The sequence below is a fragment of the Coloeus monedula genome (assembly GCF_965178545.1).
Source record: "Coloeus monedula genome assembly, chromosome: 1".
Lineage (NCBI taxonomy): Eukaryota > Metazoa > Chordata > Aves > Passeriformes > Corvidae > Coloeus > Coloeus monedula.
Genome location: NC_138781.1, coordinates 21,157,489 through 21,396,278, shown reverse-complemented (window position 1 = coordinate 21,396,278; position 238,790 = coordinate 21,157,489). Strand labels below are relative to the sequence as shown.

General features: G+C 38.5%; 2 protein-coding genes across 3 annotated transcripts; both read right to left on the bottom strand.

The window, feature by feature from the left end:
• Positions 1–61,282: 61,282 nt before the first annotated feature.
• ITGA8 (integrin subunit alpha 8) lies at positions 61,283–171,492 on the bottom strand (the record flags this gene model as incomplete). Its single annotated transcript, XM_082278149.1, has 30 exons — positions 61,283–61,369; positions 62,622–62,744; positions 72,021–72,122; positions 84,916–85,029; positions 87,833–87,958; positions 93,946–94,104; positions 95,909–96,014; positions 102,273–102,353; positions 105,337–105,416; positions 111,017–111,109; positions 117,527–117,674; positions 118,626–118,693; positions 119,156–119,293; positions 120,469–120,623; positions 121,141–121,196; positions 127,887–127,994; positions 129,896–129,941; positions 141,766–141,957; positions 144,168–144,373; positions 149,835–149,887; positions 150,074–150,130; positions 151,098–151,141; positions 152,567–152,611; positions 153,778–153,903; positions 154,864–154,909; positions 155,850–155,911; positions 157,353–157,476; positions 160,020–160,120; positions 171,018–171,142; positions 171,308–171,492. The coding sequence occupies 30 exons, from the start codon at positions 171,490–171,492 to the stop codon at positions 61,283–61,285; spliced, it is 3,156 nt and encodes a 1,051-aa protein (XP_082134275.1).
• A 5,841-nt stretch (positions 171,493–177,333) lies between these two features.
• MINDY3 (MINDY lysine 48 deubiquitinase 3) lies at positions 177,334–225,853 on the bottom strand. Of its 2 annotated transcripts, XM_082285490.1 has the most exons (16): positions 225,693–225,820; positions 220,613–220,734; positions 218,900–218,979; positions 216,743–216,800; positions 216,135–216,308; positions 212,512–212,563; positions 210,515–210,629; positions 210,008–210,081; positions 209,460–209,539; positions 204,682–204,752; positions 204,362–204,442; positions 188,931–189,003; positions 188,049–188,121; positions 183,022–183,109; positions 179,257–179,328; positions 177,334–178,403 (listed from the first exon to the last, which is right to left on the bottom strand). In XM_082285490.1, exons 5-16 carry the CDS (start codon positions 216,256–216,258, stop codon positions 178,254–178,256), a joined length of 1,053 nt encoding a protein of 350 aa, XP_082141616.1. In that variant the 5' UTR covers positions 216,259–216,308; positions 216,743–216,800; positions 218,900–218,979; positions 220,613–220,734; positions 225,693–225,820; the 3' UTR covers positions 177,334–178,253. The 2 variants fall into 2 exon arrangements, with proteins under 2 accessions (XP_082141616.1, XP_082141615.1); XM_082285489.1 differs by lacking the exon at positions 220,613–220,734 and having other exon boundaries at positions 225,693–225,853.
• Between the last annotated feature and the right edge of the window lie 12,937 nt (positions 225,854–238,790).

The following is a 238,790-nucleotide window of genomic DNA, read 5'->3' as shown; positions in this document are numbered from 1 at the left end:
GGCTTGCTTTCCTTCAGGCCAGCGGAGGCAGAACACAAGGGCACAGACGTCACTCCTCCCTTCCCGGTCTCTGCTGAGCATTACGCGTCCTGAGGGAGGGAGAACAGGCGCTCCTCATGTTTCCTCCAGCACGGAGATTGCTGCTCCAGACAGCTATTATGGCAAGTCTTTACACAGCTGTGCAAAGCAAAGCCTCTGCCCCACTGCCTCGCGGATTTCCCACGATCTGCTCCCAAACGCTGCCAGTGTGCCAGTTGGCCTGTAAGACTGAAGTTTGTATACCTACAAATTTAATCTCTCACTGAGGTGTCTTAAAGCTTCAGGATTAATTAGTAATATCTATTTTTAAGTAAAATCTTCCAATAATAATGCGATGTGTTATAGATTGATTTTTAGAAAGCAGTACAGTTGTTTATTTTGTCATTTCAGTATTTGACCAGAGTAGCTACATCACAAGCTACAGGTTGTTTCTTTTATAAATTCTATGAAATTCTGGTACCCCAGAAGTGTTAAAACTGATTTTACAGATCATTTTTAGAGACATTCCAATTGATTACAATGTATTTCACTTTGACAGGTACAACCACGCTTGCAACATCAGTGGATAACAACTAAGGCTGGAAAGAAATGAGATATTGCACAGAGAAATCACAGAATCATTAAATGGTTTGAGCTGGAAGGGACCTTAAAGATCATCTAGTTTCAATTCCTCTGCATAAGCAGACACTTTCCACTAGACCAGGTTGCTTAAAGTCCCATCCAATCTGGCCTTGAACACTTCCAGGGATGGAGCATCTACAACTTCCCTGGGCCACCAGTTCCAGTGTGTCCCACCATGCTCACAGTAAAGAATATCCTCCTGCTATCTCATCTAAACTGGCCCTCTTTCAGTTTAAAGCCATTCTCCCTTCTCTTATCACTACATGCCCTTGTAAAAACTCTTTCTCCGTCTCTCTCTTGCAGCTCCCTTTAGGTGCTATAAGGCTTCCCCAGAGCCTTCTCTTCTCCAGCTGAACAACCACAACTCTCTCAGCCTGTCTTTATAGGAGAGGTGTTCCAGCCTGTGATCATCTTCATACCCCTCTTCTGGACTCCTTATTTTGGGGCCCCAGGCTGTTCACAGTACTCCAGGCAGGGCCTCATGAGAGCAGAGAGTAGAATCACCTTCCTCCCTCAACCTGCTGGTCACTTCTTGTGATGCAGCCCAAGGTACAACTGGACCTCTGAGCTGCAGGTTTTGAAAATATAGTGTGTATAGTACCACATGCTCCCTGCATTCTTCTTTATTTCAACACAGATATCCTTACAGACTATGCTGGGCACACAGGGCTTGTCTCTTACCTGAATAAGCTAAATTTGGCTATATAATTACATGGTAGCACTCTCATTAATGCTGCTATTCATGTAATGAAACTGAGCTATTCCTCCAAATAGCTTCTCTTGAAATGATCTTTTCTCTGTTGCTTCAGTGAGCACTGAAATATGCAACACTGACATACTGGTAATGCCATTGATTCCTGGATGAAAACTCCCTGTGACACAAGGGATAGTTGACATATTATAGCTCAGTTCAAATCCTCTTCAAATTTAAGCAAATATCAGTTATATCCCAGTCACATTTCCATGCCTTGTTTGCTGACTCCCATTGGCTAGACACCCTTAAGGAAAAAAAAGCAGACAATTTACTGCAGCGTGAGTAAACACCACAGGAGCAGTGTCAATAAATAACATAAAAAAAAAAAATCGAAGTCAGGCTGTAGTGAGAGCTCAGTTGCAATTTAGGACATACATGAGCCAGCAGAATGCTCTTGGAGCAAAGAAGGTGAATGGTACCTCAGGCTTCATTATTCAAAGCATTGCTAGCAGATCAAGAGAGGTGATCCCTCTCCTCTACTCAGCACTGGTGAGGCCACACCTGGATTGCTGTGTCCAGTTCTGCGCTGCTTGGTACAGGAGAGACACAAATACACTGGGGACCGTCCACCAAAGGGTAATGAAGATGATAAAGGGACTGGAGCATCTCCCCTTTGAGGAAAGGCTGAGAGAGCTGTAACTGGCCAGCCTGGAGAAGAAAAGGCTCAGAGGGAATCTGATCAATGTATATAAATACCTAAAGGGAGGGTGCAAAGAGGACAGAGCCAGGCTTTTGTCAGTTGTGCCTAGTGACAGGACCAGAGGGAATGGGCACAAACAGAAATAGAGGAGGTTCTCTCTGACCATCAGGAAACATTTTTATTTTGAGAGTGACTGAGCACTGACCCAGGCTGCCCAGAGAGGTTGTGGAGTCTCCATCCATGGATATATTCAAAAGCCTTCTGGACACAATCCTGGGCAACTGGCTCTATGAGGCCCTGCCTAAGCAGGCAGGTTGGACCAGAAGACTTCCAGAAGCTCCTTCCAACCTCACCATTCTGTGATTTTTATTCAGAAAGAATCCTTGAGCCCTAGCACTGCAGGTGCAGTGGGAACTAGATGGCTGGGCCTATTCCTAACCCAAGGTGGGAAATTTTTCCTTTCAGCATTTCCTATTTGTCCAGTCCATGCTGATGCTATGCACAGTATATTTTTACATTGTACGAACAATGTAAATTATATTTTAAATTGTACAAACACATTTTCAAATAGCTGACTATTCAAATAATGAATACTAATATACTTACAACATGAGTACCTATTAATGAGGCTCTCTGTACCAGTCATTAGTAGACAGACACATTCAATGAGTGCCTTGAAGACTACATGGACTAGTTTGCAGATAGGCTTATAGTGAAAATTTCCAACTTTTACTTCTACAATATTCAGACACCCTTGAAAGTTATGCTGAATATGCTTAAGCAAAAAGTTGGGCTAATTAGTTCTTTTCTATTCTTTCTCACAATGTCTACTACCATATTTCTTGTGGTATTATTTCCACATAGACAAATACAAGTTATGAAAGCAGTGCTCAGATAGCCAATGACAACTCTATAATGGAGGATTAACAGTTAAATATTTCATATATAGCAAGTGAATTCAGTGAACCAGAAGGTGCAAATATTTATAATAAAGATGTAGCTCTAGCAGGCTGTTGTCTAGCCCTTCTGGTTGGCAGTAGCAGTGTGTGCATTTGCTTTGAAGTACTTTTATAATTTCTGGAAGAATATTTGTTTACCAGTGCACAAGTTACTTTACACATGGAAGATCACACAAACCTAAACCTAGAAAAAAAAAAAAAAAAATAGAGTGAACGTCACATATAAAGCCCTGAAGATTATTTTGCAGTGCTCCTGGTAAGCTGAGCCAGCTACAGATTATATGGTATTAAACATTTTACATGAAAATTATAGAAGCTATTTAGTCCTGGATCTTTCAAAGAGAAAAGCAAAGTTTTATGACCAGGACAACAACTATTGCATATCCTTACGAGAAATCTAGCAGTCATTGAGTACTACTGTTGTTGTAGTTGTAGCCATGCTGAGTGTGGATACCAAAACATAATGCTGTCTTTGGCATGAATATGTTTCACCCTGAAGATCTCAGATCATTTCAATATTGTCATACACATGCTGTGCTATTAATATGAAAGTCAACTAGTGCCTATATGTGCTTGTAAGGTAAAGAAATGTTTGGCTCAGCAAGACCTAAATACTTGTTTACATAGGGAAGTCAGTGTGAAACAGTAATGTGTGAAATACATCCCCATACCTGACTTCACACTAAATCCCTTAGTAGACAACTGCATGTGGACCAGCTTGAGACTTCAATAAGTATTAGAGCCAAAAGTAGCTTTTATCGCCCTATTTCTATATTAAATAAAATTTTATTTATCTTATTGGAGCTTCCAGAATAGGACTAGGCTGAGATTAAAAAAAAAATATCTGTAAGCATTGCATAAAGGTTGCAGAGGAAAAGCTGGTAGGGAGTCTTGAAGTCAAAATGAAGGTTTTAGGAGGCCAGGCTCAGCAGCAGAGAAGGGGCTGGGACATCTGAAGCAGGAATGAAAGGATGACCAAGGAGTCAGTGGGTTTGGGGACAGGGGAAGGAAGGATGAAGGAGGGGTTGTGTGGGGTCTCTGGGGCTTTTGGGAGCTATGGGAGGTATCAGAACATTTTGTGACTGGCAAGGGGGTTTTTTTAACCTCTAAGGTAGTTCTGTTTTCCAGATTTTCCTGCATTTCTGAAAGGTGAATTTAAAAGAAACAAAAATATCTGAGAGTCCCATATGAGTCCCAGACTCATGAGAGTTAAGGATTTAGTAAGAACACCAACATAACAATATTCTGAATAAAATAAAAAAACATTAATACTAAGGATTATTGTAAGGATAACACAGACTATAATTAAGAGGAAGTTGTTATTCAGCATTAAAAGTCCTTGTTTCCCCTTTTCTGTTATTTATGGCTCCATTCAGCTGAAGGGATGACTGTCATTTGAATATCAGCTAGGTGAACTTAAAACTTTTTATGAACAAGGTTTGATTTAAACTCTGCTGGATATTACTTACACGATTGTCTCAGCTGCCACAAAGCTCTTATGATACAACAAAAAATATGTCAAATTAAAACAAACCAAACTTTATGCTACAGCAAATGATGACAAAAGTATAGCAGTAAAATAGAAGCTTTCTAAAGTATATTTCGGTGTAATGCCTTACTAAAACCACTGTCTTCCTAAAGCTCTTGATAACTAAATCTAAGAGCCTTCCCTCTCTGTTTAATCTCTTCAATGAAATACACTCAAAGCAGTTTAGATCTGAGTTCCTCACCACCACACCAGTTCTCTCCCGGAGGCCACTGCAGCAGTACAGCTCTTGTGGACGCAAACACCCATCCAGGCACAGCTCTGTTCATGGAGTTTGTGAGTGTTTGTGATTCCTTGTGCCTCCTGATGACAGTTCATTTGTGTCAGCAAAAGTAAAATGCAAGAGAGTCTTTCTTAATGGCCTTGAGCTGTCATTACAAGTCCTGTACAGATTTTAGTCTTTGGGGGAAGAAAAACAAAAAAAAGAAACCACTTTATAAATCAATACAAAACTGGCAAACATTGTTCTCAGAAGCCATAATCTTACTAAGATTTTTAAAACAGATTTTCTCTGAAGTTCCAAAGTCCATTATGTCTTTCTGTGGCTCCCCTTCCTCTCCTCTGCCTTTCGCCTCTGCTCTCACATCTCCTGACATCCAGGACACTTCATTTATTCTCAAGGTTTTGTCTACTGCCTATATTTACCAAAATCTAATTTATCTTTCTGCTCCAAATTTTATTTACTTCAAACTTTAGTTTCAAGGGTAACAGTTTTACAATTGGAAATTATAACATTCTACTCAAAAACCTTGTCATTTTCTTTACCATTTAAAACCTGATTACTGTTCCTTCTCACCCAAACTTCTAAACGGCACTTGCTTTTTTTTTCCTTGTCTTTTTTTCCATTTGTTTTATCTCATGCATTTATACCAGTTTATCGTTCTAAACTTTGCCATACCTACTGCCATAGTCTTGTTCAAGCAGTTTTACCTAATCTCTATTACTACAGGTACTCCCACCTTCCTACTTCAACCTCTTTCCTTCTTTAATCTAAATTGAGGAATGGGGATTTTTTTACTGATCAGAACCCATCCCTTATCTTTGGTTGGCATCAATACACCTGCTGAGTCAAACAGACAATGCTGCATCAGTATGAATCATTGTTTCTTCTTAAGAGGTGGAGACTTGCCATTTCTAAAGCTCAGGGATTTTTTTTGCAAATGCCATTATGCAGCAGCTTTAAAATAGCTCACAGTTATTGGTAATTTGCAAAGATAGAGAATTGTATTGTAATCCTGGAAGCTCTGTGAAGTGTAATTTTCCAGGCTCTAAGCTTGACTTTTAAAATATTTCAGGTATTCATTCCACCATATTATGTCACAAGTTCTTACTGGAAATAATTTTGGGAATATTTTAACTGCCTAGTTAAAAACCCCAAAACATTGTGGCACTTATTGATATAATTTTTCTCAGATGACTGTTCTGCTGCATCTGCCTGCCACACACATCCCATCACGCCTTAGTAATCCCTTCGACAGCTACAGCTGTGCCAGCAAATACAAGTAGTTTCTTAGCCCCCAAGGGCCCAGCTTTGAATTAGTGAGTGCTAAACACTGTCCCTCCCACAACAATTTACGTGATGCATTTTGTGATGGTTTTTGTTTTCCTTCTGTCGCTAAACTCAAACTCAGAGTTTCCTACCAAGCTGTTTCAAGTGACACATAAATATTAAATTCTACAATATTAGTATGTGGAAACTGTTTGGTTTTTCACATGTTTGTGCTTATAAATGGTTCTGATGGTTTACTTGCTATTATTCTGAGTCTTACGGGTCCCAGAGTTCAGTGTCTCAGGAGGCATCTTGGTGTACTCGTGCTTTTTTCCTTATCCTGCCATCTCCCATTATTTTTGGAAATAACCAAAAGCCAAACCCAATATCCTTAAGATTTTTATCATTCCCTGAAATCTTTATGCCTGAAAGTAAAGATAATCACAGTCCTGCTGTTTTCAGGTTGCCCCTGAAGACCTGGAATGCACTTGTTCTCTGTGCATAGCACAGAGGGGGGAAGCAACAGAAATGAGTTTCTACATGAAGCAAAGTGGCAAAGGAGCATCTGGCAGGGAAGGAAGGCAATGTCAGAAACCTGTTGGAGGAAGGTGACCAAAGGACTGATACACAGTACAAATGTTTTTGTCAGCTGGGGGAAGAAGAGAGGACTGTGTTCTCTATGCCAGAGTTCAGGAGAAAAATAACTTAGTCCCTGCTTTAGTGAAAAGGAGGTAGCAGAGCTTTCACTATGCATTTAAAATACAACTGATTCAATTAAAAATAAAGGAGGTTCATCTGCAGTCTGAAAGACAATTTAAATGCTCTTCTTTTTTTTTTCTTTTTTTTTTTTTTTTTTTTTTTTTTGTGACCCGTGCTTTTTCTTTTCTGAGTGCACTGAGACAGGACATTTTATGTAATCTAGATTCAGTCAAAAAGTTATTTACCATACTGGAAAATATTTATACACTTGTACCAGAACTTCTCCAGGTCAGGGTTTGCATATCTTCCCTTGTATTTCCCTGTATACCTATTAGAAATGCACAGAACTCTGTCTGCCCTGTTCTCTCCTTTTCATTTTCCCCCCATGTTTGTCCAAAGCATGGTGTAGGCACATGGTGTGATTCTTGCTCCTGTGCAGCAACAGGAGTTGGATTTGATGATCCTTGTGGGTCCCTTCCAACTTAGGATATTCTATTCTATTCTATTCTATTCTATTCTATTCTATTCTATTCTATTCTATTCCATTCCATGGCTGAATAGTCTGTTCATTTTAACTGTGATACTTTTCACAGTAAGTTTGTATTTTTCTTGATATACAGTAGGTCATACTGACTGAAGACATACTGAGAGAACCCATCCCTGACTGCTAATGAAACCTGACATCTGTGCTGTTGATTACAAATGTATTAGAATTGAACATTTGTTGAAATTTTTATTAAATGGCATAAAAAAAATAGGAGAGTGGTTATTGTCTCAATTGCTATCTGAGAATCAGCTCTTCCCAACTTTTTGGAGGGCTGTATATCTGAAATAGATACAGATTTTCAAGGCAGGGGAGCAGGAATGAGAGAAGGAACATCTGTAGATGGTTTTGCCTGAATTAATCATCATCTGGAAAAGACAGAGCTTAAGTAGTGTGCAAGGTAAACACAGTGAAATGTGAAATACTGAAATGATGGGCAGGACTGTATTTTTATCTCATGAGTGAATAAGACCAGGCATTGTAATTCTTCAGAAATGGAACTGGCTGTGAGGGACTCGTCTCATGACTACTTAGGGAAAAATTGAGCCTTCCTCAAGAGGCACAAGCCTCAGGAGATATGGGCTGAAGTGTTGTGAAATGCTTTTGTCTCTGGCATTCTGAACCCTTTGAACACTCATGTGAGCAAGCCTGGCTCTAGGAAAAGCAAAGAGGGTAGTTGTCTATTGGAGCAAATTCCTGCGGGCAACAAGCTTCTGCTGTTCACTGAAGCAGGGATCAGCTGCTTCTAGGTAAGGCAGCAAACTTGTGGCTTTCCCAGGCCCTTCCACTTAGCTTGGCTCACAGGCTTGGCCTGATCTGTTGGTGTTTCCCACCATGCTGACATACCGTATGCCTGCTCTGATTACAGATTACCCAGTTTAATCTTACACCAAACCATGTGCTGCTTCCTGAGGAATATTCACAGCCCCTCTCTGAGCACTCCTACACCTCAAGATGCCCAGGAACAGCACTCCAGCTGAAAGTATGCCTTCTATAAATTAAAAAACCAAAAACCAAAAACCAAAACCAAAAACCAAAACAAAGAACAAACAAACAAAAAACCAAAAAACCCCAAACAAAACCAAACAAAAAAAGAAGCTGTTATTATCAGCTTCTGCATCCAACATAGAGAAAGCTAAGGCAAGAGAGTTTGTGGCCATATGTTGGGTAGACAGGGTAGAGACTAATAGGAAATCTGAAAATATGGTGGGGTTTTTTTCCCCAGGATGGAAGAAACTTATGGGTCTGCTGAGTGTGGAATTGTGGAATAATGTCCATATGTAAAAGCTAGGCTATCCCTGTAATGTAAGGCTCAAGGACACAAAGACTACTCTGTTTCTCTTACAACTCTTGTACACTGCAAAATAATATGGGAGACAGGAACTGGAAAAATATATTGAGATCACTTATTGAGAAAGGTGGTATGGCCATCAAATAGAGTACAGAAGTACTGTGACACAAAAACTGAGATGCTTGCAGTTTCTGCTTTCAACTGAAAACATTATGCAAATAAAGACATTTATTGCAATGTGTTCTCCAGAGCACAATGAACATAGCTTTTCTGGGGAAACCCAGAAAAGGAGACGTGAGCTCATTACATGTATCTTATGGTGCTGTGATTTTATGTAGCTTGAAAAAATGAAGACACAAAGGAGTGGGTTTGACCTGAGAAAAATAGTCAGGCCTCTAAATGGATCACATACTTGCAGAGAGAGGTGCTCAGTAAGCCCTGCATTTGGCCTGGTTTTAGGGACATTATTTCAACATGAGAGTGACTCAGACTAGTCCCAGAAGTCAATCTGTCCAAATGTGCACTGAATTTGTCTGCCTCTGCTTCAGACTGGCCTAGTGCATGCCAGCCTGCTTTTGAGATGTGCTGGCTTTGCATTGAAGGACTTCAGTACCTCTATCAGGCACAGTGTTCATGGGAATGCTTAGACACATAATTCCTATTAAAATGAAGGACTCAAGCTGGTAATAGCCTACGTAAACACTAATGAAATGTTCACTGTAGGAAACTGAAACTCTTCAAATATTAGGCTTAACCATGTATGCATTCATATGCATGTGGATACACATAAACTGTTGAAAATGGAAATCCACTAGGACCAACATGGAAGTTGTAAAATTTAAGCATGCTTTTCTTGGATTTCTTTTCCATGAAAAGCATTTATTTATGCATTTGCAATGCCACCATGAAAAATTGTCCTTTTTCAATCTTTCTGTACATATTGTAAAATTGTATGTAGATAAATATCAAGACACATAAATACATATATGCAGGCATAAAACTGTATCTGTGCATGGTAGGCAAATGTATATATATAAACATACAAGGAAAGTATTAACTGAGTAAAAGACTTTTATTCTTTGTTTAGTTTAAAATCTCTGGAGTTAGTATAATTCTTTTAAAATTACTATACTGTATAAAGACACACAAATATTACATATTCAGCAAAAACATCTTGATAAAACAAAAGCACATTGGTACAATCTTACAGCTCATGCTCTTACTTTCCAGTCACTAAGGTGTGCTTCAGACTAATGACATTAGAGGCTAAGCATGGCAGTGACTGGAGTCCAGGCTAGTAAGCCCTGCTGGGATAATTAGCATGACCTCCCTGCTATTGCCATTAAGAGACATTAAATGAGGGAATGCCCAAGGAGGAAAACAGAAGTGGAAAGGACCAGACAAAGATGAAGTCTAGGGACTGGGAAAGTGGACAAGGTAGTTGCAGAGAGTTCCAAGCATGAAAATGTTGGGAACAATGGTTTCATATTCTGTAATATGATGTAATGGTCCCAGCTGGTCTTAACCTTGGTGGAAAGGCTCTGTTTAAGAACTATAAAAAACTTTTTTTTCATAAACTCTGAGGATAATCTGGGAAGAGAGAGAATTTGTCTTATCTGAATTATGTGGTCTTTGTTCACACTGTATTCCTTACTGAATCTAGGGAACAATATGAGAGCCCTCCTGTGGCCAGCTGAACACCTGTAAATTCCCTTGATTGCAGTCAAAGACGAGACAGCCCACTAGATCATTACCTTGTGTCTGATTTCTTGGTTGTTTTTATCCCACTATTTATTGTGCAGAGGTGTGCATGACATTCTCAACAATATATCAAAGGTGACTGTCCTCAAACACTGATCATCTAAGTTAGAGCATAGACAGAGTGAAGTGAAACACATAGGTAACACTAGCACAGAACATAATGACTTATTATCTATTGCTGTAAGTCAGCACAACTCCACCAACACAGACAAAAGATGATAAGTGGATTGAAGAGGTAGCCATATGGAACACTTTAACAAAAGGCAGTGGAAAGGATGGCTCCAAGCACAGTCTGTGTCTTCATACACAATGCACTGACATTTACACCAAGACGGAATAGATGTGAAAATCTGGGCTCTGACTGGGTATTTTTGATATATCCCTTTGCAGAATGTAGATACTGTACAAGCTACCCCACAGGATTGTTGTTAATAGTCTCCTATTTCTAGACAACTTGAACTCTACCAGGCTAATCCTCATTCACATCAGCTTGGTTTACAGAAGTATCAGAACGAAAGGATTCAATAGCATAAGAAAGGCTGAGAGATCACGCTTTCAATATCTGTAAGTTTTCCAGTAAAAAACAATTCTTTTGCTGAAGGGGCAGAAAAAGATTCTATGCAGCCTCTTAAAAAAAGTGAGTAGCTGGTCTAAGTACATTGAGACCTTGAAAGGTTAGGAAAAGAACAACTTATATTATAAAGGCTATGAACCAAAAGAATCCCTTTAAAGCTAAGAAATTTTAATTCAATTTCTTACTTTCATAAATACAAAAATGCAATTATTTTTATTTTATATAGTTAAATTCAAGAGGACATACTGAGAAGCAACAGCTTAGCTCCTCTGAACAAATGTGCTCTAAGTTTAGCCTGAAGAACCGAGTGTGTGTCCTATGCAATGCAATGCATCACATTACTGAGCTCTTTAAATGGGCATAGGCAGCTGAATTGACAATTGGGAGAATTGTCAAAGGTAATTTACACAATATTGCTGATGATTTTCATTTACATGAGTAAAAGTGCAGGCAGGAAAAGCAGTATTTCATCCTTCCAGTGCAACATTAATCAGTGTTGCCTACCATACAGTCACCAGTTTTTTCACATTTTCTAAGTCAGAGCAAAATGCTGTTAAAATAATTTTTATCTGCAGTTTTTCCAGCAGCAGATCAGCATTACCCCAAACTCCTAAATAGTTGCTCCCTGCAATTTTTGAGTTTCATGATCTTTCTAGACTTCTAAATTTAGCTGTCTTTTCTCTTCTTGTCAGGCATGTACAACATGTGACAAACTCTGGTTCAGTAAAAGAATTTTAACTTGTGAATTAAAATCTGCAAATCCAAATCGGTCCAAGTGGGGGCCTTTCTCTCTTGGTAATACAGCCAATTGATCAGTAGATGGTGGTGGTGCACTGTCACCTGATGCAGTTGGCCGAGGACAGCACCCAGCTGTTAAAACATTTTTATTATAGAGCAGAGTAACAGTCTTGGACATGACCGAGTTTTTAATATATCAGACCATTAGAACATTAAGAAATGAGAAATACTAAATATACGTGTCTTATAAACTAGGAGAAGTTGTATTTTCTTTTTTTTCTTCTTCTTTTTTTTCACCTAGAGTTTCAGCAAACTTCTAATCTTCCTTTTCCTCATCCTGTATTTTAATTCAGTGGGAAGAGAGTCCTTTACCTTTTGCTGTTTTCATATATTAATTCAAATGATAGAAGGAAGGAGAAATAAGAGTGTGAAGATGCCTAATGAAATTGTCAAACTCCAGAAATTCTTTCAACATGGTTATTTGCCACTTTCCCTCCCACATTGACTTTGTCACAGCAGCAACTCTGGAGGTGAAGAGGGAGAGAAGGAGCTGGTTTCAGTCTCCTTTTCCCAGGCAGATAGGATGGAGAGGACGAGCACTGGGGACATCCTTCACCTGTTCATGGACAGGATTCTGGCACACCTCTGTCTCTGAGTCTTGATCTGTTTGCACTGCTGTGGGTATTTTAGAGCTTCTTTCTAGGGATATATACAGTATTACGCACCTGGAGCCAGTGTGCTTGTCATGGGGAAGGACTGTATTGGTCTTGGGGTCTCTAGTGAGAGAGAAGTAGTAAAGTCTTGGAGCAGGACCACAAATGAGTGAATTAGAGCTGCCTTTCTGAGCAGTACAAGTGCTGAAGCTTTATAGCAGGACCTCTGATGGGAGTGACATGCTGAAAGCAGTCATGAAATATTGTAGGCTAGGGACCCCATAGCAGGGGCAGATCAGATTTCCAGTTAAACACGTTCGCCACCCACTGGCCAGGCTGCAGATTTGCCTGTTGCTGCGATGGGAATTAACAGCTTGTAGTTGTAAGTATTAACGTATGATGGATGATTAGGATGTAGAAAGCATAGTTTAACAGTAGAGTATATTTGAATATTTATAGGCTTTTGTTTACCATGTTAAATGTAATGACTCCAGAACTGGGCAGTGACAGGGCCACACTAACACCTTTAATTTACAGCTCGCTTCTGCCATCAAAAACAATACTTTCTCAGTTCCTAGGTCATACTTCCTAAGCTGACTGACAGATTATGTTCATGAACAATCAGAGCTAAAGGAGCCATTTCATTTGGGCTGTGCATAGAACCTGTTATGAAGGTAAAACCAGACATTAATTCAAAGTTGAACTGGTACTTGAGAAGAGGGTGAGAAAGCTGATCCAAACGGTTCCTTCTCCTCAACCATCTGGTGCCAGAAGAATCTGGTGTCAGAAGAGAGAACTGAGGGAGAAGTCCAGACAACTTGGCTGAAAGCATCTTCCAACAGTATTGGTTCCTATTCAGTTTTGGTTTTGGTCCTATCTTCACCCAAAACCAGAACTGCATTGTGAAGGTGGATGAGTCTACCTCATATCAAAAGCAGTAGTACAAGTTGGGCAGAGAAACAAAGAAAAATGTGCCTCAAGGCTAGCAGGCCAGAAACAAGAAATTACCTTTTCAGATTTACGCAGCATGAGTCAGATTATTTTTCTGCTTTCCTCCCTCCCTACTTCACTGTAATTTTTCTATCACCTAGAAAGAAAAGCATGTTTAAAGATGTAATATGAAGAGTAATTCCCATGCTGCCCATTTTGGATTTGAAAGCTGGTAAGAATTTATTGCTCAGTAAGTTATACCTGATACTGTGACATTTCTAAGGGCAATGGTTATGTAAATACATCCGTATATTGTCTCTGGGGTGCCACTGCAAACAAAAAACACAGTCCCCGCAAGGTAATGATATCACCTTTACATGACTGAATACAGAAAATGGAAGACCATAAAAAGAATGTTTTATGAACATTTTCTCTTTTATTAGGTCTTGGAAACATATGAATTGTTTCGAAGGAAAAAGAAGTAGTGAAGGAGTGAGAAATTTAAATAATTTTCATGGTACTTCAAATATTTAAAAGGGAATACAATAAAATACAAAGAAATTCATAAACTCTGATTTCCCAGTTATAATTAATTTTGCACTCTGAAGGTGTCAGTGCAGAAACATTATCCATGTCAGAACAAACATCAAGTCTTAGAATGAAATTAATATCTTAAAGAAAAATCATAACACAGCTTGTACTGTAAGGCTTAGTCATTAGGGAAGTTATTTTGTATAGCTGTTTCTTACCCTATAATTAAAATGATAAGTTAACCATAGTCATGACAGTTCTTCCTTGATTAGTGTATATTATTCTTATATCAATCTTAGAGTCATGAACTTCTGGTAAATTGGGTCTAGAACCTCCATATGGAGTCATGAGGTTTTGCATGCGAATGGAATTTCTCACCCCATAAACACTCAAGAAAATTTAAGTATCTTCAGTAACCAGATGGAGCAAATAGTCCTTTAAGGCATATGAAAGTCATGAATATTGCAGGAGAATATATATATATATATATATATATATATACGTATTTGATGTAGAGTTAATGTTAGTTATCACACATTTAATGTGAAATCTCTTTTTTTCTTGATAAATGCATGGAAAAAGATTCAGGGACAAGGTACTACCTAAAGATAAATATCATTGCCACACTGCAATAAAAAATACCAAGGTCCCTCTGTTCCTTGCCATGTTATAGGGCACAGTACTGCACTCTCTGATTCTGTAGATGATGCCTAAATGCAAAGAAAGGCAGACAATAAAAGTCAAAATTGGGTCTTTGACTTAAATGCAGTAATTTATTTTGTGATGATTATTACCTCACTGAGAATGTTTCCAAGAAAGCAACATTTAGTATTAAAGGTGAATTTCATGCTTTCCAAGGCATGCTGTGGGAACTTTCCTGTTGCCTGAAGAGCAAATGAATTTTTCAAGATGTTACTTTAAAAAATTGGCACTCGGCTGATTACCTCTTTCTACTGCTGTTGATAGACTTACAAGCAGTACTGGGAAGACTTCCAGTACTGGGAAGAACACTGCAAGGTTGCTCTTGCCATTCTTCTGCCTTAGGCTACACTCAGTCTCTGCAGTTCAGCCCAGTGATCCAGACATTATGTCCCAAGTCACTCCCCAGAGAATATGATTCGTATGTTTCACTGCTCTGCCTGTTCAGAAACACTTTCTAACATCTAACCTAAACCTCCCTCAGTGGCATATAAAGCTTTTAGGTTTTTATCCTATCCAACATGAACATGGCAAACAGATTACTTCCTTCCTCTTGCAGCAGCAACTTTTTACATGTCAGAAGCTTATGTCTGTCTCCTCCTCATTCTTCCCTTCTTTTGGCTGTCAATCTTTGCAGACAGCTAATCATTCTTACCGCCCTCCTTTGGACCCCTTCCAGATGATTCACATCTTTTTAAAAATAACTTGAGTGGCCAAACATCCCTTATAATGCGGGATTTCCCATGTTTAAGCCTCAAATCTCACATGCCATGTTAAAAACATGTGAAATATTGCCTGCTTGAATATTTCCTCTTTATTAAAATAGGTGACGTGGGTTTTGAGGTTGAAACATAAAAACTTGCAGCTGCTTTCCTGCCCATTCTTCAGAGCAGCCTTTGGCAGCAAAGAGCCATGACTTGGATGTAGCTGAGACAGAAGTAAAAGCCAAAGCATCCCTAAAAGAGCTGGGGAAGTCTGAAGAACAGTGCACACCCTGAAGCACCAGGAAGGCGTATCAGTGTTTTAAAATTCAGAACCCACCAATTCTGAGATGCTGCCCTGCATCAGGTGTAATCCTTCTCCCAAGGACTCACCAACATAATAAGAAAATAAATACTCCTGTGTTTTGTAGACAATGCTTTTGTTTATACAGCTCAGGAGATGACATTTTAGGTCCCTGACTACTGTTTGGCTTGGGATTCTCCATGCTCTCTTCTCTGCAAAATGCTATCCAGCAAGTCATGCTCCATCCTGCATTTGCTCAGTTGCTTATACCTGATTACCTAAGGACCTTGTCTTCACTGTGCTTCCTCTTTTTCTTGTCAGAAGACTTTTTTAATTTGGCAAGATCATTCTGAGTTTTGGTCCTTTCTCCATTACTTTTGCTGTTTCTCCCAGCCTGGTGTCATCTGTGAATTTATTGCCTCCTCACCTTTCAAGTATACAAATTATTTTAAAAAGAACCCAAACCAAAACTATAACCAGACCTTGAACAGACCTTTGAACTTTATCTTTTTCTGATGTATCTAATGTATCTTTAGTTTCAACAGAGAATCATCTACTATGTTATTTGGAGCAGGTCAGCAGCAGAATGGACTCTACTCCTCAGACACCATTTCCATGGATACAATGAAACAAGGTATGAGTTTGCTTCTTCCACTTCTAGTTGTATGGAATTACTGTGTTGCTTGTAGAAGCCCGATTAAACTCTTCTCTCTGGAAGCAAAAACTGGAGAGTCATTCTGAGTGTCCTCAGCCCTGTCCACTGTGGGAGAAGCACTGTTTCAGAGACATGAGTGCACATCTAGCTGGGGTAGAATATGAGATCAACCCAAAGGAATAAACATCTTCTTTCAGAGCTAAGAATACTCCAACACTAAGAATATCCTCTGCAAAATACCTACTACAACAAATAGGAATACTTTTTCTTGGAGTCCCTAGGTAACTGATAATATAAGAGAGGAACTACAGCCTTTTTCAGCCTCTAAGACCTGTGACATTCAAATACAGCAGTGTCCATCACCTCTAAAAATATAAGCTGTAGCAGATCCCAATTGCATGAGAAGAATTTCCTTCAATATCATCAAAAGGTCTGGGATCTCCCACTTTGTGAAGACTTTTAGAGGAAACTTTTAATAATTTTCTATGAATATGTATGACTCTTTCCAGTCTGGGGCCTATCAGAGGAGTGAAGTTTGGCATTTAGGAAATACTTGAACCTAACTCACTTCCTTTTTTTCCCCCAGCATTCTGACTGATGACATTTCAGAGTAAAAGAAGGCTTTGCAGCTGACCTTTCTATTCCTGCCAGAGAGACCTTACGGGCAGTGGCAAATCCTGTCATTACACAAGGTGAAAAAGATACTATTCATCCTTATCCAGTCTGGACATCTTGGCAGGATCAGAAATATATTTCTAGTTAATTCAGTCCCAATGCAAAGCTTTCAGTGACCAAAGTGGGTGAAAGGGAGTGAAGAAAAGAAACTTAAACAATGTTTTAAAGTTAATTTCACTCACTTATGCTATTTTCAACTGAATTTCTAACTTTTAAACCAATAGCTATTATTATCCAGACCATTAAAAAATAAATTCCTGTTGAAAATGGAGATGGTGGTTTATACCATCCACTTGCCAACAGTGAGAATAGAGGTGGCTGGAAAGATGTGAAATGTATAGCCTGTGCTGATAGAACATGGGCTCACAGGATTTATATGCATTCAGGGACCACTTACAGGACTGTTTTGCACCTGTGTGGCCAGAGGTGTGAATGCCATGGGCTAGTTTTTCTTTGCAGCGATGCAAGGAGGTAATAATTCCCACATTTTTCTCTCAGTGACAAGGGGAACGTAGCTTTAAGCGCAGGAAGGCTGAGGATTGGGACCTCTAGTTTCTCTAAGGCGTTTTTAAAAGATTCTTTAACTCCAGACACTTTGTATTACTAAGCTCCTTAAAAAATGATGATGTTTATGACAATCATTTTTCCCTGTGAAATTTCCTTTCTGCTCAAGTATTTACAGGAAGGAAAAGTTTTCCTTTTTCCTCTGTCAAATCAGCAAAGCTTATCCTGTGAGGATTTCTGAATGAAAGGGGGAGATTAGTGTTTCAGGAACATACCTTAACTCACTTTAGAAACATTTACTGGACTTCCTGCTATGCCTCCTGTCCAACTGGCTGTGCAGCCACTGCCCTGCCTCCCTCTGTGCTTCAGCTTTATTTTATTGGAAGGAATTGGGGAAAAAAAATCTACAAACAAGCTCTGAGATGCTTTATATCACAAAATCCCACTTGGGATGTGATTGTTTTTGACTAAAGCAGGGAGCTTCACTAAGTGGGATTAAGGAAATTTCCAGCTGCTTAGAGATCTTCCTTTTCTCTGCCTCTCACTGACAGGGGAAAAAAGTTCAATTGTAATTGCATTGCAGGATAATACATCCAGTGGCTTTTGACTCAGCACCCACAGCTATCACTGCCTCAGATGTACAAAAGGGAGCCAACTGCCCTCAGGGGTTTTACCAAGACCTATTTCTCACCAACATAGAGAATATTTATTTTGGTCCTTAGATGCACCTTGACATTTACAGAACCATAGAATCATAGAATATACTGAGTTGGAAGGGACCCATCAGGATCATCAAATCCAACTCGTGGCCCTGCATGGGATCCCCCAAGAATCCCACAATCTGCCTGAAATTAACAGCTCCAATTTTTATGTTCTGCTCAAGAAGTTTGGGAAAAAATGCAAAATATCTTTTTTTTTTTGAACATTAGGTTTTCACAGAAAATCACTTCAAACTAATTTTCTTTCCTATGTATTTTAGTTTTGGAGTATGTTTCACTGTGATAGTGATGGATCTGCATAGTAGGATCACACAACAATTTTGTTAGGACAAAATAAGATGTAGAAAACCAGCAAAATACAGCAATCCATCTTAAAAATAATAACCCCCACACCACTGCACAGATTACTTCCATTATGTTTTTGAGATTAGTACAGTATGTTTCAGAAAGTCAGTTACCCTTTTACCCTACTCTATGAGTTTATCTACTTTCATTGGGCTTGGTTTCCCCAAAATATTTAGAGGGGATATTAAAAAGGGGCTTTTTTGAGATTGAGAATTATCTGATCAATATGCTGCTATTGGGCTTTTTTTTAACAGCATAAGTAATCTCTAACTGTACTTTTGATATATATGTTTTGTTAGTATAATTGTATCTGGCAGTAAATTCATAGTTAGAAAAATAGCCCAATCTATCAGGGTTTTTAAAATCAAACCGGTCATAGAGGAATTGTATAATTTAAAAAAGCAGATCAGTACTTAATTATCTGCCCAAACATGTGTCGTTATTTAAGGTTGCTTGCTATTTAATACTATCAGTGATTTTTTATGAGGGGAAATTAAAATTCTGTGCCCTAAGGAGCTTGTGAAAGGTTTCATCAAAAGAAAAAGGTGCAAGTGTTCATTAATATGCCGTGTTCCAGTTTGAGGCAGGGAAAATATGTGTGACACTCAATGTACTTAGAACTTTTCTACCTTATATTCTACTGTCCAAAATCTGTTTTACCTTTTCATTTCTCTATCAAAGTCTGTTATGCCAGCCTATGTCAACGGCAATCTCTCCTCTTGATGGAGTAGAACCAACAATGCTGCTCATCCGCCAGGATGCCAAACGCACCTGGTGCAGGGCGTGTGGGCACTGGGGTCCTCATGGAGCAGCCCACTCTGCATCTGAACCATCCCCACCATGGAGCGCTCTGTGCCCTCTCCCCTCTCCTTCATCTATGGGCCTCTATACAAATATACATGATTTCTGTATGTGTGTTTAATCTTTGATGTTTAATTCAATATATGAAAGTACTAAACAAGTACAGTTGTTTTAATGAGTACACCAGAATTTTTTCCTAGATGGATTTGAAGAGAAATTTTGCTTTTACTTTAAACATTTCCAATATAAATGTCTACTTTCAAAGGAAATATAAAGCTTGCAGAAACTCTTCAACAAGGTGAGGCATTATCTTCTAAATAGGTTTTCATTTTTTCCTAAGGAATCCAAAATACTTGGAATCCAAAAGATCAAGAAAGTTGTAATTAATATTCTTTGATTTTGCAGAAAGACTTGCAGGAAGCCTCAGGTATTTTTATTAGGAGGTTATTACCTTAACTTTATAATTTTTTAATGTAAATGAAGCTGTTGTTAAATGCTAAGTAAGGTTAAATCATGCTCTGCAGAGATTGCTAAACAGTTTGACTTGAATTTGTGCTCTCCTCTTGACTACCTGGTTTTCTTAGGAATTCATCATTTCACTACTTCTCCAATTGCCATAGAACCTAAACAACTTATTGAAATGAGCCAGAATTCCCAAATAAAACAAAAACTGCAGAAAAAATAGAACAGTAGCAGGAAGAGAAAAAGTTCTGACTGGTAGGTAGGAACAAAAATTTCATAATGTATTCTTCAGAGTGTGTCCCACTTGCACATCATTCTTCCAATTAATCAGATATTTAATCAGCCATAAGAATATCAATAAAAAATAGCCAACCCCCATATTTCTTAAAAAAGAAATATATAATATTACATTGCTTTTCATTAATATGTTACTTTTCAGTGCTGTCTCTTCACTTTTTTTTTTCACCATGTTCCCCAGCTTTCACCCACAAGCCTGCTAGAGGGGCCTCAGGGCTCCAAAGTGCAGCACTACTGGAAACTTAGAGACTTTATGCTCACCTGGTTCCTTGGTGCCTTCATCACTTAAGCACATTTTTAATCCAAGCATTTCCCAAATGAAGCCCTCCACAGATGACACCCTTCCCAAAGGAGGAGTTTTGTTATTCAGTTAGTTAACATAGCTATTTAGTTAACTTAGTCTTGCTAAGGACTGTTGGCCAACAGGAAAATGTGTGTCTGAAAAATTTAGGTTATGTCCATATGGACAGGTTGAAAATTTGATTAAATGTTTGACAATAACATATCCAAAGTGTTCAGTTTCCATAATGCAGCAGGCTCATGCTCAGTGTCTCCAAAACATCAGGAGAGAAAAGACGCAACAGTAGAGTCTTTTATGTAGAAAATACTTGGCAAATATACAGGCCTGATGAAACATCCTTTGAGAGGCTAAACAAATTTCTACTTGTAATTCTTTTACATCTCCTTTAAGATGGTATTTTCTCCCCTAAATATGATGTTGAAATTCTACTTTTAGCAAGTTTAAAAAATAAAAGTTACATTTTCAAAACTGAAAAAGAAGTCTCTGTGAATAACTAAATCTCAAGAACTATAGCTACAGGGCTACAGACACAGGCATTCCACCACTCAAAGATTTCAAAAAATGCAGTGTTTGAGCTTAATAAACCCAGCATCACCTGCAAGCCAGATTAGTAAAAGAGTATGGTCTCCTGCCAAACTTCAGGGAAAGTTCATATTTTCAAGAGTTCATAACTCAGTTGTAAAATGTTAACAACTGTTTTCCAGAGTTCTTTTTGGTATACAAGTTTCAGTCGAGAAATCCTTCCATTTAATCAAATATAGTTCACGTTAAGGGACAAAGAAACAAACTTTGAATCTATTTGCAGTGTTTTGTTTATAACACTGAAGTTTTACCATTGGGAACCATTGTAAAGACATAGAATACAAATAGTTATTTGTACAAATTGAAGAAGCAATGTTAATTATATAAGCACCTAGTTTCGCATACTACTTTTCACCAGTAGATTTCATGATGTCAGATGTCATACTCCATGTTAATTAGATGAGCACCTAGTTCTGTGCAGTACTTTTTACCAACAGTTGCCAAGAAGTCAGGTTTGAGGTCTCTGATCTACAATCAAAGAAACAAGTTGAGTGACATATAAGCTGATCTACCAGATTGGGAACCAAGGTAGGAAAACCATCTGGGGATCTTTACTCCTAACTGGGCCTGCTCACCACAAAGCAAGTTACACGTGTAGTAAAACGTACAATGCACCATCTTCACACACAAATGTGTATTACAAATTCAGGTCTGTAACAGCCTGTTCACCTACACAGCTCCAGCCATGGGCATAGCCATGGCTCGCTCTGGCAGAGAGAGACCAATAGCCCTATGTGGCCCCAGGGAGGGTTTCATTTGCCTCTCAGGGGCACCAGGAGTCTGTCATCCATGAGCTTTGGAGCATGCCATACTGGTATTTTTCTTTAACGGTAACAGGAGATAATTATTATAGTGTTATGGTATCCTAAGAAACAGGTTTTAGATAGAGATTCTGCAGCAGTCCTAAACACCTAGATATCTAGATATTAAACCTACGGTTTTTAGTGGTACGTAAATTCAGTTCCCTCTCATCCCTCTGCAAAACAAAGCAGGGAACAAAGTCACCCAGTATTATCCTTCACCTGAACACCTCTAATGTCAATAGTTTTGTAAAACTTTCTTTTACAGTATCTATTGAGTATGAGCATTCTCCACTTCATACGGCAATATCTCATGTGTGAAATTGTCTTCTGTTGCAATTTGTGTTTCTTAGCCTATGAAAACCTTACAAAAATAATAAAGGTCCTAAAAGAATATATAAAAAGTACTGGTCTGATTTCTTGCTGCAATATAAAGCTTAATCTTCAGTCACCTCTGTGAGCTTACTCATATCCCAGCCCAGGCACTCTTATGACAGTGCAGAAGGAACATCTGTCTATGCAGAGCAAACAATTATTACCCATTATGAGGACAGCACTGGAACAGAGATATAATTAATTACAGTAAATTTAGCACCGTGAATTGAAGGACTCAACTCCCATTAGCAAACAGGGGAGGGAAGCTCAGTAGGCAGATAACATCTTTTATAGGCAGGGATCATATAAATGCTCATTTCACACTTATTTAATCTTGCAAAAACACTGTTAGGAGGAAAAAAAATTGTTCCTGGAAAGCAAATGAGCTATTCAAAGGCATTCAGACATCCCCATACAGAGTTTGTGTTCAAGAGAGCCCTGAGCAGTCAGGACAGCCCATGATCCAAGCTGGCAGGCCTGGGACACGATGGAGCCCTGAGCACCCCCATGGACAGATGCAGAGCAGTGCTGCCAAGGTGCCTGCCTCACCCCTTTGGATGTGTGCCAAGGTAAGGATGAACCAGCATCCATGCTCTGCACCACAACCCACATGTGGTGCACACAAGAGGCTGCCTGGGGTGAAGGATGCCAGGCGGGGTAAGGAAAAGGGTGCAGCGCCGCGCAGGCACCCTGCCCAGGGTTTAAAACCTTCAATAAGGTTCTGCAGTGAAAAACAGTGCGTGATTACTGGCATACTGCCATTCTATGGAGGTAAGAGGAGCCTCCAGAGTGGGTATGTTCTTGTGAAGATTCCTGAAAATGAGACCACTGTATTTGGGACCAAAGTGTTATAGCACCTTTCTCTTTATTTCCCACGTATGCAGCAAGACAAAGCAGAAAACAAGTTATTAGGAAAACAGCAATGGCTTTGAGATGGGAATGTAATAAAAAAATCAGAAAAAAACAGCTCACTCTACCATATCTAAAAACCCAACCAGCCAAAATTTCAACTAAGATCTAAGAATTAATATATGGACTGACCATGAACTGCTCCAGATATGTTGGAGGCTAGATGGTGAAGTTTCTACAGCACTCTCTCTGAACCACAGGCTGTATCAGAAAAAGTAGAGCAGGAAATACTTTCAGAGATGGAAAGGTCTGTTACATTCCTTAAAATATTGGCATCTAGTGCTGGAATCTTTTTCCTCTAATAAGGTACAGGTGATGAGAACAACACAACAATGAGGAAGGTCCCTTGCACTCTCTCTGTAACACTTTTGTCAGGGAAGAACTAAGAAATGTGTAACTGCTTTGGTAATTTTGTAGCCTTTGGTTCACAACTGAGTAATTGGTGCTGAGGATTCTGGTAATATCTGGAGTAGACACCAGTACCCTGTTTTTGTGTAGTCACATTTTTCATAGCCTGTAGGTAGGAAACTTTAATTTAAATCTTACTAATAACATAAAATAAAAATAGCTATTGATTTTACTGACATTTTAGCATGCAAGGTATTTTTAGAAATTATTTGGAACCTCTATCTTCACAGATAGCTATATTTCTATTTTACTTGTGAAAGAATATAATTTAGGTGCAAAATGTTTCAGTTAATTCCTCTCTGATACTACAAACCTTTTCTTACTTAAATCTGTAAATTGATGATAAACACCATCAGCTGCAGAATTCTGTAATGTCATTTTTAGTTACTCAAAACACACCATGTCTCCAAATTATTGCAAGTCATGTAAGTGTCCAAGTTAGCTGCTAGCCCTGTGTGAAACTGAAACTTGGGCACCAGGGATTTTGTCACAGGGTCTGAGTGTTCATTAAAAATGACAGAAGTAAACAAGACATGGAAAAAAAAGGTGTAAATTCAGAAAACTAAAATCTAAATCCAACACTTGGTATCAGTCCCTTGAGACTTGAAAACCACAGTTTTATTTGCAGTTCTCTCAGGATATCAGTTAAAAGTCAACATGAGTGTGCACAAGCAATGCACAGATCTGGAAATACCGCTGTGCCAGAGTCTTGGCTTTTACCCCAGACAGTGCCAGGGTGTGTATATTAAATTGTTGTGGCTTTAGAGATGACACTGTCTTCCTTCATCCATGACCCCCTTGCACAACTAGAAGGACCACCAGCAATACCAGTTCCTGGCCTGGCAAGTGCATTGTCCAGACCAAAACACCGAAAAAAGTAATGTTAGTGATTAGAGAGAAACAACTTTCCCATGGCAGCACCCACAGAACTGTCTTTCATGTTTTTCTATCATCAAAGGGCTAAACAGTGATCAGTGTATGACTCTACAACTGTTATCATGGATATTTTATAATTCAGACATCATGTCCCCCAAAACTTGTCATATGTAAATGAAATTTAAAAGCCTGTTTCTTTATGAAGCACTTAAAATCATGTCCTATGCCCTACAGCTGTGTTCAAATACTTCCAGGTCAAGTAAAATGTATAGCAAAATCAAATTGGGTATACACAATCACCTGCAGTTTCTTTAAGCAAGGCCACCTCAGAGAAGCAAGAATAATAGTCCAGAAAATGTTGAAGAGATTTTTTTCCAGCCAATATACACAAATCTACAGTTACTTTGCTACCAGTGGCCAATTTTCCTTCACCACACCATGAAAATTGTTGCTTAATCTGGCCTGAATTTTTGTATATGTTTAACAGTGCTTCCCTGCCACTGTTCATCTGTTATAATAAAACAATACTTCTCGCTTGTTTACACTTCTAGCTGATTACATTCACATATTCTTCACAGCACAGTTTTTTACAACAATTCAGGAGCCTCCACCCCAATAAACCGGAATGATAATCCCGAACAATCCTTCCCATCCTAACAGTCGGAATTTATTTCTATGCAATTTCTCCATCAGCTACAGCCTTTGCAAATCTTATCTAACACTGTCTCATCTAGGGAATGTTCTAAAATCAGATTCATGCACATATAATTGAACTTTTTGCTTGGCTTTTCTGCAATTTCTATTCTGTAGCAAAGATAGAATTTTTAGTTCTGACAACTCTCAGAGATTATTTGAAAGTGATGTATTTGCAGATGGATTAAAAGTATCTCTGTATTTTAGTTATGGTATTTGCAATACTTGTCCCTTGTTGTGATGGCAACAGTCAATTTCATCTAATGATACTTTCTATAAGGACATTATCTTTTTATATTTGTAGACCAACCTCTACTTATTTGAGTTAATTTCTGATAGCACCTCTGGCATACATCCTCTAAATGTCCAGTTTTCACCTTACTGCTCCAGGAGATTTGTATTAACGCAATTTGTTGAAGTCTAATTCAGACAATCTGGGTTTGCCCTTACCACTGCTGGTGAATCCCAACAATTTTGTCAAGCACCAGTCCCAGATTTTCCAGTTACAGTCACCTTGCCACTTCATATCGTTCTGTTTGTTTTAAGGGACCCACCTTGAGCTTAAATCTCTAATTCATTGCAAAAGCTCTTCCTGCCCTCAGGAGCTCTGTATTAGGACCTAAATGGTTCAACTAATCAGGCAGCTAACACCAAGCAAGTCTCAAGTTAAGGATGTATAGATGGGAACCCAAGGGGACAGGAAAGACTACAGCAGAGGCCACAATGGGCTGGAGAAAGAGCTTCTGGTTGTAGGCAGTCTGCAGCTTTTTGTGCATGTGAAGAACTGCAGCTGCTGATATTGTCAATATGCCAGAAAAAGGAGCAGCTGCAAGAGAGGGAGGAAGGGAGGACTGTATAGGACCTCCTGACTTGACCCCACACTTCTGCAGTATAAATTTTTCCTCCCTCTCCCCTTCCGTACTCCACCCATAAAAATTTGATTACTATGATTTCATGCAGGTGAAGTGAATTTCACTTTTAAGGCTTGAAAGTTGTTTCATTTTCAAACCCTAAGAGTTTACAGTAAGAGAGTGGGAAATGAGCTCTGAGAGATCATGGGTGTGATTTTACGTGTAGGGTTTGTGGGCACTCAGTTTCAGGAGCTGGTTTTTTAATACTGCTGAAGGAACTCCGAACTGAGGCTTGCAAGCTATCAGGTGAATGCCATAAAATGAAATACAGTCTCTGCAGGATGTGGTTTGTCTGTGTTAAATTTCACATCTGCCAGTCATAATAGCATCCTTGTAAACCTAAAAGAGTCAATGTTAATGTTATTCTGTATTTAAATGAAAACATTAATTAAAAACCTATTTTAAAGCTTGTCATTTATTGATTCATGTCTTACAGAATAAGCTATGACTTTTCAGCATATAGAATGACTATAAAAGAGAAACTGTAATTTCCTATGTAGTTAAATTTTTTCCTGAGCCCTTATTGCTTATCTAATATAGTTTGGTCATATAATCATTACATGTCCAAGGGAATGTGTTGTTTCCATACCTGAGCTCTTTATTAGATACTTCTCTTGCAAAACAATTCAGAACTTTCCATTCTAACTTTTTCCCTAAAAAGCACAACTGCAGAGATTGCACACTTAGTTGGACATATTCATGTAGCAGATTTCAGTATTTTCTTCAAAAATCAGTGATTCTTTTTACTATTTAAAATATGTTAATATTTTATAGACAACTTTACAGCTGATTCAGACATGTCTTTAAAAAGAACCATAGCCCTTTGTGGCAGCATTATGGCCTGTGGGAAGCTGGGGAAGAAGACCATGGGCTACTGGGACTACAAGGCTGCTCAGACAGACATTGCTCCTACCTGGGCCAAAGCAGTGCCAAGTTTGTGAAAGGTTCTTTGACATAAGAAGCCTATGGACTGTATGAGAAGAGCTTGGGTTTGGTAGCTAGAGTAGGATCCAAAGACAGACCAAGAGAGATGGATGTGTGCAGGATATTGATCCTGACTGTGGAATTGGCTGGGTGCTCCAACAGAGACTTCAGTTTTCCTCCCTGTAAAAAACATGGGGTGTGGTAGGAAGAACAGGGCTGGTAGGACATCCACAGCTCACACTGGTAAAAGACTTATCAGTCTGGGTGCAGGAACTTTTTCAAATCTGACTGTTCATATGTTACCTATGGACTATAGAACCCTGCTCTTTCTTCCAAATTCCTCATTTTCCCTAGCATCAAGAAATTTTAGTCCTTGAAAATATATGGTGGAGTCTTTCACCCCAAGCATTCTTTCCTGCAGCTCTCAAAGGATGGCCACTGCTCTCTAGCTTACTGATTCCTTATCTAGAGGGAAGCTGTCCTGCAAGCACTGCTTAATAAAAACATGCCATCTATCACACGTGATAAAGATGAAACACAGGGAAGTCAGACAGAAAATATAAACACTCCCACAGACCTCCTGCCACCGTAAAATAATTCATGGGGTTGGAGCTGGAGTGGCATTCTGCCCCTGATAACATTCCCAGCTGGCTTACCAGCACCTATAGTTTCCCTGGCTGTTTGCAGAACACTCTCAGCTCTAGTTTCAGTTCAATAACTTACTTTATTTGTGACCTGCTGCTAAGGAAATCTCAGATGTGGTCTCACTCACTGAGCAGAAAATTGTGTCAGGTGTATCAGAACAGCCGTCATTAAGCTCACTTTAAGCATTTTGGCTTTTTATAGAATAGTCTCAAAAGTCTGTCACCAACTCATTTTTTCCTTCCTGAAATGTCTCTCACAAATCACTACAAAAGGTCTAGGCAACAAAAATCTTTCTTAGATAAATAAGCCCAAACAGAGCAAATAAAAACAGTCTATGCACAACATTTAATATAAAATCCAACACTCTTCCACCTTCAAACCTGTAATTTTGTGAGATCATGTGGGAAACTACCAAAATTTCCACCTTTTTTTCCTACAGGTGCTATGTAATAGCACAGTTTTCAGTGGGGGGCACAGTTTTCAGTGGGGGCCACAGTTTTCTCACCCTATGAAATTTTAATAACATTCTTATGGCTCTCCCATTCACAAGAATCTTTTTAAAAGAATGCTAGTAATTGCTCCCTTGGAAAGTGAAGTCTATAGGAGAAAACCTGAATGGAAAGTGCAAAAAGAAGGTTTTGATTACTGTAAAAGCCTTTTCTGAGAAACAGCTCTGAGTTCAAATGAGAAAGACTCAAGCAATAAGTAGAGAGTTTGCATGTACTAAGTCCTTTAAAAGATACAGCTAGATGTGGTGCCAAAGAAATGTCTATTATTTTCTACTAGGCATGGGAAAATTGATGACAAAGAATGAAAAAAAGAATGATACAGAAAGAAGGTGCCAGTGGCAACTTGGGGCCCCAGTAGAACACTACTATTGCAGTCAGGGATTCAGAGGCACACAGCAGCAAAACAACATTCACTGAGACGTTTTTGTCAAATTTCTTCTCTTCTGTTTTTTGACACCATCGTTGCAATAGCCTTTTTATTCCCATATGGACAAAAAAATCCATCAAAAATGTGAGAGCAACAGGTCAACTGAAAACATTTCTACACTTGAGTGATAAGTGGCTTACGCTAAGACACAGCCGAAGGTTGATCTCATATAGAACATAACACTGGGCTCTTATGAACATAAATCTATGGATATGCAATGCAAAATTCATTGCAAAATCTATGTAACATGAACGAGCTGCTTTTGGTTGAATGCTCCTTCCTTTTCCCTGTTATTTCTCTACTAAAACAAAGCATGTGGCTGTTCTGAGAATGTGTATTGCTGAAATGAGTTGGTGTGCATGACACTCACTGCTGTATCACTGTATATTTTTCCAGCACTAACAAGAGAACTAGAATAAGAATCTGAAAAGAATTTTGTTCCATTATAAACTCAGAAACATAGAAGCTTGATTAATTCTTCACTCATTGAACTCCATTGCAAAAAGAGGGGTGGACCCAGTGTACTTTGGATAGAGGGGAAATGCATTGGCAACACATCATTGTAGAGAGTGTTTGCTGCACAAGAACAGCCTGAGCTGAGAGGTGGAAGCTACATTAGGTAAAGGATTTAGGGGAAGGGAAGTATTTTATAGAAGTCATGGAAGTTACGATCAGCAATCTGGATCCAAATCATAAAGGAGCTATCTTCTCTGTAAAATCTCCTGTAATTAAAATCACCTAAGTTCGAAAGGAAAAAAGAATGTCTTACTACATTCTTAGTGAAAGCCAGGATATTGGAGTGTCATTACCTGAAAAAAAGGAGGCTGAAATTTTTAGAGCCTCTGGTGACAAATATGAAAGTCAGCTTGCAGTAAGCCAAGACCAGATTTTCTTGCTGATAATACAGTTAAACAAAGTAATACTTATTTGATTAAGTATGGCCTGGAATTTTTTCTGTTTTAATCTCTTGAGTCACATAAAAATACACTATGAGTTAAAAATCAGTATAATTAAAGTAATGGCTATATTTATAAACACTGCTACTTCTTGTGCCAGGTCATTTGGAGTGTTCTGCAGCAAAATAAACAGATGTTGGAGATATAAACACACTAATACGAAAACAGCCTCTGAACATTTAAACAAGGATCATTTGAGAAAAACACAAAAAGTAAAATAAACAACCAGGAGGAGGGAAAAGAGTGGATAGAGGCAAAAAATATAAATCATAGATGAAATGTGGCATAACTGAACCCCCTCTGGTGCGGAATGCAAGGACAGCCAGAAACGCCACCTAAGATGCTGTCTTATGATAATGTGTAGGAGAGAGATAAAGCCTTGGCACCAAAACAGAAACCTTCTAGTGCCAAAACTTGTAAGAAAGAAATACCACAGACATGTCCCAGGGGTGTTCCACCTCTGTCACTGCAAAAAGAAGGAAAGGAGAAAAGATGAATGTTTTCTCCCTTGCAAAGTAAGCATTGGAACACTGCTCTCCAGGAATTTGTTGCTGCCAAAGCTCATGGGGAAGCAAACTTCACAGGACAAACCAGTCCCATCCACGCCCTATCTCCAAAGGGAAGAGACACCTCAAGAAAGGTGTCACTGCCTGGAGGGGACTGTCTGTGCCTTTGACCTCTCTGTTCCTTTCCCTGCCTTAACCAGTAAGTTGCAAAGCTGGAAGAGGGATAGTTGGATCCAGAATGTCCTTTAAGGATTCAGGACTACAAAGGATTTGGAGCAGGGGGCAACAAATCACAGTACCCTTGGCACACAGGTAATCTCCACAACTCCTAAGTCTGCTGAGGCCCCTAAGACCAAATGAGCTACCGACATGTTTAGCATTGTAAACAGCAAGCAGAAAACCTCCTCTGATGGAGACAGCTCCCAGCATTGTGGGTCTGTCACCAGCCACGACAGTGCACAGGAGTGACCTCTGAACCACTCCACAAACTGCTTGACATTTCCAGCTTTAGATGTTGGACTTAAGAACAGAAAAAAAAAACCCTCAAATCCAAACCAAACATGTACTTTCTTCACTTAAAAAAGTCTTTGCTTTTTCCTCCATAACTTTTAGGCTTCAAAATTAACCACAGAAATTTCCTGTCTAAGAATAAATAAGCCCTAAGTGATTTCAAGACACTAAACACCCTCAGTACCACTCATTCACCTTTCTTTAAAAGAGAAACAACCCTTATATGTCTCTTCAGTAGTTCTGTGAGGCCTGAGACTCCCACCTCACAAAATATTTAAGCAATTGCCTAACTTTAGGCACTTAAACTCATGCAGGGCCCAGAGCAGTAACACAAAAACGAGAGTGCAGAGTGAAATGTAACACTCTGTGCAACAGATAAAAACAATGTATTGTTTTGGTACAAACCCTGGCAAATAATACATTTTTTAAAGAAAAGACCAATATTTTGAAATTAAACCCTAATCTGAGCTTGGTTCTGTGTTCTAATAAACACATAAAACTCTTATGAAGTGAATAAATGTCATTAATGTGAGTGTAATACTGAAATTAAAAGACTGTGTGGAGATATTTAACTGCCTCAGAAGGGAAATTGAGGAAATGCTTTCTGGTTTTGCTGCTCAATGTGAGCACTGGCTAAACTATAAAGTTATTCTCATCACTGGTAACACCTAAGCACAATAGAGTGTCGAAAGGCATGTCTGAGTTATGGACAGAAAATCTTGATCAGTGGTATTTTTATAGAAGCCATTCAAACTTTAATTAGGAGGAATGCTGGGTACTGAGTGTGCTGAGGCCTGTATGGAGTGCAGAGTTTCTGGCTTCAGAAATGTAACTCTTCATAAAAACTTAGTAACACTTTTCATCGGTAAGTACCGGAACAAAACCTTGGGTAGCCTGAGGATACTCAGACTAGCATGCAGTGTCAGAGACATCAATGTACTTGTAAGAAGTCTTCCTAGTCTGGGCACACAAATCCTTCCATTTATACAATGCCTGAAATATACACTCTTTAACACAGTAAATTATCAGTAAGGAGAGTTCTGGGAACATTTGGTGCTCCATATTCTTAACTGCCTTCATGACAGTTCTGCTTTCTATGTCTTAATCCACCTTCCTGTCTTAGATCTGTTTGATTTCCCTACTCTTAGAACAATTATGGTAACCACATCTGAAGTGGTTAAAGTGAATTGTCGCACAATCTGCCTGGGCTTTAGCCATGCTTGAGTCCTGGGGGAATACAGTATGGGGCTGTACATCCTCCTCTCAGCTACATGCCTCCTTCCTCTGGCCCTGGCTCATGCAGTACTAGAAAAACCATTCTCAGCTGTAGAGCTCCTGATCCAGAGAGGTACCTGACCCTGAGTTGTTTAATTTTAAATAGTCTTTGCTGAAGAACAGTTAGGGAACAACTGTTAGGTGACTCTGAGAGATTGGCTTTTCAATGGTTTGGCATAGGGACGTGGACTGGAGTCCCTGCACACAGAGATCCTAAAATCATGGGGCCAAATTTATTCTCAGTGTGGCTGTATTGGCACTAATGAAGTTACATCTGGGATGAGTTTGGCCCTTAGCTTGAGAAAATGGAAACCATATGAAAATCTATTGCTGAGTTAATGACAATGCTGAGCAGTAAGCAATTTTCCAGCAGGTTCCAATACACATGATAATAAATTGTTTTCCTTCTTTATTGGCAGCCAGCCCTGTTTAATCAGGCTGCTAGAAGGTGGTAAGTGTCCAGAAATCCTATTTGCTCTTTGCTCCTAGAACACAGTATCTTTCAGGGCTAGAAAATGACTATATTGTGCACCTGTGATACACCGGCAGAGAAGCTTCTCCTGACAGGTCTGCTTTGCCCAGCAGCATCCAGACACAACCTCCACTGTTTCCAAAGGGCTGGGGTTGGTGGAGAAAGCAAAACTGATGTCCCTTCAGAGTGGTGGAACGGGACAGCTCCCTAATGCAGTAAGTATTAACTTGAATGAGATACGGCTGGTGATCAACTCTCAGGAGAGAAGGGGAAAAATCTGTAAGGATAGAGTCCCACTGAGACATGGCCTCTGGCTGAGATGGTAAAGCCTGGAAGAAAACCTCACCTTAGCAAGCAGGATAGGTGAAGAAATGCCTGTTCCCAGTGCAGCTGTTTTACCCTGCACTCTTGAGAGCAACAGCATATGTACAAGCAGTTTTGAAGGCCTGTATGGGGCACAAGAGTGTTCACCGTGAATTCATGTCCCTGCCCCAATTTCTCAGTTCTGGTTGGAAGGGGATGTGTTTCCATCTCACCAGACTTTGCCACTGAAATCAGTTTTGCTCTGCAAGATACTAGGATTTGTTGTGTTGCTGTAAAAAATACCAGGAAGAATAAAATACTTTCTTCTAAACCAGTTTAATATAATGTTCCCAAATGTTCACAAAAAAGTAATTTTAAAAAGAGAATTTAAAAAAAATCCATAGAAAAAAGGTTTTCTAATAGCCTTTGGTTTTTAACCTCTTTCCTACCACTGAAAACAGTGGCCTCTGTCTAGCATTTAACTTTTCTTGCAGCTTCACAGAAACTTCAGCTGGAACATCAAAACCTCATAGTACGTGCTGTTGCTTCACACTAACCATGCTCTCATTATTATGACACAAATGAATGCATCTTTCACAGCAGTCATAATACCTACAAAGAACTCAATTGCAGTAGTATCTCTAAAGACCTCAAACAACTTAATGAATTATAAACCATTCTAGTTTTCCTTAATTGGAGTGAACCTTTCCAGGTGTTCTTTAGCCAAATCACTTAAGCAGTGTCCAGGTTAATATACAAACAATGTTCCATTTGCTAGTTTATAGTTTCCTGTCCTTTGCCCTCTTTAAAATGTGAGATTCAAATCTGCTACTTAATCTCCAGGAATCTCTTCTTGACTCTTGTGATCTTCTAGAAAATGTCGGTGAAAGGATTGCAAATGTGCCTTTCCTAAAACCTTACATTATCTGGACTTCAGGCTCTGTTTGCTTTTAGTGCACCTAGAGTTTTTATAGCTGATACTGCTGTTATCTCTAACACATGGGAGACTCTCACCCTCCTTTTCCTTTCTGCAGACAACTACAAATGAGCTGCTCAACAATTGTTCTGTTTGCTATCATCTAATATCTATTCCTCACTATCATTTTTCATTGACCCTATGATTATCCTTTGTCTGGTGTGTATATATATATATATAAGATCATATAACATTTATCACACTAACCACATATAAATTCCAGAACTGGACAGTTGTAAGACATTATTTTATGTGGAACCAAAGTCACTTATCTGAATGATTTGCAGATGTGATCTCAGAGCTGCCTCCAAGTGCAGAGGGAGGAATGGTTACTGTGACCAAGAGCTTCCCACTCATACTGGAACGGGACCATTTGCAGTGTCCGAATCAGCCTCAGCCTCAGCTCCTAAGCAGTTAGATAATCAAGTTATGCAAAGTGGGCAAAAAACACGTTTAATGACATAAACATGAACACATATTTTCAATTCCTTCAGGAAAAACAAATCCATTAATGCTTGTGCTTGGGGAAGTATGTGGTGGATTTGAGGTGGTCCCACTGATGAGGACTCTGTCACTTTACGTTGGGGTTCTCTGCATGTTTTCTGGAGCACATTGGAAGAGCTGACAGTGCCCTAATTGCTCAATAGAGGAGTCCAATGATGTCAGTGGCAATGTGGTTATTCTTGATTTGCTTTTGAAATGGTCTGATATATTTTACTTTCCTCAGCAGTCTCCTAGAATTCTACAGCCTGTGTTTCTACACAAAATGTAGTGTGTATTTTGTATTTACTAGCACCTTTTCTTGTTTATTTTCAACCTTTTGCCTGTTCCATAACTGTAACAACCTGTGCTGTACAATGAGGATTGAGAATCCAAAAAGTTACTAGTAAGCCTACTGCCACTTAAGGTATTGTTTATGTTGCTTAACAATTCACTCCCTAAAATTGTATCTATTTTTTAAAGCTATCTTGAGGTACAGTAGATATATTTAGTATGCATTATTGAAACTAATTTAAAAACCATGACCAACAAGTAAAGAAAAATTCTACTCATTGTGACATCCTTCTTTGTAGTAGCTGGCCCCAAAACACCCCCGTAGTAGAAATAAAATTAATTTTATTTTCCAGGTGGGAATAAGCACCAAAAGCCAACTTCATTTATTCAAATAAATGCAATGAACGTATTTGTTACTATATCTTCAGCTATGGATGTTTATTTGTGCAGTAATAAAGTAGTGATTGGCAGTAAGAAATGAACCACTTGATGTAGCTCACGTGCATCACCCAGCAGACACTAAGTAAATCACAAGGGCAATGTGATTCTCTTGAAAAGACTGACATTTACAAGGAGAATTTAGCCTTTAAATGTTCAGTAGGTGTATGGTGGGATGTCATCACATCTTTTCATTTTCCCCATTTTGTTCTGCAAGGTTCCCTTTGAGCTCCCCTATCCTGGGGTTTGGATAATAGAGGTATCATCTGATAAGCGATGTGGTTTACAGATTAAGGGGAAGTTTATTTTATAGAGATTAAAACATAGTAAAGTCAACAGATTTTAAAAAGAAGTTATCCTGCAGTTTCATTATTTGATTTTCTGCAGTATATCAAATTTTATAGTCACATAGTAAACCGTGGCTTTTCCATAGAAAAAGAGAGATTAAACTGGTCATATCCTATCAGATAAATGTATTTTCCACCAGAAACACACACCAGTGACTTTGCTTAAAGGTGTCTGTTTCTCCCTGACAAGAGTCACGTTAAGCTTTCCACCTCTCAGTAACCCTCAGTTTATCTTCAAAGACAAACGGTGCTTTACAGCTAGTATTTAAGTACGAATATTCGACGTGGACTCCCTAGTCCGCGCTAGTTGCAGTGCAGGGTCCGCACCCTGTTATTTTCATTATTTAAAGCTCCCTGAGGCCCTTACGGCCTCCGGAGAGAGCCGGGCAGTCACACCGGCCCCGGCCGCGGCCCCGCTCCCCTCACGCGCGGGGCTGGGGCACGCGGGGCGCGGCGGCCGCCGGGGGGCGCTGCGCCACAGGCCACGGACCGGCCCCGAGCGCTGAGGGCGGGCAGCGGCCGCGGGCCCGGGCTGGGGCCGGGCTGGGGCCAGGCTGGGGCAGGTGCCCGAGGGCAGCGCAGTGCCCTCCTGTCCCCTTCCACTCGGCGGATACAGCCGTGTGTCCGCGGAGCTCCCCCGGTACAGTGCAGGCTCCCGCCTCCCCCAGAGCCGACCTCAGCCCAGCCACCCACCCCTGGAGCGGGCACAGCCCGAGCCCGGGGACAAAATTCTGCAGGCAGAACCCTGCGGAGAACCAAGGACAGCTCTTGGCCTCAGGGCAAGCACCCGTTTTGTTAGTTCTGATTTAAAGTTAAAAGCAACTTGTTTTGTGTCATTGAGTCCATTTAAAACTTACTTTTTGACTTACCGTAGAGTCTTCACAGAATTGTAAAATCGTCAAGGTTGGGAGAGAAGTTTAAGATCATCAAGTCCAGGTGTCAACCTGGCATTACCACTGGAACCCCTAAACAACTAAACCACAGTACTCAGCGCCAGATCCAGACACCTCCTAAACACTTCCAAGCATGGTGACTCCACTCCCTCCCTAAAAGGGGGCTCGACTGTTAAGGGGTTGAAATGGCCCTAAAAGATGCTCTAGTCCCAATCTCCCTGCTATGGGCAGGGACACCTCTCACCAGACCAGGTTGCTCAAGGCCTTATCCAACCTGGTTTTGAACACTGCGAGGGATGGGACACTCACAACCTCCCTGGGAAATGTGTTCCAGTATCTCACCACCCTCACAGTAAAGAATATTTAAAAGAACATCCTAACGTCTAACCTAAATTTTCCCTCTTTCTGTTTTCTACCCATTACTCCTTGTCTTACCACTACAGTTCCTAATGAGGAGTCCCTCTCCAGCTTCCCTGTAGGGCCCCTTCAGACATTGGAAGGCTGCTATGAGGTCTCCACTCAATCTTCTCTTCTCCAGACTGAACAGCTCCAACTTTCTCAGCCTGTCTTCTTATCAACTTCGTGGTCCTCATCTGGACTTGTTCCAACTTGTTCCATGTCCTTCTGACGTTGGGGACACACTTCTCTGGCTTTTTTCCCCTCTTCATTTTTATATCTCGCTCCAAACTTTTTGCATTTTTTATTTGTATTTTCAAAACAAACAGAAAAAGTGCTTTCTTCTGGTTTGTGTGCAGCCTTAAGGTATTGTTCCAAATATTTTCATTTACTTTTTAAAAAAATCCATATATTTATCTGTGTCTTATTCAGAGTGGAAACAAATACTTGAATATTATGTCAGTTCCTCTCAATTCTGCTGCTTGACTGTGATTACACAGCACTATCCGAAATACCCTTGAGACAGTGAAGTGGCTCAGAAGTGCTGTTTACAGCCTCTGACAGAGGCCCTGTTCCTCTTCCAGTTCTGTCTCCAGAGCTGATTAAAGCAACCACGGTATAAAATGGAGGTTGGGGTCATTTATGTTGCCATCCTGGTCAAACTGGTTTTGGTCCAGAATTAGAGAATTCTGACTTCCTGGACATTATATTCACCTTTGAGAGTCATTTGAGAGACCCAGCAGTCCTGGGAAGCTGGCTACAGCTGTCAGCCTGATTTGTGGCCAAAGATGATGTATTGTATTTTAAACATAATATTTAAATTAAAGAATTAATGAATTTTTTTTCCCTGAGAATTCATAAAATATCATAAACAGGCAGAAATTAGACCACATATTCCTTGATATTTCTAATCTTTAGACAGTTCTGCAGAGTCTTTACTTTCAGCTGTGCCAAGAAAGCCCTGACTGGCACATTCTGCCTAAGTGGCAGACAGTAGTGGAAGACAGTGTCATCTGAAAGGGAGAACTGCAGACTTTCTGTAACTGAGATTAATTTTGTGGGGGGGAAAAGAAATCATACCATCTACCTGCCATGAAATATACTGTCAAGTGATGACATACTAAATCAGAGAAAACATTTAGAAATATCAAGATCTGGTGGTTCAATTCTGTCTTTTTTCTCTCTTTCCTAACAGTCATAGTATCAAATAGGGAATCTTAAGAGCCCTCCCTTGAAAGAAATATGAATTTCTTACAGTCACAGAAAGTTTTCTTTCCTGCTTACATTTTACATTGCCACACTAAGTTATATTTGCTTTTGTGGGAAGACTGTACAGGTGGCTGGAGAGCAAGTAGGACTAAACCTTGGGAGGCATGTTGAGAGGAGATGAGTCAAAAGAATTGCCTAGAAGAGACAAATTTTTTATTTAAAAATATTATGTCCTTTTTTTTTCTTTTTCTAACTTAATATTGGGCATATGATTAACCCAGCAATGTGTGATGCTCATTTATTTGATGACCTTGCAATGAAGTTGTATCCATTTCCCATGTTTGGCTGGAATCATGGAACCTTACAGCGAACTGTAAGGGACTGTGACACAGACCAGGTGCTGAGAGGCAGTGTACATTGGGTTTGTCACAGTGCCACACCACTGTGATGGCACAGCTTCCACACAGGAGCTGGCTCCTCTCATGCCAGCTCAGAGCTCAGGCAGAATGAACACGTGTCTGCCCAAAGTGTCTCAGGTTTCCCTGAAGGTAAGAAAATGCATTATCTTGCAGAATATACAGATTGCTCTATGAGTCCTGGCTCACATTTGTGCAAATGGTACTGATTTCCGTATATTCCTGATTCATGTTTAAAACAACAAATCTTCAGAGTTTACTAGCTGAAGCTCTGCTCCTAAAATAGACTGTCCTGCTGATTTTCTAGAGTTCATGTGCAGTTTCCTTCTCCTGTAGAGTCTGGGGAACTGATACTTCACTTGATGTAAAGAGGCTGTTTAGGAACTGAGCAACAGTTCTACGATGATATGAAGCCATTTATGTCTTTCCTGCTGGGTGCTTGGGCAGTGAGCATATGGGTTATGCCATATTGTACAATGCACAGCCACATATTAATATACACAGAAACAATCCAAACTGGAATTCCAGTTCTCCACATTCCCATCTGAGAAACATAAAGGAATCCCAACAGAACAGGATTTTGCCCTCCTGACTATACCAATAACCATCCCACATCCTCCAGAATGTTCTTTCATAGTATGTTTATGGGATACATTTTCCCACTAAAAATCACCACAGGAACATTCTCTGTTCATCAAAACATGAAATCAAGTGGTTCCTGCTTCTTGAAAAGCATGAAGGCGTTGTTGTGAACATTGTTCTAGTATTTACAGGGGAAAGGAAAAAATAGCAGTCTTTTAGAGAGGTTTAACTCAAATCCCTGTGTGCAGCAGTGTTGCCTCCAGCCTAAAGCCAGTGGAATTTTTGATGCTAAGCCTTGCAATCTGAAGTTATCCTGTGGTTCTGCAGTTGTGTTTATTTTGGAAGATACACAACAAATAACAAGAGGAAGGATACATGAGATAACACAGAGAGCTATAGGGTAAGGGGTTGCAGCTCCAAGGACAGGGGGAACTGTTTGCATGTGGCCTCTGAAAAACAAAAAAAAGTCTGTAGATAATATTTGCTTTTTCTACGCTCCCTTGGGCAAACAAAAATAAAGGGCAGAGGGAAATTATGTTTTTTCTAAATTATAGCCCTGGGTTACTAAGGATCAGATAATGTTTTAATCAGTTGATCTACTGAGGAGGGGAGCAGAAAGTTTTAGCCTCAAACTCCTGGAGAAGGTTGTAGAGCAGACAGGAAGTCCACGCACTGTAAATAGGAATCTGCTGTGAGCTGGTTGAAATGCTGAAGTACTGTTCTGGGGGAAAAAAATACCTACCATCTGAATTTGTTTCCATCTCAGTTGGAATGAAAAGTTAGAATTCATACTCTCCCATATACTAAGCAATCCCCAAAGCTGAGTTTTGGGAATACAAAAGTGGCCTTATCAGAACATTTCATTGAAGTGAAGTCATTGCATTTTGTCTTGATAAAGTCAACAGACTTTGTTTCAGCTTTTGATCTAGAGGCTCTTTGACAGAAAAAGATGGAAGCCTGTTCTCTGAAGGATGTCTTGCTCCCTGGAAATTCTCATGGATTGTTTTTTCAAGCAAGCTGGGGCAGAAGTAGTTAATTGGAATATAACTCTGCAGTGATGGCCAGCTTCATAGTAAACCAAAAACCACTAAAGCATTCTAGTAAAGGGCAGTATTAAGAGTGGCAGCAGCTTGAAAATCCTTAGTGCCGGCAAGGATACTACATTTTATAGATACATACATATATATATTTGTGCTGCAGTGTAATGAAATCTATTAAAAAACTGCCATGTTTTTCAGTAACATTTTAAAGGAGCATAATTAAAAAGATAAGGGCAAGGAAAAGAGTTGTTAGTACCTGAGCAGTTACTTGTGACTGGTCATGTGTTTTTAGTGGTAACTAGCACTTGTTACCCTGAGGTCAACGCCTCTAGAAAATGCCGATAGCCTTGCCAAGCAGCCAAAAACCAGGAGAGAAAAAAAAAAAAGGATGGAAGTGTTACGAGTAGATTAAGTGTTCATCAGTGGGAACAAGGAAAGAAAGACCAAATTCAAGGGAATTATAAACGCAGCAAGCTAAGGAACCTTGCAAGCAAGAAAGAGAAGTATTCTGACTAAGAACAAGTGAAAACACATTATCTTGGCCCAAAAAGTCCATCATTGCTAATTTTCTTGAAAATTAAATCAGATGCAGATCCAAATATTCACTAATAATTAAAGAGGTTATTTTAAAAAGTGTAACTAAATGTAAGAAAAATTTCACAGGTGAGCAGGTAAGGGAGAGGGGGACTATTGACCACAGCTGATAGAAGCAAAGTGCACAGAAAAAGCAAAAAAGAAGAGTGATGAAAACTGATTTTTCAGCTGCACTTGAGCTCTTAATGGAAACAGACTAATTTCAGGTTCTATAGGAGAAAGACATGAAATATGTACTCTATTATCTGGTCTGATACTGAGGAGGAAAGCAGTTATTTTAAAAGAGATTCATATGGCTGATAGGGAGGAAGGAAATAAGGACAAGTTTAGATTAAGACATGGGAAACCAGGGAAGAACAAAACAACAAATAGTGTCAAGGAGATGGACTAGGTGACCTTGCAGGTCTTCTCTATCTCATGTTTTCTTGACTCTTTATGAAGAGAGCAGGACCTTAGTAGCAGATATTTAGGATATCATGTTAATAGCCAACTTCAGCAGACTTGTCTCACTAGAAAGAGTCTGTTTCTTTGCAATCTCTTTAGAATAATGAAATTACTAAAATGCAGCTCTGAGTTTCATCATATCACCTCTTTAAAATACTGTCAATGAGCAGAGGTGTAGTTTTTCTCCTCTTACTGTCTAAGTGTAGTGGCATCTGAGTTGAGAATTATTTTGGTGTTTTTCCAGCTGCTTTGTACTCTGCTGAGAATAACCAGGATAACTGTCTGGGCTGATCTGCAGCCACTTCACACAAAAGCCACCCTGCCCACGTAGGGGCTTGCATCCAGTTTGTATTTGTGGGTCACACTCCAGTAGTTCGCTATAGCCTTACACTGGGAGATATCACAACCCACCATTTTATGGAATCCTAGAAGTGTTTGGTTGGAAGGAACCTTAAAGATCATCTAGTTCTACCTGCCCTGCCATGGACAGGGACACCCTTTGCTAGACCAGGTTGCTTAAAACCCCATCCAACCTGGCCTTGAACACCTCCAGGGATGGGGCAGCCACAACTTCTCTGGCCAGCTGGTTCCAGTGTCCCGCCACCCTCACAGTAAAGAATTTCTTCCTAGCATATAAACAAAATCTATCCTCTTTCAGTTTAAAACCATTACCACCTTCAACCTATCACTGCACTCCTTGATCCAGAGTCAGTCCCCATCTTTCCTCAGGGCCCCCTTTAAGTACTGGAAGGCCACTATAAGGTCTCCCTGGAGCTTGGCTAAACAACCACAGCTCTCTCAGTCTGTCTTCATAACAGAGATGCTCCAGCACCCTGATCATCTTTGTGGCCCTCCTCTGGACCTGTTCCAGAAAATCCATGTCTTTCCTGTGCTGGGGGACCCAGAGCAGAGCAGAGGGGAAGAATCATCTCTCTCAGCCTGCTAGGCGTGCTTCTATTGATGCAGCTCAGGGCGTGATTGGTCTGCCTGAGTAAATTGCCAGCTCATATTCAGTTTTTCATCCACAGACATCCCTAAGATCTCCTATGCAGGGCTGCTATCAATTCAGTCATTGCCCAGCCTGTGTCCGTATTTGGGATTGCCCCGACCTGACCTTGTTGATCTTCATGAGGCTCAACTTTAAAGCCTGTCCTGGTCCGCCTGGATGTCATTTGTTCCATTCAGATTATCAACTGCAACACCAGTCAGCTTGGTGTCATCCACAAATTCGCTGTGGGTGCACTCAATATCACTGTTCATGTCCCCAATGAAGATGTTAAATAATGTTGATTCCAAATGGCCCCCGAGGGACACCACTCATCACTGGTCTCCATCTGGACATTACAACTGTTTGAGTGCAACACTCGGACTGTGAGCATCCAGCCAATTCCTTATCCACTGAGTGGTCCACCCATCAATTCCACGTCTCTCCATTTTAAAGACAAGGATGTTGTATGGGACAGTATCATATGCTTTGCAGTAGTCCATGGGCTGTTCTGGATGCCTCAGCACTGTGGGACTAGAAAATTCTAGTCTTTGCACCCAAACCCGTGGAAGTGTTGAAGAGAATTGTTAAGGGAATAGCCAGACAGTCCCAGGAAAACCATGCACTGTTGAATTAAGTTGAAGGGTACTAAGATGATAAACCAGGGGGGCCCCCCTATTGTCTGCATTTAGATGAGCTGGATGGGATTTTTGCACTGGATACCAATGTCTTTGATTTGATTCTTGCAAAAGAAGTAACTGGATGGTGCTGTACGGATGTATGTGGAAATCCAGCTGAGAGCTAGTGATGCTGGCTCTAGCCAGCCTGGTCAGGTGCTCCTCATCCCCAGCTTTTTCTCTCTGAGAACACACATGTTGGAAGGAGCATTGCATAGGAGATAAATCTCTAGTCACAAATCACAGAATTACAGAGAGTCTGGGAGCCTTCTAAGTCCTTAGTTTTGGGCACATGCAAGGTAGTTGCTTTCTGAGTTCTCCTTCCCAAGAGTCAACAAGAGTGACTACAATTGGGGAGATGATAGGTACTTTCTAGTAGTCCATCCACCAGTCACTTCCCTTCTAAGCACTTATTTTTATCCCTTCTTGCCTGTATTCTTTTTTTTTTGCAGTCATGCCTTGACTGTTAAAAAAGACAGCTACAGTGTGGTGCAACAGGCATGACTGCTGGAAAACAGCTTCTCCAGAGCTGCATTTCACCCCCTATTTTTCTTCTTTGTTGGGCAACCCTCTCACTTATACTTAACCCCAGCCCCTGCACAAGAAGCATTTTAGAATCCCCCTTCAGGGAGGGTAGATGGCCCTAAGGCAACTATTTCTGTCTTTTATTTTCATGCAAAGAGCAAGGTGTTTCAGTATAATGGGAAATAGTCTTATTAAAATTCATGTCCTGTTCTGCCTGATTCATCAATAGTAAAGCAAATGCTTGTCCTCTCATATTTGCATTAGCACCAGCAAGAGCACAGGCTGATTCCATCTCACGGGACATGGTATCCCTCCATTTAGAGGGGAGATCAACAGTTACAAATCAATAGGTTGGGTTAGAAGCTTTCAGTAGCGCCCATAGCCTAATGGAAGGGGCAGTTCCCAGACTGTCTGAAATTCACTCAGATATAAAAGGATGCAAAGCAAACCATGTACTTCTAGGACTATGTACTCTGACAGTCATGCTCTTTGTGATGTAAGGTCAATGCCAGCCCTCAGATGTCTTGCACAGGGAAAGCTAATGGAGAACATCAGCTGACATCAGCACTGCAGTGTTTTTTTAATGACTGGCACCTGTGATTACTGAAACCATCCACTGCAATTTTCTCTAGCTCTACTATCAACATCATCATCGTTGTCATCATCATCATCATCACCATCACCATCACAGGCATGTCTTTTAATGAAGGAAACACAGGAAGCTGTTGACCACTGAAGGACAGCAGATCTGTAGTGCCAGTTTCCTGCAGAAGCCTGCCCTCTATTACGGTTTAAACAACAGACCTTGATGATCTGGAAGTTGTTTTTTCAGAACCCTTTGGAGGAAGAGGAGGTTCTGTACTAACAAACTCCAGACACCAACTCCAGGTAATGTTTACCAGTCTTGAGAAAACTGACTTTTCATTAACATTAGTGGTTTCTTTGTGGTGCATCAGCTTGCTGCTCAGTGTTTGTAAACTTCTCAGTCAGTTCCTCTAGGGTCTCTGAAAAGCATGGAGCTGCCACAGCACCCCAGTGGTGCAGCTGACATGCAGCTCCTCCAGTCTGTCCCTTGCTTTGACAAATCTCAGTAGCAAACTAATCTGAAACACCAGGATCCACTACCATAAAATTTGGGAGCAAGGTGGAGGCTCAGGCTAATCAGACCATCTGTTGCAGATAATTTGTCCAGCTTTAGCTTTATAAACAGTGTGTAATCTGCCTTCTACCACTGTGTGAAGATGTGGGAGACAGTGTGTACAAGCGCAACTGGAAAAGCCCCTAGTACATACTGCCTTGTAATCGACTATGTCCTAGAGAGGAAAAGAATAAGCACTAGCAAACAATTCTGACTTTTCCCTGCCCTTTGCAATGAAATCATCCTATAACTTATGGTTTGATTTTTTAAAATGACTTTTTATTGGATGAAAAAGCTTATGTGTGCATAAAAGTTCATCAGTCAAGAACATGTATATATATACACACAACTCCTAAAGACCAGGAAGACCAGGCTCCTTTTTAAAATTTTTCCTTCCCCCTCAAAAAAAAAGATAATCATGAAGAATGTCTTGTGTATGAGTTGGAATCCAGACAAAAGTGGAAAAAACTTTGCCCTTTTTGTGTTTTATGGCATTCTACTATCTTTTTAAAGTTAAGGTTTTTTGTGTCAGCACTCAGCAGATTTTAGGTGAGATAAAGCATCCATTCTTTTCTTTTTGCCTCCTTTTTTCTACTATAGCATCTGGGATCTTAAAACCTAAGAAACCCCCTTGTGATTTATCATCCCTAATTGTCTTGCACTGGGGTTTCAGAGAGATCATTAGCACACTCAGACATAAAGCAGATGTGCCAGTGATGACATGTCAGCAGAAGGGAGTGTGTTTCTCTTTTGCTTCCTCCCTCTTTCTTATTCCTTATCGAATCTCGTTCCCCTCAACACATTTGTCATTTACATGGGTGTGATGTTTGTTGGTGGGAGTGGAGGGGCAGGAACAGCTCTTGCAGCACATGCACTGTGAAGCCACCTGTGTACTGCGAGGCGTGCCCTGCTGTGCCGGGCCATGGCACACCAGCACACGGGTACTGTGGGTCAGTACTGCAGCAAGGATTAGTAGCACTGCCATGGACACGCAGGCAAGTGGCTGTATTTATGTGTTGCGCCTGAGAAAACCATCCCACCACAGTTACCTGTGTAAAACAGCTGCTGTCCTGGCTTCATGTCCCAGCAATGAGGCCCTTTTCATGAGGCTGTTCATTTGCCAGCTGCCTGGGTGGAAAAGGCTCATAACAACTCAGCTTCTGAAGCACATTTGTTCAAGCAAAGTATTACTTATGAAGATTTTGCTTTAAAAAATAGATGTCCTCTGGCCTGAGGGAAAGCAATGAATGCTCTAAATTATGTTCACAATCAAGAATTAATCTGGATGACTGGACAAGGGAGTAAAGAAAGGAAGAAGTAAGAGCTTCAATTTATAAAGAATCCTTTTCCCCCCAGCTGCCTGGCAGTCTGTGTTGGGAAGCACAGAACCTAGGGCATATCTGAGTCTGAAAAGGCAAAAAAAAAAAAAAATTGTGATTATATCTAGAATTTTAAAACATTTCCTCTAAGAAAAAACTCCAAGGAGCAGAAAAGATGAAAAAGATCCCAGAGAGCCGTCTTGATAAGAAACATTTCCCAAAGAAAAACCAATGGAAACCCTGCCAAATCAGGATCCTTAGTGCATGGTTATATATCAAATTCTTCTCCTTTTCCCTTAAAACTATGCTGCATGCAAGATTTATTTTATTCTTGTCATGGTAAGTAAATCCATGGCTGCTTTCCATTTTAGGACTAAAGACCAAACTTTAGGTACAATTGCGGCCATTTTAAGTTTATCTGCATGCATAATTATAACACTCATCACATTTACAACAGAAATGTCACACAGAGGCATTGTATCTCCCACTACATTTTGTATGTTTCTAATCTGAGGACGACAGAAATGGGCTAAGATAGAATGCTTATGAACTTTTAGCTTCCAGTTTCCCTTTCCTGTTAAGAAAGCTGTGGAAGGCTTTGAGAAGAGCTGAAGAGCTCACAGCTGCTGTTCTCCTGTGCCAGAGCAAAGATATCCACAAAGACACAATCACCCTCTTTCTTCCCACCTCCCATCACTCTTCATGTGGAAAGAAGAGAGGTTATGGTAGCAGCTCTGACTTTGTGATGGCAATGGGATGGTCTTCAGTGCTCCTGAATCTTTTATAGATGAGCACCACCATTACAATCAGAAACACTTCATCTGGAGCAAGTCCTGTAGTTTTGTGAGTAACCCTGTGTTCTGTATGGCTAATGTTCTTGTCTACTTTTATCTTAAAAACGCAATTATAAATTTATTTGATAAAAGCTGCAGCACTGATGGAAGGCTAAGTTCTTTAAAACATTTGATTTTGTAGGGTTCTTTGACTGCAAAGTAACTTCAGTGTGAATCAGAATCGGTGTGGCTTACATTGAGTGGATTATCAACTAAACAGACAAGAAGTGACAAATTATAATTTGGAAACAGGAGAACATCGACAATGGAGTCTCAACACTGAGCAGGTGTGTTTCTAAAGGTATCCAGTTCTGCTCCCATGTTATCTAATGTTTTTTATCAATAATCCTATAAACCCCACAAACATTACTGTAATATTGACACAATAAATATTGACATTGATATAGCAATGATAGCTAACTCCCTGCTTGAAGGCAAGGTGTAAGAAGATGAAGCAACTGCTGCATTTGAGACACAAACTTTCAAGAGTGAGGACCACTAAATAGCTGGCAAATCAAAATATCTCTCAGATGAATTTAACATAGTGTGTAATTAATTCCTGCATAATTGGATGTATAGAAGAGGTAAATAAGCACTCAAGCATGAAGAAAGGCAAAATCCAAGGAATAGTATGAGTTGGGGTCCCTTCCCCTGCCGTGTAGCCCTGGCAGAGGGGCCCTGAGGGCACAGGCACGGGGTTTCCCTGCCCCTGCTCAGCCTCGTTCCCATGGGTTGGTTTGTGTTCCCTGCGCGGGCAGAAGGACCCTCGGGTCCGTGATTGAGCAGTTCCTGGGCAGAGCCCCGGCCATGGGGCTGGAGAAATAAACATCTCTGAAACAGCTAGCAAGAATCTGTCTGACCATATATATTTCCTTTCCACGGGACTCCTGGTTTGATATATGCATGTTGCAGTATCCCCACTGCAACAAGTACAGTCTTTGGATTCATCATAATGGACTGTCAGCCCAGTGCTTCCATCACTCTCATGTTGGGACCACTGGATTTGTTTCAAGGGTGAGCATGAGATCTCCTCCAAGGAAAGTTCTCTGTCCAAGTTTTTCCAAAGTGTTTTTCACCCTTTTCCAACATAACTTCTCCTCCACATCCATTCCAGTGACACATATAGCTACCAGGAATAGTTGCTGGAGATGGTGCAGGAACAAGTCAAGCACACATGGGAATGTTTGAAAAGCCATTTGCTAGATGCAGTGCAGATGTTTAGAACATCTTGTAGCTGTTCCGCTCACAATTATTTCCAAAAATACACTAAACACTGACGTGAATAGCAAATTCTTTTTTTAATCAATACTTTCACTTTGCCATAGTTTTGTTCTCTGTTAGATATTTTAGAAAGGAAAGAAAAAGTGACTGCAAAGAGAAACTAGATACCTCAGGAAAAAAAGAGGAAGATCTACAATAGGGAAGGCAGCTTTTGTTTTCTGCTGAATGGCATTTTTAAAAACAAGTAGAATTCCATATTTCTCACAGAACCTTGTGCTTAGTCTTGCACACTTCTGAGAAAAGCTAAACAAGAACAGTATGCACGATATTATACATTGCAAATATTCTATGCCTTACAAATGGAAAAAAAATTTGATCACTGTAGAGGTTATTGCCTCATAGTTTGTTTTTTTTCTCTTCTCTGAATGTCATTATTCCAAAATTAGTTTGTTTATGAACTAACAAACTTATAAAACATGTGTAAAAAATTAGGAGATAATGGTTTTACAGATAACACATTAATTTAAAATAACTTTGTACCTTTTGCTTAAATAAATATTAAATGTTTCAAACATTGACCCTTCTTTTCAGAAATGGGGTTGTTTCTAAGCAGTTAAGTTTAATGTCTTTTAAAAAATAAAACCAGGTGCAAATAGAACTTGAACCTCAGAATCAGAAATTAAGTTCTTGTTTAAAAAAATTTTAATGCCAAACTACATTTGCTTGAACCAGGAGTGGTTTTGAACTGCATACCACTAACCTGCATGGAATAAAAAAAGGGCAACCCCAACCTTTGAGAACTGTAGTCTGAGGAAAATCCTACACATGCAAGAGAAGTGGGCTGTACCCTCTGTATGTGTATTTCCCCATCACTAATTTACACCAAAGAAAAGCATTTTCCTTTCTTATCTCTTCATTCCACATGCTCCTCAAAATTCAGAGTTGAGCCTGAAGCTGGAAGATGACACCCTCCAACACAGTATCTGTAACAGGTGAATGAAGCTGTGAGGCTGTGGCGGACTTGGTGCTGCTGATCTCAGTCACCACCTATGCAAAGGGTCTTTTCCTCTGCCAAACATCCCAATGCCAGTGATTTCAGTAGTATCTACAAGCACTCAGCTTGTCAGAAATACCTACCAAAAAGTATCAGAATTAGCCAATTATAAAATTTGCTGCTACTACTACTATAGCTGTGGCTTTTGTAATTAGTTTCAAGACAAGCAGACTTTCTGATGCTGAGCACTGGGGCTGTGCTCTGTGAGCAGCAGCAGCCTGTATCTGTACTTCTCAAGAAGAGGAAAGAAATGGCTTTGTGGAAGAAACTTCCGCATTGCAGACATTCCAATTGTTCCTTTGAGCCACAGCCATAACTCTCTCCAGATGTAACCCTTCACTTCTCCCTCTTTACAAGTTTATTTTCCTTGTAAGGAAGAAAAACATGGAAAAGATTTTTGGTGGGTGTAAACCAAACTGAGAAGTAGTGAATGTAAAGAATGAAGAGGGCTTTATACATTTGACAACAGCCAGTGAGCTGAGTCACAGACATAAAGCCATGGAAGAGCTAAACCCCAGCAGACACTTCTGTCTAGGTGAAATTCATCTTCTTGCCTAACATTGCATGGGAGAAGAGTATGTGTGTGCTGGTGCAAACACAGGAAGGGAAACCTTTGCCTAAATTTATGGCTCAAGCAAGGAACTCTGGCCTCTGTAGCTCCTGCTAAAAACTCTGGGCCAGACTGAAATCTGGAGGTTCTGTCCACATTCTGCCTGGGTGGGTTCTAGCACAGCAAACATGTATGTACAAGGCTATGGCAGGTCTACAGCTCTTGTGCTTCTCTGTAGATGGTCTCTAGAGCAGGAAGAATGTACACAGTGAGCGCACTCAATTTTCACATTTTTAAAGTGTTTTCCTTGTAAGAGTATGGTGATAATTCTGGATTTCAGTTTAAGTTTTGGGCATAGGCATATAACCTTCCAGTCTTGCATGAAGAATACTTCCTAGTTTTCAAGGCTGGAGGGTCCCTGCAGCTATACCTTTGTCCAGGCATGATAAAAGAATAAAACACCTTTGGTCCCCCAGGCTGGGAACCCTATCTGACACTGTGACTAAGGGCAGGGTTAAGGGGACCACCATCATGTGTGCTATTTTGACCTTTTGGTGACTAACAATATTGTGATAAAAGCTGAAGTGCTGATTGAGGTGTGCTGCCTTTTAATAGAAATCCCCAAACTCTGCTCTCTTCCCAGAGGAGCTGTGGATAGACCTGCCCAAGCATGTTCACAGCTGTGCTGTTCTCCAGAGAACCAACTGAGCAGAGAGAGGAGTTGCAAGAAGAAAGTGTAGACCCCAGGAGAACTTTGGGGTTTTTTTGGACTTCAGTCTACTGGATGGAGAAATCACAGCAGCAGATTGTATTGACTCTGCTGATGTATTGTTCTGTCTGGCCACATTAATGAAAAGAAAAAGTGGGCTTATTTTCCCTGAACAAACATAGAGCACAGCTTGTCAAGGGATCTTCAAGCAGATATTTACCTTTTCCTCATGTTGCAGGTTGGGTGGTGTGTCTGTCATATTTGTACCTTTAAAAACAAACCCCACTGGAAAATTGTAAATTTAAAAACAGATCAAGTAATTTCTGATGCCAGAAACCCTGGGCATCTCCTAGATGCTGCCAAATGTGACCTCATATCATTAACTTTTTCTTCACCCAGAAGCCCTCCTGAGGCTGTCAGTTTGGAGAGTGGGCCTGATGCCCAGAGCTGCAGCCCAGGGGCAGAGGTCAGCTAAGACAACAGAATAAGAACAGAAAATACGAAAACCTTTACTCATCAGTGACACCAAAATTCATTTTTGAGAAGGCCCAGGAGATGACCTGGAAGCAAGTGAAGACCTTCTGCTGAGGCGTGGTGGGCACCTGAATTCCACTGCAAAACATCTCAGTGTGGAGCCTGCTGTCTTGGTATGTGTGAGATACAGTAGTTCTCTTCCAAGGACAGGCTGAACTACTGATTCAGTAATTCACATTTGAAAGAAAACTCTGCACACACAGATGCAGTAGGATGGGATTATTCCATATTTTATGTCAACACGTAGATATCCTACAGAGCATTGTTTTTCTTTCCTTCCCCCCACTTCTCTGGTTTTTGGTCTGGTTTATGTTTAGATTCTTATTGAAAACATGTGAGAGTATCACAAACATGAATTTGGCTGCCAAGACTTAGGTCCCTAAAGCCATATGTAGGTATCTAGAGTGGCTGATTTTCAGAGATCAGAGTTCAGAGCATGGCAGAGCAAAGCATTGATTTAGGTGCCTACATACAAATACAGTTGCTTGTTTTGAATGGTCAAGTTGGAAAAAATTTTCCTGGTATATTCAGGAAGTTGAACATGAAAATGATGAACCTTTGAGCATCTGACAAGTTAAATGTTTAAATGATTAACAGAACATGGCAAGGCTGTAAACTTTCCACGACATTCATTGGGGGATCTCAAACAACATAGTTGGAATTCCAGACTTCTTCAAGTTCATTTATTGGCAAGGGATCACATTTAGACTGATTGCTAGCAAACCTAGGGCCAATTTAACAGAAATTTAGGAGCCTAAGTTCAATAGAGTAATTTGGACCACATACTGTTGGGGCAGCCAGCCCATAGAGGTATCCAGCCTTAACAGTGCTGCTTCTACTGCTGCTGTCTGTGGATGCTCACACGTCATAGCACAAACTCAGAAGTGTATCAGCATGAGCACTTCATTGCCAGAGTTTTTGCAACTGGTGCAGAATGAGTCAAAGTCTGTGGGAGGCCGAAAGCCACTGAGCCTGTTTAGATGGTGCCACACACTGACAGGCTCAAGAAAGAATCAGAGGAGAAAGGGACACTACATGTGTAACAGCCTCTTGGCCACTGTACTCAGCCATAAAGCAGAGTGAGTGAACACTAGAATTAATTCAACCTGTCAGGATGTGAACAACCATTTACTTCTCAGAAGAGGACCATAACTGGGTGATGGACATATCTGGGAGGAGACACATGCATCATCCTTCCCACAGTACTAGTGCCATTGGTGCAGAAAAGGATGCTGGACACCTAGGAACCACAGGACAGCAAACATGGGCACTTGGAGAGAGGATATCTTCTTGGAGTTCATAAATGCTCATGCTTTGAGCACTTTGTAATACAGAAGATGGAACCCACTCACTTCTATGAGCACAGACCACAACTTTCCAGTCCCAGAAGATCACTCTACTCAGTTGACTGCAGCCAGACCCTTCCACTCTCTCTGTAATCCCTCTGCATCGTGGGCTGCTGTGAACCACAGCACAACACAGCCAGAGCAGAGTGGCAACACAGGGCTGAGATGAGCTCCTGGGCACAACCTCTGCCTGCTTGTCTCCCCTACCTTGCACACCAGTGTTCTTCTGAAAAGTGGCCTTGGGACAGTACATCCCAGTGGCACCCAGCGCCTCAGCCCTCAGCAAGGCAGGGAAAATAGCCCAAGTTGATGCCTGCTGTTTCCTCCTTGGCAGCAGGCTCGAATGTTACCAGATGGGCTCAAGGGAGCTGCTGGAGAGTAAACCCACAGCTGTCACATCCACTGGCCGTATAAGGCATTGGAGTAACTAGGAGAGATGCCCTGGGTTGCCTTGATGGGCCAGATGACTTCTATTTAGGTATTATGATGCCCAATTTAGGAATCCAGAATAGGAAGTCTGCTGATGGCCCTGGCATGCTATGACCATTGCTTATTATGCTGTTCATAATCATGTCATTGTTTCTGTATGGTGCTGTTTATTACATCCATCTGCTGCCCCATATTTTATATTTGACATGCAGGCCTTCTGTGCCACAAATTTGCTCTATGCCTAGCACATAGTAAAGGCATGCCAACACCCAAATCCTGAACTTCCCCCACAGATCCTAGTGGAAGCACTGAACAGTTGAATGAAATAGTTAAGACAGTAGATCATATGGAGAATTGCTTCATTCCTCCTTAGGGCACCAGCATTTGAGGTGTTTGTCAGCTGGTGCCTGTTATCTAATGAGGCAAAAAATTCAGGACTTGGAGGGCAAATTAAGAGACTGACTCTATCCAGCTTTTTAGGCTGTAGGCATCATTGGAGTACATGGAGAAGAAAAAGACAGCTTTTACAAAAGCTTTACACGTCATCCTTACATCTGTAACACAAGCCAGCTAAAACAAGGAACTGCATTGCTAACACACAGGCTACACTGCTTCTACTCATGGTGGTTTTACGGCAGCTTTGGATGCTGATATGAAGTGATCCTGCTCCGTTGGACAAGAAGTCATGCCTAGGCCAAGACCGTCAAGTGTTATAATGTTTCTGACTGCTCAGCTTCAGGCAGGTCTGATTTTTTGGAGAGCACCCAGGGATTCAAGTGACCCAGTTGCTTCATCTGTAACTACTCCTTATTTGAGTCAACACACCAGCTTGGCTGTTGCTCAGGGACATACACTTTTATTCCTCAAAATCCTCTTCAGTGATCTGATTCATGGTTGCTTGTGTACCTCTACTCCCATTCAGGACTGTGCATCTCTTCTGTTACAGAAATAAAAAATGCAATAGCCTGGGGTGTGCAGTAGAGCAAAGACAAGGCACTACATTTCTATCTCATTGCTGAAAACCTCCAAAGTAATTCCAGAGAAGCTCTAGATGTGACATTTAACTCCTATATAATTCTATGTTCAAAAGAAATACAAGCTTGATCCTTTTAGTGTTCATGGATCCAAAGTTGAAAAGGTAAGTACTTAATATTACTAGTTCTTCCCACCTGAATTGTTCTACACAGCAGCTTGGAAAACTATTATTTGTATGACAGTTTAGTAGCTTCATATATATTGGATTGATGAGAATGGAATAAGCAGACTTTTTTTCAGCAAGCCTGGAATGAATAAATAGCTCAAATCACAGTATCCATTACTACTTTTTACTTTATTTCACCAGTTATAACTGATGGCCCAAATAATGCAAGCATAAGCAGCTAAGAAATAACCCTATATGGTTTTATGGGTCTGTGGGGAAAGAAAGGGAGCAGTCACATGTTTCCTCAATACAGGCACTTGAACTTGCAGCAGCTGGTCCACAGAGGCTGATGTAACTCAGCACTGATATGGGTGTTTAAGCTTGGTTCAGCCTTAGAGAAATAGGAGAGTCCTGGTTTCCACCTGAGGAGTTTATTATTTGTGACATGTATCCAGCACTGTTATTTAGCAGCCCTGCTGCAGATGAGGAAGCAAGGGATGAAATGCTTTCCCAAAATTACATTAAGTTTGTGGGCAATTCCCGCTGCCCAAGCTCAGCCCAGCAGCCAAGCACAAGGCCATCCCTTCCCTCCCATGTCCCCGGTGTACACTGGGAAAGAGCTGAGTGGCCTGGGGTAGTGGCGAGAGAGATATTGGAAAGATCCAGGGTACATATTATGTGGGCAGCTTCGGGGATTGGGCCTGCTTTAGCAGCCAAGAGGAACAGGCAGAGCTCAGTTAGTAAAAGGTCACTGGGAGAGTTTGTTTTGAGAGGTGGTCTGCAAGGAATGGGCCAGGACATTGTTCTGGGACATGGGGGATCATTCCAGAAACAAAAGTGGGGTAGAGATGGAGTAACATGAGCAGAACAGAGAGATGGTTTATCTTTGAGGAGGCATATGTGGGTGTAAAACAGCGGGATATGAATGATTTGGGGATGCCATCCCACTGAGCAACCCTGTGTGAAGTACATGGTTGCTGTATCTGCTCTGGCTGGACTGAGCTCTGCCCAAGCCTCCCTGAGGAGGCAGGGGGTAGCCACAGGGTGAGACCTGACTTTGGGAGACCTGTGGTGCCCAACTGGGGCCCCATCACATCACAGGGCCAGGAAGCAGCTGGTGAAGTCCCAACTGGGGAGATAGAGAGAGCTGGGGAGCTGCTGCCACTGAGGTGTGGGGAGGCTGGGGGGAATTAATGGCTGGAAGCACAAGCAGGAGCTGTCAGGGGGCTGGAGGGTAGGCAAGACACCAACTGCAGGAGGGAGCGAGGGGAGGGAGCAAAGGGGCGCAGACAAAGGAAGAGAGAGCTTCAGGAAAAAGGGAGGCCAAGCACAGAGCCCCTGAGTCCTATGGCAGCTGAGGAAACACCTCTTCATGCCAGGTCTGGGACAATGCTGTATGCTGGAGCCAATCCGCTTCTTTCCAGGCACTGCTCCTCCTTGGTGGTGCTCACAATCCACGCTGCCACCTCCCCTCCTCCTGCAGACCTGCTCAGGAGGTCCTTTTGAGGGGCTGGTAGTTAAAAGTTCACCAGCTCTGAGTGTGCTTGCAAAAGACAATCCACATTTTTTCTTGCACTTCATTCCCACTCTCCAGAGAAAGCATTTTCAAGATAATAAAATCTGCTAAGCATGATCTACATTAAGAACATACACTTGACACAACGTAAGAACTGTAGCGATGACAGTGAGGAGCCCACAACATATTTTACAAGATTTCCTCTTAAAGACATTGCAGTGAGTCAATGGTTTCACACAGATGTTTGCTTAAAATGGCTGGGGGGCCAAGTTCAGGCTTACTTTGTTCTACTAAATTACAGAACAAAGACTTGGCTGGTTGCTTAGTGAAATAATCTGTAATAGATACCATAGGACTGACTTTTTGTGTATATATGGGCATTAGAAAAGTGGGGTAGAGACTAAACACCCCTTCCCCCCAAAATCAAGTAGAATATATTCTCATCCATCACATGGGAATTACTGAAAAGTTGCAGACATGTTCATGAGACAGGAGATATCTCCAGCATTTTAAACAAAAAAGCAGATGCAGAGGAGGTGGCATTGATTCTCAACCATCCAAACCAGCTGAGTGTGGAGGAGCCAATGAAGCAAATAGTATTAATGAAGCAGCACTCAACAGAGCAGAGGCACAAGCTTCAGAAATCTTTGAGGCAAAGCGAGTATGTCCAAAGGACTGAAAACTGTTATGGTATTAGCATTTTCTCCTCTTGTGAGAGTAACTGCTTTGTCTGATCTGTTAGTGAGTATCTTGTTACATTAAACATCAATATCACTGTTAATAATGTCTAATTCATTGGTACCATAATATATTAAATGTAGAATTAAAGAACTAGTAAACTTTGAAAATGTCAAGCATTCAGTACAGCCAAAATGAAATAGGTCTGTCACCTTCACTACATCAATTAACTTTTCAATTCCATTGCTGCCTTAGTTGTGCCTCCTTCATCCGTTTGCAAAGAATTGCTTCAGTTTAACTACTTGAAACTTTTTATAAAGACCAAAGCTTTCTACATGTATGGAGAAGCTTCTTAGTGCAGGTAGCAACACTTGATAAATAAAACCATCCCACTTAAACACCTCTTTACTCCTTAGGTTTCCTGGGTAAGCCTGGCATAGACAGGAAGTTTCCACAAAAGATTTAGTTTTTACTGGTTTGAAAGAAAAGTCTTTCTGTTACCTTTGGATAGCACAGCCTGTACCACTACAGTGAAAGATGTCACAGTGCCTCAGCAAATACTGAAGTCACTCTGAAACAGCAGTGAAGCCAGAAGCTGGAAAAAATTCAAGTGTCATGTCTTTATCACCTCCTTCCTTCTCTCAAAGTCAATGAATACAGCCCTTCATTTAGGAATGAGAGAATTCACAGTTAACGCACTAAGCCTGTCACAGCTGCAGATATTTTTCCTTTTGTTATCTAATTACTACGGAAATAATCTTCTTCAAACTTTGCATGAACAATGAATCAGTTCGCCATCGTGAAAAAAAATCAGATCACTCTAGTAGATCATTAATCTCTTTATATTCTGGGGTCGCAACTTCTCATCTGCTGTAGCTGAGCCTTATTCCAGTCATCCATTTTACTAATCATCCTCTCTGTTACTTCTGATCTATAACATCTACGTGTTTAAAGGTTTGATTTCTCCTCTAGAGCCTCCTCCTCCCTAAGTTGTTTATAGCTAATGTAGTATCCCGCAGCCTCCTCAACTGCTTGATAGCAAGTCCCTTGTGCCCAGCCACCTTGTGTTTATTCTTGTACCCATGGTGCTTCCACGGTGTCACATTCTCCTCAAGAAAAACAGTTCTTTCCTAATTTTAGCCAGCAAAAAAATTTAGTCTTTGTCCTTCTCCACAAGAAAGTTACTTCTTGGTCAAATTGTGAATGTCTCATTCTACCCCTAGTTTAATGGTGTCAGTTACCTGTGCTCTGCCTGTTCCCATACACAGGGCACACAGGAGGAGATGATAGACCTGGATCTGGATCTTTAGAACAAAATAGTTTGGTTTTCACATTAGTTGGCATGGGAGTATTTGTTACAACAAAGTCAGAACACTCTCCACCTGACCTATCTCCTGACACCTCTTCCAAGCCTAAAATGGAAAAAAAAATCCAGATATAAGCCTGGGTCTCCTGTGAGACTTCACTGTTAGTTTAAATGTATTTTTTTTTCAGGTCTTACTATCCTGACCTATCTTTTCCTAAATGCTATTAAAATATTAAGGACCAACAACAACAAAAAAAAATCAGTAAGGGTATTTGGAGAGCCAAGAAATATCATATAAATTCATAATGTAAAATTTCAACGAAGAATATGAAATCTATGGAAACTTTTTGCAGCTTCAGAAATTATTTTCTAGTGCTGCAGGTCTAATGTGATAAATGGGGACAGTGCTTTTGCTGGAAATGTTAACTTTCATGACCAGGAGAACACCTCAAGAGAGATGGTATTTGTGCTCTTGCCATACACTTGGTTTGGCTGCTTTGTGCAACACTGGTCTTGTGCAAGTTTAAAGCATGCCCTCCTCTTCTCAGCTTTGCTGGGAGAACTGCCTGGTGTTTGGCTTTTATAGCAATGATAAACAGGGCACACCCTGGCCTGCCTTGACAAGAGAAATGAAGAATCTAAGGTTGATTTTTTTTTAATATGACTCTGAATATGAACTTGGGTAAACTGCTGAAAAGGAAGCTAGCCCCTGTAATGCACTGACCATTTCACACAGCATCCTGAATTCTGCTCTGCTGCTGTTATCCTGAGTGGCCTCTGGAAAAGCAATACTGTCTGATGCAGTCCCGTTTTGAAAACAGTTCCTGAAGTCTGCTTTACAAACCCTCACTGAAACAAAGAACAATATACAACCAAATGAAATGTAGTGCATTGGTTAAGTAGAATAACATGTTGAAAACAAATGAAACCATCTGAAAAGTGAGTTGAACAATTACTTCCATTCTTCTTTGCTAAAAATCACTGTGTACAGTAGGGTAGCATCTTGAATAGCTAAGTGCCTCTCCAATACAACACACAGGCAAAACAAGAACAGTCCTTCCATATTAAAAGAATTCCTGCTGTGTCACATCATGGTGCCTGCACAAGCTGAGTTGAAGACTTTTTATTGTTAAAAGGCACTGCCATTACACTACATTTTAATATGGATCTTTGCCCACAATCATAAATAAAACACTCACTCATAAACAATTCCTAAAGGCAGTGTGTCAGATGGTATTTAATGAAAAAAAAAGCTTGCTGCAATGGAGTGGAATACCATAGGCTATGGCTGGCTGGGGCTTTCTTTCCCCTCCGTATCTCTAGGTGTTTTGTTGGTTCCCAAAAGGCTTTTTAGTTAATTTTAGCTATGCCTACCAGAAGATCCTTCATGCTAATGGATGGAAAATTCACAGCTAAAATGCAGAGAAAATCAGTACTGTTTTCAAGAGCTGTCTAATGTGGGAAACGTGTAAAAGCTGTGAAAAACAGGAAAAACTCAAAGTGAGTTACAGAATGATGACAAGAAAAAGATTAACCTGTGGTAAAATTAAAATTGTATTTACAAATATCTTTAAAGACTAAATCCGTAAGGGAAAACATATTCAATTATACTGATCCCTGTTATGTAAATTCTGAGATCTTAATGAAACAGAAAATATGATACAGTCTACTGCATAGAGCCTTTCTCAAATTCAGCAAGAAGCATATGAAATAAAAGATGAATGTCTCTCTATTTAGTAGACTGCTGTGGTGGTCATAGCAATATAGTTTTAAAAGACTGATTTTTTTAAGTAACCTTCTGTTTTTCCTGCTCTCTGGCCTAGTCCCACGTTCTCTGCAATTAGCAGCTTGCCACATACATTGGGAAGCATAAGGCCGAATTACTTTTACAGAAAGCTGCATTTAGTAACTCATTATAAAGCTGACATCACTGAAACAAAAGTTCAGTCATCATTCAGTTCAGGATGTGGCAGAGGTTATCATGCAGCACATTACTAACATACGGGGGGGAAAGATTATGTCAACTGCCTGCTAGTGTCCACATCCAGGATGCAATTTCCCCAGGGAATAAACACTCTTGGAAAGCACTAAACCCAGAAATCTTCACAAAGCTGTTTGCAATTTGCAGCCAAAACTATCCACAAATGCTGGGAATAGACTACAGTCCTTGACAACACACAACTCCAGGCATTTCCACGGGGGAAGTTTAATCTACAAGGATGTAGAAATATAAAACAAAGCATCGCTCAAAGTAACTGTTTGTCAGATCATGTGCCTCTAATTTGGTTTCCAGTGACATTACACAGCTGCAGCCAATGGATTTCAGCCAGGCCCAACAGTCACTGAGGTTCTTTTTTGTTTAAACTTAGTATCTGAACATGTTTTGCCCATCATTAAAATGGAGAGTAATTGCTCAAAAGTGAACTGTAGAAATTACAACTGCAAAGAACTTATTAGGTCACCTAGTCCCATCCTCAGAACAATGTCGGATTGAAAACGCATTGCAAGAAATACTGAACAGTGCTGTGTTTGTTTTCCTTTTTTTTTCTTCCCCTATTCATTCCTTTTTCTTTATTGTAATCATTATCACTATGTTCAAAAATTTAAAAAATAACCACAAATGCCAGTGTAAACATGCTTCAGGTATATAAGAAATACAAAGTATTGCACATACAGAAGTCCTATGTTCGGTATCTCCTTATGGTGCTATTTCATCAGAGTTGTGCAGATGATGTGATTACAATGAGCTGCTGATATTATTTCTGAAGCTGCTACACACAACAATTAAATATTTACAAAAGCTGGAAGCTCACTTTATTTTTCATGGAAGGATGATTTTGCCTGGAATGTATGGGATACAGAGGTGTGCAAATATGGGACAGGTGTGCTTTGTGGTGGCATTTATCAGCTGTTGTCTCTAATCTACAAGGGAGCAGCTCAAAACCATTTGGGGGAAGGAGTCTGTTAATGGTTTTCTGGGTGACTGGGAAGATGTCAGGCCTCCCCATCCCTAGGAAACAGAGGCGCTTGCTTGTGTGAAGCACACAGGTGCTTCATCTTTGTGTTCAGAGGCACATGTCTCCTCCTCTAAGGAAGTCCTGTGACCCAGGCACACTGCATCTGATAAACTAAAGACTCCATAAAGATCTTCTTGCTAATTTGCCTTAGATATGAAGATGGAACACAGCTCCTGCTTGGATTTCCCAGGTCAGTCTGAAAGAAATGACAGAACTGTAAAATCTCATGTCAGACTGACAAAACTGACAATGTCTCATGACTACTCCTATCTTGAAGTATTGGGAAGCAGAAGGACAGTTGTTTAAAATGAGCCAAAAAGTGGCAGAATGGACAAGGCCATTACCAGTTGAGAAGCTGAGATGGATTGGCAAGAAAAGGAACTCAGGAGAAGGCAAGTGGTGTGTATGTTTCATAAAATGAAAAATCCCTCCTGACGTTTACATAATATAGCTAATTTCACACTCACAGACAGTACTGAAAGACTCAAGCTTTCACATACAAATTTGCACAGATCAGGCCTTACAGTCCCTGCTGGGATAAAGACCATTTGCTGATAGACGGGAAAGAATCATCCCTTCTTCAGAATCCTAAACCCAGAAAAAAATAATAAATACTAAGTGTGTATTTTTACTCTTTACCTCAAAATCTCTTTTCTTCTTTTTGTTAATGCTTGGCTGGCTGGCATGCTGTTTTTCTGCATAAATACAAATCCTGCCACCCTTTCCTGCAAGACTTTGCTTAAAAAATAATTTTATTAATCCCTAAACTTTGCCAAAAGCATTACTTTTAAGATGCTGCCAGCTTGTAGTTTGAAAAATGAAAAAGACAAAGATTTCTTTAGGTGAACAATTATGGCAGTAGCTGTTCCATTTTAAGAGGCAATTTCAATGAAGTAACAGGGCAATGGCCAAGAAAATTTACCCCAGCTCAAACCCTCCAAGCCTTTTCACTATCACCAGTGTGGCTGTGATAATTTAAAACAGTGTTTCAGAAATGACTGTATCCTGTGTCAGTGTACAGCTGCCAGCCCTCAGCAAAGCAAGGACAGGGTAACTCATCCCGGCTCTATACTGTGCATGGATTTAGTTATCTGGGTGTGATACTGCCAGCTCTGGGCTGAAAGAGATACAATGTGTACTTGCTTATCATATGTCTCATCCTGTAAAGTGTTCCATAAATCTTCTGCTTTGCAAAACACCTTTCAGCCAAGGAAGTTGTGTTCTGGGTGTACAATGGGTTTACTCTTCTATTTACATGCAAAGTAAGTACACTATTTCTATTCTTTTTTCCTTTCTTCTCTCAAAATCTATGTTGATTATTATATCAGATACTTATTCCAAAAAGGTGGAAAAATAAATAATTGTGCCCCATCTATAAAGTTATTTATAGACTACCTTTGTGTTTCAGAAGTACTTTCACAGTACTGATATATTGCCTGTCTCCCTGAGCCATAATTTCATAAAAGTTCTTAGGGAGGTTTCAAAGGTATTCTGCATGATACAGTAGCATTCAGAAGTTTTGTCCTGGTTCATCTTCTAGATAATACAGCAATGAAGGCATTCTCTCCTTGAGAGATTTGGACTTGTTCTGGAAGCATCTCAGTATACCACATGCGCTCAAAAGCATCTGCTGAAACGTAGACTGACTGGAATATGGGATGAACATTCTGTTCAGTGGTGAATATGTTTATAAGGTAGTGATAAAGTTGCTTTCTTTGGCAAGGATGGCCATCATGCGGCATGTTCTCAGAACATTGCATAGATCAGATTGATACAATGTCACTTCCTGGTACAAAGGAAGACTGTTGGAAGGAATCTTTCATTTAATCCTCATTGTTTCTAGTCTCAGGCAGGATTCTGACTTGAACTGTAACTTCTTCCTTTATGCATCAGTAGTCTTGTTATTTGTCAGCTGTTGCCTGTCAGCCATGTCATCTTGAGGAGGTCTAGCTCTGTCAAAGAAGCCACACTGCAGAAAACAATCAACAGAAACAAAGACATCATGATAAGACAACCACAGGAACACTCAGCTGCAGTTTCATTCTTCACTCAGGCAACCTGAAATGTTGGACACAATGTATGGCAGGTTGATAGACTGTGAAGGTATTTTATTTCTATCCAAATCATTCCCTTTGAAAGTTTTAGATGAAAGGCATTGAGTTCCAAAGCAGAGCTTTAAAAATCCAAATTATATGACATGTCTTTGCAGGAGATGTGAAGTTGGTCTGAATGGTGAAATGGACTGATGAGAATGAGAAATCTGCTCATCTCAGTTCAGCGAGGCGCTCATTCAGAAAAGAGATTTAGACTGACAAGCAGTAATAATAACAGAGGTGAATTATGTGTTGGGAAATGTCCACAGGACAGTATTGTGACCCAGTCTAAAGATCACTAAAGATTAGATTTCTCTCACCTTACTTTAACTGCCTAAAAGTCACTCTTTCAGTTGAAAGGTTGAAAGTTCACAAGTGGTCAAAGGAATGTACCACTAAAAGGTAATTACCAAAAGGTAATTTCTCTCCTCCTTCATGTTTAGACATAGCTTTTTGCTGCTGTTACTACCTTACTAGGTGAAGTTGGGCAGCTAGCATAGGCTGTACACCTAACCATAACCTTTAGGCAGCTAAAGACAGATGAGCCATATCCTAGCTTAAGGAATTACTTCAATCTTATTTTTAATGTGAACTGAGAGGATGGCTCCCTGTAATATAGCAGTTTCTGGAAACTTGTCTTAAAACTTCTGAAGGGAGTGTAACAACCAACACAAAAATAGAAAACTTTAAAAACCAAAATATATGATATATTAATATAAAAGGAAATCTTCTAAAAATTAATTCTCAGAACTGGTAGTGTTGTTCCATGCTGACAAAAACTGGAAATTCCTGAACTATTCAGAGAAAACAAAGTTAGAGTAACTTCTTTTTGAACCTAAACATCCTGAGATAGAGGATCATAGGTCTTGGGAAACAGAGCCAAACTCTGTATGCCCATTTATAACTGGACTTCAATAATAAAGGAGGACTTTCAGAACAAGTTCCCTGCATAAAGGTCAATGACACTAACATATCAGAAAGGCCAAAACAAAAAAGACACGTGTACTGTTGCTTTTGCTCCAAGCTGTTAAAGATCACAAAATTCTAGCCTCTCTTTTTATCTTTTTATCTCTTTTTATCTTCCAGGGTTTTTTTTAAGGCAACGGTAACAGAAATAATGCAACATACCTTCCATAAAGCTAGTGTCAGCAGAGCTAGTACTAGTAGTCCAAGAAGTATGGCTAGTATTATAACCCATAAAGGGATCTCAAAGGAGACATTTGGGGTGGACCAAATGACAGATGTTCTGATCTGCAATGAAAGGAATATATTTAATGAACAAAAATGAAGCAAGTAAAGCAAATCTGGTAGTAGAATACAGAGACTAGAAGCATTGACTTTAACAGCATTTTGCAGATTAGAAATTCACATTGACCAAAATTCACCCATGTTGGCTTCATTTATTGTAATTTCCTTTCCACCTGTTCATGATAATTACTAGAAATGGAATTCACACATATATAAAAGTTTTGTGTATCAGACATACAAATAATTTCCCCATAATACAGTGGCAAAATAATGCCCTTCTGTGCAGATGCTTCAAGAACATTCAAGGAACAAAGTTCTGCTCACATGAATGCTGGTGCAGCTTAGGCCACTACACTGAATGGCACTGAATTACTCTGAAACAACGGTTGACTTTGGCCCAAACTCTTTAATTCAAACCACAGTAGATACCAGCTACATTTTTCTTATTTGAATTTCTGCTGACATACTCGTATACATTTTTTCAGATGATTTGCATTTCAGCTAAGCAGTCAAAAAATGACACTCAAGCAGAGTGTATTGTCCTTGTGATAAAGCCTAATGCACAGTATGATATTATCTTCTTTAAAAGAAGCCAAGCATACCGACTATTGCCTAAATGGGAAACAAGCATGAAATGCGCTCTTTCCTTGTCTGAGGCTCTACAAAGCAGCAGATGTTAACATCAGTTATCAAAAGTTTTAATTGACTTGGCAAACCTCTCTCTTTAGACCTTCATGTGGACAAAGAGTAGTAATAACCCTTCTGCATTTCTCCTTTTGGGGACATCCACTCTCTCCTCCTCATTCTCCTTTCTGTACCTTGTACAAAATTTATTATATGCTCTCAGACTCTGCTTGGGAGACTCCTCATCATTCTCACTGAATATTTGCTCTGTCCCTGCTGCTCCCAACTGGGAAGGAATGATTTTTGAGCTTTCCTTAGCTCTTCTGACACAATTATATCCCTTCAGTTTTAGTTCATTTTCTCAAACTTTTCTCTTTGCTGTTACCCTAGGAAGTGATTTCTCTCTTGGGTTTTCTCTTGGACCCCTCTCATCTACTCCTTGTCTCCCTTACACAGGATAAGTATGTGACAGATAGGAGTTATTTGCTTTATGACATGATGAAATCAGTTTGCAAAGAAACTGATGACACAAACTCTCAAATGATATTCCTCTTCTGTGCTCAAGGTACAGCTAGGAAATCTACTCTTTTTAATAAGTTTGACTATTTCCCAGTCCCTGAGCTGCACTCATTGTAAATTTTCTGTGGGTTTTTTTTCTGCTACTACCTTAGTGATTGATGCACTAGAAATTTAACACAATACTAATTTCTAATTTGTTCATTGAAGGAACAGCAGCCTACATTTTAAGAATGGACACAACTCTGTAGTTCAGCTCAAAACTGTTTCCATTCCCATGCCTCTCACTTCTCTCCTTGAAGGTGGCAAATTTAGTAATTTTATCCTTTCTGCCACATCCAATCCTTTCCTCTCTCACTTTTTCTTATGATCAGCATTCTTTCATAGACTTTTCATTCTGAAAGCACCAGTAGATCTGTCTTTCAGCTACTGTCAGGCTTAACTGGAAGACACTTTTGAACAGTCCTTTTCACTTACTTCATCTGTGCAGCCAACTGCTCCCTACTCTGACACAGCGCTTACAGAGATGGCAGTCTGGTGAGCTCTTCTGATGCACATATTTTTATAGCATCCCTCACCAGGAAACAAAATGTAGGGACAAACTTTCTATGTAGGGTACTACTTGCTTTCTACCAAAGCTTCCACTGAGAATTACACAGAAAATTCCAAGACACTACGCAGTCCTGGTGTCTGCACTTTAACATTGGCTCTGAAGATGAAGTACTTGCAGTGCTGGCCACACCACTGCTGATCTAACAAACACAGCTAATATACATCTTTGGAGCAGCTCTAACTAGTCATAAGTCTAAAATATTTCAAAAAGATAACATCTACGAAGAATAAATATGAGAGCTAATTAAAGCAAGAAAAAATTATTTTAAGGCAAAAAGCATTAATAAAACAACCCATGAAATCCCACCCTTATGTCCCAACAGATAGCCTGATGGTGTGATCAAGTGATCAACCATGCCAGTGCAGGAATACCATTTCCTTTGCCAGCTTCCTCTTTGGGTTGCTTCTTAACCACTGCAAAATTTCATAGCCTCTCTGCATCATTAGATTCAGCTAGAGCAGAGCTCATTTAGTGAGGATAAAATGTTTTTGAATGGCTCTGCTTGTGTCTCAGAGTGGCATTAAAATGCAAGGGCAGAGCAAATGAGAGAAGGGTCATCTGAACTGTCTGCAGAGATTCTTCCCGAGAAAAGCCAATTAAGGAAAAAGATGAATTCAAGTAAAAGGTTAACTGACCAGGGAAAACAGAAAGGATGCAGTTACAAGGGGCTGCTTGAAGCCTGTAGAAAACAATGAGCTCAGCTGTCCAAGGAAGAAAGCATCTCCCTTCTACTGCTTGAAAAGCATGGACGCTGCCCTGAAGCAAGCCTGATCACATACAGCACAAGAGTTGGGAAGTGCTGATGAAAATTCATAGGCCCCAAGACAGCAAAACCAGACTGATTCAAAAAACCTCAACTCATTCACCTCTGTTGGCAAACTCTGAGGTACTATGCACAGGAAGTTACAAATTTTAGTTATTGTTTGGAAAGGACCCGACACTGTCAACATACAGATTGCATATCTTAATCATCTAAGATTTGAGCTTCACTGTAGTTTCTATTCTTAACATTATCACTTACCTGAGCATGTTGTTGTGAAGCTGGAGCATTAATGTGAAAGACCACTTATAAAACCATCTTAAAAAATATTTGTAAAACAGCAGCAAAAATAAAAGGCAATCAGTGCTTTCTGTTGTCTCAAGTTTAACAAAATGACCCCATTATACAGCAAGATCAAATCTCAGGGAAGACCTATTTGCATGGAAAGCCTTTATTTTACCATTTCTGCTACTGATAGCTTCTGCCAAATTCCTAGGTGGCAAAATGTGATTGAGATAAATACAAGAGGAAATGGGAGTCAGCATTGCTGCTTTAGGGTGGATTGTAGAACATTAGTAAAACAGAAGAAAAAGATTTTGACAAGCTGCCGGCCAGGTATGGGTGGCGTGAGAGATGGACGGTCACCCGGGTTCCAGGAAAGGATTAATTTCTGGAGTAGCCTGGAGGGGGCATGGCCAGGACCTGAAGGTTACTCTATACCACCTCACACTATTGCTGAGGCCGGGGGAAGGGAGCCTCTTCCAAAGTTCCTCCCAGTTGAGTAAGCATGGCAGAGGGAGCTGTGAGTATTGTCTATTGTCAGGGAGTTTCCCTGACAATCTTTCCTTTCTTGTACCCTCTGTCATTAGTATTGTTGCTGTTACTGTTAATTTTCTTATCTCATTGCTGTTTTCTGTAAATTTTTCTTATCTCAACTCAAGATCTTTACATTTTTTACCTTCAGTTCTTATCTCCAATCCTGTTGCAGGCTGAGAGGGAGGGGAAAGCAGGGAAGAGAGCAAACTGTGCATGATTTGGAGAGTCACAGTGGGAGAACTAAACTGGGGAGTACCGTTCCTAAACCATGACAACAATCTACTGAAATGGTAATCCTGAATATGGAATTATCTGAGTGGGCAGGTACTACTGTAGGAAGAACTTTTGGTTTACACATTTCTTCATACAGTATTTGATTGAACCACATCTGGTTTGATGCCTTAGGTTTTAACTTTTATATTTTTCAAATTCTGTTCTGCTTAGTGTGTAACTGAAGTTTCTTGTAGCCTGTTAATTTCTGCTCTGTTGTGCTAGGTAGACATAACAAAGCCTCTCTGGGCCTGCTTTCCAAGGACACCCAGACCGTCCTAGGCCAAAAGTATAAACTGAAAAGCCTCTAAAGGGGAGCAAATGGAGGGAAATTACATCATTAAACTGAAGCTTTAATTGGAGAATCAACCCTATATGCAAATGAACCAAACCTATAAAAGTGTGAAGAACTCGTGACCTGTTGTCCATCTTGGGGTCCATCTTGGCAATAGCCTCTGGCCCCAGGGGGCACCTTTGAAGGACTTTCAAATAAATACCTGCCTTATTCCCTTACTCCTGTCTAGTGTCTGTGTCTAGGAGGCCTCTCAAGGACTCAGTTCCTTGGGCACCAAGTCCACTTTAACCCAATCTAAGGTAACTACTTCAGCACCACAGGTGCTCTCAGACAGGGGTGAAGTAAGCTGCTGCCTGGTGTTTGGGTCTGAATGGCTCATAAGGCTACATATGATTGCACAGGAGCAGAGCAACAACTAGACTCTTAATGTGTGCCAGTTCACTGTTCAAAATTAGGTAGGGTCAATCCAGACCTCAAAGCATGTTTGAGATCCTCCTGCAATCAGTGGAAACAGACTATTTCATTAGGGATGGTAGATAGATTTTGGATAAAGCTGATAGCAGTGTATGCAAATACAAGTACCCATGTTGCCTTTCCATGCCTTCTTTTATGTGCCACTTCCTAGATGTTTGTTGTATTTGTCTGTTGTGTTTTCTTTCCTCTTAGGCTACAAAAACAATAAGACCAGCTAGCTCTTCTTCTGGTATCTACAGAGCACCTATCAGCATAGATCCAGATAAGGACATGTGGATCTTCCTGAGGATGCTAAATAATGATGAGTGGTATAGCAGCACTCAGCCTTGCTTGTGCTGCCCAGGTTCAGAATCTTTTCTCCCTTCCTCCGTCATTCTGCCTTTACAGACAGTCGAGTGAACTTGTGGTTTAATTTCAGTAGCTCAGCTGGAGCTTGACAAATGTTGAAACATAAACAAGGAATTGTAATCTTCTAGAAGAGCAGGGTATCATGTTTATAATCCTTAGATTATCAGCAATGAGCAAAACAGACAGCAGAAATTAGTCTATCCTGTATTAAGCAGAATGCTGCTGCAAAGCTGGCACATCTCTGTTCTCTTTTAGCCTGAGTGCAGCCAAAGCTAATGACATTTGCCTGCTAAAATCTTGAAACCATCCTGTTGCACCCACACACTTTTTTCCATGAATCCTTCTTTGTCTTAGGTTTTAAAAGCGAGGGGATGGTTGTGCTAAGTACTTGAGATTTATTTCCTGAGCAGGGGATTATTTGTAGGCATCAGTCTCACTCCTGCCTGTGTGCATTACCAGTAGGATATAATGTCCCCGGGCTGCCACCCTTTATACTCTACACAAAGACTTGCAAGGCTACTAATGCAACTGCTGCTGAACAGTTTGACACTGCAAGTCCTGAACACCCACAGAGCTGAGACAGAAGCTGGAGGGGTAGAAAGAAACAAAACATTCCTTCAGTTTTGTCTGCCTTGTTTCACCATTTTTACAGAGGACTGTCCCTTCTTCGCCCCATGCTGTCCACAACAGTTTTACATATGATTTTGATTTAAGACAAGTTTGTATTTTCAGCTTGGATTTCTGTTCTTCTCCATGTGGTAGGTTTAGCACTGCAGGATCAGAGCCAGGGAATGTTTCCAACTAAGGTGGCCAATAAGAAGTGGAATTTTTACACAAGTGTTGCATGTTGACACTGTACTTTAGATGTGTCTTGGCTTTTCTCTCCGTTCAGGACAAGACTTTATGTGGAACATTGAAAATAGTGCTTGCTTCTCTGTCAGGTGGGTGAAAAGTACAGCTCACAGACTTGAGAGGAGCCATTGACTTCTGACACTGCTGAATGTCTCACACCTTTTGTATGCAAAGGGTGCCAAAGAATGCCATCTGCCTCAAGCACTGAGATGAGGGTGAAGTCAACCCAAGAGTTACAGACAGAGCCTTTGTTTGCTATCGGAAATAAAATCCATACTGGTTTTAGCACAGATGCTGTCTGATAGTCTTAACTTCATAACCCCTCTTGTGGTTCCATGGAAGTCACTTGTTGCTTATGAAAGTGCTCTGCTGGGGAGGATTTTATTTTCCTTTTTAAAATGTGCCAGTTAAGCACATTCTAAGTAGAAAAGATAATTATTAGGTTTTTTCCCACTGTATTTTGTACAGTTTGGATTTTGCTTCTGATTTTGGTGTTACTCAGTGTGTCTTCAAAATAGTCTTTGATTCCTCTTGAAGAGAGCACAAAGCAGAGAGAAGCACATGTAGAAAGCTGCTGGTTCACCAACAGTTCCATGTGTACAGATGGGAATTAGGTTTTACTGGTGCAAACTCCCAGCATCTGTGGTCAGAATTCAGTGCATGCTAGTAGGATTCTCACAATTTTTTTTTTTCCCCCTGGGTCTCTGAAAGACACACTTTAAAAAATAAATCAACTTCTCCATAATTTATTCTGCTACTTTAAGAAACAGTAGCTAAATTATTATTCTAGTGTTACTACTTTTGCTGCCCATTATGACCTTCCTTTAGTCTTCAGCAATTTTGCTTACAGAGGCTGAGATACAGGAATTCTTTTGTACTCCTACATGTCCCCATCCAGACCTTTACAGCATGATGTTCTTATATGTTCTCAAAAAATGCTCAAAATAGAATGTAAAACCTCCCTTGAGCTTGAAGTCACATTTATGTTTACATTTTACAAATGTTTATGCAAATACATTTCATGAGGAATATAAGCTTATCTAAAATGAAAGTGCTATCATCTTGTAATAAGTAAACAAAGTTGTAGGCCTTAGTCTGCAACCAGTTTTACTCACTGTAGGACACTGGTCAAACAGTTTCTACTAAAGGCATCCACAGTGAAAATCCTATCAAACATTTAAGAAAAGCAATCATATTTTATTACGCTCCCAAACTGGCTCAAGAATCCTAAATTAAAATAGAACAAATTGCTGCTTATTCTAACTTTGTACTTCTTGCAATAAAAAGTACTTTAATGTTGCACATGAAATTCACCAAGTAAGACAGTATTATTTACCACAATAATACTTGTAACAAAAAATTGAAAATTTTCTCTTGAATGATACAGCTGTTAGCAAGGAAATCCAACCAGTTGTATAATATATGGTTGCAATTCTAAGACTACCAAAATTAATGGAAATACTATTGTAGATGTCAGTGGATTCTGGTTTAACATCCATTCTGATTTTCTGTTTGATGCATTTTCACTCTAATGTTTTACTATAGAAGATCTAGATTTTCTTACATTTACATAATGTTTCACCTTTGTATCATAACTCTGTGTACAAGACCCATGTGTTCAAGACTTATATTCCATGATGATGGAAATAAAGTCCTCAGTGCTGCAAATATGACCATATGACTCTGTAGGTTACTTATGTGCATGGGATTATTCATGCCATTAAAACTAAATGTAAATATCAGCCTGCATAATTGGAATCCAGCACTATATGAATTAAATGAAGGACATATGCTCTGTTCTTTTAAATGTATTATCTTCTCTATATAAACTTTAACGTGTTAGCTGATTATGAGATATACACTTTTGAAAATTAATTAAAAAAATATTTAAATCTTTCTTTCACTTCCACCCACCCTTTCATTGTCTGAAAGAAAACCATAAACATTGAAATAAATCTTCAGAAGCTTTTAAAACACAACTAGTGATCTTTTTCAGAAGAAGCAAAAATATTAAGCTTTGCCCAACTTCAAGGAAATATTTCTTCTTGCAAGTGGAACATCAAAGAACTGGTGCATATAACACACCAAGCTGTAGAGCTGGCAAGTATCCACTGCCATGTCCAGATATGAAATGACATAAAAGCGTTATCATTTTTCAACATTTTACAGTTGCCATTATAGGCATTTTGCTGTAAATCATCTGCTGCAAATAACAAGCATTATACTGGCTGGAGTAAGAGAATGAAATGCTTATCTGAGCATTTGGTAGATCATCTGACACTTGTTGAGAACAGCAGGCTATCACCTGGGGTAAAGCACTTCAGTCCAGATGAAGGCCCCACTATCAACAGAATTCTGCACATGTGTTTCTGGTATGGAACACATGCTGCAAGAAAATAAAAAGAGCCCCAGTATATCTGTCAGCTTGGTGCCTTTGAACCTTTCTGGATGAATACTGCATTAAGCACCAATCCTCTCTAGTGAAATCATGGTTCTACTGATGAGGGATGTTGGAGTCATTGTGCACACAGAACCAAGATTTTACCTTGTGTCTTCTCAGAGCAAGTATCAATCAACCATTAAATCTGTGCACGTACAAAACCAAACTTTATAGCCTGTACCCTCTGAAATATACTCAAAGTAAGCTATAAAGTGTATTTATTCTGTTGGTTATCTAGGTAAGAAAATATTCTGCCCCTACTACTACATCTCAACAGACTGATAAGATGTATTTTCACCACAGTTCAACTTGGCAAAGCTTGAACTGAGCTTATATTTTAAAAGAAGGACTGTAACTGATGAATCATTATAATGAGAACATTAAGCCTTAAAATTTCAGATTACTCTAATACTAGAATAAATTTTTGCACACATATTTTACTTATTTCTATCAGTAATGAAAAAATAGAGTGAATTTTACACATGATATTAGACACCATAAGAAGCAAATTATTTTAAAGTGGTCCCCAAACCCAATGCTTCAGCACCAGCAAACAATTAAATCAAATTTATGCCTCCAAAATTAATTTTTCATATAGTACTCCAGGGCCATAGAGATTTCAGTCTGCAAATAAGGCAAGTATTTTAGCATCTATCTATCTATCTATCTATCTATCTATCTATCTATCTATCTATCTATCACTTCTGTAAGGATTACCCAGTAAATTTGTATCTTGCACTTGATGTGCTATGAGGTGGAAACCCTAGAAAGGCATACAAACCTTCCTGAAAATCAGGGTAACAAAGGAGCTTAATACAGATAAGAGGGAAGTTGCTGTAGACAATACATAAGCTTGTGGGAGAGAACTGCTGACTGGGAGAAGAGTGAGATCTCTAAACCTGACAGAAACATGATTTTGGATTTTGTATAAAAATTTCCTCCAGATTATCTTTTGCCCCAAACAAAGTAACTAGATTCTTGCTTTCACGGTTGTTTTCTTTTGGGTGAAAAATCCATCCTAATAGCAATAAAGCTGTCTGCACATTAGTGCAGCAAGAAATTATTTAAAAATGTAATTAGAATCACGTATCATCAACTTCCACAGAAAGTAATGAAATTATTTCCTTTAGGTAGTGATTCCTTCAGGAATTTACACTAGAAACACAGAAAAGACTAATCTCAATATTTTAATCTATAAAAACTTTCACAGCTGTGATTAGAGTGACCAAATACACGTGCTTCACACCAAGATATAATTTTCAGTTACTTACTGCTATGCTTCCCTCAGGGAGCTTTTCTGGTTGCACTTTATATGGCATGCTCTTAACTTTGAAGGAAACATTGGAAGAAAGACTGTAGAGACCATTCTTTCTCTGAAATTATAGGAAAAAAGAAATTATTCAACCCCATATCTATATTTAAAAGCATTATGAAAAATAAGCAGACAAAAAAACCCCAGAGCACTGACTTCGTAAGTCAAAGATGGTTTCTGTTGGTGAAGAGTGTAGGAATTCTGAGACCTGTATGTGTCCATGAGATAAATAAATATCATAAAGCTGCAGTACAAAGGCCCATGTTCAAAATGGGGAAGAAGGGTTAGATATGCAGAAAGACACATACAGTTGTTTCTCATAATTCTCTCTGAAACAGGTGAGTTAGAAGCATGAGTGAAGTTTATGGGGTGTCTGTGTTTTAAACTCTCACCTCTGCTCACCAAGCTCAACAACCAATATGGGTATATTGAGAACATTTGCAGGCCTATGCTGAGACCAGGTTGGCAGAGCTTCCTGATAACATCAAAGGAATGGCTGTGCCTTCCCACCAAAGAACAATAGTAGGAACAAGCATCTTTGAACTTCAATTAGTCAGAATGACAGAATAGTTTGGGCTGGAAGGGCCCTCTAGAGATAACTAGTCCAACTCCTCTGCTAAGGCAGAGTCACCCAGACCAGGTACACTTCGAATGGGATTGATTTCCTATTAGAGAAGAGTTCAAAAATCCCACTCACCTTGCTTGCTTACTAAGTTGCATCAATGTGAGAGGAATGTATAGCAGGCACTGTTTAACTGGCCACCTCATAAAATATTTATATAGCTGTCATTAAGCATTTCAACAAACCCAAAGAGGTGCACACAAAACATGCAAACGATTTTATGGGTGACACTACATGCAACTCATTTTGTATATCCCTTCCCATGTAAATTTGGTGTAGTGATATGGATCTCCTTTGAAAGTGCTTCGATATTCTCTGAAGACTGCTAGATGGTTAAGGGTTAATATGGTCAATGGAATCCAGAGGGATAGGAGTTATGACTGTTACATCCTTTTTCTATATTATTATTATTATTATACCATCCCAATTTTGCTACTGTCTTAACCCTTTATGAAATATGATGATCAGATTTCAACACAATGTTTGACTGATGATTTAAAGAAAAACATATCCTTTTAAGTAAAGCAGTCTTTCCTTTTGTCACCAGCTTCTTACAGTCCAGCATATTTGGAACACCTGCAAAACTTTCTCCTTCCTTCTATTTCTCACATATTTAGGAGTTCTGCTCCATTGACAAGATTTGGTTCCTGTGTGATTGTTCAACATCTTTTCCTCAGTTTTTCCCTGTAGTTTCCTGTTGCATCAAAGGCATAAACCCTCTCAAAGAACTGCTTTTCCTCCTTCAGCTGTTTTGTTGAGCAAAGACTGAGGTAAGAAGACCCCTTGATAATTTGGGCTACTATTTCTTTCCTTCAGTGACGGAGAAAGGTTTGTTTGTGAAAATGACCTGAAATAAGCATAACATAAACCTGGGAGCCAACCTGGATGCATTTGAATGACTATGGCCCAAATCAAATTTTTCACAGAACTGCTGTGGTTGGAGAGCATATTTGGAGTTTGTTTGCTCCAACCACAGGCACAGTAGAGTCAAGTAGAGCAGTATGCTCAGGACCATGTCCATTTAGGGTTTGAATATCTGCAAGAAAGGAAACTCCACAATCTCAAGAAGCAACCTATTCCAGTTTTTTACTACCCTCAAAGTAAAAAAAGGTTTTTTTCTTATGTTTAAGTGGATTTTCCTTTATTTAAATTTGTGCTTCTTCCCTGTTCCTGGATATTGAGAAGACCCTGTAGTGTTTTCTTTACTCCCTCCTATCAGATGTTTATACACACGGATGAGATCCCTCCTGAGCTTCTTCTTCTCCAGACTGAACATTCCCATCTCTCTCAGCCTCTCCTGCTATATCAAATGTGCAAGCCCTTAACCATCATTGTGGCTCTTGGCTGGACTTGCTGCAGTATGTTCATGTCTCACTTTTCTCAGGGAGCCCAGGACTGAACTCCAGATCTGTTTCATCAGTGCTGAGTACCGAGGAAGATTCAATTCCCTTTGCCTGCTGCCAATGCTCTTCCTCATGCAGCCCAAGAGGTTGTTGACTTTCTTTTCTGCTAGGGTACACACAGTGGGCTCATGTTCAACTTCATGTCCAGCAGAACTCCAACATCCTTTGCTAGAATCCTGCCTTCCAGCTGGTTGGTTCCTAGCCTGTACTGGTGCATAGGATTATTCCTCCTGTGGTACAGCACTTTGCATTTCCCTTTGTCACACTATGAAATTCCTGCCAACTTGCTTCTCCAGCCTGTTGAGGTTCCTCTGAAGGGCAGTACAAAGAACTGGTATATCAATGACTCCTTCCACTTCACTACAATCTGCAAATTATCAGGCTATCAGGTTGGTAAGCATGATATCCCTTTTGTAAATTCATGCTGACAGCTTCCAATGATCTTCCTCTCCTTGAGATGTTTGCAAATGGCTTCCACATTTTTTCTCCACCACCTTCTCTTCTTGGGGGTTGAAATAAGATTGACTGACCTATAGTTCTCTGAATCCTCCTTGAAGACAGGTGTTACCATTTGCGTTCTTGCAGTTTTCAAGAACTCCCCCCCAATCAGCATGAGCTTTCAAAGATAATTGAGAAAGGTCTCACATTGTTGTTGCCCCTCCTGCAGGACTTGTATTCATCAGGTTCATTGGACTTTTGTATGTCCAATTTGTTTAAATGCTCCCCTATCCTGATATCCCTCCTCTGAAGATAAATGTTGATAGCTGCAAGTTTCCTCTCTGGTTGCAGAGGCCTTGGATTACTGTATGCAGGTTTTACCAGTAAAGACAAAACTGTGGAGGCATTGAGTATCTCAGCCTTTTCTATGTCCCATTCAGCAGAATACCCGTATTTTCCTTAGTCTTCTTTTGGCTGCTGATATAAAAGCGTCCTTAATACCCTTTAAGTCCCTTGCTAGGCTCAGGTCCTGGTGGGCTTCTACTTTCCTAACTCTGTCCCTGCATTCTCAGACCCTCTCTATATTCCTTATCCAGCCCCTGCACTGGGTCAATTGACTCTGCTTCCACCTCTTTCGTGTTTCATAGAACCACAGAATTATAAAGATTGGAAAAGATGATTGAGTGCAACCTTTAACCTATTACTCTCTTTGTATGTCTGAGTTGTACCAGGGTGGTAAAACTCCCATTTGTCAGGATGGACAGTTCTTGAGCTTAAAGGAGGTGATTCTGATCCTGAAGAATCAGTAGTTCTTCTGGAACTCTCTTTTTTCCAGGATCATCTCCCATGGACTTCTTCCAAGCAGATCCCTGTAAAAGGTGCTCTCTTGAGCTCCAGGGCTGTAGTTCTGGTATTTGCCTTGTCCGTTCTCCTTTTTAAAAGCTAATTTTCTCTGCAAATATGTGAGGGTTTACTGGTGATAAAAAGCCAGCACAGTTATTGCCTTCTGGAACTCATTTGGCTATGCCATAATTTTGTTCTTTTAAAATATTGAGAGCAGCTGAATGGTTATTATCAGAAAATTCAACCTCTCATTGGTGCTTATACTGGGAAAGAGCAATACTAAAACATCTGTCTCAAGCAACTAGACAGGGATGGTCACATAAGCTGTCTAACACAGCATCAAATGAAAGGGAGCTACCTTTTTTATCAATAGAGCTTGAAATGAAAAATTAGAGTTGGTAAGTAAGTTTTATACACATTCATGATGCTGATCATCTATGGAGTGATATTCAAAAAAAAGATTTTTCCTTATCACCTTAATTATTTTCCATTTCCAGACTCAAACCATTCTTCATATTTTATACTTCAGCACTAGATTCCTCCTCACACAAAATCTCAGCATGTTTCTGTTGCTGTGCATTCAGAAAAAAAATCTGAAAAAAGCTTTATCTTTTCAATCCCAAGCAATTCTTATTATGCAGGATTCTGGATATGATTATATGATTTATAAAAGTAATCTGAAATGGAGAGAGCAGAATAGGTTATATTACTGAAGAAGTAGACATTAGACATTCAGACGGATTGGCTAAGGTACAGTAAAGGCATTAACTCTCTTGAAACCTCCTATAAAGGAAACACAGCACTAATGGAAAAATAAAGCCTTTCACCTACTATACTATAAATATGGCTTATTTCATTTTCAGCTTATATCAGCAACAAGAACACGAGAGGAGTGTACTTCCTGTGGATTAATGCTTGGCTTGGGTTAATAAGCTTGGGTTGTGACCACAGCTATCAACTCGCCTCAACCCTTCATTAGGCTCCTGGAAATACTGGAATACAGGAATGGAGACTATAAAAGACTAGAGGGTATTTTCCTGCATTTACAGAACTATGTGTTTGTGGCAAAGAACTTGAAAACAGTGACTGTGGTCAACACTGGTTGCAACCAGGATTCTTACTTGTACTAACACCTTTGAGATAGAAGCAGATGTCTTTCCTACAGCTTTTTTAATAATTCTCAAGCCAATTGTAAGAAACAGCATTTCTTTACCATATCATTTTTTAAATAGTGTATGTTTAAATATTCAGTATTTACTGGAAGCTGCAGGACTTGTGGTTGGAAATTCAAGCCGAGGACTTAGTCATGGCTCAGAGTAAGGGGAAGAAAGAATTTGGTATTTGTGTCAGTGCTTAATGACCAACAGTAGACAGCCCAGCCCGAACTACACTGACCTTTTGTGTTAGAACAAGCAGAACCTGATCTTGTGCTCGTTGCTGAGACGGTAGTTTGCAATATTCTGGGAAGAAGACAAAACATGGCCATCCCCTGTGTTGCCTGGGTGCCAGATCCTGTCGATGTACTTATTAAAGCTTCTCTCTCTCTACATGCTTTTGTTTTACAAATAGATTTTTGAATTGAAGCCTTTGTTTTCTTTAAAAGTTGTGAGACAAAAAAGCAGACAGAAATGAGGGAAAGTGTTCCCAATAAATATTTAGTGCAGTGTTTTCCTAAGTACAATTGAGACCAAAATAATGTGAGAAGTGCTGGAAAATCTTTGACAATTTGAAGGACAGTTTTCCAGTCTCCAGTGGAATGCTGGTGCTTTCTGCAGACCTACACAGACCTGCTGACCCCCCCAAGGCATCTCTAAGGCATGTGGGCACCATGGTCAGAGAGCACACTGAAATGCAGAGACAAATCTGGCTCCCAGGGAGCTAGACTGAGGGTAGGAGGAACAAAACCTTTAGCAGCCTAAAGACTGGCAGATCATTGCTGTTCTGCAGATTTTAAGAGTTCAGCTACTGGAAAAAGTCCCCAGAACGACTCTGTTTCATTGCCTCTATGGATAATTGTTCAGGCTCGTGGAAATCCTTTTCCTTCTGTTTAGATGTAGCTCAGTGAAGTCTCCCCAGCTGAAGTGCACATGCTTTCCCTACAGAGCTGCATGTTGTGGTGGTATTTTCGCCACAAGAACTTATGACTTCTGCACATGGAGTTCAGTGCTGATACAACAATATTGGTGCTGTTTGATTAAAACTTGTTCCCTTTGTGTCTGCTGCAGTCTGGCACACTTGAAAGGCAGGAGGATAAGCAACACCTTTCAAATACATGCTTTGGGAATTCATTAGCTCTCTTTCTTTGACCAATACATACCAAGACGTGAACTGCTGCCAATAGAGTAGCTCACATAAATGCTGAGAGTAGAGCTCATAAAACTACTCATTCTTATTAATTTGCTTAAAAATGTACATGTGACTCTGTACATGGTCAAAAAGTATTTGTACTATTTGTAGCAAGAGGATATGTCCACCCAAATATAGTTCTGACCAAAGACAATACTCTGAAAATCAACACATCCTTCTCTCTATCATTATATTATTACACTTCACATATTATATTTTTACATTAATTTTAATAGCCTATTTTAAGTTATAATAGAGGCAGCTGTTTTGTCGTGATTCCAGAAGACTTCAATATACAGATTATGATGGTTATCAATTTAAGATGTTTAATTCTTCATATACCTAAAATTACCTATACTGTAGCACATCTAGGAAAAGTCTCATGTTCTCCTCTTGTTAACATTGAAAATATTTTAAATAAAAATGAATGAAAACAAAACTAGCCCACACCCAAAAGACCTCCAGTTAGTTCAGTCCCATGCAAATGTCTCTTTCTTTCTAGCCTTCATTCCACATAAACAATCAAATCCAGTATAATAGAATATTTTTGGCCACAACCAAAGTTGTGGGTTTTACTTAGGGTTTTTTTTCAAATAACAACAGTTTTTTGGTGTAACTGAAAATTCTGTTGACTACTTCCTCCTTTTGTTGTTATATGTGGCTTGAAAGGCAGTGCATCAAATTTTTAGCTTTTAATTCTCAGTCTGAATTAAAATAATCTACTTAAACTTCCATATATGGCTTATATATGGCAATGAATGAGGGCACAAGACATGTCTCTCGCTAATTTTTCTGCTTCCCCACTTCCATCCACAGACAGGGAATTTAGGTTGGCTGCAGAATTATTCTTTGAAAATACTAAGCAATCTTCCCTTGACTGAGATGTTTTCCACTGGACACCGAAAGCAGTTCTGTGCTGGAGGATGCTGAGGATAGAAATTATTGTTCCTTCATATTCCACTTACAGATCGAATAATTGCCCCCATAGTAAAGACGAGAGGAAAAAAAGTGAACACATGAAAGATCTTATACAAGAGGATCTCTCACTTGTCTCATATCACCTCCAACAGTTCAACTCTGTTCTGAGCTCCAAGCCTCTGCCAACACATGTGCTGCACAGTCTGTGTGGCCCCACTGCACAGGCTATCTGCACTCTTCCTCTAATGGCCTTTGTACAGCTAAACTGAATCCTTACCACAAAAGCATTACTTGGCCAAGAGAACTTCTACCACACTAAAGAGGCGCTGAGTTCACCAGTAATAAAATACAGAGATTCTCAACAAAATTTCTCATCATGGAAATACAATTTGAGCATGTACTCTAACAGTGGTGACAGCTCCAGGTTCCAGGCAATGAAGGCAACGATGGAGGACAAGACTGGGAGAACTTGTAGTTGATGGTCCAAACCAACAAGGTACTACATCATTGTCTTCCTTGTTTTCTATATCCTTCCAGATCTCTCAATTTCTTTTTATGTCCTTGATGCAGCTTCAGCAGAAGGGAATACCATCATTTTATAAAGCAGGTATGTGGGGCCTCTCAAGCTGAATTTGAACTGAATTTGTGTCTTCCAGTCCTGAATTCTCTAATCATTAGACTACCAGCTCTTGCTTCTGGCAATGAATATGGAATAAACCAAGTCCTCTTAAAATCTTTCAACTAATTCTGTAAGTACCTTCTAAGCAATTTTTGTATTCTGTGTTCAGAGAGGGTGGACATATTCCCACTTAATTCGGATTTGGGTGCCTATCCTCCTGATAAGGAATACCCCTCATGCACCACCCTGATGGTTAGTGCAAGTCACTTTGTCTGAGGTACCTAATTCTCTCCATATGCTGAACAGGGAGCCTAGGCATTTAGTTTCATATTTTGGATACCAGTTCTGGGGCCAGGCAGTTAAGATATGGGTGTTGAAGTACACATCACAGTTAATACGTCAAGCATAAATTTCCATTTTTAGGCATCTAAAAAGAAACAGGATCAGCACACATTCAGAAACATTGAAATAATGAGTATTTAACAGAGAAGCCAAAATATGACTTTGGGTACCAAGATTGCACCCAAATGCAGTGGTGCTTCTCTTGTTTTCAACTTTTTTTGATTAAAACTAGATTTTTCTCCCTTCTAACTATTAAAGTTCATGTGTTCAGGAGTGCCAAATTCACATATCTGGAACTGTCAAAAAGTCAAGAGAGAAACAATACAATTATATTCAATAACATTAAAAGAAAATAAAATAAACTTCAAACTTCTCGGGAACCTCACATGCCCTCTGTGTTCCTTTTACATTACTGCCTCCCCTAGCTCTCCCAGAAAGTGATTTGTATCATTATGAGGAATTTTCAGTACAGGCTGAAATAATAGCTAAGAATGCGCTGAGTTCCACATCCCACAATGTTTTAAGTTCTAAAGAGCTTGGAGCCTGATGGTTGTCACAAATCAGACAGATGATACAGATTCATCACTTAGAAATGCATTTTCAAAACAGATGTTTTACTAGACAACTCCCGAGTTCTATATTAAAAAGCACCCATCTGTTCAAAGAATACTGGACCAGATCCCTTCAGGTCTCCCTCAGATGACTCAGAAATATGATTAGACAAATGGGGACATCCTGGAGCCCCATCAGAACACAACATAACGTAACCATGTAAGGTTGCACAAATCAGGCTATTATTTGCCTGATCAGCAAGTCTGAATTCAAAAGTCAGCTTTACTAGAGGGTTCATATTTACAGCCAGACTTTGAAGTTAATCCAAAAAAGTCTGTGATTCTTCTTGGCCTTTGCACAATGTCTGTCTCTATCTTTGTTGGCTGGTTGGGAAATTTGGGCTGCTTTATTTACTCAAACATGTCTAATCATTGCACGTCATTTAACTGTTATTTGTTATGGGAGTTTGGGGTTTAAGGTGACAGATTACAACTGTCAAGAGACAACATGGTCAGCTGTTGCCAGTTAAACTAAGTGGAAGAGGAAAGAGTCACTCAAACATGACAGATCTTTTGTGGCAACAGAATATACAGGCTGGCCCATATAACTTTGATGGAAAACATTAATTATTTCATCCTAGCATAAATCAATCACTTCCAATAATATCCTTCTCAGGTTTGCATTAGCATATCTATAAGGAGAAAATTACATGAAAAGAGCATGATGACACTGTGTTCTTGGCTTTAATGAGCACAAACAATTTCTTCTGCAAATCATCATGTCTTCATTTAGATTATAGCACAGTTGAGGAATGTTGTACATCACCACTATGCTGCTTTCTTTGGCATATGAAAATTTTTACATTAACTGAATGTGCAAAAGAGGTTGCAATGTTGCTCTAGATTTTTCCCCTAATTTTCTTTACAAGACCATGACAGTGGGGTTCAGTTTGGCCCTAGTCCTTCCTGGTTCACAATAATCTCATCCTGATTATTTTGACTGCATTTTAATCCTCAGTTTGACTCTGCAGATTTCAACCTAGTTAACAACAGCTGCAGACTTACTAAGAGCAGATTATGTCCTTTTTAGGAAACTAATTATGTTCTACAGTCTTTTATAGTGATGGCTGTATAACTGTTAATTTTAAAAGGGGCTGTGAAAAAGGGAACTGTTCTGAGATGGGTGGAAGGAAGACAACCAGACCCTAGGATACTATTTATGGTCTCCAAGTTTGCATGTGAAGTAGGGGTCATGTTATTCTGGCAGTTATTTAGACATAAATGGGGGGATGCAACAGTTCTCTGGGGACTACCTTTTTCTACGCAGGAAAAAACTCTGTTGCTTTGAGTGGAGTTTTTCTGATTCTTAACAAGACTGGCAAGTTACTATTCAAAGAACACAGAAATGTTTACAGGGAAAAGGTAAAACCACAGCCTGTAAAAAGTCTTATTTGATAGCACAGGTATGTAAGGCCAGTGGAGTAAGCAGATGTTCTGACAGTAGTGTTTCCCATGAAGTCTTTCCACCTAGTGAATCTACAGCATGGCTCATCTTTGTCCCTGCCCACAAGCTGGTGTAACACTCCATCTCTGCCTGGAGCTCACCGAGTGAACGGAGGTGCAGGCAAAGCAAGCAGGATTTATTAAGGAGCAAGGAGGAGCTAAAGGGACTGCAGCACTGGCATTGGCTGGTGTGTTTGCACACACCCATGTCCCAAGGGCCAGCTTTGACCCTTCTCCCCATGCAGATCAGGAGGAGAGATGCTTCAAGTCAGCTGCATAACGCATCCTCTGAAGATACCTTTCTGTCTTGTCACTGTCTACAGTTAGGCAAACAGCTTTGGCATCTAACTTTCAGATTACTAAAATTACATAAAATGGGTTCCACTGCTCTTGCATTAAACGTGCCACTGAATTTCATGCAGTTGTACTTGTTCTGAACCTAAGTCAGGCAAACTAAGGTGACATCCTAGAAAAAGATTCTGTTTTTACTGAGTCACTAAAAAAAGGAGATTTGGTAGTTTATTCCAATTATTACACATCCTCTGTCATAGCCAAAAACTCAGAGAAACTGTTTCTCATGAATTTTGCTTGACTTTAATCTCTTACAGATATTTCTTGATAAATACTAAACTAGACTTAGGAAAATCTTTATGAGGCTAATTCCCACTGAAATAGCTGTAAATAGCCTAGAAATTTCATCTCATCTGTGCACAGGGTGTTTTCACAAGACCTTCTTTTTGGCTCTTATGGAGTTAATTATATTTCATCAACAGAATGATGAGGAGAAAAACTTGACTGGATCTGGAATATGTCAGGCTCAGTTCCCAGTAAGGAAGGCAGCTAAGGAAGCTAAGTTTTATCTTTTGCTTGGTGAAGAAAATGATGAAGATTCTCTATGTTAATTCTTGCCCACTGCAGTGCTCAAAGTTGTCACACATTGTTCCAACCAAAGATAATATCCCTGCCTCTCTGCCTTTGTGCGTTAGGAACAGAGAACCAGTGCAGTGAAGTTCTTACCTGAACTTAACAGGGACTAGCCAGTGTGAGATTGCCCAGTAGTCTCTTAATGGAATTAGAAAAAATTGGAATCAAATTCCCATCCTATTTCTCAATAGGTATGTTTTTTCTATAGCTGCAGAGATGCTTACATACTGCTATTTTCTGTCCTTTGCAAAAGCTTGCACCAGACGATGTCCATCCCAGCTCCCAGATTTGAAAGGACAGAGAGACATCCAAGCTGTCATGCTTTTAGTCCTAAATTTGAACCAGAGCTTGCATTTTTTTTTGCACTAGCAGATTACTCACTCAGCAAACCTAAATAAGGTATATCCACTCTAGAGTATGAAACACACTTGTTAAATATGCTTCTTCTTAAAAGTCTTGTATTTGTGTTAATGGAACTGAATGAAAATTTCTTGGGTTTGATTGTTCATAGAAAGAAAATGCACTGACAAATGAGGAATTAGTTCACCTAGTATCTGAAAGGATGTCTCTTGTTAATGAGCTAGACAAAAAATCTCTTTTTTTCAAGCAAGGTCAGATAGCGAGGACAGAACTTAAGCACTCTTCAGTCATAGTGGTCCTATATAACAGCTTTTGGAGAAGAAACACACAATGTGATTTGATGCCCTGACAGATAGAAAAACCTTTCAAGTCATTCTTTCAAGTAACCACTGCCATAGTCCTGTACACCAAGAGAGACCAGTGACCCCCCACAGTTTGCGCCCATTATGGATTTGAAGCAAATCTCAGCAGCTACTGAGCTGGCATTCAACTTTCTGGAAATACTATTCTATCTGCTCTCATTTCTCCAGGAAAGCAAGTGAGGATGAATTTCTTTTGTCTACTTTCATGTTTGAGGGAAGGGAGAAATTAACTTAAAAGGTGTGAGAAGCTTAATTTAAAGCTGTAAACCAAAGATCCTCAATTCTTGCCAGGGTAAGAGGTACCCTGCATACAAAGAATTATTCTCCCTCAGCTATAGGGAACAGAGGAAGGTTCTTGCACTCCAGAAAGACAGGAGAGTTCTAAATTGAGAAAGAAGGTGACAATAAATCAGTTTGATCAAGATAGGAGCTGCAGTTATTTCCTAATAACAGCAAACTGAATTATAAATTTCTCAGTGTACTTCCCAGTGTTAAAGATATGACAACTACACAGTAAGTACAGACACATGGCCAGCTGTGAGGTAACAGCTCATAGTGCAATTCCTCTGCCTTACAGAATCATAGAATAATTTGAGTTGGAAGGGACCTTTCAAAGTCATCTGCCATAAGCTTGGACATCTTCAAATAGTCCAGGCTGCTCAGAGCCCTGTCCAATCTGTCTTAGAATGTTTCCAGGGATGGGGCATCTGCCACCTGTCTGGACAACCTGTTCCAGCACTTCACCACCCTCAAGGCAAAAAACTTCTTTCTTACATCTAATCTAAATAGATCCTCTTTTAGTTGAAAACCATTACCCCTTGTCCTTTCACAACAGGCTCTGCTAAATGATTTCTTCCCTTCTTTCTCATAAGACCCCTTTAGGTACTGGAAGGTGCTATAAGCTCTCCCTGTAGCCTTCTCCAGGCTGAACAAACCCAACTCTCTCAGCCTCTGCTCATAGGAGAAGTGTTTTACTCCGCCAGTCATCTCTGTGGCCCTCCTCTGGGATCACTCCAACAGGTCCCTTTATGCAGTGTGAATATAATCCTGAGAGCAGAAGTTGGAAATGCAAGAATTTGCAAAGGGAAGTTTATTTTTCCCTTGGCCTACACTGTCCCTTCTTTTAGTAGTAAGACAGATTGTCACTACATGAGTGTCATGTATCATATGAGCTTGATACATACTACTCTTCCCTAGATTAACAGAGAATGAATAACAATGAATTTTTAAGCTGGACATAGTGTATACGATATGCAGTATAGCTCCAAGAAAAACCCTCCATTGAGAAAAGAGGTTACAAATGCAGAACACATCACTGAGACCTAAGAGATTATTGATTTGGGCCATTCCAGGAAAGCTGAAACAAAACCAGAAAAGGTATTTAAAATAATCTTGGAATTTTCAAGTAGGATTCAGGACATAAATTTGAGAAAGAGTGATTGCAAAAAAAAGAAAAGTAAGCAGCATCCAAACAACCTGGACAGGAACCAGTGAGATGTTATCTTCAAAGACAGTGGTAACAAAAAGTATTTGCAGTTGCTCCATTTAATTTAATCATTTATATTTTTAAATAACTGGTCAAAGAAAAAAAATTTTATTATATGTATTGAAAGAGATGATTACCTCCAGGAATGTTTGTGCCCAGAGCCGGGACCTGATTTTTAGTGCGGCACTCTTTCCTCTTTCCAGCTGTCCCACAGTGCACGAAATTAGGACACACTTCACATTTGTGCAGTTCTGAGCACAAAATAAAGGGAAGTCATACTTATGCTTTGAAAACAAATAAAATAATTTTCAAATGCTATAAATAAGCAAAACAAATCAACTTTCCCTTAAAGAGCTAAATAGCCTGAAATCAGTAATTTCATCTAATATACACGAGATACCCTATGAGTCATTGTGATACCTATAAACCAAGGAGCAGATTCTTTTTGCATCATCAGTGAATACAAACACCTTCCTGTAATAAAGAAAATAAAAGCAATAATTTTCAAAAGTATCTGCTCTGAAGAACTCTTAAAATGTCCAGGCACCTACCAATCCTTTGAAGCATGTGCTTTTTCTTCACCTATCAATCATTTTATGATTTCAACACTTGTTTTTCCTGTTCTCTCTGCATGAAGTGTTTATATTCCTAAATCTTTCCCCTTTTCTAACTCTCCTGGTTTTCCCACTGATATTTACATTATAGCAGCCAGAACTTTTGCTGAGATTCATTAGTTGCTTTACTTGAAACTTATTGTCCATGAAACATTCCTGATGAGCAGTGATTCTGGCTCATTTACAAGGATGAAGGCAAAAGCCAAGCATTGCAACTCAAAACTATATACTCTTAAAGTCTGCCAGGAGAATGTCACACTAAAGGTTAAAAGCTGACTAGAAGCCACTGAAGGGAATGAGCAGAGTCTCATGGGGTAACTACAGAAATTATGTGGTTGTTTAGGGCATAAAAAGGAAAAAATCTCATTAAAAAATGATTAATGTGTGTGGAAAAAATAAAAACTTTTGTATATACAAATGGGTTTTATCTGAAAAGTTTTGTTTGACTCAGGGGAAGGCTGAGGTTTCAATTGATTCCTATTTTTATAACAAAGCAGAGAATCCCTCCCATGACAGAAGGCCTTATGACCTCAAAAACAAAGCTAAATTTTCATGAGTATATTCTCTAGTGAGAGTGAGAATGCAGTACCAATGCCCATGCTTCAGGAAATGAGATGATGATGCACGTAACAGATCTGAAAATACCCTTAAGGAATCCTCTGTCTTTATAGACAGCTTTCCTCACAAATCTCTATCTTATCAGAGGATAAGCAGAAGCTATATGCTTAACTGCTGCTTTCTATATCTGCCTGAAAACAAAACTGTAAACCCTGGAACTTGCAACTATAAACTTTTTTTAAAATGAATATTTTAAAGTATCTGTTTATTTGGCTTTAAACATTCTCTGAACAGATTTATTTATTTTGCAGGAAGGAGAAGAGTTGTTTTCATTAATCGTATTGGCCAAAAACACACATTAGCAAAATAAATCATTAGTATGCAAAAAAGTCTACTTTTGGCTGACATTTTAGGACCTGAACACATATTTCTGTTTTTCTCAGTAATGCATTTAGCCTGTAGTGATTTTCAGAACAATGTAACATTGGAACTAATGGAAGAGAAACCAAATGTTTAATAAATGGTATAAATAGAATAAGAGGTTCTCAGAACATTTTGTCTCTCTGTGAAAATGTTTTGATGAAAATAAAATCAACTTAAAATTTCTAAAAAAATTTACGATATTTAACAAAGAATTATCTTTGACCAATCTATAGTCTTTTTTCCAGAGCAACATTGATTTTCCATGTATACTTCCAACATGTCAAATAAAAAAAAAAATTTTTATGCATCAGCAGTAGCTAATGTTGAAGGCGCACAGAACTGGGACACTGTCTAACTGAACTAATGACACTGCTTTTCTATGCTTACCCTGGAAAATTTTTGCTATATATTCAGCGGTAAGCACTGCACCCAATTCTATCCTAATTTGTGCCGATCAAAAGTCTTCTTTACTAGAAGACTGCTCATCAAGGTGCCAATTTCATTTTACTACGTACCCCACTAAATATATTTGATCCATCTACATCAAGCAGCTGAAAATTGTCTGCTTCATATTTTAAGTTGCAGACACAGTGCATACTTCAGAACTTTGTTAACCACTTCCAGTTGCTGCAGTCATTTTTATGTTGGCAGCCTATGAGCCTAGAAAGATGACTGAAAATTAAGATATCACTGAAGAATGAATTAAGTGTTCTGTGATAATGACTGGCATGTCTTTGAAACTCCTGGAATTCTTCCTTCAGACCCAGTGGAATTAGATTCTTCCCCAGGGTATTGGGTTGATGAAAGAATGGCACAGGAATCAACAGTGATTACTGTTTATAATGGGTTAATCTGTGATTTTGTTCTTAATAAAATTTCAGTTTTCATTACTCTCAGATTCTATCTTCTTCCTGTTAAAAAAATTGCCAGACTAACTTTCAGAAGCAGTGTAATTATTCTATTTTTCCAGAAGATTTAGGTTTGTGAGGTTCTTTGCTTCCTACCGAATTCTAGTGAGGTCTAGGAATCCAAGCATGAGTCTGTAGTAAACAGCTTAATAAGAGACTAGACAGCATGAAAGAAACTCTGCTCAAGGTTCATAAAAATAGATGGAAAGCACTGACTGTGTGAATCCCTTGACTGATCTCGAGGTCATAGAGTTCGAACATTGCCTTTAGGGAAGGGCAGCTGACACCCACAGTACTGAAGTATGCTAAGGATGGCACTTTGAATGCAGAAGTGGAACAAAAACTCCTGAAAATACAGCCAAGTCCAAATACTCAGGTACCAAGCTGTCTAATCAGAACTATTGCCCTAGGAGAGAGAGCATTGCTATTGCTCCAGCATTGTCTGGACTGTTAGAAATGCAGTGACCTGTCCCATTTGCCTTGCCTGTGGTACTGTAGAGAGCGTCATCTTTCCCTGCACAGTCCCAGTATACAGCTTTTAGATAGCTCACCAATATTTTTGCAGAGTTTTTCCTGTGAGGTTCTGCCACTGCGACATCCCTTCTCCTGATGTAATGAGAAATTGTGGAATTATATAAAAAAGCCGCAAGTTCAGGAGTGTCTTGTGGAATAGCAAACTGCAAAGAGAGAAATGGGAATGGTAAAGACATACACATAGAATGAGTCTAACAGATTTGTTCCCATCTCAGAGGTCTTAAATTTTGGATTAACACTGTTTTTTCAATTTAACAGCACAATCATGAGAATACACTGTTTTCAACTAGGATCATGATGAGTAATAGCACAGCAAGATATTGCCCAGTTATAGAAATTACAGTAGACAACATTTTTCTCCAATTTTACTGGTGTCAATTTTGTTGCTTTACTTAATTTTGTTAGACTCTTGGGGGCAGATTCTGATATATGTAATAGGATAAATTCAGAGTTGTTGCATAGTAATTTAGTCATTAGTTTAGATCAGAATCTGCCTAATGAAATATACTGATTTTACCAGTTCTGGAAAAAAAAGGAAGTCTTGACTTCAAACAACACGATTTTTGATCATATAACAAATATGTTATAGATTTGTTTTGGTAAAAGCTCAACTTTGTAGAATGCAACAGTTTCTTAATTTCTAATCTCACATTAAAATGCATTCTCTTCAGCTTTATATTTACAGATTTTTGTTCTTCAATTAAAACCTACATTTTTTGTTAGCAGTTTGTGTTTAACTTCTACACAGCACATTTATAGCTTCTTTCATGAAGCCTCAAAGAACTCCTGGAGCTAACTGCTACAGAAAGAAAGAAAAATTTTAATTCATGACAATCCAATCATGTAAAATCACAATAAAATATTCATGGAAGTTTACAGTAAGATCTCAAGAGGAACTCAACTAAACATAGCCAAAGCTATTTCTTAAGGACTTCATATTATAAAGAGCTATATCAGATCCTTCTTATCAGTTCCTTTAACTTCTGAACACAAAGTATCTTAAACAAATTCCTAAAGAAAATGTTTGTAATTTTAATAAATGTTGTAGCATTATATGGAAGAGAAGAGCTATAAACGCACAAAACCTTCCACACACTAATGCTGTGTAGTACTAGATTTGGAAAATTTGTATCATTTTGATGCCTTTTAATGCCTGGTCTTAAAATCAAGAGTCAAACACGGTTAGAAGGGGAAAAGGGATTTTACCTTGGTATTTATTTTAAGGATCCTTAGGTGCACACATCCGGGTTGAATGCACCCCAATGCCCACCGCAACGCACACCCCCCCAAAAGATCTGGTACATCATTATAGGTCTTACTAATTAGCATATCTATCAAAAATTCCCCAATGAGAGGCTCAAGTGAGCCCCCCTCCCCAAGGAACCTTCCCCTGAATGGTTCTATCTTAGTTTACAGAGTATGTTCTGGAGAGGACCTTGGGGTCTGGGGCACACTGATCCCTAGCTACGAAGCTTCTAAAATGTTTAGTCTCTCAGCTTGACAAACAAGTCCAAGAATGTAGGCAAAAAGCACTAAGAATACAGAAGCTGTAAAAAAGGTACAACGGGTATAAAAGAAAAGGCAAAAAATCTTCATGGCATCAATTTATCTGATTTAAATTATAATGCTATAAACAGAACATAAACATTTGACATTGTCGGAGATCTTCAGTCAAAAGCATCTTACAAAGTGAAATATATTATAATTCATTAACAGATGAAAGTCCATTAAAAAAATAAGAATCCCCTTTTTTCCTGTTTTCTGTTGCTTAATCAGGTAAACATTGTCTATTTGCAATAAGGGAACACTTAAGTAGCTAGTAAATCTCTCCCTCTCAATGTGGTGACATGTGCAAACTCTCCTAGAATTCTTTCACCAGCATATAGACTTTATTGATGACAAATGAAAAAAAAACTGCAACACAATATTATGTCTGTGAAGAAGACCTCAATACATTATCACAATGGATACAGATGTAGATCCATTTGAATACTAGAGGATTTTCATATTTACATTTTTCTTTTTTCATAGATCCTAGAGTGTTAGCATCTTAGTAGTGAATTTTTACAGCAAAGGTTCAAAACCAGCCCTGTGGTTAAGCAAAAACATACGTGTCTCCTGCAACCATTTAAGAGCAGAATTTGTCCAGTGGCCTAGATGTCCAGGTTAAAGATATTATTTTACCCTTCTTGAGCTGGTCACATGGAATTGCACACCTGTACAATCTGTAGCTATTTTATATGCCACATATTTAGTACACTATACTTTATCTTAGATAGAGGATCATTCCCTCCCTCTAACTACAGAGGACTGTCTCAGTTTCCCCGCCATGGAAAACTACTGCATTATTCTCCTGAGCATTATTACTTTAAGCAGGTTTCCAGACCTCTCCAGTTCTCCACTTCTCATCTCAAAACCCTGTTTCATCTTTCTCGTTTTCTAGCCAAGCAATAGCCTCTGTTACTATGTGCAATTCCATCAGAAATGTTCTGAAAGAAGGCTTTGTGTAAAAGGTATTATTCAAGATGGGTTGGTGACCATTCAAGAGCAACCCATTGGATGGTATTATTTTTTCCTGAGACCAAGACCTAAACATAGTAGAAACAGTTTTGCAGCATGAGGAGACAGTGCCTCTGGAAGGGATTAGCTCCTGCCACTCATGTTGGTGGATGTACCTTGTCCATGCGGTGAATTTTGGCTGTTATTTCACTGCTTCCCTGACAGATGCCTCACTTGTGGTACTACAGTGCTCATCTATTGAGAATGTGCCATATGTGTCACCCTGTATGTTCTACCATAGTGGTATTTATAGGTACAGGTTTCATAAAAATGCTTTTTGCCATCAGTCTGGGAGAAAAAAGCAACCCATCAGGAATATTGTCTCAAGCCAAAAGTCCATCTAGCCGAGCCCTCTTCTCATCACAGCTGCCTTTAGGAAGAGTAAGAAGGAATTAAGAATGGGGTATGCATACACAATACTCTCCTAGTAACTTTCAGCTCCCAAATGTTTTTAGATCAAGGACTTCCTCATCTATATGAAGTTTTTGTTCATTTACTAATCTTCACTGGACTCTTCTTTTGGGAATTTATTTACTCTTCTCCTAAAATCATGTAAACTTTTAACCCTGACTACTTCCCTTTGGCCACAAGTTCCAAACACCTGAGACCTGCCACCATGGACCACCACTTCCTTTTGCTTGTTTTGAATCTGACTCTCCAGGCTTCATCAGATGCTCCAGTTCCTGCTCAGGAAGAGGCAGAGAACAGTCAATCCACACCCACACTCTTCCTGCCACTACTCATTTTGAGGATCATTTTGATATTTGTGCATAGTCACCTCTTTTCTAGATTGAAGCATCCTAGTGTACTGAGTTCTGAGTTCTTCTGCAATGGAATCCATTCTTTATCTTTGATAAGTACTTTCCCTCCTTTTTCACCTTTTTGCTCCTTTTTGCTCCATTTTGCACCTTTTCTAAGATTCATAATTTTATTATCCTTTCACATCCCTCATGGCCTTCATAGAAAGATAAGCTACAGAGAAGTCCCTAAACAAAAGTCTTCCCATAGGTGTGATTTATCTTTGTGGACTAGACAACAAAGCCCGAAGAAAATGTTTTTACAAGACAAGAAATTCAGCAATAGGGAGGAATACACTGTTTTGATTGAAACTGAACAATCTGAGTAATTTCAAAGGGGAAATGCCTCAGTGCCCTAAGAGGGCTAGATTCGTATATCCAAGAGAAGTCAGGCATTTAATGCCTTTAGCCTTATTTGGAAATTCGAGCTAAGCATCTTGCTATTTATACAAAACTTGAAGGAGCCTGTCTCTGTGTCCTCCTCCCATCTGAAGCCAATAGATAAGTATTACATATTTGAAACCTGATTTGTGTATTCATGCTGTTCAATGCTTTGAAAAACTGAAATAAGGGAAGGATACTTAAATTCTTGCAATAGTGATTGTGGATCTAAAGCCATATTCTGCCACAACAGATGGACCATTATTACAGGAAAATTTCTCACAAGCTTAATAGGAATTAAGCCTTGTTTATGTAACAGAGGCAATCATTACCAAGTAGGAGAAGGAAGAGCAAACTAAAAAAAAAAAAAAAAAAAAAAAAAAAAAAAAAAAAAAAAAAATACATTGCCTGAAAATGTCAGTAAGAACTGTGGCAGTATTCTACTCAGCTTCTTAACTCAAACTTAAACAGAACACAGTGGCTAGGGCAGGAGGATGCTGAACTCCTTTTCACTTGCAACCTGATCTGATCAGTGAGTTTGAGAAGCTTGGCTTACAAGCACAAATGCAGCACCTCAGCTTCTTCCTCCTCACCACTTTTGAAAAAGAGGTGAAAATTAGGTAGAAAAGATATGTAGAAAAAATTCTGTCTCCAATCTTACTGTGCTTTGGGTATAAAACAGACAGACATTTATTATCTTCTGTTTCCTACCACGCATTTGATTTTTCTTTCTCTAGAGAAACTACATAAAAGGATGGAATTCCAATCCCTCTCTGGTTTCCTGGGTGAAACACAAAAATCTAGCCATACTATTTTTCGTAGACATCAATTTTTCTTTACTCTTTTAAGTATGTATTGTAGTTCTGTCTGAGCTAAAGACTTGACTTGTAGCTCCCGAGGTTGTGAGCACTCTTCTTCACTAGAAAGTTGTCTCCCCTTTCACTGAATATACCGAACTCAAACCCCTTCTGGTACACAAAAGACGCGGAGCATTTTTAGCACTTGGAAGGCAACTCTCCCTGAAAGACGTTTAACAGGCTACTGGTTAAACTTGAGAAGTGTTGTTGTTTACTCCAGAAATGTCTGGAATCAGTTATGCTTAAAAAATTGGATACCTTGTTTTTGATGGTATAATACGTAGAGCTGCTTTGCTTTATCTTCTGACTTTGAGCCAAAGCAAGCTCTTTTGGGGGGATCTGCCATCACAAACATAGATCTTAAAACAGGAAATTGTCCAAGCAGCCAGGGATTGGGTTAGGAAAGCTAAAGCCCCAAGAGAATTAAATATGGCCAGGGATGTCAAAAACTATATGAGAAAAGCTTTTATGGATACTCAAAGGAAGGTGAGGGAAAATATAAGTCCTTTCCAGAAAGAAACAGGAGACCTGGTTACCCAGGATGTTTAGAAGGCTGAGATACTCAATGACTTTTTGCCTCAGTCTTCACTGGCAAATACTCTGGGCACACTCCCCAGGTCACACAAGGGAGAATGAAGGACTGCCTACTCTAGGAGAAAGTCAGGTTTGAGAACGTCTAAAGGATCTGGAGGTGCACAAGGCCATGAGAGTTGATGAGATGCATCCATGGGTCCTGAGGGAACTGGCAGATGAAGTGGCTAAGCCAAAATCCATATCTGAGAATTTGTGGCAGTCTGGTGAAGCTCTCACTGACTGGAAAAGGGGAAACATAACCCTCATTTCTAAAAAGGGGAAAAAAGGAAAACCTGTAGAACTACAGGCCAGCCAGTCTCACTTCTGTGCCCAGCCCAGTCATGGAGCAGATCTTCCTGGAAACTATGCTAAGGCACATGGAAAATGAGGAGGTGATTGGTGACAACCAATATGGCTTCACCAAAGGCTTATTGTGCCGGACAGGTTTGGTGGCCTTCTATGGTGGGGTCACAGTGTTGGGAAGAACAACTGACATCATCTACCTGCACCTAGAGAAAGCATTTGTCACAGTCCCAGATGACATCCTGGTCTCTATGCTGGAAAGACATGGACCTGATGGAGCACTCAGGGGATAATGAATGGGCTGTGTGATCACACTCAAGGAATTGCGGTCAATGGCTTAACGTCCAACTGGAGACCAGTGACACATGGTGTTCCTCAGTGGTTGGTATTGGGACAGGGCACTTTTTAACATCTCTGTTGGTAGCATTGACGGTGGGATTGAGTGCACCCTTCTCAAAAATATTATGAGTACAGAAACCAAATATGTACCGAGCAACACAACAGTCACATTAGAAACATTATAGACGACCTATGTCTTGCTTCTTACTCAGGAAAATGATTTTGGGTTGTTAAAAGTTCCCAAAAAGTTCCATCCCATTATGAAGTGTAGGCAAAAAAACCCAATCAAAATGCAGAAAGGGATGGAAATAAAATACTTACCTTTATTTGCATTGTATTAATAGGAGAGCTTGTTTGACAGTGCACTGGTCCATGTGTCTGAATGTGAAGAATATAAAGAAGAAATTCTTCTCTACTGGACACAGGCCAACCAACATGGAGAACTGTATTGTTGATGGCACTTGGTCCTATATTGTGCAGCTGTCAAAGAAACATGATCAGTACTTTCCAAGGCAACAAATAACAACAAAAAACACTGCAACAACCGCTTAAATATTTTCAAATTCTAAGTGGACACTGCCTTGAAGTATTTAGGGAAGGATGTATAGATATTAACATCATGTTATTGATGGAGAATCTGTGGCAGGTAGGAGAGAAGAACCTCTCCAAATTAGTCACAAAGCCAATGGCAAATCTGGGAGAACAGTCTTTGCTGTCCAAGTCTGTATTCAAGAAAACCATCACCTTTCCCATTTTTTCCTACATACGAAGAGTTGAAATTATCTAAACAAGTATAAAAAAACCTCAACCCAAAACACTAGCAAAGAAACACTATAGAAATATGAACAGTGAACTTTAACAGTTCATACTTGAAAATAGTAGCCAAAACTTCAGAATGCAAAAGAATCACATTTCAGGGCACAGGAATAGAAGGTAGAGCAGAACTTAAACTAGCTTCTTCAGTTAAGAACTGTATTTTCAAAACTCTCAATCAAAATTTCCTCAAAAGAAGTAAAGGAACTAGCTTTCCTAAATCCTAAATTAGCATCCCAGGATATTACTTTTTTCCAGGGAAAATGAACAAAGATAGAAATAATAAAAGTTTAGAAATCTAGGCTATTAAAATAGTTTCCTTGTATCAGTTTACAGTTTGAAAATAACTGATGACAACAGGAAGTCTGGACGTGCTGTCACTGGGCATGAAGAGCTAAAGAAGCTGAACCTCATGGACCTTCACGCAAAGTTTCTAGAGATGTGAGAACCTTTTTTTTTTTAAATTTGCAGAATTTTTGTGACTGATGACCTTTAGTTAGAGCTAAATAAAAACCCCTTTCAATCTTACATCTTCTGGGAAACTGTCTAGTCTTTTTTATACTTTGCTGATATAAACCATGTAAGTGGTTTCCTTAGTAACTGTAACTAATTACAGTAATTATTTTAATACATTTGAAATCACATATATAGTTTCACAAACAACCCAAATGCTTGAGACAGGAAGATTTGTTAGGCATTTTTCAGTTTAGAGAAATGTGTTAAGATGAGGAATTCACAAATGATAACTTGTATTTTACAGTTGTATTCACTACACTTTAGCATGTCATGCAAAATTGTAATCTTACATTGCTGATTAAGCTCAGTTGCTTATATTTTCTCAAGTGCTAGTTTGTGAATTATAACCATATGTGAAGCCTTCTGTTTTACCCTCTAGAATAAAGGCCATCCATCAGATTCTAAGGATGGCTTCTATTCCATGTAGTTCACTCAATGCCTTTTTTCTAAGCTGAACTCTTCTCTTTAAATTGATGAATCATCCAGAGGGAAAAAACCAACAAAAATACAAAGTAAATAGATGTGTACTTCAAACATTAAGAGTTATTTTCAACAGAACATTTTCTGAGGTAACAAGTTACACGTATGTCTACTTTTTTTTTTCAGTTAGCTAGAAAGAAAATGTTTTTCCCAGTGCACAGCTTCTGATGAGAAGATATTTGACATTGATTATAAGGAAATTTTAAGGACTGTTTTTAATTCTTGTCAAACACCCAAAATGTTTATAAATCCCTTAAATATCAAAGACAGACTCCTAGCATAAACTAATATCTCCTCCACTCGCATGAACAGATAATGGGGTTGTGAATTCCCAGATTAAATTTGGGTCACATGCTAAAGTCAGAGTATTTACATTTGTGGCTTTATCTAGCTACAGATAAAGACAATAAACCAAATTCATCAGGAATTCAGTGGGGGCAGCGTGAGGTCCTGTGGCAACATACATAGTTTTTACCTCATAGATGTGTTCTACTAAAGGACCAACTTCTTCTTCTTTTGTAGGTTCATCTTTGGGTTCCCAGTTATGAAGTGGCAAAATAATTGTTGGGGGGTGAGACACTCTGTAATATACAAAACAGGTTAACACAGTAACTGTTACCAGTGACTGACTGCAGTAGTTTTAGAAAAAAATTAAGAACCATTATAGAAAACTGAGCCCTCAAAGGCTTGTTATTTGGGCATATTAACAAGAATTAGGTGAGGTGAATGCTACAATGCTTCCATAAAGTACTACCCAATCCTTGCAGATGACTGAGGGTGTGCATTTAGTTTCATACTTCCCCTGATGGACTGGCCTTTCCAGACAAGGAAGTAGCTCTATTTGGAGAGCAGAATCCAGTCTGCTGGTCATTTTTATCATTCTCACTGATGAGATATCTGAATACATTATCCACGAAAGTAAATAAATGTATTTTCCCATTTCCTTTAAAGCCTGTAGGTGTTTAATGCTATGCATCTTTCTTCCCTAGAATACATTCTTTGGTATTTATTTAACTGTTCTGACTGTAAATTTCTATAACCTCTGTTATTACTCCTTTAAAAAGCCTTGCAAAATAGTCTATCTCATTCTACAGGTGGGCAACGGGGATATTGTGACTTCCATAAAGCCATAATGGAAATTGGTGTATTGGGAAACAGAATTCAGGACTAGAGCCTAAAAGAGTGCTCCAGGCTTTCCAACTGCTTTGCAAGCAAAGTGGCATCTATAGCATTCCCTGAAATACTGTTGCAACTTGCAACACATAAATAAAACATAAACAAAGAAAACTGTCACTTAATATTTGACATCTTTCTTTCTGTCTGCTATTTTATTTTTCATTTCCTTCTCTATCTGACCTTAAGAAAGTAGTCTTCTGTTAACATTTTTATTTGAATCGTGAACATTTTATTTCCCGTAAAAACTGGAAGTTCATTGTACTGGTCCCATTCAGATGCAAACTAAACCTCACTCAGGTACTCAGAAGTTGGGAAATCAGATCCCAACAATTTCTTTTAGCATGGTAGGTGAATTCTGGCACAGACATCTGTCATCTACAAGTACTGCATGTAACTCTTGGTGCTAAAATGGTATTACCCTTTCTTTGCCAGGGTCAAGTCTCACTCAGTTTTGCTGGTTTACAGAGTCTTTAGCTGAAAGAAAATCTATAAAATTTCAGTGTTGGTTCTGCCAAAGCTGGAATTTTGCTAACAGAAAAGTGTTAAAAAGCAATCAATTGGAATAACATGATGGCCTTCTAGGCACTAATGTTAATCACTTTGCAGTAGCCCTGCTACAGATTGACACTTGAAGAAACAATTGGATGGTTTTGTTGCAAATGCTGAAAAAATACTACTGGAAGAAACAAACAGTTCTTGATTACAGCTCTTAACGTCACATACAGTGAATGAAATGTCTGAAGGAAAATTTCCTACAGTATACAGCTTCTCAAAGCAGCAAGAAATCCCAGAGAAGAACGGCTTAATACCATCCAGCTGAAGTACAACTCTTTGTGAAATTTGGTGCATTCTGGAGTATCCTGCTAACTCTTAATACTTCCTCAGACTTCAAAAGGCCAGCAGTTTGTACTAAAAAGTATGTCAGAGGACAAATTCACAAGCCCACCCTAATAAAAAACAAGAAACTAAACATTTTCATTTAAAAAGTAATTTCTGATTAAGTACTTAGCCTAAGTTTCACAAATCATCTTTTCAATATGAATTTTAATTATTGATTGCTGTTGGAGAATAGGAACTTTAGGATGTTGTTACAAAAGCCAAGACACATAGACCCTTAAGCTACCACAAAAACCTGCAAATCAGAAGCTGCACATTGACAAAAGAGAAGAAGGAACACTCAAAACTCAGTGTTTTCTATTGCACTGCCAGGGAAATATCCACAGCATTGCAAAATGCCAAGTATAAATTTAGAGATTAAATTAAAATTACTATAAAGCATATAAGAACATTTATTTTAACAGAATTTACAGTTATTTTGAGGACTTGTGCCATTGACATGAAAGTAGCAAAATTAGGTCAAATGAAAAACAAATCCACTCTTTTCACTATTTTATTTTGCATTTACCTGAGAATATTTTTAACATTTGAATGATTTATTAGACAAGGAGTTTTCCTAGACTTTTAGGTGACAATTGTAGTCAAACAAGAGTACTAAAAAATAAGATAAACAAAGTATGGTCCACAAAAAAGGCTTATGTGGGACATACAATAAAAATTCTGCCGGCTGCAAATACTCTCAATCCAAATTACTTCCTTCCTGAATCTCTCATTCCCCTAGTGCTCTTTCAGCAGTGAGAGATAACAATGACAATACTAAAACTCCTACATTTTTATAGAAGAAAAAAGGTAAGCAGAATAATCAAATCTTAGCCAGCAACTAAGCAACTGCTTATTGAACTATATAAGGAGTTATGTTAATTTTCCTTTGAAGAGGATATTGAAGAAGATTTCTTCCTTTTTCACAGAAAAAATATTTGCATGGTATCTGCATGTATGCATATATGCACAATTTCATAACTACTTACTTTTCTTCAGTAAAATGTACAATGCATCCAGTTCCACCTTGTGCAACTCTCTGAAGAGAAGTAGAGAAACTACTACAATATATTTTCCAGTCCAAATGTGGACATAATCTCTCTTTTATTTTTATCTAGGAAATAGTGAGCAATTCTCTTGGAAGTGGATGTTTTAGCATCTCTCAGTAATTAGCAAAATCTGTCAGCAAAGCAGTTGGGACTGCTATAGCTAATAAGAAAACTAAAATACTTAAGAGGAAAGAAACTGGAAGTCATTCAATTAAGTAACTCCTCTGTATATAATAACCTGTTTCTTAGCACTGCAGGCAGCAATTCAAGCAACTTTTTCCACTCATCACCAAACTCATAAGAACTGAGGATTCTGTGGTCATTTTTTGGTCTATCTATTTACCTGTTACAGAACTATTAATTAAAAAGAACACACTATGGCACAGAAAGAACACGATGGAGGCAAAGTTTCCAAGAAGTTTGCAAAGAATAGAGGTTTGGCAGATTTTTTTATTAATGTGAGGAGAAACTTCACTAAAATAATAGAATCCACAGCACTGGAAGCAACCCTTTCTGAGAAGTGCTGTGTATGTAACCATAAATGTTCTGGTCTGAAACTCCAGACAGTCCTTAGCCTGGGTGTTCACCCACAGCAATACCTAGCAGCTGCTGGCTCCCAACATTTTCTCACACATCTGTAGCCCATTAAATAACACCTTCAATTCTTATTTCCTCAGCCTCTGCTTCTTCTGTGTTACACATTTTGTATTTTTCACCTCTCTTCCTATCCAGCTCATTTCCTTAGATCACCACTAGCTACAGAAAATGAAATAATATTCTCACTTCCATTCTTGTTCAACATGTTGTCTTTCAACTGCCATTTTTCAGAAATAAAATAATTAACTTATGTCCACACTGCCTTTGAGTGCCAGCCTTTTTTTTCCACCTGACTAGTTTTAGGGTTAGTCTTCTTAACCTGGAACACACTTACAAAATATGATGGAAAATCCTTTAAAAATCTCTCTGATTTAGACTGAATATTAGAGCAGATAGATTGCATATTAGAGCAGGAAATGTTCTCTGTGATCTGCAAAATTATTTGACTTATTGCTAGCACTAGGTAGTCATATTGTCTCAGAAGTGACAACAATAAATACATTTTTATAAATTAAAACCTCCATAAATAAATGCATTTTTATTGGTTTACATCTAAGGCAGCCCCTTGAGGTGCATCACTTAAGAGACATCTACCCCTCTTGCACCAGCCAAGCCTCATGGCCTGACTGTGGAAGTGAATCTGAGCCTTGTAGTTCCTGTTCAACCCTTGCAGAGCTGGTAATGGTTAAGGTCTTGAGCTGTAGTTTCTAAGAGGAGATGTAGGAAATCTAATATCCCAGACAAAAAGCACTGGGGGCAATTATTTGCTTTAAAAAGACATCCTCCTGACTTCCTCCAGGATAGGAGTCTAGTTCCAAGATTGTACAGGGTAGTCTGATATTCTTATAAAATCTTAGAATCATTAAGATTGGAAAAAAAACTTTAAGATTATTGAGTCCAACCATAAAACTAGTACTGTCAAGTTCATTATTAAATCATGTCCCTCAGTGCCAGATCTACATGTCTTTTCAGTATCTCCAGAGACAGTGACTCTACCACTTTCCCAAGGAGCCTCTCCCGATACTCGACAACTTCTTCTGTGAAGAAAATTTTCCTAATATCTAAATTGAACCTCCCCTGGTGCCACTAGAGGCTATTTCATCTCATCCTGTCACTTGTTACCTGGGGGAGGAGACTGATTCCCACCACACTACAACCTCCTTTCAGTTAATTGTAGAGAGCAGTAAGGTCTTCCTGAGCCTCCTTTCTCCAGGTTAAACACCCCCAGCTCCCTCAGCTGCTCCTCAGACTTCTTCTCCAGGCCCTTCACCAGCTTGCTTCCTTGCTCTTTGCTGGACTTGCCCAAGCACATCAACATCCTTCTTGTAGTGAGGGGCACAAAAATGATCCCAGTATTCAAGGTATGGCCTCACCAGTGCCAAGTACAGAGGGATGATCAACACCTGTGTTGGGGTTTTAGTTTAGTCTTAGGTTTTTTTTTTCTGTTAAAGGAATTTTCTCCCATATGCATGTTGCTAGGGGACAAATAGCTGTACTTAAGAAAGACAAAAAAGGGAGTGGGGCGGGCCTGGCTACTTTTTTTTGTCTACACCTGGGTGTGGGGTCAGTTCGCTCTGAGCGTCCAGAGAGAGAAGCTGCAGAGAAAGGAGCTGCTGTTTCTTCTTTTTGGCCGTTCTTCTCTTCCTGCTGGAAACAACGCCGGGACCCCAAAAGCCGCTTTCCCTGCCCTGCTGGAGGCCGAGCTGTGGCTGCCCTGTCCCGCTGCTGCTGCTTCGAGTTTTCGCTACGCTGTAGCCCTGCTCGCCCTGCCTGCCTGGGCATCCGTGGGGTTCTCCCATCTGGATACATCTCGCCTGCCACCCGGGATTTGCGTTCGTCCCTGCCGCTCTAGCCTGCCGCTTTAGCCTGCTGCTCCCGCCTGCCGTTTCCAGCCTGCCGTTCCTGAGAGTCCGGGATCGGCTGCCCAGGGGTTTGTGAAGCCTTTGTTCCTTCCCTTCCCGGGATCCCAGGCCGCCATTGCCGCGTGCTCCCCGAGCTCGCTCCGGAGCGCCCCCTGCAGCCGCGGGGGAACCATCGCACCTGCCCGGCTCACCGGGAGCCGCCAGCGCCCCTGCCGGCTGCGAGCGGAACTGCACCCGAGGGGAAAGGGCCCGACAGCCGAGAAGGCTGGCACTGGGTTTGTGTGTGCTGTTACTGCCAGAGTTGTTGTTGTTTTGTTTGACTGGTTATATACATATACATACATATATATATATATATATATATATATATATATATAGTAAAGAACTGTTATTCCTATTTCCCACATCTTTGCCTAAAGGCTCTTGATTTCAAAATATAATAACTTGGAGGGAAAAAGGCTTATATCTGCCACTTCAAGGGGGGCTTCTGCCTTCCTTAGCAGACACCTGTCTTTCAAAACCGAGACAACCTGCCAGCCACACTATGTCTGACAAAGCCAGGATGCCATTGGCCTTCTTGGTCACCTAGGCACAGTGCTGGCTCATACTCAGCTGGCAATTATTACCTAATTGCATTTTATAGTTTGCAAAATCAAGTTATATGTGAAAACAGAGATAAAAATTATCATCTTTGATCACATCCTGTGCTTGTTTAGTTTGGGTATACTTTGTGTCAGTGAACAGGCACTTGCTTCAGGCAGAAATATAAGAATCCTACAGTAGTAGCTGGTTGACTTTTTATCATAACTTATTTCTTACTCATCCTTTCTCCAAAGGCCTCACTCTGCTCTCTATTAGTATATGCCTTGACATAATGCCTTTCACACTTCCAGCCATAAAAGCAATAGATCCTGTTTGGTATTCAGCATTAAGTGTCCAGGTGGTTGCACAAGAAGACATATGAACACATATGAACACATATGAACAGACATTCCATATTAGTAACATCCATGCACAATCTGAATGCCCAAATAAAATGTTGGCTCTGACTGGTGTTGCTGCAATGTGAGATTCTACAGGTTGCTGTCTTTGCACAGACAGTAAGTCTGCAGTAGCTCCATCCTGCAAGGCTTGCAGGGGTAAGACCCAGGTGTCCCCAGATGGATAAAGCATTTGGGTTTATAATATGCCATAAGATTCACTACATGGGATTATCATCTGCAGAAAGATTCTGCAAAAAAGTAGTTATCATAGTGAGGTGAAATAATTGAATACTTACCCTCTGATTTGTACTTGAGCCACAGCACTGATGTTGATATGGAGGTTCACTAAGTTGCTGGTGGGATTTATCTTGTTAGAACTGGAAAAAATATATACAAGTGTTAAAAAAGGTTATTTATCAGAACTCTAGATTATCATAGCACTCAATACAAAAGGCCCCCTGGACACATGACAGAACAGGATTCCTATTGCCACTCTTCAGTCTTGTAGGACACTGGTATTTTAAGTTTGGTATTATTTGAGCTCATCACATGCTTAATAATATAATCAACTCAAGCATCCTTTAAAGAATCTTATGATGATGAATAAGATGATACAAATTTATTTGGCTCAGAATACCATGGAAATTCCCTTGTACAACTCAGCTATCTGTATAGAGATAGAAGTATCTTAATAGAATATAAGTTTGTTTCATGCACTGGAGGAAGGCAGTGTCAATGAATAAGACAGGCTTTGTTATAATAAAATTTATTTTTATGACTCTCCAAGCCTGTGACTTTTGCATGACAGTCTTTGGGGAAAAAGAATCTAAATCAACTGTTCCTTTAATTTTCTTATTTTCTTCTGTCCTGTATCCAGAGTGTTTACACTCCTAAAACCACTTAGCAGTGAAAACAAATCTCTGTATGTTTAAAATGTAGTGCTCTAACTCATCTTATTGTCTTTTCTTACTGCAAATCCTTAGTAATAAAGGTAGTTTCTCTTGCCTCAAAAGGCCATTCCTATGATTATAGCCCATTCATACAAAGAAAGATTTGCAGGTTCCAATTCACGAAGATAGTGAAGTAATTACAGACTTAGAATTTATTTAATTATGGGATTAATTACAGTAAATTTGCATGTTTTTTTCAAGCAAGCATGCACTTCCTTGCTTCATGAATGCTAAGTTTCTATTGCTGTTATGGTTTGCTGTTATCACATCTGGGTAGCATCAGTCAAATGGAAACATTCAGAGGAGGTCAGCATTCCCAGTGACTGACTCCTGAGGAGTAAAGAGCAACACTGCTTTGATCCAGGCTTTCTGGTTACAGATTGCTAACATTAAGAGCAGCTTTAATTTGTTTGTAAACTAATGCAGATTCCCATCAAACATTTTTTGAACTTTCATGTAATCCTCTATAACCATTGTTTTGAGTATAAAAGTACAAGTATAAAAATTATTATACCACTACTTTGTTAGAATAAGCTGCTTTCCAATTTGCATATTCGTCCTACTTCCCATAGAGTTAAAATAGAGATTTTGATCATATATATCTGGTATTCAAACCTTGTTTGTGCTTTATGGCATTTTTTAGAGAACAAAATAGTTTAAATAAAAGTGCCAGGACATTTCTCTCTCAAAGGGGTACATAACTGCACAGCAACATCCACATCAGAAAGGAATCAGATTTCAAGACACTCCTCAGCCTCGTTTGTTCCCTGTAAGTAATGAACTTCAGTCTTGCAAACCAAAATATTATTTTCCACTTGATGTTTTCAAGTAAATGAAAGCTCTCTCTTTTGAATAAATTAAAGTAGGACTCAAATTCACATGTATTCTTTCCTTTCTTTCCATTTAGGCAATTTCCTCTTTTTGCCTCATGGAGCTCCCTTTTTCTTTTAGGATTGTTTTACTGAGGACACAGAAATGCACAAACTCTCCTGCTGCTTGTGAAAGAATGTACAAAGCAGTGAGTTTTACCTGTTGGGCACATTCCCTATGCAAGAAGTTCTACTCTTTTACTCTTTCCTTTTTTTTTGTTTTTTAAATAGCTGCATGCTTTTCAGCATTTTCATACCAGTCTGTAGCCCAACACATTTCTTTCCTTTACATTTTAGTCAGTCACAGTCATGGAGGAAGCATGAGATGTTACTGTCTTCTGAAGTTAAGATGTATTCCTCAGTAAATTCGTGTCGCTTTTTTAAAACAGTGACCTACCTTCAACTCTTATTACCTAGAAAGATTTAACTATCCAGAAAGCTCTGGAGCTCCCCAATTTCACAGCATGAAAAGGGTAGTGACATGAGCCTTGGATACCCATTTAAAATGACTGCTTGCATTAAGAAATGAACAGTGGAATGGACAGGGGACCTACAAGTTAAATGCTGTATCTCTCTCCAGAGGAGCGAGCCCATGTCCAGATTTGCATGATCCCCAGCCAGATCCCAGGGAGAGGGCTGAGGCCTGACCAAGCACCTAATGGACTTCTGTGGCATTGCTGTGCCCTTCCTGAGTTTCTGCAATGTCCTTTGCTTCAAGGGTTACATTATGGAGACATGACTTAAACATTTTAAATGTCTCAGTTATTTACCATAATCAACATGATCAAGGCCCTCATTAAAGGCCAGACATAGCAATTAAGTCTCTGCGTGTGGGGCAGAGAGGGCCCCATACGAACTCCAGTGTGTATTTGATGAGGACAGATGGAGCAGAAGCCCTGCTACCTACCTCAAAAAGTCTCAGGTTTGTTTTTGAGGTTATCCTAACCTAGCCTACTCCGTGCTTTTTTGCTCCTGTGGAAGAAGTACTGCTCAGCATAAAACACAAGATACTACAGTATTAATATGTGAGGCCCACAAATGGGGAGGAATCTAATGAAAAAATTACAAAGGTTCACCTGCAACAAACTGAAACAGTTCTCTCCATGCCAGTAAATCTGTTGAGCAGATTTTAACTGCCTTTTTTTTAAACCATTTTCTAAATTTTTGTGAAGAAGAGGCGTGTCTGGTTTAATTCAGAGAATGATATGTTTATGCATATTCACCTTTGTTACAAATTGATCACTGTTTATTAATTCTGAAGTAGAAAATACGGCAAATCGGCAAATCAAATTTGGCAAATCTGTAGAAAATCCTTGGATTATTGACCAAAATCAGTTAACCTGAATTTTAAAGAAATAAGACTGATTTTGCTAAAAGCTAACAAGGCTCCAACTCCAAAAATCCTCCTGAAGTAAGCTACCATTGGAAAGCCCATGAAATAATTACTGACACTCAAGAGGGACCTTATTATATAATAAACTTCAACTATGTCAATAGGAATTCATAATTTAAATAACCATGCTCTTGATAAAATACCTAACCTTTTTATTTGCAGCTCAAAATTGATGCTGAAATCTGCATTTTCAAAATGCTGAACAGAAAATCGAATGCCTGTGGAGAACTGAGAAAGAAACAAAACAACAGGTTACTAGAAACAGTTGATCTCTCCAGATCAATAAAGCAGTACCATTCAACATTGCATTTCACAGACTTATACTAGATACTGTTGCTTTTTAAAGTTAGTATGAAATAACATCATCTAGCTGTTCTCAGGAAAAAATACCATCCTGCCTGTGTATGTCACCAGATGGAAAACTTGGCTGGACAGAGGAAAGATCAGAGGAATAGAGAAGCACACTCCCAAGAACACAGCAGTGGGCCCTGCTTCATCCAGACAGTCTCTGCTTTGCTTTGCCAAGCCAAAAGAAAATAACAGTTTTCTGGCAGCTCTGATCCCTGTCTCCATCCATGCACACCTTTGTCCAGGTCTGCAGGGCTTCCTAGTAACTGCATTGTCTCTGCACCTATGAGCTCTGCACTGCATGCTTTAGGTGTTGTGGGGCTGACTGAGCACCTAAGGCTAAATTAGCAGCAGTTTTAATTTACTTTCAGTTTGATTCTTTTTTTCCATTGCAGTTCTGTTAAGAGGAATACAGCTTCAAAGTTATATTTGAAGTTCAGTTTGCCACCACTTGGAGTGAGTGACCAGAGGAGAGAGTAAAACACACAGCTCCCAAAACTGAAGGAGGTAAGTGTTTCCACTGGTGCTCCCTTGCATTTATGCAGATAATTCCTCCCTGTGACAATTTCCATTTGCTTCTCAAGAAGAGCAAGGATAAACAGATCAAATTAATTCAGAAGAGAGAAAGGCTAACTAGAGAAAGAATATACAATAGCATATGGTAGGGTCTCTGTAAGCCTCTTGTTGGACATGTTTACAGTCCCAGTGTCTAAGTGGCAGGTGAGTAATGGGAGATGCCATCTTCCCTCAGTGTTAAGTCAATTAAATTCTACTGAAATATTTAAATTATTGTTTTTAATTGTTTCAACTGCACATTTTAAATGTGGCAATTTTTGAAATGTGAATTTGCAATTCCTACAACTTCTCACTCCCCATCTACCTTCCATCTGGCCTGATGGTAGAATTTTTTGCAGGATAACATGCACATTGTTCTTTCATTTTTTAAAAGAGGATCGTTACACACAGACATATTCTCCACGTGGAGAAACAATCTTCCTGAGAAATTAATCAAAAGGCACTAGGAAACGAGGACATCATCCCCTCATTCCTGCCAATATCTGACTAGATTAGTGGGGGGAGGGGGGTGGGGCAGAAAAAAAAGTTGTCTGCTTGGCATGATTTCCTTAGAATATTTAAGGAAACCTTGTCAGCAACAGGGCAGGACACAACAATGTAGGGTTTTATGTTTGGGGCTTACATTCAACATCTCTGAAGATGAGGAATTTTCCTCTGTGGATGTAATTTTGTATGTTTAAACAATTCCTTTTTCCAACCATTTTTTTTTCCTTCAGTTCTCCTCCTTTCTTCACTTGCAGTGGTGCAACACAATCCATCACCAGAACAAGACTTACCTAACATGTTTTAACTACTTTCACCTGGCCCATGCTGAAGCAATATTTTCATCATAAATGGAGTGGCGAGTTCAAATCTTTGAATTCTGATTATCCTAATGTCATAGTTACAGTTGATCTCTCCTTTTGGAAGCAAAATCTTTCAGATGAAAGATTATCAAATCAAAGTGCTTATCAAATTACTCAGAAGTCGAATAGCTGACTTGGAATAGAGATGTAAGCTCTTTTTAATTTTTAGCTCACTTTTTGGAGATGATATTAGCAACTGTATTGATATTCCATTCACCTTTAAAAATATAATTACTTTCTTTAGTTTTTTAGACTAATATTTCCAAATATTCAATTAACCATTTCTCTTACTGTTTTTACTAACCAGCCTAAATAAATTTGTTTCCACTTATAGCAGAAAAAAGATTTGATGAACCCAAGATAAAATATTCATCAGACAGAGCAGACATGAAGTGCAGTTTTGATGATCTATTACATCCCTGAGGCTTAATCCCCTATTTAATAGTGAAACACACTCCTACTGTACATCTCTAATAAGTTGCAGATGTTGTCTTTGTATAGTCATACGACTTTGTTAATGTCAAGTAACCCTTGACATTGCTACTAATAATGGGGCAAAGATGCTCACATGCCCTTGCTGAAAACCCACTGAGGCCAAAGGAGTTTAACTTGCTTGAACCTATAACTTAGCAATCACTCAACATCCTTATTTTGGTGGGACATAAATTTTATCAAAATAGTTTAATTTTACTTAAAATTTTCCAAGTGAAGTTAGTTTCATTAAAATTGCATTATTTTCATGTTTGGAACATCATGTATCTTTGAAATACACGACATTTCTACTATTACTGATAAGTTTTAATCTATTATGTTTGACAGGATTTTGGAGAATGCTGGGAGACAGAGGTGTAGCTTTTTTTGAAGTGTCTTACAGTGTGTAAGAAAGATAAAACCTGGCGCTCTTGAAGAATCAGTTTGGCACATACCAAGAAATAGGCAAGATCTTCCAAGTCTCCAGTCTTCTAACTTTATTTCTACTAATTTCTATGAACTTCCAAATTTTACTACCAGAATTTTTAATAAAACCTACATCTCACTTGCTAACGCCACTGAACAGGCATTAGCGAGCTTGTCAGTCTGATCGATTTCAGTGCCATTAGTAAGTACCTTGAGCAATCTCTGCCAGTGAGATGCTGTCAGACATTAGTTTGCATTCTGGGCCATGTGGCATTGAGGTTTTCCTTACCACGTCTTTTTATCTTCTTTTTTACAATTTCATCTTTTTTTTTTTTTAACTTCAAAGATATTACTGAAAAGGTGAAGTATTTTTTTGTGGCCAGTAAACAATTTTAAGGTCTATGTAGATGACCATAATGTATTTTGAAGATGGGAAGTGTCAGACAACCCTGTAGTCTGCTGTAGTAATATCCCATGGATTATATTACAAAATCCTGACATAACCCTCATACTCAGAAGATGATCTTCATGAGCTCAAGAATTCTAGGATTTTGGGGTGCTGGCAAGTCATTTAGGTGACTCAATAGTTAAAGAGTTTTAGGAATGTTCAATTTTGACCTAACCCTTCCTTCCCACTCACAACTTCCACAAAGAGTCCCTTTCTGACTGAGTATTTTGAGAATAACTGATCTCCTGCCAGAGCAGAATTGTTTTGCAAACTTGGAAATGGATCAGAGTAACGTTTTGAGGTTTATGCAATTTGTACAAAGGGCTGGTATTCTGCTTTTGGAAGTACATTTGCCATCATAAATATGTTTGGACTGAAAAAAACAAGCCCTTTCACCTTTACTCAGCTTCCAGGAGAGCTGGCTTCAAAGATAAACTTAGGATTTAAGACTTCACTCACTCTAATCAAATGATTTTGCCATCTGGCTTTGTAATGCTCTATCTTTGTATCCCTCAATTTTAAAGGGCTGGATTATTTTGTTATAAAGTAGAAAATCCTTGAATATGTTATGAACCCTGCTGTTTTATTCTGCTACTTCTAAGTCTCTCTTTATGAAGTAGTTTGCTTAGGAGTATCTGGTAATGGCACTTACAACAGTCCTAGAGTTGATTCTGAAGAAAAGAAGGATTAGTTATGCTGTGAAAATTCGTAAGGAGACAGCTGGGAGTAGTACTGTTTTTGTGGCCACCAAATGGCATTCCTGAAGTCTTCACACTGCTAGCATTTTGGGTGAAGGACGATGTGGAAACTGCGCTTTGGATTCAAAGGGAGGCGTATGAGGGTCTGTAGTCTAACACCTCTACACTCAGACCTTTCCATTATGCTTATGACAATATGCAAACTACAAAGATTTTCTTCTTGGTATACAAGTTAGTGTCTTTTTTGTTTGGTCTTCCTTTTCTCTTCCAAACACAAGGGGTTTTATGCTCTCCTGCCCCCCTCCACTGCATCCTGATCACCCACAAGATTCTTGTCCACTTCTGTCTGTACCTTGAGAATTTGCTTCTGCCTTGAGACTAACTAGGAAACTACTAAGCAGGTAAGTAAAACTGCTGCCTTCTCAATTATTTGCCTTGACTTGGAATTTGTCTCATGGTTTGGCCCATCATTGCGTCCCATCATCCCATTATGAAAATTCCATTCCTCAGAAATGTTTTCAATTACTTTTACATTTTAGTATTTTTGTTAAGTAGAATAAAGCAAAACCTACAAAAGCTTTTTGCCTTTTTGTCTATACCCTTCCCAGAAAATCTTCATAGTGATGTCTTTAGACATTAGCAGACTTTAGTTCACAGTAGTTCAATGGAGAAGGACCCTCACCAGGAAGATTCCTCTTCCCAAGAGGTCCATCACCTAGAGCTCAGTTTTCAATGGTTTCCACCTCCTTGTAGTCCCAAAGAGTCTCTGGGACTGCTTGTGACCATGCAAGCAGATGACTGTATCAGACACCTGCCCTCACTCACTTTCAAAAGTTCTATGGCTGATCTGAGGCTATCCCTAGGATCCAAAGAAAATTATTCTAGTCCCAATCTCCTATGATATGACCCATTTGGTTCTTCTATTGAGGGTCAGACATGAACTGCTTCAAGATCCCAAGAGGCCAGGAAAACACCCCTCTACAGAGAGGCTGAAGAGTGAAATATTGATCTTCCACAGGAAGGACAAACCTTAACTTAGTAGGGACTTTGAAAATACTAAAGAAATTTGCTTTGATTTCTTTGCAAAACCATAGGTCCAATATGAAATTCAACAGTTGTAGTTTTCAATTAAAAGCTGTTATTTATTCCTGATACATGTTCATACTGTTGACTGTTTCATTTTTATTTGGACAGTTTTTTATCTAGGTATCATTGTTTGGCTTATTTTCTTTTAGTGAAATATTTATAGCACTTATGAATTTACGAGAAACACTAAATTCCTCTGCAAGAGCATCCATGGCTGAACATTCCTGGATTTAACACTTCTGGATTTCCTGGATTGTTTTATCATGAAACAGGGACAAAGATGACAATTGTGGAATTTTTTATCTCCAAACCTATTTTTAATTCTTATCTAGTGTTCATTGTCAGTTACTATTCAGTTCAGCTTTTGTCCAAAAACAAGGCTACCATCATTCCATCTAATGTGTAGTATGATTTATGAGAGGCTCTCTTAGGAAAATCTTTAGAATTACAATAATAACTTGAAGCAAAACCTTATTCCAAACACATTTTCCTGGATATAAATTGCAATATAAATTGATAAGACAACCCTTATGCACTGAAGATGAGAATCAGGCCGAAGAAGTTGTCCCTTACTATACATATATCTACATATATTTTAAATAGAGGGAATACTAAAAGGGAGAAATAAACAGATCACATTATGGATTGGAATTTTCACTACACTAGTCCAACTTCTGTGATAAACTGAATCACTCTCACTTTCTTTAAGTGATATAAAACTAGCATAATTAATCTTTTAGATAAATAAATTATTAACTTTTCAGAAGCACAGTTCTGCCTTTTATACACCAACAAATTATTTTCCAGGTAAATAATTTGGTTTATGTGCTGCTTATTGGGACACATTCTGGTAATTGAATAAATTTCCATTTGTTCCCCTTTAAAATTCAGTTAGATAAAAATCAGTAAATGCATCTGATTTTCCCTTACATTTGCGCCAGCCACCATGGGGTTCCCAAGATCACAAACCACCATTCTAGTTTCATTTTCCATCTTGTAATCACAGCTCAATACACGCAGTGCCTGCAACAAAAGGACACCAATATAGAGGTCAGAGATCACAGTGAAATTTATCCAGTTGGGAAAGTGATGCCTTTTTGACCGTGACCTTTCTTCTGATTGCGGACACCTGCTCAGTGCACTATCCAAACATTTACTTGGTTATTGTCAGACAACGGGGGAAAACTGATGCCAGAGAAAAACAAACAGGATAGTTTCCCAGTACCTTAAGAATCATAATGAGATCACTCTTTGTCTAGTTTTACCACACTGCTTTGTGTTGTGAATCATTCCTATAGCCATTATGACTCAACAGAGAAAAAAAGAGTAGGCACAACTAAGTGAGAAAAATAGGTCTCACACTAATTACAGCAGTTGTCACCAAAAGTCTTTAGAATGAATTTCTGCCATTGGCAAAACCTGGATCAATTCTAGATCTGTATTTCCAATCTGTGGTAAAATACTTAAAACATTTAATACTTCTGTAAAAACATAAACCTTTATGTGTGTTTATAAATCAGCAACAAAGGAGATAGGCTTTCACATTACCAGATATAAAGGTTTTTGTTGATAATAGCAATCTTTATCACTAGTAATATAATCTGTAAACAAACTGCACAAGAGGAGGAACAGCTATTAAAGAGTGCAAGCTAGGAGATACAGAATAAGGCAAAGCAATAAAATGTGGGGGGTTTGCAATAAAATGTGTGTGTGGGGGGGGGGTTCTGTTTTCCTCTCTGACATCTTCACTAAATGGAAGCATTTCAATATATGTGCAGAAGTAAGCCAGCTTTGCAAAAGCAGGATGCAGCAAGTTGCATTCCCTTTCTGTTCATTTGTGATTCTCACAGATGAAGCAGTGTGAACAAATTCATGCCCTTTATATAAAAAGATCTGGGAAATCTCCAGAACAATTTGCCCTATCTGTAAAAGCCAGCATGGACATGCTGTCCTCATCCTTTCCTGAGATTAGAAGAAAAGACAGGACACGTCCTAAACAGAGCCCATGTGAAGCATGCCCTCAGCACACACCTCATTGTACATTGACATTTTTACAGTTTGCTAGGAGGAAACAAAGTTTGTTACACAGCATGTCCAGTGCACTAATAGTCTTCCCAAGCCTCTCTAGGGTTGGGAGGGAAGGATTTTTACACTCTTTCCAGCTGGTTAATTAGAGGTGGGAAGCAACATATGGGAGAAAAGAGGGTGTTAACACAGTTGAAATCAAACTTGTCTGGAAAATTGTCCATTTGATCTTGATATGTGGGTTTATAGTTTTGCTTTAGTTGGGGGAGGGGGGTTGAAACTGAGGTCTAAAAGTTTGAAATAAATACTCATTTATATTAGATATTTGGCAGTTTCTTTAAAAATTATGTATCATAGACCAGCACACAGTAAATCAGCCCTTATCACACATTTTTTTGTCCCTCAAAGGCTGAGAAAACAGAGGAGTTTTTCAAGCAGGTCTTTTGCAATCTGGGGGCTATGTTTCTAGAATGAAAATGATTAATGGTACAGAATTTATATGACCAGCATCACAAAAGCTAATTTGTGCAGTATAAAGATGTGACAAAGGGTCAACTGTGGTAGAATTCCTTCAATAATGAGATTTACTGCCTTCGTTTTTGCACTGATCACCTTTTGAGATGGTTAAGTACAAATTACGAAATTAAAACCAGGCAGGAAGCAAGCAAGAGCTGAGACTTGTACACCTACTACTGTCAGTGCGTTCACATGTAACTCAGCCAGATGGAAGGGTTTGCCACAAAGCCCTTCTACCTGACACTGGTAGCAATTTGTATTTCTGTAGTAACACACAGTCTTTTTGGCAGTCTTGATCAGAAGTAAAACCCCAACAATTAACACGTGTGCTCCCAGGGTGCATTTTAACTAGGAAATGATTGGATGCTTCAAGTAACCCAGGCAGTCTACAAACTAGAAAATCTTTTTTGTGGTCATAGTGTTGAATTACTAATTGATGCCAGATTAGTTAAACACAACAGGCTGGTGAGTAAAACACTTCCTCTTTTACACTTCCTCTTTTCTTTACCATCACCTTCCAATTTTGTTTTCTGGGGAAAAGGGAATGGATTAAGTACCATCTTCTAGTTGATGTATATGTATGTATTTAGTTGATGTATGAAGAACTAGTCTTTGCCTTCATCAGGCTCAAATCACATCTCATCTAGCCAGCCACAACATTCTTAGTCTAAGAATTTTCACTTAAGACAAGAATGTTTCAGGACTTCTTCTTGTTTTAAGAGTGCTATGCTTTAGTTCAGAAAGGCATGGGGGAAAAGGCTCAGAGTTTATCCATTGTAATACGTATCTGGATGTGATCTGTACCACTCTGCAGTTTCCAGCCTGAGCAGAGGCAGTTCTGCCAAAATACATAATGTTTTTGGTGTGTAACAAATATCTGTTAGTGCTTTGTATTTGCCTGATTTACTTACACTAATTATTCCGTAAGAATTTGGGTCCCAGCTTTTGCTACTAAGGCAGGATTGAGCTGTTCAATACAGGCAACTCTGTCACGGAGCAAAGGATTAGTGCACAGTATTCAGGCAATGGCTGAGGGTTCAAACACACGGTCATGCTAGTGACTGTTGTAGTGCCAGAATGTACCACATAGTGGTATATACTATCTCTGGATCTACTGCTGGAAATATGAGGTAATATAATGTGGTTATAATTTCTTCACAGCAGCTAATTCCAATAAATTCATACCTACCACATATGAACAGTTACTAGTTTCCAGTAACTAGTGATGCTGTGGTAATTGTCTTATTCATCTGGTCTAAGTGTTTCCGAAATACAGCTGATGAAGAACACACTTGATTTCATTTTAAGTAATTCTATTTCAATCATCAGCTTTTGACTGAAGGAAGTGTCAGCATCTGCAGGAATCAATGAAGCTCCAAAATCATGTCCTTGACCTCAAACTTTAAATCACACACATTCACTTGCTTCACCACTTGCATAAGATCACATTTCTGCAAAATGTTCATTTTTCATGCAGTTGCACAGTCTGTGTGCAATATTCTACAGAATCAGGTCTGAGGTAAGAAGATAATGCCAGCTGAGGCAGATCAAACACTGTGTTGCACAAAGCTGAAGGGAGGAGGAAGAAGGCAAGTGAATTTTCAGTTAAGTTTTTGACTTCAGCAACTTCCAAGTGTAAATCAGATGATATAGAATAACACAATACATTGCGAAAATGAAATAAAGAAAAAAACACCAGGGCTGGAAAGGAGGCACTTAAGGTGTTTCTCTACTAAGCACTTAATGTGTGTTTCTCTGTTAGATAGACTAAATCCAGAATAGCTGCACAATAAAATAGACAAATATCCTCTGTGAGTACAGTTACTTTGAAATTATGACAGTGTAATTTAGTTATTTGATTCTACAGATTTTTCAGTTCCATCAGAAATGTGCCAAGTGATTTATTCAGCTGATTACATTTCATTTATTCTGGTCTCAGTCTACCTGTTTTGTTGGCTCTGAGGTGAATCTTATCTCTGCCTTAATACCAGGAATTCTGCAGTCTGGAGAAAAACAGCTACACAGAGGACTGTAAACACAGATACAACCAAGAGTAAATGCAGTCCTAGAGGCAGAGCTTTAACAACATGATTGCAACAGGTTCTAACATAAATCTACCTGTCTGCTGAAATTGTTCAGTATTAAATTAAGTGTATTTCAGGAGCAGTCACAGATGCCCCATTGGCAGGATACAACACAAACACAAAAATAAGTATTGAAATCCTGACTCCACTGCAACTGACATGAAAACTGTACTTTTCATCTATAGTCCATGCCTCCAAAAATGCCTGCAGACTGAGACCTTTTTTCCCCTTATACCTCAGTGTTTACTGCATCCGGTGCGATAATTTCTTCTGTTATCTTGTCAGTTCAAACTGCTGCATTTTTTCAAAGCCCTGCAAGTTGAATGAATTGAGTCCCTCTCACTTATACTCATTTATAATATGACCCCTAAGAATTTGGTCATCCTGGTAACAGAACTATTTACATTTAGAAAATTTTAGAAGAAATTTACAATACAAATTTCTTTTCCAAATACACTTAGAAGGTAATTTTTTAGTTTACTTAATGGAACCATAATATTGCAAAAAACATAGTTTTAAGAAATATACATTTACCATTTAAAAACAATAGAAAGAATAAACTTGCTTTCAGTGCCATTTGTAATCCTTGTGAAAATGGTCCCTGAAATGTAGAAAGACACTAACAACGATGTAGAAAGTAGGACTAATGCTTTGATCCTTCACAGAAAGAACATGATGACATCTTTTTGAATGGAGTAAGAATGAAAAGCAAGAGAATATGAAATAAATTATGTGTGGGAGTGAACTAGGTAAATGTGGACAAAAGTAAGGCAGTTTTTTATAAATCTACAAGGATTCAGAATTGGATTTTTCAGAAAGTTATTCTGTCTTCCACAAAATCTGAAAAGAATGAAGAAGTTGTATTATGTTTCCTGGGGTTTTAAAATTTTGTCTTCAAAAGAAAAAGTATTCTAACTTTAAAACTCCTTCCCAACCCATTCTAGCTTCTCTTTATTCTTCCAAAGCAACAGGATCTCCCATGTATTCTTTCCTTCCTTTCTCCACGAGTCTATTTTGTTGGCACTAAAAAATTCAATTTTTCCTAAAATCATAAAAAGCTCTGAATTATTTCTCTCTGCTCCAAATCATAGAATGGGTTTGGATAGGAAGGGACCTTAAAGATCATCGAGTTACAAACCCCCTGTTGTTAACAGAAACACCTTCCACTAGACCAGGTTGCTCCATCCAACCAGGCCATTTCCAGGGATGGGACATCCACAGCTTCCCTGGACAGCCTGTTCACCACCCTCACAGCCAAGAAATTTTCTTAATATCTAATCTAAAGCTACTCTCTCTCAGTTTGAATTCGTTCTCCTTTGTCCTGTCACAACATGTTTGTATAAGAAGTCCCTCTCTGTCTTTCTTTTAGGCTCCCTTCAGGTACTGGAAGGCCTGATGCAGCCAAGGACACGTTTGGCTTTCTGGGCTGTGAGTGCACACTGATGACTCATGTCTTGCCTCTCATCCACCACCACCCCCAGATCCTTCAAATAACAGGTATGTCCTAATACATGCTGTGGATTTTAGAGTAAGTGCCTCCTTTGACACCTTGGTAACATCTAAAAGAACAGCAAAAGATTTCTAAGGAGGAGTGAAGAAAAAAGGTAACCATTTGTAGCACATTAAAGAGAACTTTAGTTTTGTAGATTACAGTCCAAAAAACCAGAGGCTTTGCTAAGAGAAGAAAAGGAGTAATAGGCAGTAGGAAGAGGCTGGTGTCTTTAAGATATGCTTCTGAGATGTGAGGTTGCAGAGAATTTCTATCATCTTTGATGATAGCATTACTTCTTGTAATTCTTGTAGTTTTTTTCAAACTAGGTTAGAAGCCCATTAATAAAGTCATTGACAGAAGGAGAATAAGGAAATACCTTGTAAGTACCTTTCAACTTCCTTAAAAACATTTGCCTTTAGAAAGGAAATTAACTTGCTTTCTCCCACTCTCACCCTTGAGGCCCTCTTGAACATTCCAGGCACTAAGAGAAAAAAGCAAGCTCATGTTGCAACAGCTTGGGAGATTTATGTGCAGATGAGGCGATTTGGACTTGCTGTCCAACAGAGAATACATGAACACTCTGCTTGTTTGCAGGATAGTGTTTCATCTTTGCTCTTAAAAAACAAACAGACCCAAAAAGGAAAAACACTGCATGTTCAGTACAGCTCAGCACGACTTCAGTCAACATTAGTCCTTCCGTGAATACTGGCACATTTTACATTACAATTGCATTTTTGGCCCATTCATAACATAAAAGAATTGATGACAAGGGGAAACAACTTTGTCAAGTTTATACGGCAGTTAATGTCCAGCTATTCAGGATATTGGAGACTGGGACACCCTTAATAATGGTAAAACACTGGTGTGCTGTGCGAGGAGACAGCAGTGTCCAAGTGTCAGGGGGTCAGCAGGGCTCATTAACTCTGACTGGGAGCTGGTACCATAGGATCCCAGGCTGGAAGTACTCAGGGAATTTGGCAATATTACTTTCTGCTACTGGTAGTGTTTACTGGCTCAAAATCTGAATTATGTGAATACCTCTGTTCCTAGGAGAAATGTAACAGTATTTGTGTAGCATTATAACTAAGTTAACAGGAAGGAGCTGAACTGGTCTGAACAGAATGGTCCTGTCCTTCCCATCATTTCGAGGCATGGCTAACCTTTACCCTGGACTGTGCAAGCAAGGATAGCTGAGAGTTGATGGAATCCCTCTTCCTGAAAGGAACCTCTTTATGTGCTGCTTTCAGCTGGTACAGCCTATGTAGGCTGTCCTTGCTCTCAGTTGTCTGCTTCATTATCGCTAACATTTTGATTTTCCTTTACCTTGTTGTTGCGTTCAACCCCAGTGTAATCTGCTTCAGGTGGAATCTTTATATGTAGCTCAGCTTCATAGGCTCCTTCCCCATCATTCCTTGGATTTATTATGAGCATGACACAGTTTTCTTCTCCAATTATTAGCTGATCTGTATCCCTGTATAGAACACACTACTTGTCAGGAGTTAAAACATGCACAGTTAGGATTTACAGATGAATAAAGCAAAAGGACATTTTGCTCTCAGAGCATCTGTTCTGGAAAATACTCTGTGAACACAAAATAAAGCATTTTCTATAAAAAATGACCCCATGAAAAAGTATACCAACGTCTGGGTAGAAAAAAAGTCAAGAGAAAAAAACCATGGCCAAAGTGGACTACCACAAAACTTGAAAGTCACTGGTATAAAATTTCAGAGCCTGACTACTTTCTAAACGGCAAGAAGTATTTAGCGGAGGAATCACTTGCCATGGGGGTCTCATCAGCATTGTTTTCTGGAGGACACAAAGGTGGTAGTTTTCTCCTCATGTCCATTGTAATACCAAGAATGACAGAAATTCTCCTGAGACGTGCAATGGCACTGTGCCCTTTTCTTTCACAGCTATGGGCTGATTCTGAGGTTGGGGCAGTCAGGTAACTCAGATGTTCCCCACTTGTCCTGCTTGGAATATTTCTCCCTTCATAGGAGAAACTGTTGCCATGTATTGAAAATTCTATTCTGACATTTATTTACTTCACTGTATATTGAGTACAGGAGAATTGCATCCAAGTTCAAAGTCACTGGCACACTGAAATAAAAAACTTGAAATCTCCTGTGAACAATTTGTATCACCTCTTGATTTTCGGAGAACTAGAACCACTAACAAACACCTGCAAACTATATTTTCTGTGATAACCCTTAAACATCATGAATGTGGTTTGGAACTGTGTATTTCTCCATTTCTTGGTTTTATAGATGAAATGGATGCACAAATTAAAATCTGTAAATCAGATAAGAATGATTAGCTATAGTAAACAACAGAACTGTGTTCTACATACTTCATTCTGTTGCAACAGTCAGCAGTGTCTGGACTTTCTTATATACAGCATAATTTATTTTATTTAACTTACGGCATTGCAGAAAGATGCAAGTCAGGAATACATAAGTTGTCCTCCCCACAGTCAACCAGAATGTAAGCCTGTATTATTGCAAAGTAAAAAATTATAATACAGTTAGTACATGCCTCTAAGTCCAAATCACTTCCTTAAATATTGCTAACGTGTCTTAAATACCACTAGCACTGCCTTAGTGAATTAAATATTTTTCTCCTTTCTGTAAGTTCCTTTTCACATGGTAGTTGGAGATCATTTAGATGGTAAAATATGTCCTTAGCAGAACAATATAATCTTCAGGCCCTTTCCCACACTAACTTGGCTTACGTATTCTAGAATGCAATCAGAACTATGAGCACAAGAAAGTTTTGGAAATACTTGAAAGGCCTGTTGGTTCTATATTTATATTCAATCCACATTTTGAATTAATTAAATCCCAGTTGTGTAATTTCTGGCCGTGATACTCTTTTTTAAGGAAGATGACACACATAACAATTGTAAATGCTTTGATGTTTATATACAGAAAACATGGCATGCAAAATTCATACCTGCTCTGCTAATGAGCTTTTCTGGTAATAGTTCAGTATTGGCTTCACAGTCAAACTATCTTCAAAACTGGACTCATCCAAACTATAATTGAAGTTTATATTGATGGGAGATAATTTATCTCTAAATTCTGTTTCATCCTGTGAGAGACAATCACATAATAAAAACCAATGGTTTACTATGATTATTTCAGTTAGTACAGTATGACAACAGATTCAGACTTCTGAAGGTGAAGATGTAGTCTTTATTGAAGGTAAAGGCATGATTCTTCGACAGCTGCTGGCCAAATTCTGGCTGCACGTGGTGTCATTAGGAAAGCAAAGTGACTCACCAGTAATTGGAATGCCCAGAACACATTGCCTCCACAGCCCAACATCTGGAAGAAGCTGGCTGAGCTGAGTAGACTCAGAAATTTTTCAAAGCATTAGCCTAAAATGAAGCTGTTTAAGAGAGACACACAGAACCAGCTCCTATCAGCTACTGCCTGCCTTCCTTTTGAAATGGAGGTAGGGCATGTGTGGATTTGTAGAGGTAATATTGCTGTACCATGTATTTGTACCATATTTGTACCATAACCAAGAATTTATTTGAATTAGCAATGGTAAAACTCAACCACCTTTATTGTCTAGATATGTCCTTACATAGTGCTTGAAACTTCTCCATTTCACCTCCCACTGCATTTCTTGGACCAGACTTGGAATCTACTTCAATCGCATGAGGTAACTCCACCTGCAAGTGAGCAAGTGTTGACCCTTTCTCCTTTACAACTTCAATTCCACAGTTTTAATTTTTCTAAAAACATTTAAAAATATCTTTAAAATGTTTTTTAAATATATGTATTTTAGGCCAATATTTCTGTAAGACTCTTTTAAAATATCTTTTGAACCTGAACTGGCATGATATTTAACATCATTAGTTTATTACCGCACCGTGAATACTAAAAAGTAAAGGGATACCAAAAAAGGAAAGCAATCTTGCATTTTTGTATCGGAAGATGCAGTATTTGATCAGAATTTCCAGAAGAGTGTGAAATGAGTGCATTTTTACACACAGAAACCCTACACTCTTCAAAAGAAATTTTTCTTTAATACTTATATTAACAAAAGATGAGCCAAAGATTTACGTAACAAATTTTTTCAAGGTAGCAATATGCTCTGGACATATTGAACATACAGATGAGGTCTATCTTACATCCCATTTTTGTAATTTTGGAAATTATTCCTCCTTTTCCAGTGGCTCCTTTTTTATTATTATCTTTAAATCCCTGGCACTACTCAAGCAATGATGACAATCCAAAATATTTTAAACAACTTACTCTGAGATAAACAAGGAAGTCCTGGCAATGGAGTTGTTTCTGTCTTTCTATCACAATGGAGAAATAATGATATGGTTGATGGTAATCAAAGAAGAGGGTCCTCTTAACAGCTCCTTTCTGTTTCAATGAGTCTAACTGCAATTCACCTTTCAGCACTAAAGGATACAAATAAATAAATAAACTAGTTATTGATTTAACAGAAACAAAATAGCAAAGAATTCATTATGCATTATAACTAATTAACCTAACCAAGTCTTTCAAGAAAAACTAATCCATGCTTTAAGTGCCTGTCTGTTTAAAAGCCCACAAGTTTTTGATCCAAAGTATGCAGGACATGTAATTTAAGCTTTCTGATTTCATTGACAGATCATATGTGTACAGGACTTCTGTCTCTTTAATTTTTTTTTTCCAAAACAGAACATTCTCCAACAAGGTACATTCTTGGTTTTGCTTAGAAAATTACTTAATCTGAAACAAAAATCATTTAACTGAGTAATAAAAGGCTTGTGAGATATATACACACACACACACATATACACATGCACTTTTTTTTAACTGCATTTTCTTGCCTTAGGAGGATCTCACTCTTATTGTCTTTCCAAGTGTAGGAAAAAAATACATCTGAAATGGAGCAGGCCAGAGTGAATTATAGAAACAGAAAACATTTCTTACCTATCTCATCTGAAATACTTTGACCTTCAAAATCTGCGCAGACTCTTACAGTAAAGCTACAAATAAAAAAAGGAGAAGTCATTCATTATTAGCTGAAAATGGACTGACCTGGGAATCAGCAGTTCCCGAGTCGTATCTTTTAAGTTTTATTTTTGTTTTCTTAAAAAGATGTTAATTGAGATCTGTATCTGGCTAACTATGATACTCCCTAATTAAGTCAGGAAGTCTCCTAGGCTGCACTAATAATTACAGAGGACAGTCTCTGAATACTTCCTGGCAAAGGTATGGAGAATATTCTCTGTTCCCAGTAGTTCTTGAGAGAGACCATGGAAATGACCCTTCTAACACTATTGCCAAAAATGGGTTCTTTATACTGAGGTTCAGCAAACCACCTTTGTAACAGGCTGTCTGCAGAAATCCTTTCTGGTTCATGATGGTCAAATCAGAAAAATCTTAAGAGCATCTAGTCAATGCTGAAGCTGTTTTCTAGCAAATTAAAACACTCAGGATACCAATGTGTTCCACTGGAATTACTGTAAGATTTTCATTATTTCAAGAGGCTATAATTAATTTGAAACATAAAACCTAAATTGTTTGTAGGTCAGCACTAAAATCAGCTTGAGTTAAATAAAAAATTTTGCTTTATTCATTGCTCTTGATTTCCTCACTACTGTTATCCCGTAGTTATATATATCCTGTACTGTTATCCTGTATACTAATGTCTCTGTTCAGTGGATACAAAACCACTAACATAACCATTAAACCAACCTGTAATCACATTCCAATTGCATGTTTGTTTCCTCTGACAGATGTAATGAAACTGCCACATTTGGCATACATGTTACTCTCATGACCTTAATGAAAAATTATTTTCTTGGGAAAAAAAGGCCATAATTTCTTGAGGAAAAAGAATGGCATTATGCCATTAATCTCTGTTTAACTGTAGCCTTTCTCCAGTCCATGCAGAAATTGAAAATTTATTCATATTCCTACTTCTTTACAATTATGAGTTAATACATGAAGAACCAATTATTTCCAAATACACAAGGACAAAACAAAAAAAATGAGGAAATCTTGTGTAATTGTATAAATTCAATTTAGACATCAGACTTCACAGGCCAGTCTCACATGTCAAAGACTGTATTTTCTCAAATGTAAACTCAAGAGCTGCCATTGTATTAAACTCAGCTATCTTGCTTTGGAGAAATCACATAAATTTTGCCCTATCATGTTTGAAAAACGGTTGAGTTCAAAAATGCAGCTTGGAATGCTTTACTTGTTAAACAGAAAAATTTCAGTCTATGCTTTATTTACTGCAATGAACAGAATAATTCATCATACATATTTGATGACTGAAGTCATTTTCTTCTACATTACTGTGAGAGTCAAGATTTACTCCTTCCACTCCAGGCAGAGCATGTCAAAAAGGGAATGGCAGAGCAAAAAAGCAAAAATTTGGAGTGGCTAATCTCCCACACTCTGGCCACACAAGAAGCAAGACTACAGCTTTAGCAGAATTCTGCTACACATTTGAGATTTTATTTTTTGGTTCAGAAATAGTTCTAAAGACATCAAAGATTTCAATTGCAAACCTAGATGAATTTAGATATGCTCATCACTTCAACAAGAAGATGTTGGGGAGATGCTGAGGGATGTTTAGCATCAAGAAAAAGAAAAGCAGAGGGAAAGACGGACCACAAAAGAGGACAAGAGTCTAAAGAATTCATAGAGATTTGAGATCTGACTCCTAGGTACAGTAAGAAATAAAACAGCTGAGCTTTTGAGCTTGCTTGTAGGAGCAATCAATCAAATAACACAATTAACAATCAGAGGAAGAAAACTTCAGCAAATAAGAAACAAATGGGAAATAGTACATCATCCTAAAGCATATGAACTTTTTATATGCTATCAATCTTGCCTCTCTGAAGAGATCCCCACATCACATTTATTCTGCTGTGTCTGTCATCACTCTGAGATTATGCTTTGAATAGTATTTGATTGTAGTTACAAAATAGAGGGAAAGCCTTAAAACTGAACACACTAGCTTTTCCTGACAACCTCGGGTCAACACAGCAGTTTGTTTAAGATAATTTTATGTTCTTCAGGTAGACAGAAATATTTTTACAAGAACAAGAAGCTAGAAAATATTCCTTTCTTCATAACTACTCTTGGCACAGATGGGAGCAATCTCTTCAAAAGCCAAGCCTAATAAAATTACCTAATATCACCCGAAGTGCTCAATCCTTAGAAAATCAGTTAGTTACCCATGTACAATACTTTCTAGACAGGACTTTGTACCAGAAAGCATTTACTTTGGTCTGGCTACTCTAGCAGCTGAAAAAAAAAAGAAAACTTCACGAGGTGAGAAGCAAGGCATTAGCAGATCCTACCAGACGTCATTTGTCATTGTTAACAATTTCTTTAGCGCACAGGTTTCCAGATGGAGAGAAAAATGGATAATGCCTTAGCAGAAAGGCTAATGTAAGCTTTAATGTTAATGACTTCCATTCTGTGTGAGGCTTATAACCAACCTGCAAGGTCACAAACCTCCACAGAAGAAGAGAAGAAGCTGTTATCATCTACTGATGAACAACCTTTAACCAGTTTCCTCTTTGAAGTACAATATGCAAAAGCAAGTCAATACACTTCTATTACAATGCTCTAATACTTGCCCTGCTTTTAGATTCTGTTATGCCAAAGTCTAATCCAGTCACCATCACAGAGTTTTAATGCTGAAGGCATCTCATGGCTGATCTACATCACATGGCCAGGCTGCAGTAGCAGTAGGGCTGCTAGGTAAGTGACTGCCCTTTGGACAAATAGCCCTCGTCTCTAGGGCTACTGAAGCTAAAACCTGGCACAGAGGTCTCTGTACAGCAACCCAACTGCGTTGGTAGCAAGTGACACCACCTGCCTACCCCCCTTTCACCAGCCCCCGAGCAGTGAGGCATCCATCTTCTGACTCTTGGCCATATGGCTTTGCTATACAACCCATGGAGTCAGGCTGGCCAACAGTCTGTGGATAATTTCACACAGATTCATCTCAACAATGGCCCCATGGTCCATATCCACGGGGCACCAATCACATCCTCTTTAAAATTATGTCAATGAGAAAACAAAATACTTGCAGTAGAACGGAGCAGAAGGAGAAACATAGTCTAACCTATGCAGCTAGGAAAGGCTGAAATATTATTATTTTGGGGTTTTATATCTTCGGTAGGAATTCTGTATTCAGCTTTTTGTAAGTGTATGTAGAAATGTCTCATTTACTGAATCTAGCTGACTCAAGATTATAAATATTTTATTACTACTCTAGTAGTAACAAATTTGGAGATAAACAAACAACTTTTTTTCAGAGTATCATTTGATAGTAGGAACTTGAATATCAGAAATTTTAAGCAGTCTGCTTCTTGTTTCAGTGGGTTTACAGAAGGTGGATAGCCTACAAGGCACATCTCAAATAGACATCCAAACCTGAAAAGCACTTACAAATAAAAACTATATTCTACAAATATAAAACAGAAATATACAAATATATATACAAAGTGTATTCTACAAATCGACTTTTTATCATGATTGGACACTTCTATGCAATTTTTGGTAAGTCAGGTAACTTCTCTGACTTATTGCTCCTCTACAAAATGGAATTAACAATATTTACCTTAAATTAGTGAGAGGTGAGTAAATAACTTTTGCAGCTGCAATTTAAGAACAAATACATAAGGTAGCTAGTGAATAATCAGACCTCAAATGGTAATAAAAATGCCAATGCATAGATAAATAAGACCTCCTGGTAGCTAGAACCCAATCTTGAATGTAATAAATTGCATGATGTGGAAATAGCTTTTGAAAAATGAAAATCTTCAATTTATTTACCTCTTTTTAGAGATATTAACTTCCATCTTTCACACCTGGGGGGGGGGGGAGGCATTTTTCCATATTCTTTAATAGCTTCAAAGTTGCAGAATTTGTTCCAGATTTGCTGGTTTTGGGAACTCAGAAATAGCCACATTTTACACACAGCAGAGAATGAATTATATGTTTCTAGAAGTTCAGGACAATTCTCTTTGGGCTGTGCATAAAAATGACTTTTTGTGCACGTTTCCTCTGTTGCTTCAGCTTTGCAATTTATATCATGGCAGAAATAATATTTTTCTAATACTTGGAAATGTAAAATAATCCACATTATTCATGCACACACACTTCCTGAAACTCTTCTGGTAGGATGTTTCCTTTCATTCTAATTTTGCAGTGTCAGTCAGTAGAGTTTTTATACAAGTTGCACAGCTGGCTAAGAGATACAGAAATCTATCCCATGGGTCTGAGGAATTCTTTGCCTGTTGGAGTTTCCCTACTAATTGTTTTCATATGTACTATACAAGTTTGTATCAACTAAGGAGGAAAATTACAGTGTGGAAAAGAGCAGCTGCTCTTCAGTCATTTCATAACATGAACTAGATCTTTAGGGAACAGTATTTTAGAATAAAGCAGACAGAAATTAAATTATGCTCCTATCAAAGCTCTTATAGATATGAATCAAACATCTTCTGGCTTGTTGTAGTGGAAAAATGAAAAGAAATAAAAAAATATATGTTAAAGGAGTATGTATTTCTTCCTTCCTTCCTTTTCTAAACAGTATCTTGGAGCAAGAATATTTTTTTAAGAGAGATGTTTTTCCTCCTGTGAAAAAAACCCACATTTTTTCTTTCAATACTCTGTTGATAACTGTTGTGGTTCCAAAATCTTTTCCATTAGGACAACTAAGCATTTTTTAAAAGTCTTAAAACCTGGAGCTGTGAAACAACATAATTTGGATCAATGAACATCCTTCAGCCAAGTGTCCATATTTCAAATTCTCTTTTACATCAACTGTTAAAACAAAAGGTACTTGAATAAAAAATTCCAGAAATGTCGGGGTCCCTCCCCTGCCATGGAGCCCTGGCAGAGGGGCCCTGAGGGCACAGGCACGGGGTTTCCCTGCCCCTGCTCAGCCTCGTTCCCATGGGTTGGTTTGTGTTCCCTGCGCGGGCAGAAGGACCCTCGGGTCCCGTGACTGGAACAGTTCCTGGGCAGAGCCCCGGCCATGGGGCTGGAGAAATAAACATCTCTGAAACATCTAGCAAGAATCAGTCCATATGTAATTCTTTCCACGGGCCTCATTGTCTGATACACGTGTTGCAGTATCACCACTGTAACACAGAAAAGCCAAAGTCTTGTAAAGTTCTGGGATTGCATGGTTCCACCAAGTGCCTTCTACATTGCTCTGTAGATGGGCAATTTTCTACATTGGATGTAAAAATGAGGAACATGACAAAGAATATGACAAAGTCCTCTAAAGTGTAAAAGAACAGCGCAAGAGTGAAAATCTCTTGACAACCCCCTCCCAGATGCATTGGAAGCCCACATATTTATTGGTTTAAGTGTATCAGAGTTTAGTTCCTTTATGGCTCTTACATGAACAGCTTCTCATGATTATGTTTTACAGTTCATATTTATCAATTAATTCTAAAGACTCTTTTGCTGAATCTTACATTTTAGATGATTTTTAGAACTCCTCTCCTGTAAAGAATGTCTCCAGTGTGAGGAAATCCTCTGACCATCTTTGGTTTAAAAGCAGTGCAAAATTTCTGCGATGATGTTATGTGCTGGAGTCCTCCTTTACACCTTAATATTGTTTTTGTCCAGCCCACATCCTGGCAGGCTTCCTGCTTCTAATGTTTTTATGCCTTAGAAATCTGTTCCTCACAGTCTCTCTGGCAAGACTTACTAGCATTTTATATTCAACTTGCACGTGTTTATACTCTGTTTTGATTTTAGTTTCCTCATTTGTTACACTTTCCACTTTTAAACAGTATCTCATGTATTTGTAATAGCCTCTTCTGTCAACTGTTTCTGAGGCCCTTTCGAAGTGACTTTTTTCTAGTGCAGTAATTGTGCCTTTATGTGCTGTTATGTGCTATTAGATAGCCTCCAACTGCCCTGCAACCATTTGTACTTGTAACTGATCTTATATTTTTTTAATTAGCTCAAAGGTTGTTAATGGTTTTTTTTGGGAGTTTTTTGTTGTTTTTTTTTTGGTTTGGTTTTTTTTGTTTGGTTGGTTTTGGTTTTTTGTTGTTTTTTCGTTGGTTTTTTTTTTTTCCTTTTCAAAGTTAAACACTACTGTGGTTAAGGGTTTCTCCTTTAAGGACAGTTGAAACATTGTCCTGTGTGATGTGCTAAAAAAACCTTTCCTCTGACCAAAGACAGCCAGCAACAACATCCTGTGCACTTCTTTCAGGATGGCTAGCCAGATACCTTCTCTCTTCCACAAAGGACTAAGATCTGTCTTTCTCCAGCTGAAAACTGGACACACCAGCTCTGCATCACTTTCACTGTTACATTTTGCCAACAAACACTTGACTGTTTACGTGTTTTATCTGTTTTAGCTGTTTCATATTTCATTCATCTAAACATTGCACATAACTTTCCAGCTTGACCCTAGAAGACACTGAGCATCCTCCTATGCAGAAGGAGACTCAGTGTGTCAAAGGACTCAACTTTTAGCTGCCACAGTTAGTTAGACAATCTGTGAAGTACTGATAAATATCAAAAAGATCTCTATATAGGGGGTTTTGTTGTGCTCAGAGCATGTTTCAGCATTTTGAACTTAAAACACATTCAAGAAAGAGTTGTAATAAAATTAAGGGACAAGAAGTTATTTGAGGAAGAGGATAAGGATATTTTCTGAGTAATCATAGACTTACCAGGCCACCAAAAGCTGAGAGTTGGGGAGTTGACAGGTTTTATTGTCTGGATTCACAATCATGGGGTTCAAAATAAGATGAGCATTCACAGTCACAACAGGTCTGGCTCTGGGGGACAGAAATAAGGTTCACCACGTAACAGAAGGAGCACATTAGTACCTAAGTTGCAGCAGAGCAAACACTTAACTGAGTTGGCCACAAAGAAGCCAGACATGTAGGGTTACTTGGGAGAACACAGTTTTATAATGCTGCACATAGCCAAAAGAACCTTTTTATTTTTTTTTGTCAGAATCCTACTGAGATTCACAAAAAAACCCCACAGGTTAACACATCACGGAAACAGTATCCTATGGTTAAACAAGAGATGTGTCCCAGGACTGAGGCACATCAGACACATTTCATCACACTGAGTTTTCTCAAAGGGACAGAGTCTGCCTTTTTGGGTTTTACAGCAGTCCTTTAGCCATCTTGCAGATTTGTTTTGTACTGCCTCCATTAATAATTATACATTCAGACTTACTATGTCTGTTTTAAGACTCTTAAAAAAATAAACATGTTTTGGTTAAAGTAGAAGTTGGTGTAGAGTATCTTGAACCAATAATCAAGTAAACTCTGTCTGACATTTCTTGAGACAAGTGACTTTGTAAACCAGGGATAATCATCAGTAAATTCTGCTGAGTATGTGAATATATAGTTTTGGTGATGGAAACCATCCCTCTGAAGCTGTTACTAAGTGATGAGATAATCTATAAGTGCAAGCAGTTTAGAAGACAAATGAAAAGAAGGATGTGCCCAGATTCTGTTTCTTTTAAGACAGCAGTACTATTTACAGTAACTTACATATTTCCAGCTACCCCAGTTTTCTAACTTTCCTTCTATTTTAATCCATATCTGAGCTTTTATGATTACTTCTTTGTATTACTTCAGCAAGACATTAAAAAATAAAATGACTTTTTCACTTTTGTGCAACAGGGAAAACTTTTTTGTCCTAGAAAATTTCCGTAATAAAACTCTATTTCGACAATATGACAAGTTGTATATTTGATACATTCTGGCCAGGAAATGGCCTCCTGCTATTCACTTTCTAAAATTGAATAGAACACATTTTATTGTTATTGAAAATACACAGTGGATATAATTCATCAGTGTTTCACATCCTGTGCAATCACTCATGGCATTGCGATGTGATGGACTGCAAAGTATTTGCATGGTTTTTTCATAGTGCAGTAGGGAAATAGGGTCTTTTCGCTGCACCTACAGTGTTAGCTGAGATGAGCTAACATTCCTGTTTTACAAAATTCTTATGCTTTCACAAACATTCAGTTGGGAAGTAGGACATGCCTCCTCTCTGTCAGGTGCTGTTGGGAATACAGACAAGAAGCCAGACAAGAATCAGAAATATGACTACATTTTTGTAGAAATGGATGGTGAATATTTAAATGAAATGAACTGTCAGCACGGCTGGACTAAGAGAGCATTAGCAGATTTCTGCTTATGTATTTAGTAGTTTTTAATTTTGTATCTAATCAAAAAGTGCATTTAGTGAAAATCCATAGTCAGCAACAACATTTTGTCTTGTAAAATAGGATCATGTGCATTTTTTAAACTGAGGCTAAAAGTAGCAGTCTTTGTTTTCAATAAATGTTTCATGTCTTAACATACACAGTCTCCGAGGATTGGTCACTTTAAAATTTCTTACTAGCACCATTCCCCCAGAAACCACATTAATTTTCAATGACATGCCTTTTAAGTTTCTTACTTAAAATTAACTGAAGAGTCAAACATTTCAGAAGCTGCTTGAGCTAAGTCTAAGCATGGAAATTTTCATTGATAATTACAGGTTTTGAGCATGGGAAAAAACCATTTCTTTCTCACAAGATGTTTACTTTATCATCTCTAACGACCACCTTTTACACATTGCAACAGGGAAACAGGAATATGACATTTTTTAATTTAATGATCTCCCACCAAAGCTGTAAAATATCAAATCCATTGCATTTACCACATACCTGTAAACAACTGCTTTTCCAGCTCCAAATGCACCCACAATTAAATCTGGAAAAAACAAAATGGCTTGAGAATAGCTATATAGAAATCTCTCACACATTTTTTTCCATCACAAATTAGATTATTTAAATTAAAACTGCAGTAACATAAAACAAATATGATAATTCCTTTCTAAGCAATTTTTTCACAAGTGTACATGAAAGAAAACATTTCACATGTCAGAGATGGTCTCATAAATGTCTTCGTTGTATCCATTGACTTCCAAACTATTTAACACAAGGTAACCCATGCCACAATCTCATTTCTCTCCAGCTTGTATCATAGGGGAAGAAATGCCATTAAACTCTATGCATTTTATTCCAAATCCTTAATTGTCCATTAAACGAAGAGCTGCAAAACAATTTCTTGCCACTTTCATATAAGTCATGTTGAAACTTTATGGTGTCCCTTCCTGACAATCCTTCCATTCTGCTTTGTGTTTTAAGTAATTCATTCATTAATTTAGGCATTACATCTCTCTGCAAATAAATACAATGCAAGGTCAGAGGATGGCTGATTTGACAGCTTCTAATGTTTCCAGCATTGTAGCAATATGTTCTAAGGCTTACGACAGTTATCCATCTAAAGCCGTCATTTTCCCTGACAGATGGAGTCAACAACACAAGCACCACACTGGGACTTGGGCAAGTCTTTGTTAATGGTTGTTGCCTGGGGTTTGGGAATCTATAGCCCAGAATATTTCCTCTTTTTGCCTGGAGTCCCCACACAGGGGTCTCTGGAAAGATCCAGACTGGCTTGCTGGATCCATCCAGGCCTAGAGAAAAACTGGAGCCAAGCCATGAGGAAAAAGGATCAATTTTCCTGCTGCCTCTGCCTTTGGAAAGAGCTTTGTTGCATTTTCAAAGCCCCAGAGTTCATCTGGGCATGGCTTTCACTCCACTATTGCTATCATTCAACATGACTGACGTACCCAATTCAGAAGACTGAGCCTTGCAACAGACCTTGCAGTGGTACAGACTGGAAACCTAAATTGATCTAAATTAGTTAATTAAACCAGTACTTAGGCTTGTAAACAAACCCTTACTTGCTGCTTCTATAGTTGGAGCACTGGTTTGCTTAAGAAGCCCTGAAGTCATCGAGCATGACGCAAATACCAAGCTTTGAAGTTAAATAGCTGGATGGGTTTGGTCCAGGGCTGGCAGTGTGTTTTCTAGTGCTCCTCTGTCTTTCAGATGGTCAGGATTTCACAAATTTAAACAAATACTTCACATGGGCAACAGCCAGTCCTTCACTGAATTCCATTGATTAATGTCCTAATAGGAGCAGACACGGACAGTTTATGGATCTGATCCTCTTTTTGTACAACATTTACATTTTTCTAATTTCGTTGGCCTTAGAGAAGTATGTTTCAGGGTTAGGAACACTTTAAATAGCAGAAGAAAGTAAGAGTTTTGATGTCCTTTTTGGGACATTTGTGAGTAGTTTTCTTTAGTAGCTTTTATAGACAACTTGCCCACAGTACCAAAACCTAAAGATGTTTCCCTCTTAAATAAACAACTAACTGAGACAAAGCCATCACCATGAAGGCTGCACCACGCATACAGAGAACTTTTTCTGGCAGCTCACTTATAGTGGCACCCATAGTAACCCCTGAAAAAGCTTTAGTATTTTGCTTGTTTTTATTTTGCTTGTGTTTGGTAGCGTTTTCTCCTGTTGTTTTTTAAGGAAAAAGAAACATTATGCAATGAACAGAAAGTGAAAGACAAGACGGAAAGGGTTTCCATTCTGCTTGTCCCAGCTGGACACTCTTTATGAATTCTATAGCAGACTTGACTTAGGGTATGTACTAGTTCATACCACACTTGATAACTCAAAAGGTTTCAGGGTTATGTTATAAGAGAAAAAACAGGTAGATATCCAAGATTTATTCAGATCTTGCCTAGTGATGATTTCATAATATGCTTTTTCATTAAAAAATAAAGGTTAAACACACAACTTGGGAGAGCTTAATAGAATGTAGCCTGTTAGAATCTGAAGGTGAGAAGAATGAGTCTGTCAGATTCAGCTGGCCTCACTAGTGTGAGTGAATGCAATTTCAGTATATACTGATGTGCAGAGATCCCCTGTATTTCGGCATCCTCACTTTAATATTAAAGAGGATTCTGTATATCTGCTTAATGGTTAAATCCTGTTTTTTTGAGACAGAGCTCAGCTTATTTGAAGACCGAGAGTGAGGGGTCTGAGGAGCAAGGACAGGCCTCAGCCACCAAAGGACTGGTTTTCCATGAGCAGTCTTTCTGAATTGCCACCAAAGGACTGGTTTTCCATGAGCAATCCTTCTGAATTGCCACCTCAGCCAGGTTTGGAGACCCAGCAAACAGGATGAGAATCCTTAATCATGGCACCACCATGAAAGTCCTATTTGAGACTACTTTAAGGGCAGCCAGGACTGTGCTTATCCTGCTCTTGTTTGGAAGCTCTTACTTTTACCCTGACATGTCATTTGTTTTCTGGTCTGAGCCATGCTTATTCTTGATCCAAAGAGCTTGAATGAGTGAAACTACTCAGTAGAGAAAATGGAATTAAGAATGAATATGCAAAAACACCCCCCATATTTATAGCTAGTAGTAACTTCTACAATCTAGTGTACGGACAAAGTGATTATATATTCAAGCAGAGCATTCACTGGAAGTTTAATTAGGGATTTTTCTTTGCTTTTTCTTGTTCTGTTACAGAGCAGTAGTTTCACTCTTCTTTCTTTCATTGCTTTGTGGGGTGCAATTCCTATACCCATAATTGGAAAAAATAATTTTTGATGTTGATACCAATGCATGAGATTTGAATACACATCCAATCAGAGCAATTTTAGATGCAGAAATTTTGAATTTGTTGTGGGTTCTGTAGAAGTTAAGTTACTAATAATTTCTATGAAAAAAATGCACGAGATGTCTAAATTATCTCAATTTTGGCAACTCTCCCCTCCTAAAAATAGAGAGAGGTTTTCTTTATTAATTCTTGTTAATGCTATGCGTGCAATGTCACTGATGCAAAGGTCACTAGCTGAAAAACAAGGTTTTAACAAGCAATTAGACAGCAAAAGAAGCTAGCTTAAAAAAAACCAGCTTAACTCCTTACAACCCTTCTGAACAGAGCCTGAAGAAAAACCTATGAAAATCTTTACTCCATTGCATCAGTGAAGGGGTATTTTCAAGCTCAGATCAAAATGTGTGATTAAAACATAAAAACAAAGACGAACAAAGAGAATCACAAAATCTTCAGTTCTTCTTTTCTCATATTTCATGTTTCTGGGATGATGAGGAACCTCACTGTTTTCGTGAAATGACCACTTTGCCCATGTTGCCTGTTTGAGAAAATTCTCTATCACCTGCTCCCCTGCAGAGAAGCCAAGATCTGTTAGGAAAGGTTGGTGGCAGGACCCACATGCTTCTGCTTCATTGCATTTGAGGAATAAATGAGCTGCGGGGTCACAACCACACTGCAAAAAATTAAGAAAACAAGCACGGAGTGATTCCACAGGAATTTTAAACTTCCATTTTCAACACAGCTTGCAAGTTGTATGCATTAAAGTCCCAGCTGGTGGAGTTCACACAGTTAATGCTGGAACAAGTGTCTTTGGCACATATTTAACTGAAGTGAAGGGGCACTGCACGAAGTTAAACAATCCTAATGCAAACACCTCACTTGTCAGAAACCCAAAAATGAAACAACAGCTGAGTCACCTCCCCACTGCAACTCTACCAGGATGCAGGCAGGAAAGTGTTAACTTTGGGGACTCAGAATGATTTACTGGCAGCTTTAAACATAATTTCATGTAGTCTGTCAGTTTCACTGTACAGTATAAAAAGGGGCTGGAAAAAAATTATATTCTATCTGGGTACAGGTGCTAATGGAAATTTTGTTAAAGTGAGAAAACTGCCTAACTGTAAACCCTGTTAAAAAATCATTGTGAGCCTTTTTGCTTTTTATTTTCCTCAGCAGATCAGGTGCCAAAAAGGCCCAGGGTCATATTCCTATTTGTTTTCTAGGATTTCAGTGTGCATTACAATCCTAAATCTCAGCAGGAAATGTCCAGAATAAAATTTCCTTTAAATGGCCATCACTTCAGGCTTGACCACAGTAAAGGACACTGGCTTGTGCACTATAGCCAGCTTTACTCAAGAATTTTAGTTAAATACTACAAACAGCCATCATTCAAAGTCGAGTACTTTCTTCCAATTCCATCATTCTCAGCTGCCCTAATCCTTCTCTGTTTTTAAACCGTTCTGGTAGCAGGTCTGTTACGGATAACACCTAAGGCTAATTCATATCAATGCTTCCCTTTTGTCTGAATGAATCCCTTTCACAATACAGCAATATTTTTCACTATATTACAAAAAAAAAAAAAAAAAAAAATCCCAAAGAGGACAGTTAATGCTTTATCATGTCAGTAAAACACTACTAACTGGGATCAATTGCTTTACTCTTATATTCTACTGGGCACAATACTGTGATTTCATAAAATATTGTGATGAATTTTAGAAAAGCATACCTATAAATTACAGAGATAATAATTTCCCATAAAATCAACATATTTGCACACAATTCTTGGCTTGTCACTACATTTTTGACTGATTATTCATGTGAAAAAATAATTAGCTGGTAGAAGCACTTCAGTTTTTCTGCATTTGCTGGCAGAACCCAAGCCATTGTTCTGGCTCTCACACACAGCAGTCCTCTCTTACCAGAGCAGATGCAGCTTCTCATTGATTTAATTTGTTTGTCTTCCACAAATCTCCTGGACCAACTTCATGATTTAATCATCACTAGATTCCAATTTGTAATATTTTTGGCACAATGCCTGTTGTTCTCAAAAAAGTTTATTAATCTGAAGAACCCTTGCCTCTCAATAAGAAATTTGAGGATTTTCCTCCTGCTGTTTGAGTTAATGTACTCAGCAGATGGAGCTGTTAAATACTCCTATTTTATTAAGATTAGACTGGATTACTGAAGTTCTGAAGAAATTTTGTCTTTTTATCACACTTCTTTCCTTCTTAAAATGTTTCTAGAGTAGTTTGATATTAACTACATGATATTCTTAAGATAATAACTGAGTCCAAAATAACAAGGCATGAAGATGCCTTTATACATTTCCCTGTGTTGACAAAGGCTTGACTATAAAGAGCAACCAAAAGAACAGGAAAACAGCTGTGTTTGTGCTAAAGAAGGATACCTTGAAGATGAAGCTTTGCTGGCACTGATTCCAGAACAATTCTCTTAAGTTAATAAGGAAGACTTACACAAGCATCTAAACAGGCAGGGAGCAGAGAAAATAGTGCATAATTTATTTGAGCAATTAACTAATCAACAGTCTTTGAATAGTGAATTCATCCAAAGCACTGAACCTACCCATACTGTTAAAAGAAACTGGTTAAATCATCCTGATTCACAAACACATTTGAAGAAACCACAGTCGTTGGGAGGATATGCCACAAGAAGAAAGCAAGTTTAATGAGTTGAGTAAGTTATTCATTACAAACTATTTACTCAGCTATAATCAGCCATCAAGTGACTGAACATATGCTGAAATGTGAGGGTGGAAACCTTACAGCCTCCAAATGCCTGAGCCCTGTACAGATAGATGAACCAGCTGGAAGTGCAGCACCACCACCTAGATAATCACAGACTCCAGGCATTTAGTGGGGCCAGCTTTGAACAGATGCCCAGAAGCCAAAAGAAACAAATTTCTTTCCCATTAAATAGATAAATGGATTTCTTTTGTTCCTATGAAAATTGAACTCCGCTAATAGAAAAAGACAAATAAAATTATAAATAAAATAAGCTATAATTCAAAATGCATGCCTTTGCTTCATTCCCTGCTCCAGGCTTGATGACACACTTAAAGCTCAAGATGGAGCAAAGGGGCCCTAAAAGCCCCAGATTTACAGGACAGTGGAAGCTGCCTTGAAAGTTACCATTATGCGTCCAAGATGTCCCAGCACAGAAGACAGGCAGGAAGACTGTCCTGAGGCAGGTATTTCCAAATAACTTTACTGCAAACCTTGCAGAGCTGTTGTTACAGAGAATCCCATGGTTATCTAAATTGTGTTACAGCCCTCACCAGTATGGCCTCAGACACAGCACAATGCTGCTCTGCCATGCCCTCACCTCAGCACAGGATCTTGCACAATATTCCAGCTACGACTGTATTTGCACTTAAACTGATGGGAAAAGCCCATCTTTTACATTTTTTCAATCCTGTTTTCTCCTTTATTTCTTTAATCCCATCTACTTTTTTTTTTATGAATGTCAATACAGGGTAATAGCATTAAACCAGTATTTACTATTGCAGCAGAAGTGAGATCAGATCTTCTCTGAATATCACCTTAGAACGTGAGTTGTCAAAGAACAGTGAAATGGATCATCTGCTGAAAGATATTACGATTATGTCAGTGTTAGTGAATTAGTGGCAGAGAATGTGCCTGTATGCTGTATCTGTACTGTCTGCAGTGGTATAATTAAAATAGCCCTAAAGCAGTTCACCCATGCCAATTAGATTCCAGAAGTGAGCATGCAGCAACCCTGTTTGGGCTTTTAAAAAAGTGAGTTTCATAGTGTGGACAAGGAGTGATCAGTGATAGTTCAGAACCAAAGACAGCATATTTCATTTTCTAGTGTAGATGTAACTTAGGAGAATTAATTGGTCTTTTCCTTCAAATACTGGATACCTGTTGTATACAGGAGAGATACTGCAGATTTCACGTAAGTGTGGTACTAAGCTTGTCAGTGTCATGCTTAGAAGACTGGGAAAGATGCACATCATGGCTTGGCACAATCTATCTGACTGATACGCTTAACCTGCTTCCTTTCACTACTCTTATCTGACTATAAAGTTTAATCAGGTTCTGCCTCTTACATGACTACAAAGAAAGGAGCATCCACTCGTTCATTACCACCATCATCACTGTTTGGCACTGCAATCCTGCTAGGTGAGGAGGAGCGCTCCGTTTGGGGCTGAAGGTGATGAACACCAGCACAGAGAGGGCAGCTGCATGAGCGACGCAGCTGTAAGAATGATCAGCACAGTTTTGTGCCTCTGGTGCTTCCCAAGGTTGAAAGTTTCCCACTACCTCCAAGTCTCCAAAGCAGAGACTACTATATTATCACCCCTGTCTGTGTTGATAAAGGAACAGTTCTGGGTAAATAACATCTGGAGTGTCTGTAAGTATGACACAATGTACAGAACTCCTTCCCTGGAAAGCTGCGGAGATGTAAACCAAAGGTTGTACTTAGTAACAAAACCTCAGTCTTCCCTGTTGAAAAAATCTCCGTAATTTTACAATGCTGAGGGGTCTGTTACTGTTACAATGCTAACATCTGTGCCAGGACAGCTGAAGGCAGATGGTCATTACACTGACAGGACTGCTAACAAGAAGGAAAAGAAGTTCTGTCTGCATGCTGACCCTACCAGAGAAAGTTCCATTTTTAGGTATGATGTTGACTAGTTAAGTTATTCAGCTGTCTGTATCCTGTGCTTGTGCAATAAAGGCAGGGCATGAGCTTGAGCACTGTGTTAGCATTGTCCATATTTTTGTATTGTTAGCACAGATTAGCTGTGATTTTAGTGTGTGCAAGTTAGTACTCTCCCAGATGGGAAAAGTCTAGGGAATCGCCTGGGCCAAAGACCTTTCACAAAAGGCAGTTTGGGTACAGTCATCCTGTTTCAGTGGTTTCATCTGATGATAATGAGCTGGGCTGTGCCATGTAGCCTCAAGGCCAGACCACAGTTCTTGCACAAACATAATTACTGACAGCAATGAAAAACATTTGGGATTATTGTTTTTTCAAGTACTAATTCTGACTTTCTTCTCAGTAGAGAAGATACAGCTCTTTTTTTATGTTGGTTAAATATAAAACCCAGGTCAATGGTAAAATCTTCATTAGAAGCAATACTCTGCCCAGACACAAGTCATAAATTACTAACTGCTCTTTACGTAAAAATATATGAAGAAGAGGAGACGAGGCAGTGGTGGTGACAAGACTGAACGATCATTTGGTACAGCAGAACTGGTACGCCATTCTCCACTGCACAAAGAACAATTAAATATATTAGAGCTCCTTCCACCTGATTGCTAAAACACATGGCTGAGGGAGGAAATATGTCAGAAGTATGTAAAATAACAGCAGACTGCAGAATTGCTCACTGTCTCTTCTGTACAAGAACTAGGGCATCTCCAAAGAAACTGTCCAATGGAATGTTCAAGATTTGAATAGGACACAGTGAGAATTACTTCTTCACAGAACATTCAGCTGGGCTGTGGGGTCCCTTGACAAATGCTGTGCGTGCCAAAAGTCTGCATGGGTTCTACAGCTGATTGGTCAAATTCATTCAAGAAAAGTCTGTCAAAGGATACTAATTTTGGAGGTGCCATCTGTGACTCAGGGCTGCCTTGTTACTCCGGTTGGTTAGTGCTGGGTGAATATTCTGGGAAATATCACAACTGTACAATTCCCAGGATATCTATTGTTGGCCATTGTTGGAAACATGCTGTGATGCTAGACAGATCTTTCATCTGTATCAGTGTGGCTGTATTATGTTCTTCTTTGTCTGCTCTGCTACTACACCATTAAACCTCCCCGTGATCAGTTTTTTCCCAAATTTATTATACAACTGGGGTCATGGGGTACAAGAGACTCTTTCTCTGCCTTTCCTAAAGAAGACCAGAAATTGGGGGGTGAGGGAGGCTCTCTCCCTTTGGTGGCCAGGAGCTGCAGGAAGAGGAGAAAGGAGACATCACTCCATCCACAGGAAAGCTGAGGGATTTGAACAGCGCTGTGTACTAGGGAGTCTTCACCTACTCCCTATTTCTTTCTCTGTTCCTCAGCTTATACTGGCATTTGGATGAAGAGAGGAAGATACTACTTCTTGTGCCAAACAGCTGCTCTTCTCCAGAAGGCTAATACACGGATCTCAGCCTGAACTGAACTCCCAGACAAGACAGGATTTAACCTTTTTCCAGTGGGTGAAAAATTTCATCGTGATTCACCCTCATGTTTTTGTATTACCCAACTTGTAATCAAAGAGCACTGGTTCCTGGGGTCAGTACAGTGATCCCAGGATGAAGCTCAGTGGTCTGTGATAAGAAGCCATACAAACAGGTGGTATCTTCTGCCCTCTGGGTCAGTGACCTGCTCCAAAAACATTAATACATAGTCTGATTTAAAGGAGGTCTGAACCTCTAAAAGGTCTGAAAATGCTAAACAGTGCATTAGAAATGAAATAGCAGAGTAACTCCCATGTCTCAGCCTCCCATTTCCTTGCATGGATATGCCTGCCTCATGAACAACGTCAGGCACAAGGGCTTGAGTAAGCTATACAAACACAGTTATAGTTATACAGGTCAGTCCTGAACACTTGAACTCTAGCCATGGAAGAGCTACCCGCTTGGAGAATCTCACCTTAGACAGTGGCAATATATTTTTAATACCTGCAGCCAGACATTACCAACACCTGTCTCTCACCTCCCAGTCCAGAACTTCTGCGAACAGAACTTGTGAGAGTGGTAAGTCAGAATTACCTGCTTTTATTACATTTTTCTTTTTATAAAATGGTTGCTTTTAGAAAATACACATTAGAAAGCTTAAATTAAATTTTTTGTGATTTTTTTCCTAATCTTTCACAACCGTCTTTGAATCACAGGCACAAACAGTAGTTTGGGAAGCATGGAATTAAAGGCTACTTTTCTAGACCTTCTATAGTCAGCAAGTCTCCGTTTCTCTAAAATAAAACTTCCTTCCTAATCCTTCCAACTTCAGTACCTTGTTTCCTCCTTTTACAAGGGCTGCCCTTCAGCATTTCCGTCAGGAGGTGAAGAAGAAAAGCTCTTTGACACAAGAAGGATTACTTACTTCATTGCCCAGTGTGTTTGTCCTAGGCTCGCATTTCCCTGTATTATTTCCTTTCTTTTTTTCCCCCCTTTTTCCCATAGGAAGGCACTCTATTTTTGTGCTAGCACCATGCCATGTTTGCAGCATTTTTACAGCTCTGTTTTGGTGCTCCAAATCTTCATGAATTAAGGAAGAGGTGGTTTACTGATAGTAAGGGGTTTTCCTTCTCATTTTCAGAGAGATTTTCACCAGTATTGTGGACTGCTCATTCAGATATTCAACTGAGGGATGGAGGGAAAAGCTAGTTACAGTAAACTCAGGGTGGTGTTTGTTTTCTTTTTTTTAAATTAGGTAATTCCTGTAATAAAATATCTAACACATAGGGAGCTGATAACACAATGTGAAATTCTGCAAGTAAGATGCATGGTGGAGGCCACAATGGCACGCAGAGAACTTACAATTACAGTACAATTCCTCAGTACACATTTAGAAAGACCGACACTCATCACCCAAACTTTCCACAAATTAGCTTAAAAGATGCTCCACATAACGTATGCTAATACAGCAGTGAGACTTCCACTCTTCTTTCTTCTCTATCTGAGTTAAAGAATTTCTCCCTTCCATCTATCTTTTCAATCTTAGAAATGTCAGGAATGCAATATCCTGTTTTCTTTGGTTTTGCTGGGGGCCTTGTTAGTGCCTTAGGAAATGTTTAAATGCTGAAACTTTAATAAAGAGCTCGGCTGTCCAAGAGAACCTCATTAGTCAGGGACAATGAAAGACTATTAATAGCAACATCAACAATACGCAAACAAAAAGTCAGAACAGTGTCTAAAAGCCCTTTCTTCTCTCAAGTGCCAAAAATCCTCTTACTTTTGTCTCATGATAGCCTCACTGTATTACAGCTTTTCTGTTTGTAAAACTGTAATTTCTATTGTAAACACCCCTTCCCAGAAATTCCCTTCTGCTTTTGGAAAGACACCTCTTTCAAGGTTTTTACAATCCATCACAAAAAGGTGTAAGATCTTATTTTTGTCCCTTTGAAAAATTACAATTTTCACTTTGAAATAATACAACTTTTAAGAACTCTAGCCTTGAAATAACCCAGGCTAACAAGAGTGATTTCATAGTAAGTCAGGGAAGCACAGACTGTTAGCATTTTACTGTGGATGAACCCTTCACAATTACAAAATATGATGTTTTACTGCACACTCTTGCTAAGGCTTCTGAATTGTGATGAAAAGAAACAGAACAGATTTGCTTTCAGAGAGAGAGTACATACAAGTACACTTACATTCAGGCTACTTAGATGGTAGGAAAAATTTTCTTTAAAAAATAAACATTTCACTGAGAAACTTAACTAATGTTACAAACTTGATAAATGTAAATATATGTCAGGTAAACTCATTAGGAAGAATCAAAGCTAACCTAAAAAGGAAGAGTCCATATAGCAAAATGAAAACATTAAAGGGATGAAAAGGCTCAAATAAAATAGCTGCTTTAAGCAATTTGCATTCTCTCTGCTTTTCTGTAATGCAATCAAAGCCATTAACTATATATAGCTCAGTGTCTCTTTGGTCAGGAAAAACAACTTAGCAACACAACCAGATCAATCCCTTCTTCTACAATGCAACATGTTTTTAATTAAGAAAGAATGCCAGGATGAAGGAGACCTTACAAGTTCAATAAGCTGAGACCATTCAGTTTTTGGAAGTGGGGGAAAAGGGTTAAGCTTTTTATTGTAAACTTCACATGCTTTATGTTAATACAACTATTTAAGCCCTTTCTTGACTTTCTGATCATGTCTTTTGACAGGAAAGGGAGTATTTGTTTTGTCTCATTTTAACCCTTGGGAAAGCAAACCAGAACTGCCCAGAAATGTCTATCCTTTATTCTGACCTCTGCCTTCTGAAAGGAGCAGTTTAGGCATGATGCATTTACCAGAGAATGGAAGTATGAAATTCCCTTTCTAAAGCAAAAATCTTACCTGGGTAATCATTCTTGTCTACATCAGAGTCTCCTCTTAGAGTGAAGCCAAATCCCGAAGGCATGGACTGTGAGGCCCAGACTCCATTGAGAACCTGGGAAGGGGTAGGTTTTAACCCATTACTGTATCCATTGTAAATGAGCACTTTCCCTTGTCTGTCTTCTCCTGCAAATGGTGCACCAATAGCAATGTCTGCAGTGAAAAATAAATAAATAAATAAATAAAAAGAATGAACACAATTATAAATTAATTCCCTGCAGGAAAACAGACACAAATGGCTTCTGCTACAAACATGCAAGAACGTCAACATTCTTTACTTCTCAATGTATTCTAGTTTAAAGGCAAATATACAAAATGTTTGCAGTGTCTTTTCTGTGTCAAACTTTCACGACAAAAGCTTATAAAATAATCCTATGAAGAGATTATTGAATTATACTAAATAGCCAGTCCACATTGGATTATTTCCAGGGCAGTTAATTAGCTTTAATAAACCAAGATCTAAGGAATGCCTGCTTCTACTTTCATATTTTTAAACAGCCACAAATTTTCCTTGATTTCCTCTATCACCTAGATAATAAGGAGCAGCTGTTAGGTAAAACTAATTTTCTTTTTCCAGATAACATATTCTACATAGACAAAAAACTTCAACCCCTCAAACATCTAACACTTTAGAATGCAAAGGAGAACAATGGAATATCATGTTTTCATCTATACCAATCCATCATCTTATTGAGAAACAGGAATAGTACCGAGTCAGGAATTTCACAGGAGGTCTTACACACTGTGGAATTAAACACTTCAATCCTTAAAAATGAGGTGCCATATCCAAGAAGCAGAACTTACAGTGCTCTTCTTCGTTTCTGTGCATGAGATGTGGAGACAGTCATGTCTAGATTGAGATTCAACAGCTGTACTAGCTGAGCTAGCCAGTAGGAAACAATAGAGAGTATGTATCTATAGCTCTCATTTTTGGGTTCTGATCTAGGAGCTGGTGCTGGACTTCTTTATTACTCTTGAATTGAGCACCTGGACTCTGTAGCTTCACTCTAAAGGCAGACGTGCACCAAAGCTCATATTCAGTTACGATGCAGAAGACTTTGGCTCTAGAGTATCCTTAGTCTTTCTACAGTGACAGAGAAAAGAAGAAATGTCTCCTGCCTGCCTCATCTGAATTCTGGAGAGAAGGGAGACAAATACTGCCTGCCCAGAGTAGCTGAGGGTATCTGCTGTTGCTCACTGGTAGGAAACAGGAATTCTCCACCATGAGGTTGCCTGCCCAGAGTAGCTGAGGGTATCTGCTGTAGCTCACTGGTAGGAAACAGCAATTCTCCACCATGAGGTTCAGCTGTGCTGAACTCTATGGTGGGATTCCAGGACAAGCCAGTGAGGGTACTCTCAACAGTCACAATCCAATGGCTTCGACCCACAGGATGGTATTCATACTTCGTGCACTCAGAACCCCAATGCAGTTCTATGACTCCTGACATGACTGATCCCTTGCACAGCAGCCACACAATGAGGGACACTGCCCTAGAATCTAGTGGCTAGAACATTGTGAAAAACAGCACTCAAGTTAAGGAGGAGCAAAGTCCACTCAGTGGGACAACTATTCTAAAGGCCACTGTGCAAAACAGCTCCTCCAGGAGAAAGTTTTAGATGTAGAGATACCTGCATCTAAAACAGAGGTGTTTTAGATGCAGAGGTACCTGCTTTGAAGATCTCTAACATCCTGGAAATAAGAAGTAAGGAAATGCATGTAGGGAAAACCAAGGTGCTACTGACCATGTCAAGGAGCTCAAGGTATTCTAGCTATCTCAGGTAATCAAGCAGTTAGTTGTACTGTTTTCTTGAATGTAGGCTGCCAGTTAACTTACATGAACATTTTGTTGTGTGCATGTGCTATAAGCATTTGAGAAAGAACCCATTATGCACCTGTGTCTTTTAGTACTTAAGTACCAGTGGAAGGCTGATTCCAAAATAGTACTTCTGTACTTGCTCAATTCTTTCATTGCTGACAAAATACTCTATGTACTCAGGCCTCATTCAATTATCAAATTCTTCCAAGCATTTGAGGAGAGAACTCTGCTTTCAAAAAAATTAAACATCTTAACTAAGTAATGAAATGTTATCATAGTTATAAAACAAAGATATTTTTATTCAACTAAACATACTAATATTTAGTAAAAAAATCACACTGTAGTCTATATGACTTATCGGTCAGTTTTTCATGATTTGGGTCTCAATATCAGTTTCATTAGCATTAGTGTAAATTCTCATGAATTTCAAAGATGGTTACCTGTTAAAAAGCCTTTCCCAGCACTGCACAGACACTTGATATTTGCTCTTTAGGCATTTTTAATTTGACTGTTAAACAGAGATATACTACATTACATACAAATTACCATTATATCCGTCTTGATTGAGATCTCCGAGGTGTGTGATTGCACTGCCAAATCTACCAAACACTTCAGTGCCTGTCAGAATTTGTGCATCTTGGAACAGGAATGCACTTTCTTGCAGGTACAGATAAACTTGCCCAACTTCTTTAGGCTTGCTCTCAAATTCTCGTTCCATAAAAAGAGGGGCACCAACTAAGATATCATCTAAACTGGAACAGTCAAACAAAAACCAGTGTCACTGAGAGACTGAGTGTAAACAACACAGTTTATACATTTTCTAAACAGGAAGCTGATAATTATTATACAGTCAGACTAACTGAGGTAAGAAGGCACTTCTGGAGTCCTAGCCCAAACACTTGGTCAAAGCACGGTCAATTAGGGAAGGCTGTCCATAGCTATACCCAGTTCAGTTTGGACTATCTTCACACATGGAGACTCCACAACCTCTCTGGGCAACTACTTCCAGTGTCTGATCATCATCACAGCAAAAATGTTTCTTCCTAGGTTTAAATGGAATTTCTTGCACTTCAGTTTATGCCCAGAATAGACACTGAAAACTTACACTTTGCAATTAATGATGCTGAAGTCAGGAAGCTAAGAGGGAATCTATGTTACTAGAACAAATTCTCTAGATCTGTTCTGCTAACAGTTCTAGCGAGAGACAAATTTTAGTATAAATTCTAGTTTTTGCAACTTCTACATCAGTAAGAGACCAAAAGAAAAAAAACCCTGCCACTTTACAGTAGATTCTTGAGTAACATACATGAAACACAAGTAGAGCATCAATTAATAGAGAATGCCTCATCACTTCTTCAAATAGAAGCTGGGAGACAAAGCCAAAGCTCTATTTCTGAAAACACTTCTGTTCAGTATTAGGTACACAAGTAGGTGCAGTGCTCATATAATTTTCTGTACGGAGTATTAAAGAGAAAGGACATAATCAAATCACAAAAATAAGATGCTTAGAGGGAAAAGACTTTCTGTCCATTACGGTACTCCAAGGTGAATCAGTAAAAGAACACAGACTAATCAATGCATATTTTGCATGTTGTTGTTCTAAATAGTCATGTTTCAAAACATGTTACCAACATTTATTTAGAGGGAATAAAAAGACCCTTTTATAAACTGTGAAGAATAAAAACAAGTGTGATTGACAGACTCATAACAAGCAGAAGTATTCTTAATGGATTATTCTGAGATATGAAACGATAGTATCAGATTAACTGCTGAAGGTTGCTCAAGGCCATGTAATAATATAATGTGCATTATATTCAGTAGACATTGATCATCTGTATTAAATAAGTCTGTTACTGCAAATAACTAGGACTACTTGATCCCACAATATTTAATTTGGAAAACATATTCTCTTGCTCTAATGTGAAGGTTTTTTAAAACTTTGGAAAACTCATAGAAAACTTTCTATTCTCAATTCATCTTATTTCCAATATGGGGGTTTATCTATTAGCAAACCAAATAGTAAAATTGCACTACATTGTTTTTCCCAATCCTTATAGAAAAAAAATCTGTATGATTCAGCAGTACCTCAGTTACTATTTTACCATAGATATATATTATGATTCTAAGATATACAGCACAGAATTTAGCACAGAATATGTCATCTAGAAAAAAAAATTAATTTCCTTGTAGAACTTACACATTCTGTAAGTTGTGACAAAATACTTCTAGGACTGTTATTTTTCTACGAAGTTTTATAGTATGTTTCCATAAAGGAAAGTGTAATTCCAAATGTCAGGTCAGTTTGCTATAGCTGTCCTATTTTTTATGTTAGATTATACCCTGTGGCATAAATAACTAAAAAAGGAAGGAAGCAGATGCTGACTTGATATAAAAGGTGGGATTTTCCTTTCACACTAAACATCAAAAGTTCTCCTCTACTAATGGAAGTTGTTTGTGGTTAGGACAGAATATCAGCTGAAATGGTTGCCATGAAACAAAAGCAACAACGAAAACAAATTATGAATGCTCTTTTAAAAAAAAGTTATTTTACATATGCCATGTACTAAAAGCATTACACAGTAGCACTATCATTAATTACTATTCTAGTACCTCACAGTCCAGATACTCCTAGTACATTGGGACCCCATAGAGTTAAGTGCTGTAGAAACCATGAAATAAAAGATGAGCTTGGCTCCCTTGAATGTTTCACAAATGAGCAATTTTAAGACTGAAGGAAGATATCTTTAGAGGTGATAAGGAACCAAATCACTGAGAGTCAGAAAGCTCCCAGTATATTGGTGTAAATTAAAGAGATACCCAGATACGTTTAAAACCCTGGTCCATAGAGCAATATCCAGAGTGCCTAAAATGGTGAAAAGAGAGAGGCAGACTATCTATCGTGTACTAAAATTCTCTAAGCAGAAGCTTAACCTAGAACACAAGATTGACTGGGTGAGACAGAAAGCAAGCAGACAGGAGCTGGAGCTTGTTCAACAGGGAGCATAGCATCTCAGCTAGAAGTGCACAGTGCTGGGTTATTTTTCTCGTAAAATTTCAACTTTGCTAAAATAAATGACAATAACTGTGTAAAATGCATCAACAGTCCAGGGAGCAGGGACCAGAATCCAGTAGCTAAGATGGCTCATCTTCTGATGTGCTGAGGAACAGGTGGAAGAAAGGCAGTCATCTAATACACTGACCTATTTCTAAACTGGTTACAGGCAGCAGAGCCACCTGGAACACTCACAGCACTGAGTTTGCCTTCCCTCCAGGTCTTCACATATACAGCCCCCACCAAGGCCTTCCTTTCCTCACCCTCTGAAATTTTTCCCCTTCTCTTTCAGACCTGAGCTCTGTAGGTTAAAGCACACTGCTTCAGCAAGTCCTCTGCAAGAGGCAGCTCTCCCTTATGCAAATCTAGAAGTTAGGGATTAGAGTTTGGGGATTTTGTGCTGTCACAGCAGTGTACTATAGCTAGAAAGGGAGGATTTGTTAGCTACCCAACTCTCTCTGATCCTCATTTACTTTTTTCTGGTTCCTCTTCAAGTGGGTAAAATAAGCAAACAATTGCTGTTTACCATACTTTATACTCAGTTTTGCCTCCCAGCTTCTACAATTTGATTATTTAGGTAACAAGCAGTGAAGGGGGCATGGGAAGGGTGTGTACTTGTTGGGTTCTAAGTACCTATGTGATTAGTATTATGCATTTTTGTTGGTGAAGGAGGATATTTCAATTGGTCTTTTAAACTCTAGGAGTTTGTATTTACAAAATTGAGAATTCTGAGTCAAATTCAGTTTGATGTGATTGCTTCTAAAAAGCCGTAGGAGTAAATAAAAGCAAAAGCCTGTGGACAGTAATATTAAACCATGAAATGCAGTTCAATTTGCAGCAGTACTTTGAACTGGTTCATTAGATTTCATTACTGCACTAAGATGCTAGAGTTAACATAAATGATATATTAATTTTTTCTCCAACACAGAAAAGTAGTCAGTCAGTATTACTTCCCTTCCGATTAAAAACAAAATCGTTAAAAAGCACAAAGCTGACCACCTGCTGAGACTGTGTGCCATTCCTTTGTGTCCTGCAGACTAATAAAAAGCAGGAATATGGGAAATGTCAAGAGGTCAAAGTATGACTATGGAAAGCTTTGATAAAGGCCAAATAAAAAACCCAGTAAACAGTTTATTTCACTATTTTTACCGGACTGTTTCCAGCCTAAATTGAAAGTGTTCTCTTTTTCTCTCTTTACTAGGAATGTAGCCTGTAAGTTGATGGCAAAGCTTGGTTTGTTAAGTTTCATTGTGGATTTCTTATTATTAGCAATGGGCAACTAAAGGATAGTTCAAACCATACCCTTGATTTCCCTGTTCTGCCTACAATCCTGATGTGGTACAGATAAAACCGCACGAGTCACTTTGGAATACCCACAGAACTGCTGGGCTAGGTCTACAGAGCTTTTTTCCTAAAATAAGCCTAATCTTTGAGCCGTATCATGAGTCTTATTATAGCAAAGCACCATTCCTAATAATCTTGTATTAATTTTTTCAGCAAATAACTTAATCAGGTTTCTCATACTGATAAGGACATCACCACCTCCTTATCTTTATCTGAATAAAATGCCTAAGCAAGTCTGAAGTGTTAATTTCCCTCTTGCTTTTTTCCTCTCTTTCACTCTTCCTTTCAGATAAATATTTCTATTGACTATATATGCAAACCAGCAAAGACAGACTACATATCTAATCAGACATGTTTATCAAGTAGAGCTTTTTGTGTTTTGTTTTCTGTGGGATGTTTGGATCTCAGGAAGAGTCTTTAGATTTCTTTTAAGATATAGACTGGGAGACCACACAGGCCTCAACAGCACTTTGATTATATTATTGACATAAACAGTGGTTTTAGAGGTACACAGAAAATATGAGACCTGCCAAGTAACCCTATGGTTAACAGGAAATAACCTGCACAGGAAACAGTTTGGTTCAGTGAGAAGTAAATAATAAGTTCCCTGAAAGTCTAATGAGTGTCTATTACACCTTAGATTAATGTTTCTCCACCCTTTCACATTTGTAATACATCAGTAGGACTAAATTAATTCTGATTCTGTTTATCATAAAACCAGAAATTTTCAAAAGCTGTGATACTATGCCAAAATCTGATCTCAGAAACTTGGAAAGATTTGAGTACTATGAACCCCCCATGGAAACTGTTGAAGCTTCTATTTTGTTGTTGTTCTTTTGTTTTGTAACTGCATTAACACTTTACCACCTTGCCTTGTTACTTTTCTCTTCTCTTGTATTCCTCAGTCTTTAAAGGGTCACTAGTCACTAATAAGAAGCAATGACTATTTAATGCACTATGGTTAAGCACCTAATAAGAAATGATTACAAGAAAAAAATACAAAGTAGACATATCTTAGACATTTTGCAATAAGGAAGAGTACACTGCATCTCTAAATATCATCCTGGCTCATCTTTGTGCAGACTTCCAAGGCTGCAAGATTCAGGGATTTTTATGTCCTTGCTAGATAGCTACTATCAATATTCTCTGACTAAAGTCCTCTTCTCCTAAAATATTTAATCAGACTTTACGTGACTTGAAAGTTTTGTTCAACAGAGCCTGAAACCCCCAAGTATCTTAGGGATATGATCCCCAAGCATCATGACCCTGGGAGCGGAGCATCATTCTCCCTCTGACACACACAATGCCTGCCATAACTATTGGACATAGACACTTGTTGGCCCTTGGGTGATAAAAATGGATGGCCAACCAGCAGGTGCTGGAATGAAGAAAGAAGAGCTGATGACATTGGAAGGCTGTTAAAATTGAGAAGTGAAGCTATGGATGAGAAGACTTACCTGTATGTGAGAATGGGAGAATTAACTTCTGACTTTCATCTATCTCATTCCAGTGGTAGCTAGTGCTGTTTATTCACTGTTTTTCTACCTAGATCTCTTTTCTAGGACTCTGGACACTCCTCTGAAACACTGCTTTCAATAAATATTTGGGAACATAAACTCACCCAAACTAGGCCTGCAAATACTCATGCCACTGTGACTGCACAAAGATAAGCCTATGTGAACAATTAAAATTAGAAAAGCAGAGAGCCAAGAAAAGCATTTTGAGGTATGAAGCACCTGAAAACCTACATTTATAAATAAATATCAGGCATTGCTTCTATTAGTGTTCAGTGGAGCCGAATATATTTGGTAACCTACCCATCATTGTTAACATCAGATACTGCAACTGTGTACCCAAAATAAGACGCCATCTGAAAATAAAGAACAACAGATAGGCTTTCATATCTGATATCAAGTATAAAGGTTTTTTACTGATAATCCTCTTTGTTTTTATGGTCATCAATACAAAAGAGTATTTTATGTATTCTTGAAACTATGTTAATGAAACAACATGCTCTAGAGATACAATATTTCATCACATAGTTGCTTGACATTACCTGTTCACCAGTGAAATTCTGGATAAAGGTCAAGTCAGAAGAATTAATAATTGAGACCTGGTAACAGAACAATAAGGAAAGTTTCAAGCACACACGCAGATGCTACAGCATGACATCACTGCAAAAGAATGGTCCACACACTGAAAGATGGTCTAAGTGGCCATGAAAAAAACAATTATTTTTCCGTCTCACCACAGTTTTCCTGTATGATCTTGAACAAATTGCTAAGATTTCATGACTCTCAGGTTCCCCATAAAAAAATAAAGAAAAGTATTTCCCTTCCTTGCTGGACACTGAACAGCAGCAAATCACAGACTATCAGCTAATCAGTGACTAGGCATGAAAACATGAACTTAAAACATAAAGCAGTATATACATACATATATATATATATACATACACACCTTTTTCCTAAAAAATTTTAAAAATGAGTTCCAGAGACACAAGGAATTTGGGGTCCACAAAACTAGTGAATGCGTCTGTGGCTGGGATCTCTTTTCCCAGTCAGGTTAGTTGTGGAATGTTTTTCCTACAAATTATAAGCTGTATCCACAAATGTATATTGTTTTCTCCCTCACTTCTAACTGCATATCATGGCTCTTTACATCTGGATTTCAGTGTACACACTTACAGCACTGAAAGTAAACACTGGGTATGAATAATCTGAACTTGGACTCCTCTGCACCATGGACACAGCACTGCACAAAAATATGCTAACCTATGAGTGAGCTTAGGTCTGATAACACGGTGGGTACAGGGATACTAGGCAGACTCAGAGCATGTAATTGTAATCGTGACTGCCTATTGAAAACAGATGTCAGAAGGGACTAAGGGCTTACTATTCAAAACCCAAACCAGTAAGGCATTTCAACCCACCCAGATAGCCTGAGGGTGAAAGTCAGTGGCAGTTTTCTCTGATTTGAAAGTTCTGTATGAAAGAGACAAAAAATATAATGCAGCATTTAACCTTACAAATAGCTTAATGGAGTTCTCATTATAAAAATTATAAAATGAAGGTACATACATAGCCGAAGTTCTGTGCTCCCCTTGGGACTCCAGCAACCAGCTCTGAAAGGATAAATGATCAACAGTTAACTGGCTTTGCAATCTGAGTGGTGCATGCAACATGTATGCCCTGCCACTTAAACCTTGATATATATATGTCAAAGCCCTTAGGATTTTGATTTGTCATCTGTATCAGAAAGACCTGTAAATCACTTCAAGCCATTATTTCATAAGGCTATAGCATTCATTCAGTGCATTTACCTGCACAAAATGTTACACTCTGACTTTTGAATACATCCATCCATGGATCTCTTTCTGTTTAGCATTGCTTAGCATAGCACAGTATAATAAAGTTCTTGGTACAATTCAGCTTGCTACCTGACAGCTGTGGATTGATGGAGCCAGAATTAGTTATGGCATCGCATACTAGAGCACAGAAGCTAAACAGAACTGTTCTTACAAATACTTCTTTTCTTTGTGCCTTCCAACAATTTGTCTCATCCATTATTTCACTTGATGCCATGTAAATCCTTGACAAGTTCTGCACAGTCTGCATTACAAGAAAATTTCTGTGAGTGGTGTTGGAGGGATCCACTGAGTAAGAACACCAAACATTAGACCTAGCTGCCTTCTAGGAGTAATTTTGCCCAATGGTGAAATCTTAAACAACTAGTAGAACAAATGAGTAAAAAAAAAAAAGAAGGAAAAAGCTAAGTCCCAGCCTGCAGTCTTACGGTCTAAACTTTCCCTCATTAGGATATCCACATCAGTAGACAGCAGCAGGAACTTCAGATAACAGAGCACCTCAGCCACCTGCTTGTAGTGACCTAGCCTTCCTCTGTTCCTCACTGGGATCATATATTCCCCTCTGATTGAATGTGTTTGGTCAAGAGGAAATGGAAGTACTAATGAAGGCCTGAACATGACACAGGATGAATCTCAATTCAGCTAACTATGCAATATTTTTGTGCCAGTCATTCACATGACATACTGATTCAAAGATCACTCATTATAAAACCTTGAGTATGCACTAAAAAAGAAGCAAAAAATATAGCCTTCCCATAACGGCTGTACCTCTTTTTACACATCACAGTGTTTGGCTCAAAACTGTGTGGTTTTTTATTTATTTTTTGAACTCTTCATAATGCAGGACAGGCAACTTTAACTTCAGAGGGATTAAGCAGCAGCAGTTCTGGAGAACTGGGTTTACTTGTGGAAATGTACTATGTCTCTATTGGCTTTGTGAGTCTGGACCACAGAGCTGTTCAGCCCCTCAAGAAAGCCATCCCTTAAGGAATTCCAACTTTTGTGTTTAATTCTGTTATGTTACACTGTCTAAGGAAATAATTGAGAATACTGAGTATAGATAGCTTAAGTCTCACCAGTGTTTCAAATGTATAATAGGTATGTTCCTGTGCAGAGACCCAAAATGAAGAATTTAGTAAGTGCACGGCCATATGGTTTTCATTCAAGTACATAGGTTCTTACCTTGTTCAGAATCCCCAGTAAATTCCCCAGCAGTCACTGAGTATCCTGTTTAAACAATTAATTACAGATTAAAACAAACAAACCAAACAAACAACAATAAAACTTGATAAACAATTTCTTTCAAAAAATATGCAAGAACCATCAGATTTGTCTTTTCAATGGATTCTCTGAATGCAAGTTTTCTAACATTGGTATGCTAAAACTGTGTGGAAAAAGGAAAATTGTTTATCACATTATTATGACTAAATTAATGGTAGGTCTGAATGTATAAGAAATTGATCCTTCCTCTCCAAAAATGAGCTTCTAAATCATTAATACTTACTAATTTATCTGAAAAAACCAGCAGGTACTATGGTGTTTTGCCCTAATAGTTATGAATACAATTTAGATCTTCATTATTGTACTGTAATGTGTGTGTCCTGGTTGAGCTTTATATGGAAAACAGATTTCTAAAGATGCAGTAAAGCACCTCTTGGAGCTTTAGTAAACCTGTGAGATAGCTACTATTGCAACAGTAAAAAAGACTTTTGGATTGTGTCAGGGACTTTAATTTCAGATCTATGGACAACAGTGCAAGGACATGTCTTAGCTTTCAAACTCCACTGAATCTTTTCTGTAACTATGTGAAGAAAAACCTGCCTTACATGCAGAGACATGAGTATCATGAAAATTCTTAGAGATCTGTACTAATTAAAAGTAGATAAGGAGCCTTTTTTCTATTAATTACATAATATCTTCAAATTGACTTTTGTTATTGCTTACTTCAATTGTATCTTTTAAATATCAGTGAGAATAAATTGGGTATTTGTGTAGTACTGTACAAATCACCACAGAACTGAATTTGAATTTATCTAATAAAAACTGAAATTGTCTTTTAATTACATTAAGTTCAATCCATCATCTTGCAATGAAAAAATCCATAAATGGGAAAATTTTGTACTTCTGCTTTAACTATTTAAAATCAAATAATAAGAACCCTAACAAGCCATTTAAGATCTCAACCTTCAAACCCTATTGCTGCACATCATTTCAAGAATGTTAATAATCTCACTGAAGTAACCAGCAAACTACCGATTTGCTGTTGTGCTTAAGGCAAAACATGTTCAAATCCTCTCACAATTGGGACAATAGTAATGTAGGGCTTGTTTTCATGTTTATATAAGACTCATGCTTTTAGAACATATTGTTAACTCATATAGAATTCAGCTTACCCATGTAATTGTCATCATATGAGGGTGGTGCCACTCCTGTTTGCTTCTCTCGTGCCAGTTTCCTCAGAATATCCTTGAAGGAATAATTTGCAATGATGTCCGCAATACTTGCAGTGATTACCTGACCTGGATTCAAACAGCTTCATAAATGAAAGGCACCTAAAAGAGGGCCAGATTCTATAAACAGGGCTAGCAGAACACCAAAACAGAGCAGAAAGGACGCTAACACAGCACAGATGCAAAGAGTAGATAACTTCTCTCAAGCTTTCTCCATTACTACCCTGAAAGTCTCAAGAGTACACATAAATCAATACAACAAGGCACTGAATCTCTATCGAACCATTACCAAAACATCTCCAGACCCATTTCAATGTGCTAATTCAAACTAAAGTCACTGCACCGTATAAATGTAGTAGATCAATTAAAACAATTTCTCAATGGAGAATTCAAAGCTGTGAATTCGCTACAATCACAGTCAATTAGACCTTCTCCTTTAAAAGCAATGAAAAAACACACATCAAAGAGGCTGACAGTGGGCAAGCTGGTAGGCAGAGGCTGGGAATCAGCTCTATAATACATGTAAGAACAAGTTAAAACAAAAATAACCTCTTAACCCTTTACTGAAACCACTTCAGGGTTTATCTGTGTGAGAAACTACATCTTGGAACCTACAGTGATGCCACAAATGAACTTAAAATACATGCAGATAGCTATAAAAGTTGGTGTTCAGAAACAAACAGTAACAAAAACTTTTAAAACTGTACATTTGCTGTACAAATATTAGCAATTTTTAAACCTGCAGTATTTCTACGGAAAAATTCAACTTATTAATTAAATGACAAATATACAAAATGCCAACATAAAAACAGTTATTTGTATTTGTTTAACTTCCTAGACAACCTACATCCTGGATTTTCACAGCTTATTTTTATGCTCAGTTGCTTGTTAAGCAATTATTTTGATTTACATTTGTTGAAAATAAGATCAGACACTTGTTATCTTAAACTGACAAAACAGTGGAAATCTAGAACAGTGATACTTTCTGCTTCACTTCTTAGATCCAGTTAACCAGCCAGATGAACATACCTTGCCAATAAAAACTACCAGGCCCGCCTACTATCAGGTCTCCATTCTACAAAAAGCAGAATTAAATAAAATTACACAGGAAAAGAAGACAACAAAATTCAGCATGCATGGGAAAAAACAATGTAAATGACCAAAATAATATCAGAATCATGATAATGGAGAATAGCCATGTTCAAGGAAAGGATGTAGGTGCGTGGATGTTCAGGAAAATGGACAGTTAAAAGAAGTTGAAATCACCCTAAATATCTTCACTTGAATGAAAGCCATTTATTTTGCCTCTAACCTAACACTTCAAAAATTGCCGCTTATTCGTAACAAAACAAAGTTAACAGAAAAGAGGGTGCTCACATTCAACGAAACAATAGTAATGTTTTATAGAGAATTATCTAATGCAGCTGCAGAATGCTCAAAACAATGGCAATGGTCAAAGTTACCTGAGGTCCTGGTGCTGTAAAAACGGCACAGATAATAACAACCGTGCAAAGTTTATCCTTTGTCCTGTAACATTGTTTCTGGACCCTCTTGGCATTTAAGAAAATCTAGTCCTTTGTGTTAAGTACTTTCACCCCCACACAACAATGGTTTTACCCAATGACTAGTCCGCCACCAAAAGTACCCTTATAAAGGCTATTTTAACTTTTTAAAACTAGTTGGTACCTGCCCCACTGCTTCCTGAAAGTCAAGTAAAGCATTTTAAGTGGGACAGAATAAGATAGAAGCACACAGAAGTTTTTGCCTAATTATCTGTTAAGATAGACTGAGTCAGATTGGAATGCTGCAAAGAGATGAACAGGTGCTGATTGAGTATTTTTTTTTATTAATGAAAGTTTGAAGCTTGAAAAGGAGGAAAGAACTTCCAACAACTTCAAAAAACTTTCCGCACGCAACAGCATGGGGATAAACTCATGATCACAGAGACAGCACTTGAACCATGGGGATATATCACAATGAAATTCGGTCCAAATACTTCAGAAGCAGAATCTCACCTTGTAAAAATCTAAGCTGAAACCTGCTTGACAAAAGCCTTGTCCTTCAGGATCTGCATTGCCTGCAATTATGAAGGTAAAAGCATTTTATTGATTTCACAGTGCATATGGAAGATAACACAGACACCCCTGGAGCTATAAGGCTATGAAAAGCAAAACTGCCAATATATGTGAAAATATGTATTCTTTTTTAGAAGAAGAAGAGCAAATCAAAACATTCTACAGGACCCTGAACATGCAGTCCCTTGTGAAGATTTTGAAAAATAGGACCTCCTACTTGGGACTTTCTCCTCTTACTGCCAAGAAAGGACCCTTGAAACAACTATCAGGGATTCAGTTTTAATTTAGCTGGAGATAAAAAAGCAAAAAACTCAACAAGACTGTAGAATGCTCACCACAGTCTGATCTGTTATAAATACAAAAATAAGTGTTTACTTAAGCATTCTCAAAAAATGTTGACACAGTGGAAAGGTCAGGATGGGTACAGGGAAAAACAACCTTCCTGTTTCTGACTACTTTTATTTCTATTCTCCAAATCCTTATATAATTGTGCAAAGTGTGTTGGGCATGCATCTTATGGCAATTCTATGTGTGCCAGAGAGCCAGAAGACTGCAGGATTAGGAAACTGACAGTAGGAATGGCCACTTGAACTCTCTTTTCAAATGATGTAAGCCTTTGCCCAGAGAGACATCAGTAAGTAAATAAAACAGATCTTAAGGTCACCATTTCTTACAGATTCAGCTTCTTTCTGTACCTGTCCATGCAGGGACAAGGATGAGGCTTTAAAAGGAAGACACAACACAACTGCATTTAGAGCCCTACTACAACAGGCATAGAATGCTGAGCAAGATGAATGCCCGATAATAATCTAATCTGTGGTATTTTCTGCAGACCTCTAGGCAGCTGAACCTGGTTCTAAATATACATGTGGTTTATCTCTATTCCCCAAGAAGCAAGGCCCTGAGGTCGCTACTACACCTTCAGAACAGCACAGAGAAGAGTGTGGAACAGCAGCGCTAATGTGCACGGCTTTCTTCTGGGCTGAAAGTTCTTCACAAATGAGCTCTTGGGGATGATGCTGGCATGAGTGGTGATACAGGCTTGTGTGTTTCTATGCAGGGTCTGACCTTCAAATTGTGATCTTGTGATGAGACATTTATACTCGGTGTAAGTACAAATAATTGGTTTAATATGCCATCTGGTTCTTATCTAGATCTGTTTGCTACATATTAAAGCCATAAAAATTGAACCAATTATAGCTCATTACTATAACTGCACACACTTAATTTACTTAGTTTCTCCTCCTTCAATTAATTATACAATAAAGCATCCAATTGCAGGCATATAGTTTAATATTGATTTTTCTTTACACCCTCATTCAATGCCATAATGTATAGTATCCTTCATTCAGCCAAAACGAAATTGTGTGAAGATTGAAAGAATGAAAACATTGAGTGCAAAATCGATTCCTTCAACACAGAACTGTTCATATTAATACTCACTGTTGCGACAAGGTGAATATTCAGCATAGGCACTGAAGTTCTGAATTGCTACATAGCAGGTGCCAACAGGGTCCTTCTCAGGGCTGTCTTTAAGGGTTCTCCAATGATACAAAGGAGCACAAGCCTATAGAAACAGAAACACAAAACAGAAAACACACATACCTTTCACACACTCTTGCATCTAGCAAATGTCATTTTTAATAGACTGTGTTCAAGGATTCTCGGGTGTTGTATCATTCATATAGCAATGATCACAAGATACTGACAGAAGAAAATACAGGACCACTGCTTTATCTAATTTCATTATAACCTGAAAAGCACACTGATGTTTCACTTATAGCCCCTTGGCAGCTGGTATCTGTCAGGGACTACAAGTCATATTTAAGCAATGTTACAAATACCCTCTAAGTTTGCTTCACAAGTAATATGTTTGCTCTATTACTGCTCATTGCACAGGAGCTGATCCTGTAATTTAAGATGCATATCACATATATGTAGCTGAAGGCAGTCCCGGTTCTGTCCTGGTATGTCTTAAGATAATAGATGTAGTAGCAGAACTAACTCCACATAGCAGGACATTTGTCAGGATGTTGTATCATATTGTCAATCACAATCATCAGAGTGTCTGCCTTCTTATAACCCCCTGCTTCAAATATTCCTAGATAGGATACAGTTATAATGCATTCGACAGTCTGAGTGAATAGCTTTCTGCTAAGGAAGTTTTGGCTAGATATTTAATCTTCTATGTAATGGCAGTAGTGTTACAAACACGACAGTGTAAAGATAAAAGATACACAACTTGTGTAGAGAGAAACATTATCTTTTTTTAAGGTAATCCAGATAATTAGAAAAATAAGAACGATAAACTGTCAGGTCTGCAAGTCATTCCTCACAGTTTGCCTGAAAATCTTCATCGCCTGGGAGGGTGAAGACACCACCTCTCCCTGAAACCTTGCCTCTGTAAGATACAAATAAATCCTTCATTCACGTCCTATCTTGTCCTACTTTTTCAATGACAAACCTGTCTACCTCTGGCAAGGTGTTGCTGTTATTTACAATATTGTATCAGCTTCCATTCTGCAATCAGTACCAGCTCTATGAACCACAGTGCTACTCACCGCTTACCACAAAGGTCAGAGCTTCTGGAGCGATGGCTTAAAGAACAGGGACTCTTCACAGGCCCCTGCCTAGAAAACTGCATACTAAAACAGAGAGCAAAACCAGAGTGCAGCAAAGAGGAGCATGTGTCCTGTGGGGGTGATTTTAGGTATATCTGATACATCTGACATCAAGCCAAATGGATTGAAACAAGAACTCAATATAATCATAAGCACTGACTTAACGAAGTTTACTATTACATTCGTAGCTTAAAAACCAAGTTCCTGACAGTTTGATGACATTTTCTTTCTCTCCCCTTTCAGCCTACAAAGCTTAACATATAAAGTCTTCCAGCTTTGCTGTCCAAATTTTTGCCTGAAAAGTGTTGACTCTATCTCAGTTTCAGATTCTGAGAATAGTTACCCCAAATAAAGAAAAGTTTGGTCAGTATGGACACAGCACACCTGTTGGAGAGTAGATCTGTTGGAGATCTCGTTTTTTTTAAGATTTAAGATTAAGATTTAACAAATAGTGGTAAAGAAGTACTTTATTTAAATTTGCGAATTATTTAGTAGAGAGAATGAAAAATGTTCACCTATTTTTAGAATTTTTATGTTTACTTAACTCTGTAAAAGAATAGGGAGATGTTTATTCACTACCTGTTTCATTTCAAAATCCTTCTGTAGGTTAACCACAAGGGTTACAATATAAAGGAATGCATTTCCTTTCAATACTTCCTCCCTTATGACTACTTTTTAAGTAATAATTGGAAGTTTTAATCAAATTCCAAGGTAAATTTTTGTTTTGTAATTGTAAAAACTAATAAAGATAATGAACAAACCAATTATTCTTATCACAATTACTTCAGTGCTGTTTTTAATGTAAACCTTAATGCAAATAGAAATATAAAATCTCTGTGTAAAAGCAGCATCACCAGCACTTTACCACCTGCCCACTGCTGGAGGCCTCTATCAATACAGGTAAAATGTTCAGTGAAACTGGAAAGCACATATTGCATTTTGACAGCCATCTTTATTTGGAGCTTTTTTATCAGCTGTTTTTATCAGCTTTTTTTTTGCAGCTGTTTTACCATGACTATGACACAGCTGCTCAAAACAATGTAAATGTGACAAAAGAGGCAAGTGTTTTCCTAACTGAACATCAACAGAGGTTCTTGGTTTTCATAACATTTCACTACATTCTGTATTTAATATTCCACATGTTAAATACATATCTTCATAATACAAAATACTTTAGAGCACAGAGCTATCAGTTCCTGTATATCTCTGAAATATGTCCATTATCTGTTAAAAAAATATCATGATTCACTTTCACAACAATATGATGTTCTGCTGTTTTCACATGGCAGTGGGATCATCTTCACTTGATCAGTTCAACCTGATTTTATAGGCTGCTTTCATTTTTTGAATTATATATATCATGTGTTTTATAATTCATGCAATAATCAGAGAGTTATTTCCATAATGTACACATAGACAGCTATTAAATATATACATTTGAGAAAAATAAACATTTTCTCCAAATGAATATCAAATGCATAAGACTTACCACAACTTTTTCTTTATGAGCTTTGACTGTTGCCCCAAACCACTGATTTGTCTTAAACTCAATAGGTTCCCTGGTGCCATTGACTTTAATTTTCCTGTTGTCTGACAAAGAAAGAAGCAGTATGTTGACAGCTTATTTTTAACAGTATTACCCTGTGAGCTATACAAGTGAAGAGATAAATGGATATATTACATTGAACCCACTTGTCATCATCCAACCCGTTTAACAGGCAATGGGCTTTCTGGTGTCAATTAACCTTTTCACTGGTCAGTAGAAACCAGCTTAAATTCACACATTAAAATTCAAAATAATTACACTTAAACTTTAGGAAAAAAAATACACTCGGCTGGAATAAGAAATGCTGTGTTTCCCCCTGCCAAAAAAAGAGAAAAGTTTACTTGGAATTTATGATGAAGAATGAACAAGAATCTACAAAAATAGGTGAAAAGCCCTAAAAAGTTTTCTCAGATGTGGTAGAAACTTTCCATGTAAAAAGCATGTTCCATGATTAGTTTTTGTCAAACAAATGACATTTCTCAGCATGCTTATTCAAGGAGCAACACTACAGATAGCAAAGGACTTAGTTTTTAACAGAATTACATGTGTACACACTGTCACAAGGGACAGCTTCTTAATGTTGCTTTATATACACTCTTGCAGATGTCAGCAGAAGAGAAGCCATCCGGGCAAAGATTCAGGCCAATTACAATGCATTTCAGGTTTTAATAAAAAGCAGACATGCCCTCCTTTCACCCTCTGTTCTCTGAAGTAAACTGATTTCCCATATGTTCATGAGCTATGCTCTTCCCTTACCAGTCATTCCTAATGAACTTTTCAATTTATACATAAGCAAGGCATTACTCCTTCTCCCTTGTATCGGCATTCCCTTATGTTTGTTTCTGGTTCCTATCAGGAGGGATTTCTGAAGAATCAACCCTTTTTAGTCACTCTAAGTGAAAATAAAACCATATACTGTTTACCTTGGAATGTTAAAAAAAAAAGTAGCGTCAGACTATATTCTGTGGATTTACATACATTTTTAAATACCTGAGAAAAAATACAGTCAACATTTTAAAAAGTTATCACTACTTGGGATTTGCCCAGCAGGAATACAAGAGATACCTGAACGTTTTCTAGGATGTTAGCTCACCACCGAATTCAGCTTATGGTAACCTCATAAATGTTGTAAACCAAATTAGAAAGAAAAATGCATCATACCTGGAGAACAAGGGTACTATATCTCTGTATTTTTTCCTAATAAACATGAGGGAAAATTGAATGAGAACTAATCTTTTAAAGTTTGAAAGTCTCTGAGGAAACATCTTCCTTCATACAAGTATTTGCTTCTGTGCTGTGCCAATTACAGAAGCTACTATTGAAGTCCATGCTTACGGAGATAAATTTCAGGAATATTTAGCTCTTAAAAATTCAGGAAGTATAATTTAAAATTACTCTAAAAATAATAATTTTAAAAACATATTTTATTGAAGTTAGGCCTAAACTTGTGTGGATGTGAGAGACAACGTATTTGACACAGAGCATCGTAGGAGCTGCCAGCTTCTACCTAGTTGTTGGCAACACTACTTTCAATTATTTTTTCCAGTGAAGCCAGACCCTTTCAGACTTTAAAGGTTTCTTTTTTTAATGCTCCAGCAGATCTGAACATGATCAATGTCCACAGATGGGATCTTGATAGAAACAAAGCTTTTGAAGCTTGAAAATCAGCCACAGCCAGCTTACAGCAGCCAATGCTAGCCTGGCTCTGAGGATACTTGTGACCAGTATTCTAACTTAAAAGGAGCTTACATTTTCAATCAAAACAACATACTTGTCTACTGGCAAAGCATACCAACATTTGAAAAGAAGTTAAATTTTAAAACTTGGACAACCATTTGAAGGATTTATAAAACCACAGCTGAATTTACCAGTAAATCTGCAAGAACTGTACACACACACACACAGAATCCCACCCCATTTAGTGGCATATGGCATAGTAGGAATCCTTCATCATGTGGCATGGGATTTTCATTATAAAATAATTTGAAAAATATTACAGACACGCAAATTAACAAATAGCTTTTTCCCCAGATAAATCTCTTTTGATAGAAATTTTCTCATCACTTTTGTTCAGCATCCTTGTTAGACCTACGGAGTCATATTCCCAGTTTCTGAGGTTGTGCCTTAAAATACAGTTTAGTCTTTTGGATGTGACAACTGATCAGTATTTCAGAATGCTATAAAACAGCTACTGCTTCCCATGTAACTTTGGCAAAATAAAGCTCCATGTGCAACTAACTTGTCTGAATAGACACAAGGTGTCATTACTGTACCCTGCTGCAATTGCCCACTTCTGAGCTAGTCATCCACTTACATCTGAGAACATGATATAAGCCTGTTCTTCTCCTCCTAAAGCAAAACTCTGAGAAGGTCAGAAGAATCATGGCCTAAAGGTACCTTTTTTTAACTAACTGTAGATAGCCATGGATGACCAGCTTAGATTAGACTCAGATAAAAGCTATTAATTTACCCAGATAAATTCCAATTCAATTAAAAAAAAAAAATCTGTATGTTCCTCAAAACAGCATTATCTAAGCATTTCAAAAAGTAGCATGCCTGTATCCTGATAACACCATTACATGACAGGGAAATATCTCTCTTTGTGCTATTTATGGGCATCTGAGGCCCACAGGCTAAGTCTATACTTACCCACAGCCATATTTTTGTGAGCAGTGAAAACCTGGTGTGAATTTTTGCATTCAAATACCATCTTCTCTTCTGGAGGAGAATGCCTGGCCCCTTCTAGGAAGGAGTCCAGGCTATCTTGTATCATGTTATGTGACACTAGTGCAAGGATAGCAAGAGTACAAGGCAGCAGCTGGCCTGGGCACACAACGCCTGAGCCTGTCCACAGAGAGGTTCAAGGAGTGCCTGAGTACCAGCTGGATTGCTTCAGAGCCAGCCCAGGAGCTGTTCCAGATGGTCAACAGTCTGGATGACTCGCAAATTTGGCTTGAGATGCAGCTCCAGAGTCACTCATAATTGTACTGCCTAAGACTGTATTGCAGACTAAGGCCCAGACAATCAGGAGTATGCAAAGAACAGAGATTTATAAATATAAATTTAGGTATGAGGACATCCTTAAATTGCATTTCAGCAAACCCAAAGCACCTCATTTTCTACTGCAGGAGTCATGACTCCTGTACATGTACTGCCCCACAATCCATCTTCAGAAGCAGCTCTGGAGATACAGAAATATGGTTATTAAAACTATCATTCCTTCACCCAGTTTTTTAGTTGAGGTGCCTAGGGGCTACCAAAGGCAAAAAAAAGCCCCTTACATTGTCAAAACAGCAGCTGGACAAGTAGAAAAATTTGAGTTCAGACAGCAAAAAGCAAAGCTATGTTCAGAGCAATAGTGCAGATTCCCTTGTAGGAATTAAAGCCTGAATCTAGAGCAAGTGCAAATCCATAATTTACACATTAGGATAAATTTGGTGCTTTCTATGGGAACAGGTCTCCTCTGAGTCACTGTCAGCACATTATAAATAGTTTAATAGGCACGAATAAAACATTTCCCTTACCAGTATTTCTTTTTTGTATTAATCAATATCTGCATAAGAGATGTATGGGCAAACACTGGTAGCGACTTACTGTGATTCTTTCAGCTCTTGGAAACTGCAAGTAAAAAATGCATCATCTTTTATAATTTGAAAATACTCAAATGAACAAAAGTAAATCAAGGTGGTGATCACTCAAAGGTTGGACTCCATTATCTTAGAGGTCTTTCCCAACCTAAGTGATTCTGTGATTCCGTGATAATACTGTAATCAAACTTAACACAGGAAAACAATGCTTCTAATCAAAGTAAAATGTCTGTCTATGTAATACACCTGCAGCTCTTTCAGATAAGTTTTCACCATTCTGGAATTTTGAAAAGTATTATGTCTAAATGCTCTGTGTGTATTTCCCTGTATGTACTGGATGAACACAGATGTCCATTAACCAGGCATCTGCAGCAGGTTCTGTTACACTCTGCCCTCAGATCTGTGCCTACATCCATGATGGGAAATTCCTTTCAAACACCAGTTTTGATATATCTGTGTATGTATGTACCTATGCATATTTTTCATCATATAAAAAATATAGGTAAAATAAAATGCAATACATGGATTTCATATATTTGTACATCATTATATATACACAAAGTAGAGGTGAATAATCACCTAAATCTATCCTATTTGTATAAAATGTGAACACAAACACATAAAACAAACAAATATTTCCATAAATTTATTCAGGTAAAGGAAAGTGAATATCCCTGACATGGAGACAACACTTGGAATGTTATGTACAGTTTTGAGACATCAGTACTTGAAGGTGTTTGGACCAAAGAAGAGAAAAAACAAATATCTATTTGTGCTTCATATGCTGTTCAACAGGTAGAAATAAGAGAGTGCCAAACTCCCATTTGACACACACAGCAAAAGGAAAAGGGGCAACAAAACGCAAGTTGCAGCAACGGAATTTCTGAATAAATCTTAAGAGATTCCCCAGAGAGACTATGGATCTCCAGTCTGGGGTGAAGCTGGCTACAAAAGGCCCCAGGCAACCGCAGTTAACTTTGAAATCAGCTCCGCTGCATCATTAGTGTTCTGGCTTACAGAAAGGAAGAGGGAGAGGAAGGGTTTGTACTGGCATACTTGCTCCCATATTCTAGAAGTGAGGGAAACGAGGCAATCCTGACAATCCTACCACCGTATCACTACCCTAAGAGTCCAATGATACCACCCATTACAAAACAAAGGTAACTCAGTAACTTTGACAGGGTCATTGATATTTGACCCTCACCAGGGAGACAGAATTCAAATGCAAAGTTAAACACTAGGTATGAACTAAGCCACAATTGCTTTTAATTAAAGCTGGGGGAAAAAAGGGACTTCATAGTGTTGAGAAACAGTAAGGATATGCAAAATGCTGTCACAATGAGAAGAGCTGCTTCTATATTTAGATTTATCTGGTTCTGCAACCACCTATTTTATTTCTGTTTTTTACTGCAACTTAGCTGCTATTCATATGAGTCATTTTAATTTAATAGATCATATCTAGAGAGCTTTATTTGGACTTTCATTCCATGAATCAAAAAAAAAAAAACAAACTGAAATCATCAAACTCAGTAGGATTTTTTCCCTAAATAAAATCTGATCAAAAACAAATTAAGCCCTCAGGGCTTGAACCAACATAGCTAAGAGTACTTTTTCCTTTCTTTAGATAAGGCTGAGACTTACAAAAGAAACTCATGAGGGTCTATTATAAATCAGAATGCTACAAGTGAATCATGATGTTCCAGATAAGGTCTCACTGGCATAGTGGACTAAAAAGTGTCCACATTTAAAAGTACAACAAAGTTCTCTCTCAGCAATTTCTCTTGAGATGCAAATTCTGTTTTATAACAGGATTCTAAGTTTTCCCCAGAATCTTACTATCTCAACAGCTAATGATTTTTTCATGTAACTAAAGCTCTTGAGTCCCACAATACATCTTTTCCTTATAGAGTACCTGGGTTCTGCTACAATCAGCTCAACTGCTGGCCAGATTAGCTCATGTTTTTTATCAACTGCACGCTTGGTCAGAACTGATTTATATCCCCCTTCCCTGCTCCTCTTCAGAGGCTGTTCAGATTTTTTCCAGCTAGTTTAGAAAAATATAACCTATTTTAGTAAAACTGGTAAAGTTAACTGATAGCAAAGAAAACACCCCAGTGTGTTCTGGAAACTTAAGGGAAGTGGTATCTAAAATTCTGCCTTCAGAACCTAATTTAAAATATAAGAACTTGATGCAGTCTATCAAGTATTACAACTAAAAGTGACCTTTATAGTAAGTTTCCAAAATCCGAACTATCAGCTTTTTACCAGATTTCAAATGCAACAGTGCACTTTAGGGGGTATTTAAGTCTGCTTCTGGCTGCAAAATGCTTTGAACGATTCAGAAGTTTCCTAGTTCATCAAGAGAGGAGAAAGTTTTCTTGATATTGCTCTCCTGCTACCTCTCCTGGCAGCTGAATGAAAGAGCACACAGCTGAAACAAGGACCTGGTAACTTTACCTCAGTGTTAAGGCAGAAATAGTCATTGTAAACCCATTTCATACAGAAGAAACTGAAGTTAGCTTTGTGTAGGTAAGAAGGAAAGACAGACCACAAGCCTTTAATATGATGCCAATGCTTGTTTCCCTGTCCTCTCATTGAGTTTCAGAGTATCAGAGCCTTAACTGCAATGCAACCGGACAACTTCACAAAGTAGGGAAACAAGGGAGAAGAGTTACTGCCCTTCAATCTATATTTCCTGGAGTAAGGGGATACTAAAAGCCTTTCCATTATACTTTATCTCAGTTCCATGCTGCAGTGGAGCAGGTCAAAGGCACCCATTGTGCTTTCAAGGGCAGTGCTTTGAGCTTCTTCCCAGAGCCTTGACCCTGGCACACAGATTTAGGGAGCTTTAAAGAAGTGCAAACATGGGACTGCAGAGTCAGTGCTGTATCAACGGCAGGAAACACAGAGAGCTCCTGCTAAAGCCCCTTCTTGGCTGCAGGCCATTTCACTGGCCAACCCATATGGGAACATCCAGTTACATGACTTGCTTATGGATGGGTCAGCTCTAATCCTACATGACAAAATTTCACCCTCCTTCCCTCCTTTGCTCCTCTGCTGCTTGTCAGGAATGCTTTTTCATCAGCAGGATTAATTATTGATGCAAGTAAATAATCTCATTGCTTTGGAAACCTCTGGGTTAGCCACTATGAAGAACAGAGATAGGTGGCCTGAGAAATTAGTAACCATCTGGGACAACTACCTCTAGAGCAATTTCAGCTGGGTGATGTGGCTTTTAGGAATGGGCTTCAGATACTCCTGCACCTCTACTAACTCCAGTTAAGCCATCTTCTCAGCAGGGTAGTGTAGTCCACATACAGTTCCACAATGATACAGGTTATGCAGCTGCTCACAGCACTCAGACCATCTTGAGCATCCTAACACATGCACAGTGCCACAGAGATGATTTCAGCAGATGTCTTGTTTTTGAGTATCACTGCTAGTAGTAAGCAGCTCAGTCTGTGTTTGACAGGTTGAACATGGCACTCAGAAGTAGTCATGCATTTTTTAAAGGTTTTTTGTATCATTCATTGGGAATACAGCATCTACTCCCTCACCTGATCTTAGTCTCTGAGGAAAAATTAAAAGAGTAAGGGGGCTTCATAAACCAGACTTTTCTTTTGTCATTTAAAGCTTACATGATCCAAAACCCAAAGTTTAATACTGAGTGCCACAGTCTGTGTGGTAACAGGGAGGTTAGCTGCACCTTGCCAGTGACTGTGGGTGCATCCCCTGCAGTGTCATATCCCTGATCCACTGGGGAACACTGCAGTTGTCTCCTACCAGTGTCAGGATGTCAGATTCAGTTAGGCCTGGCACTCGTGTTCTTCCTTCGGGACTCTATGGCTCAGGATATAGAATGACTTTTTTTTACGTAACACTTCAGTTATTTTAAAAATAAAAATATATTACTCACATAACTAAATAAATAAATCCCTTCAACCAAACAGCCTTAACAGAAACAAAAATCATTCTATCTCAGCACTGAACATCATAAAATTAACTTAAGCAAGACTAAGTTTTTAACTAAGGTGTCTGTCACTTACTTGGTTCCCTCGTATCCACACCATGATATTTGAAAACATTCAGAATCTTGACTAAAGTCATAACAGAATGCTAGTCAGTGTCCACACTATTTTCATTTAGTAGGACCAAGATAGTAACAGTGTTAATACAAATAACATGAAAGCCTTTGCAAACAAAGAACCTCTCTTGAAATTAGGTGTGCTATTCTTGTGGAAAGAGAGAAATAATCTGTGCAGTTACATATGAATCTTACCAATTAGATGTCCACTTAAGTTACTTGTTTGTGGCAGTAAAACTCCAAATATCATCCAAGTACACTCACTGTATGTTCTCTCCTCAAGGGCAAAACATAACTTGCACTGAATGCAACATACCTGAGCTTCATCTGTGCATTCAGTCCTCAGAAACAGAAGACATGAGCCCTCCTGCTCATATGTAATTTAAGCCACTGTCTTTCAACCTGTTGGATTTGTTAATCTCTTGAATTTTTATGTAATAGTGAAAATTTTAGTTTCTGTGACCTGAAGCAATTTCACATATTGAACTTCAGATATAGTATATATGAATCTGCTTTACTTTAACAATTCATTAGAATTTAGAAGTCCTCCCCACTGACCTTCTGAGGCTGAAAAATGCAGATTTAGAAAATTCTTTATCTACTTGTTGGTTCACACTGCCTTTTAAGTGCTACATTATAATCTCCCTTTCTTTTCAGTTCCACTCAGTTTTTACTTCTGAACTTAATTAAGAATGCTACAAATTATTCAGTAGTTTTGTTTCTTTTATTATGCTTTGCTTAGCTAATCGAAATGAAAGAGATATTATTTAGTTAGAGCTAAGAAGAAAGTATTGAAAAATGGAAGCTTTGTATAAAAATGCATCAAAATGAAATCTTTCAGCTCTGAAGCAGCCTCTGTAGTTCTTCTGTTTTGTTTCAGAAAACATTCCCAAAGCTCTACAAGACTTTTAAAGATCTCCTATGAGGCATGAAGCATTAATCTTTAAAATTAAAGCTGCTACAACTGAACTTTTAGTCTTCTAACAACTTTTGAGTGTTTCTGTTTTGGAAAAAAGAATAATCTTGTGGTTAAGGCACTGGAAGAAGAAGAAAAACTCCCAAGTCAGTTACCAGTATCATCATCAACTTCCTGTATGATCTTCGACAACCTGGACTGACTTTTTTCTGTTTATTAGAATAAATATTAAAAGTGGGAATATCAATATTTCTGAGTGATGTTGTAGGAGAAGATATAATGAGTACAAGATGTCTGTACAAGAAAGAGCCATGAACTGAAAACACTCCATGTATTTACTAAGGACTAAGTCCCAGTAGGCATAAAATAGCTAAAGGCTTCAAAAGAAACTGTGTGACAGACTATTTGAAATAGTTTCACCTAGGATAGAGCTCATGTCTACTACTCTGCTTGGGGGAAGAGTGGAAAAGAAGGAAAACTCGATCCTGTAAATAGTGAGTTTGGGAGAGAAAAAAATGACATGAAATATACATCCACACATCAGCCAAAGGAGTCACCTAAAGCTTATTGGGGATGGCCTTTCTGTTGCTGGCAATGAAGAATGAAGGGGTTGGTACAAGCCATGCAAACCTTCCTGGGGTCCTTGTCTACAGGACATTGCTGAATTGTGCCAAATGACACCTCTACTGCCCTTGGGACTGGAATAAGAGAGCCAGGGACAACACTGCAAAATCTGTCTATGCTGCCATCCCTCCCACAAGATGTCTCTGCCTACACAATGGTTGCTCTCTGGCTGGACTTCAGCTGTCTACAAGTCAGGATTCTACCTATGGACACAACCATCTCAGCAAGACTGAATGAACCGCCCTTTGGAGATTCCAAGCTGAATAGTTGTGTGATACAGTCCAAAGCCTTACTGATATTCTTCAGTTTGTTTGTGCCTTTATTCAAAACATAGTTCTCTGCAAAAGGACATCTCTGCAAGGAGTATGGAACTGTCCCATGTTTCCCATAGGAAAGTCAGATGTCCTTCTAGTTTCATCACTAGACTTTCATTAATTTTTCAAAACTCCCCTTCAAAAACGTGCTGGAATTTTCATTTGGTCTGTAAGTTTTATATTCAAACTTGAAATTATTTTGTATAGCTAATACGTTCCACTTTTGTTACACGAACTATCTAACCATAAGATGGGAAATACATGAATATTTCCTCTATTTCCTTCTTTTATTTTAAATATGTACATTCAGGACATATCACAATTAAAATAATGTGCGCATACTGTCTACGTACATTTCCATTTCCATACATAACCAGATGCTGTACATAGCTTTACCTGCCCAAGTAACCATATACACGCACCTGAACTATCACTCACTCTGGGAAGAATGCTCAGCATCATGGGACAGTCATCCTGTTCAGTGCTCCTAGACACTAACACAGTAATAAGATGTGGGTGGTGGGAGTTGGGAGGAGTAAAGAATTGCTCTGCTTATTTACTACAGTTAAGTGAGCTCTTATAATTTAACTTGTGCTTTCAGAAAAAAAAAAAATTGTGTTCCCATTTCAATAAACCACAAATATTAAGATTAAATATAACCTAAAGAATAATAACTTTTGCTTAATGGTCAAACTGTCAAAGTCTGCCTAAATAAAGGAATCAGTTTTGAAGACTCTGCAAACACTAGGTTTAAATTATTTTCAAGACCTATAAAGAGACAACAGAAAGCATAAACAGCTTGAATTGTTTAAAACGTGTGTTCCCTCTAATTAAATAAGAAACATCTGTCATGGGATTTTGGAAGTGGATATAATCTATCCACATTGTGCCTAAATCGGTTTACATCTAGCTTCACTGTTCTAAAACTCTTGCATTCTGAATAGAATTAAATAAGTATCCCACACGAGGCACTTCATCCATCTAACAGCCAGAAATCCCCTCGTTGAAACTAGCAGCAAAGACTAGAAATCCTGTTATTTCCAAGGTTCAGAGACGTTTGAGACAAGGCTTTTGGGGCTTTGCCTTCTGAACATGCAAAAGTGTTTTCAAAAGCAGGAATCTGCAACAAATGCCCTTCATAGAAGAAGAAGAATGGGAAAAAAAAAAGAAAAAAGGCAGTTATTAAGATGAAGTGCTCATGCTGGAGGTCACAGTCCTGTTATTTCCCTGGGGACCATTGAACCATTCCCCGCAAGAGCACATGCATTCAGACTCCCAGGAGCGGGATTTCTCCGGCGAAGCGCAGATACTCGGATCAAAGCGACCCAAGTAAAGGGATAGCGGAGGAGCCGAGGGGGACCCGGGCACGGCGGCGCGACACACACCGCACTGGCCGCGGGACAGCCGCGCACTTACTGGTGTTGTCGAAGGGGATCTGCCTGCACCGGGCGGCGGGCCAGGCGCAGTAATACACCGCTCCTCCTTCCACGATATCTGGCTGCGTGGTGTTGGCTTTGGGAGCTCCCACCAGGACACTGACCCTGCGAAACACACCGGGAGGGCACCGGGGCGATCAGAACAGGCGGGCGATGGGCACTGTCACCCCGCGGGCGCGATGCCGCCGTTCGCCCACCGCCTTCCCAAAGCGTTCCCCGGGCCCGGGGGCGTCCCGGCCCGTCCCCGCCACCCCTGGCGGCGGCACTCACGTGCTGGGGTCGGGGATGTAGAAGTCCACCGAGTATCCGAAGTAGCTGCCCGGGGGCCCGCTGTACACCGTCAGCTTCTCCTCATCCAGGTTGAAAGCCACCAGCGCCGGCGCCCAGAGCAGCGCTGACAGGAGGAGCAGCGGGTGCTGCCGACGGCGGGGCCGCCCGCGGCTGAGGGGCAGCATCCTCGGCGCCTCCGCGGCCGGCTCCCGCTGGCGCAGCGGAGCGGAGCGCAGTTGTGCGGCGGCCGTGCGGGGCGGAGCGCAGAGGTGCGGGGCGGTGCGGAGCCGGGCACTGCGGAGCGGAGAGGAGCGGTCCGGCCGCGCCGTGCGCGGGCGGGGGGCGGCGCGGGAGGCTCGGCGCCGCTCGGCCCCGCTCGCCCCCCGGGGGAGGCGCGCTCGGGCGCCCCCTGGCGGCCCGCGGCCGGGGCAGCGAGTGCTGCCGCCCGCAGCGCGGCCCGGGGAGGCTCCCGCGCGCCGAGGCGAGCGCCGAGAGGCCCCGCCGGAGAAGCTGCGGGGAACGGCGGCTGAGGAGCAGAACGCCGTGACTGCCCAGCAGCTACCGATGGCTGCCTGGGGGCGGCCGTGCTCCCAGCGGGAGATGTCGGGGTGTGGGCTGGTGGTTTCTAGTTGAACTTCTCTCGACTTCCAGCCTTTTCAAGAGTTTAAACTGAAGAGCCTGGTACTTGAAAATCTCTTTTAGGAAACTGAAGTGCATTGAAAAAATGTAAACCTTCACAGATTGTTATGTGGCTGCTCGGCATGGCCATTATTAAATAGAAACCAAACAACCCCAGTAACGAAAAAACCCCTTCGAAAAAATAAAACACGTAAAGCCGGGCACAGAGTTCAGATGACGCGTTACAAGATGCATTCCTCTATTCCTCTCAAAGTTTCTCCGTGAGTGCCTGACTACGTAAAGCTTTAATAAGCTGAAGGGGGCACCTCGCACTGGCGCAGAAGCGAGCCTTCACCACAGCTCCATGCAGGAGCAGGTGTCATGCCGCTTTCCCCACAGAAATAACCAATTGCACGTGGCACAGAAATGGAATGGTGCTTTCAGAAGGCTCTTCTAGTAATTTCTTCGTAAAAGTAATTAAAACTGATGGGGCTGTATAACTCCTGTCTTGAACTGTTCTGCCCCTGCAAGCCCCACAACGGAGTTTTAACTGGTTTTGTTAAGAATATATAGAAAAACCTGACTGCCTGAAATGCTCCCTTCCCCTACAAAGCTAAATGTGCCATTACACCCACATCTTGAGGGGACAGCATTATTTATATTTTTTTCTACCAACGCAAAGGTAGGAAGGAAAGGAGAAACATTTTATTTTCCATGTAATCAGCTCTGTGACAACAAGAAAAAAGAATAGTTTTTCGGCATTTATAACGCAGATATGTCCAAAACAGAATCAGAGAAAGAATAAAAGAATAGAGAACCCATTTATAAATATGCTACAGTGGACCTACCTATGAAAGCAGCTGAGAGCAGTTTGTTTTGCTCTGATATTCTGGTTACTTTACTTTTGTGTTTATTTTATTTTAAGTGCTCTATGGCAAGATTATTCAGATAAGACTAACATGCCTTTTCACAAAAATAGAACTGTGTGTTTATTTCCAGCATTAACTGTGTGATCCTTATTTGTCCCCACAGGCTTGTAATATCCCTTAATTCTGCTTGCCTTATATTTATGTCAAATTTACTTTGTTAAATGGTGAAACATCACCATTGACACTATTTCATTATTTCACATAGTACAAGTATCTCTTAGATATCTAAGCACCTGTAATAAATTCAGAAGTGAGGTACTTCTGAATGACTTTAGGATTAACACCTACTCTTAAAAGTCATGCAGTTTTAAGACAACTGAAGGCATTTGGAAGTTGTGTTGCCTTATGCTAAATAATGATGATGATGATGATGATGATGATGATGATAATGCTCTTTCTTAGCACAGCAATCAGTTCCAGGGCTGAGTGTCTCAAATGTAGTTTCTGGGGCTCAGAGAACTACTCAGACTGCTCAGAAGTGAGAAGGCAGCACATTCTGGTGCTGTAGCCATTTCGTACAGATCCATCCAAAACAGTTAAAATTCAGTAATTAGTACACTTGAAGATAGGTCAGTGTTCACACCAATGAAGCTGAAGAGGCGTAAGCAAGAATACAGGCAGTTCTCATGTGCTCCCCTTGTACCTGCCGTTCAGTTAGAAATACATGCCACCTAACCTGTTTGGTTTGAGCTGAATTTAAAAAAGTAAAAAAGTGCTTCAAACAGCTATCAGAGCTAAAACCTGTAGGAAGGCAGGGCAGCATGAAAAGAAGGAACTGTCTATCAAGATCTTCTTACCCCCAAAGTGTTAACCTACAACAGTCCCCCTCCCCTTACACTTTTCCTTTTTTTTTTCTCTCTATAGAGACATATGCATGCAGGATATTCCAAATCAATTTAAAGAGATAAACAAAAACAACTAGTTTTGCTTCTAGGGATTTTGTTTCTCTACACAACCTGGATCTGTTCTGATCACTGGAAGCTTATTTCACATCTTGCTTTCCTCAGACTTTAGAAATGTTTGAAGTGGACACTGATCTGCACAGTGTAAGAGGTAAGCAGCTCCCCCAGTTGCTGGTTGGCTGAAGCTTGCACTTTAGTATACCTGTGGTCTGATACATTAACTGCTTTGAATATCTAACTAAAAAGTCTTAATAGGCTCTAGAACCACACCTGGAGCCAGGACAGAGAGCTTTTATAAGAACATTTAGACAAGAGTCTAAAAATCATTATCTACCTTATAGAATAAATAGAAGGTCAGATGTGGGATTAAGTAATTTATGAACAAAAATTTAAGATTCATGGTGTGGATTTCTACAGCTAATATTATGTGCAGTTGGTGATGTTAGTATATCATTACGGTGTTTCCAATCTTAAAAACAGCTGAGTCAAATCGGAGGCTTCATTATCAGGGCTTTAGTGTTATTTATGCTATTACTTAGTAATGAACCTGCTAGCAGAGGAACAAATATTTCAAAGAATCGTATGGGCTTTTAACATAAATCTTATAAAAATTAATGACAATTTTACTGTTAAATCTGTTACTGTTTCAAAACATGGCAGTACAGAAGCTGAAATGTCCAATTCCTACAGGAAAACTTATCTTTCTTTTCAATTGTTTCCTAGTTTTTGTTTCTGTAGGCCAGAATCCTTCACCTAACTGTAGTTGAAACCACTACATAGACAGTATTTTGTATTGATTATCCTGTTGCAAGGGGATAAAATGAGGATGTGACCATGCTTTACAAAGAGAGCAAGTCAGTGGGATCTGAATTCAGGATGACATGCTGACAAAAGATGTTCAGCATTCCTCTTTGAACCTTACCTTTGTGAACATTGTCCAAGTTAAAAATCTTAGCAGAAGTAATTCCTACATGAAAAGCATTAAAGTTAATTTTAGATTGAGCAGATTAAATCTTATATCAATCAAAGCATATAGTCTGCAGAAAAATGTGTTTCTTTTCAAGAGATCTCCAGGAAATACTGATTTTTCATTAGTTACAGGTATTAACTGTATTAACATTAAGTCCATGCTGGTGAAAGCAGGGACTGGCTGCTTTGTGTGTGAAACCCCAAAGGACGGGACGTTGCAGGGGAAGCTGTGGCTACACTGTTCCCACTGCACCTCTGGCTGTTGCCAGCAGCAGAGCTGCAGCACAGGGCTCAGCACAGCCACGGGAAGCTGAAGGTGCTCCCTGGAACATGCTGGATGTTTTGTGCTGAGCAGACTTGCTTGCAAGCCGGAGTATCCAGAGTAGCTGTCCACAGCCTGACTGCAGACACTCATCTAGTTGGACAGCAAATTAGCGCATTGCACTAAGGGAGGTTCTTGTTTCTGCTCGGGAACTGATGTGTAGACACAGCCATTCCTCTCCCCCAGTGGATTTTACTCCCACATCAGTTGCCTGCTCCATCAAGGCCCATCTTTGGTTTCTTTGACCTAAACTCATCCACACAAGGAACAGAAGAGGTAAGAGAAAGCATACAGATGGACCAGATAAGCAGAAATTGTAACTGTCTGAAGGAACAAAACTTCAACAAAAGTATCCAAAAACCAAAATGCCCAGCATGTACTTAAGTGATTCACTGTTTTAAAGGGCCCTTTGTGTGGATTCTAACAAGGATATTTACATTTGGGTTTGTACTGGCTGCTTACCTTTAACAGTTCAGACTTTAACAAAGCAAATATGTATTTGTTACCCTTCAGCCTTCAAATCTAAGTCATGTGGGCTAATATAAAGCACTAGAAGTAGTCTTTCCATTATTTACTTAGATAACTTATTTGAGGCTGACTGTGAACTTCAGTATACATTAAAGTGTAAGAATAATTTCTTTTACCACTTAGCCAGCAGCTGACCCCAGGACCCTTTCCCCCCCCATCACCTTATTTTTATGGAAGTGAATTTAGAGCAAAAAGACACCAACATGTATCTGAACAATGTTCTGTCTCAAAGGGTTCTGAGACATGGGAAGGAGAAGCCAGTTTTCCAGACCAACTGTCCGATGTCCTGCTAACTGTACCGTGCTGCCAGCCAGGACAGTAGCTGTCTCCCAGAAGATACTGTCCTTTCCTTGGCAATTAAAATTGAATGACTGTGCAATATGTAAAAACCCCTAGGGTATTAATCAAAATGTCATGTAATTGCATATTTTGCTCACATGCTTTCTTACAGTTAGCATTATCAATTTGCTCTGGTTACTTAGAGCATGTGTTTAATCCCATAGAGTGCTCTAATATTACCGACTAGGCTTCAATTTGTAAACTGCAATATATACATACACACAGAGGCAGCACTTAGAGCAGAACAACTTGTGGAAATTGTATAGGTTCCTAGACATTTTTCTATGGGAGGAAATAAAAAGTAGCAAACATTAATGCCCTGCATGTTTTAAGGCTGCTATCTAAATAACCACATTCTTTTAGGGGATGAAAAGTGAATTTCCATAAAGGCAGAATCTCTCCCAGCTTGCTCATCAGGGAAGAAAGGACAGAAAGGTTCATTTGGCTGAGGTTCTCAGATGAGCTGCCTAAATGCCATAAAGCACTGTTAGCCTCTGTAATCCAAAAGTGAAGTAAACCAGAAGCCAGGTCTCTAACAACTAGGCAGTATGAAGGAAAAAGGATACAGGAATGAGGGTTCTTATATCACACCATCATTGGCTAAATGTCTCTGGAGTACAGCAGAAGTTTTAATCCAGACTAATGCTTATATACAGATCTCACATCAGCTGGGCTTCTAATTGATTTTTTTTCTGTGAGATAGAACATAAATTTTATGAGAGTGGGCTAGAAAAAAGGATGCATATTCTAATAGATTCAAGCTATGATTCAGTGCAAAATCTGGTGTGAGATACTCCAGTACAAGCCCAGGACAGATACCAGCATTCAAGACAAAGAGCTAGAAAAGTGAATTTTCCCGTTCCAAGGTGTCAGTGGAAGTCTAAAGACATTTATGTTAAATGTGCAAAACCAGCTAAAACAAATACCTATCAAGCTTGACTATTTTTTGAAAAGTAAAGTTTCATGCCTGACATGCAGACTCTCCTAATTTGTTATCTATAGTTTTCAGCAGTAATACCACTGTTGCACAAGTTTTTAATGTCAGGCCCACACCACCAGACAGAATACTTGTGTTCTAAGTAAAGCAAGTCCTAGGACAAATTCAGGAGTCTTTTCTGCAAAGGAATTTTTTTTTTTCAGAAAAAGAAATCTAAAAAAAAAAACAAAAAAAACCAAAAAAAACAAACCAAAAAACCAAAAAAAACCAACTCTCTTAATACTAAGATACTCTGTGGTCAGTTTGCAATAAGGAATGGTCATCATGGTAATTCCAGAAGTTAGGAAATTACCTTTTGGTGTGGGTTTTTTCTCCCCCAAGATGTGTTCAACTTGAAAGCTAACATTTCTAAACCTGTGGTCCCTTTCCATCATCTCAGAGAAGCAGCAAACAAGTCCAAGTAAACCAAACTTTGAATAATATATGATTCAAGGAAAAGATTTTATTTTAGGGCTAAGAAGTTGATAATAAATAAAGGAATATAATAATGTAATAACAGATGTTCTCATGCACTTAACACATACAGTAATGCTGGCTTACACTGCTGTTTGGACAAATTAAGAAGAGGTATTTGGCAATATTATAAGTTTGAATAGTTTAAAGATTATAGAACAAGAAATTATTTCTGCTGTTTTTACATTTCTTTTATACAAATTCAAATAAATATTAATATATCTATTTTTCCTCAGATTTTCTGTTCACTTTTAACATGCCCAATAACTAAGCCACAGTAATATACAACTGCCAAGAAAGATTATTTAAGAATTATACTTATTCCTAAAAATGTATCATATTTATGTCACATTGTGCAAGCTCTTTAGGTAAAATTAGATTTTAGGAAAAACTGCAGAAAATTTTAACTCATTAAAACATATCCAGTGCAAAGGCCAGTTTAGTCCACACATTATGGTACTGTAATGTAAGCTAGTATAATTTAAATAATAAAACATGCCTATATGATGCTGAGAAAGCTGAATATGTTTCATGTTTTAAAGATCTGACATCTAATATGCAGATTCTGCAATATCAGAATTTTTCAAATCTTCATGAGATGGCAAAATAATGGTAAGACTTTATAAGTAGGCTTTTTTTTTTAGGATAACTCACATTAACAGTACTACAGTGGCCAAAAAAGACAAACTATTATAATAGAAATCAATCTGATTAAAAAATTAAATATTCCAATTAACACTGAAAAAGTGTTTGTAATCATTATTTACAATTCCTCAATGATACCAGTGTATAACTCCACACAGTCAAAGTATACCACTCCCCAAGCAAATTCCAATTCCGTCTCCCCATCCGAGGATGCAACGGCCGGATGTTGCCCATGGCCACCACATCAGTTTAGGGAAGGAGATCGGTCTGTGGTCCAGAGCAGTTCTATGTATGGCCACTTGGTCTGCAAGCAGCGTTTCACGGGAGTGTCGTCAGTCTGCAGCATTGGTTCTTCAAAGCCCATAACAACTGCTGTGCCTTCTACATACATGACCTGTCAAAGTAAACCCAACTCTGTCAGCCTGCTCAAAAACTGTAAGATGAGATGATTATTATCACCAGTTTAGGAGAGGAGTTGTTACGATACACATTAAATCTGTGAAGTTTTACATACTTCTTTTTTTAATGAAATGGAGGTATGAAATGGAAAAACCCTAATCTTTGAATGCTTCTGCCTACATTTTGGGGTATGAAACTGCTGGATATTTCACAGGGGGGATTTTAAGGACTTAACTACAAGCTATTCCAAAGACTGAGCAGGTATATTTTCTGGAAGAGTCTTCTAACTTGAAGTCGTTCTTGTTCCTTATGGCTCTTAATGCCTTACAATCTTTTACTCTAAATTCTCCTTCAGGAACTTAGAATCAGTCATATTGTGTTTGATATACCCCTTTTTTCGAGAACACTGAAAATGAAACAGGTCATCTTTGTTTCCTCAGTAAATGGCTCAAAAAATACTAATTTTTGATGCAAGCCTGGACTACTAAAAAATTACATGAAAAATTCTGAACACCTAATTTAGATGTAGGATTACTTCTAAAAGTTGCATTTTGTGTATGTTACATCTCCACCGTCCCTTACAGTTCAGACCCCCCCTTATGACGGATAGGTGTGAGAAATGCTCTTTTCAAAACGCAGAGTTTCAGAGACCTGGTCTGGCCAAGTAATGCAGTACAGTAGCTCAAATATGATCAGGAGCACAAAGCACCTTCCAATTCCAAATACATCATTTTGGAAGAAAATTATCAAAATAATAGCTTTGTAAAACATCTGTTTCGAGATATTTTGCTGTAACTATATTCAGTTTTGCATAGCTACTGTTATTAGGGCTTAGAGGTACATCTTACCTTTTCATTATAATTAGATTGCTTCAGTCCATTGTAATGGTAAACAGTAAATGACTCTGAAACCCTGGAGTCCTAGTAGAAAGAAGACAGTTAATTTCATGTGGCATACACTGTGCCTTGAGTCTCTTGTTTTTACAACTAGATAGATGCATTCAACCAAGAAGACTCAAGGAAACTTAAAAAGTACTATTTCTTTTAGGTGACAAAATCTTCATTTTACCTTTCTTATCAGAAATAAAAAAACAGGTGCCAGTAAATTAATGAGTAATGGCCCCAAGAGCACGTCATGATTTTCTGTGTTCACCTGGACACTTTGAACTACAACTTCAGCACTAACCATGTAGAAGCTGTCCTAATTTTTAATGTCAGACACCTTATGCAGTAGTCACATGCATGTTTATTTTTCACTGTTTGGATGCTACAAAGTTTTTTACTAAGGACTAGGTCCAATCTCTGGCCCTCCATCTGAGAGCTAAAAAGCTAATATACTCCCCTGCCTAAGTAAACGAATTTTGAAGACACCGGTTCTGCCAAGGTCCAACAGCAAAAGTACTGGATCTGGTTGACCTTTACTGTTCCAGGTGTTTAAATGTTTTAGTCCTAAGAGGACTGAAAGCTTTGGATTTCACTGAACCAGGAAACACAAATCAGGTGTAGTATCAGCTCTTTTATGCCTACCGGACCAGGCTCCAAACAAAAGCTTATCCCTTTTTTGAGCAGATGGAAGTAAAGGCTGGAACGAGAATAAATCTGCTCAGGTTACAGTACATCCATCACATTACAAAAACCCTCATTCATTTTTCTATTCTTAAATGATTCACAAACTCTCTCTCTCTATGGGTCTCTCACAGCCATCCAAGCTATTCAGTGGAAGGAGGGTGGTGAAAAGGAAGATAAGTGGTAACTCTGCTTACAGAAGTTGCTTCACAGAGATAAATAAAATTAAGCTTTGCTGGGAGGAAAGAGGACACATTCATTTCCCTGAGGAAGTTACACTCACCCAGAAAGAAAAAAAATGCTGCTTTCCACTTCCGGTCCCATGGAAGTTACGAATTCTGTGCAGTTATTGTTTAAAAAAAAAAAAAAAAAAAGGGCTAGCAGGGAATTCAGGAATCCCCCTCTAAAGGTGACTGCCCTAAGCACTAAAGAGTCAGGCTGAATAGCTTTGAATAATTTATTTCTAAGCCAGCAGCTTTCAGATGGAAAGCTGAGATACCCTCCTACTTCTGAGATGGAGTTGAGTACTTTCTAGGAGAGTAAGAATAGGGGTTTGAATATCCTCAGTGAAGAAGGAATTGAATCGGGATCTCCCAAGCCCTAGCTACATGTTCAAATATCAACACCAAAAATTCCAGCCATCACTGTTATCTGCTATTTCCTCAAAGTATTTGAAAAAAAGACCTTAATCTTCATTTGTGCTGAATTTCACTTTCAGAAAGAATTCTTTCAGGTGTCAGTATGGGTAAAAGCTACTGCTACCTGATCCACAGAGTACAGACATTGAAAAAATGGATACTGGCAAGTTCCAGTCCAAAACATGCAGATTGCTCTAATAGCACCCATAAGGCAGTAACAATTGCCATGTTTTGTACTGGAGCCAGTGAAGGTTTAACAGGACAGGCAAAACTGAGTGGTGGGGAATTAGCACTTAACAGACAGGCGTTGACTTGGGGGCTCCAACTTTACAGCAGGCAAAGAGTTCCTCCACCAAGGTGAGCAAGGCAGGGTTCTGCCCATGATTGCACTGTGCTTTGTTCTCCAGCTTCCCTTCTTCAGTCAATGATGCCCTTGCAACAGGAAAGAGAGGCAGCAGCCCCATACAATGGCTCTTTTCTCCCCCAGCTATCTAGGGCCCATGGTATTGGACAGTTTAGACACAGCCAATTATGGAGGATGTTCTTTGGCTTTCTGAACTTCATTCTAAGCATCTGGGGCCTAAAATTAAGCAGTGGAGTCTTCCAGATTTGCAAATGTAATATAATTGTAATAAATAAATTATATTCAATTGTGCAGATATTTCCACTTCTGTATAAAGAAATGGAAGGAAGAAGAAACAGTTGGCAAAAATACAATGCAGATATAATTCTATAAGTCCAGAGAAAATTAACACTAACTCCTCTTTCTCTTTCCTCTAGATGATGAAAGCCTCTGAATGATCTATTCAATCCCTACCATCTATGGCAGTGCAATTCTAGTGTCTTCTGACTGACCAGAATGTTTCATAGTACAGAATACTATACCCAGTGCTGCACAATCTTTAACAAAATATATATCGCTGAAGGCACTTAAAACCCAGCAGTTCCACATTTCCTTGATTTTAAAAATTAAGCCACATAGTTTCAGTGACACATTAAGCTAAAAAGCCTTTAAAGAAGTACTCCTCTCAGGCCTTTGTTGGGGTGGGTCAGCCTACTCTCGGGCTGAAACCATCAAATGTCAGTCACCAGATGAGATCACTGAGGTCTAGGTTACCTCCCCCTGGGCGGCTCCAAATCCTAAATTACCTCCCCCTGTTCCAGAAAGTTCTCCCTTTTTTAGTTATTAATTGGTTCCTTGTTATGACTCCTGCCTCCCTGTTTTCCCCATTTGTTCTGAAAAATTGTATCCTCCCCTCTGCTTGTACCCCACTGGTTGTTTTCTCTTTCCCTGCCTTACTCCACCCCCCCATAAAGGGGGCTAGCCCGCGTCTCCTCCGCGCTTTTGCTGGTTCCTGGTCCCCTCTGCAAATAAACCTGTTGGAACTCACACCAGAAGCCCCTCCCGCCTTCTTTGCCTCCGGGCTAACGCGAGCCATTCCATCGGCTGCCCGACGTGCTTCCTCTGAGGAGGAGCCAGCGCACGCACCCATCCCACGCTGATTCCACTGAGCCGTGCAGCGAGGACGCTGTGGAGGCCAGCGCTGCGTCCCCTCTGCCCGAGGCCACGCCGGGGCTTGTGCTGACAAGCCCCCGGTTGCGTTAGGCCTTCTCCTGCTTCCACCAGCCTATCCTTCTATCTCCAGGTAAACCTGCTCTCTTTTGCCAATACAAGCATGTGCATGGCAATGGAACACGCCCCCAGACACCTGCGAAGAGAGCTCTTAGCCAGACCAGCTCCCTGTTCTGGCTTACCACATATCTGTTTAAAGAGGCTCCTGGTGGCAGGGAGGCAGTGTGAGGGCAGGAAAATGTGATCCAAAGCAAAGGGAAAAGAGGACAGCAGTGCTAGGTTAACACCTGCCTCTCGGTAGTGGTGCAGTCTTGAACAATATACGGAGCAGACTGAGAGTTTGAAAATAATTTTCCAATTCCACATATGTTAAACCTAAGTCTATAATGACTTTTTGTTAAATGTCAAAAATTTTACTTTAAGAATTGTACATAAAAATAGTTTTAAATATGTTTGCAACCTTTTCCCATTTGTTGGCAATATTTTTAATATTCATAAAACCAGTATGGTCATTTATTCTCATAAAAACCAAACTCCGATGAACTTTCTGTGTAAGGAAACAATGTCACATGCAAAATGATTAATTTCCTGAACTCAAATTTAGAACTTGTTGCTACAATGGAGCTTCCTTCCAGAGTAAGGCTGAAAAAATCATGGACATGTTACAGAAAACAGAAGTCTACCATTTGTGGTGGAATACAGAAGTTATCTGCTGATCAGCTGAGTTGAATGAATGCAATACTTACTAAAAATTGTGATACTGATTAAAGTTTTTAATGAGTCACAAAGCCAAACAGAATAGACAATGCTCTGCAGCAATAAAGCTATATTGATTACCTGCTCAGGGAAAAATTCTTGCAGAAAGGGACCCAGTAGTATGATGCCCAGTCCTTCTGGGTCTAATTTGGTCTTCATGAGGTTTACACTAAGATAAAAACATTGAATATAAAAGTATGAGTAAGACACTTTTATTCTTGCATGACGAAGTTATGCTGTGCTACCATAGTACTGACTGCCAAGTATAGCAATACTATTCTATTTTTAATCACAAGTGACAACTACACCAGAATGGTATGCAAGTTGCCAAAACATGGTTATTTTTAAATAAAAGTAATTTGTTATTTTAAATTAAATAAGTGATAATTCTGAAGGACCACCATATTTGGTAAAATAATTTGAAACCCATATAATCTAAAACCAGGTTTACAGCCCAAAAGGCATTTTGCTGTCTTGTAAGCATTCTTTAAAGATACAAAAAACAGCCATCTTTCAAACATAGCTCTGTCACTGCCAAACAACCTGTTTTTAAACAGATTTGAAAACCTTCCAAGATTTTCTAAGTACACTGAAATAAAATTAAATTTAACAGATACATTTCTACATTTACATTTACATCATGTACTTGATATCAAAGAAGCCAGAACCAACAAACAATGGAAATACTAACAGTACTAATCTGGAAGCCTTACTGCATGACTATGATCTAATTTCAGGTCACTGCAAACGAAGGTCAGTTGTAAGTCTATGTATCTATTTAAGCAATATATTTCTACAGGCAGCAGATTGTATCTATGTGCATCTACCTAGTCCTCTGCTTTAGTTACAAGTTGTACCGTACACAAGAACGTCCTCATTGGGTCAAACCAACAGAGCATCTTGCCCAGTATCCTGTTCCTGACACTGGCCAGCAGTGGATGCTTACGATACAACAGGGCAAACACACAGCCTTAGTTTACCCTCCCCATTTCCAGCAGTCTGCTGCTCAAAGATATCTTCAGTGACAGGCAGTATCTAAAACACAAACATACATATTTTTTTTCCATGCATGTGCCTAATTAGCTTTGAACCCATATATACTTCTGGCTCTTAATAAACTCCACTCAAAAAATGAAAACTAAACTATGGATTCTTGGGAATAGATGTTCTCTGTTTTGAACCTGTCACCTGATAATTCAGTTTGATGATACCCCATTTCTGTATTGTGTGAAGCAATTAACAATCACTCCCTATTTACTGTGTAAATGGTTGTCTATCTTTTCCAGGTCAAACAGTCCTAACCTACCTTTTCCTTGCACTAATGGCATGCCATATCTTTAATTAGCCTTGCTGCATTCCTGATACCTTTCTACAATATTCTTTTTCCAAGCTGAAGTGAAACAGCAGGCATTTATACAATGACATAACTCCTACGAATCCCACTCCATGTCTATCACTATCAGTTTAAATCTAGAGAGGTTTCCTGACCAGTAATATCTAGTTCATAGACCAACAACGTGTATGTGAAATCAGCATTGCTTTCTCCCTTGAGTGACCAATCTACATTTACTGTACTGACACTTCTCTGTTACCATATCTTCTAGTAACTTCTGCTGCTCTTACATACTGTTTTTTTAACATCTCAAACACATTTGTATCAGCAACAATCATACAAATCCCTACTGCCAAATCCTTGCTGGCAAAATAACAGAATTCACAGACTTAATACAAAATCCTGTAAAATTCATCTAATTATCTCCCTCCATTAAGAAAAGGTGACATTTTCATTCTTTGGTCAATTCTTTATCTACAAAAACCATTCCTTCCTATTCCATGCTTACCCATGAAATATTTATATGAAAATTTTCCCTCGACTGGCCTTCAAATCCTTTTCTAAGTGCTGTTGTTCATTTGTCACCTTCTCATTCTGATACTGTTTGGTACCAGCACAGTTCACAGTGGTAAGTAACCTAAAACAGTTCAGCAATGCCCTTCTGATGTTTCTTCAGGATTTTGGTTTTTTATTACTTTTTTTCACACTTCAGAAGTTTAGTTACTCTGACCACCCATAAGAAGGCTTAAGCACAGAACCCCTCAGTAATCTCCAGTGATGAGGAGAACTGCTCCCTGCCACCTTCCCTGGTGAATATAAAGAACTCACTGCACTTTTCTAACTGAGTACTTTTAAATATTGGGAGTCGTCTGTCAGAACTACAAACCTCTTGCAAGCCTCTTGGCACTGACAGGCTCAGAAGAATACTATTAGTTTTATAACTTTGCTGATTAGTCTACAGAAGATTTTAACTCACTTCATATTGTATTTACATTTAACATTCCATAAATCCAGATTCTTCCCTTTTTTTTTCCATGTAGGCACTATGTTTTCCTCTCAGAAGACACATTCTTAGCTTCTCACAGATGCCTCTTTTACTACATAGGCCCTTAACCACCCCAGGTCTCTTTGTTGGGGGCTGTGGGCAGAAGGTGTCATTTCCAAGGTCTTTTTGATTGTTGTACATTTTGTCCTTCTGGCTACCCCTTGCATGTCTTCTTTAAGTAACTTCCTTTCTTGGTCCTAACATAGAACTACTAGTAAATTATTTGGACTCTTTTTGTTTCTCCCTCAACACACAGAGGATATATTATGCAAATCTTAAGAGAGTGGCTCTGTTAAGGTCCTTGGAAGGCAAATTTTAAAATTCATAACACTGACTGTGATATCCTATAAACCATGCTAATTTACCACCTTTAAAAAAGTTCTCTACTCAAGTGAAACCACGATTCAGGATTTGCAAGATACTGGACTTCAATCCTTCTATTCCTCATTCTCACTGCTCTCGAAGTACAAAATTTTGGTATTTCAGTGGCTGTTTGAAACCTGCCCAGATTCCTGAAATGCTGCAATAGAGTTGCAAAAACACCGTGTTTGCAAACAGAACCATGACAGATAATTTTTAAAATGGACTTAAAATTATGTAATAAGATTAAAGCAAGGTATATATGCACTAAAGAAACACAAGACCTGTTTAAAAATACAGAGCCAGCTAAGTTTTTAAATATGGTCAGTGTACAGAATTTAATCAGTTAAGCAGGAGGGTAGATCTAATAAACTTGGACAGTGTTATGTTTCAACTGAGGCTTTTTCCTTCAGCAGATCCCTAGCACCTTTCAACGTTACTGGTACCACAGCAGAGCTACTGAACATGTGTGTGCTTGTGCTTCAGTCTCCTCAGTGCAAAGCCTGGCACTTGAACCGAAGAGGTTACAAGTGTTGGGGTGATGGCCTTTGTACTGTTATGGCTGAGAAGTGTGTGGGGACAAAAGCCTGCACTACTGGTCAAATAGACAGCATAAAGTGTTTTAAACAAGCTAAGTCTAGATTGAGAGATGTTCTCAAATTGACGCCCTAAAGGGCATCAAATGGTTTTTAGAAACAGGCAAAACAAATGAGACAGGTGGGTTCTCAGACACATTCACTAAAAAGCTAGAAAATTTTACTAAAAACACATGCAATGGCATTCAGTACTGGCTAAGTCATCTTGCTAATTCATGCCTGCTCTACAGAGTTTTCCCCTCTACAGTTCTAAAATCCTAATTAGGTCTGATCTTCACACATCCTGAGATTCTGAGAAACTTAAAGCCTTGGACTAGATCATCACAAATTTAAACAGTACATTTGAGGCAAGGCCTTTAATTTTCCTTAAGAACAAACAAACAAAAAATAAGCAAAAAGCCTGTATGGAGTTTGAAATACATTATTTGTACTTGTGTTCCACACTAAAAAGACAGAACATCTAGAACCAAAAGAGAGTAGGTTCTCAAGATAAAGTATTAGGCAATATATTTATTTAAGAGGAGATGATTTAAGACTGCATATTCCATGGTTTCATCATGACTTTTCAATACAGCAAGTCTTTCGACTGGCTTTTCATACATCAATTTATATTTGATGTGCTATGCACAATAAAATAAGACAGGGCTATGCCACAAATGTCCTGAATGCCAAACAGCCAAATGGAAAAACTGCTGAATGAAAAATGAGGATTTCTGCACACTGATTGAGACCGCAGAACAAAAAGGCAAAAGAAAGCTTCTCAGACCTATTAAATGATGGATTTTTTCTTTCCCTTCCTTTAAAAAACAAATATTTTGAAGATTTCACCATTTCCTGTCATAATATGAACATGAGCCTTTTGTCTTGTACTTTCTTTTGGTTTGGGTACCTCTTTATTTCAGTTTTCACTCCTATCCTCCAGAGAACAACTCAGTAAACTTCATTACACTTCAAACATTTGGAAGGACAGAAAATGGGCTCAATCACATTTCAGATGGCTGTCATAAGTAAACCTGCAGTCTCCACAGTCATTCCAGTTTTGACCCAAGTAAACTAGACCAAATGTTTACAAGAGAGCAGAAGCATCTTTTGGAGCAGTAAAAAAGTTCAAGGCCTTGGCTCTCCTTTCTGGGTTAAGCATTTAGTCACAAAACATGGTAAGTTTTCACACTGAAAGTTAACTGTTGTCACTTAATATTAGTCTTGTCTGTCCATATTAGAGTTAAAACATTTGAGTTTTAACTATAATCCCGAGAATCAATGTGTCATTTCTGAAAATAAATGGTAATTATAAACACTATAAGGTCCTGAGTGCTGGTGGAAACAAAACTGTAACTGAAGCAGTTTCAGCTTCAAACTCTGCAGAAAGATCCAGTGGTAATCCAAATCTGCCACTGAATACCTTGATTGTTTAGTTCTTCTGTCACACAGTTTCACCCCCATTAATATATAGAAATATAATCCTGCCTGACTATCTCCTCAATATATAGTAATGCAGTAGGTCTGAGGGATTTTTTTGCTTCTAGTTACCACTACCAAAGTTAGAGACATCTTAATTTTAATTCCTCCCCTTTAATTTAAAGCTGACTTAAACATTTAAAAATAACATTCTGTGCCCAGAATGTAAACTAGGAAAAAAAATCCAAACCAGGAAAGAAACCAAAACCAACCCGAAATTATAACACGTATGGGTTAACTGAATCCAGAAAAAAAGCCTTAAATGATAATTAATGTGATTGATACTTCTGCAGTATTTAAATTTTATTATACTTACTATTCAGGATCTGAAACAAGGTCCAGAGCCTTCATTACATCTTCTAGCAGAGTGTCAGGTATAAAACCATTATCTGAAGAAGTAGCAAAGCTTCTTGTGAGGAAAAGAAACAAAATGCTTTCCAGGAGAACAAATTTCACTCAGAAGTACAAATACTACATACATATCTTTATCTGTAAAATTTGCAAGCAAATGGTGGGGTTCTAGAAGGAAAGCAGTTTTCAAATGCTTCTCTCACACTTTAAAAAAAAAAAAAAAAAAGAACAGTGCAATACAGAAACTGGATTTACCACTCACACAATTAGAAGCTTAATACTTGCTAAGAATGCAATCTTTGTATAGAGTTCTCCACTAGGTACCTTGGGGTAATAACTGTACCATTTTTCCCTTTTGATTAGTTAAAGTACCCGAATGCCAGACATCCTGTTTTCCAAAACATAAGAAAATTTTCTGTGTATGCTGCATACATTCCAGAACAAAATCTCATGAAGAATGAGTCATATTAGAACAGTTTTTTAATGAAAATTTCATATTGGAGAAATAAATTTTATTTAAGCTTTATGTTAATTACAAAGAACATTACAAGGTTAAAAAAATCTGTTAAAAATTCTACTTCCTATTTTACAACTGCCCTTACTGCAGAATTCTCAGATAATTTCTTCATAGAATTATGGAATGGTTTGGGTTAGAAGGGACCTTGAAGATCATCTAGCTCCAACCTGCCTGCCATGGGCAGGGAAACCTTCCAGCAGACCAGGGTGCTTAGTGTTGTAGATTGACTCCTGCACTGAACATTTCTTAAGGACTAGGCATTTCATTCCTCTCTTAATGAGTACACTTCTATTAAAAAAAGCTTATTTCAGCACAAAGTACAGCCCTTACCCTCAGGGTCATATGTCTGGAAAACTCTTCTTGCTTGTTCTGAAGGCGCTTCAGGAGCAACAAGGGCCATGTCCTATGGGGGGGGAACCACAAAGAAACCTTACAAAATATTCTTACTTCAGAAATAGATTACTAAGAAAGTATTTAGCAATACTACACCCAGTTGGAACCTAAATTAATGAAAATTTCAATACAACAGAAGAAAAGTTAAGGTGATTTGGCAATTTTGCTGAGTGACGTAAAACAATCAAGAAATATGCTAACGATTACCCCATAAACTTCTAGACAAATTTTATGCAAGTCTTTTCATGCGGATGTTGTGGCACAAAAGCTAATTGGAAATTACAATTCCAATCATTTGCACTCAAGAGCTTCAAGCGGGAAAGAGCACAGAAGAAACTAATTTGGGAGGAGTCCCTTTGTCCTGATAATCTCTTCTGGTGAGAACAACTTGAAAATTGCTTACATACTGGAAAAATAATTTCTAGATTTTTATATTAATTCAGTATCATAATAAGGTAATTTTAAGGGTCCATAAATACTACTTAATTGAAACAAACCCACTGTTTAATGAAAAATTTTCAACTAATTTTATAAATGAATTATAACTAGAACATTTAGAGAAAACCAGTATTTTAACAGTTTTTAAACTGCTTTAACTCTTTTTAAACAGTTCATGTTTACATATATTCTAAAATCCTTTAAAGTACTTTCAGATAAAAAGTCCATATTAGCTCAACACAATTAGTTTCATGATGCCAAATAATGTATGAAGTTGAGCAGTTGTTGAGCACATACCCTGTCATAATGGGTAACACGTTATTATATAAGGTACATACAATACACTATGAAATTTTGTAGTATGTGATCAACTCTTAAATAATTTGGAGCACAAAACATACTAAGCAGTAGATTTCATTATTACAGTGTATTACAGTAAACTAATGCAAATATTTCTCGGTTTAAAATCACTGATGCCATGGCATGTAGAGCTTATTAACAAGATGATTAGTGATTTCAATATTCAGGATTTAACTCTGAAGAAGGGGTATTTTAGTGGTAGTTTCTTACTAATGAATCAGCAGCTCACAAAGGCTATGCAACAAGGGAGAACTCTTAAAATTTCCAATAGTATGGAAGGATATAACCCAAAGTAACTTCCAATGGCATAGACATATAGCTTCAAATGTAAACTACATAGTTCTACTTTGGTTTATGAGTATGCAGTTCTTTCCACACAATCTTAATGTAATCCAAGAACAAAGACTATCATTTGCGTTGTCTTCCCTACCCACAAATTATCTTGTTAATGTAGTACTTTCCACACTCTCACGTGATGCAAAATGGATTCTTTAAAACAAGTGTCCTGCAACTACCAACAAACTTTTTTGATAGTCCAATTGCAAACACTGTGTATTTCTGTTAGCATTTTAATTTTTCAGGTCCTTAGTTTTTCAGTTCATGTATGTGTACATGGGAAGAACTTAAGAGGTGAAGCCACTGAATGCATTACTCAATACTGGAAATTCTCTCTTTCAACAGAACTTACAAATACGGTAAAGCCTCCAAATTGTTACATATTAACACTTTTTATTCACTAAATGTGATTTACTGATGCCCTAAGCAAGTAACTTCAGGTGAAACCTTAGAAAAGTCTGCCCTAGAGAGATGACCAAAAAACCCGCCTCTGTTATCTGCAAAATAATTCACCTTTTCACTGAGACTGCTGTCCTATAAAAAGTTTAAAATGCAAGATCCTTTATATATAAATCCCATACAACCTCTAACTTATCATGTCATTCATTTCCAGTATCCAGGTAACTTTAAAAGTTCAATTAGTCCATATATTTGTATCTAGGGAAAAAAAAATACTATAGCTCCCTCATGCAATAAAGCTGAAAATGTGATACACATCTAACAAAAACATATTTCAGCTGCCCAAGCTGATATTTCACCATATGTGCCAAAATATATTCCCCACTCCAGCCTTATGAATTGCATTTTGATGTAACCCATGCATTGAAAGTTCCATATAAGGGAATCCCATAAACAGTTAATTACAATAATTATTTCCAATACTAAGTACAACATGTCCCAAAAATCATGTTTCACTCATTTGCTCTTGTGATACACAAACAAGTCATTTTATATTACTTTGAAAAGTTATTCTCATCAGTAGTACCAGTTATTTTAAGATCCCATGTTTAGCCTCAGAGGCAAAAAATATTCTTCATAAGTTCTAATGAAAACATTCCAGAAGTTTTCATTCTACAAATCAAAAGCAGAACATAATGGCTAAGCCACACTGAAATCCTGGCTATGAATTTTTAAAAAGATCACACCCTGAAAGACCAATTGCCCTGAAAAATGAAATCTGCTCGCACATGAACTGCTTTATGGTTCTACACTATCACTACTGAGCGATATGGGTAAGAATTACATATTGTAATACTAACTTTCTTCTTCAGAATTTATCTAGAAACAACATAGAAACACTGGTTATTTATCAACTTTTTAACTTGCTGTAACTTAATCGCATCTGGAGAACTGAAGTTTATTTAATCCAGTCTTGTATTACAGAGAAAAGCATGTACTTTTCAACGCTATAATCAGTGGCTTTCAAGGCATCAACTTTTCCAAAAAGGCTTCCTAAGAAAACAAGGTAGATGGGATCTCTGAAACTGACTTCCATGTCTCTAACTGACTTCTGAATCCATTGCCAAATTTCAATTTTACAGAGGAAACAGGAGTCTCACAACTGGTTGTTGAAACTGGATGCCAGGCAGAGCATTTCAGTGAGGAGTTGGTTCAAAAAGCAAGCTGATTTCATGCGTCAGCAAGGTTCCTCTGGAGATTATCTTTTGAAAGAGAAGACACTTCACACAGTCCTACTGATGTACTATGTAACTGTATCATTACAATTCGGACACACAGGTCTTCCACACATGACCAGAATGCATTTCAAATTGATAGTGGTCTGAAGTAAGAATGTGCAACTTCAGTTCCTCCTGTGGCTGTAATCATTCATTTGCAATGAATTTCCACATCCACTGTATGTACCCCGGAGGACACAGAAAATGTTCTTCTTCAAAAGGTGAAGGGATCCTCCACCTTTTGAAGAAGAAATGTTCTTTTAGCCTAAGATATAACAACTCATTTAATTAAGAGAGAATAGACTTGAATGCAGCTTTATTTGAAGGGAAGGAGCAGAAGTGCCATATGCATCAGCACACATACAAATTAAGTTGTGTGTCCTAAAGGCATCAGATAGTTTAACTTGTAGGGACTGGCTAGGAAACAAACCAGTAAGTAAAATTTAACATAGACAGTATCAGTTGAAAAGCAGGAAAGCTATCATCACTACAGTAGCAAAAATACACTCAAAGTCTTAGAGTGATATAAAAATCCAGTTGTTGATTCTCATTAAGATGAAGAAGGCTCAATAGAACTTGGGCATTGCTTGAAATGACGTAACAGCTTTTTTTGTAGATTTTTCTAGGAGCTATTTATCAAACCAAGGAAAAGAGAGGCCTTAAGATATAAAATGGGAGGCCATTATTACCATCATGCAAAGAACTGAACAGTTATGGAGAGGTCATAGATCTTGTTTCCTCTTAGGCACTACTAAAGCAGTATTGAGACTGCTGAGGTATGAAGTTACTGGTTCTAAAAATACTGAATCTACTGTCAATTTAGGCAGGCTATTGTGAAGGGCATGTTTGAAAAGGGACAGTTAGAGAATTATGCCGTGGTAACAAAGCAAGTAAAATCCTAGAGCCCTTACCTGCAAAGTCCATCCTAAACCATTTGATGTTATTGACATAAATGCAGTTTAAAAGATTATGAGTCTGGCTCTGAACAGAGGGATGGCCAATGAAGACTAGTTCAAGACTCCCATTTCAGGGAGTCTTGAACTAGTATTCAGGGACATCATCTGCACCAGCAGTTCGCAGGGGGCACTGTCCCTGGTTGTTGCAGTGATAGCAGCGCCCTGCACAGAGTGCTTACAGTGATTTTCTTGTGCTCGCCAATGGAATGTGAGATTGCTCTGCAGCATATTATCTTCCATGAGTGAAGGCATTAAAAAATGCCAAACAACTGGAATATAACCAAAGAATACTTGAAGGAGTATAAAATTTTTCCCACTTGAGAGCTGTATATGGAAAAACTGAAGGAAAGGTCCTTGACTTATCTGTCACTATACAAGAGCTCTGCAGCCACAACTATTTCCACTTCAGAATGGCAGGTGTAAAAGATCATATACTGTATCCTCCTAAGTCTTGAAGAGGGGCTATGAGTCTATCAGGGATTCAGAAAATGCCCAAAGAAAATACTTTTCTTGAATAAGAGAGGAAAAAGACACCACAGGAAGAATGCCACCCCCAAAGTAGCAGTGTTCTTATCAGGGGTCAGAAAATACAATATTGACCTTGTAGTTTAGACCAGGAAAATAACAACAGTTTATCTGAAAGTGTTCATCAAGGGATAGTGGCGGTGGAGGAGGAGGACCATTGACGGCAAGCAATTTGTTACAACAAGGTGGTTAAAAGGAAGCAAACTGGCTCTAGCTGCACACTGCCTTGCAAAAGTGAAAGGACTGTATTTACTTCACAGTACCTGCAGTACCTTGCTGAGAACAGAAGAGAGTTCTCCATAGGGAAGAATGAAAAGCTACATATGGACTACTTCAAATTCTTTTTCACCTTCAGCCATACTACCAGACAGAAAAGAGAGCCTAATCCAAGAGTGGGGTGAGGCTGTGGAGGAAAAGTGAACACAAACCAAAGAGGAAGACTTAATAACAGAAATCTGAGGACCCTGTCAGCCTATTCATCTGGAAAGTGGGGTTTTTAACATACACTCAAGTAAGTTATAGAAACCACAATATATCCTCCATTCCTGTGGGAGAGGATGGTTTAATAAGGCAGCCAACAAAAAAAGCCACAGCATAGCAGTTTTTAAAAATAAGAGAAACACAAAACTACAATTAATACCTGCTTAACAGTTACATTGCCAGAGATGCTGGTGGTTTATTTTAAAACATCCCAAGAAGGCAACAATTCACTTGGTGACTCATGAAAAAATAAGAGCTTCTTCAACGTGTTCCTTGCTTTCACGGACTGATTACAAGAGATTACTGTGAACCAATAAAGATTAGGCATATAGTATTTTTCTTATTCAGTTAGTATCTTGTTTTGCTCATCAACATAAAGTCTTTGTTTTGAAAGCAAAAATAGATTACTGGAATTATAGACCAGGAGTCAGCAAATTTGAGTTTACTGGAATTCTTATCTAATAACTAAATTATATACTACCCTCAAGTCACAAGCTTAATCTGAAAGGGCAGCTTTTCAAATTATATTCACATAGCTTTTTTTTTTTTTGAAGACAGAATGCAGTGCTATGCAAACACTATACTTTGTTCCTATGAGGAATCAAGCTGGAAGTGGACAAATTCCACACTTTATGACTTCCAAAACCTCCACAGTATAACTCACTAAGATGAACTTTAGCTTCTATTATTATGCTACCCTTTTTCCATGTAAAACAATTAATATCTAGTCTTAAATACTATTTCTACATCTAATACCGTTTCAGTCTATAGACATGAGCTTATTGCCATACAACGCAGTGGTGAGTATTAACATACTAATTCTATTTGGGAATTACAATAAGGAGGCAGGAAATGAACAAGTATGTCAGGAACATTTGATACCAAAGTTTACAACAAGTGAAGATTCACTGGAGAAATTTAGAACTTCCTAAGTACAGTTCTCACAATCCTGAAAGCTGCACTTAATGTTGGAAACCAGCTTACAGTATTCAGTTTCCCACTTAAACCATATAATTCTCTCTTGGGATGACGAAAACCCTCTGGCTTGCCTCAATCCAGAATGATGAAAGTTTTTGCAAATAGACTGGATCAATTATTTTGTAACTCAAAACCAACAAGTGTTTCTAAAGGACAATTTTTAGCATGGTTAATTAACCTAACAGTAATATTTTATGGCTTTTCACATGAAATGTACAAGCTCTGGGAAGCAATGAAGAAAAAAGTATACTAATAATGGCATGTAAGCCACTGTTATTTAGTATTGGTAAGGAGTATTTTAAGAAATCTTTATATGCACATTGCTATGTGTACAGAGAAAATACTAAATATTCATAAATATCACCGTTTCATATATTATAAAGAGTATTGCTGTTTATGATCATATTTGAAGTATATTATTTCAGGTAGCAAATTCCAACAGTAGCAGAATAGAGCAATTAGCTTCTATAAAAACCAGTATGTTTATTCTTTTATCAATACAATACTTGTGACACTTTTTCATTAAAGCTGTATTATACAGTAAAGCCCATCTCACTTCACTCAAACTGCATGAGCTTTCTTAACTATGCACAGAGAGTGACCAAACTTCTCTAAATACACCTGCACTGTTTCAATATTTTCATAGCCCAGTCTCTTTGACTGACAACTTTGGCACCCCTCTGTAACAGATATTCTTAAAGTACATATATAAGATACCCTAAACTATCAACTGGTAGAGGAAAATGGCATTGGACTCCCTGTAATACAAAGAGAAAACAGATTTCATGTGCTTCTTATGTAAAACAAACTAACACTGAAAAAAATGCACTTAAATATTGAAATGACATTACTACAGTTTTACAAACAAAAGAATATATTATTCACATAGCTAATCACATGTAACTTCTTATGTTCTGTAAGAGAAGAAAGATAGCAAATTAAAATATGACTAAATGTGCTTCACCTTTCCTAGGAAGAGTTCAAAGGTCCCTCCTCCATAGACAATCCCTGTCCCTGCCTTTTCTCTGTATTTGTATTCTTCCACATTCAGACTTTCAGGTTTGAAAGTAGAGCTGCCTTATCAAAAGAGGTCAAAGATGTTATTTTCATTTTGGATGCAACAAAGCTGCTATCAGTATGAAAGGACTAAATAAAGGGAAGAAAAACTTATTTTTCAATGCTTTTAAAAAAGTGGTTAGAAATTGGTTGCTAAACATCTTTGTGATTGTACTTGGATTAAACCCAATTCTGTATATGGATTCACCCTATTTTCCCAGGGATTCCACAGCTGTCACACGTACTAAGGTTCTGTGGATCAAACAACAGCTACAACCCAAACCAATTTTAACCAAGTTCCTGCCATTTATAAAATGACCTAAAGTCTTCTGATAGAGATTCTCTACACAAGTTCAGTCTGTCATGTCACATGTTTATTAGGCAGTTTGTGAGTTTTGCAAAAAGCAGAACTTGGCACAAAGTTTCAGAACAGGACTACAACAGTTACTATTTTAAAGTGTATTTTTATTACTGAAGCATATGTTGTCATGTTGGCAGTCTCATTTACTTTTTCTAGTTCCTGCATCTATCCCAGCAGGGTTTGGGCACATGGGAATAAAGCAGGCTGAACAGAGAATAAAAAAATACGTAATCCTCCACTTCCAAGGATACATGGTGCCCTGCTCAGCAAGAACATCTGGTCTTCAGACATTTCGGAAAAAAAACATGCAGAGAGACAAATGGCCACAAAATAATTTCCCTGTTGTTTAGCCCAAGAACACTTCACTTAAAAGTATCTTTAATAGGCATTCAATAACTATATTTAAAACTGTCTGTTTCCTAAGTTCTGTAATACATTAATGACTTCAGGACATTTTCTCAGGTAGCAAAATTGTAAGGTAAAGAATGATTCCTCAGATTCACTCCAGAACATGTATTTATAACATGTGAGCAAGGATTAACAGCCATTCAGAGAGATTCATTTTCTCAAACAGAACACATGGCAGGTAGATAATCAGTTCATAAGCTGGAACTACCATTCTGTCACGTGGTGAATACTACATTCCCAATTCTAAGTCTTAGTATTCCCAGTATCATTACCTGGTATTAAAAATATGCAGTCAGTAGGCCACAATTAAAAGATAAAGTAAAAAGGAAGGTGCTTTGTAAAGCAAAGAATGGATGGTGAGAGTCTGGCACTATCAAGGTTTATGATTTCTACCTCTTGCCTCACGTAAAAGTACATGGAATATGTGGAGAAGTTGTTCATTTCATTTGCCTTCTCTTCATCGTGATACTACAAGCATACTAAATTCCGTATTTTGGAAGACAGTGGTTTAGGTTTTAGGGCTTTGTTTCTACCTAGTATCTTTGCTTTCAGAATTTATTTGATAGAGTGACTTACAAATTATAAAATTGCATTTAGAAATTTCTTTGATGTATTTACCATTTGCAAACCACTCTGCATATACTACAAAAAAGAATAAAACAACTAAAATGTGTTTCTTTAAAAATCAGTCCTTCCCTGGGTAGCCTGATGTACATGCAAACTAGATGTTGCTCATAGCCTCCTCCTTCAACACACAGGAGGCTGCAATTCCTTCTAGAAGTTCTCCTATGAGGTAGGACCCAACTTGTTACCTTCCAGCCCCCAATTTCAGTTTACATATGAGAGTCATACATTCTAATATGAGGAAAAGGAAAATGTACTCCTCAGGACAGCCTTGCCTACAAATGGGCAGGAAATAACCACCATTTCTATACTGCTCAGTGGATTTTTCACAACAGCTGCTTTACATGTTCACCACTAAAAGCTTTCCACTAAACACAGAGCTAGCTCATGTTCAGAGACAATGTATCCACCTAGCTATTGCCAAAAATTGTCTCATGGAGATGTCTACCCATTAATCTCAGGTTATGTTCCCACAACATACTGCTAACCTTTAAAAATCAGACAAGTTTGTTTCTTAACCAACTAAAATGCAAACTCAGCAAGCAGAAAGTAAACACAGCACACACTTTGAAGGGAACTAGGAAGCTGGAAAAGTAAATTGATGGATGACCTCAAGAATCACTTGTCTTCCTAAGTGCATTTAAATAGACTTGAAATGATTAAGGAGACATTTTTCCTCAAGATGTTTAATGTGATATTTGTAGGCGTATCTTCCTTGTAAGTTTTCCGAATCAGAAGTGCTCCTACAATACACTAAATTGAGAGCTTAGCAATTTGCAGGAAATTCGTTCATTTTCGATTTGTGGATCTAGAAAAGGTTCTCTTACTGCACTGGTTTTCTATCCTTTATTCTCTCACCCTTCCTGCCTTCATTTCAAAGAGTATCTCATGCAACAAGTGGTAGTGTTTTATTTTCAGTTTTTATATCTAAACGTTGCTGGATCGAAAGTTTCTATTGGAACTGTGAGAACTACTCCCCACCCCGCATCTTACAAGTTTTCATCTAGGTGTGGAAACAACATGCCCAGAGTCAGTACAGAGGCATTCTCTCATCTACCTGAGCACAGAATAGTATCAAAATGTGTAACATTTCAGGATAAACTCTTTTCAGTAAGTATAGCAACTCAGAGGAGCTTTGCCTTCTCCAGTATTAAAAAATTCTTCTAGTAAAGCTGATGTAGAGACCATCAAAAGTTGTGAGTAGACAGGGAGATCTGGTATTTCCTAGCAGCTATCAGAGTTGGCTGAGTATTCAAACAATGTGGGAAACAGGAAAATAAAATGAAACAAATATTTGTCCTGAGCAAAGCTAAAAACTGTATGATGGCTGAAGTTTCTCATGAAAGCCACCTCCACTTAAAACCAAAACTACATTTCTAATTAAATAAAAAACTGTAACCAAACAAACCTCCCCCCTCCAAAAAAAACCCCAACCAAAAAAAAAAAATCCCACCAAAAAAACCCCAGAGACTTCATAAATGACAATGCACCATGACTTTGGGCAAACTGATGTCATGGACTGTTTTAATTAGAAACAATATGCCACCACACACTGTTGCATCACCTATAGAGTCTCTTTTACTAGAATGAAAAATTAAGACATAATCTAAAAGTTACTTGATAAATGCTGGTGTGCAAATCACTGATGTGAATGTAAAAAGTACAAGCTCTCCTGTAAAAAACCTTCCAAACAAACTATAAAAAATTGTCCAGAGGGACCTGTTCACAAAAAGGACCACACACCTGTAGTACGAACAAATCAATCCACAAGTAAAATCAGAATAGACCCACAAGGAGCAGAACAAGGTTTCACAGTTAAGCTCTGTGATCTCACAAAGCTAGAGTAAGGTAGAACTTTTCAGAAGTATTTTGAGATGTTCCCTGACAACAATGAGACCTCAAAACTGGCCTTTCTACTACTTTCCAAAACTCATTTGGAATTGCTTATGAACTGCTGTGTTATTCAGAACAACTTAAATTCATTTAGCAATAGCATTTACACTACAGATCTTAAACCAACTAGTAGAGTAACTTAAATTCTTTTTGGGACCCCACAGTTCCCACAGGAAACACCCTCCTTTAACATTCATTTAAAAAAGTGGTCTCTTCCTGCAGAAAGGAGCTCTCAAATTAACAGCCAATAGAAATATATGAAGATGCAATGTTGATTTAGTCAGGTGACAGCTCTTGTCAAAAACGAAACAGCACTTGCCTCCCTACTCTTAAATAGCACAGAGAAAATGGGAGTCCTGCTTTAGCCCAGAAATGATTTCTGCAGTTGCCTCACACATCTACATCTTTTCCATCAGTTGTCCAGACTGTCCCAACCAGAACCAACTCCTCTTACTCCTGACAACTAAAGATGCTAAATCCACATGCTCTGTAACCATTTCCTGAAGTGGAATTTTCAAAATGTGATTTTATTTTCTTCTCTGATGAAAACATACTTTACCTGCATTCACTGGTCATGGGAGCGAAAAACAAAAGGAAACGTGCAGGTATTTTTCACTACCCTTCCAAAGCAGAAGAGTTCTTAAGTTAAAGGAAACACATAGGTTACTTTTGTAGAAACCAAACTTGTTAACATATACTAATAATGACTGAATTTTTACACATGCATCTTATTTTCTTTCATGACCACTGACAACCTCTGTTGCTGTTCGGAGCTTAAATGCTGTACCAACTAACACTCCCCCTCAGTCCAGTTCTTGTAAACACCACTGAGCCACATTTAGGCTCTCCTATAGCCGTGTCAGTGTTTGCTGCGGTGCCCCTCAGTTGAACTCTGATGAAAAAGATTGTTTAGGAAGAGAAGTGAATGTTCTTTCTTCTGAGAGACAGTACTATCAAGGATGCAGAAAAAAGGCCCTGAGAATATGTAGAACAGGTTACAGTGATCAAAGTCAGAAAAATAAAATCTGAAACCAGTGTGGTTCCAGGACAGGACATTTTCCTTCAAAAGCAGTAATTTGTAACTTACTCAGATGTCTCAGACAGAAGTTTTCTCTGCTTATCTAACTCTTCAAGTCTAGAAATGCTAAAATGCTGTAACTGAAAATGGATAGCCAATTCTGTTGAGGCCTCTGTGCTCAAAGACCTAGAAACAAACTAACAGAATTTTAAAAAAACTTACACAGCTGAAATGTCTCACAGACAGATTCAATCACCTGAAGTCACCAGACCGACCTTCATCCATGCTGTCTTTTTCACTTTCAATGGCATAGACATATAACTTCAAATGAATTCAAACTTCAACACCACGTGGATTTGCATGTCAGCAGACAGTATTCAGAAAGCACCTATTAACCTCCTGTTGTTCTTCCTATTGTTTGCACTGGAACATTTTCTTGTTATATTTTGCATAACATTTCAACCTGTTGGTATTCTTTCATATAGTCTGACCACACTTTGACATTCCTAGAAGTTCTGAATTGTCTCAGCTTGTCGTAACTTCCTATATTATGAGTACCATAAAAATAATTAAGAAGTGCCCCTACAGCATTTCATCCAGAACATCACAGCCTTATTTAGAGCTGCCCCACTTCCTACTCTCTCTTATCCCTACAATAAAAGAGTAAAAAAAAAAATACAAAAAGACTGTAATGATAAAGCTGATTTTTAGAGGACATTTACAACACCACATATGTCCCTTTGCACCGTCTGACAGAGCATGCAGGGAAACTCAGTGTGTCAGATGAAAGCTTCCTTGTTTGCTTTTGTTGGACTGAAGCCATTTGAAAGTCTTCCTATTCACTGAAAGGAAGGGTGGGCAGGGAAAGGCAGAAATGATGGCTGATTAGATTTAGTAGCCTATGAAGAATCTACATACTCACTTTTTCAGGCAAAATCTACCTTGTTGCAAATGCACAGCCTGTGACCTCTAAGAGTAATAGCCACACTTCCTTTTTTGGAAAATGTTAAATTTGGCCTGCTGAGCATTAAGCAGCTTTCTGACTTTATAGACGCATATTTGTGAAGAAAAGAAAAACAATGTGATGGTACTACTTATTGTTCTTTGCTATGAACTCCCCCTGCAATGATTCACAAAGTTTTCCAACTCTATTATGACACACATAAGTATCAGAGTTCTGAAGAACTATTTAAGTAATGCAGATGTTCTCATGTCCTTTCTGACTTCAACATTTACTCATGTGCAGAATAAGCTGTAGTATTTCTGCTGAACCCAGCCTACCTTAAAAATGAATTTATGGTAAGATGCGAGGTTTCATTTCAGATATTTCCAGATTCTATTTTCTTTCCAAAAGATCTAACTACAGGTAATTATTTGGCTGATGAGAGGCTGGCAAACTCCCAGACATCAAAACTATTCATACTGTCTTCAATAAAAAGTGCTTCAATCAAAATTGCTGTTTCAATGAAGAAATCATTTGTTATTTCTCTCTACCTCAAATCTCTCTATTGAAACAAGGCTAATAACTCACAGAAATGCTATGACAATCAAGATGTGGAGATGAAGACCATGCAGGTAGAATAAAATTTACTCTTTTAGTAATAGGAGAAACTGCTGACCCACTGTAGACTTCTCTTAAAACAAGGAATTGACTCAACAGCCTCTGTTTAAGGCTACTTCATGCAGCAGCAGTTACAAAAGAGCTTAAGACCAATTACATACTTTAGTTAACTCATTTTCACTTGAGGCTATAAGTGTGACCTTTGGCCATAGATACTGTGCTGCAGTTTGCTCACTAAAATCCATTGAAAATATACAAAGTTTTAGGATGGCAGCTATGAACAGGTTTATTTATTTTACAAAATAAACCACTTCTCACAGTCACAGCTACAAACGAATGGTCCACACTTAGAGTAGCGCAAATACGTTCTGGCAGACAGCAACAGAAGTCTACAATATTTAAATCAAAATGTTCTGAGATAGCAAAGTGCGGTGGTTAATCGTTCATTCCATTGATAGGAAACCAATGTTTATCATTCATCAGATGTAAAAAATCTGAGTACTAAAGAACAGCAGCCAGCTTTCTTTACGTAAAGCAGTATGCAGAATTTGAGTAAAACCTTTTGCTTGTTAAACCTCCATGCTCAAGGAAAGATAGCAATGAAGATTCTGCTCTGTTCCCTAATTTTCCCATGCTAGTTGTCTATAGCAACAGTAGCCTAGGCTGTTTCTAGATTTCCAGACCAAATTACTCAACTAATGACAGAAGTGACTACTGTTCCACTTAATAATTGCCTAACATTATTCTATTTAAAAATACGGCTTTATGATCCTGTAAAATATATGCAGCTTGAAAGAATTAAAACTTACTTGTTTTTTTCAAACTTAATCTGCACTGGTTTGGGCTCCACAGTTCATTTTTCTCTTCCCATTCTGAAAATTACTTTCTCATGTAATCAAACTCGCCATACTCAGTATCAAACGGGGGGATGAACCTACATCCTCAGTATCAAACACCATCTACACAACTACATGTGCTACTTTAACAACTTGCTGATTAACCACTGGCAATGAATTCAAGTTTTTTCCTGTAGTTTTTGACATGTAGCTTCAAGTGATACAATAATGGTTTGTCAACACAATTTGTATTTCCACTGTAGCTGACATCTCTGCTCCAACAGAAATGCTCAACGACTGCTACTTTAGAAAGGGTGAGGTTAGATGCAAATTCAAAAACTATGAGCTTTTACACATCTTCAGCTCCTGCTCTGCATAATAGTAATAACAATGACAACAAAAACTCTAGGCAATTCTTTGCCAATACCATGTCAATTCTTCTGCTTTTTATTAATCACAAGCTGAAGTTTTTCACAGCCTAAGTGGAGTTCAGTAAAGAAAGGAGAACCAATTGGAGACAGCAGATATTGATATTCAGTTACTCTAAACCCAGGAAACAGCCTTCAACACTCTAAAACAAAGAGCATTAGAAGTGGATTTCTGTCTGGAAGTGGTCTCTGCAGGCACTAAACATTAGCTGTAACAACACTGTGACAGGAACGCTGGACTGGCATAACAGAGTGATTGTACCTATTTGCACCACACTGCTGTCTATATGACAAAGTACTGACTTTGGTGGTATCATTCAGAAAAACTGTGGATAAAATTTCAAAACTGAAATAAAAAAGCTTTACTAGGAAAGACTGGGGAGAGAGTAAAGCAGAAAAAAAACATCCAGAGGAGAATAAGGATTTTTCTGTTTCATGAAGTAAGGAAGAAAGAATATTTATCAGACATTAGGGATTAAAATTTGAAAAAAAAAATTCAATGTGTAACACCGGCTAATTAATTTAAAGGATTTTTTAAAATGTAAGTTTAACGATAAAAAAATACTACTACAGATAAACTTCTAATATACTGTGGAGGTTTGTTTTTTAATAAGAAAAATCTAAGCATTTATGCTGTCTTTCTAAAGATTAGGCAAAAGTTTTACTTAAGGAAATTCAACAGCTCGAGAATTTACAGCTTTATCTTTGTCGTATGTTCTAGTATTTATTTTCAAGATTTATAACTAAAGTTTTAAATAATTTTTAAGATACTAGGTACAGGAAGGTTAATTTCTAGTAAGTGCCAATAAATATGCTAGTACGTACCATTCAAAGTTTCAATAAAACTTTTAATCAGAAACAAGTGTTGTATAAAAATAAAATTTAAGAAAAACAGCTTACAATCTTCAACTAAAGAAACAGAAATTGTCTCTGGAAAATCTGGTCTAATATTTTAAACTGAGAGTCCTCCCAAAAGCATTTTATGTTTCACAGGCTACAGTAGATATCTGATAGAATATCTGATAAAATATACATAAAGAATTACTGTGACAGTCCTGATATCTATTTTTAATCTAGAACAACCGACTACAGATTAAAAATTGTGAAAGTACTGTCAGGGAGATGAAATGACTATGTAACTCTCTCTTGCACGACAGAAATTTAAGACAGTACTTATCCCAAGCATGGTGTTCCAAAACATAAACTACCCCCAGCCCAATAAATTAAGCTAAAACTGAAAGGCTTCACACTGAAATTTATGAGATATTGATGAAGTATGGAACAACTCTGCCTTCAAGGGAAGGCTTAATTAAAAGGTTTAGTGACTATGTTTTTACATTAAAGCCACATAAAACTCACACTGTAGCAAGATCTGCACTTTGAATTTATGTGGTGTTTATCTGCCTGAGGTTACCAAAACCACATGTAACATACCTTGGCAAAGAAGACTGTGAGGTGTGTTTCGCTGCCAAGTATCCAAATGGGAAATTTTGGAGATTTCAAATAGGAGCCAACCTAAAAAGGTACAACAATATCAGAAATACAAAGCAAACCCAGAAAGGCCATCTAGTTAGTGACCAAGTTAATGAGAATTCAGTTCGTTTTCAAAGCAGTTGGGACTCCACTGATATAAAATGTTCAATAAAATGACGTAAGTGTCTAACTTGCATACAAGTACTATTAGTAATAATGTTAAAAAAGCCCGAAACAACTTAATGAAAGAAAACTTTTAAATGATGTAGAAAACAGCTTACCTTACAATATCTCAGAGATTCCATCAGTGTCAAAAAGCCTACTGTTGCCTGTTTGTGTATGCCAAGAAGTTCTGTTCAAAAGAAAACACAAAACTTATTCAAGAAAAATCTGCAAATCCTATTTTAAGTCATTTTTTCTTACTTTCAAAACTGGTCAAGTAATAACAACTTTAAGTTATGCAGTTTTAGTAACAACAGCAAATCATAAAGATATGGTAAAAAATGGTCATTTCTCTCGATATAAAATAAGATTTCTCTATATATCTCTCTATGAAATAGTATCTCTCTATAAAATAAGATCCAGACTCATGGTTTTAAGAGCTTCCTGTTAATAGCCTCTTTTCAAAAACCGTTTGATTTTGTAGGGGATGAAGTACTTGCAACTTACATCACAATTATTCTTAGAAAAATCTAAGAAAAACAGCTATCTCAAAGAGGAGAAAATCCCATATATATCCATATATGAATGTTTCTTCGCTCTCCCTCTTTTTTTCTTAAGAGTTCCTTGGCCATATTTATCTTAACCATTTCACATTCTGAATAATAAAACATAATTTTGCAAATAATAGTTTTGTTAGCAGAAAAACTAATTTGATTTTCAATACTGACTTCCACTTAAAGCTCTCTAACACACACAGCTGCCAGGAACAGCCGAAATATTTATGTACTACTGATTGCAAAAGCACTTACAGAGCCTTACTTGAGGTCCTCTAATAAAGAATGAGAAAGTACTTCAAAATTCAAACTTCAAACATAATTATACAGATTTGGAAGACGCTCTGGGCTTTCATATATGTCATCTCAAGAGTTCCAAGTACTGTCTGCTTGGAACAGCTCTGCTAGATCCCCAAACATTGTCTAACGAGCAGCACATACCTGGAAACATACACCATGATCAATTTAAGAAGATCTGCATTTCCTTTTTTTTTTAGTGAACACTGACTTTCATATTTGAAAGTTCCCTCTAAAACACTAAATCTCACCCATAATTTTTCACATCAATTATTTGTGTACAGCAGCATAAAACTGACATCTTTATCCATAGGCTAAAGCCCCAGGACCATAGCAAGTGAAAGGAACCACTCTGAATTTAAAAGGTTTCTGGATTTGCAGAAGTCAACTCTGCAGCACCAGGCATGCCATACTCCCTTCACCAACTTCAAGTGTACCTAACTGAATTTTGCAACAGTGCAGAACAATTATAGTAATGGTTTAACTTTTCCTTCTGCTGTTAAGCAGAAGTCCCCATACATCCAATTCTGAAAATCAAAACCCAAAAAACTTACAAACATGAGCTTGTTCACTACCTTTGTGTCTGCAAGTACAACTCCTTCATTAGAGTGTCAGCTATACATATTAAAAGGATCTTTTCAGTGTAGAATTCTTTCATCTGAAAGCTGTGCTTTCAGAGATTATCTTCAAACTCGCTTGGAATTAAAATATTCAGGGGATGCATAGATTATCCCTTGCAAAACCCCATTATCTCACTGATTTATAGCTGAGTTACTATAAATTGACATATGCTGGGACAATTCATCTTTTCTTTGAGCTGAGGGAAAGAGAGCTATAGCCCAATTAAAAAAAAACTAGTGAAGATTCCTGCAATCTAGGGAACAGCTAACATACGGAAATAGCATACTTATATGTGCAATGAAGTAAACAAGTGGCAGAAGTAAGCAACAGTACATGAGAGAAGTAATTTTACACACCACATATATTTCTTAAAAATCATTAGCAAAAATCAATGTAGAGTTGCATCTGCTAAACAAGGGCTTCAGATGTAGGAGCCAATGCCTGGGTGCAGAACAACAAAGTCACGTGTAAACAATATTTATTATGCAGAAAATTATTCAAAATAATTCTATGTTCCCCTGACAGATAACCTCAGGAGAACTGTGACTGATGACTAGAGAGAGCTGGGATTTTGGCTACAGCAGTAGCCACACAGTGTGTGTATTCTTTATAGTTAGTAGTCAAGCTACACAGACTGTGTATCTGGAAGCTCCTAGGTTAACTTCAGTTTGTAGTCACTGGCCTACCCATGCCTCCTTCAGAATTAGCCAACAGAGAAGAGAGACACAAAAGCAAAAATCACTCTCAGATGATTTACAAAGAAGCAAAGGGAGACTAGCATTAAGTCAAAGTTTATTCTGTGAATATCCTCATCCCACAAAGAGAGAAGATGACTGGAAGACATCTGAGAACCCCAAAGATCAACTAAGAACATGAATATTTATGCCTCTTGCCACAAAGTTAGTTTCTCTTGCTTGGAAAAGCACTTTTGCGAAGCACTCAAATTTCTGAGCACATTTCTGTTACCAACCGCATCAGCACAGCGCCACCGAGCGGCCACACCGACCCCACAAATCCCTGGCACTGCGTGGGAAAAGCAGATCCAGCACTAGTTGCATTCATAGGGAATTGCTACAGCGCATGTAGGAACAACAGTCCTAAAAAAAAGTGGTTAAAAAAAAAAAAATTACCTCCCCAGATCTTCCCACTGTGGACAGTTGTGGCAAGAGAAGAGATCAGAATAAGAAGAAAGGTTTAAAGGAGAACATGTAGATAGTCAAAGAAGAGATATCATTTCACTGGCATATTTACCAGCAGTGGCCAAGAACAATTCCAGTTAATAACTTCTACCCTATCGGGAAAATATGCAACACTGTGAGAGTCAGTGCGCTGAGTACAATCTGCAAACACATGGTAATTCCTCAAGTTTGCAATTCAGTATGTTCTTTTGTCACTGCTAAAATTACTAGCAGTACCTTTAAAATGGCTTATAAATAATTTTAATAATTTACTTATTAATTCAAAACTGCTTATCTAAATAGTTGAACAAGAGGTAAAGTGACTTTAGATAACTTCTGAATAAAAATGTATTCAGTCCTTGTTATTTTGATACCTGCAACCCTTCTACATGAAAAGCTCATAAGCACTGACAGGAAAGAAGCTAAAGGTTTTACACACAGAGAGAAACAAAATCCATGAGAAATGATCGAAAAAGAAAAGATGACAAGAAGAATTTTTAGGTAAAGAAAATTTCACAATGTATCCAAAATTCAGTCTTGCTAAGAAGTTGTGAACAGTAACGGCTGCTCTTTATCTTTCTTTTTGATAGACAACAAATCACTTGGTAACAGATATGATTATAGACTTAAGACAGTGAATAAGCAGGTTCTGACTGTAATTATCCAAGGGCTTCAAGAAAATTGAGGGCTCCCAGCAGTAAAGTCCAATTACTTCACTGGTCAGGAAAACTAACAGGACACATAATACCAGATCCTTAAGAAGTAGTAAAGATCATTTTTTGCTCCTCCACTCCCCACAAGAAGGGACAGACTCTATGGGAGTTCTGTTTCTAGGTTTTTAGGGCAGAACTGACTGAGAACCTAAGTGCGGACTATTACTGTGTCCAAAGCAAGTTCAGCATTCTCAGAAAAGAAAAAAATTCCAACTTGGATAACTAAGCAATAAGGCCTACCAGAAAGATAATCTGAAAGGCAAACGAGGGAATGAACTCACAGTATTCAAAACCGATACACTGAATTACAGAACAGCAACTTATCCTAATACAAAGGAAAACTGCAAGAACAATTCAGATTGATTGATCTATCATAATATAAAAATTCAGACTGATAAATCATAATCAAAAAGGGAAAATTAAAAATACTGAAGAGAATGCAGAGATAAAACCCAGAAGGCTAATTGAAACAAATTTCAATTAGAAACTGGGGTGGGGAGGGGATCAATGTCAACAATGTCAAACAGAGGAAAGTTAGACACAATATCCAAATGATATTCTGTAAGTCTTAAAGTACAGGCTGCGTGGAATCATAGCCAAGTGCAGTATGTCTCAAAGGAGATTATACTACTTGTTCATTGCCAAACCAGCGCATTTTGATTCAGGTCTTGCATGGATCTGTCCTGAACCTCATTTCAAGTAAACATTTTCAGTGTTGACTTAGATGATGGAAAATCATTGTAAGAAATGTGCTGATGAACCTGAGATGGACTTTGTAGCAGTGGAAGAGAAGATGTGAACATTTCCACAGTTTAAACTGTTCCTGTTTTCATATAATCTCTATTTGTAAAATGAAATGCAAAAAACACAAAAGCCCTCTAATCATGAGCCTCCACTGAACTCACTCCCCTTACGTCAATGTCTTTCCTGCACTGGGGAGCCTAAAACTGGACACACCACTCCAGAGCTTGTCCCACAAGTGCCAGATAGAGGGAAACAACCACCATTTCTCTCCAGCTGCTGGCTACCCTCCTGCACAGCCCACGATGCAGCTGCCCTTCTTTGCCAGAAGGACACACCTGAGTACAACTCAATGCCCACAGGGACCTCTGGTCCTCTTCTACAAAGCTGCTTCCCAGACAGCTAGTGCTGCCCTGTGCTGTTGCATAGGTTTATTCCATCCCAGGTGCATCTCAGGAGATTACTGTCAGTCCATTTCTCTAGCTTGATGGGGCTGCTCTGAATAGCGGCCCTGTCTTCAAACTTCCCAAATTGCAGAGATTCCACTCCCTTCCATCATCCTGGTCATCAGGTAACTCCTACGTTCAACTGGTAGCTGACAATCCCATATTCACTGATACTAACATCAGCAATTTTGTGCTAGTATGTTTGACTTCCATTTGAGGTCTACTAAAATCAAAGGGCAGTAAATAAAGAGACTATCAAAACAGAAATGGAACACATTCCAAATCTATAGGTCAGCATCCCAGAGTATGTAAAAATTATGAACAAGCACAAACTAGAATCAACTTACTCATTCCTGAACATTCTCTGTCTCCATCCCACACGTTAGAAACGGCATGTCCCGTCAACAGCAGATTAATCAAACTTTGGCTATACAATAGAAAGAAATTATGTAAGACATAAGAAATGAAAAAGGACATAAAATCTATTTCAAAAAAAGTGGTTATCTGTAACAAATTAAAAAATTATTGAATTATCCAGACAGCCAAGCAGACATTTTATAACTATTTTCCATTTACTAGTGTGTATTTCTAATTCAGGAACACTAATAATCATCTCCACTCTTTCAGACAGAAGCTTGATATGGAATGTAGCCCTGAATTTGAGAATTATTCTTCTGAAATTTCAGCAAAAACAAGCGTTTCCTCAGAACTGATACAGTAAATGGAGTTCGCAGTGAAAAAAACCCCACGCTTTTCAGTGTTGCTTTTGGTTATTTTAAATTTGTAATTGAATCTGTCTTTTAATGTCAGTAATTCCCTAAAAGAATGATCAGTTACATAAAAAATAAAAAATTACCCCACATATCTATTTTAAGTGGTAGCAAATGTATTTTACCTTCCATGACCATAAACAGGATCTATCAATGGCTCAGTTGCATCTTCAATTTCATTTTTTATGTTTTCAATACCCTGCAGAAAAATTGCAAACATTTTTGCTATCTTAAGGAATGAATTGCAATATTTATACAACAACAGAATGCAACAGTAAAATATTGGGAGGCTGATGTTTTTACATGAGTTGATAACTAAACAGGCAGCTTTCTCTTCAAAGGAATATGCTTTCAAACATCTTGTAAGAAAGTACGTTTTCAAAATGTGTAAGTCTCCTAGATCAAAAGAGAAAAAGACAAACCAAAACCCAAAAAAACAAAAGGCTGGAGCCTTTCAAATTTTTAGGCCGGAACTGTACTGCAACATAAATGAAGATACCATTTCATCCATTTATCTGGACTTAGTTCATCAGTTACTGTTCATCTTTTACAGAAAAAGGGTTACATGATCGAAGTTTCTCTTAACAAAGAAATATAAACCACACACAAAATATATCAGGCAAACCACAAACCTTTGTCAGTATTACAGAATACAGAAAGAGCAATACTCCAAATCTGTTTGTCCACGCTGAATATTGATCCCAAACTGCATCCTTCAGTTCAGGGAAGCTTTTGAATGCTCGTTTGCTAAAGACAAAAAACAATAACAAACAACAGAAAAAAAGTATGTATTTAGGTGAAGCATTAGAATAGTGTCACAAAGCACAACCAAGAAATACTAACACCTAACATGAAAATGTCAAAGTAAGAGTAGAACAGATCTGGTGTTATATACAGAATGACACAGCAGCTCTTCTGGAGTTACTGAAACTGCCATAGAGTCATTAGTATTTACCCATCTGAAGATGATAAATAATTCTGGAGCAAAATGCAAACATGAACAATTTTGAGATGCAAACACTAACCATAAAGTTACATTCACGTGTGAAAGAGCTGAGTGGCTTGCACCACTCCTGTAATTCTATAAAACACTGTTACTGAAATTGCAAATAGATTGTATGTCACCAAAATAACATATGCATTATATAGTGTTCTGAAAGACATTTGGCCCATAAACAAGGGAGAAAAAACCTTCTACTTAACCAGGTAAGACTATCTTCCAGGCTTTTGAAGAAATTATTGTATTTCCCATAAGAATTTGAATTTGTTAGACTCTTGCTCTGGAAAAAGCAAATTGTTCAAAATATTGAACAGTGCTACATTAACATTTGGGATGCTATCTGGCTGCGTAATATGGTGACTATCTGGATGATAAGGTAACACCATGCGATCATATGTTTAAAAAGAAAAAAACTGAAATAAAAACCAAGAAAAGGAAGAAATTAATCAATATCCCAGTGAAGCAATACACTTTCAGTTTCTTGGGGCAGTTAGAGCTAAATACTACATTTCAGAACACAAGCATTAGTTTTTACTGAGTAATTCAAACTAGATCATAGTCTCTGCTTATCTTACACGAACAAGTATATTATTTTCTTTCTGATTTCTTGCACACTTTTAGTAAGCTTTGTTTAAAAAACAAACAAACATCTACAAAAATACATTCATAGATGGGTTTACTCTGGCTAATACTTGATTTCTAAACATCCTTTCTTCATCAGTAGACACATGGCATACAAAGTATGCAAGGCAAAGCCAGTTCTGAAATTCATCTGATGTCTAAAGGTAAATGCCAGAGCATTCATTCCCAGTGAGAATGACAGAAAAAAATAAAGTGGGTATCACAAGTGCAAAGAGTGAGGGGGTGAGCAGGAGGGGAGGGGGAAGGGCAGGAAATTACTGTTTTGATCAGATAAGGTTATAAAACTTCTATGGACTCCTCTTTCTTATTTCCTTATATGACAATGGTTTAAAAAATAAACTATAATTACTACTGATAAAATAAACTGTGGGTATTTCAGTCCTAATTAGCAATATTTTCCATCTCAGGTGTTTTTTGGAATTCTGCTGCTCTTTATTTCTTCTTTGGGGATTGATTTGTATAATATTTACCCAACTGTTCACTGTGAAAATAAAAGGCTCTTGCCTTTAATTATAAACTCACTAGAACTGTCAGTTCTGTGTTAACACCCCAAAAAAAGAACAGTGTTTAAAGTATGAAACAAAAATCAGTCTTGCATATGAAACATTTTAATAAATGTTTCTTACGATATCCCAAATCAGGAAATATACTAGATGACATTACATAAATATTGAGGATTAACATCTTTATTATAAAATATTGATTAGCTGTGTTCATATACTTGAAATGCACAAACTATCTGGCTAATTTATCACATTACATTGCTTCAGTTTTATTTTAAAGCCTAATACTTATGCTCAAAATAATATTCCATTTTAAATGGTTAAAATGCAAAGAAAAACCACAAAAACCCCCAAATCAAAACTTGAAATCCATGTTTAACCTGATGAGTAACACACAAAGTTCTTCAGCATACCCCTTTCAGGCCTGTGAATATTAGTGTAACTTCAAAATATTGTATTTTAAATGTTCCAACATATTACTTACTGAATTAATGCATGAAATCGCTCAAAGCCAAGCTCTTCGACAGCCAAGGCAGCTATACACAAGAGACACTTTTCAGCACTACACATGGCAAAAAAATGACACAAGATACACACAGCAAGCTAGTATACTTTCAAGCTCTAATTATATTTTTAATCCTCCCCTGACATTTAAAATTAACTGATTAGTATAAACTAATTTACCACAACATTAAGATTCCACCATACAAATTAGTGAGAACATTTCTATTTGTACTAATCAATTTATTAAAAGCACAAAGCCACTGGAGTGCGTAGTCTTGGAAATATTTGTCATATACTAAGCTGTTGATTTTGTACAAAATGTGGCCGTCACAAAGTCACCAAGCATATGCATACTATAGATATTATTTTGCAGGTCAACAAGAAGTACTACTTCCTAGAAAAGCAAGCACGATTATTTGGATCATTTTATCAGTGTAGATAAGCTGTATTTTTTCTCTGAATATACACTTCTGTTACTGAAATTGAGGGCTTTTTCTTCCCTTTAAAGCTTACTTATTATAAACAAAAAAGTAGACTAATTCTACACAGTGTTATGCATTCTGTTTTTAAGCAAGTTCTTGCTGTTTTCTTTCAATAATGGGTAAACACCCTTTCAGGTTAGTGTTGCGTCCAGGACATAAAAAAATACAGCATTAGTGTCTTCCCAAGTTCAACACAGGCTTTATACCTTTCTTTTTTCTTTTCTTTACATTTTTGCTAGTAGAGCAATACACAAAACAGACAGATCTGCTTTTTGATAGATGCCACTTGATGCCGAATATTTAAACAATGCCTGATCACCTAGCTACTGAATGTGATTGCATACAATTCGGTTAAGATCTGAAGCCATTAGGGCTAATTCTACTGATTGATTCTTCCCACCAGAATTCCAGAAAAGGCATTTTATGCCCATTCCAATTGTATTTTGAAAGATGCACTTGATTTGCCCTATATGCAAATACAACTGATTCTCAGGCAACAGATTATTTTCATTTTCTACTTCAGAAATACAGCAGTAGCTGTCTTAAGAGTTTTAGTTTTTGTCATTTGAATAACTATAAGGAATTGCTTAGATTACCAAAAGCAAAACTGGACTTAAAAGAATGTGTTTTTAAGACATTTTTATAAAATATGAAACAATGAATCTAAATTGCAGAAAATTCTGCAGAAACTGACCTTGTTTGAAGAACACATTTTTGTAAGCAGAAAGTTAGAGGGACTAACTCATATAAAGCAACCTTTGAACCTGGGAACTTGCACTACTAAGCCAACGCGTGGCCAACAAATGACTGCTATACACCACAAAAGCAGATGAAAAATGCTGTTGCATTCAGTAAGTGTGCCCGAATCCACCTTTTGTTCACACACCAGGATGATAGGCAGTTTCATTCTGTTACTAAAGAACAGAGTGAAATGCTAAGAGAATTACTATTTGAAATAAAGGGAAAGAAGTAGAAATTCTAAAGAGAAGTAGAGCTATACATAACTCAAACAATGCTAAATAAAAACAGTGCTTAGTGGAATGAAAAAGAACAAACAGCAAGAGAACATGAGATGTATGAGAAATACAATTGTATAGAAACTCTGTAAAATTATGCTCTATCATGCTGTGTCTAACCATATTTCATGGCTTTATTATAAACGTATCACCATATTCAATTCCCAAATAGCCTGCCATATGGAACTGTATCTGCAATACTCCCTGCTCACCCAACTCATCTCTTAAGTTCTATCAACTATGACAATGCCAGTTTCTATTTTCATTGAGTACAGCAGCCAAGAAAGAAATAAATTTATCCCTTTGCACTAGCAGTTACACAACTCTGCATTACTACAATATCTTCTCCTCAACATCTCTGTCCCACCCCTAACCAGGTTAAGAAGATGGTTCACAGTTAAACAGCAGGACAGAGGAAGGGAAAAAAGCCCAAACCTAACTAACATATCTTAAGTTGGTAAGTGTATTGCAATATACATAGAAGGCAAAATACTGTACATACGAGAGATGCATTCAGCGTCTAGCAGGGAATGTAGAATAAAAACAATGAAAGAGATTAACATTGCCTATGGCACAAGCAGACTTTACATGGTAAATATATCCTGGTCTTCCTTGAGCACATTCCGTGTTATTAAGGACAAGGCAGGCAGAACTTGAAGACTTAAGACAGAAACATGAAAAATGTAGTTATGTAATAGAATGTATTAGTTCCTAAGTGTCAGTGTTGAGAGTAATTATTAACTGAGTGTGTGTTTAAAAAGACTGTTGAACATTTTCTATGGTTAAAAGCCCTTTGGAACTTTGGAAGGCAATACATTAAAAAACAGGACAGTAAGATCCTGTAGATAACTAGTCTCTGCTTCACTTTCTCTTCAAAGCAAACTTCGTATCATTAGCAAGAGCTTCAGAGACAACTAAAAAATGCACAGAAACCAGGACTTTCAGAGTTACAACTGCCTTATTTTGCAAAGGAAGATTTTTTTTTTTTTTACAGCGAAGTTGCAGATACAACTTTCTGTATAATACTTTTCCTTACTTAAAAAAATGCTCACATTGGAACTCTTATGCACCGGCCTTCTGTTTTCCAATTAAATAACATTTTAATTATTGTTTGAGCCTTCTAAAGCACAGGGAGCACTCGTTGGAAGCACATGAAGATGACTTGTAACAAAGAGCTCCAGCACCACAATTTCTGTAACTAGCTGTGCACATAAAAAAATCTATTAATACAATTTTTACTTTGCAGTTATGCCACAAACTGATGAATAACATACTGCTTGCATCAAAAGATGGCACCTCTATAAGCAACATGTTCTCATGTGAGGAGTTTTTCATACTTAAGGGACCCATTGCAAAAAAAAAAACTGTAAGAAAAAGCAGCTTATCTTTTAACATATCAGATCTCTCCTATTAAAAGATTAATAAATACAACTCTCTGATCGTATGTGCACAGATAAGCTTTCCATGTCACTGGCTCTGCAGTAGTTAGATATGACTGGATGCCTCATCTTAGTGCAACAGATGATGTTCCCCGTACCCTTGATGTCAGTAACTAATGAAGGAATCAAGCCGTTTGCAAAAAGCAGGTAACTGAAAAATTCTAATCTACAAAAAAAATTATTATAATTTACTAGAAGGTGATTGAAACTGTTTGGTACTGCACAGACAAATGGAAAAAGGCTATTTCTCCATAACAGGGGATCCAGCATATTTTAGAACACATAAAGCATTGAAGAATTTCCTACAAAAACTCTTCTAAAGCAACAAGTGACAAGTTAAAGTATTCTTTCAGTGTTAAGAAGCATGTAGATGTTTCAAAATTAAAGATATATCAGGTCCCAATAAATTACAAAATAAAACTGAAGATTATGGAAATTGCTGAAATTCTAAAGAAACATGTATGTTAGAACTCCAGTGATAGACAGCCCATTGCTTTCAACAAACAGGATCAATGCCTCAGATTTGTGTGTTGTAATTAGTCTTTTACTAGTGGAATCACTAATGCAAAAACTCCACCTGTGAATAAATAAAAAAGCAGTGGGCCCTCAAAAACTATGCAATACTTCACAAAATGATGGGCAATTTAGCATAGAAATGCATCTTACAAGGTTGTTCCTCTCGACGACTAGATTCTGCAGGACTTTCAGAAATACTAGCAGTTTCTTCAGTTGTTTTTCCTCTTATCCATGTTGCCAGACAGTATGACTCAGAATTATCAGAGCAAGCCATTTCCAAAATATCACATAATGTATGACAGAGAAGGTTCTTCTGCTCCTCTTCTGAAAGATCAGAAACCCACATGAGTTTGATTGCTGAGAACCACTGTCATACATAAGCTACTAGTATCTTTTGTATACATTAACACTATCCAAATAATTATTATTTTTATCTCATTAATACAATGTTAATTGCTCTTTGACTACACTGGATCAAAGATTATAAAGCTGTCTTTCAAAAAATATGGTTTTATAGGATTTCTAACCCATTCCCTTTCTTAATAACGGATTTCAATTAAATATTTATAGAACACAGAAGCATAAAGGACAAGCACAGAACTCACAGATCGGAGTTCTGAAGCATGTAGTATACATATGGTATGGAAGCATGCAAACAAAAAGAAACTGTGAAGTATTTTAAATTCTTTGAACTAAGATATGCTTTACAAAAAAATAAAATGGAAAAATAAGGAGGGGAAAAAAAGAGGTCACAGTACCTGGACAGTCTCTCCAAGTAGACTTTTCACTGGTAAAAAGCCTCTTCAAAAGGAATGCCTTTGGTATCAAAGAATAAAATATTATTAAAATACAAGACAACACCAACTTTTACACCATGTCACAAGCTCTACACCAAAGCATTTTTGCATGTTATTAGAAGAGTTTCAAGCTGCTTATCATTCAGTACAAGACTCTGAGCCTGCCCTGCTTACTGACTTTTCCCCATCAAACTAGCCACAAAGGCGGCCTCATAACTACATTCAACACTAATGATTTGAACCTCAAGTACGCTTCAAATACACATGATGCATAATGGCATACACACCTCCAGACTCAGAGGACTGCAATAATGGAGGCACAAATATTTTTCAGTATAACTGATCAGTAGTACAAGACATCTCTAGTCACTAAGACAAATCCCTTTAGTGGTTAACAAGCCCAACTCTTTTAACCATTGCAAATAATAACCTGCAGATCAGGTTAAAGAAATCCTATGCATCTCTGTATCCCTGCTTTGTTTTATCGTCAATGCTAATGCTTCAATTAAAAAAAAATGCTCCAAGTTACAGAGAGGGAACAATGAAAGAAGAAACTTTGTGAAACAGTCTTGGGTTTTCTAATTACTCTATAAGATGCCATTTCAGGTATTTGAAGCACCTTAAAAACAGCTGGTTCAACTTTCACTGCTTTCCTGACATGCTCACCCTGTTCTCCCATTACAGATTTTTTGCACACCCTTCTAGTAATTCACAGCAGCAGCAGGCACTGCAAGATCTGTTTGATCCCCTCCTCCTTTCCTAGCTGGAACCCAACTCACTTTTAAATATGCTTTAATTACTTAATTTCAATGAAGTTTACCTATGTATCATCTAAAAAAACATTTGTCTACAAGAACATTTTATACAATAAAGATGTGGCGTTGCCTTTAAAGAGCTGGCTGGTCCTATTCTTTACTCTCTCCAATCCCCCAAATAAAAGATTTGTAGTTCTAACATCAAAGACCAGACACTCTGCATCTGGTTTTAAGACTAGAGAACTAGAGAGAACCATGCTATGGAGTGCAATTCATAATAAAATAGCTTTTTATTGATTGTTTGCCACTTGAACAAATGGCCCTTCTTCCTGTGGTACAAGTCTTTTGGTGGGACCAGCATTTAGAATGGCAGAGGTTTTATGACATTGTACACACCAGAGATGCAAACAATTCCACAGCATCAGTTGTCTGACCCAGTTACCTTCCAGTTCATGACCAGATTCACTCTCTGTATGACTTAAGTATGTCCCAGATCAGTGCACAAGGCCTCCAATCAGACTGAGACATACCCACAGAATTTGATCTGTGTTTAGGAAGAGTCAACAGCAGGTTATCAGAAAAAGTAATCTTGTCCATGACTCAAAGCCTGCCTATCTCTACAAGGTGCTCCTACAAGAATGAAGAGCAGTTGCAGTTAAACAAACTGCTCCAGCAGAACAGATCCAGCCTACAGGTCCTACATCCACCCAGCAGTCAGAGCTGCCCTGAAAAAGCATTGCAAAGAGCATGCACAGCCTGCGAAAGGACAATCAAGTAAGAGAACAAAACAATCACAACCACAGTTGGTTGAGCGTATCTGCAGCACAAGTAAAATCCTAAGCACATTATCAGGGATAAAACATATTCACCTGACATATTTCAATTATTCTCCTAATTAGAACTTTAAAAGTATAATGTTTCCCTTTCAGTACATGGCAAACCTTGTTAGATTTGAAAATCAACTACTTCAAATATTTCTAATACAGAGTTACTAAAAAAAGGCAGACATTGTGACACAGGTATTGCCTTAAGAGCAGGGAATTCAAGAGATGTGAAAGGATTAGCATTAAATTTCTATCTGATCTTTTCCTCCTCCCTTCTATAATGCATTCTTGATTTCGAAGTTACTTCTACTTGGATTAGCCTGCTGCATTTCCTCAAACAAATGTCCTTCTGCAAAATTATAGTTCAAAATCAGCCCATGCCCATCTCCGCATTTTTACAGAGATTTTGCCTCCTCCACACTTTAATTATGATACAACTGATCTGCAATTTTGTTTGTATTTGTTTTAGCTCCAAATACATAAAGAACAAATTTTGGGCTCACTAATTTTAAACCATTCCTATAATAAATGCATCATACCTGCACGGGTGCTATCACTGCACAAGGGCCACCTTCAAATTGTTCTAATGCAGTTGATTCAGAGTCGCTAAAAACAAATCCTGTCAGATGAAAAAGAATTTTATTCAGTGAAATATGTAAACAAGCACATGTTTAGGTATACTCCTTCCCTAAGAGAAATGACATCTGACTTATTCACCTTTAAAAATCAGGTTTTGGTTTCCTTGATAATGCAACTGTGTATGGTTAAACTGTCTGAAGAAGTTATGAGTACAGATGAAAGGACAGAAATTAATTATTTATATCTGCAATTAAATCATGACCAGAAAGGTCCAGCAGCAAGGGTTTTAAACAAAAGAATTTCTACTTAAACCATGTTTTTAATTTTATTATAGTTTCTTATCAATAAATTAAAATTTGTGTTACTATTTTGTCTCACATATGTAAAAAAAATACATCTTGGAACCTTCACTGAACATGTATAATACACTTCCATTCCTGATGAAGGGCATGGTATGCCTCCCACTGAGCTCATTTTTGACCTACCAGTGCATCCTATTAAGACTGAAATATGCTGAGTAGCTTTACTGTTCACTTGTAAACACTGAATCGAGCCTCTTAATGGTGCTCTTTCACAGAAGATACACTGCGTTTACTGAGATGCAACATAACCTATTTTCCCCCTCCAGCTTTAATGTATTTGTATTTCAGAATTATCTTACAGTCACATAAAAAAGCAAATACGGGAGCAATTACCTCAAAATTGTTTCATTACCACCTTGCCCTTAAACTTGTCTTTAAGATAAGGTGATTCATAGCTTTCATTTCTCATGGATAAATGCACATGCAATTACCTTGATGAAGATGATACACAGCAACTTAGAGCGAGTGATGCTGTACATTATCCTTTTAAGGGATGGTAAGACTGTGCCAAAGTCATTCTAGTTCACTGTAATCTAGAAACCATGCAACTGTAGTCAACAACTAACCAGCAAACACAAGCAAGTGGGAGCAGGCAGAAGGGGGGATACACATGCATCTTGTCACAGACTGACACTGTCAGTCTCAGCACAAAGAAAGTTCAAAGCTACTTTCCCACAACTTCTCCTTTTCCCAATTCTATATGATTACATGCTGCCATATCAAAAGCATCTCTAAGCCCTGGATGTGAGTTTGAACTGAGGAAATGCATCCCCCCACAATACAGCATGGCAAGTTAAGTCATCCCAAGCAGCAAGAGATAAGACTACTGCATGTTTTGTAGGCCATATTTCATCACAGAATGGTAGCTGTTCCCCAATAATGTGAATTTTTTGTTTTAAAAAGGATCAGCGTAGCCATGGGATTTCCGCTGGATCTGACTGAAGGCTCCAAGTTCCTTTTTAACCACATGGCAAATGTGCCTTACAAAGATATATTTTATATCCAAAACCTTGGTGCCTATGTCAAGCCTACATACTTAGATCTGGCATCACCTGATGTGACAATGAAGCTCCATTAATTCATACTTTAACCAAAATTTGCAGTAATGTCATTTCACTTCCTTGTTAACATGCTCTACTAAGAAATATCCTCAGTCCTTTAAACTTTCTGAATTGGTTTGTGCAGGCTTAGAATATTAAAAGGTAAGTCCTCCTCTGCTTGTAAGTGTTACTGCATGCTATCTAAGCATACTGCAACTAGAAAGCTTTTTTAGTTGTTTTAATGATTTGTTTCTGCAGAAAAACAACATACTTGGGTGTGGTACTACTAAACCACACTTCAGAAATCTCGAATTTGCTTCACATTCTTCAGGCTTCTTACAAAAGGCATGAACTGTCTCAGCTTAACCCTGCCCTGTTTTTCAAAATTGCTTCCTAAAAACAAAGAACATCAAGTGATCCACCAGAATGAATACAAATTTGAGACAGACAATGTAAACTCAGTATCACAGAGAATTTCACAGAATACAACTACAGGCAAAACACATATATAATACCTGAGGAAACACTTGCTATTACTTAAAGCCTAATAAATATTAAGATTCTAAAAGCGGTCAAGCAAAAAAAAAGGGCTTCAGGCAGTATGGGTTTGCTCTCTTTTTTAAAAGTTCTACAGAACTGTTAAGTCAGCTCAGGTAAAATTTCAGAAATCAGCATTCTGAACTCCAGCTGGGTTCAAGTCTACCTCAGACTGCAACCACGCCAACTTACCTTTTTAATCCTTCACAACAGTCACATTTTGGGCAATCCAAACACTCATCAAACCCACACTCTTCCTTATGATTTGTAAGAATGGCCTGGCCACCCTTTAAGCAACCAAGATGAGCATCTCTTATCCAGAATAACTTCTACTTACTCTCTCTCTTAACCATTCATACCTATTATACAGCTCTTTTCACTCAAGATAAAATTTCGAGGAAAAAAAAAATGTAATGCAGACAAAATAATATTTTTAAAATTAATCTGTGCGCCTTTTATCCATGAGTATAATTAGCATCATTTCCCCGCAAGAAACATAAAATAGTGTCATTACCATACATCTTCCGTGTCATTTACAACCCTATTAAACACTCCATTGACCCAATTTTTTCAACATCACTGCTGCTCTGCTGCTTTAACCTTTTGGGGCAGTGTGGCATGGAGATGGAATGGATCTAGATTCCTGTTGGTAGTCAGTCAGTGCACTGCCCAATATTTTGAGTAATGACATTCAGAAATCTGTCTTTATATCCTTTGTACACTATAATCATGCAACACAAAGTTTTTTCTCCTTATTTCCCCATTTGGCATTTATGAAGGTCCATGTTTCTTTCTCACACCTAATTCTTAGCTCTTCTATGTACATTTTGCCCAAATTAGCGTACGACTTTGTTACCCACTCTTGTCCTTCATCTAATATGCCACATCATGTTCCAAAGCACTACAAAACCCATTAATTCTTCTATTATGACTATTCCACCACTTTCCTGAATCTTTTTACTACTAGCCTGTTTCTAAAAATCTTTTTTTTTCCATCCAAGACACCACAGACATAACTGTCACTTCACAAAGTGTGAATGCTGTGTCTCTTCAGTATTTTCACTCTGTACAAGAACCAATTTTAACTGAAGAGACAAGGGAATTAGCAAAGAGCATGCAACTCTAACCAGATTAGAAAAACCCTTGCTGATCCAATCTAGCTACAAAGATGCTGTGCTATTCACTTCTTGTCCTAGAATCACAGAATATGCTGAGCTGGAAGGGACCCACAAGGATCGAGTCCAGCTCCTGTTCCTGCACAGGATACCCCAAGAATCATAGCATGTGCTTGAGGGCATTGTCACAATGCTCCTTGAACTGTCAGGCTTGGTGCTGTGACTTCCCTGGGAAGCCTGCTCCAGTGCTCAACCACCCTCTGGTTTTTCAAACCTTTTCCTGATACCCAGCCTAAACCTCCCTTGACAGCTTCATGCCATTTTCTCGAGGCCTGTCACTGGTCACAAGAGTGAAGAGATCAGTACCTGCCCTCTATTTCCCCTCGTGAGGATGTTGAAGACCACAGTGAGGTCTCCCCTCAGTCTCCAGGCTGAACAGACCAAGTGACCTCAACCACCTCTCACCATGGAAGTACATTCCATTTTCTCTTTTGGGATACAAGAACTGCCTGACACACTAGAATAAAACATTATTGCCCAAGCATGACCCAAACACATCTTAATGTTTCATCCTTTCTCTAGCACTGGGAATAGAATGATTCACATTTTGCTTGTGGCTCTGGGTTTTCCAAGCATATCTTTACAGTAAAATGAAAGTTCCAGAATTTTCTGTGGGGAGAAAAACCCCCAACAAACAAACAACATTCTTCTGCCCACATAAAGGAAGAAGCATTTACTACAGCAATACCACAACAAAACATCACTGAATAGGTTGTGGATAAAGAGACCGTAAGTCCTGCAAAGGTATGAGGTATGTGTACAAACTACCTGGCTGGCTACCACTACATTGGGCAACTGGAAGCTTGAAGAGAATCCAGCTAAAATGGACCTTTTTACATTGTATGTTATCCATATACACATAAACTGTACTTCCCACTATGCCTTTGCAGTTAAATGCTTGTTTGAGAAGATCATTCCGTATCTTTCTTTCCAAAGACCAGTGAGAACATAGCTTATGTAACTTTGAAAGGTGCGCAAATCTGCCAGACATTTACACCGGATAGACACGATGCTTCATGCCTTGGGAGTGATCTGAAGAGCAGTTTTATGCATGAAATTTGTCCCTTGGATCAATGGAGACATTTACTCCTAACACAGGTATGTTCCTTTAGGGTTCTGTCGTCTTCTCAGCTCCTTCCCAAGTCCTCCTATCTATGCCAGGAAATACCGAAGAGCAGACTAAAGCTTTGCACTACATTCCTGTGCTTTGAGGATTCTGGTAAATGGAATCCACAGGGCTCAAACTGCCAATTCTGCTCCAATCATAAAGAAAAAAATTCTGTAAAGAACTCCACATGAAAACCCTCACAACAACTTTGCAGCCACGCTTTTGTGGCTCCTTTGTTAAGTCAGGAATAAACCCAATATATTTAAAGTTGCCAATGCAGCAAACTGAGGGAATTACTGTCACTAACTTCCAACAGCATATCCACGTGAGCTGGGTCAGTTCTCTGAACTGCTCACAGATCAGCCCATCTTCAAACGAGTACGATGGTCAACAAGTTTGGTGCATAACAGGATTTCTGGAATGCTGCTATCTTTACTGAGAACCTGACAGGTATGAGTCTTACATTCCTCAACACCCTCCCTACTGCCTACTTTTCTTTCCAAATGAAAATCATAGTTCTCAACTTCCAAAGGGTTTGATTTGAGAAAGGATCAGATGATGTTCAGCAAGTATCTGAAAAAAATGCCAGTGTTGGCATTACAATCAAAAGAAATAAACACACAAAAAAATCCAACACCAAACTAGTTGTTTGGTGCTTTCTGCGCATTTTATTGGAACAGGATCTATCTTTTAAACTTTCAAGTCTCTGGAAATAATAAAGCTTGATATATTTGGGGGTTTTTTGGTTTTTTTTTGGTTTTTTTTTTCTTTTAAATCTTGATGAGTCAGTGTTGACAGGCGTCCTTTGCAGCAAGTAAATGCTGCAGAACTTTTTCAACAAAATAGAAACTGAAAGCTGGGTGAAAGTATTATGCAGGTACACAAGGTAAGTGACTGGAACTGATTTTTGATTCTCAGTACAAGACCTTCAAACAGACTAACTTAATGTCATGGGGTTTTGCTACAGAAAATTGATTATACTGAGGAGGATATAGAGAAGGGAACAGATACACCACACATTGTAGCACAGGGCTTTACTAAAGAGAGATTGGAAATAGCAGCTCCACTGCAGAAGCCACCAAGAACTCCAGAGACCTTTTCCATTAATCCTTCAGTCGATCAGAAGTACAGTGCATTATAGCACACATTTCAATAAATTTTCAAACTGCTAAAATTTCTCATACAAATTATCTTTAAAACTTCAATTGTGGCAATCCAACATTACCAATTAAAGAAATAATTAAGCTTTTTAACACCAGTTCTTCTTTTCTGACTTTGCACACACCTTGTACTGAAACAGCAACATTACCAAAATGTAAAGAGATATTTCAGAAAGTAATTATATTTCAATAATCAATTTTTTTAGGAAAAGCAGGCAACAGCTTTACTGTGCCTGCTTAAACTCGAGATCTTGGAAGGAATTTGGCTTTTTTCCCTAAATATTTATTATTGAATCATCTGAAGACAGATAAACCTAGGGAAAAAGATACAAGTCTGGTAATGCACTGTGTCCAGTAATGGGGAGCAGCTACGCAGCTCCCAAATCCACAGAAACGATGTAGATGACAACACCCTTGTTAAAAAAAAAAAAAAGGCAAGGAACAGAAAACACTAAGAAACTTCTGTTTCAAGCAACTTTACCCTGAGACCTGGCTGCTTTTTTTTTTTTTTTTTAAACTATAAACTCCACTATCACTTATGAATTTTCTCCAGGAATCAGTAGTTTTATCATGAACATCATAATCATTATTAGAATCCTTCAAAGCCCACGAAAGTTATAGAGAAGGCTAGTACTCCCCTTTTTCAGCAAGGAAAGGTACACAGACTGATTCCTTGCATATAATTTTATAGGTAAGCCTTGCAATTGCACTTTTAAGGACCACCAGCAAGTCTCCATCAAGAAGAAACCATGCATAAGCTACATAACTTAAATACAGAAAAAACACGTTACAAATACCGCAGGTTCCAGCGCTACTGCTGCTTTATCTCTTGACATATCCTAATACTGGCATGCACCTGCTCCCACGGCCAAATAACCAGTTTAAAAAAACGAATGTGGGCTTCTATCCCAAGCCTGTCCCCGCTTTTGCTAAGTCTATTTGTGACTCACATATTCTTCGCAAAAAAACAGAAACAAAGCACAACTTATGTTCGTTTCCACAAGCTATGTAAAATCACGACGTGAGACGCTATTGATATATTTAATAAATTCAGACCCTTTTTTACACAATTTTAGGTTCCTGCGGAGATTTGTGGCTAAAGACGACCATGCTGCAATAAACCAAAATAATTATTTAGCAAGGGAAGCTGCCGCATCATTTTCCCGCGTGGGCCAGCGCCGAGGTGCCGCAGACACAGGAACAGGAGCAGTGCCCAGGGCACGGCGCCCCTCGGGCAGACAGCCCCACAGCGCAGGGGGCGGCGGGGGGAGCTGCGGGTGCGACCCAGCGGGCGGGCCGGGAGAGCGGGCGGGCAGCGAGGCGGGAAGGGCCGGGCGGGGCGCGGGGCCGGGGCACGGCGCACGCAGGTACCTTGCGCCCAGCGGCAGAATATGGTGTCGGCCAGCCCGCGGGGCCCGGCCTTCTTGCCCCACACCAGGTGGACGAGCTCCTGGCCCGCCTCGGACATGGCGGGGCGGCGGCGGCCCCGGGCCGGGCGGGCACGGCGGCTCCGGCGGCTCCGGCGGCCCCTGCGCAGGGGAGGGAGGGGCGGGGCCGCGCCAGCGGGGCGGAGCCGGGCCGGGCGGAGCGGCCCTTTCCGCTTCCCCAGCAGGCTCTGGGGCTTCCGCGGGGCGGGGGCGGGCGGGCAGTGGGGCGTGTGGGCGTGGGCATTGCTCTGACAAATGTGGAATAGGGGTGTTCTCTTGGGGAGAAGCCTTTCGACCTGAAAGTTCCCCCGATCAAGCTGTATTCGCACTTGGAATTCTTTCTGTGGTGAGCAGCCGAAATGGAGCTGCGGTGTTGTGCCCGCCCACTTAAACAGAATCACAGAATCGGTAGGGTTGGCAGGGAGCGCTGGAGATTGAATTATGAAATCATAGAATCATCGAGCTCGGAAGAGATTTTTACGAGCATCAAGTCCAACCATCACCCAGCACTACCACTGTAACCACGAAATGACATCACGCAGCGCCAGATCCAGACACCTCTTAAACGCTTCAGGCATGGCGACTCCGCTACCTCCCTGGGCAACCTATTCCAATGCCTGACCATCCTAACACTGAAAAAGATTTTTCTAATAATCTGATCTGAATCTCCCCTGTCATAATCGTCAGATCATCTTGTCCAAGCCCCTGCTAAGGCAGAGTCACCTGCAGCAGGCGACACAGGAACGTGTCCACGTGGGTTTTGAATGTCCCCAGAGAGGGACACTCCATGACATCCCTGGGCAGCCTGTGCCAGGGCTCTGCCACCCTCAATGTAAAGAAATTCTACTTCATGGTGAGGTGGAACTTCTTGTGCTCTAGTTTATGCCTCTCGGCACCCACCTCTGAGATATTTATTTGCATTAATGAGATTCCCTCTCAGTCTTTTTTAGACTGAATAGGCCCAGTTCCAGCAGTCTGTCCTCAAAAGAGCATCTGCTCCGGTCCATTAATCATTTGTGTGGTCCACCACTGGACCCTCTCCAGTAGTTCCTTGTCTTTCATCATACACTTAGTGCTTTTATGAAGATTGAGCACGTATTGAGGCTGTTAAATGTGCAGTCATTCTGAATTAAATATGAAAATATCCAATATCAACTGTTTTTCTGAGTTTTCTGACATGTCATACCACGAATTGATCAGAAGATGGGGTGGTTGTACTTCTGATTTTTAAATGTTTTCAAGTATATGCACAGTTAAGCATTTTCTGAATAATTACTGATATGTCATCAATTTCCTTCAATATCGATTAACAGAATGGATTCTGGATTTTAGTAAATAATGCAATTTTAATGGACACTTTTTGATTTTTAGCGTAAAGAAAGAACTTCAAACAATGGGAAGGAATTTAATTAGAATTAAAGACATTGTGACAACAAAATTAAGTTCTGTACATACTATAACAAAAGCCATCATGTTGCTAGTTTTTGTGTCTTTCAAATCAATAGTGCAGTAAAAAGCAAATTTTGTTGTAATACTTTGAATTTAATACAAGGTATACCAGACTTGAAATTGTAAATATCCCATGAGCAGGAGGAAAATACCAAAGTACATTTATTTTAAAGGGTGTTGTTGTATATACATTTGAAGTATTTCAGAGATGTAATTATCAAAATGGTGCCATGGTGGATGTCTAAGTCAGTCAGCTTAACAAATTTTGGACTATATCCATTGATAGGAAGGCTTTACAAGGCCGAGGAAAGAAGTGCAAGTTTTACGCCATCTCTTCAAGTTCCTGGGCTTGTTGTAAGGAAGAAAACTTATATTGTCATGGGTGCTCAGGGTGCAATCTGAAAAACAATTCAGTAGACAAGTGGAGAATGGAGGGGAGAAGGCACTGTAAAACAAGGATGCTGAACCTACAACGGGGTGATGGCCACTGCTGTATGGCAGAGGAGTTTTATGGCATCGCTCAGAAGCACGAAAAGGCTGGAAAAGCTCCTCCTCCACTTCCATCTCTGGTGCATTGGGTCATCACTTCAAGAAAACCATTATGTGTGTCCACAGAAGGGCAACAAAGCTGGTGCAGGTTTTAGAGACCAAGTCATCAAGAGTGACTGAGGGAGCTGGGGTTGTTTAGCCAGGAGAAGAGGAGGCTCAGGCTGGGCCTTTTCACTCACTACAGCTACCTGAAAGGAGGGTGTAGGGAGGTGAGGGGTGGGATCTTCTCCTGGGCAACCAGCAACAGGATGAGAGGACATAGTCTCAAGCTGCACCAGGATAGGTTCAGGTTCGACGTCTGGAAGAATTTTTTTATGGGGAGGGTCATCAAGCATTGGAATGGACTGCTGAGGGAGGTGGTGGAGTCACCATCCCTAGAGGTGTTCAAGAAATGGCTGGACATGTCACCAAGTGCCATGGTCTAGTTGCCAAGGTGGTGATCAAAGGCTGGATTTAATCTTGGAGGTCTTTTCGAGCCTAAATGATTCTATGACTCTGTGGTGATTGTGGAAAACAAGTTAATAAGAATAAGCATGCCCTTTGATTTCATAGGTACGAACAGGTATTCACAGTGAAGCTTCTCCACATGTAAGGAAAAGCTGAGTCACAACCTGGAGAGCTGTGAGCCAGAAGAGATCCTGCAGTTTAATGTGCTCTAAATTAGAGTGTGACAAATTTACTTTCTCACCATAGAGTGGAAGAATGCTTATCAGCTTCAAATCTGTGATTACAGACCTGCAGGTGAGGTAGCAGTTCATACTCCTCTAAGATCACAATATAAAATTAAATCTATATTTCTGAGTTAGAATGACAAATTGCCACATTTTGGTGCGGTAGCAGTATTTGTGTAGCAGTAACCGATTTGCAGCTAATGCCTTGTGTTGTGTAAAAATGTTCTCACCAGCAACTGATGTAAACTCTGATATTGCTAATTTGATCCATATAATTTGATATGAGAAAACACATTTTCAGAGTTACTCACAATACTGGCAAAAGCAAAGATGGTAATGAGAGACACAAGATGTAAAGTGATTTGACCCATCTTGATTTGGTTGGCATACAGCACATGGAATTCAATATAGACAAATAAAAATTAATTAATCTAGGAACAAGGGAGCAATTTTGGAGATATGTGCCAACTGGAACAATCTGTCATGTGCTGGTTAGGAAATTCAGTGGGAAATTGTTTTGGAAATACTATGAAATATCACTGAAATCATTAGTCTCACTAATACAAATGGTAAAAAGTAAATTGTATATCAGCTGCAGCAAACAACACTGAATCGGAACAAATGAGACTCTGGATGTCATCAGTTTCTTTTAAGTGTTGGGCATTCGTAAGCTAGTGATATATTGCATATGCCTACCAAAGATTTGCACAGGAAGTTTTGTGTGTGAATTTATGTAGGTAGCTGAGTTGCAATTAGTGAGGAGGAAACTAAAAAGGATGATTGGGACAAACTGCAAGCTCAGTTGTGCAATAACACGTTGACAGCTATGCTGTATTTCAGAAATAAATGTAAGTGGATTGAAGTCAGAACTCTGAACAAAGAGAGTGAAAATCTGCATACTACTACATGAAAACAGTATTTTCTAAAATTATGAAACTGGTATTGAAATATTTTTTCTGTGGACTCTGGGATGTAAAAACTGTACTATGAAGTCAGGGCTTCATGGAAGATAAACCGCAGATTTATCTGCATATTGGGTCTTTAAGTCCTTAAAGTATTTAGAGGTGTGCAAACAGAGGAAGATTGAAAATTACTGCCCTTCAGCATTGTTTGGTTATATTATGAATAATATGCATAGATTTTAAACTACTTTTTCAAATAGTTTCTATTAAATGCGCAAGTTTTTTTTCCTTTTTTTAATGTTGGACTGCCATCTTGTGGTTGGTTTGGTGATTTAGGGTGCACTTCTTTTTTTCCTTTGTGCAGTGCAGCTAATTCTGCAGGCTGGTGTGGTGGGTTTGGGGTTTCAGAAAAACGTAGCAGATACTGTTCTCTCCCTTCTAATCTCTAATCCAAACTATTTTGATTCTGTTGGTTGCAGTATGTTTCATCTTAGAACAGTTCTCTACTAGACAGAAGGAGTAGGTAAGGAACATAAGCATATACTCTATGTCTGTGCAGCCCCATTTGGTTTACTTAATATATTTTTTAAGAATTAAATCTATTTATGAAAGCTTTTGGAGTAATTTAGAATTTATGGGTTTACTGCTATGAACTGTTGACAGACAGAAGTACAAGTTACAGACATTGTAGATTTTTGCCAGACAAATCTCAGTAAAGTTCATCTACACTGAGATAGCTTTGCCTTGCCTTACTTGTCTTTAAAAATGCTGGCTTGAGTGGTAGGAAAAACATATATTAATTAATGGCAGGCTACTTAGTTCATACAGATCCAAAGGAAATCACAGTGGTGTTGTATTACTAAATTGTTCTGAGAATGTAGAAATGAGTATTAAAATTAAAGTTTTCTACAGTTCCCTTTTCTGTTTACTCCCATATTTTAATTACCTCACCCCATCCCTCTGCCCTCTTGACCCAACAAAACAAAAATCAATCTGTCAATAAGATCTGTATAGAAAAAATGTTATTGAGAAGTTGAAACATTATGGTAGGCTAGAAAATGCTGTTGAACCAAATCACGAAAGTGTTTAGTTGTCTACCTGTTGGCGTTGGATGCCTACTTCCTACTGATGTGAATATATCCGGACTTTGTTTATAGTGCAACATGAAATGCTATATGGCTGTGTGCTCTCAGCATGATCTCTAAGAAGAAATTTTAGTATTAGAAGTCATGCTCAGAATTCCATTGTGTACACATTTGTGTCTGAGTAATAATGAATGTCACCAGCTTACAAAATGCTGATTACTCCGTCCCTTGCAGCAGAGGTAAATTCTGAACTGTGGCTGACATTGATTCTTCCAACTAGTTCTTGGTGAAGAGGTAAAGATAATTGTAGTAGCAGTGATGGCAAAGTGATGGTGGGCAGAGATGCTGATCCCTGTTTTTTGCTGGGGTCAAACAGTGGGACACTATATGGAAGAGACAACATGGTGTCATGCTTATCTGCCCAGTGTCCCCAGCCTGAACTGGGGTAGCCTAACAGGGGGTTTTGTCTGGCAAAGGAAGAAGTCCTCTTGTCTAGAGCAGAGTAGGGTGCTTTCTGCCAGGAGGAAGACTGGGAGGAAAATTTGGGCACGAAATTTAAATTCTTCAGGTGTCAAGGGACATCCTATGGCCCTGATACTTTCATAGTCTCTTTTGTCTCTTCTTAGGCCTCTGTGTTTTGAGAAGTTGGTGAAACTTCTATTTTGACCTGTGTATCAGGACCAGATTCTCTGAGAACATAGAGTCCAAGTCTAAGAAACAGAAAGCTCTCATGTCTCTTATTTTCTCTTTTGAAATTATGAATTAGTGCTAGATTTGAAAAAGTTCTTAGTTTCCTGCTCCTACTGAAATTATAGAAGAGAGAAAAAGACCAATTTAGTAGTAGTAGGTATTTGCCCTGAGAATCTGTTGATGAGACTAAACAAGCCAGTGATTGTCCTGTGCATGTGAATGCTTGGGATTGACATCCTTGAGGAATGGGAAGGAATTTCTGGAGAATCACAACTTTTTTTTGAAAGCAAGGTAGAAAAGGGTTATTTCTTGTGTATATGCCAAATATATAGTGTCTTAATGCTATAGACAATATATTAGTTTTAGGTAAGCTGTTTAAAACTGCTGGAGCTAAAACTCCATCATTTGCAGAAACACCAGTGAGTGAATACCCCTATATTCCTAGTACAAGCTACATCAGAACTTAATCATTCTACTCACTGTTGCATTTCATTTAGGATTCATAAGTGTATGGAAGAAGAAAATGGACTATTTCAGAAACAGTAATTTATTCATTTTTTGCAAGTTACCATGGCATTTTCATGTTGTTTAAAGACAAGAGTCATCTTTTCCCCCCAAAGCATCCTGAGGTTCTCTATTATTTTCAAATAAATTGATCTTGCAGAGACAGGTAAATTTAAACGTCCATTATCCTTCCGTTGTCACTCAGTGTGTAGCTCTCAGCAAATGCTTTGGATTATGGACTTCAATTTTTTGGGAGAAAAGGAAAAAAAATGACGTTGTGATTGGAAAGGAAAAAAGTCTATCATTATTAAGACTATTAGGAGTATAATTAAATTAAGAATGTCAAGTTCCAACACAGTGATACTAATACTATATCTCTGGCATTATTAGTTAGAAGTGGCTCAGGCAAGCTTAATGCAACATCAGTGGGCTAATAACTTGTGTGCAGTCAGTATCCTCTGGTTAATTGCAGAGTTTACCTAGCAGTGGAAATCCATGAAAGAAAAGATATAAGGCATGTAGATTCATCAATTTTAGTAATGTGACCTGTACTTCAAACTAAAAAGTTATTTGATACAAGGGAATGAATTTTTTATTTCAATAAAGCTGAATCAAAATATATTAATTGCACTGAAATGTTAAAAGAATTAAATATGCATTATTTAGTCAAAATTAAACAGGAAAGTTCCAGTCTTCTAAGAGGACTGGTTTCCTGCAGAAGATGCCATCATTGTGTTTAGACTGGTTTTACTTTTTATCTTGGAAAGACTGAGGAAAAGTTGGTTTTACCAGGGAAGTTTTGTTTCCAAGCAGGTGATGTGTTGGAAGAATGCAGAATGAAGAGGTGGTTCAGATTGCTGATTGGAGAAAACAAAGATACTCAGAAGGTGGTCTGTAGTAAAGGGGCAGGCACCTCCTTCTGTAAGTGTGGTAATCAAAACCATTTGCCCATTTAAGTGTCTTGCTCTCTAAATTATTTTTCTTACTTTTACAGGTTTTCTGTTTCAACCTCCTCTTTTTTAAAAGCTTGACACACTGGCTCTAATCTCCCCTTCATCTACAATACTTCTGTTTAATAATGCTTGCCTTTTTATTAAATTTTCCATCCTGAGCTGTTGTTATGTCCCTTAAGTATTAATCTAAATGTTACTGCTTTTTTTATTCTTGCAATGATCTTTTCTTCCCATATGACGTTGCGTCCTTCTGATCTGTGATGAAAATTCATTATTTCATCTCTTCGCAGAGGCAGCTGAAAATCCCATCTACCTTCCTAATGATACTGTCTGTCCAAGAATCTATGAGTTCTTCGGGCCTGTGACACATTCGTGTCTGCAGTGCAACCTTCAAAAGTATCACATACTTGTAACATTTTAAGAATGCATAAGGAAGAATGCAAGGATCAAATTCAAAAGGAGCACCCATGTTGGGAAGACTGCTTTGTTCAGAGGAGATGCGGGGCAGCACTGAGAATAGCACCGATGAAATGAGAAAATTCAGGGAAAGGGGGTTCAGGAGTAACCTCATAATTGAGTTGAGATGGTCTTTTCTTTCATCAAAAGATGAATTCCTACTTCCTCTTTATAAAATGTTATCATCACACCAAAATAAATAATAGGATTTTATAAATCATTATAGTTATATATAGCTGATTTGTATAGATTGTGTATGGCTGCATCATGCACTCAGGCTCGACCTTCGGAAAAATGCAACCAGTGGTTGCTTTGGATCATTGAATTTATCTGGTTTTCCATATTTGAATGAAAATTCTTTGCCCTATAGAGGGTGTTGTAGTTCTTAAAATGGCTAGAATACTTCTACTGAGCTTAACTAAATTCGGTGAAAAAAAATCCTCAGCACATTCCTGTGGTTAAGAAATTAAGGGTCAGGGAATTTTGCTGTTTGATAGCAGTGGAACACCTGCTTTGGAATACACATAGTGAAGGATTCAAATTTACAGTTTCCCACAACAACCGTGACTTGTCTCTGTTTTACATACTGTTGGCATTTTTACTGACAACTTTTATTCTTGAACATATAAACCGTGTTAGACTTTGGTTTGTTGTCTTGTTGTTTTTGTTTTTCTTTTAAGTTTCTTCCTGAACAAAATTATGCTGATAATTTTTATTTTCTTTCCATTCTCTTATTTTTAGAAAAAACAGAAGAACAAATACTAGTAAAATCGAGTAACCTCTCTCCTGTCATTCTAAGTAGCGATTGATAGACATCAAAGCTTCAAGAGATGATTGTGATCTAGAACTGTCTAGATTAATTAGGAACCTATCCTCAATACCACATTCCTCTTTCAGTTAAAAAACTGTGTAGATGAATAGGAGCATTTCCTCAACACTACACTTCTTTGTTACTTAAAACCATCTATTCCTGAAATAAAATACTTGGAATGATTCATAGTCCTTACAGACCACAACTGCAAGTATTAGAACGGTTTTGGTTTTTTTTAATTGTACCATTAGATGGAAATAAACAAGTTTCCTTGTTTTGTACCAATTCAGTTTTCTTTGGGTTTTGTGAAACTAACAATTCCAGAAACTGAGCCTATGAAGAGGTGTTTTTTTCTTCTCTTCTTTCTTCCCTCCTGCCTCTTTGAAATATACTAAGTAGCTTTAGGTATTACATGTTCTTAGAAAAAAATATATGAACACCTGAAAATTAAGGCTAAAAAGAAAACTGCTCATTCAGCACAACAGTGGGACTGCTGCTGCTAACACTGCTTTAAGAAAAAATAATCAGCAGATAAATTTAAAGTATTATGGCAACTCTCAAGATGGCTGGCTGTGGAAAACAGAGGAGACAGTCTGATATTCAAGCATATTGTCACTTGAGTCATTAGAAGTGGTTGAAGTTTAAATGCTTGTTATTAAATGGTATGAAACTGGTAGTGTCAGAGCCTGTTCTGCAATTTGACATATGGTACATCCTTGCATAGTGTGTTACAAAACTTAGCACTACATGAAGTGCGTATGGATGGGTTTCAAAATCCATTTGCCTCTGCTATTGCCTCACTAATTTTTTTGCTTTAAAAATCTTCATAAGCACTCAGCATTAGTGTATTTTCAGCAGCATCACCTATGTACGATGAAATCCTAGTGCAGCTTTCCTCTCCTCTTTTTGATAGCTTCATTCTGTAGCAGTGCAACTGAAAGCAAAATTCAGGAGCTCATCAGGAGATGTGAATGTAACTTAGTGCTGTGATGATTCACATGACGACAGAGAAACGTTTTTGGCTTGGAACATTTTTCATATGATATTGAAAAGAAAAATCAATGTGTGGCTTAGCATGGCAAAATTTTTAACAAGCTTTGTGTATTTTAGTGAAGAAATCTGTTCATTTCAGGAAATGAGTGATAAGAACATATACTCTAAATCTTGCACTTCTGAGCTTCCAGTGTTGTTGCATTTCCGTGAGAATTTGCTACAACTGACAGAGAAAATGAAAATCCTGATTCCTTTTGAATTTCAGAGGTCATTGTGTTTACAGTGAGCAGAAGCCTTGGGGAAAGAGAAGTTTCCCAACAAAATTTCAGAGGAAAATGCAAGGCCAGCAGGTAACTAACTGGTTTTGGCTTCCCACATTTCTGGGTTTTTATTTTCTAGTTTGCACCCGTTGGAAACAGTTGCCGTGGAACTGCTTCCTATGACACTTCTCAGCTGTGGTAAGTGTTCTTTACCTATATATCCTTTGTGCCATGTGGTCTAGGAGAGATTATCTGCCTTCTATTCTGTGATGAGTTGACCAGCTAAGACATTAAGAGCAATGGATGTTGTGTTGCAAGGCCTTTAACAATCTACATAGTGCTCCTACAGCCAAACTGGTGAGCTGGATAAATAGACAGTATGATGGGCAGAAAATTATCTCAGCCACTGAGCTCTAAAGTAGTGATCACTGGTACAAAGCTCACCTGGCAGCCAGGTATGAGTTGCTTGCCTTAGAGATTAATGCCAACCATGCTTGTTCTCAGTAACAGCTTGGATGATTGGATCAATTGCATCCTTTGCTTGTTTGCAGATATATGAATTGGGAATGGTGTTCAGTACACTGAGTGCAGGGCAGCTGTTTAAAGGAACTCTGTCAGGCTCCAGAAATGGGCTGTCAGGGATTTCAGGAAAATCGCCAAAGGCAAATACGAAGTCCTACACCCAGGATGGAATAAACCCATGCTACAGCACAGGGCAGCACTGGCTGGCTGGGAAGCAGCTTTGTAGAAAAGGACCTGAGGTCCCTGTGGGCATTGAGTTGCACTCAGTCACCAGTGAGCTGCACTTCTGGCAAAGAAGGGCGGTTGCATCGTGGGCTGTGCTAGGAGGAGTTTAATCAGCAGCTGAAGAGAAATGGTGGTTGTTTCCCTCTATCTGGCACTTGTGGGACCACATCTCTAGTGCTGTGTCCAGTTTTAGGCTCCCCAGTGCAGGAAAGACATTGACATAGTGGAGCAAATGCATCAGAGCCATATTGATGTTTAGAGGGCTGTAGCATATGATGTACGAGGAGAGATGTGTTTGTTCTGTCCTAAAAGGAGAAGGCTGATGCTCCATATCCCTCCCTCACAGGAGAGTGTTGAAGGGACAGAGCTAGACTCTTCTCAGAGCAGCACAGTGGGAGAACAAGAGCCTGTGACCAGAAGTTAGAACATTCGAACCTTGGAAACCCATCCCAGTGCAAGGGGAAAAGCTTTGCTCTGAGTGGTCAAATGCTGCAACCGATTGCCTGCATAGATTGTGGAATCTCCACCCAAGGAGACACTTGACTCTCAACTAGCCACTGCCTTCAGTATTTGGATCTGAATGGACTTACACTGAGTAGGGTGTTGGTGTGTTTTCCAGTGGTTCCTTCCAACTGCCCTGATTCTGCCTAAGGAATTCATTACATGGTAGTCATTGAATGCATATGGACTGATGCTAGTAAGAGAGATTTCTCTCTCTTCATTCATAGTTTTGAAGTGACAGATACAGGTCAATGGAGTTTTGTTTTGCAGTGAGCAATATAAAAGTGAAACAACTAAAGTGAAAGGAGAAGAAATCAGTTGTAAATTTTCATTTGTATAGTATGTTACTTGAGTCTTAGAAGTGCATGGACAGTATTACATGTATTTTACTTTCTCTATGTTGTCTTGATATTTCATTCAATAACTTCTCTCACAAGAACTTCCTAGTAATTGCATTCACTTTCATGTTGCAGATAATCACATCATGTAATTGTTTGCTTACACCAGTGGTGATCCAGCTGAAACCTAAAGTTTTTGCTTTTTCTGGCCTGGGCTTTTTTTTTTTCTTTTTTTAAATTTCTGATTCCCAGGATAATCGTGATGATGATGATGATGACGATGTGTATTCGTACTGCTGAGAGAAGTTTACTAGAAATTTGAAGTCTCATCTTCGATGGAGAGCTGGAGTAGTCTTATTGTAGCAACAACATACAGAGATAGTGTAAGTTGTATACCAAGTGCTTTGATTAACAGCTTAGCAGTTTCCTACTTGAAGTATCTTGGTGCTTTCCCACATATTACTAGCTAAAAAATTAAGAGGCTTTGAGATTTCTCCCACTGGCAGTCCAGTATTTGAAAGCTTAAAAGAGAAATGTTTAAATGCAAGGTAGTAATTAGTTATGGGATCATCTTTGTTCTCTCAGGCTAGTACTCCAGAGAGGAAAAGCACCAAGACAAAACTCGTGTGCAACGTATGCTCAGATCTAAAGTCTGACTTCAGATAGCTTGACTGTTGTACATTGATAATGGATCTGTTTCTAGCCTTTCTTGGTTTTCTCTCTTGTAACCAAAGTTACACATTTTGGTTATCAAATAATTTTATTCAGAAAAAAATGGTAGTTATAAAGACATTATGATCTCACTATGGAATTAAATACATGGGCAGTTCTGGGTGAAGTTGTATAAATCATAACTGTGTACTCCATCAACTTCCATTTTTATACCCATAAGATGGGGCATTAAGAACAGTTTTTACCTTGTAAAATGAAGAAAGAGAAACAATAAGAATTTATTACAGCTCATAAACAAAAGGAAAGAAAGGGAATAGAATTTAAGGAATAATGTGCTAACAAAACAATCCAGAGATTAATATTAAATATATAGGATATATATCTAAACTAATTCAGTGTAATAAATAACATGGAAAGAATGTTGTAAATTGTAAGACCTAGTTTAGTTTCCACACAGTTTGTTTTATGTAATATCAACCAGGCCTTATAGGAAACCATAGAGCATAATTTTACAGTGCACTCCTTTGAACTGGGTTTGAGAATGTAAAGATTGTGAAATAATAATGTACCAAATGTTTCCCATGTTACCAAGTGTTACAGCAACCTTGCTGTTTGCCTATAGATCCTGCTATATCTGTGTCTTTTGCTCTCTTTGAGCTTCTTAATAGGCATGGTCTGCAGTATTGGATTTCTCTTCTTGACTCTAAGTTTTGATATGTCAAAATTAATATTTTAGATTACTGAATGGAATTAGGATTCAATGCAAATTGAATCTTTTCTTATTGACTTGGAAATTATGTCAGGCGTCTCCTGCAGTGTACTTTTGAAGCATTTTTAAAGTAAAACTGAAAATAAATTTTTAAAGTATTTTCAATAAGCACCTTACTAATACTTTTCCCAGTAAGGTTTTTGTAAGCATGAAAAATATATCATCCTCTTAATACATAATTCTTAGCATCCTCTTATATATAACTGTACATGGTAAAGAAATACAGTAATGCTAACTTATGTGGTCAGAATCTTAAGTCTAAAGAGGTCCAAATTTGGATGGATTTTCAAGAAATGGTTTTGAAGTGTTGCTATTTTTCTGTGCTTACCTATGACTTGACAACAAAGCTGTGTTACAGAGTGTCATTCCAGAACCAAAGCAAAACAGCTTTCATGGGGAAAGCTATTTAAAATTAGGTCCTATATATTCACTTTTTGTAGCAATCACACAACTACTGGTAGTAGTTCCCTAGATGAGAGATGGTCTCTTTCCTTTTTCAGAATAAATGATATAAAAATCTTGGTTAGGATGGTGTTGGAAATATTTTGATGTTGATTGCCAAGTGCTTTATAAAAGTCATCTTCAATACCCATCCAAATTTCTGTTAGTATGAAACTTGGCACAAATGCTGGTGCCAGACCTTCAACCTTGTGTCAGCTTAAGAGTCTGGCAGATTTGCCAGATGGTCTCCC

Bases quoted from the DNA above. Each gene is read 5' to 3' on its own strand.
- MINDY3 (XM_082285489.1), bottom strand. From the start codon at position 225,789: ATGTCCGAGGCGGGCCAGGAGCTCGTCCACCTGGTGTGGGGCAAGAAG. The intron at 216,801-218,899 runs GTATGATGCATT...TTGATACCAAAG, and splicing joins CAGTGATAGCACCCGTGCAG to GCATTCCTTTTGAAGAGGCT. The intron at 188,122-188,930 runs GTAAGGGCTGTA...CTACTTCTTCAG, and splicing joins CCAGACATATGACCCTGAGG to ATAATGGTTTTATACCTGAC.